Raw genomic sequence first — 227503 nt, forward strand, 5'->3', positions numbered from 1 at the left:
CAGGAGTCACGCACACATCACACCCCGTAACTCCCTATAATATTAACCTATAAATTTCAAACTCCGCCCAAACTTAGAATTTAATGTATCCAGCAATTGTAACGAAGGATTTTTTTATATACCAATTAGTGGGCCCACAATCTGCCATAATAAGTTTTGTTACTAACCGGGCGGTGGTGTTTTAAGCTAAATATTCGCGGTCAGGCAAGTGAATCATGGCGCAGTTGGTAAAGCTGTGTGGCAAGTTAAATTTGTAGTCCACGATACCATGGGTTCGAAACCCTGCGACGGTCAACATTCAAATTTTTTCTTTTTTTTAATATTAATTTTTTAATATATATTTTTATTTTTAAACGTGAATCAAGTGTTCTGTATATAACAAAAAATCTATTTTTTCTTTGGGAAATAGCGAATAATAACTAATAGCGAACTTTTTTTAACTTCTGTCCAATATTTTAAAGCGAATAAAGTCTTCTATATGTGAATAAAGGCTGAAAACGGGACAGAAGTCATATCAGGAGTCACGCACACATCACACCCCGTAACTCCCTATATTATTAATCTATAAATTTCAAACTCCGCCCAAACTTAGAATTTAATGTATCCAGCAATTGTACCGAAGGATTTTTTTATATACCAATTAGTGGGCCCACAATCTGCCAAAATAAGTTTTGTTTACTAACCGGGCGGTGGTGTTTTAAGCTAAATATTCGCGGTCAGGCATGTGAATCTTGGCGCAGTTGGTAAAGCTGTGTGTTAAATTAAATTTGTAGTCCACGATACCATGGGTTCGAAACCCTGCGACGGTCAACATTCAAATTTTTTCTTTTTTTTAATATTATTTTTTTAATATATATTTTTATTTTTAAACGTGAATCAAGTGTTCTGTGTATAAAACAAAATCAATTTTTTCTTCGGGAAATAGCGAATAATAACTAATAGCGAACTTTTTTTAACTTCTTTCCAATATTTTAAAGCGATTAAAGTCTTCTATATGTGAATAAAGCTGAAAACGGGACAAAAGTCATATCAGGAGTCACGCACACATCACACCCCGTTACTCCCTATAATATTAACCTATAAATTTCAAACTCCGCCCAAACTTAGAATTTAATGTATCCAGCAATTGTACCGAAGGATTTTTTTATATACCAATTAGTGGGCCCACAATCTGCCAAAATAAGTTTTGTTTACTGACCGGGCGGTGGTGTTTTAAGCTAAATATTCGCGGTCAGACACGAGAATCATGGCGCAGTTGGTAAAGCTGTGTGGCAAGTTAAATTTGTAGTCCACGATACCATGGGTTCGAAACCCTGCGACGGTCAACATTCAAATTTTTTCTTTTTTTTAATATTAATTTTTTAATATATATTTTTATTTTTAAACGTGAATCAAGTGTTCTGTATATAACAAAAAATCTATTTTTTCTTTGGGAAATAGCGAATAATAACTAATAGCGAACTTTTTTTTAACTTCTTTCCAATATTTTAAAGCGAATAAAGTCTTCTATATGTGAATAAAGGCTGAAAACGGGACAGAAGTCATATCAGGAGTCACGCACACATCACACCCCGTAACTCCCTATAATATTAACCTATAAATTTCAAACTCCGCCCAAACTTAGAATTTAATGTATCCAGCAATTGTACCGAAGGATTTTTTTATATACCAATTAGTGGGCCCACAATCTGCCAAAATATATTTTGTTACTAACCGGGCGGTGGTGTTTTAAGCTAAATATTCGTGGTCAGGCAAGTGAATCATGGCGCAGATGGTAAAGCTGTGTGGCAAGTTAAATTTGTAGTCCACGATACCATGGGTTCGAAACCCTGCGACGGTAGACATTCAAATTTTTTCTTTTTTTTAATATTATTTTTTTAATATATATTTTTATTTTTAAACGTGAATCAAGTGTTCTGTATATAAAAAAAAATCTATTTTTTCTTTAGGAAATAGCGAATAATAACTAATTGCGAACTTTTTTTAACTTCTTTCCAATATTTTAAAGCGAATAAAGTCTTCTATATGTGAATAAAGGCTGAAAACGGGACAGAAGTCATATCAGGAGTCACGCACACATCACACCCCGTAACTCCCTATAATATTAACCTATAAATTTGAAACTCCGCCCAAACTCAGAATTTAATGTATCCAGCAATTGTACCGAAGGATTTTTTTATATACCAATTAGTGGGCCCACAATCTGCCAAATTAAGTTTTGTTTACTAACCGGGCGGTGGTGTTCTAAGCTAAATATTCGCGGTCAGGCATGTGAATCATGGCGCAGTTGGTAAAGCTGTGTGGCAAGTTAAATTTGTTGTTCCGGGAACCATGGGTTCGAAACCCTGCGACGGTCAACATTCAAATTTTTTTTTTTTTTAATATTATTTTTTTAATATATATTTTTATTTTTAAACGTGAATCAAGTGTTCTGTATAGAAAAAAAATCTATTTTTTCTTTGGGAAATAGCGAACTTTGTTTAACTTCTTTCCAATATTTTAAAGCGAATAAAGTCTTCTATATGTGAATAAAGGCTGAAATCGGGAGAGAAGTCACATCAGGAGTCACGCACACATCACACCCCGTAACTCCCTATAATATTAACCTATAAATTTGAAACTCCGCCCAAACTCAGAATTTAATGTATCCAGCAATTGTACCGAAGGATTTTTTTATATACCAATTAGTGGGCCCACAATCTGCCAAAATAAGTTTTGTTTACTAACCGGGCGGTGGTGTTCTAAGCTAAATATTCGCGGTCAGGCATGTGAATCATGGCGCAGTTGGTAAAGCTGTGTGGCAAGTTAAATTTGTAGTCCACGATACCATGGGTTCGAAACCCTGCGACGATCAACATTCAAATTTTTTCTTTTTTTTAATATTTTTTTTTATATATATTTTTATTTTTAAACGTGAATCAAGTGTTCTGTATATAAAAAAAAATCTATTTTTTCTTTAGGAAATAGCGAATAATAACTAATTGCGAACTTTTTTTAACTTCTTTCCAATATTTTAAAGCGAATAAAGTCTTCTATATGTGAATAAAGGCTGAAAACGGGACAGAAGTCATATCAGGAGTCACGCACACATCACACCCCGTAACTCCCTATAATATTAACCTATAAATTTGAAACTCCGCCCAAACTCAGAATTTAATGTATCCAGCAATTGTACCGAAGGATTTTTTTATATACCAATTAGTGGGCCCACAATCTGCCAAATTAAGTTTTGTTTACTAACCGGGCGGTGGTGTTCTAAGCTAAATATTCGCGGTCAGGCATGTGAATCATGGCGCAGTTGGTAAAGCTGTGTGGCAAGTTAAATTTGTTGTTCCGGGAACCATGGGTTCGAAACCCTGCGACGGTAAACATTCAAATTTTTTCTTTTTTTTAATATTATTTTTTTAATATATATTTTTATTTTTAAACGTGAATCAAGTGTTCTGTATATAAAAAAAATCTATTTTTTCTTTGGGAAATAGCGAATAATAACTAATAGCGAACTTTTTTTTAACTTCTTTTCAGTATTTTAAAGCGAATAAAGTCTTCTATATGTGAATAAAGGCTGAAAACGGGACAGAAGTCATATCAGGAGTCACGGACACATCACACCCCGTAACTCCCTATAATATTAACCTATAAATTTCAAACTCCGCCCAAACTTAGAATTTAATGTATCCAGCAATTGTACCGAAGGATTTTTTTATATACCAATTAGTGGGCCCACAATCTGCCAAAATAAGTTTTGTTTACTAACCGGGCGGTGGTGTTTTAAGCTAAATATTCGCGGTCAGGCATGTGAATCATGGCGCAGTTGGTAAAGCTGTGTGGCAAGTTAAATTTGTAGTCCACGATACCATGGGTTCGAAACCCTGCGACGGTCAACATTCAAATTTTTTCTTTTTTTTAATATTTTTTTTTTATATATATTTTTATTTTTAAACGTGAATCAAGTGTTCTGTATATAAAAAAAAAATCTATTTTTTCTTTGGGAAATAGCAAATAATAACTAATAGCGAACTTTTTTTAACTTCTTTCCAATATTTTAAAGCGAATAAAGTCTTCTATATGTGAATAAAGGCTGAAAACGGGACAGAAGTCATATCAGGAGTCACGCACACATCACACCCCGTAACTCCCTATAATATTAACCTATAAATTTCAAACTCCGCCCAAACTTAAAATTTAATGTATCCAGCAATTGTACCGAAGGATTTTTTTATATACCAATTAGTGGGCCCACAATCTGCCAAAATAAGTTTTGTTTACTAACCGGGCGGTGGTGTTTTAAGCTAAATATTCGCGGTCAGGCATGTGAATCATGGCGCAGTTGGTTAAGCTGTGTGGCAAGTTAAATTTGTAGTCCACGATACCATGGGTTCGAAACCCTGCGACGGTCAACATTCAAATTTTTTCTTTTTTTTTAATATTATTTTTTTAATATATATTTTTATTTTTAAACGTGAATCAAGTGTTCTGTATATAAAACAAAATATATTTTTTCTTTGGAAAATAGCGAATAATAACTAATAGCGAACTTTTTTTAACTTCTTTTCAGTATTTTAAAGCGAATAAAGTCTTCTATATGTGAATAAAGGCTGAAAACGGGACAGAAGTCATATCAGGAGTCACGCACACATCACACCCCGTAACTCCCTATAATATTAACCTATAAATTTCAAACTCCGCCCAAACTTAGAATTTAATGTATCCAGCAATTGTACCGAAGGATTTTTTTATATACCAATTAGTGGGCCCACAATCTGCCAAAATAAGTTTTGTTACTAACCGGGTGGTGGTGTTTTAAGCTAAATAAAAGCGGTCAGGCAAGTGAATCATGGCGCAGTTGGTAAAGCTGTGTGGCAAGTTAAATTTGTAGTCCACGATACCATGGGTTCGAAACCCTGCGACGGTCAACATTCAAATTTTTTCTTTTTTTTAATATTATTTTTTTAATATATATTTTTATTTTTAAACGTGAATCAAGTGTTCTGTATATAAAAAAAATCTATTTTTTCTTTGGGAAATAGCGAATAATAACTAATAGCGAACTTTTTTTTAACTTCTTTTCAGTATTTTAAAGCGAATAAAGTCTTCTATATGTGAATAAAGGCTGAAAACGGGACAGAAGTCATATCAGGAGTCACGGACACATCACACCCCGTAACTCCTTATAATATTAACCTATAAATTTCAAACTCCGCCCAAACTTAGAATTTAATGTATCCAGCAATTGTACCGAAGGATTTTTTTATATACCAATTAGTGGGCCCACAATCTGCCAAAATAAGTTTTGTTTACTAACCGGGCGGTGGTGTTTTAAGCTAAATATTCGCGGTCAGGCATGTGAATCATGGCGCAGTTGGTAAAGCTGTGTGGCAAGTTAAATTTGTAGTCCACGATACCATGGGTTCGAAACCCTGCGACGGTCAACATTCAAATTTTTTCTTTTTTTTAATATTTTTTTTTTATATATATTTTTATTTTTAAACGTGAATCAAGTGTTCTGTATATAAAAAAAAAATCTATTTTTTTTTTGGGAAATAGCAAATAATAACTAATAGCGAACTTTTTTTAACTTCTTTCCAATATTTTAAAGCGAATAAAGTCTTCTATATGTGAATAAAGGCTGAAAACGGGACAGAAGTCATATCAGAAGTCACGCACACATCACACCCCGTAACTCCCTATAATATTAACCTATAAATTTCAAACTCCGCCCAAACTTAGAATTTAATGTATCCAGCAATTGTACCGAAGGATTTTTTTATATACCAATTAGTGGGCCCACAATCTGCCAAAATAAGTTTTGTTTACTAACCGGGCGGTGGTGTTTTAAGCTAAATATTCGCGGTCAGGCATGTGAATCATGGCGCAGTTGGTAAAGCTGTGTGGCAAGTTAAATTTGTAGTCCACGATACCATGGGTTCGAAACCCTGCGACGGTCAACATTCAAATTTTTTCTTTTTTTTAATATTTTTTTTTTATATATATTTTTATTTTTAAACGTGAATCAAGTGTTCTGTATATAAAAAAAAAATCTATTTTTTCTTTGGGAAATAGCAAATAATAACTAATAGCGAACTTTTTTTAACTTCTTTCCAATATTTTAAAGCGAATAAAGTCTTCTATATGTGAATAAAGGCTGAAAACGGGACAGAAGTCATATCAGGAGTCACGCACACATCACACCCCGTAACTCCCTATAATATTAACCTATAAATTTCAAACTCCGCCCAAACTTAAAATTTAATGTATCCAGCAATTGTACCGAAGGATTTTTTTATATACCAATTAGTGGGCCCACAATCTGCCAAAATAAGTTTTGTTTACTAACCGGGCGGTGGTGTTTTAAGCTAAATATTCGCGGTCAGGCATGTGAATCATGGCGCAGTTGGTTAAGCTGTGTGGCAAGTTAAATTTGTAGTCCACGATACCATGGGTTCGAAACCCTGCGACGGTCAACATTCAAATTTTTTCTTTTTTTTTAATATTATTTTTTTAATATATATTTTTATTTTTAAACGTGAATCAAGTGTTCTGTATATAAAACAAAATATATTTTTTCTTTGGAAAATAGCGAATAATAACTAATAGCGAACTTTTTTTAACTTCTTTTCAGTATTTTAAAGCGAATAAAGTCTTCTATATGTGAATAAAGGCTGAAAACGGGACAGAAGTCATATCAGGAGTCACGCACACATCACACCCCGTAACTCCCTATAATATTAACCTATAAATTTCAAACTCCGCCCAAACTTAGAATTTAATGTATCCAGCAATTGTACCGAAGGATTTTTTTATATACCAATTAGTGGGCCCACAATCTGCCAAAATAAGTTTTGTTACTAACCGGGTGGTGGTGTTTTAAGCTAAATAAAAGCGGTCAGGCAAGTGAATCATGGCGCAGTTGGTAAAGCTGTGTGGCAAGTTAAATTTGTAGTCCACGATACCATGGGTTCGAAACCCTGCGACGGTCAACATTCAAATTTTTTCTTTTTTTTAATATTATTTTTTTAATATATATTTTTATTTTTAAACGTGAATCAAGTGTTCTGTATATAAAAAAAATCTATTTTTTCTTTGGGAAATAGCGAATAATAACTAATAGCGAACTTTTTTTTAACTTCTTTTCAGTATTTTAAAGCGAATAAAGTCTTCTATATGTGAATAAAGGCTGAAAACGGGACAGAAGTCATATCAGGAGTCACGGACACATCACACCCCGTAACTCCTTATAATATTAACCTATAAATTTCAAACTCCGCCCAAACTTAGAATTTAATGTATCCAGCAATTGTACCGAAGGATTTTTTTATATACCAATTAGTGGGCCCACAATCTGCCAAAATAAGTTTTGTTTACTAACCGGGCGGTGGTGTTTTAAGCTAAATATTCGCGGTCAGGCATGTGAATCATGGCGCAGTTGGTAAAGCTGTGTGGCAAGTTAAATTTGTAGTCCACGATACCATTGGTTCGAAACCCTGCGACGGTCAACATTCAAATTTTTTCTTTTTTTTAATATTTTTTTTTTATATATATTTTTATTTTTAAACGTGAATCAAGTGTTCTGTATATAAAAAAAAAATCTATTTTTTTTTTGGGAAATAGCAAATAATAACTAATAGCGAACTTTTTTTAACTTCTTTCCAATATTTTAAAGCGAATAAAGTCTTCTATATGTGAATAAAGGCTGAAAACGGGACAGAAGTCATATCAGAAGTCACGCACACATCACACCCCGTAACTCCCTATAATATTAACCTATAAATTTCAAACTCCGCCCAAACTTAGAATTTAATGTATCCAGCAATTGTACCGAAGGATTTTTTTATATACCAATTAGTGGGCCCACAATCTGCCAAAATAAGTTTTGTTTACTAACCGGGCGGTGGTGTTTTAAGCTAAATATTCGCGGTCAGGCATGTGAATCATGCCGCAGTTGGTTAAGCTGTGTGGCAAGTTAAATTTGTAGTCCACGATACCATGGGTTCGAAACCCTGCGACGGTCAACATTCAAATTTTTTCTTTTTTTTTAATATTATTTTTTTAATATATATTTTTATTTTTAAACGTGAATCAAGTGTTCTGTATATAAAACAAAATATATTTTTTCTTTGGAAAATAGCGAATAATAACTAGTAGCGAACTTTTTTTAACTTCTTTTCAGTATTTTAAAGCGAATAAAGTCTTCTATATGTGAATAAAGGCTGAAAACGGGACAGAAGTCATATCAGGAGTCACGCACACATCACACCCCGTAACTCCCTATAATATTAACCTATAAATTTCAAACTCCGCCCAAACTTAGAATTTAATGTATCCAGCAATTGAACCGAAGGATTTTTTTATATACCAATTAGTGGGCCCACAATCTTTCAAAATAAGTTTTGTTACTAACCGGGCGGTGGTGTTTTAAGCTAAATAAAAGCGGTCAGGCAAGTGAATCATGGCGCAGTTGGTAAAGCTGTGTGGCAAGTTAAATTTGTAGTCCACGATACCATGGGTTCGAAACCCTGCGACGGTAAACATTCAAATTTTTTCTTTTTTTTAATATTATTTTTTTAATATATATTTTTATTTTTAAACGTGAATCAAGTGTTCTGTAAATAAAACAAAATCTATTTTTTCTTTGGAAAATAGCGAATAATAACTAATAGCGAACTTTTTTTAACTTCTTTTCAGTATTTTAAAGCGAATAAAGTCTTCTATATGTGAATAAAGGCTGAAAACGGGACAGAAGTCATATCAGGAGTCACGCACACATCACACCCCGTAACTCCATATAATATTAACCTATAAATTTCAAACTCCGCCCAAACTTAGAATTTAATGTATCCAGCAATTGTACCGAAGGATTTTTTTATATACCAATTAGTGGGCCCACAATCTGCCAAAATAAGTTTTGTTACTAACCGGGTGGTGGTGTTTTAAGCTAAATAAAAGCGGTCAGGCAAGTGAATCATGGCGCAGTTGGTAAAGCTGTGTGGCAAGTTAAATTTGTAGTCCACGATACCATGGGTTCGAAACCCTGCGACGGTAAACATTCAAATTTTTTCTTTTTTTTAATATTATTTTTTTAATATATATTTTTATTTTTAAACGTGAATCAAGTGTTCTGTATATAAAAAAAATCTATTTTTTCTTTGGGAAATAGCGAATAATAACTAATAGCGAACTTTTTTTTAACTTCTTTTCAGTATTTTAAAGCGAATAAAGTCTTCTATATGTGAATAAAGGCTGAAAACGGGACAGAAGTCATATCAGGAGTCACGGACACATCACACCCCGTAACTCCCTATAATATTAACCTATAAATTTCAAACTCCGCCCAAACTTAGAATTTAATGTATCCAGCAATTGTACCGAAGGATTTTTTTATATACCAATTAGTGGGCCCACAATCTGCCAAAATAAGTTTTGTTTACTAACCGGGCGGTGGTGTTTTAAGCTAAATATTCGCGGTCAGGCATGTGAATCATGGCGCAGTTGGTAAAGCTGTGTGGCAAGTTAAATTTGTAGTCCACGATACCATGGGTTCGAAACCCTGCATCGGTCAACATTTAAATTTTTTCTTTTTTTTAATATTATTTTTTTAATATATATTTTTAATTTAAAACGTGAATCAAGTGCTCTGTATATAAAAAAAAATCTATTTTTTCTTTGGGAAATAGCGAATAATAACTAATAGCGAACTTTTTTTAACTTCTTTCCAATATTTTAAAGCGAATAAAGTCTTCTATATGTGAATAAAGGCTGAAAACGGGACAGAAGTCATATCAGGAGTCACGCACACATCACACCCCGTAACTCCCTATAATATTAACCTATAAATTTCAAACTCCGCCCAAACTTAGAATTTAATGTATCCAGCAATTGTACCGAAGGATTTTTTTATATACCAATTAGTGGGCCCACAATCTGCCAAAATAAGTTTTGTTACTAACCGGGTGGTGGTGTTTTAAGCTAAATAAAAGCGGTCAGGCAAGTGAATCATGGCGCAGTTGGTAAAGCTGTGTGGCAAGTTAAATTTGTAGTTCACGATACCATGGGTTCGAAACCCTGCGACGGTAAACATTCAAATTTTTTCTTTTTTTTAATATTATTTTTTTAATATATATTTTTATTTTTAAACGTGAATCAAGTGTTCTGTATATAAAAAAAATCTATTTTTTCTTTGGGAAATAGCGAATAATAACTAATAGCGAACTTTTTTTTAACTTCTTTTCAGTATTTTAAAGCGAATAAAGTCTTCTATATGTGAATAAAGGCTGAAAACGGGACAGAAGTCATATCAGGAGTCACGGACACATCACACCCCGTAACTCCCTATAATATTAACCTATAAATTTCAAACTCCGCCCAAACTTAGAATTTAATGTATCCAGCAATTGTACCGAAGGATTTTTTTATATACCAATTAGTGGGCCCACAATCTGCCAAAATAAGTTTTGTTTACTAACCGGGCGGTGGTGTTTTAAGCTAAATATTCGCGGTCAGGCATGTGAATCATGGCGCAGTTGGTAAAGCTGTGTGGCAAGTTAAATTTGTAGTCCACGATACCATGGGTTCGAAACCCTGCATCGGTCAACATTTAAATTTTTTCTTTTTTTTAATATTATTTTTTTAATATATATTTTTAATTTAAAACGTGAATCAAGTGTTCTGTATATAAAACAAAATATATTTTTTCTTTGGAAAATAGCGAATAATAACTAATAGCGAACTTTTTTTAACTTCTTTTCAGTATTTTAAAGCGAATAAAGTCTTCTATATGTGAATAAAGGCTGAAAACGGGACAGAAGTCATATCAGGAGTCACGCACACATCACACCCCGTAACTCCCTATAATATTAACCTATAAATTTCAAACTCCGCCCAAACTTAGAATTTAATGTATCCAGCTATTGAACCGAAGGATTTTTTTATATACCAATTAGTGGGCCCACAATCTTTCAAAATAAGTTTTGTTACTAACCGGGCGGTGGTGTTTTAAGCTAAATAAAAGCGGTCAGGCAAGTGAATCATGGCGCAGTTGGTAAAGCTGTGTGGCAAGTTAAATTTGTAGTCCACGATACCATGGGTTCGAAACCCTGCGACGGTAAACATTCAAATTTTTTCTTTTTTTTAATATTATTTTTTTAATATATATTTTTATTTTTAAACGTGAATCAAGTGTTCTGTAAATAAAACAAAATCTATTTTTTCTTTGGAAAATAGCGAATAATAACTAATAGCGAACTTTTTTTAACTTCTTTTCAGTATTTTAAAGCGAATAAAGTCTTCTATATGTGAATAAAGGCTGAAAACGGGACAGAAGTCATATCAGGAGTCACGCACACATCACACCCCGTAACTCCCTATAATATTAACCTATAAATTTCAAACTCCGCCCAAACTTAGAATTTAATGTATCCAGCAATTGTACCGAAGGATTTTTTTATATACCAATTAGTGGGCCCACAATCTGCCAAAATAAGTTTTGTTACTAACCGGGTGGTGGTGTTTTAAGCTAAATAAAAGCGGTCAGGCAAGTGAATCATGGCGCAGTTGGTAAAGCTGTGTGGCAAGTTAAATTTGTAGTCCACGATACCATGGGTTCGAAACCCTGCGACGGTAAACATTCAAATTTTTTCTTTTTTTTAATATTATTTTTTTAATATATATTTTTATTTTTAAACGTGAATCAAGTGTTCTGTATATAAAAAAAATCTATTTTTTCTTTGGGAAATAGCGAATAATAACTAATAGCGAACTTTTTTTTAACTTCTTTTCAGTATTTTAAAGCGAATAAAGTCTTCTATATGTGAATAAAGGCTGAAAACGGGACAGAAGTCATATCAGGAGTCACGGACACATCACACCCCGTAACTCCCTATAATATTAACCTATAAATTTCAAACTCCGCCCAAACTTAGAATTTAATGTATCCAGCAATTGTACCGAAGGATTTTTTTATATACCAATTAGTGGGCCCACAATCTGCCAAAATAAGTTTTGTTTACTAACCGGGCGGTGGTGTTTTAAGCTAAATATTCGCGGTCAGGCATGTGAATCATGGCGCAGTTGGTAAAGCTGTGTGGCAAGTTAAATTTGTAGTCCACGATACCATGGGTTCGAAACCCTGCGACGGTCAACATTCAAATTTTTTCTTTTTTTTAATATTTTTTTTTTATATATATTTTTATTTTTAAACGTGAATCAAGTGTTCTGTATATAAAAAAAAAATCTATTTTTTCTTTGGGAAATAGCAAATAATAACTAATAGCGAACTTTTTTTAACTTCTTTCCAATATTTTAAAGCGAATAAAGTCTTCTATATGTGAATAAAGGCTGAAAACGGGACAGAAGTCATATCAGGAGTCACGCACACATCACACCCCGTAACTCCCTATAATATTAACCTATAAATTTCAAACTCCGCCCAAACTTAGAATTTAATGTATCCAGCAATTGTACCGAAGGATTTTTTTATATACCAATTAGTGGGCCCACAATCTGCCAAAATAAGTTTTGTTTACTAACCGGGCGGTGGTGTTTTAAGCTAAATATTCGCGGTCAGGCATGTGAATCATGGCGCAGTTGGTTAAGCTGTGTGGCAAGTTAAATTTGTAGTCCACGATACCATGGGTTCGAAACCCTGCGACGGTCAACATTCAAATTTTTTCTTTTTTTTTAATATTATTTTTTTAATATATATTTTTATTTTTAAACGTGAATCAAGTGTTCTGTATATAAAACAAAATATATTTTTTCTTTGGAAAATAGCGAATAATAACTAATAGCGAACTTTTTTTAACTTCTTTTCAGTATTTTAAAGCGAATAAAGTCTTCTATATGTGAATAAAGGCTGAAAACGGGACAGAAGTCATATCAGGAGTCACGCACACATCACACCCCGTAACTCCCTATAATATTAACCTATAAATTTCAAACTCCGCCCAAACTTAGAATTTAATGTATCCAGCAATTGTACCGAAGGATTTTTTTATATACCAATTAGTGGGCCCACAATCTGCCAAAATAAGTTTTGTTACTAACCGGGTGGTGGTGTTTTAAGCTAAATAAAAGCGGTCAGGCAAGTGAATCATGGCGCAGTTGGTAAAGCTGTGTGGCAAGTTAAATTTGTAGTCCACGATACCATGGGTTCGAAACCCTGCGACGGTCAACATTCAAATTTTTTCTTTTTTTTAATATTATTTTTTTAATATATATTTTTATTTTTAAACGTGAATCAAGTGTTCTGTATATAAAAAAAATCTATTTTTTCTTTGGGAAATAGCGAATAATAACTAATAGCGAACTTTTTTTTAACTTCTTTTCAGTATTTTAAAGCGAATAAAGTCTTCTATATGTGAATAAAGGCTGAAAACGGGACAGAAGTCATATCAGGAGTCACGGACACATCACACCCCGTAACTCCTTATAATATTAACCTATAAATTTCAAACTCCGCCGAAACTTAGAATTTAATGTATCCAGCAATTGTACCGAAGGATTTTTTTATATACCAATTAGTGGGCCCACAATCTGCCAAAATAAGTTTTGTTTACTAACCGGGCGGTGGTGTTTTAAGCTAAATATTCGCGGTCAGGCATGTGAATCATGGCGCAGTTGGTAAAGCTGTGTGGCAAGTTAAATTTGTAGTCCACGATACCATGGGTTCGAAACCCTGCGACGGTCAACATTCAAATTTTTTCTTTTTTTTAATATTTTTTTTTTATATATATTTTTATTTTTAAACGTGAATCAAGTGTTCTGTATATAAAAAAAAAATCTATTTTTTCTTTGGGAAATAGCAAATAATAACTAATAGCGAACTTTTTTTAACTTCTTTCCAATATTTTAAAGCGAATAAAGTCTTCTATATGTGAATAAAGGCTGAAAACGGGACAGAAGTCATATCAGGAGTCACGCACACATCACACCCCGTAACTCCCTATAATATTAACCTATAAATTTCAAACTCCGCCCAAACTTAGAATTTAATGTATCCAGCAATTGTACCGAAGGATTTTTTTATATACCAATTAGTGGGCCCACAATCTGCCAAAATAAGTTTTGTTTACTAACCGGGTGGTGGTGTTTTAAGCTAAATATTCGCGGTCAGGCATGTGAATCATGGCGCAGTTGGTTAAGCTGTGTGGCAAGTTAAATTTGTAGTCCACGATACCATGGGTTCGAAACCCTGCGACGGTCAACATTCAAATTTTTTCTTTTTTTTTAATATTATTTTTTTAATATATATTTTTATTTTTAAACGTGAATCAAGTGTTCTGTATATAAAACAAAATATATTTTTTCTTTGGAAAATAGCGAATAATAACTAGTAGCGAACTTTTTTTAACTTCTTTTCAGTATTTTAAAGCGAATAAAGTCTTCTATATGTGAATAAAGGCTGAAAACGGGACAGAAGTCATATCAGGAGTCACGCACACATCACACCCCGTAACTCCCTATAATATTAACCTATAAATTTCAAACTCCGCCCAAACTTAGAATTTAATGTATCCAGCAATTGAACCGAAGGATTTTTTTATATACCAATTAGTGGGCCCACAATCTTTCAAAATAAGTTTTGTTACTAACCGGGCGGTGGTGTTTTAAGCTAAATAAAAGCGGTCAGGCAAGTGAATCATGGCGCAGTTGGTAAAGCTGTGTGGCAAGTTAAATTTGTAGTCCACGATACCATGGGTTCGAAACCCTGCGACGGTAAACATTCAAATTTTTTCTTTTTTTTAATATTATTTTTTTAATATATATTTTTATTTTTAAACGTGAATCAAGTGTTCTGTAAATAAAACAAAATCTATTTTTCTTTGGAAAATAGCGAATAATAACTAATAGCGAACTTTTTTTAACTTCTTTTCAGTATTTTAAAGCGAATAAAGTCTTCTATATGTGAATAAAGGCTGAAAACGGGACAGAAGTCATATCAGGAGTCACGCACACATCACACCCCGTAACTCCCTATAATATTAACCTATAAATTTCAAACTCCGTCCAAACTTAGAATTTAATGTATCCAGCAATTGTACCGAAGGATTTTTTTATATACCAATTAGTGGGCCCACAATCTGCCAAAATAAGTTTTGTTACTAACCGGGTGGTGGTGTTTTAAGCTAAATAAAAGCGGTCAGGCAAGTGAATCATGGCGCAGTTGGTAAAGCTGTGTGGCAAGTTAAATTTGTAGTCCACGATACCATGGGTTCGAAACCCTGCGACGGTAAACATTCAAATTTTTTCTTTTTTTTAATATTATTTTTTTAATATATATTTTTATTTTTAAACGTGAATCAAGTGTTCTGTATATAAAAAAAATCTATTTTTTCTTTGGGAAATAGCGAATAATAACTAATAGCGAACTTTTTTTTAACTTCTTTTCAGTATTTTAAAGCGAATAAAGTCTTCTATATGTGAATAAAGGCTGAAAACGGGACAGAAGTCATATCAGGAGTCACGGACACATCACACCCCGTAACTCCCTATAATATTAACCTATAAATTTCAAACTCCGCCCAAACTTAGAATTTAATGTATCCAGCAATTGTACCGAAGGATTTTTTTATATACCAATTAGTGGGCCCACAATCTGCCAAAATAAGTTTTGTTTACTAACCGGGCGGTGGTGTTTTAAGCTAAATATTCGCGGTCAGGCATGTGAATCATGGCGCAGTTGGTAAAGCTGTGTGGCAAGTTAAATTTGTAGTCCACGATACCATGGGTTCGAAACCCTGCATCGGTCAACATTTAAATTTTTTCTTTTTTTTAATATTATTTTTTTAATATATATTTTTAATTTAAAACGTGAATCAAGTGCTCTGTATATAAAAAAAATCTATTTTTTCTTTGGGAAATAGCGAATAATAACTAATAGCGAACTTTTTTTTAACTTCTTTCCAATATTTTAAAGCGAATAAAGTCTTCTATATGTGAATAAAGGCTGAAAACGGGACAGAAGTCATATCAGGAGTCACGCACACATCACACCCCGTAACTCCCTATAATATTAACCTATAAATTTCAAACTCCGCCCAAACTTAGAATTTAATGTATCCAGCAATTGTACCGAAGGATTTTTTTATATACCAATTAGTGGGCCCACAATCTGCCAAAATAAGTTTTGTTTACTAACCGGGCGGTGGTGTTTTAAGCTAAATATTCGCGGTCAGGCATGTGAATCATGGCGCAGTTGGTAAAGCTGTGTGGCAAGTTAAATTTGTAGTCCACGATACCATGGGTTCGAAACCCTGCGACGGTCAACATTCAAATTTTTTCTTTTTTTTAATATTTTTTTTTTATATATATTTTTATTTTTAAACGTGAATCAAGTGTTCTGTATATAAAAAAAAAATCTATTTTTTCTTTGGGAAATAGCAAATAATAACTAATAGCGAACTTTTTTTAACTTCTTTCCAGTATTTTAAAGCGAATAAAGTCTTCTATATGTGAATAAAGGCTGAAAACGGGACAGAAGTCATATCAGGAGTCACGCACACATCACACCCCGTAACTCCCTATAATATTAACCTATAAATTTCAAACTCCGCCCAAACTTAGAATTTAATGTATCCAGCAATTGTACCGAAGGATTTTTTTATATACCAATTAGTGGGCCCACAATCTGCCAAAATAAGTTTTGTTTACTAACCGGGCGGTGGTGTTTTAAGCTAAATATTCGCGGTCAGGCATGTGAATCATGGCGCAGTTGGTTAAGCTGTGTGGCAAGTTAAATTTGTAGTCCACGATACCATGGGTTCGAAACCCTGCAACGGTCAACATTCAAATTTTTTCTTTTTTTTAATTTTTTTTTTTTATATATATTTTTATTTTTAAACGTGAATCAAGTGTTCTGTATATAAAAAAAAAATCTATTTTTTCTTTGGGAAATAGCAAATAATAACTAATAGCGAACTTTTTTTAACTTCTTTCCAATATTTTAAAGCGAATAAAGTCTTCTATATGTGAATAAAGGCTGAAAACGGGACAGAAGTCATATCAGGAGTCACGCACACATCACACCCCGTAACTCCCTATAATATTAACCTATAAATTTCAAACTCCGCCCAAACTTAGAATTTAATGTATCCAGCAATTGTACCGAAGGATTTTTTTATATACCAATTAGTGGGCCCACAATCTTTCAAAATAAGTTTTGTTACTAACCGGGCGGTGGTGTTTTAAGCTAAATAAAAGCGGTCAGGCAAGTGAATCATGGCGCAGTTGGTAAAGCTGTGTGGCAAGTTAAATTTGTAGTCCACGATACCATGGGTTCGAAACCCTGCGACGGTAAACATTCAAATTTTTTCTTTTTTTTAATATTATTTTTTTAATATATATTTTTATTTTTAAACGTGAATCAAGTGTTCTGTAAATAAAACAAAATCTATTTTTTCTTTGGAAAATAGCGAATAATAACTAATAGCGAACTTTTTTTAACTTCTTTTCAGTATTTTAAAGCGAATAAAGTCTTCTATATGTGAATAAAGGCTGAAAACGGGACAGAAGTCATATCAGGAGTCACGCACACATCACACCCCGTAACTCCCTATAATATTAACCTATAAATTTCAAACTCCGCCCAAACTTAGAATTTAATGTATCCAGCAATTGTACCGAAGGATTTTTTTATATACCAATTAGTGGGCCCACAATCTGCCAAAATAAGTTTTGTTACTAACCGGGTGGTGGTGTTTTAAGCTAAATAAAAGCGGTCAGGCAAGTGAATCATGGCGCAGTTGGTAAAGCTGTGTGGCAAGTTAAATTTGTAGTCCACGATACCATGGGTTCGAAACCCTGCGACGGTAAACATTCAAATTTTTTCTTTTTTTTAATATTATTTTTTTAATATATATTTTTATTTTTAAACGTGAATCAAGTGTTCTGTATATAAAAAAAATCTATTTTTTCTTTGGGAAATAGCGAATAATAACTAATAGCGAACTTTTTTTTAACTTCTTTTCAGTATTTTAAAGCGAATAAAGTCTTCTATATGTGAATAAAGGCTGAAAACGGGACAGAAGTCATATCAGGAGTCACGGACACATCACACCCCGTAACTCCCTATAATATTAACCTATAAATTTCAAACTCCGCCCAAACTTAGAATTTAATGTATCCAGCAATTGTACCGAAGGATTTTTTTATATACCAATTAGTGGGCCCACAATCTGCCAAAATAAGTTTTGTTTACTAACCGGGCGGTGGTGTTTTAAGCTAAATATTCGCGGTCAGGCATGTGAATCATGGCGCAGTTGGTAAAGCTGTGTGGCAAATTAAATTTGTAGTCCACGATACCATGGGTTCGAAACCCTGCATCGGTCAACATTTAAATTCTTTCTTTTTTTTAATATTATTTTTTTAATATATATTTTTAATTTAAAACGTGAATCAAGTGCTCTGTATATAAAAAAAAATCTATTTTTTCTTTGGGAAATAGCGAATAATAACTAATAGCGAACTTTTTTTAACTTCTTTCCAATATTTTAAAGCGAATAAAGTCTTCTATATGTGAATAAAGGCTGAAAACGGGACAGAAGTCATATCAGGAGTCACGCACACATCACACCCCGTAACTCCCTATAATATTAACCTATAAATTTCAAACTCCGCCCAAACTTAGAATTTAATGTATCCAGCAATTGTACCGAAGGATTTTTTTATATACCAATTAGTGGGCCCACAATCTGCCAAAATAAGTTTTGTTTACTAACCGGGCGGTGGTGTTTTAAGCTAAATATTCGCGGTCAGGCATGTGAATCATGGCGCAGTTGGTAAAGCTGTGTGGCAAGTTAAATTTGTAGTCCACGATACCATGGGTTCGAAACCCTGCGACGGTCAACATTCAAATTTTTTCTTTTTTTTAATATTTTTTTTTTATATATATTTTTATTTTTAAACGTGAATCAAGTGTTCTGTATATAAAAAAAAAATCTATTTTTTCTTTGGGAAATAGCAAATAATAACTAATAGCGAACTTTTTTTAACTTCTTTCCAGTATTTTAAAGCGAATAAAGTCTTCTATATGTGAATAAAGGCTGAAAACGGGACAGAAGTCATATCAGGAGTCACGCACACATCACACCCCGTAACTCCCTATAATATTAACCTATAAATTTCAAACTCCGCCCAAACTTAGAATTTAATGTATCCAGCAATTGTACCGAAGGATTTTTTTATATACCAATTAGTGGGCCCACAATCTGCCAAAATAAGTTTTGTTTACTAACCGGGCGGTGGTGTTTTAAGCTAAATATTCGCGGTCAGGCATGTGAATCATGGCGCAGTTGGTTAAGCTGTGTGGCAAGTTAAATTTGTAGTCCACGATACCATGGGTTCGAAACCCTGCGACGGTCAACATTCAAATTTTTTCTTTTTTTTAATTTTTTTTTTATATATATTTTTATTTTTAAACGTGAATCAAGTGTTCTGTATATAAAAAAAAAATCTATTTTTTCTTTGGGAAATAGCAAATAATAACTAATAGCGAACTTTTTTTAACTTCTTTCCAATATTTTAAAGCGAATAAAGTCTTCTATATGTGAATAAAGGCTGAAAACGGGACAGAAGTCATATCAGGAGTCACGCACACATCACACCCCGTAACTCCCTATAATATTAACCTATAAATTTCAAACTCCGCCCAAACTTAGAATTTAATGTATCCAGCAATTGTACCGAAGGATTTTTTTATATACCAATTAGTGGGCCCACAATCTGCCAAAATAAGTTTTGTTTACTAACCGGGCGGTGGTGTTTTAAGCTAAATATTCGCGGTCAGGCATGTGAATCATGGCGCAGTTGGTAAAGCTGTGTGGCAAGTTAAATTTGTAGTCCACGATACCATGGGTTCGAAACCCTGCGACGGTAAACATTCAAAGTTTTTCTTTTTTTTAATATTATTTTTTTAATATATATTTTTATTTTTAAACGTGAATCAAGTGTTCTGTATATAAAAAAAATCTATTTTTTCTTTGGGAAATAGCGAATAATAATTAATAGCGAACTTTTTTTTAACTTCTTTTCAGTATTTTAAAGCGAATAAAGTCTTCTATATGTGAATAAAGGCTGAAAACGGGACAGAAGTCATATCAGGAGTCACGCACACATCACACCCCGTAACTCCCTATAATATTAACCTATAAATTTCAAACTCCGCCCAAACTTAGAATTTAATGTATCCAGCAATTGTACCGAAGGATTTTTTTATATACCAACTAGTGGGCCCACAATCTGCCAAAATAAGTTTTGTTTACTAACCGGGCGGTGGTGTTTTAAGCTAAATATTCGCGGTCAGGCATGTGAATCATGGCGCAGTTGGTAAAGCTGTGTGGCAAGTTAAATTTGTAGTCCACGATACCATGGGTTCGAAACCCTGCGACGGTCAACATTCAAATTTTTTCTTTTTTTTAATTTTTTTTTTTATATATATTTTTATTTTTAAACGTGAATCAAGTGTTCTGTATATAAAAAAAAAATCTATTTTTTCTTTGGGAAATAGCAAATAATAACTAATAGCGAACTTTTTTTAACTTCTTTCCAATATTTTAAAGCGAATAAAGTCTTCTATATGTGAATAAAGGCTGAAAACGGGACAGAAGTCATATCAGGAGTCACGCACACATCACACCCCGTAACTCCCTATAATATTAACCTATAAATTTCAAACTCCGCCCAAACTTAGAATTTAATGTATCCAGCAATTGTACCGAAGGATTTTTTTATATACCAATTAGTGGGCCCACAATCTGCCAAAATAAGTTTTGTTTACTAACCGGGCGGTGGTGTTTTAAGCTAAATATTCGCGGTCAGGCATGTGAATCATGGCGCAGTTGGTTAAGCTGTGTGGCAAGTTAAATTTGTAGTCCACGATACCATGGGTTCGAAACCCTGCGACGGTCAACATTCAAATTTTTTCTTTTTTTTTAATATTATTTTTTTAATATATATTTTTATTTTTAAACGTGAATCAAGTGTTCTGTATATAAAACAAAATCTATTTTTTCTTTGGAAAATACCGAATAATAACTAATAGCGAACTTTTTTTAACTTCTTTTCAGTATTTTAAAGCGAATAAAGTCTTCTATATGTGAATAAAGGCTGAAAACGGGACAGAAGTCATATCAGGAGTCACGCACACATCACACCCCGTAACTCCCTATAATATTAACCTATAAATTTCAAACTCCGCCCAAACTTAGAATTTAATGTATCCAGCAATTGTACCGAAGGATTTTTTTATATACCAATTAGTGGGCCCACAATCTGCCAAAATAAGTTTTGTTACTAACCGGGCGGTGGTGTTTTAAGCTAAATAAAAGCGGTCAGGCAAGTGAATCATGGCGCAGTTGGTAAAGCTGTGTGGCAAGTTAAATTTGTAGTCCACGATACCATGGGTTCGAAACCCTGCGACGGTAAACATTCAAATTTTTTCTTTTTTTTAATATTATTTTTTTAATATATATTTTTATTTTTAAACGTGAATAAAGTGTTCTGTATATAAAAAAAATCTATTTTTTCTTTGGGAAATAGCGAATAATAACTAATAGCGAACTTTTTTTTAACTTCTTTTCAGTATTTTAAAGCGAATAAAGTCTTCTATATGTGAATAAAGGCTGAAAACGGGACAGAAGTCATATCAGGAGTCACGCACACATCACACCCCGTAACTCCCTATAATATTAACCTATAAATTTCAAACTCCGCCCAAACTTAGAATTTAATGTATCCAGCAATTGTACCGAAGGATTTTTTTATATACCAACTAGTGGGCCCACAATCTGCCAAAATAAGTTTTGTTTACTAACCGGGCGGTGGTGTTTTAAGCTAAATATTCGCGGTCAGGCATGTGAATCATGGCGCAGTTGGTAAAGCTGTGTGGCAAGTTAAATTTGTAGTCCACGATACCATGGGTTCGAAACCCTGCGACGGTCAACATTCAAATTTTTTCTTTTTTTTAATTTTTTTTTTTATATATATTTTTATTTTTAAACGTGAATCAAGTGTTCTGTATATAAAAAAAAAATCTATTTTTTCTTTGGGAAATAGCAAATAATAACTAATAGCGAACTTTTTTTAACTTCTTTCCAATATTTTAAAGCGAATAAAGTCTTCTATATGTGAATAAAGGCTGAAAACGGGACAGAAGTCATATCAGGAGTCACGCACACATCACACCCCGTAACTCCCTATAATATTAACCTATAAATTTCAAACTCCGCCCAAACTTAGAATTTAATGTATCCAGCAATTGTACCGAAGGATTTTTTTATATACCAATTAGTGGGCCCACAATCTGCCAAAATAAGTTTTGTTACTAACCGGGCGGTGGTGTTTTAAGCTAAATAAAAGCGGTCAGGCAAGTGAATCATGGCGCAGTTGGTAAAGCTGTGTGGCAAGTTAAATTTGTAGTCCACGATACCATGGGTTCGAAACCCTGCGACGGTAAACATTCAAATTTTTTCTTTTTTTTAATATTATTTTTTTAATATATATTTTTATTTTTAAACGTGAATAAAGTGTTCTGTATATAAAAAAAATCTATTTTTTCTTTGGGAAATAGCGAATAATAACTAATAGCGAACTTTTTTTTAACTTCTTTTCAGTATTTTAAAGCGAATAAAGTCTTCTATATGTGAATAAAGGCTGAAAACGGGACAGAAGTCATATCAGGAGTCACGCACACATCACACCCCGTAACTCCCTATAATATTAACCTATAAATTTCAAACTCCGCCCAAACTTAGAATTTAATGTATCCAGCAATTGTACCGAAGGATTTTTTTATATACCAACTAGTGGGCCCACAATCTGCCAAAATAAGTTTTGTTTACTAACCGGGCGGTGGTGTTTTAAGCTAAATATTCGCGGTCAGGCATGTGAATCATGGCGCAGTTGGTAAAGCTGTGTGGCAAGTTAAATTTGTAGTCCACGATACCATGGGTTCGAAACCCTGCGACGGTCAACATTCAAATTTTTTCTTTTTTTTAATTTTTTTTTTATATATATATTTTTATTTTTAAACGTGAATCAAGTGTTCTGTATATAAAAAAAAAATCTATTTTTTCTTTGGGAAATAGCAAATAATAACTAATAGCGAACTTTTTTTAACTTCTTTCCAATATTTTAAAGCGAATAAAGTCTTCTATATGTGAATAAAGGCTGAAAACGGGACAGAAGTCATATCAGGAGTCACGCACACATCACACCCCGTAACTCCCTATAATATTAACCTATAAATTTCAAACTCCGCCCAAACTTAGAATTTAATGTATCCAGCAATTGTACCGAAGGATTTTTTTATATACCAATTAGTGGGCCCACAATCTGCCAAAATAAGTTTTGTTTACTAACCGGGCGGTGGTGTTTTAAGCTAAATATTCGCGGTCAGGCATGTGAATCATGGCGCAGTTGGTTAAGCTGTGTGGCAAGTTAAATTTGTAGTCCACGATACCATGGGTTCGAAACCCTGCGACGGTCAACATTCAAATTTTTTCTTTTTTTTTAATATTATTTTTTTAATATATATTTTTATTTTTAAACGTGAATCAAGTGTTCTGTATATAAAACAAAATCTATTTTTTCTTTGGAAAATACCGAATAATAACTAATAGCGAACTTTTTTTAACTTCTTTTCAGTATTTTAAAGCGAATAAAGTCTTCTATATGTGAATAAAGGCTGAAAACGGGACAGAAGTCATATCAGGAGTCACGCACACATCACACCCCGTAACTCCCTATAATATTAACCTATAAATTTCAAACTCCGCCCAAACTTAGAATTTAATGTATCCAGCAATTGTACCGAAGGATTTTTTTATATACCAATTAGTGGGCCCACAATCTGCCAAAATAAGTTTTGTTACTAACCGGGCGGTGGTGTTTTAAGCTAAATAAAAGCGGTCAGGCAAGTGAATCATGGCGCAGTTGGTAAAGCTGTGTGGCAAGTTAAATTTGTAGTCCACGATACCATGGGTTCGAAACCCTGCGACGGTAAACATTCAAATTTTTTCTTTTTTTTAATATTATTTTTTTAATATATATTTTTATTTTTAAACGTGAATAAAGTGTTCTGTATATAAAAAAAATCTATTTTTTCTTTGGGAAATAGCGAATAATAACTAATAGCGAACTTTTTTTTAACTTCTTTTCAGTATTTTAAAGCGAATAAAGTCTTCTATATGTGAATAAAGGCTGAAAACGGGACAGAAGTCATATCAGGAGTCACGGACACATCACACCCCGTAACTCCCTATAATATTAACCTATAAATTTCAAACTCCGCCCAAACTTAGAATTTAATGTATCCAGCAATTGTACCGAAGGATTTTTTTATATACCAATTAGTGGGCCCACAATCTGCCAAAATAAGTTTTGTTTACTAACCGGGCGGTGGTATTTTAAGTTAAATATTCGCGGTCAGGCATGTGAATCTTGGCGCAGTTGGTAAAGCTGTGTGGCAAGTTAAATTTGTAGTCCACGATACCATGGGTTCGAAACCCTGCGACGGTAAACATTCAAATTTTTTCTTTTTTTTTAATATTATTTTTTTAATATATATTTTTATTTTTAAACGTGAATCAAGTGCTCTGTATATAAAACAAAATCTATTTTTTCTATGGAAAATAGCGAATAATAACTAATAGCGAACTTTTTTTAACTTCTTTTCAGTATTTTAAAGCGAATAAAGTCTTCTATATGTGAATAAAGCCTGAAAACGGGACAGAAGTCATATCAGGAGTCACGCACACATCACACCCCGTAACTCCCTATAATATTCACCTATAAATTTCAAACTCCGCCCAAACTTAGAATTTAATGTATCCAGCAATTGTACCGAAGGATTTTTTTATATACCAATTAGTGGGCCCACAATCTGCCAAAATAAGTTTTGTTTACTAACCGGGCGGTGGTGTTTTAAGCTAAATATTCGCGGTCAGGCATGTGAATCATGGCGCAGTTGGTAAAGCTGTGTGGCAAGTTAAATTTGTAGTCCACGATACCATGGGTTCGAAACCCTGCGACGGTAAACATTCAAATTTTTTCTTTTTTTTAATATTATTTTTTTAATATATATTTTTATTTTTAAACGTGAATCAAGTGTTCTGTATATAAAAAAAATCTATTTTTTCTTTGGGAAATAGCGAATAATAATTAATAGCGAACTTTTTTTTAACTTCTTTTCAGTATTTTAAAGCGAATAAAGTCTTCTATATGTGAATAAAGGCTGAAAACGGGACAGAAGTCATATCAGGAGTCACGCACACATCACACCCCGTAACTCCCTATAATATTAACCTATAAATTTCAAACTCCGCCCAAACTTAGAATTTAATGTATCCAGCAATTGTACCGAAGGATTTTTTTATATACCAATTAGTGGGCCCACAATCTGCCAAAATAAGTTTTGTTTACTAACCGGGCGGTGGTGTTTTAAGCTAAATATTCGCGGTCAGGCATGTGAATCATGGCGCAGTTGGTAAAGCTGTGTGGCAAGTTAAATTTGTAGTCCACGATACCATGGGTTCGAAACCCTGCGACGGTCAACATTCAAATTTTTTCTTTTTTTTAATTTTTTTTTTTATATATATTTTTATTTTTAAACGTGAATCAAGTGTTCTGTATATAAAAAAAAAATCTATTTTTTCTTTGGGAAATAGCAAATAATAACTAATAGCGAACTTTTTTTAACTTCTTTCCAATATTTTAAAGCGAATAAAGTCTTCTATATGTGAATAAAGGCTGAAAACGGGACAGAAGTCATATCAGGAGTCACGCACACATCACACCCCGTAACTCCCTATAATATTAACCTATAAATTTCAAACTCCGCCCAAACTTAGAATTTAATGTATCCAGCAATTGTACCGAAGGATTTTTTTATATACCAATTAGTGGGCCCACAATCTGCCAAAATAAGTTTTGTTTACTAACCGGGCGGTGGTGTTTTAAGCTAAATATTCGCGGTCAGGCATGTGAATCATGGCGCAGTTGGTTAAGCTGTGTGGCAAGTTAAATTTGTAGTTCACGATACCATGGGTTCGAAACCCTGCGACGGTCAACATTCAAATTTTTTCTTTTTTTTTAATATTATTTTTTTAATATATATTTTTATTTTTAAACGTGAATCAAGTGTTCTGTATATAAAACAAAATCTATTTTTTCTTTGGAAAATACCGAATAATAACTAATAGCGAACTTTTTTTAACTTCTTTTCAGTATTTTAAAGCGAATAAAGTCTTCTATATGTGAATAAAGGCTGAAAACGGGACAGAAGTCATATCAGGAGTCACGCACACATCACACCCCGTAACTCCCTATAATATTAACCTATAAATTTCAAACTCCGCCCAAACTTAGAATTTAATGTATCCAGCAATTGTACCGAAGGATTTTTTTATATACCAATTAGTGGGCCCACAATCTGCCAAAATAAGTTTTGTTACTAACCGGGCGGTGGTGTTTTAAGCTAAATAAAAGCGGTCAGGCAAGTGAATCATGGCGCAGTTGGTAAAGCTGTGTGGCAAGTTAAATTTGTAGTCCACGATACCATGGGTTCGAAACCCTACGACGGTAAACATTCAAATTTTTTCTTTTTTTTAATATTATTTTTTTAATATATATTTTTATTTTTAAACGTGAATAAAGTGTTCTGTATATAAAAAAAATCTATTTTTTCTTTGGGAAATAGCGAATAATAACTAATAGCGAACTTTTTTTTAACTTCTTTTCAGTATTTTAAAGCGAATAAAGTCTTCTATATGTGAATAAAGGCTGAAAACGGGACAGAAGTCATATCAGGAGTCACGGACACATCACACCCCGTAACTCCCTATAATATTAACCTATAAATTTCAAACTCCGCCCAAACTTAGAATTTAATGTATCCAGCAATTGTACCGAAGGATTTTTTTATATACCAATTAGTGGGCCCACAATCTGCCAAAATAAGTTTTGTTTACTAACCGGGCGGTGGTGTTTTAAGCTAAATATTCGCGGTCAGGCATGTGAATCTTGGCGCAGTTGGTAAAGCTGTGTGGCAAGTTAAATTTGTAGTCCACGATACCATGGGTTCGAAACCCTGCGACGGTCAACATTCAAATTTTTTCTTTTTTTTTAATATTATTTTTTTAATATATATTTTTATTTTTAAACGTGAATCAAGTGCTCTGTATATAAAACAAAATCTATTTTTTCTATGGAAAATAGCGAATAATAACTAATAGCGAACTTTTTTTAACTTCTTTTCAGTATTTTAAAGCGAATAAAGTCTTCTATATGTGAATAAAGCCTGAAAACGGGACAGAAGTCATATCAGGAGTCACGCACACATCACACCCCGTAACTCCCTATAATATTAACCTATGAATTTCAAACTCCACCCAAACTTAGAATTTAATGTATCCAGCAATTGTACCGAAGGATTTTTTTATATACCAATTAGTGGGCCCACAATCTGCCAAAATAAGTTTTGTTACTAACAGGGCGGTGGTGTTTTAAGCTAAATATTCGCGGTCAGGCAAGTGAATCATGGCGCAGTTGGTAAAGCTGTGTGGCAAGTTAAATTTGTAGTCCACGATACCATGGGTTCGAAACCCTGCGACGGTAAACATTCAAATTTTTTCTTTTCTTTAATATTATTTTTTTAATATATATTTTTATTTTTAAACGTGAATCAAGTGTTCTGTATATAAAAAAAATCTATTTTTTCTTTGGGAAATAGCGAATAATAACTAATAGCGAACTTTTTTTAACTTCTTTCCAATATTTTAAAGCGAATAAAGTCTTCTATATGTGAATAAAGGCTGAAAACGGGACAGAAGTCATATCAGGAGTCACGCACACATCACACCCCGTAACTCACTATAATATTAACCTATAAATTTCAAACTCCGCCCAAACTAGGAATTTAATGTATCCAGCAATTGTACCGAAGGATTTTTTTATATAACAATTAGTGGGCCCACAATCTGCCAAAATAAGTTTTGTTTACTAACCGGGCGGTGGTGTTTTAAGCTAAATATTCGGGGTCAGGCATGTGAATCATGGCGCAGTTGGTAAAGCTGTGTGGCAAGTTAAATTTGTAGTCCACGATACCACGGGTTCGAAACCCTGCATCGGTCAACATTCAAATTTTTTCTTTTTTTTAATATTATTTTTTTAATATATATTTTTAATTTTAAACGTGAATCAAGTGCTCTGTATATACAAAAAAATCTATTTTTTCTTTGGGAAATAGCGAATAATAACTAATAGCGAACTTTTTTTAACTTCTTTCCAATATTTTAAAGCGAATAAAGTCTTCTATATGTGAATAAAGGCTGAAAACGGGACAGAAGTCATATCAGGAGTCACGCACACATCACACCCCGTAACTCCCTATAATATTAACCTATAAATTTCAAACTCCGCCCAAACTTAGAATTTAATGTATCCAGCAATTGTACCGAAGGATTTTTTTATATACCAATTAGTGGGCCCACAATCTGCCATAATAAGTTTTGTTACTAACCGGGCGGTGGTGTTTTAAGCTAAATATTCGCGGTCAGGCAAGTGAATCATGGCGCAGTTGGTAAAGCTGTGTGGCAAGTTAAATTTGTAGTCCACGATACCATGGGTTCGAAACCCTGCGACGGTCAACATTCAAATTTTTTTCTTTTTTTTAATATTAATTTTTTAATATATATTTTTATTTTTAAACGTGAATCAAGTGTTCTGTATATAACAAAAAATCTATTTTTTCTTTGGGAAATAGCGAATAATAACTAATAGCGAACTTTTTTTAACTTCTTTCCAATATTTTAAAGCGAATAAAGTCTTCTATATGTGAATAAAGGCTGAAAACGGGACAGAAGTCATATCAGGAGTCACGCACACATCACACCCCGTAACTCCCTATAATATTAACCTATAAATTTCAAACTCCGCCCAAACTTAGAATTTAATGTATCCAGCAATTGTACCGAAGGATTTTTTTATATACCAATTAGTGGGCCCACAATCTGCCATAATAAGTTTTGTTACTAACCGGGCGGTGGTGTTTTAAGCTAAATATTCGCGGTCAGGCAAGTGAATCATGGCGCAGTTGGTAAAGCTGTGTGGCAAGTTAAATTTGTAGTCCACGATACCATGGGTTCGAAACCCTGCCACGGTCAACATTCAAATTTTTTCTTTTTTTTAATATTAATTTTTTAATATATATTTTTATTTTTAAACGTGAATCAAGTGTTCTGTATATAACAAAAAATCTATTTTTTCTTTGGGAAATAGCGAATAATAACTAATAGCGAACTTTTTTTAACTTCTGTCCAATATTTTAAAGCGAATAAAGTCTTCTATATGTGAATAAAGGCTGAAAACGGGACAGAAGTCATATCAGGAGTCACGCACACATCACACCCCGTAACTCCCTATAATATTAACCTATAAATTTCAAACTCCGCCCAAACTTAGAATTTAATGTATCCAGCAATTGTACCGAAAGATTTTTTTATATAACAATTAGTGGGCCCACAATCTGCCAAAATAAGTTTTGTTTACTAACCGGGCGGTGGTGTTTTAAGCTAAATATTCGCGGTCAGGCATGTGAATCATGGCGCAGTTGGTAAAGCTGTGTGGCAAGTTAAATTTGTAGTCCACGATACCACGGGTTCGAAACCCTGCATCGGTCAACATTCAAATTTTTTCTTTTTTTTAATATTATTTTTTTAATATATATTTTTAATTTTAAACGTGAATCAAGTGCTCTGTATATACAAAAAAATCTATTTTTTCTTTGGGAAATAGCGAATAATAACTAATAGCGAACTTTTTTTAACTTCTTTCCAATATTTTAAAGCGAATAAAGTCTTCTATATGTGAATAAAGGCTGAAAACGGGACAGAAGTCATATCAGGAGTCACGCACACATCACACCCCGTAACTCCCTATAATATTAACCTATAAATTTCAAACTCCGCCCAAACTTAGAATTTAATGTATCCAGCAATTGTACCGAAGGATTTTTTTATATACCAATTAGTGGGCCCACAATCTGCCATAATAAGTTTTGTTACTAACCGGGCGGTGGTGTTTTAAGCTAAATATTCGCGGTCAGGCAAGTGAATCATGGCGCAGTTGGTAAAGCTGTGTGGCAAGTTAAATTTGTAGTCCACGATACCATGGGTTCGAAACCCTGCGACGGTCAACATTCAAATTTTTTTCTTTTTTTTAATATTAATTTTTTAATATATATTTTTATTTTTAAACGTGAATCAAGTGTTCTGTATATAACAAAAAATCTATTTTTTCTTTGGGAAATAGCGAATAATAACTAATAGCGAACTTTTTTTAACTTCTTTCCAATATTTTAAAGCGAATAAAGTCTTCTATATGTGAATAAAGGCTGAAAACGGGACAGAAGTCATATCAGGAGTCACGCACACATCACACCCCGTAACTCCCTATAATATTAACCTATAAATTTCAAACTCCGCCCAAACTTAGAATTTAATGTATCCAGCAATTGTACCGAAGGATTTTTTTATATACCAATTAGTGGGCCCACAATCTGCCATAATAAGTTTTGTTACTAACCGGGCGGTGGTGTTTTAAGCTAAATATTCGCTGTCAGGCAAGTGAATCATGGCGCAGTTGGTAAAGCTGTGTGGCAAGTTAAATTTGTAGTCCACGATACCATGGGTTCGAAACCCTGCCACGGTCAACATTCAAATTTTTTCTTTTTTTTAATATTAATTTTTTAATATATATTTTTATTTTTAAACGTGAATCAAGTGTTCTGTATATAACAAAAAATCTATTTTTTCTTTGGGAAATAGCGAATAATAACTAATAGCGAACTTTTTTTAACTTCTGTCCAATATTTTAAAGCGAATAAAGTCTTCTATATGTGAATAAAGGCTGAAAACGGGACAGAAGTCATATCAGGAGTCACGCACACATCACACCCCGTAACTCCCTATAATATTAACCTATAAATTTCAAACTCCGCCCAAACTTAGAATTTAATGTATCCAGCAATTGTACCGAAAGATTTTTTTATATAACAATTAGTGGGCCCACAACCTGCCAAAATAAGTTTTGTTTACTAACCGGGCGGTGGTGTTTTAAGCTAAATATTCGCGGTCAGGCATGTGAATCATGGCGCAGTTGGTAAAGCTGTGTGGCAAGTTAAATTTGTAGTCCACGATACCACGGGTTCGAAACCCTGCATCGGTCAACATTCAAATTTTTTCTTTTTTTTAATATTATTTTTTTAATATATATTTTTAATTTTAAACGTGAATCAAGTGCTCTGTATATACAAAAAAATCTATTTTTTCTTTGGGAAATAGCGAATAATAACTAATAGCGAACTTTTTTTAACTTCTTTCCAATATTTTAAAGCGAATAAAGTCTTCTATATGTGAATAAAGGCTGAAAACGGGACAGAAGTCATATCAGGAGTCACGCACACATCACACCCCGTAACTCCCTATAATATTAACCTATAAATTTCAAACTCCGCCCAAACTTAGAATTTAATGTATCCAGCAATTGTACCGAAGGATTTTTTTATATACCAATTAGTGGGCCCACAATCTGCCATAATAAGTTTTGTTACTAACCGGGCGGTGGTGTTTTAAGCTAAATATTCGCGGTCAGGCAAGTGAATCATGGCGCAGTTGGTAAAGCTGTGTGGCAAGTTAAATTTGTAGTCCACGATACCATGGGTTCGAAACCCTGCGACGGTCAACATTCAAATTTTTTTCTTTTTTTTAATATTAATTTTTTAATATATATTTTTATTTTTAAACGTGAATCAAGTGTTCTGTATATAACAAAAAATCTATTTTTTCTTTGGGAAATAGCGAATAATAACTAATAGCGAACTTTTTTTAACTTCTTTCCAATATTTTAAAGCGAATAAAGTCTTCTATATGTGAATAAAGGCTGAAAACGGGACAGAAGTCATATCAGGAGTCACGCACACATCACACCCCGTAACTCCCTATAATATTAACCTATAAATTTCAAACTCCGCCCAAACTTAGAATTTAATGTATCCAGCAATTGTACCGAAGGATTTTTTTATATACCAATTAGTGGGCCCACAATCTGCCATAATAAGTTTTGTTACTAACCGGGCGGTGGTGTTTTAAGCTAAATATTCGCGGTCAGGCAAGTGAATCATGGCGCAGTTGGTAAAGCTGTGTGGCAAGTTAAATTTGTAGTCCACGATACCATGGGTTCGAAACCCTGCGACGGTCAACATTCAAATTTTTTCTTTTTTTTAATATTAATTTTTTAATATATATTTTTATTTTTAAACGTGAATCAAGTGTTCTGTATATAACAAAAAATCTATTTTTTCTTTGGGAAATAGCGAATAATAACTAATAGCGAACTTTTTTTAACTTCTGTCCAATATTTTAAAGCGAATAAAGTCTTCTATATGTGAATAAAGGCTGAAAACGGGACAGAAGTCATATCAGGAGTCACGCACACATCACACCCCGTAACTCCCTATATTATTAATCTATAAATTTCAAACTCCGCCCAAACTTAGAATTTAATGTATCCAGCAATTGTACCGAAGGATTTTTTTATATACCAATTAGTGGGCCCACAATCTGCCAAAATAAGTTTTGTTTACTAACCGGGCGGTGGTGTTTTAAGCTAAATATTCGCGGTCAGGCATGTGAATCTTGGCGCAGTTGGTAAAGCTGTGTGTTAAATTAAATTTGTAGTCCACGATACCATGGGTTCGAAACCCTGCGACGGTCAACATTCAAATTTTTTCTTTTTTTTAATATTATTTTTTTAATATATATTTTTATTTTTAAACGTGAATCAAGTGTTCTGTGTATAAAACAAAATCAATTTTTTCTTCGGGAAATAGCGAATAATAACTAATAGCGAACTTTTTTTAACTTCTTTCCAATATTTTAAAGCGATTAAAGTCTTCTATATGTGAATAAAGCTGAAAACGGGACAAAAGTCATATCAGGAGTCACGCACACATCACACCCCGTTACTCCCTATAATATTAACCTATAAATTTCAAACTCCGCCCAAACTTAGAATTTAATGTATCCAGCAATTGTACCGAAGGATTTTTTTATATACCAATTAGTGGGCCCACAATCTGCCAAAATAAGTTTTGTTTACTGACCGGGCGGTGGTGTTTTAAGCTAAATATTCGCTGTCAGACACGAGAATCATGGCGCAGTTGGTAAAGCTGTGTGGCAAGTTAAATTTGTAGTCCACGATACCATGGGTTCGAAACCCTGCGAAGGTCAACATTCAAATTTTTTCTTTTTTTTAATATTAATTTTTTAATATATATTTTTATTTTTAAACGTGAATCAAGTGTTCTGTATATAACAAAAAATCTATTTTTTCTTTGGGAAATAGCGAATAATAACTAATAGCGAACTTTTTTTTAACTTCTTTCCAATATTTTAAAGCGAATAAAGTCTTCTATATGTGAATAAAGGCTGAAAACGGGACAGAAGTCATATCAGGAGTCACGCACACATCACACCCCGTAACTCCCTATAATATTAACCTATAAATTTCAAACTCCGCCCAAACTTAGAATTTAATGTATCCAGCAATTGTACCGAAGGATTTTTTTATATACCAATTAGTGGGCCCACAATCTGCCAAAATATATTTTGTTACTAACCGGGCGGTGGTGTTTTAAGCTAAATATTCGTGGTCAGGCAAGTGAATCATGGCGCAGATGGTAAAGCTGTGTGGCAAGTTAAATTTGTAGTCCACGATACCATGGGTTCGAAACCCTGCGACGGTAGACATTCAAATTTTTTCTTTTTTTTAATATTATTTTTTTAATATATATTTTTATTTTTAAACGTGAATCAAGTGTTCTGTATATAAAAAAAAATCTATTTTTTCTTTAGGAAATAGCGAATAATAACTAATTGCGAACTTTTTTTAACTTCTTTCCAATATTTTAAAGCGAATAAAGTCTTCTATATGTGAATAAAGGCTGAAAACGGGACAGAAGTCATATCAGGAGTCACGCACACATCACACCCCGTAACTCCCTATAATATTAACCTATAAATTTGAAACTCCGCCCAAACTCAGAATTTAATGTATCCAGCAATTGTACCGAAGGATTTTTTTATATACCAATTAGTGGGCCCACAATCTGCCAAATTAAGTTTTGTTTACTAACCGGGCGGTGGTGTTCTAAGCTAAATATTCGCGGTCAGGCATGTGAATCATGGCGCAGTTGGTAAAGCTGTGTGGCAAGTTAAATTTGTTGTTCCGGGAACCATGGGTTCGAAACCCTGCGACGGTCAACATTCAAATTTTTTTTTTTTTTAATATTATTTTTTTAATATATATTTTTATTTTTAAACGTGAATCAAGTGTTCTGTATAGAAAAAAAATCTATTTTTTCTTTGGGAAATAGCGAACTTTGTTTAACTTCTTTCCAATATTTTAAAGCGAATAAAGTCTTCTATATGTGAATAAAGGCTGAAATCGGGAGAGAAGTCACATCAGGAGTCACGCACACATCACACCCCGTAACTCCCTATAATATTAACCTATAAATTTGAAACTCCGCCCAAACTCAGAATTTAATGTATCCAGCAATTGTACCGAAGGATTTTTTTATATACCAATTAGTGGGCCCACAATCTGCCAAAATAAGTTTTGTTTACTAACCGGGCGGTGGTGTTCTAAGCTAAATATTCGCGGTCAGGCATGTGAATCATGGCGCAGTTGGTAAAGCTGTGTGGCAAGTTAAATTTGTAGTCCACGATACCATGGGTTCGAAACCCTGCGACGATCAACATTCAAATTTTTTCTTTTTTTTAATATTTTTTTTTATATATATTTTTATTTTTAAACGTGAATCAAGTGTTCTGTATATAAAAAAAAATCTATTTTTTCTTTAGGAAATAGCGAATAATAACTAATTGCGAACTTTTTTTAACTTCTTTCCAATATTTTAAAGCGAATAAAGTCTTCTATATGTGAATAAAGGCTGAAAACGGGACAGAAGTCATATCAGGAGTCACGCACACATCACACCCCGTAACTCCCTATAATATTAACCTATAAATTTGAAACTCCGCCCAAACTCAGAATTTAATGTATCCAGCAATTGTACCGAAGGATTTTTTTATATACCAATTAGTGGGCCCACAATCTGCCAAATTAAGTTTTGTTTACTAACCGGGCGGTGGTGTTCTAAGCTAAATATTCGCGGTCAGGCATGTGAATCATGGCGCAGTTGGTAAAGCTGTGTGGCAAGTTAAATTTGTTGTTCCGGGAACCATGGGTTCGAAACCCTGCGACGGTCAACATTCAAATTTTTTTTTTTTTTAATATTATTTTTTTAATATATATTTTTATTTTTAAACGTGAATCAAGTGTTCTGTATAGAAAAAAAATCTATTTTTTCTTTGGGAAATAGCGAACTTTGTTTAACTTCTTTCCAATATTTTAAAGCGAATAAAGTCTTCTATATGTGAATAAAGGCTGAAATCGGGAGAGAAGTCACATCAGGAGTCACGCACACATCACACCCCGTAACTCCCTATATTATTAATCTATAAATTTCAAACTCCACCCAAACTTAGAATTTAATGTATCCAGCAATTGTACCGAAGGATTTTTTTATATACCAATTAGTGGGCCCACAATCTGCCAAAATAAGTTTTGTTTACTAACCGGGCGGTGGTGTTTTAAGCTAAATATTCGCGGTCAGACACGAGAATCATGGCGCAGTTGGTAAAGCTGTGTGGCAAGTTAAATTTGTATTCCACGATACCATGGGTTCGAAACCCTGCGACGGTCAACATTCAAAATTTTTCTTTTTTTTAATATTTTTTTTTATATATATTTTTATTTTTAAACGTGAATCAAGTGTTCTGTATATAAAAAAAATTTATTTTTTCTTTGGTAAATAGCGAAAAATAACTAATTGCGAACTTTTTTTAACTTCTTTCCAATATTTTAAAGCGAATAAAGTCTTCTATATGTGAATAAAGGCTGAAAACGGGACAGAAGTCATATCAGGAGTCACGCACACATCACACCCCGTAACTCCCTATAATATTAACCTATAAATTTGAAACTCCGCCCAAACTCAGAATTTAATGTATCCAGCAATTGTACCGAAGGATTTTTTTATATACCAATTAGTGGGCCCACAATCTGCCAAAATAAGTTTTGTTTACTAACCGGGCGGTGGTGTTCTAAGCTAAATATTCGCGGTCAGGCATGTGAATCATGGCGCAGTTGGTAAAGCTGTGTGGCAAGTTAAATTTGTTGTTCCGGGAACCATGGGTTCGAAACCCTGCGACGGTCAACATTCAAATTTTTTTTTTTTTTAATATTATTTTTTTAATATATATTTTTATTTTTAAACGTGAATCAAGTGTTCTGTATAGAAAAAAAATCTATTTTTTCTTTGGGAAATAGCGAACTTTATTTAACTACTTTCCAATATTTTAAAGCGAATAAAGTCTTCTATATGTGAATAAAGGCTGAAATCGGGAGAGAAGTCACATCAGGAGTCACGCACACATCACACCCCGTAACTCCCTATATTATTAATCTATAAATTTCAAACTCCACCCAAACTTAGAATTTAATGTATCCAGCAATTGTACCGAAGGATTTTTTTATATACCAATTAGTGGGCCCACAATCTGCCAAAATAAGTTTTGTTTACTAACCGGGCGGTGGTGTTTTAAGCTAAATATTCGCGGTCAGACACGAGAATCATGGCGCAGTTGGTAAAGCTGTGTGGCAAGTTAAATTTGTATTCCACGATACCATGGGTTCGAAACCCTGCGACGGTCAACATTCAAAATTTTTCTTTTTTTTAATATTTTTTTTTATATATATTTTTATTTTTAAACGTGAATCAAGTGTTCTGTATATAAAAAAAAATCTATTTTTTCTTTAGGAAATAGCGAATAATAACTAATTGCGAACTTTTTTTAACTTCTTTCCAATATTTTAAAGCGAATAAAGTCTTCTATATGTGAATAAAGGCTGAAAACGGGACAGAAGTCATATCAGGAGTCACGCACACATCACACCCCGTAACTCCCTATAATATTAACCTATAAATTTGAAACTCCGCCCAAACTCAGAATTTAATGTATCCAGCAATTGTACCGAAGGATTTTTTTATATACCAATTAGTGGGCCCACAATCTGCCAAAATAAGTTTTGTTACTAACCGGGCGGTGGTGTTTTAAGTAAAATATTCGCGGTCAGGCATGTGAATCATGGCGCAGTTGGTAAAGCTGTGTGGCAAGTTAAATTTGTAGTCCACGATACCATGGGTTCGAAACCCTGCGACGGTCAACATTCAAATTTTTTCTTTTTTTTAATATTTTTTTTATATATATTTTTATTTTTAAACGTGAATCAAGTGTTCTGTATATAAAAAAAAATCTATTTTTTCTTTAGGAAATAGCGAATAATAACTAATTGCGAACTTTTTTTAACTTCTTTCCAATATTTTAAAGCGAATAAAGTCTTCTATATGTGAATAAAGGCTGAAAACGGGACAGAAGTCATATCAGGAGTCACGCACACATCACACCCCGTAACTCCCTATAATATTAACCTATAAATTTGAAACTCCGCCCAAACTCAGAATTTAATGTATCCAGCAATTGTACCGAAGGATTTTTTTATATACCAATTAGTGGGCCCACAATCTGCCAAAATAAGTTTTGTTTACTAACCGGGCGGTGGTGTTCTAAGCTAAATATTCGCGGTCAGGCATGTGAATCATGGCGCAGTTGGTAAAGCTGTGTGGCAAGTTAAATTTGTTGTTCCGGGAACCATGGGTTCGAAACCCTGCGACGGTCAACATTCAAATTTTTTTTTTTTTTAATATTATTTTTTTAATATATATTTTTATTTTTAAACGTGAATCAAGTGTTCTGTATAGAAAAAAAATCTATTTTTTCTTTGGGAAATAGCGAACTTTGTTTAACTTCTTTCCAATATTTTAAAGCGAATAAAGTCTTCTATATGTGAATAAAGGCTGAAATCGGGAGAGAAGTCACATCAGGAGTCACGCACACATCACACCCCGTAACTCCCTATATTATTAATCTATAAATTTCAAACTCCACCCAAACTTAGAATTTAATGTATCCAGCAATTGTACCGAAGGATTTTTTTATATACCAATTAGTGGGCCCACAATCTGCCAAAATAAGTTTTGTTTACTAACCGGGCGGTGGTGTTTTAAGCTAAATATTCGCGGTCAGACACGAGAATCATGGCGCAGTTGGTAAAGCTGTGTGGCAAGTTAAATTTGTATTCCACGATACCATGGGTTCGAAACCCTGCGACGATCAACATTCAAATTTTTTCTTTTTTTTAATATTTTTTTTTATATATATTTTTATTTTTAAACGTGAATCAAGTGTTCTGTATATAAAAAAAAATCTATTTTTTCTTTAGGAAATAGCGAATAATAACTAATTGCGAACTTTTTTTAACTTCTTTCCAATATTTTAAAGCGAATAAAGTCTTCTATATGTGAATAAAGGCTGAAAACGGGACAGAAGTCATATCAGGAGTCACGCACACATCACACCCCGTAACTCCCTATAATATTAACCTATAAATTTGAAACTCCGCCCAAACTCAGAATTTAATGTATCCAGCAATTGTACCGAAGGATTTTTTTTATATACCAATTAGTGGGCCCACAATCTGCCAAAATAAGTTTTGTTTACTAACCGGGCGGTGGTGTTCTAAGCTAAATATTCGCGGTCAGGCATGTGAATCATGGCGCAGTTGGTAAAGCTGTGTGGCAAGTTAAATTTGTTGTTCCGGGAACCATGGGTTCGAAACCCTGCGACGGTCAACATTCAAATTTTTTCTTTTTTTAATATTATTTTTTTAATATATATTTTTATTTTTAAACGTGAATCAAGTGTTCTGTATAGAAAAAAAATCTATTTTTTCTTTGGGAAATAGCGAACTTTGTTTAACTTCTTTCCAATATTTTAAAGCGAATAAAGTCTTCTATATGTGAATAAAGGCTGAAATCGGGAGAGAAGTCACATCAGGAGTCACGCACACATCACACCCCGTAACTCCCTATATTATTAATCTATAAATTTCAAACTCCACCCAAACTTAGAATTTAATGTATCCAGCAATTGTACCGAAGGATTTTTTTATATACCAATTAGTGGGCCCACAATCTGCCAAAATAAGTTTTGTTTACTAACCGGGCGGTGGTGTTTTAAGCTAAATATTCGCGGTCAGACACGAGAATCATGGCGCAGTTGGTAAAGCTGTGTGGCAAGTTAAATTTGTATTCCACGATACCATGGGTTCGAAACCCTGCGACGGTCAACATTCAAAATTTTTCTTTTTTTTAATATTTTTTTTTATATATATTTTTATTTTTAAACGTGAATCAAGTGTTCTGTATATAAAAAAAATCTATTTTTTCTTTGGGAAATAGCGAATAATAACTAATTGCGAACTTTTTTTAACTTCTTTCCAATATTTTAAAGCGAATAAAGTCTTCTATATGTGAATAAAGGCTGAAAACGGGACAGAAGTCATATCAGGAGTCACGCACACATCACACCCCGTAACTCCCTATAATATTAACCTATAAATTTGAAACTCCGCCCAAACTCAGAATTTAATGTATCCAGCAATTGTACCGAAGGATTTTTTTATATACCAATTAGTGGGCCCACAATCTGCCAAAATAAGTTTTGTTACTAACCGGGCGGTGGTGTTTTAAGTAAAATATTCGCGGTCAGGCATGTGAATCATGGCGCAGTTGGTAAAGCTGTGTGGCAAGTTAAATTTGTAGTCCACGATACCATGGGTTCGAAACCCTGCGACGGTCAACATTCAAATTTTTTCTTTTTTTTAATATTTTTTTTATATATATTTTTATTTTTAAACGTGAATCAAGTGTTCTGTATATAAAAAAAAATCTATTTTTTCTTTAGGAAATAGCGAATAATAACTAATTGCGAACTTTTTTTAACTTCTTTCCAATATTTTAAAGCGAATAAAGTCTTCTATATGTGAATAAAGGCTGAAAACGGGACAGAAGTCATATCAGGAGTCACGCACACATCACACCCCGTAACTCCCTATAATATTAACCTATAAATTTGAAACTCCGCCCAAACTCAGAATTTAATGTATCCAGCAATTGTACCGAAGGATTTTTTTATATACCAATTAGTGGGCCCACAATCTGCCAAAATAAGTTTTGTTTACTAACCGGGCGGTGGTGTTCTAAGCTAAATATTCGCGGTCAGGCATGTGAATCATGGCGCAGTTGGTAAAGCTGTGTGGCAAGTTAAATTTGTTGTTCCGGGAACCATGGGTTCGAAACCCTGCGACGATCAACATTCAATTTTTTTTTTTTTTTAATATTATTTTTTTAATATATATTTTTATTTTTAAACGTGAATCAAGTGTTCTGTATAGAAAAAAAATCTATTTTTTCTTTGGGAAATAGCGAACTTTGTTTAACTTCTTTCCAATATTTTAAAGCGAATAAAGTCTTCTATATGTGAATAAAGGCTGAAAACGGGACAGAAGTCACATCAGGAGTCACGCACACATCACACCCCGTAACTCCCTATATTATTAATCTATAAATTTCAAACTCCACCCAAACTTAGAATTTAATGTATCCAGCAATTGTACCGAAGGATTTTTTTATATACCAATTAGTGGGCCCACAATCTGCCAAAATAAGTTTTGTTTACTAACCGGGCGGTGGTGTTTTAAGCTAAATATTCGCGGTCAGGCATGTGAATCTTGGCGCAGTTGGTAAAGCTGTGTGTTAAATTAAATTTGTAGACCACGATACCATGGGTTCGAAACCCTGCGACGGTCAACATTCAAATTTTTTCTTTTTTTTAATATTATTTTTTTAATATATATTTTTATTTTTAAACGTGAATCAAGTGTTCTGTGTATAAAACAAAATCAATTTTTTCTTTGGGAAATAGCGAATAATAACTAATAGCGAACTTTTTTTAACTTCTTTCCAATATTTTAAAGCGATTAAAGTCTTCTATATGTGAATAAAGCTCAAAACGGGACAGAAGTCATATCAGGAGTCACGCACACATCACACCCCGTTACTCCCTATAATATTAACCTATAAATTTCAAACTCCGCCCAAACTTAGAATTTAATGTATCCAGCAATTGTACCGAAGGATTTTTTTATATACCAATTAGTGGGCCCACAATCTGCCAAAATAAGTTTTGTTTACTGACCGGGCGGTGGTGTTTTAAGCTAAATATTCGCGGTCAGGCATGTGAATCATGGCGCAGTTGGTAAAGCTGTGTGGCAAGTTAAATTTGTAGTCCACGATACCATGGGTTCGAAACACTGCGACGGTCAACATTCTAATTTTTTCTTTTTTTTAATATTATTTTTTTAATATATATTTTTATTTTTAAACGTGAATCAAGTGTTCTGTATATAAAAAAAATCTATTTTTTCTTTGGGAAATAGCGAATAATAACTAATAGCGAACTTTTTTTAACTTCTTTCCAATATTTAAAGCGAATAAAGTCTTCTATATGTGAATAAAGGCTGAAAACGGGGCAGAAGTCATATCAGGTGTCACGCACACATCACACCCTGTAACTCCCTATATTATTAATCTATAAATTTCAAACTCCGCCCAAACTTAGAATTTAATGTATCCAGCAATTGTACCGAAGGATTTTTTTTATATACCAATTAGTGGGCCCACAATCTGCCAAAATAAGTTTTGTTTACTAACCAGGCGGTGGTGTTTTAAGCTAAATATTCGCGGTCAGGCATGTGAATCATGGCGCAGTTGGGAAAGCTGTGTGGCAAGTTAAATTTGTAGTCCTCGATACCATGGGTTCGAAACACTGCGACGGTCAACATTCAAATTTTTTCTTTTTTTTTAATATTATTTTTTTAATATATATTTTTATTTTTATACTTGAATCAAGTGTTCTGTATATAAAACAAAATCTATTTTTTCTTTGGGAAATAGCGAATAATAACTAATAGCGAACTTTTTTTTAACTTCTTTCCAATATTTTAAAGCGAATAAAGTCTTCTATATGTGAATAAAGGCTGAAAACGGGACAGAAGTCATATCAGGAGTCACGCACACATCACACCCCGTAACTCCCTATAATATTAATCTATAAATTTCAAACTCCGCCCAAACTTAGAATTTAATGTATCCAGCAATTGTACCGAAGGATTTTTTTATATACCAATTAGTGGGCCCACAATTTGCCAAAAAAAGTTTTGTTTACTATCCGGGCGGTGGTGTTTTAAGCTAAATATTCGCGGTCAGGCATGTGAATCATGGCGCAGTTGGTAAAGCTGTGTGGCAAGTTAAATTTGTAGTCCACGATATCATGGGTTCAAACCCTGCGACGGTCAACATTCAAATTTTTTCTTTTTTTTAATATTATTTTTTTAATATATATTTTTATTTTTAAACTTGAATCAAGTGTTCTGTATATAAAAAAAATCTATTTTTTCTTTGGGAAATAGCGAATAATAACTAATAGCGAACTTTTTTTAACTTCTTTCCAATATTTTAAAGCGAATAAAGTCTTCTATATGTGAATAAAGGCTGAAAACGGGACAGAAGTCATATCAGGAGTCACGCACACATCACACCCCGTAACTCCCTATAATATTAACCTATAAATTTCAAACTCCGCCCAAAATTAGAATTTAATGTATGAAACAATTGTACCGAAGGATTTTTTTATATACCAATTAGTGGGCCCACAATCTGCCAAAATAAGTTTTGTTTACTAACCGGGCGGTGGTGTTTTAAGCTAAATATTCGCGGGCAGGCATGTGAACCATGGCGCAGTTGGTAAAGCTGTGTGGCAAGTTAAATTTGTTGTTCCGGGGACCATGGGTTCGAAACCCTGCGACGGTCAACATTCAAATTTTTTCTTTTTTTTTAATATTATTTTTTTAATATATATTTTTATTTTTAAACGTGAATCAAGTGTTCTGTATATAAAAAAAATCTATTTTTTCTTTGGGAAATAGCGAATAATAACTAATAGCGAACTTTTTTTAACTTCTTTCCAATATTTTAAAACGAATAAAGTCTTCTATATGTGAATAAAGGCTGAAAACGGGACAGAAGTCATATCAGGAGTCACGCACACATCACACCCCGTAACTCCCTATAATATTAACCTATATACTTCAAACTCCGCCCAAAATTAGAATTTAATGTATCGAACAATTGTACTGAAGGATTTTTTTATATACCAATTAGTGGGCCCACAATCTGCCAAAATAAGTTTTGTTTACTAACCGGGAGGTGGTGCTTTAAGCTAAATATTCGCGGGCATGCATGTGGATCTTGGCGCAGTTGGTAAAGCTGTGTGGCAAGTTAGATTTGTTGTTCCGGGGGTCCTGGGTTCAAATGCCTGGGACGTGCACCTTTTCGAAAAAATTTCTTTTTTTCTTCTTTTGTTTATTTTACAGTATATTATTTTTTTTAATGTGTTTTTCGATATTCTGGAGGGTCCTGCATTTTGGAAATAAATTTTTTTTATTGCGAAAATGGGAAAAAAAATATAAAATTCCAGGAAAATCAGTTTATTTGCTCTTTTTCGACTCCTTTTGTAACATTTTGGATATTCTAGCATGCATGGGGTATTTTCTGTGTGTGAAATCCAGCAAAGAAAGCGTAAAGGAGTAATAAACAAAAGAGGAAGAAAATAAAATGGCTCGAGTAAGGTTCATATTTCGAGACCCCCTAGCTCCCTTTAATATCAAGGTATAATTTTCAAACTCTAAGTAGGGGTCTATGGTCCAAACATGGCTGCCGAAGAAAACTGTTCTGTTATCTAATACATTGTTTATTGTGCAACTTACAGTCCCTGACCAAATTATTAGACGCGCTCTAAGATTCTATGCAAAATTGTAATTATCGGGTAATAACTATACAGCTTTATTATTTTCACGCGGTTTGCACTAGTTTGCGCTCGCGTATCAATGGGTTAAATTAGACAATATATAATATAAATTTGATAATTGGATAAATTTGACGATATATTACATAAATATAGAATATTTATTATATCAGGTATTATATTAGTATATTTCAATAATTAGACCAAATTATTAGACGCGCTGTAGTTTTTTAATAATGACATGATTTGAACGAGTTTAAACGTATTACTTTTATATTTAAATATACATGCAATGGGTTTTTATTCAGATTTTTTATATACTTCCTACTTATATTAATTTTAACGTATTGCATTACAATGTTAACCAATCGATACACAAACGTAAACTAGTGTGCAAACCGATTTCAGACGCTAAAAAACAATAAAGCTGTATAGTATCACGTGATAATTAAGATTTTACATAGAATCTTATAGTTCGTCTAATAATTTGGCCAGGGACTGTTTGTGATCGCTTTTTCAATAAAGTTAGATACTTAACAAATTTAAAACAAGTCAAGAGCTATAAGCAGAGAGCTTGCCGCACTTAACTATACTCAATACTTAATGATATCCATGACGTTCTATTGTGTTTCTAAGTTGCTGATTTAAATCTTTCTTTCCACACCTTTTTCCTAAATGTTATGTTACAAAAAGGAAAAAGAATGTTTTTAACGTCGTTATTTAATTTTCTTATTTAAAATAAATAATTTGTAATTCTGAAAAGTAAAACAAGTTCTTCTTACTCTTTCTTGCTTAAGTGTCACTGTTCAATGAATTATTTTTTATTTTTTATAAAAAACATTATTTACATTTTATAAGAAAACTAAATAATAAGATCATAAATAAATTTTCATCACTATTAAATTTTTTTACGTAAACACAACTTATTTACAGCGTTGTATTGAATAGTTAAAAGTTTCATGTTATCAAAAATTTATTGTTACTTGTCATATATTGTAAAATTGTTTTATAATTTCTTTTTTCAAATCCAGCTCGAACAAACTCTGTATGCAAACATGCTAGTTCAAACACATAAATATCCACCGTAACATACCATTGGATCCGACAAAGCTTATGTTCACCATCTTGTAAGAAACATCAATGCACACTGTTGTAAGGTAAAGAAGTTCCGTCAGATGTTAAAGCAAAAACATTCTATTGCATAGATAGCAGTTAAATGAAAGAATTGCGCTATTAATGATGGAAGGACTTAGTTTCACGTAAAATATTTTATTTTATTTTATAACCTCCGTTGAACAGTCAACCCAATTTTTAGGTTTACGACTACTAATGTTCAACTACTTAGCCTTGTAGTTTTGAACCCAATCCAGAAGACAAGGGAACTCTTGTATCAAGTATTGGGAGAAATTTGCAAATCCTCCACAAAGGCAATTTTCTCCCAATACTTGATCCAAGAGTTCCCTTGTCTTCTGGATTGGGTTCAAAATGACAAGGCTAACTAGTTGAACATTAGTAGTCGTAAACCCAAAAACCCAGCTCTGTGATCGGTGAAAGACGGATGCGGAATTTTTATTAACCAGTCATCGTTGGAATTCGAACCCGGTTCATCTCATAGGAAGGCGAACTCTCTATCCCCCGAGCCATCACGGCTCTAGGTAAATGTTTCATAAAGTCACTTAGCTTCTTGAAGCTGCGTATATACTTTAGCTGTCAATCCAGCTAAACAGGGGTTCAAATTCCATCGTTGACACCACATAATTTACTCCATTCCTTCAGCACGTGAGAAGATTCTACAGTCTTGCACTCCTCATATACATGATTAGGCAAAATAATTGTGTAATGAAATTCATACTTACAGTAACTACATTATCATTTTCACAGAACCGGAGCTCATACATAGCCCCATTGCACTTTCTGTTCATATATATATGGGTCATTCTCACAAAAACAGTCATTTTCATGTCCCCAGTATATTTTATGTTTGTTTTACAACTTACGAAAAAAATTTTTTCAGGGAAAGTGTCCTTCAGAATGCAAGCTAACAAAAGAATAAAAATAAAATTATCAATTTTTATTTTTTATTAATTTTAGGTAATAAAAATATACCAATATGTCATTCCCTCACTTGTCCCCACTGCTGATTTAAAAAAAGAAAAAAATTGTTTCTGAAATAAAAAAAATTTTTTTACAAATTTGTGTTTTTTATTTGAGAATATTGAGATATAGAATTCAGAAAATAAATTTTAAATTTAATTTCTGATAAAAATATTAACACAGCACTATTTTAAACTTTGTCCCCAGTGTTTCGCGTCATTCCCTCACAACAATGTTCTTATCACCTGCAATCATCTTAGAATAAAAATATTTTAATAAGAACTTCAGAAGTTAACAACTGGCATCATAGAACAAAATTGCAGTATGTTTCCATCTTCAACTTAAAGAAGATTTGCTGTGGAATAAATTTGAATGAATCAAACCAGGTAAAATTTTTTACATTTGTCATTCCCTCATGTCGTTTTTTAGAGTAAAATAAAATACAACTTCATCGAGAAAGTGAATAATTATATGTTGCTTTCTTGTATGAATATAATTGTATGTGATTGACTTCAGAAATTAATAAAGCCTAACTGTTATTTTTAAATTTTATTGAATTCGTCATTCCCTCACTAGTGTATAAAGTGAGGGAATGATTCAAGATGAGTATATTATTAAATTTTTTTTTGTTCAATCGTGCCAGCCAATTTTATTTCCCAAACCTGTAAAAACTATTAAATATATAAGACTAAATTATAATAAATATTAGATATACTTAGTATGTTATCATTTTCAAACTTTAGGTAGATGTAACTTAGATAAAAACATGTATTAAAATAAAATATCATTCCCTCACTATTAGTGTCAGTCCCTCACTTTTTAAATAGTGAAAATAATTAATTTACTTATTAATTAATTTCAAAAATAAATTAATAAATTAATTTATTAAACTAATTAATTTATTTATTAAATTAATTAATTAATTATTAATTATTATAAATTAATAATTATAAATTAATTATTTAAAAAATTAATTAATTTAAATATTAAGTATAATTTATAGGATATATACTTTCTTTATAATGCCATTACATATTTCTATTAATATAGAAAGTTTCAGAGCTTTTTATTCACTTTACTTTTTTGGGATTTTATGAACTGAAAAATGACAGTTTTCGTGAGAATGACCCATATATAGATAGATAATAACCTATTTTTAGACTTTTAAATTTTTCAGGCTTAACATTAATTTTTGTGTTTTTAATAAATGTTCTTTTATTTGTTGTAATACAGATAATTTGAGTCCGGTAAAAATATTTAATTTAATTTTATTTTAAATTGTGCAATTTAGCGTTTATAAAAAGGATCCTAACTGATATAATTATGTGTAAAAACAAATTTACTAATTTTCAATGACAATTTTACTAATTTTAAAAAAATAAACAATTATCATTTATGTTTAATGTGCATTGAATTTAATATCATAAAAATTAGTTAGTTTTAAAAGGAAAGAAAAGGTTGGTTTATTTGAGCTGCTTGTTTTTTTCTAAAATAACTTTTTTTTTTCTAATTTAACTTTCTACTCTAGAATCAGATCATTGGCAGCACCGTTTTTAGTGCACTCTGACATGAGGTTGTATCGTCAAAAAGACCTCTTAAGTTAGAGCTTCGCACAAATATTTTGAATACATTTTAATATACTTAATTTGCTTTGTTAAATTTTTTGTTTTTATATTTTTTCGCGTTTCCTTGTTTGAACTTTCTCGCATTTGATGCAGATGTTTATCAGGTCACTGGTTGAGGTTTTAATGGTCTCTCCTAGAAGGTTTTTTTTCATCACAAAATCTATGAAAAAAAGTCAGTGCCTCCCAAAAAGTGGTCGTAAAAAAAAAAGAAAAAAAAAGACGATCATTCTCTGAACATCATGTAAGTCTTTTTCTGCACCACTCAATTTGGCTTATTGAAAACCACCAGTCTTTAGGAAAACAATCTCTTTTGTTTTATAACATATATATTGCAACTATTCACATAAAGTGTTGGTCAAAGTCAAATGTTAAAACAGAAGTTTAAATATTTAAGAAAAATGTCCGAAAAATCTGTGATTGTCATGAAATTGTGGAGCCCTAACCCTTATCACCCCCTTGGCATACAATGGGCTGTTGAAAGAATGTTTTGCTTTATTGCTTGAGCTACAATGCAGTGAAAAACAATGCTTGATACTACTTTTCCAATAAATCTCTTTGCATTATTTATTTAGTTTTATTCTTTATTTATTTTCTTTCTTACCTTCAATTTTAGAGTAATATTCGGAAAAAGAAAAAAAAGATAGCAGTAACTTGTAATGTAAAGCCAAACTAAAAATATTTTATTTAAACTATTAGCAAATGTTGATACATGCCTGTAAATCATATTTACTACAAAATATTTGAATTAAAAAGAGTTAATTTTAACATGTTCTAAAACGATTTTTTTTAAAAAAAATTCTACACTATGTGGTGCAGCAGCCTATGAAGGGTAAAAGCCTACTGTGCACATCCAAGTTTTTGTGACTCTAGGCTCTGGAGTGCCAGAGCAAATGTTGGGTGGTCAACCAAGTGTGGAAATCCCCAATGTTTGGCACTTATTCAGGGTCCCCACTCAATTTCAGAAGGAAAAAAAATTCCATGACTTTGCTAGAAAAAGTTCAGTGAAAATCCAGATCATATTTTATCTATACCATGCAATTTTTCATCAGAAATGATTTTACTTTTTATTTGTAGTGTCAAATACTAGATTTTGTGAGCAAAACAATATCATGGAAAGAGGAATAAAAAATGCAAGTTTGGCTAAAATGTGAAATTTTTGCAACAAATAACTGTAATAGATATCAGAATTATTTGTCTCAAAAGATTACATAAAAAGTGTGGTTTACCAGAAACAAATCTGTTACCTGATCTACAGTTGAAAACTTTTTAAGAGAAAAATAAAGATATGAGTAAAAACTTATTATTTTGATAACATATTCCTATCTTTTGATTTTTTTTCTTCTAATTTTTGAACATAATTAATCCTATCTTGCAACAGGCTTCCCACTCAATTTCTGAAAAAAAAAATTTCCTAACTTTTCCATGTATATCAGGTAAATTTCAATAGAAATCCAAACCATATTTTATCATACCATGAAATTTTTCATCAGAAAACCAGCATTCTTGTCAAATTTCTTGTAATGTGAGCAAAAAAACATATAATATAATGAGAATGGAAACATAAAAAAGTTTCACTAGAAAAAGAATTCCACTTCTAAGGTAGATATATATTCAACTTTTAATATAGACATACTTTATAAAATGATTCTACTAGATGCTAGAATTAACTCGAATCTCGATAACTGCTACTGACAATTCGAAGACTGATCATTTACCAGGTTTGTTGAAGGATTTTTCCAGACTATTCAACTTTCCTTGACAATTACCTGATTTTTAGAGTGAAAATAAAATTCCCTGAAAATTTTAGGTTTTCTGTGTTCTCTCTGCCATTTTATTGAATGGATGTGTCAACTTTGACTGGTCCGAAGCTGTGCACGAGATTGCACCATCGGGACTCTCTCCAGTTAAAACAAAGGCAAATTGTATAACAGGCAGAAAAATTAAATAGAAATTAATTTTTTAAATACCTGCTACATTTTAGATTTTCAAATCCATGACTTTCCATGAATAATTCTAAGAATTTTTCATTACTTAAAATTTTAGTTACTTATGGTAAAGAATTGTGAAATTATGTCACGAGGCGGTGCTCAAATCAATATTATTCAGTTGCCATTCAACTCTGGAACAGGGAGCTGCCACTTCACAATGACCTTGTCAATTTTATATCTTTAAACTTGTAAATAAATTATTATGTGTGTTACAGTCCACTGGTTAATAGATCGATACATCACAAACACTTACAATTGAAGTTACAATTTTCTCCGACAAAAACACAACCATAAATTAAAAAAGCATTGTAATAACAATAATTGAAATGATAGATATAACCAAAACTGTTATACTCTGTATCTTCATATTAATTGATTTTAAACTTAAAAAACAAAGTAAAGAAAGAGTTGCAGCAATGAAGTGGCTAAAAAAAATATGAAAGCAAATAACTAAATACAGGCAGATATATGTTATTTAAAGCTGTTTTATTTCTTCTTAAAAGTGTAATATAAAAAGCTTAAAATAGAATTTTAAATTAATAAAAAAAATAAATAAATAAATTTTGAAATCACGAAAGTTTAAAAGCTAATTTGCTCTAGAAATTACGTTCTTTCTTTCATTTTTAGAAAGAAACCATATTTTAATAAAATATGACTGGGAGAGCGGATTTTGTTACAAATTCAGATATTTACACTGTGAAAATTCTATTTTAAAAATTAGATTTTTCGGCCGTCTAACTCCATGACGTATCATGTTTTTTTTTAAAAAGAAATAGTTAAAATCATGACAAAGTTTGTTTAATACCGAAATCTATGACTTTCTATGATTTTTCATGACATTCCAGGAGCGCGGTAGAGATTTTTTTCCTTTGAGGCACAGTTAAAAGTAACTGCTATTTTTTTATTATACAATACTATTACAAGCTTTCAAGTTTTAGTAATATTCCCTTATAATAGTTTAGTTAGAGCATATAATAGATTGGTAAAACTATTATAAGCTCTGAAGTTTAGTATTAGTCAAGTTTAGATTATCAGTGTTTATAGTAATATTTATCTGTATCAACGGACATTTATAATTTATAAATGTATTCTTAAAAATTCAACGTTGTTTTACTTGATAAACAAATATTTAAAGCAAATATGAAACAATATTTATTTTTTTATTATAAGAAAATATTTCATGTTAGAAGTATTTTGATTATTTATAGTATTATGAGCTTTAAGACAGTTTTGGAAGAAAATTTCGAGTATTACTGTCAAAAATCAGTTTGAGAAATCCAAAAAACTTAACATCCAAGGTATAAAAACCTTTTTTTAAAACCAGACACAAATTATTACTTTCGTATTATTTTATTTTTTTACAATAAAAGGGATGAAAATACTGCATTTTTTTACTCGAAAAATCAATTCAAATGAACACTGCATAACACTCATACAATCAAACTTCAATTAGAATCAATTAAAAAAAACAATCTCTTGTTTGCAACTAAATTGAGATCAAGTCATTAATAGAAAGTGACTTTAATTCAAGTAAAAAAGAAATCAAAAATTTAATAAATATCTTCATTATATAAATATTTCACAACAAATAATCTCTGTGTTCAAAAGTCGTATTCTTCTATAACAATCTCTTCATCAGGCAATATCTTGATATTTTCATCTGACATGTTAGTATCACCAATTGGGTCGTTTTCTTCCTCTCCAAAACAAAAGTGGTCTTTTTCATCTAACGTCTTTCCTACTTGGCTATTAATATATGAAATTTTACAACAATAAAAGTAAGTAATCATTAAATCAACAGTAATGAAAACGATTATCAATAATGGTGAAAATAAAGATTAAAAGATAGAGAAATGATTTTTTTTTCCTTTTTGAAAGATATAGAATAACTTTCAATTTAAAAAAAAAAAAACATCCTTAAACTTATGTTTGTTTCTCATTAAATTTAGAAAACTGAATTGAGAGAATACTACCTAGTATAAAGAAGTCATTAGTAAAATAAAATTTTCAGATAATTCTATATACCTTGCACTTTCGCATTGCTTCAATTTTATATTACAAAATTATTTGCAGTAAGAGTAGGGGTTATTTCCTGAGCATATTTGAAGATTTTCTTAAAGTTAACAGATTTTTTTTTCTAATATTAAAATCAGCAAACACAAAACTATGATGAAAATTTTAATTACTTTTCTTTAATTCATTTAAAGATATTAAATTAAACGAAATTTAAAAATTTAAGAATTTTCTATTTATTTATTTACGGAATTTCTGAAATTTACATAAAATATGACTTTTTATCTAATATACATTTTTTGCTTGATATATGTGCCTAATTTTGGGAAAATGAAGATAGAGAAATTTTGAATATAAGAACATGAAGATTGTGCTGCAGATTGACTCAGTAAATTCTGCTGTAAGGTATATAAGTTGCACTGCAATGCCATAATCAAAAATACAAAAGTAATAACCAATCAGAGTTTTTAAATGAAGGAGTACATTGCATAAAACAGATTTCATAAAACAGTTTGCAAGAAAATATTTAAAATTGATTTAAAATGGTTCCTAAAAACAAAATGCAACTTTCTAAACTAGCTAACATGCGGTGAATGAAATTATCACTAAGTTACAAAAGTTAAAATAAAAATAATGTAACTCTAGTGAAAAATATCAGAAAGTCTTTTTTTGAGTAGGGGTGTACGTTGAAATGATAATAATATTTGTTTTCTTGGAAAGGTGTGTCGTTTATGAAAGAGCAAAATCATTGATCTGTCCGGGTTTTTTTAAGAGGTACCTATTTTGTGAAAATTTAGACATAATTAGTGCAAATAAAAAATTATATTTAAAAAATCAACACAAAAATATGGTAAAGGAAGAAAATATTTTCGAAAATTGTCACTACAAATAAAAATCATTTATGACTTATTTCTATATATTTTTCCCTATATATTCAAAAACAATTTTGGTATTGTAAAAGTTTGGGCTAAAAATTTTATCTAAATTACAAAAAGCATAAATCTGTAAAAAATCATTGTCCATAGTAAAATTTCAACTTGAACTTAATAAAAACATGCATTTAACAGTACTAATACTATAAAGTTACTCTAATTATGAGAACATTTTCCTCTGGGTCATACAGAAAAAAGTTTCACAGAGAAAAAAATATTAGAAATGTCAGTTAAAAGAAATTTACAATAGTGTTTATGATAATGTTCGAATTTCGACTTCTTGTAAAGCTTACAGAGGGAGAGCCTCACGTTTAATTTTAAAAAACTCAGCGCGAAAAGAATTCGCTTTGATATGGCGTAAACGACTGATTAGGTTTCCCACATTGACTGAAAAGGCAGCTGGCAGGAAATCTCTTCTTTTCCATAGATTGAAACAAGAACACAGATTTGCATGAGAACTTGCTTTTTTATTTGTGAAACTGCCGTTTTTCCTAAAGTTGAATTTGTGAAGGTACCGCTAAACGGTAGGAAATTTATTTATTATCAGACCCTTGAGCTCAGTATTTATTTAATATCCATAAAAACAATACAGTATAACCCTATAACAACACAGAATTCAATACAAGTTAGCGTTCCAAAATCGTGCAATTCTAAGATGTATTTATTACTTAATTCTACATATTTAAAGAATAATTAATACATTTAGGTATATATTTATAAAATAAAAATAAAAAATACCTTGGCAAATATACTAAATTAAAAAATATATGACACTAAAATTTTATACTTTTATTGTAAAATATATAAAATTGTATCTATTATTTGAAATCAAAGTTCTAATTTTTGGTTAAATTAGAACTAATCCATATTGCCTTTATAGACAACTGCATTTAAATTCTTAAAAATATTTTCTCACAGCGCTTCTGTTTTGAGATTAAGCTCTTTTGTTCTCCTATACGGTTTATTTTTTTGTTTGTACGGTTACCTATGGTTATGTACGGTTACTTTCTTATGTTTATATTGTTTAAAAAATGATTCCAAGGAGTAAAAAGTAAAGATTAGTTAAATAGCTGCAAAAAACAAAAAAAAATTAAAAACTATAATTTTTATTTCTCAATCATAAGACCCTTATTTTCTTGAAGAAATCTTAAAATAGTTTTTAATTTTGGAGAAATTGTAATGGTTAGCACCTCTGAAAACAGCACAGGAATATGAGTGTGATGCTATTTTCAACATTTGTTTTGATGCCAGTTGATGGTAAATTCAGAAGGAGTAGGTGTGAACAAATTACGTAAATATTTTCATAAATAAGCAGACATTCAATTTCAATATGAAGATGAAAGAAAAGCCATGATCTCCAAATAATCTGCTGTTGAAAAATTTAGTGTTTAAGAGTTACGATTCTGAGAAGAAAAAGAATGGAACAGTCTTCTTCTCTAACTAAAGATAGTATTATCTCAATATGTTTATCTTTAGCGCAACTTTATATTTCATTTTACAACCGCGTTGAACAGTCAAACTAATTTCACATTTACAACCATCAATGCTTAACTATGTTTCCTTGTAAATTTTGAACCAAACCCGGAAGACAAGAAAACTCCAGGATCAAACATTGGGATTAACCAACCCTTGTAATGTTGCACACAATTTTTGCACAAAACTTTATTTATAATCCTAAATTGAGGTACAGTGTTTCAGAAGATCTAATTTTCAATATTTATAAAACATTTTCTTGAGAGTGTAAAGACAAATGTATCTAGTCCATCTAATTGGAAAAAAAAACAACACAAAATTCTTCAAAAAAGACAATCTTTTACAAGGTCTAACATCAAAGCAAATGTACTACATTAGAGAATAAAAAGAAAGATAGTATGCATACAAGTACAAAGTAATATCAATTGTATGTGGTCACCTTTAAGACAAGTTGGAATATTTTCAGATTTAAAAATATTTAACACATATTTTTTCAAAATATAATTTACAATTTTATTAAAAAATATAATTGATAATTTTAAAACTAAAATCAATAACAATAAAAACCAAATTGAAGAGAATTTAATTTTTTGAAAGAATCAGGGGTGATTTTGAGCCGAAGTCAAAAAACCCTGAAAATTTCTTGAGTAAAATCATTAATAACGTGTTTCAAAAAATAAATGTCTTTATAAATTTAAATCATTGATATTTCCACAACATGAAATTCTAAATAAATTATATACAACATAATTTAAATTAATAATTTTGTAAAGAGATGCCAAGAATAAATTCTAGTTCCTAATATTTCTAAATAAATTATACAACAATTTTTATGCATAAATGTGATCAATGATTTTTTGAAACTTCTGGGACTTGGAATTTATGAAATTTTCGGATTGCGGTAAGCAGAATCATCTCTGAAGAATATTGGACTTAATACAGCTTAATTAGTAGATTGCATCACTACAAGGTTTTAAAAATTAAAAAATTAACATAAAATGATAATTAATTACCTAAAAAACTTTTTTATTTTCATATCTCCTAATTCTTTTGTTAGTGTTACATGAGCTAAAATAATAATAAAAAAAATTGAAAGAAATATTTTAATCTATTTATTATGTTTTTTTTCCAAATAGAATATTAAATTGTTAATACCAGGATTTAAATCTCTTTTTTGAAATTTTGAAAGATAAGGAACTAAGTCAACTTGTAGCTGTCTCATACTAAGAGAAGAGCCTGAAAAGAATAGGCAATGCACTTAATTCATAAGCTATAAAAAAAATCCAAGTTGAACAATAAAATGTAAATTAAAAAGTTACCAACATTTCATAACCATAAATACCCATAGCTGCCAACATGGATAGGAATAAATCCAGTAGATTTTAAGAAAAAATAAAAATTTTATAACTGTTCCATAATTTTTTAACCGTTTTGGGAAGTTTGGGATTTTTATAGTCATCACAATACAAAAACTTTATTACACTAATAAAGTTTATAACACTATAAAACTTCATTATACTAATAAATAGTCTGCAATATTTTCCATTTATGATTAATATTAAATGAATTTGAAATGCTTCTTTTTATTATTTTTAACTTTTATTTTAAAAAGACAAGTAAATCATTATTGATGATTAAAAGATTTTACTATTTAAGTACAGAATAAAACAAACTTAAATTTTCAGAAAAAAGAAAAGCTTTAAACTAATTACAATAAGTGAGGCTCGTTCCCTTATGCACTAGCTATACTTATTTAAGTATTCAAGCAAGTGATAAATTGTGTAAAAATTTTATTCCGATTAAGGATATTTTTCAAAAACTTAATCAATTATAGGGAATTTTCTAAAATGTATGAAAACCAGGAGAACAGGGTGCGTAGCCAAATCTTTGAATCAAAAATAAGCACTTTTTAAAAACTTTTCAAGCACTTTACAAAAATTTTCAAGCACTCAAAAAATTCATATTCTATCAATGATATAATTGAAAAACAAAAACTTTTTATTAACAGTTTTAGCGTTTAAAAAAAACAAAAAGGAAACGGGCGTAAATCAAAATAATCAGTACCTTCCCGCATCACCGAGTGAATTCAACTTGACCCTGAACTCAGAATAAAAGTACCCTTACCCCCTACGTCAAAAAAAGTGTTAGAAGTAAAATAAAATAAACAAGAACAAAAATAAATTAAATTAAAAAGAAAAACATTTCATAAGGATCTGATATTCTCTATCCGAATTGGAGCACTCGGGTTTCGGTTTCAAGTGTGCGCATGCGCAAGTCATAACATGGGTACGACATGAAGTCCGCGTCAATGATTACGTAGCAAACTCCCCATTTTTCGTGAAATGCATGGGATCCACCAGATATCACTGAAGGAAAGAAAAAAAATTATTCGGAAAAAAAGCACTTTTTAAAAACGCCAGCTGAAAAAAGCACCTTTAAAAGCTTTTAAAGACGAAATCCCCCAAAAAGCACCTTTAAGTACTTTTTACAAACGCTACGCACCCTGGAGAATTTTTATTATACCAGTAGACCTGGGGAAAAATGGCAAAATCCAGTAGTCGACTGGTCGACTGGTAAATCCAGAAGAGTTGGCAGCTATGAATACCCATTTTAAAAACATCATCATTATCAATGGCTCGACAGCCCAGGGTGGGCCTTGGCCTTCTCAAGAAGTTTAAACGAAGTTCAAGTGAGTTTAAACTTCTGAAAAAGTTTAAAAACATACAAATGCAAATTTTGAATATTTTAGGTGGATCTAAGAATCTAGTTAAAAATTTCCAAAGTCTAAAAAAGTTAAAGCTTTCTAGGAAGATCAATGCTTCCTAATAATGAGAAAAAAAACCTAGAAATATTTTCTCTGAGAATTGTAATCTATAGTAACTGTTAGGTTATTTTAAAAGATTTTGAGCAGAATGAAACTTTTTAGAAAATTATGTTATTTATGCCCATGCAAATTTTATATCAACTATAATGCATGGAAGAATTAGTGGCTTTTGGATTTGGCTTTGGTTCCTCTTTGAATTGTGGCATTGTAACGTAATGTCTCTTTTATTATTAGAAAAAAATAAAACTATAATTTCCTTCCAAGAAAAAAAAAACTATTTTGAGAGAATTTAATGAATATTTACAGTTATATTGTTTTCAAAACTCACAACATAACCGTTTAGACAGCAATGAAGCATTGACTATATTATTATTGCAGGAAGTGTTGCCAAATCTTCCAACAATAAATAAGCACCTTTTAAGTACTTTTTAAGAGTTCAAAATATATTTTTAATCACTATATACATTAACAAAATGCAAAATAATTTTCAAATTTTACATGATCATGATAAAATAACCAGTTTCTGACAACGAACTCTTTTCTTGATTATATTAGCTTTTATAAAAAGATCAAGAGTTTTTCCAGTCTGATATCAGGTGGTGGAGAATGAAGTCTAAAATTGAGAATATCTAGCAAAATGCAGCAGAGTTGCACATGAGAGAGCAAGAATGTCAGTGAGCCCAGCTCAGAAGACTTACATGCAGACCCGCAAGTATTTCATCAAACAAGTAAAATGATTGGCACTTTCATACGTTACAGATTGAGGGTATATCGAAATGGATTGTGGTTTAATGAATTGTGAAAACGTTGAATAGAATAATGTGAAAAACACGCTTCTGCATAATATGCGTCAAAAATCGACAAAGTATAGAAAAAAAATCTAATTTTTGAAAAGGGAAAATTAAGCAGTCTTTAAAAACACTGAATAAAAAAGCATCTTAAGGGCCTTTAAAAAAAGAAAATCGAAGATAAGCACCTTTAAGCACTTTTTAAAAACTCTATGCACCATGTATTAAAACATAGATAAAAAAATTAATTTTACAAAACTGCAATTAATCTTCAACTACTCACATAAGTACAGTGAAGTTTAGATATTTTTACTAAGTGGTAATGCTGGAAGCAAGTTTATAATTTTGCTTTAAAAAAATAAAAAATAGGAACAAAGTAACTATTAAAATAAAGTCTTACCACTAAAAGCATACTTAAGAGATTTTTGCAACCGCCTTTGCTGTAAGATTAAAAAAGAAATAATAAATAAATAAAATTTTAAAAAAATGAAAGCAGATATAAAATTACAAAACAATAATTTTGGCTCAATCAAAGAATCTTCATATATACCTTAGATAAATTTTCGTAAAATTGAGGTTAGTGCAGTGCTCTCCACCTCCTATTATTCACAGAGGACAAATTGAACATCAGACCTCTAGACGCCAAAGACACCATATAATCATTCATTGTGTCACACGACTCTGAAACAAATATATATATATATATATAATTTTTCCCTAGAATAATGGTAGAGACAATTTCAGTTTTTGACTTTTTTTTAAATTTCTCAAGGTTTTTAGTTCATGAGATTTTTTTTTATACTTAGCTATAAAGCTTAAAACTTTCAGAAGTTTGAGAAACCAACAATAAATTACAAAAAAAAAAGGATTTTTTAACACCCTATGCCAGAAAGCCAATCAAGAATCTTGTAACTTGTATAGATTATTTTGGTTGTTATTTGCAATAACAGCATAAAATTTCATAAACCTAACTAAATATTTATGGAGTTAAAGACATTTAAAAAAAATGAATTCCTTTGTCTTATGTTTTTCTTAATTTTTATTTTTTATTTATTTTTTATTTTTTATAACTTCAATATCTAATATAATTAAACTAAATTGTTAGAGAAATTTAAAATTATTTACAAAAATATGGATTTAAAATTTGAAAAGAAAAATCAATAAAAACTACTTAAGATATGAGTATTTAAAGTAGTTCGCTTATATTGCGCACACACAGAAAATTAAAAAAAAATTCATATTTCTGTAATGCCCCGGGGCCCCGACGGTCAAGGGGGCCCCATATGAAGAGACCACATTATGTTTTTTCAAAATACAGTACTCTAATTATATATATGTAGGAAAGAAATTGTGTTAAGATAGAGTTGCTGAAAATTTTCTTTTTTGTAATTACGTACCTACTATAACATAAAGGAAAGGGTAAAAAACGGTATAACACCTTTCGCGAATTATTTCCCTTTCTCATAAGAACAAACACGCTTTGCAGAGAAGGGGAAAGGCCACAGCTGCATGTAGTTGATTGTTAACACTTTCTGTACATTGCACTTCTGTTTGCATTGTTTCCTCTACTATCTAGCGTCAGACCCAGTGGCGTGCCAACCAGGGGGAGGCAGAGGGCCCCTCTAAAATTTAAGTGATGGGGCAAACGATGCGTTTCGCCCCTCCTGAAATTTAGACACTCACAAAAATAAAGTAAAATCGGTAATTTAAAATTAAAAATTTTCAATTTTGAAGCTATTTTTGAAATAAGAAAACTTTATATTCCACTAACATTTATGTGCTTTGCCTCTTCTGATATTTAGTTATTCGCCAAGACGAAGTCCATTAAAATAGGTAATTTTAGAGAAGAAGAAAAAAAAGCTATTCTTTCTCAGCTTTGAAGTTATACATCAAGTAGGAAACTTTATTTTGTTATGGGCGATTAATATGTTTTTTGACTTTTGGCAAAGTAAAGTGAAAGTGGAAAAAATATTTTAATTACAATTTTCACTCTATTTTCTTCCGAAATAGTAATGAGGGGGCGAACATAGTGTTTCACCCCTTTTGAAATGTCAAAGTGCTAAAAAATAATAGAAATTGGTAACTAAAAAAAATTTCATCTTTGAATATATTTTCCAAATAGAAAACTTTATTCTCTTCTGAAATAAAAGTGAAGGAGGTGGGGGATTTGCATCTCATCTTCTGAAATTTAGACATTAACATTAATAGAATAAAATCAAGTAAAGTAGGAAATTTTAGAAGAAGAAAATTGTTTTGTTTTATAACTTCGACGATATTTTCCTAATAGAAAACTTAATTTTCCTCTTAAATTATAGTAAGGGGATAGGAAACTTTATTTTCTTCTGAGATAAAGTAAGGGGGGCTAAAATGTGTTTTGTATCTTCTGAAATTTAGACATTTGAAATAATAAAGTCTAGTAATTTTTTTTCTTTAAAAAAAAAAAAGAAAGAAAGAAACTTTGAATCTATTTTCCAAAAAGAAAATTTTATTTTCCCCTTAAATTAAAGTGAGGGGGTAAAGAATATACTTCGCCCCTTCTGAAATTCAGACATTCGCAGGAATAAAATCAAGTAAAATTTATATTTAACTCTTATTTTCGACTTTAAAGCTATTTTCCAAATCGAAAACTTTATTTTCCTCTGAAATTTAATTGAAATGGAAGATAATGTGCGCCACTCCTTCTGAAAATTTGACATTCGCTACAATAAAGTAAAGTAGAATTGAGAATTTTAGAAAAAGAAACTACTTTTTTTCCAATTTGCTAGCTATTTTCCAAATTGAAGTAGAAATTGGTATTTTATGATTAGCATTATATTTAGAGGAAAAGGAGGCTACTGTGGACATGGGGGACAGGAGAAGGCAGCATGAATATTTCCCCCCTAGTCATATTTTCTCAGTGAGATGTCGTAAATTGGTAACATTTACGTACAGTGAACCAAAAAAGTACCACCCTGAATAACTTTTGATTTAATGATCGGATCTTCACGTTCTAGGACTCCATCTTAATAATTCGAGGGTGTGACATCAAATATGCAAATTAATTAGTGCACGATATTTTATTTTAAGTTACGCAATCAGACGCAAAAACATACTTTCTCTGAATAAGCATAACTTTTGTTCAACAGATTCGATTTTCTAATCCCCGTAATATAGGAGGTAGCTGTAATCTGGGGAATATGGTCCCAATAGTTGGGTCGGGTGAGCTATCCAAAGTTTGGACCCCCAAATGTTAATTTTATTTTTTTGTATTTCACTACAGATCGAGAGCTTTTTAAGGGAATTGAAAAACTTTTGCACACGGTTATAAAATTCTGTTATCTAAAGATAATTCCTCGCAAGAAATAACTTCTTAGTAAATATTTATTATTTTTTATTTAATGTTTTCATATAAAAGCAGTGTTTTCAGCAGCTTTTAGTGTTTTCATGTAAAAGCAAATTACATAATAAATATTGAAAACTTTATTGCTCTGTTTAATACTGGATAGTACTAGTTTGAAACTTCGATTTTGTTATTATGGAATCGAAACAAAAAAAAATATCTATATTATGAATTTTTTAAGCGATTATTAAAAATAGCTAACTTACTGATTGGGACCAACTTCTTTAACATCTTTCTTTTTCTAGTTGCAGGGAAGCAAGATTTTCAACGAAAGAGCCAAACACACATAATTTTTTTTATTGCTTTCATTGTAAATATTGTAAACAAAATAAATAAATTATTTTTTGCATGGCATCTTTCTCCTTTTATTTATTTTTTTCTAAACGAAGTTTTAACTAGTAGTAAACTCCAGTTGTTATTGTTTGCATCATGGCAAAATAAAGATCATCTTTAGTCCTACAGTTAAAAACTTTGGTATTTGTTTCGATTTGTAACTTAGTTGGTAATTTTGCAGTATAAATTTATGCACTTTTTACGCAAAATGGGATTTTTCAAAGGCTTCGTCATCATATGAAATTACGCTTTTTTATCAAATAATATGCTATTTTTATAACTGCCGTGAGTTTGTAACAGTTACTAATGACTGCCAGGACAAGTTTAGAATGTTCTAAATCAAAATTCTAAACTTCCTAAGGCTTTAGCAAAACGTCAATACAGAGAAAAGCTGCAGTTTTGCCAAAATGTAATGCGTTTGTGGTTTAATTTCTTTTTTAATATTTAAAAACTTCCCCCAATGCTGTATTATCTGGGGTCATAAAATTTTTAAAAAAACTGCGAATAAGGCAGTGATTTTGATAATTTTCATGTCTATCAAATTGGCGATTTTTAAGTAAGTTTAATAATTTTCAAAATATTTAAACTATTCGTTCGTTCTAAGGCCCAGATAATTCTTCACAGCTTGATGAAATACATATTATATCCGTTTGAACAGCTGACCCAATATTGGATTTTCGAATACTAAAGTTCAACTCCGTAGCCTTGTAATTTTGAACCAATACAGAAGACAAGGAAGCTCCTGGATCAGTACCCCTAGAGGTTTTGATTTGTTGTGGGAACATGGAGGACTTTGCGACTCGACAGATTTAACGTGCATCAGTCTCCATTTACTACTCGGGGAGTCTTTGGCCAGCCTGGGATCGAACCCACGAATTCACGGACATGGGCCCAGTGCCCTACCAACCAGGCAATCCCGGCCCTAAAATGATCTTTATATATAGTTTAAAATCATCGTTTTGCTTCAAGTATAAGGCACATAAACTGTAGTTTTTTTTATTTTCATAGCATAACTTTTTCTGCTGAAGCACAAGTTTATTAACTTTCTGCCACTCATCACAATTGAAACGAGTAAATATCGACACGAAATTCACAAATTTACAGGTTTGAGAGAGGGCCTCTCTGATTGAGTGGTCTCGCCATTTCGGTCAGCGTGGACGTGGCGGGTTCGAATTCCGTCATAAACCTGGATGATATCCGTTTGATATCAATCCTGTATCTTTATGATATCTTTCTCTTACTTGTACTATCTGTTCTTCAAGTTGACATGCTCTTATAAGTCGTACTTTGTGATGAGCATACAAGCCTGGATATGCATTCAAATAAATAAATAAATACAGACCTATGTGCTTAAATCAAAAGAAAGAACAGGGCACAACAAGCTACTAATTAAAATTGTATAGTAAGAATGAAAGATACATTCTGGATTAAAGTGGGAACCCAACCCACGACCTTTACGTTTTAGAATGTTTAGCGGATTGACAATACTCAGTGGCCATGAAGACCTCAACCATTTGTTCATAGTACATGCATATTATTTATTTGGTTTATTGGATTTACATACATTTGCAGGCATGTGTGCTCAATTTAGACTTATAAACCTTTGTCAAATAGAAGGACAGCAAAAAGATACATCCAATGTAACAGCGGGATTCGAACCCGCTCCCTTCGCGCTTTGCATAGCTTTTGGCGAGTGATACCGCTCTGCAAGGGAGGCCCCAGTTCATACATAATCAGGGTTATGAGCTTATATATACAAAGAAATGCCTTATAAATTCTTGTAAAGTGGAAAATCAGATATCACAAAATAAGGAAGTTCAGTTCAAAAATACAACCAGGTTACGGCTGGATTCGAACCTACCATTTCTATCCTTCACAACGTTTGGTGGAAGGAAAATACCATTAGGACAAAGAGACTCTATCTATATGAAATTTCACTTATTAAGCAAAAACCAGCAACCGGAAGTAATTTCACGCACAGTTTTTTTTAACCTATATAAGAGTGCGATATTTAGTTTTTCGTCGCCTACGAGTCGATTTTTTAAGGCCTCAGTTGTTCAGTTCCATTACAACGAACGAGTCGATTTTTTCGGTGTTGCGATCAAAAGTAAATACTATGTCTGTGATTTGAAGTTTGTGTACCCTGATCGATCAGGTAAGTTTACTTTCTTTATTTTAATGTATGAATAATTGCGCCTAGTAATTTTCAAATTTACCAGATGGAATTTGGGTTGCCGAATTTTGCTTGATTATACTTTTGAAGTGGTTTAATGTATTCTAAAATAAGTAGTCAATAAAAAGTAACACGTAGCACTCTTTGTTCTAGGTTTCCCAATGTAAACCCACCTAAACGTTTTGTTGCGCTTGAAATATTTAATTCTATATGTTCATATGTGCATCGTGTTTCAGAATATAATAATATGAAGTAGCTATAATACTTAATTTTAGAATCCTTGAATTCGTTTGAGATACGTTATCGATTTACTGAATTTTATGGTGCAATTTTATAAATTTCTGAAATTTTAGCATTCTGTAATTTGTACGAAAATTTTATTTTGCAAAAATTCAAAAGTAAATTTATACCAATTTCTTATTTTCAAAATTTTGCTTTCTTTTATAGTATGGTCAAACTAGTTATTTAAAAATGTTTTTAAAGAACTGTTTATTCGGAACAATAGATTATAATATTAGGATTTTAATATTTTACATAACTGAGTATTTTTAGTCTTATTTTATTTACGTTCTTAGATGCTTCTTAATGAAAGGAAATTCATTGAAACTTAAAGATTTTCTCTTGCTGCTATGATAGCAGTATAGTTAAAAATATTTTTTTCCAAATCTAATTTTTTTAAGGATTGGTGACCGGCAACCACTAGTTTCGCATACGGAGCAACGAAATTCTATAGTTTTATTTTTTTTCCACAAGTCGATTAGATTTACAATTTATCTACCACTCTTGTTATAATTTTGTTTATGAGAAAGTAGGTAATGTCCTTGTTTACACGTCTACTTCGCATTTAGGGTTTTAACACTATTTCTACGAAGCCTTCAAGACTCATTTCAAATTTTTATTTTCAAGTTATTTTTAAAGTTTAATTATTTATCAAACTGTACTACTTTGCGTACAATTAAGTTTGCAGGCTCCTAGCCAATCCTGGATATTAAAATGTGAGTATGGTATACAAATTTTAACCACTCTGTGTATTTTGATACCTTAATGGATTTTATAAGTGTATATGAAATTATTTTTTAATATAAATGAAAAGGTTTGAAACTTAGTATTGATTATAAACACAACAGAATCTAGGGTTTAGTCTCTATGAAAAAAATACAGAAATTATTACACAACTTTAAAAACCTCTTAAAACCCAGTGCCACTATATTGAGAAACTGTAGGAATAGTTTTATTGCTGAAAATTTTAGGATTTTGATTTCTTTGTATGTCTGTACAAAGCATTTACTTATGTAAACTTATTTTTGCATTTACTTTCGTTGGCTGAAAATCTTAGTTATAATAAAGACTTTATGAAAATTAAATTTAAATAAATTTACCTTTTGATCAATTTTATGCCATGCATATCGTAAGTCTAGTAAATTCGTTTTTGTGACCAGAATATGAAGAAATACACCATAAAAATACCCTACATTATACAAAGAGTGCTAAATTTTTTAACAATTAAAAAGTAAACAAAATTTTTAAGGTTAATTAATCGAATTTCTAAAAATATATTATCACCCTTGTGAGTTTCCAAATAAAACTTTCATTTCTGCTATTTCGAACTCGGGTAGTTTATTTTACACAATGTTTCATTTTAAATGCAGGTACTTGTAGCGTTCATTTCTAAAACAGATTAATAACGTTGTGCTTCTCATAAATGAATCAAAACATGTTGTACAAATCATGAATAAGTCCCGAAGTGGACTGATCGTCAAGACATTATTCCCAATAGAACACTGAAGTCGAGCATTAATTGTTGCAGTCAGTGTGCGGGTGGGTGACCACTTTGATCGGCCTGCAAAGAGACAGTGTGCGGTATCGGTCCTCGTTAAACTGTTCTACCGAAAAGTGCTAGTCTTTGTATGCAGGTTGGCTGGCTATCGAGCAGGGGAGCTATCCCCTCTGCGGAGGATCAAAATTGTGATGACATTTCTTTGGATCTTCCTCAAGGATGTGTCCCAGACCAGTTACCAATAGTCTACAACTCTAGTGCGACGTAAACAACAAGAAACAATTTGAAAACTTTTTGGCAATAATTGTGGGGGTAATGCTGGAAGGACTAAAAATTTTTAAAAACTTTATTGAAGTTTAATATCAGAGCAAATTTTTATTTAGTTTTTTTCAAATGTTCGAAAAGTTCTGATTTTTGTATTTTTATTCCAATTACGTAGATTTAGAAAACTCAAGCTTTTGAACAGTTCAAAATGTTTCTCTTTTTAAGAAGTTTTTAAGTATTTTTAATTTTTTCAAGTAATATCACAATCTCTTACAGATATTCATTCAGATTACATGGAAAATATTTGGTTTTATGGAGAATATATCTCGATATGCGACTACAATGATGATGGTGGAAACGTTTGCCTAAATGGATGGAAAGACCTACTCTATTTGGAGATGCGACTACGATAATGATGGTGGAATAGTTTGCCTAAATGTTGGAAAGACCTACTCTATTTGGAGATGCGACTACAATAATGACTGGAAATATTCGGCTAGATGTGTAGGTTTATCTGGAGACGAGACGATAAAAATATTTGGCTGGATATGCTTCTAAAGTGTATATGAAGAAATAGGTGAGTTTTTCTTTCCTACATAACTTATATTTTAACCCTGGATATCTTTACATTCTTATGATAAAATTTCCTCAGTTTGAGAAATTAGGGTTGTTACTATAGCACTTAATAATCTTCAGGTTCCAAACGTTAAATACAGGGTAGTTCGAAATTAATATAAGCTATTACAAGCGGCTATAACTATTTAATGAAAAAGTATAGATAAAATTTACACAGAATCTAGAAGGAATTTCAACATTTTGTATAAATGCACCAGATTTTTCTATGCAACTTCCCTTGGTCACCTAGACCCCATCTAGGCGGTAGTCCTTTCTTGTCAAACATTCTGAGGTAGGTGGCCTTCCGCTATTTTTCCCTTTGCACAAACTTCCCGTTTCTTCGAACATCTTATGCCATCAGCGTATGTTTTAATTTGGAGGTTCTTGATTGTAACGCTGGCGAAATCTTCTCTACACTGTGATAACTAAATCGCAAATTCTAACACTTGGAATACTTTCTGCACGGGACTCTCTATTTTCACTTATGAACTCGCGCATGCGCAGGATTCTGCGTCACTTCACATTCTATGTTACACAAATATCGATAAATTATTTTTGATTAAATAGTTATAGCTGTTTGTAATCTCTATATTCATTTTGAATTATCCTATAATTTATCCAAATTTCAATCACTCAACGCTGACTTGTTTGACAAAAAATAAATTATAAAAATAAGCAAGTGGTGATCTTCAAACTTATTTAATTTAATAATTGCAATATGTTTTTAAAACTGATTTCCTTGTACAATTTTTTTTCCTGATTCAGTGGAATCTTATTTGAGTATTGTTTTTATCATGAACTTTAGTTTTTTGCTTTAGGAACTAATGTAATTTGCTTCAAATGCGTAAAGTAAAAACTGCATAATTCGGTCTGGTGACTGTGAACTCGTAATAAATTATTTAAAATATTTGGGGCGTAATCCTTAATTTTTAGAGGTTCCACAGCGTCCTAAAATTTATTTCAAAAACCTAAAATTTTGTAAAACTGAGTTGTCATACATTTTCAAAAATCTGTTACTTTATTTTTTCCAACGCCTAAGAATAAAAGAATTATGCACATCAGTAACCTTTAAATTTTAAGCAAAAGATTAAAATGAACGAATTTTCTTAACGTTATTTGACTTTTTAAAACTGATAAGTACTAGTCTATTACCTGAAAATTCTTTTATAAAAATTCTGAATTATTGGCCAATAAATATTTCTGTTCATTAAATTTAATTGTTGTTGGATATTACACAGCTTCTATTACTCTAAATAGTATAAAAAATCTCGTATAAATTAGATTGATGAAGTTTCATTTTAATAATTTAAGATTAAAATAAAGTGCTAATAGTCACATTTAGAACTTAATTATTCGTACTAAATTTAAAATTATTTGAAGAAGTCCTTTAGAAAAATTTTAATTTTCAAAATCCTCTTTCTCAAGCTTATAAACATTCATAAATTCCATACAATTAAATTCCAAAGTTCAAACAATTAATCGGCATTTTTCTTTAGTTTGCAAATACTGGTAAATTTTAGTCTCAACCCAAACTTTAAAATATTTTTGCTCAGTTGAGAAGTCTTTGATGAATTGTTCAACTTTCTATGAACTGGCAGCAAAGTTTGTTTCTTTTACATTATGTTTAAATTATTAGAATTTTAAAATTTTTTAAATAGGTTTAAAGTTACCTTTTTTTTCGGTTCGACTTGTAAAATTTGCTATTTATCCTAATCGGGTATGTTCCCCAGACCGTCGCCAATAGCAAATTGTGCAGCTCTAGTGCGACGTAAGCCAACAATAAGAAACAATTTGAAAATTTTTTGGCAATAATTGTGGTGGTAATGCTAGGACTTCTTAAAAATATATATATGTATAAAATAAACTTTATTGAAGATTAATATTAGTGCAAATTTTTTTTTAGTTTTTCAAATGTTCGAAAAGTTCTGATTATTGTATTTTTATACTAATTACGTAGATTTAGAAGACTCAAACTTTTGACCAGTTAAAAATGTTGATCTCTCTTTAAGACGTTTTTAAGTATTTAATTTTAGTTTTTTAAAGTAATATCACAATCTCTTACAGATTTTCATCCAGGTTACATAGAAAATGGATGTGGTTTTATGGAGAATATATCTGGAGATGCGACTACAATAATGATGGTGGAAATATTCGGCTAGATGTTTGGGTTTATCTGGAGACTAGACAATGAAAATATTTGGCTGGAAATGCATCTAAAGTGCATATGAAGAAAAGGGTGAGTTTTTTTTTCCTACATAACTTATATTTTAACCCTGGATACCTTTTACGTTCTTATGATAAACTTCTTTCTCCAGTTTGACGAATTAGGGCTGTCACTATAACACTTAAAAGGTTTCAAAGAGTGCAAACGTTAAATACAGGGCAATTCAAAATTAATCCCAAATATCAAATTAATGTTTATTTTCACTCAGCAAGAACCTTTTAATGTAAACCTGAAAAGGTTTGTTCCCCTATTTTACCCTATTTTTACCTATTTTGAATTTTACCCTTATGTTACATTGGCTTAAGGATCCCTTTTCATCAGTTTTTTATATAAATTGAGAAAAATCCAAGTTATATTCTTTTACTGTAAATACTCATGTAATATCTATCCGAATATGATGAAAATTCCTAAAATTGTGTTATTTATAGTTAATACCAAATCGCGAGTTCATATAAATTTTAAGATATAATTTGAAATCAATAAATGATGTCACCAAACTCATTCCATTCAGGACTATTTTCACAAATCTTGTCGTAGTAAGTTTTTAAATTCTCAAATAATTGACATGTTTGTTCAAAAGAAGTTCGATTTCCACTTTGTTAAACAAGTTTGTTTCTAGTTATATCTAGTTATATCTTCTCAGAAAATTTTAATAAATCTGTAAAAGAAATAATTCTATTTCTATTTGCTTTGGATTCAAGCCTTCTGAATGTTGTGTTTCCTTAACGAATTTTAAGAAATATTGTATACGTACATCCTAAATGAATGGCTATTGCTTTATATCTTATCGTAATAAGTAAAGTTTTATTCCGTGACATGGCGTCCTCTTATGGAAATTGTAAATTTTAGTAAAACAGATACAAATGACAAACTTTACTGAAAGTGATGTAAAAGAGCATTAATGATGTACGGAAACATCTAGATCAATAGAAGCATGTAGGGCGCTTCACTACACCTAAAAATAAAGTCGTAGCCACAATTTTTTGATTTGAGATCACTAATTTTAAGGATTTAGCATTTTTTCCTTGCTTAGGAAGTAACAAATATTTTTGTTTTCAGAATGGCAGATAGGAACTACTGGTTTCATGTATTCCTTCTACAATAAACTACATGGCGATTTCTCTGCTACACCTCTGTCATAATTGCAGCGTTCAGGTCCTCAACATTTATTTATGTTCTATTGACTGGTCTCGTATCTTCGGTGCTTTTCATTGCAAATTTCATTGTTATCTGTAAGATGTTATCTTAGATCTGTTATCTATAATAATTTCTCTTGTTTTTGAAAAGTAAATCAACTATGTAAAAGTTTATGATTGATAAAAATACTAGGTTAAAAAAATTAGATTTTGGCTTTAATATTTTAAAAAAACTTTTGCTGGAATTTAAGGTATTCGAGAAAGTTTTAGTCTTAATTTTTTTTACAAAGATTTATTTTTTAAGCCTTCTGCGCAAACTTTCAAAATTTCTAGCAAAATGTTTTAGGTACATTTCTGTTAAATGCAAAAGAATTATCTGCCATATTTCTATCTTCCGCAGGCACGCAGTTTTCCTAAACTCTAAACTGTTCTCGTCGTTTAACTTTATTGTATCACTCCATTTTTAAAAAAAAACTGTCGCTGCCATGATATCAGTAATTTAAAACATTTGTACTAGACATTCACCTTGTACCAAGAAAACTTGTCAACTATATTTTTTAGAATGCTTAAAAATTCCGTTATAAAAAAAGTTTAAATTCGGACTTTAATTTATTCTTTTACGAGTTGGCTAATTTGTCTCATATTAGCGTGAAGTAGAATGGGGGTTTTCAATCAGGAACTCCTATACCAAAAAGAATAGTTCACATTGTATAAAGCAAATTCTAAAGTGAGTAAATCGTAAATAAAAGTGTGTAGAAATATTCGTATTATAGTTTCGGTACTACAATGCTAGAGTGCTTTAGAATGATCTAAGCTTAAATTTTCTAAATTTGTATTTATTTGGAGCGTAAATTTTGGCACAATTTAATTTAACAAAAACCTGACATTCAAACTTCGAAAAAGGGACTTAAATACAAAATTTTTTAAATTAGAGTTAATGCTATATATAATTGCTTAATTTATGAACCTTGTTTTACAGTAGTTCACAAACTATTTAAATTAACTTTTAGTATTCATGCTAGAACATTCAAAAATAAAATATCTAAACAAATTCGCAGACATGTCTCGTTTCTTCTTTATTGATGCATTAATGGTTTTGTAATAAATCTCTTTAACTGAATTTAGACGGATCCACACAAACTCTATACACCAAAATTGTGAGAAATAAAATTTCTAAATATCCTCCACCCCTGCACTTTTCACGGATTCATAACTTGGAATCATAAACTTGACAGTGAACAAGTCATAATGTACTATACTATTCTAAATACAAATTTAATAAATTTAATTTAAATTTTTAAATACATTGAAAAAATATATTTGTATACTGTAGTATAAATTTACTTCTCGTGTGCAAAACTAGATTTAAAGCTAAGTAATTTTTTGAAAAACAAAGGAAGGAACTCGGTCTTAACTTGATAGAGGAATGTTTTACACTCTAAGCAGAGGGAGATATTATAAAGGTGCTCATTAAAAGGAAAACAGGACTTCAAATTTTAGGTTTTCTAAATTAATTGTATATTTGAGCATATTTTTACTGTTCTACATGCTTTAACTTGCAGTTAAAATAATTTATATACGAACTCTCATGTCATGCAAAGGTTTATATAGACTTAGTGTAGTTAAGACCGATTATAAAATTTAAATTAAAATTGTTATCGAAGTAACTGCTTGTTTTTACATTAATAGTTAAAAAGTCTGGATGTATTATCTGGATAATTTAAAAAAGTTGTAGCCATTTACGAGTTAGAAGAGGGGAAAAATTTTCACAACTTACTAAACTGATTTTTTTTTATGAATGAATATTTTTTGTTAAAGTACTTAAAGGCTGTAACGTTTATATATTTAAAGAAAAATAAAATTCAAATATTTTTGGTTGGAAAATTTTCAGGGAAGTTTAATGTCACTTATTTTTGCTGCTGAAGTAGAAAAATAATCCGTAATTTACTAATCACTTAACTTACCTTAACATTTTACATCTAACACTAACTTGCTGCTTCAGTAGTGGAATAAGTTTCTTTAAATTCCCCTAAAACAGCAAATATTATGCAGAATTGAGTAAAAAGACTTAAAATTAACGGTATAAATAAAATTTCGCAAAAAAATCTATAAAATGTAATTTTTCCAGAAACTTTTGGTTTAATAATATTCCCGTTTTGCCTAAATTTGAGTTTTTCTTTCTAAAAAGTAAAATATTAGCATGTGGAACAGTTTTTATTTTTTACGAACACAAAATAGTGAATTCCTTCATAAAATACTAAACAGCAGTTTAAAATCTTTTAAAGCTTATTAAATTTTTAAATATAATTAAATGAAGTGATTCTCTTTAAAGAAACTAATACTTGAAAGTTTACAAATTTATTATCGTGTAGTACATTTGTACCTTTCCTAATTGTTTGTGATTTTTTTCAAATTGCATCTTCGTAATATCTTGCCTGATGTAATATTTTGAGTATTTTAAAGCGTTGAAAACAGTTTCAAGATAAAAATGCAGTTCTATCTTAAAGTTCTATTAGTTAATTTTAACTGTAGTACGGAATTTTCACTAATAAAAGCTTTAAAATTCTTAAAAAGAAAAGGTAAAAACAAAATATTAAACAATTATAAGAAGCACATATAAAACAAAATGCAAATATAGCTGTCTACAAGGACTACACATTTTCTTAATCGTCTGCACCCCTCGTCCGATACCATATTTTCCTCTAATATACAGATTTTTACTATTTTCAACTCTGCAGAAAGAATCCAGTTCTAAAATTTAAAGCATTATTAGCAATCAATGAATTATACTGTCTTCTGTCTTAAATCTCTATAAATTTTTAAAAAAAATAAGGATTTGTATTAAAACAGATTGCTGCGTTTTAATATGAAAAGTTATGAAAATGCTTTTATTAAAGTTTTCCCAAAGTTTTCAAAATTTCTAAAAGGCTGAACAAAGTTATTATGAGCTAGTATATTATGTAATGGGAAGTAGAATAAGCTCTGATTATATAAAATTTCATAACAGTTAAATTTATTTTTAAAATGTGCCTGCTCTCCTTAAACATTGAAAATTTGATAGAATTAAGGCCGCTAGGCTATATTTAGGAAATTACTGCTCTTTTTCTATTCCAGTTTCGTAGCTCAATCCCAGCATGAGATCAGTTGACGAATGATAGAATTTTATGTCGTTTTATTCTGTAGTAATGTTTTAAGACTACCTGTTCTGGAAATCTGTGTGCCTGAGATGTTAAGTTGAAATTGTGTACTACTAGAATAGGTAGGCAATGTTTTTTAATAAAGGTATGAGTTATATTTATTAAAATACAATTTGACCGAAATTTTAATTTCAGTGAAATTTAAGTTAAACGTTTAAGTACTTTTTACGCAAACGTAGTTAGTTTTGACAGATAAGCTTAAATTCTATAAAATAAACAGCCAAATTACAGGACGATTACTGTTCTTAATTTAAATCGAAACACCAGGATTATACACAGTTGTATAGACCTTCATGAAGGGGGTTTAGAGCGAAAGTAGTATCATTCGCGCTCCAAATATTAACTGTTGGTTCAAATTAATCATCGGTGCATTACTCAAATCTACAATCGCAATTTGACATTTTTAAAAAGAGTAACGGAAAATTCTCTACGCTACTAAATTCGAGGTTAAAACTTAATTGAGATTCGTAGACTTCTAAACACTATTAATTTAATTACTATTAATTTTTCGAAATTTTTCTGTTTGATTTGGAGATTGATATAGCGCTAACATGAAAGCTTGTGTACGACGGAAAATTTTGAAATTTCTGAGCAAGTGTGGAGTTTGATTTGGTAGCGGTTGGTTACGTTGCTGTACGTAAAAACTCTCCGCTCTGACGTACTTTAATTTAGAACAGTTCTTTATCTGTTTTTTTAACAGTTCGTTCAGTTCATACAAAGCATAATAGGGGGAGGTTTTACTTGTGAAAAGCAGGTATTATAAAGGTGCTTCTTGAAAGGGGAAAAAATTCAAATTCTAGGTTTTCTAAATTTAATTTCGCATATTTTTACTGTTCTACATACTTTAACTGTCAGTAAAGTAATTAATATACGAACTTTCATGCCAAGATTTATGACTTAGTGTAGTTAACGCCAAATATAAAATTTAAAAAATTCATGTAAAAACAAGTGATAATTTTTATTTAAAAGTCTGGTTACATTATCCGGATAATTTAAAAAAGTTGTAGACATTAACGTGCTAGAAGGGGAAAAAATTTCAACAAATTAACTAAAACTATTTTTTTAGCATTTTTTTTTTTTTGTTAAAGTACTTGAAGGCTATAGCATTTTTATATTTAAAGACAAATAAAATTAAAATATTTTTGTTTAGCAAATTTTCATAAATTTTAGGACGTTTAATGTAACTTAATTTTGCTGCTGAAGTAACAAAATAATTCCTAATTTACTAATCACTTAACTTATCTTAACATCTAACACTAACTTGTTGCTTCAGTGGTGGAATTAGTTTCCTTAAATTCCTTTAAAGCACCAAACTTTATGCAGAATTGAATAAAAAAAAAATTTAAAATTAACGTTGTGCAGAAAATTTCGCAAAATAAATTATAAAATTTTTTCCGAAAATTTTGGTTTACTAAATTTTCAGTTTTGCCTAGATATTAAGTTTTCAGTTTAAAAGTAAAATATGGTATGTAGAACAGTTTTTTCTTAGATAGATAGGCAATGTTTTTTTCAATAAAGGTGTGTGAGTTATATCTTTTTTTAAATACAATTTGGCCGAATTTTAATTACAGTGAAATTGAAGTTATACGTTCAAGTACTTTTTACGCAAACGTAGTTTGCTTTGACAGATAAGCAAAATTTAAAAAAATAAACAGCTGGAAAACAATTACAGGACGATCATGATTTTTAATTTAAATCGAAACAGGAGGATTAAAGCAAGCTGTATAAATGGTAGCGGTAGACGGCCCTCTTCGACGTCCACACTCGTTCAGCAGTTTCGAAAGTTTCAGATTCCCTAGTGTACGTTGCCGTACGTAAAAACTCAGCAGTTATACTTTAATTTGGAACTCTCTTTTCGTTAAGAAATTGAAGACGTCAAAGTGATATATTGTAACTTAAATTAAGGAAGTGAGAGCTGGATAAAAAAAATGTTTAGTATTCAAAATTAACTAAATTTTAATTTTTAAGTTGTATGAAAATTGGTTTTAAGCGACTCGAGATAACGGTAAACTAAGATTTGTATGCTAAAAGTGCGTAACTATTAAAGTTATTGTACTTTCTCTATATTACCTTATAATCGGCCTAAAAATGGTAATAAAACTTTTCTGTAGATTTTGAAATTTTAGCAAAGTGTCTGTGAAAACGAAAACTTTAACAGTTAACTCGTACTTTTATTAAAATCTTGTGAAAATAAATTCAGTTACCGACCTGAGTGAGTTTCATTAAATTGCATTTAACAGCTTTGTTTATTCAAAACTCTAAGCACTTAGAAAATTTCTTTAAACTAGCGATTTATTATTAGATAAATAATTTTTATTTTTACGTCAATTTTAATATTTTTGGATCAGCATATTTTAAAATTGTGTTTGGGAAACCTGAATTTTTTTACAAACAAGAAAAGGCTATGCCGTGCATTAAATTGTAAAGTGTACATTTTATTTCATTTACTTTTAATACTATTTTTAATTAAATTCTACTTTAAGACAATTATTCAAATTTTAAACTTTTAGTTTTTCCTAAATATTTTGTATCAGCTAAATTAACATCGACTTAAACTGTATATTCCACTGATTTTCAGGCTTTATGTAATCAGTCTTGTCTTAGATATTGAATGTGTAATCTATGTGTATGGCATAAAATGAAACTTATACTATAAAATATGTACCTAACGGAATTTATAAATTATAATTTTTCATAATGTAAATGTCATTGATATTTATTGATGCTACTCTGTGTTGGATAAGAAATTTATGTATTTTCATTTTTGAAACTCATTAATTTGTGAGCATTTGACACTAAAATTAATCTAATGCGTATATAAGAACATTATTGATGTAAAAATCCTGTTGTAACTTATCCCAAACTATAAAGTATAAATTTGAATATAGAACTATATTGCTTTAGTATATTTACTATGATAAATCCAAATCAGTTTTGCATATTTTTAAAGAAATATTAAAGATGCCAAAGTTTGAATAATCAGCAACCAAAATGTAAAATTTTCTGAATTTCTGAGAGTTTACTTGATTTTAAAGTGTTGTCATAATCGCAGAGTTGGTTTTATTTACATATCTAGATTGCGAACATTCTATTTTAATAGAATTAGTAACAGAACAAATTCACATTAAAAGGAATCATTGTAAACTCTGTCAATTACATTAGCAAGAAGACTACGTTTTATTTGGATTTAAAATTTAATGAAACTGAATCTATCATTTTGGAAAGGAGGATCTTCACTTTGGATGAATCGAAGAAATCTAATAACTTGAACTGCTTGGAAATTCCTTCCCCTCTGCTAGTGAAATTTCTGAAGTTTGATTTTTTTTTTATAACATGCTGTAAAACTCTAGTCAACAAAACAGTCCTTTTACAAAGATCTAAAATTTTTAATTTAAAAATTATCAGATTTAGTTGCAATATCAAGATTTATACTATTTATTTATCACCTGCTTTTAGTAATGTGGAAAATTTATCATAAACGAAATGAAAACGTTGTCATTTTTAATACTAAATTTTTTCCGGGACAAATTAGTAGTAAATGTTTAACGAAACAAATTAGAAGTAAACATTTACATTGTATAATTGTATTGAACTAGTGCTTGAAACTTTTTACAGTAATTGAAAGAAATTTTACTCTGATATTTATACTATGTATCATAAAAGTATTTTGGTTATAGATTTTTAGTTTTTTGTAATGCTAGACTATAGTAAAAGATAAATTGTAAAAATCGTATCTGTACTGTGTATTTTATATTGAAAATAAATTAAATTTTTAGTTAAAAATTTTTGTTTTAGTGTGGTTTTAGTTTGCAGATTAAGGATCGAGATTAGAAAAATTCCAGTACTTAATACTTTCGCACAAAATAGAATTTTTACGGTTCTACTAGAAAGTTTTTTTCTAATATATAGTTTGGGCAAAATTTGAAGTTAAATGTCATTCTTGCTGTGTGGCTCAGGATATTGGTGGACTAAAGATTACGAGGTCACCTTAAATAATTTCTATAAGGAACATATTTGAACACTAGTTTTTGACATACAACCTTAGCTTAACTGATTTGCAACGAAGCATATGGGGGCAGGGGTAGCTTGGTCGGTAGGGCGTTCGGCCCATGTCCAAAGATCGTGAGTTGGATCGCCGCCTACCGAAGAAATTATTAAATGGTGACTGGTGCACGTTAAATCTGTCTGGTCACCAATGTTTCCCGAACTAGTCCTATGTTTCCATAAATCTTACTATTGGGGGTACTGATTGGAAATTGATTGTTCTCTAGTTCAGGTCAAAATTACGATTTGTGGATGTGTGAATGGGTCCGCCCTCTAAACTGGTAGACTAATATGTGTGGCAGTAGTAATATTCTTGGCAATGGATGACGGCGCTGGAAAACAAGCTCACCCCCATTGCTTTAATGGTATAAGAGAAACACTAAATATGTTTAATTCTAGTTTCAAACTGTTCAAAAAGTTTAGATTTTTCATGAAATGAACATTTTAGATTCCATCGAAATTAATCTAAGCATACTCTTTGTCAAACCAGAAAAAGTGTTTGCATAACGAAGAGTCCAATCAAAAGTTTTGGCACTTGTAATCTCTTTAGTTAATAACTTTTTGATTTTTCCCATAGAATGCAAGCTTCTAAATTCTCTTATGAATTTTAATTTTTTTCTCGGTTAAAACTTGTCACTTGTACGTAAGTCCAATAAAATTATCTTTGATTTTTAAATACAAGGTCAAAATTGTTTAAAAATTCTTTTTTGTTCAATATTATAAAATCCTTTTTATAAATTATTTCTTGTGAAGTTCTGAGTTAAATTTTCAGCAAACATTTCAGATTTAATTTCTTACATAGTACAACATAAATTCAAATTTGTAAACAGATTGTCAAACTTAACTAAAGGTCGGTTAAGAGAGAACTTTTATCAGTTATGAGTAGTTCAGGTGTTTCTGAAAAATTTTAATATCTTCAAAAACTGCAGATTTTATCAAATCTATATATTTTAATGAAATTTAATTTTCTCTTTAAGCTACGTTAGTTTGTTATTTTTAACCTCTCCTTTAAAAAATTAAATTAAGGTATAAAAATTAGCAATTTGTGCGTTCATTCAATATTAAAAGCTCTTTAAAAATGCATAAATGTTTGAAATATGTAACTGCAATGTACACTTACCTGCACTGTAAAACAAAAAACGATGTTAGGATATTTTCTTCCATACTGAGCTTTCTAAACTCAGTCTTAGGCAATTTGTCCCCTTTGCAAGCTTCGATACTTTATTTCAAATAAGAGTTTTTCAATCAATAAATACTTTTTTTCCATTATTTTGTTTGCATAGTTTGTATAAAATTCTATCTCGTTATTTGCTAAATTAAAATTTTCCTTTAGTTGTTTAAATAAATTTTTCTGAAAGTGCCGTCTTCACACTTTAAGATCTAAACTATTTGATTAAACTTCATTTACATCTTCTGATTAGTTCTTTCCAATTCGGAAGTTGTCGTCTAAGAATGAATTCTTCCGTTCTTTTTGAATTGAGAAATACTATTGTTTTTCTCATAAATTTACAAAGTTGATGCTTTACTTCGAACACTAGTTAATTTTCGAAACAATTAATGCGCTTTCATATCATTATTTGGGTTGTACATTAGTTTGGTTGGAAATTATTTGAATATTTAAATATATAATTTTTGCGCCCCGACTCATGACTCATCAATTAAAAATTCCCATTTGGTCATTTATAAAACAAAGAAAATATTTTTTTCTGATAAAGTGTCTTCGCAGTTTAAGATGAAAAATTATGAGTTGATGCTCATTTTTTGATATAACTTTTTAGATATAGCTTGCTTCCGATCCAGAAATTAAGTCAAAAATGAAAAGAATTTCACTTTTATTTCATCAGATGAAACTGAGTTATCAGCAATCGTGATAAGTTTGGTTTGCATATTAATTAAAAATATATTTAATAATCACATTCCACATCCTTTCTGGCAAACAGACGGGTTTTGATCTTTTCTGGTTACCTTTCTCAGAAAGGATTCATTAAATTTTAAATGTTTTGCTTTTTCTTAAGTCCAATATATTTTTAAGATTACTAGCCAATGCATTTTTATGGCTTCAACTTTGACAATAATTCTTAAATATGCACATTAAGAGTGTTTTAAATAATCTCTGGTTGAAAAATAAAATTTGTGAATCTATGCCATCGAAAAGTGAGCATTTGGTCATCTCTGTGGCAACACATGAGTTAATAGTGGAAAACTTTCTGCATCTCTAGATGATAATTGCAATATACTGAGCCGTAATGGCTCAGGGGATAGAGCGTTCGCCTCACAATGAGGTGAACCGGGATCGAATCCCAGTCGATACGAATTCCCCATCCGGCTTGCACCGACCAGAGAGCTAACGTGAAATATCCTCAGTGGTAGATCAAGGGTTAGTCCCCTTGCCGTCAGGCTAAACGTGGGAGGTTCTCGTGGTCTTCCTCTCTATGTAACACAAATGCGGGTCAGTTCCATTTAAAACTTCTCCACGAAGGCAAATTTCTCCCAATACTCGATCCCAATACTTTCTGGATTGGGTTCAAAATTACAAGGCTACGGAGTCCCAGTACGAATTCCCAAAAATTAGGTCGGCTGTTCAACGACGGTTATAAAATAAAAATAAAATCATAATCATAAAATAAAAATAAAATCATAAAATAAAAATAAAATCATAATGCCTAAAAAACTGTCACTTGAAGAACAATTTAAATCATTACGTATAAAGCGCTGTCAGTTAAACTTTCTTGTGAATAAGGTGTTCTGTTGTACTTTTTTTTTTTTTACCTAAATTCTCAAATCATTGTACAGTTGATTCATCAGATTTTCCCCCTATAATGAACAATATAATCATTATTAGCCTAGTTCAATTAAAGAGAGACTTATAAAATCTTAAAAACAAAACTTTCCTTTATTTGAAATACATAACAAAACACATAAAAAAAACTTAAAAAGGCAAATAATTAAAAGAATAATTTTAAAAACATTCCTAGATTCAAACTACATAACGAAAAAGAAAACAGACTCCTTCTTTAGTCAGAAAAATTTGAAATTACTCTGATAAAGCAACGCTTTACTCATTTTCTAAATTTTTTGCAGCTTAATTTCAAAATTTCGTTTTCGCTGGTTGTTCTTTTTTTAATTCAAAATTCGTCATAACATTAAAAATTCAGGTAAAGCCATGGAATTTTTTTCAGTGAGTTAAAACTTAAATGAGAGCAATAAAAATTGTTTCAATGATTTAGACACTTTCCGGTGCCGAGATCTCTTAAAAATCCCTTAGTAGAACTCTTTTTCATATGTTGAGTTTAAAAATATGGAATTTCTACAACTCAAAATAGGAACATTAATTTCACTTCAATATATGGGGAGAAAAACACTCGCCAAATAGCATCTATCTGCACAATCTAAAAACTTTTCGCCAAAGAGCTTGGAGCTATCTGTTGCTATGGAAACAAGAACTCTTGCCTACTTCCCTCACTGACTCTAGTCAAAACCTGCTTTACTTGAAATAGTTTTAACTCGTAACCATGGTCATAGACTGTGCTCAAGCTGTGGCGAGGGAAGTTCTTTAGTTAGACAGATCGTTGATATTCATATATGTACTAAAAAGTTTCGATTTTGTTATAAGATACTTTCTTGCTGATATATTTATCATACACTAACAAATGAGAATTTGTTTATACCATATAAATGTTTTGCCTCATTTTTGATGAATAATTATTATTTGAAGTTGTAGAGTGCATGTAGATCATCCATAGAAGGTTTTATAATAGAAAGTGAAGGAATGTAATCTGGCCAATTTCTGGGTTGGGGTGTAGTTTGTCGGAAAAATATGCCATTAGGTTTACTACGAAATCTTCCTTGCCACTCTTTAGGTCCTGCTCTCCATTGGTCATGCGGCTGTTTGTTTAAAGAGTTCAAATTCTTAAATGGTCGTTTCATAAACGGTTTTATGTGGTGTGCTTTTGATAGTTGCCATTGCGGTTTTGAAAGCGAATTTTGCCATTTCGGCTTGTACATTGGAGATTGCCACTGTGGCTTGGACTGTGGGTTTTTCCAATGCATTTTTCCAAACCTGGAAGATGGTCTATTCATTGAACTTTGCAACTCCAGATCTCCGCCTCGATTGTTGTGGTTCTGTGCAACCCATACTGAACTGGGTGAATAATGCTGATAGTAATGCCCATTCCAATTTTGATCCTGGCAGTACACGGTTGTCAGAAAGCAGATCACAATACTGAGAATCATTCCCCCAACTCTAAACCAATGTATCTGCAAAAGAAATTTTATCAGGTTAGTCGGATGCAAAAATTTATAAAAAAAATTTACATGCATTAGGAAGTCAAAATTCTTGATGATCCCACCAAAACATTTTGATGGTTTATGTTAGTTTCAGTGCGATTCATGATGGTCCAACATTTTTCATTATGCATTCATGATTTTTGATATGCCAGCAAACTTCCATCATTCCCCTGATGGAAAGTACTTCAATACTATAATGGTTAACCATCAAGACAAGTTTGATTCTCATGGACCATTGGTCCATGATGGTTCCAATTATGCATTTCCATGATGGTTTAATGGAAATTCTCCTTGGTTCTCTGGAAAATACCATAAAAACAATTTTGTTTTTTTTATGTTAACCCATCACAAATCAGTCCCAATTCCTATAGTAGGATGGTGGTTGTTCAGAATCATTCCAACATTTGATTTCCAAGAAATTATGATGGAAATTTCTGATGGTTTAACATGAACAAGCCATTCTAACAAGTTGCTATTCTTATGTTGGACCATCATAAATAGGTCCGAATTTCTACATTGGGGGGATGGTTACTTATGTTGGCTACCATTAAAAATATAATGGCTCGTGATGGAATTATTAATGTTTGCCATCCAGATTATGGTGGACCATCATTGAAAAACCATCAAAAATTATGACTTGAGTCGGCGCGTAATACAAATGATAAATTCTACCCTGAAAATTAAACCGGACCAAGAGAACCTCCCACGGTTAGTCTGACGGCAAGGGAACTTTAACCAATGATCCGTCCACTGCTGAGGATATTTTACGTCAGCACTGTGATCTGTGCAAGCCGGATGCGGAATTCGTATCGACCAGCCATCGCTGGATTCGAACCGGCTCATCCCATTGGAAGGAGAAAGCTCTATCCACTTAACCATCACGGCTCAATTTTCATACACAATAGAAGACTACGCACAGAGAGAAACATTCATTCCGAGATCAGGATTCGAGCCCGCAGTCTGACCGCTAACCACTCGGCCGGCCTTAATCTCAGAGAAGTGAAGGTTTAAATTCTGAAAAAAAGTTTTCAAAATATCAACAAAGAATATTACAGGATTGCTTCTCCATTGCTTTATCCTGAGAAATCCTGCCATAATTTCTTTACATTTTGATATTTTGAAAATGATTTTTCAGCACTTAAAACTTCATGTCTTACTCTAGGTCTAACCTAAACTCACTTTTTGATGCCTTTAATTTTAAATTACTTACGCAGGTGAAAAAGATTTTACCATGAAAGGGTTTCTTCCCCCTGCTCGCTAACACTCGCCAACCCCCGAAAATTGCTACGCAATCTTATATGGTATGCTTCGCAAACAAAGCTCGCTTCGCTCGCTACAAACTTAGGTACATTGCAAATGCACAAAATTCTAAGAATTCAAAACAATCATTCAAATCCATATAAAAACTTTTCTTTTTTAAAAAAATTACATCTTTTGAGTAAATACTAAGTCATTAAAATAAATTTGAATTTAAATAAATGACATGTAATTCGTTAAACCTATTAGAAATGTGCTATAGTATAATTCGTGATATAAATCAAAATTTTTTAAATAAATTCGTAATATATAAATTCGTGAAAAAAGCGCTTTCTACAAAATACTAAAATAGAGATCTATCGACAAAGACAACTCACTTCTGCCTAGCTTAATAGTATGAGATTGCCGCAGCTGATGCTGTCTGGTTATTTCAGTTTCCGTTTTTAAAAACGCTATATGTTGAACCACTTCAGCTAGATTTGGCATGTGACATTTTTAGCGGCAATCATTGGTCGATTCGCCGTGTAAGAAAAATAGTAATGTAAACAAAACAAAGCAAACGTTGCCACCAGCGGAATACAGCCAAAATTTGGGAGCCACGTAAGAGAATTATATATATTAGATAATGAGGATTTATTTTAAACTAGCAGAATTTAAATTAGCAGCTGAAACAGAATTCGCGATCGCAACGAACTATAGGGGGCGTTGTTGTATGAGACTGATACCTGCGATTTCCGTATGAACAGTGATTCAGTTACTCTAGAGACGTCTTTAATGTAGCACGTAGCATTGCAACGTTTCTTCTTTATTGTGGCTAATTAAATTTAAGACAGATAAATATTTGGTATTCTTTCTTATGCAAACAAAAACAAAATGGTATCTCTTTTTATTAGAGATGGAATATCCAAAACACATCGGAAAAATATTTGTACATTAACAGAAAAAAATATGTATATTCTTATAAGAGTTAAAACCTAATGCCCGAGAAATAGTTTTACTAAATTTAATGATATAACATGAAAGGCTCATTTAAACTTTACATTCTATAGTTTTAAGAATCATATTACTTAATAAAATAAAATGAACAGAAAGTATAGATAAACCTTATAATTTTATGAAATTTAATTTTGTAAAAAAAGTTTTTTGACAACAATTTTTATCAAAAAATTTCAAGTTTCAATAAAAAACATTATTTAGAAACTAAGAAACGTAAAATAAAGAATGCTGACGAAACAAAAAGAAAAAAACAATTCTTTTTTGTCGCCATTTTTAGTGCTACGAAAATTCGTATTTGTCTTTGGGATTAGCCAAAAACAAAACAAGATGCAATTTTATTTTTTCAGGAGGGAAATATTTTACCAAAAAAACGAAAATGTACCAATTCCCACAACATGAAACTTTATCTTGGTAAACGTACGTTTTGGAAGTGTTATTTCATTTAGAATCTAATTTATCAGAGTTCATATGGCGATATGATTGTTTTGAATCTATGCTAAACTCTATATCGGCTCATTTTCCACCGAAATCCGACTGACTACTTTGATTTTAAATAAAGTGTTTTATTTTATGATTTGTCGAAAAAATTTTAAGTGTAGATTGGCGGCACTTAAAAACCGCCAAATCTGTAGCGGCGGTGGCGTTAATACGTAAGTATCGAATTTTTATTCAAGGCCGGATTTACGTATAAGCTGTAGCTTGGGGCAACGAGATGACAAGGGCCCCCAGATTCTACTTTCCCCCCTCTTTTTTTAAAGTTTTATGCGGAGCTGGGATCCTCAGAAGCCCAAAATGCATTTTTTTTCTTTTTTACATTGTCGGACATAATAAATACAAATAAATGACTGAATAAAACAAAAAACTTCGTTGTCATTAGTAGGGAACATATCATCTTTCAAGCAATCTGAGTATTAATAAATTATTTATAAATAAGAAATTTTTTAGTTTAAAAGGTAAAAAAGTTTTTTTTTGTCCCATCATTCCATCATCAGGCTATTTAATATCTGTTTCTAAGGATCTGAATTCCCTTTTATTTTACTTTAAAATTGTACAAATGATATATTTAATGCTTTCATGTGATATGCAGCAGTTTTAAATAGCACTTTAAAATATCTAAAAAAAGGACAGAAATTGACAGTTCAAAATAAAAATAAACTAATACTTTTGAATAAGAATTTAAATAACTACACACGTTTGTTTTGCTATCTCATTCTATATAGCATTATTTAGAGTAGACAGTTGCGTGTGGGTGTGATGATGACGTAATAAAAGAGGCATACAAAAAAAGCAAATTTCATTTCAGTTAAAATCCTCAATATTATATTTTTAAACTCCTCGATAGTGTAGTAAAAGAGGTATACAAATTAACGGTCGCAAACAGATTAATATTAAGTAAGAACGAAACAAAAATGATATCGAAATATGCTGAATCACTAATGAGACCGGGATGAAAGACATCGAAACCTATTTGATTGAATAGTATAACTAGAAGGTGTTTCTAAAATTCTGAAATCTATCAGGCTTTAATATTTTTTTTTTCTGTCACAAACTTTATCAGTAAATAAAAATAATAAATTCGTTAGATTTCAATATTGGTCCTGTTTTTTCGTTGATTAAATGTTAAACATTAACAGATATTTGTCTTTTAAAACATTTCATTCTATAATAAGATAATTATTCTACAATTGTAATTATCAAATTGCTAATTGATATAAAGCTTTAGTGTGCTCCATTGATATGTTGAATGCTCGTTTTGGCTGGATGCCCGGGACTGTTGCTCTTTCACATCCTAGCCACTATACATCATCAAGAGCAGAGCTAATACTTTAAACCCGTATGACATTTATTCTCTCTGATATTTAATAGACCCTTTAATAAATCCTTAAAAATATAAGCCAAAAATTTACATAAATAAAGACAATTTTTTTTCTTGCACTAAAATTTAACGAATGTACTTTAAATAATTAAAAAGAAAGCAAAAATAATGAAGAAATATTTTCAATATAAACATCAATTAAGTAATATCAGCTTACGTAATGTTTTTTTTAAATTTTTACAAACAGTATTAATATAACGGCCCTCACCAGCTCCAGGGACTGCTGGATTGGGTTCAAAACGACAAGGCCAAGGAGTTGAATATTAGTAGTTGTAAACTCGAAATTGGTTCGGCTATGCAATGACTGTTATAAAATAAACTAATAAATTTGGCCGGGATAGCCTGGTTGATAGGGCGTTGGACTCGTGTTCGTGAGATTGGAAATTTGAATCAAGCCGGCAGAAGAATACCCATGCATAAAATGGTGACTGGTGCATGTTAAATCTGTAGGGGTCACAAAGTCCTCCAAGTTCTCATAACAAATAAATGCCTCTGGGTACTTATCTAACAGTTCCTTTGTCTTCCGGATTGGGTTCAAAATGACATGGCCACGGAGTTGAATATTAGTAGTTGCAAACTCGAAATTGGGTCGGCTGTGCAATGACTGTTATAAAATAAACTAATAAATTTGGCCGGGATAAACTCAAATTGAGTCGGTTGTTCAACGGCGGTCATAAAAAAAAATAAAACTAATAATCAAATTGTATTTTCTTGTTTTCTTTCTAACTCTTTGCATATTTCCTACGCACATTCAAAATTTCATGTTTCTAAGTCTTATAGATTTTGTAACGTAAAGAAAAAACAATTGAGAAAAAAATTCGCGAAAAAGTCATTAAAATTTGCAAATAAAATATATTCAAAATGAATCTAAAAAAAAACTAATATATAATAAAACTAAATATATAGTAAGGCCCAGCAAGCCAAATTTTTACTCTGTGCTTAAAATGTGTTTCTTTTGTAACTTTTTCCCCTCGTTCAAAAAGTATGTGCAATAAAAGAAAGGTTCTACATAATAGTCTCATCACAATTAATATATTTAACAATAAAGTAATATTATTAAATTTTTTAATAATATAATGTTAATACTCAACAATAAAAAATAGTGACAGTTTACTTTAGATGTATAGAAATAGAATTGAACTTATAAGAGCCCCCATCATTTTCAGTAGCTTAGGGCCCCACCAAGCTTAAATCCGGCCCTGTTTTTATTCCATACTTTTCTGAATCATATTACTTCAAACATTAGAATATACAAGAAGTATACAGAAACACATAATGTTATACCATTTAATTTTTCAAAAAAAGTATTTTGACAACAATTTTTATCAAAATATTATAAACTAAAAAACGGAAAATAAAGAATTCTTAGGATGAAAACGATTTTAAGAATTCTTTACATTGAAATAAAAACTTTCGTATTGTTTCTTTTTTTATTATTCTTATAGTTCTTAATCAGACGTAAAAAACCATTCTGTAGAGAATTATCATCAAATAAGAAAAGAAAAATATTTACAAGCAAATTTTTTATTATAAAAATCATAACACTCACCTGTTTTGTAAATCCGCAGAATTCCAAATGAAATGTTCTTCGTTTTAAAATTTTATTTTCAAATAATATATGCATAGATTATCCCTTCATTACTTTTAGATAACATACCACACATCAAAATTTTATAAATGTAAGATCTCGATATGAATTTGAATATGTAGCTTAAAAACAGAATAGCTGAATTCTAGTTGAAATTAATCCTTCAAAACAAAAAAATAATTACCAAGAAAACGATACAAATTTATTAATAATCAGCACAAATGAATCTATTTCAAGTAGTTCGGATGATTCTTTATTGTTTTACGAATAATATAGATACAGAAATATATACTACTCTATAAAGAAGAACAATATTCTATAACTACTAGGAGGCTTCGCCCCCAACGCGAGAAAAGAAATATCATCGCTTTTATTGATACATACGTACACTGCTGGACAATTGCTAAGGACGGATAACACTATCATCCATAGCAACCACAAAATGAAGGGAAGCAAAATGTGGAAAATTAGAATAAGTGCGGGATATAGTAGGAAGGGCTATGCGTATGTAAATTTTTTTTCCACGTTTGTTCATCACGTGATAGCGCTGATAAGAGCTTTAAAGGTTTTGACGCGTTGTGGAGAGTTGTTGTTTCAAGTCAAATTTTTACAGGAAAGATTTAGTTGACGAACTTGAAATTTTCGGCATGTCTTCCCGATATTACTTAGATGATTTTAACCTTCCGTTAGTCGCGCGCACTTCACAGGTGCATCCCTACTGCATTTTCACCTCCTTTGCCGCCAATAAATTTTTCCGGGGGTCGAGCCTAATGTTATGTTCCTAACTTTGGATTACTCAAATGTCCGTGTAAAACCGACCTTAGAACATGTCGATGCAGGGCCGTAACTACGCCGGGGCACCGCCCCGGGGCCCCGACGGTCAAGGGGGCCCCACATAAAGAAACCACATCATGCTTTTTCAAAATACAGTACTCTAATTATATACGTAGGAAAGAAAATGTGTTAAGATAGAGTTGCTGAAAATTTTCTTTTATGTAATTACGTACCTACTATAACATAAAGGAAAGGGTAAAAAACGGTAAAAGACCTTTTCGCGAGTTATTTCCCTTTCTCAAAAGAACAAACACGCTTTGCAGAGAAAGGGAAAGGCAACAGCTGCATGTAGTTGATTGTTAACACTTTCTGGTTTACTTAGTTGTTTCCTCTACTATCTAGCGTCAGAGTCAGTGGCGTGCCAACCGGGGGAGGCAGAGGGCCCCTCTAAAATTTAAGTGACGGGGCAAACGATGCGTTTCGCCCTTCCTGAAATTCAGACGCTCACAAAAATAAAGTAAAATCGGAAATTTAATTTTTTTTTTCAATTTTGAAGCTATTTTTGAAATAAAAAAAACTTTATATTCCACTAACATTTATGTGCTTTGCCTCTTCTGATATTTAGTTATTCGCCAAGACGAAGTCCATTAAAATAGGTAATTTTAGAGAAGAAAAAAAAAGCTATTCTTTCTCAGCTTTAAAGTTAAACATCAAGTAGTAAACTTTATTTTGTTATGGGCTTTTAATGTTCCAGTTTCCAATTTTCACTCTTCCGAAATAGTAATGAGGGGGCGAACATAGTGTTTCGCCTTTTGAAATTTCGAAGTGCTAAAAAATAATAGAAATTGGTAACTAAAAAAAATTTCATCTTTGAATCTATTTTCCAAATAGAAAACTTTATTTTCTTCTGAGATAAAAGTCAGGGGGGGGGGGAATTTGCTTCTCATCTTCAGAAATTTAGATATTAATAGAATAAAATCAAGTAAAGTAGGACATTTTAGAAGAAAAAAATTGTTTTGCTTCATAGCTTCGACGATATTTTCCAAATAGAAAACTTCATTTTCCTCTTAAATTATAGTAAAGGGATAGGAAACTTTATTTTCTCCTGATATAAAGTAAGGGGGGCTAAAATGTGTTTTGTATCTTCTGAAATTTAGACATTTAAAATAATAAAGTCCAGTAAAAGTTTTTTCTTCTTTTTGTTTTAAAAAATAAAACTTTGAATCTATTTTCCAAAAGGAAATTTTATTTTCCTCTTAAATTAAAGTGAGGGGGCGAAGAATATACTTCACTCCTTCTGAAATTCAGACATTCGTAGGAATAAAGTCAAGTAAAATATATATTTAACTCTTATTTTCGACTTTAAAGCTATTTTCCAAATCGAAAACTTTATTTTCCTCTGAAATTTAATTGAGATGGAAGATAATGTGCGCCACCCCTTCTGAAAATTTGACATTCGCTACAATAAGGTAAAATAGAATTGAGAATTTTAGAAAAAGAAGCTACTTTTTTTTCCAATTTACTAGCTATTTTCCAAATTGAAGTAGAAATCCCCCCCCCCCCCACAAGAAAAATACCTCGGTCTTGTTTCAATTTTTTTCTACATAATACGACTTTTAATTTATTAAAAAAATTTAAAACTAAAACACGAAAGGAGAAGATCATAAAAAAATATAACGAGCACATCATAAAAAAATATAACAAGTGTTTAGAAAACTAAAATAAGTACCACTGTTTTGCATCCTGAAAAATGCATCCTACACTGAGACTAATAGATATATTTTAAAGAATCTTTTGACTGTGGGTGGTATGAGGGTGTTAAAACCTTCATACCACCTACAGAGTTGACCCACAGTTATCTGATTCCTCAAAAAATAGCCATTTCCTTTTACACCATGGGAAAATGACCTTTTGCTTCTTTAAATTGCCTTAATCATTTTTATGACCCTGGGCTCTTTTGCGCTTCTATAAAATGTCATATATTTACAGTACCATCTATATGTCCCTTAAGTTGTCCTAAACTAGTAATTATCTAGATGTTCTAGGAAAACAGATGTAAGCTTTTAAGGGATCCAAGGGGATGACTCTTGTTGACATTTACTTAGATCATTTTGTCAAGAGATTTTTTCTGAGACAAACGCAAAACGTTCCAGTTAAATTCCAGTTTTTAGCTCATTTAATTGCGTCATTTAAACTAACCATTTTTAATTCAGATATAAATTTTCTGTTCGCTCTTATTTTATTCAATTTTTGAAATTAAAATTTAAATTAAATTAAGAGTTATTGAAATTACTTGCAACTTCCTTTTTTAAAAACATAAATCATGATATCAATAATTCCCATTCTAAATAAAAATTTTCTTTGGAAAAAAAGAAAACCAAATGTAAATTTATTTATAAGGAGGTAAGTAAATGTTTGCATTAATTCATTTAATACGATAAATTTTATATTAATATACTGTTCTAATTCTTATATTAGAATGGTAACATAAAAATTGCTTTTTTTATGTCCGTTTATAAAATTTTATTTGTATAGTACTTTAATTGATAATTTTACTGTTTATTGTGTGCATGGATTTTGTTCTTATTTTATATTTTTGAAATTATTAAGACCTTTAAATTTTTTAAATTGGAACTTCGAATTTTTAGGGTTTTTAACAACTTTGTTTCCATTAAAAAATAAATCTTTATTTTATATTAAAAAAATCATATTTAATTAAATAAAAGAACGCATTTAATTTAATAAAAAAGCTATGAATATCAGCTTAGAAATCCGTAGCAATTAAAATTCGTTTCCAAGACAAACCATTAAAAAGAATTTTTTTTTTAATTAGCAAATATGCTTTGACTTTTTCTCATTTCTCTTTCATAAGAAAAACTATTAATCTTTGTCATAATTTTGTCACATACGATTACATGGCGTCATGAATACATAGGCCAAATATTCAAGAACGATTTTCTAGGGGCCTGTCCATATTGGAGTAAGGCAACTTTGTTTTTGTTAATCGATGTATATAGAGAAACAATTTCTGAATATTTTTTCAATTACGACTATAGATCAATTTGGAATATTTTTTCAATTAAAATGTGGGTACGTGTGCCGATAGAAAAAAAAAAAGTCTACAATTTTCTTCAGTTTCCATAACGCGATCAAAAACTTTTAGATTTGAAACTAAAAAATAATTTTAATTTTTAAAATGGTTTTGTCTTGAAAAGACCTTCCTAACGATATAGTAACCGGATTTAACAGGTTTATAAAATTAATATTTTATGATTAGCATTATATTTAGAGGAAAAGGAGGCTACTGTGGATATGGGGGCAGGAGAGGACAACATGAATAGCTATTTTCCCCCAAGTCAAATTCCCTCGGTGAGATGTCGTAAAGTGGTAACATTTACGTACAGTGAACCAAAAAAGTACCACCCTGAATAACTTTTGATTTAATGATCGGATCTTCACGTTCTATGACTCCATCTTAATAATTCGTAAGGTGTGACATCAAATATGCAAATTAATTAGTGCACGATATTTTATTTAAAGTTCCGTAATCAGACACAAAAACATACTTTCTCTGAAGAAACATAACTTTTGTTCAACAGGTTCGATTTTCTAACCCCCATAATATAGGAGGTAGCTGTAATCTGGGGAATATGGTCCCAATAGTTGGATCGGGTGAGCTATCCAAAGTTTGGACCCCCAAATGTTAATTTTATTTTTTGGGATTTCACTACAGATCGAGAGTTTTTTAAGGGAATTAAAAAAAAATTTGCACACGATTATAAAATTCTGTTATCTAAAGATAATTCCATGCAAAAAATAATTTTTAGTAAATATTTATCATTTTTTAATTTATAATAGTCTGATGTTGATCATTTACGTCGCACTAGTGCTGCACAATAGGCTATTGGCGACGGTCTGGGAAACATCACTTGAGATATGATCCTTTGTAGAGGGGATGGCACCCCCGCTTCGGTAGCCCGGTGACCTGCATCCGAAGTCGAGCACTTTATCGTAGAAGAGTTTAACGGGGACCAATACCGCACACCCTCGGTCCCTACGCAGACACCGTGTCTTAACGATCAGTCCTCTTTGGGATAATAATAGTCTGAAAACTTTTGAATCGTAAGACATACAGTTTTTTTTTTGTATCATTTTAAAGTATCTAATTCCACATGGAAAATACAAATTTGAGCGAAATTGGTTGAATAGTGCATTAGTTCCTGAGAAATCGAGTCTTATAAGTACGACTTTTTTAAAATTTAATTTCTCAGGATTAATCGATTTCGCTGAAATTTTGCATTTCGTCATGTTTAAAACTTACAATGTTTTGCAGTCAAATTTATATGCGTACAAATAACTTGTTTTCATAAATATGTTCTCGAACATAATACATAAATAGCTAAAATGACGGTTTGAGATGGAGTACTGAAAGTTTTTGAAAGGGCCCTCGCCAAAAATGTTTGCCCCAGGGCCCCGAGGGGTGAAGTTACGGCACTGTGTCGATGGAGAGTTGGAACCGCTCAAATCACCCCTCTGGTGCAGCGCGACCATTGACGCAAGTATTATGGATATAATATTTTTATGAATTAAATATATATATATATTATCTCATTTTCTGTCCTACTCAACGTAGCAGGTAGTATAAATGGTCAAGTTATATACACAGAAAATGGTTACGGAGTAAAAAACCGCAGAACCTTCTTGCGTCAATTGGTTGAACATCTTGTGATGGAGAAAGAGATCCGACGCGGGAGCGAGAAAAATTTATCTTCGGTACTTCGCTAAATAAGTTTTTTTGATATTTATCTCTCTAAAGAGTCTTAAATTGGTAACAATTAACTATTTAAACTAAACTAAATTTCATTTGGCTTTCAAAAAATCAGAAACACCTCATAGGTGCAACGCGATTAACCATGTCGGAAACAAGTGCGCGACTAACGGAAGGTTAAGCGTGACCGAATTATTGGAAAGATCGAAGAAGGGCGAAAAATAAGAGACGTTGCCAGGGAGTTCGACGTCGCTGACAGTCTTGTTTAACGGCTGTGGAAATCTTTTAAAACTACTGGAATGTGTAGTAAGCGGCAAGGGGGAGGTCGTGTTAGAAGTAAGACGCCTGCTGAAGACAGATATTTGCTGCTAATAAAATTGCGTCCGTCATTGTCAATGGTTTTGTGGGAACTAATGTCTGATATTTTCAGTCTCCCGCTAGATGTCGTACTCGAGCGTTGCGATCGCGAATTATAAACTTAAAATAATTAATATTTTTTAAAAATATTAAATAAAACACCGAAAGAATATAATAATACGCTAAAATGTAATGACTTCCGGTTTTGATTTCCAACTTCCGGTTTAATTTTATAGAAATCTCTACACACAAACACTGCTGTAACTTCATAAATAATGTGAATAGAATAAAAAGTAAGGTATATTTTCATAAAGTAGAAAGTAGCGGAATTAATAAATGCAAATAAAAAAAAATCGATAATTTCGTCACAATTAGCATTCTGTGATACCTTAAATATAACTATTAACATCATTACTAAAGAAGGTTTTTCTTGTATATCACTAATAATCAACAAATTTTTAAATTTATTAAACGAAACGAAATTAATTCTATTGCGACTTTTGATTTCCAGGATATCTTCAATAGCATTCCCCTTTCTAAACTAAAAGATATTCTTTTGAGTTATTACAAAGATTTTAAAAATATCCTCAAATGCGATTTTGATTGGGAAATTCTAATGAATATTTGCGTTTTTAATAATTATATTTACAATTGAAAACATATTTTTATTCAAATTGCTGGAATACCACAAGGGTTTAATTTTTCATATCTCTTAGCTAACTTATTTTTACACTAGTATGAAAAAAAAACTAAACTCGTAATATTAAATTGGTTTTTAGATTTATTGATGATTTAATTATCTGTAATTTTCAAGATTGTACAATTTTCTTAAATAAGATTTAACTGGAGGAATTAATCTGGCTTCGTAATCATTATGATAATATTAATTTCATTTTTGTGGATTTCAGAACTAAAAAAGAAGAAAATATCTGCATTGTTGATTTATACGATAAAAGAAATTATCTTAATATAAATAAACTAATTACTTGGAATTCTAATGTTTCGCTAATCATCTATTAAAATACCATTTTTAATCAAATGAATAGAATTAAAAGAATGTGTAGTAGTGTTTATTTAGTCAAAAACAAATAGACAAACTCTTTCAAAATTTGATAAAAAAAAACAATGGATACCAAACTAATGTAATTAAGTTCTATATAAAATCATTGAATTAATTATTGTTGTTAATTAATTTACTAAAAACTTGTTTGTTAAGTAAATTTATATTTCTACAATGTTCAAATCTAAAAATCTGTACAAACCGGGTAAATCGTGTTTCTTTTCTTTCCTTTTAAATTAATGTTAATTTTCTAAAATCATTAAAATTGTGTAATTAAATATCAACCTTAATAATTTTAAACTTTAAATTATTCAGTGTAATATTATTATTTTGTGCACATTCATTATTGGGTCAATCCAAGTAAACAACAAATCATACGAGCTTCAGTACTGCAATAAGAACGCACCATAAAAGATCCCTTTATTTACGCTTCTATTTTCATATTTTGTCCTTTACATTAAAGTAGATTACATTTTATTCAGTATTTTTTTTTAAGATTTTATTTTCCATTTTCTGCTTTAAATGTTTCATTCCGCATATTTTTTACTTAATATGTTCTATTTTCATTTCCATTTTTTTATGGGTACTCCTCACACTAATTTACTATATTTTGATTTGGCTAGATTAATACAATACTAGAAAGCACTCCTTTTTGTGGATATAATCGTGTGAGTTGATGACAAGATTACATCTTTTCATTATTTTGTTTTCCAACTTTTTTTTTCTTCTCTTTTCATTAATATTTATCATTTTTCATGTTTTCTCTATAATTTTTAAAATTTTTATAAATATATATATGAAATCTTCGAGTTCATAGTACAGAGGTTGCAATTACAAGACTATTATTTCTATGAACTTTAATTTCAATTGTATAAAGTTTTTCAAAAAACAAAAAAATTCTGCTTCTTAATTTTTTCAAGTTTCTTTTTCTTCGGATTGGTTTTCTTTCAATTTGGGAATGACTCTTTCGTTTTGTGACTTTGTAATTGAAAAACAAACCTGTATTTGAAAAACAAACCTGTAAACCTGTATTTATCAGATATAGATAAACTTTGTTGAGTACAGAAAAAAAAAAAGACCAAGCATAACATAAAGTCCATAGATATTTAATAAAATGCTAGTATTTCCTAAATATTTATAAAATGTACCTCTAATATTTACAATAAGATGAATCTAGAATTGAAGTCACTAATTTTACCTTCAAGTGATTCTATTGCTACTTTACATATATTTTTTCTATTTTCCCAGTTGTGTATAGAAACAATGCTGAACTTTTTTTAATGTATTATTATGGTATGTATTTTTTTAACAGTGCTTTTTTTCTAATCAGGCTTCAAAAACTGATGATAAAATTTTATAAAATGCTACTGTCATTGAAACGTAACTTTTTGCAGTAAGATACATTCATTAAATTAATAATAATCATACTAGTATTTTTTTTTCATAGTAAGATACATTAATTAAAAACAGTGAAAAGTCATTTATTTAAATTAAAGTTACTGATTAAATTTGTACTGTGTGCAACAAAAGTGTAGGCAGGTGCACTATATAAATTATTAACTAATTTATATTCTGGAAGTATTATAAATTGATAGATATTACAAAAATAAATTGCCGAAAAGTTTTCGTTTTTTTACTAATTTCCACATCCACCTCAAAAAGTTCAACAGCCACAATCTTAGCTTGGAAGAAACTAGATTTTAGTAATCGATATGAAAACCTTTTTAAATTAATTGAGACACACAACAACCATGTTGTTGGAAGAGCTTCTAGTAATGATGATCTCATTCTAGTAAACATTCTGTTTAAAGTTTAGGTCTAGACTTAGTGTGGTTAGTCTTAAATTTTTAGATCTGAGCATTATTCTGTTGAGATTAGGTCAGGCCTCAGTCGAAGATTTATGCATAGAGGTGGATCTTAAGTGTAGTACCAGAGATTCGACAATCACTCAGAAACGCTTAACTGGTTTGGCCATTATGTTTTTGAAAATAAATTATAAATTTGCAAAAAATAAATTTTCAGGCAAATAAAAGACTAAAATAGGTGATGTAAAAAAGCAAACTCTTTTAATCAAATTGTTTCAAAAGATTTCTGTTATAAAATAAATAGCCTATACAGTCTTTCATTCAGATGAAAATAACATGTTGAATATTTACAATTAGTTTTTTGTGATTTTTGATAAATGACAGTAGTTCAGTAAAAAATGTTGAATCTTCTTGGAATCTTTTTCTTCTTCCTGAAAACATTTATTAAAAAAATTACAAAGCATTATAATAAATGAAATTTTCATGATTTAGAAATTTATTGATTGCTGTATTAATGAGATAAACTTTCGAATGAAATGACATTATTATTATATTAGTACCTAGTTTCAAAAGCACAATTTATTTTAATATTGCATAAATATTGAAGTATCTTAAAAACTGCTTTTTCTTAAAGAGTGATATTTTTTTAATAAATTGGTTAGTTTAGCTATTCTGAAAAATAATTGTCAATCTACAATAAAAGTAAGGCAGAAGGCTACACTATGCCAAATATTAAAAAAGAAATGTCTATATATTTTTGATTAGCTTGTTAGTCTTTTTCGCAGTATTTAATTATTATCAATTTAACTGAATCGTACATTTAAATGTACTATAAACTGGGTATCTGCTAAATCTAGGAGTTTTTAAATGCATCACTTCTCACAAACACTTACATACAATATTAGTACTCAATAGAAGGCCTAATGCACGTAAAACTTAAAACAATATTGTTTTTTCTGAGCAATGCTTTGCACATTTTTATAATAATAATAATGCATGGATTTAGAAATATTTAATAATGTTACTTAAGATCATTTACAAAGCTAACAATTTTTTATCTGATAAAATTTAAATATGCTATTTTTAAAAAAGGTCAATTCTGAGAATGATGTTAATTTACAAGCATGAAAGTGGAGAAAATATTTAAAAAAAAGCTGAACTTTTACTACACAGACACTGGGAGCCATTATGGATCAATGGATAGAGCGTTTGTCTTCCAATGCGGTGAACAAGGTTCGAACCTCAGTCGATACGAATTCTGCATTTGGCTTGCACCGACCATAGTGCTGACGGGAAATATCCTCAGTGGTAGATAGACCATAGGTTAGAGTCCCCTTGCCGTCAGGATAACCCAAGGGAGGTTCTCGTGGTCTTCCTCTCCATGCAACGCAATTGTGGGTTAGCTCCATCAAAAAGTCCTCCACAAAGGCAAATTTCTCCCAATACTCGATCCAGGAGTTCCCTTGTTTTCTGGATAGGTTCAAAATGACAAGACTATGGAGTTGAAGATTAGTAGTCGTACAACTCATACAATTGTGTTGGCTGTTCGACGACGGTTATAAAATAAATCCCAGACACTGGGATGTGGGGAGAGAGGCAGTGTTCTATGCGTTAAAACAGCTTACTTTCACCTCAGTATCTTCTGATAGATAGTTACTAACAGTTTTAGTCACTTTGACAGTTTTATTTAACCAATCAAACTTAAATTTATTTTTCTCAGCAGCATCGATTGTAAGCACTTTGCATTCATTAAAATACAATCATCTTGCGATGCCCCAAAAATAAGAGCTGGTGGAGTTGAGAGAAGTAGAGTATGGATGCACAAATTCAATACAAGTCACATCAAAAGGAGGAAAACCCCGCATCAAATATCCACGACCGAAACAGAACTGCTTAGAACTCGACAAGCAAGAACCTCCTCCTTTCCGGTCTACGGCGGAAGTTGCGGTTGTCGAGGTAGAGGCGCAGCTTCCGAAGCTCTACCCATTTTCTCCTGATGATCATTCTTTTTCACGAGGCTACTGCAGGGAAAAAAAGTTCGTTCCCAGAACGGCTGTCATTCGGGCGGCTCGGGTTTTGGCAGTTATGGGTGAGGGGTTCCGTAATAATTGGGTACCCAAAAAATTACGTTTTTGAAATGTTGTCGAAAGTTTTAAAAATTGGAGAAAAAAAAGCGGGTTTCTGCTTTTTGCAAAAGTCTTACATCCCTGTAATTTAGGTGCAAAGAAACAAAAGTATCAACATCATTCCATGTACTATTAAATAACCTATACATAAAAAAAAAATGAAATAAAACATTTTAAACCGGAATTAAAAATATTAACTTCAAAAATTTTCCAACTGAAATCATGTTTAATATTAGGTTTTACTAAAATATTTAATATTCATAAGGTTTAAACCATTTAGTTGAATAAATAACAAATATAATTTCAATAGAACTATACATAAAAAATAAAAATGTATTAATTACATGTTTATTATGTTATTTTGTATTATGTATAAGAACACTCTTACAACATAACACAAAAACTTTAAATTATCCCCTCTTTATCTTTCTTTCTTAACATTATATTTATTAATATAAAATTTAATTAAAAAGAAAGCACAATAAATTGATATAAATATGTATATGCGCATCATGATGTAATAAATCATGATGTGTGACTTTTAAATCATGTGAATACGAATTGCAAATACATGATTTTTAAATCGCACAACTACAGATTATGATGTGTGATTTTTAAAAAATCACACAGATGTAGATCGCGATTTTTATATCACAGGAATGCGGATCACAATGAGGGATTTTCATTCGCTTGAATATGAATTCCACTGTGTAATTTTTAAATAGCGTGAATTGAAATTGCAATGTGTGATTTTTGAATTGTGCAAACATGGACCACGATGCGTGACTTCTCAAACGAAAAAAAAAATGCAGATGGTGATGAGGGATTTTTAAATCACATGAACACAGATCATGAAGTGCGATTTTTTAAAAATCGCATGAATAAAGATCGCTATATATAATTTTTAAATCATGTCAATAGAAATCGCAATTCAGCATTTTCAAATTGCGTGACTAAGGGTCCAATACCCAAAATCCATGATGAACTGGGATTTTTCATGACTTTTTAGCATTTAACCACTGAAAACCATGACTTTCCATTATTTTCAATAACTTTCCAGGTGCTCAGATGCCCTGTATAAAAGAAATGTTAATGCAATATTATTGAAAATGTAAAATGATATGAAATGTGACAAGCATGTAATGTAATGGCAGACTTTTTAATAATATTTCAACTATAATTCCATTTCTAAATTTAAACTGATTAAAAACTTATGTTTCTTATAAATTCAAAAGAAAAAAAAAATTTAAATCACAAACCAGATTTTTTAGAATTTTTTTTAAAAGCAAAAATAAAAATTTCACTAACTTTGTGTTTTGTGAAGAATAAACAAACCTTGAGTAAAATCCCATTTATTTATGACCTGTTAATCATGGTTTCACTCAGTTCCCACAGCATTTTAGACAAGTCTTCTGAAGCACTGGTTTGGCTTGGTTTGCACTGGTAACAGTTATTAAAGTACATCCCTCCTACTCCACCTAGTTCATGGGCTGTTGCACAATATATAGAAGTAGCAGCAGCCTGTTGCTAGAATACATTTTGAAGGAACAATTTTGTAAATAAGATTGTGTGAAAAATAAAGAGAAAAATCATGTCTTAAAAGGAATAAATTTTAAATAAAGTGATGAATCGAAGAGGTTTTTTAAAGAAAATTTGTCCCTTTTTAAGGGAAATGTTTTGTGAAGGGTCTCTCCTAAGGGGTGCGTAGCCAAATCTTTCATTGGGAGTTTTGCAGTTAGATTGTGGGTTTCCACACGCGTTTTGTGAGATTGCATATACCATGATTGCCGTATTTATATAGAAAAAATAGTAAAAAGAAAATGATAATCGTTTCACTGTCGTTAGGAAAGTATCACCTAGTGTTTTCCCTTGTTTTAAAAACTATCATACAAAGAGTAATATTTAACATTCTACATTTGCCCGTGATAACTCAGGGGAATAGTAAACTGACGGTAAATTAAATGCTTTTTAGGTATAAAAAAATTTAAATTTCCAAACTAAACTTGTGTATTATATTTTGTTTTAGTTCCTTGCGTTTATTAATAAAATTTAAAAAAAAAAACATGTTGATTTCTTGAAAATTTTTTTTTTTGAAAACTAGCAACAGAAAGCGGTTAAGAATAATTAAAAGTGTTATGTTGTTTAAATAAGTTTCAATAAGACGAATATCAGAGATTTTATCATTAAATATTTACATGTCACAAATATTTATTGTATGCCCTTAAAGGGATCAGATAATGCTGATGATTTACGTAATGATAATCACATTTTTTTTATGTCTTATTTATTTTAAAGAGTTACAATATTTTTATCACTCACCAAAGACTTAGTAAAAGGTCGAATAAGAGCAAAGAGAATTCTGTAAAACCACCAGTTTCGGGATAAATAACTGCTGACCACATTTCCTGGGTGAACGGCGTTCGAGAAGACTCCTTTTGAGGACAAGCGTCGATTCAATTCATTGGAGAATAATATGTTACACAGCTTTGAATCATTATATGCCATGATAGAATAGAACTTGTCTGGTGTTTTGGGAGAAAGATATGCCTCCGAAATATTCTCCTTCGTTAAAAAAGAGAACCTGTTTTAATAAATATAATTAAATTATCATAGGGTAGTTTGAAAGTAATGTCGCACTTTCATATAGGGTTAGACAATTTAAATATTTTCCCATAACCTAAAAAGATAATGGTTGCTTATTGGCCAGAAGATAATGTAATTAACAAAGATAATGCAACCAAGATGTAGAGTAGTGTATAAAACAGAAGCTTACAGAGATATTTGGAAAACAGGAAGGAATCACCCTAAATAATATGTGATTTATGTAACAGGGATTTTTGTTTTTGAGTCTACTTTTCAAATTAATATTTTAACTAACCAATTGGGGACATTTAACAGGCTAAATTATTAAACACACACTCTTAATTATCAGGTGATACAGCTTTATTGTGACTGAAAGAGCAGCACTTGTTCTCGTTCCTGTATCAATGGGTCAACAGTGTAATGCAATACGTTAAAAATAAATACAAATAGAAAGTATATAAAATATCTCTTGAATAAATACCCCATTTCATGTACGTTTAAATATAAAAGTACAGTAGAGAACCATTTATCCGGTATCCAGATAACCGGGAAAAATTTTGAACGCCTTTCCCGCCATTTTAAACTAGAACGATTATGAAAAAAAGCAGAAATTGAACTCATCCTTGAAGTTGAGTAGAGGAAAATGTAAGGAAGGGGAGAATTTTTTCCCCCGTTTACCCAGAGAAACGTCATTTCCTCCGTGACCTTGAAGGCAGGGAAGGGAGGAATGTTTTATTTTCTCCTTTAGTCCGTCAATCAAGCTCAAGGGTGTGGCATGCTGATTTCGTTTTCTGTTTGATTTACGAGGGGGTGGGGAAAATGCATTGCATGCATATCAGTGAACAAAAGATGAAAGAGAAAAATATATTTATCTATTTGACATCGATTAATAAAAATAAAATCTTTTTCTTCTGAATAAATTTTCATTTATTGGAAGTGCGGTATCATTTGCAAGTTTTTATTGATGTGGAATTACATCTGCTGTAATTAAATATTGTGTTTTTATCAACAAAAAAAAAAAAAAAAAAATTAGGAGAATTGTTTATTAATTTAAACATAGGATTATTTTATGAAGCAGATTGCAGTTTTGTTTTTCTGATTCCACTACGTTTGATATTTTTTTCTTTTCACGATAAATTTCGCACTTAATAAATTAATTCTTTTCATTCATAAATGTTATCAGTTTTTTTTTTTTTTAAAAAATTCCGTTGATCTTGCCTTGTTCCGGGTTTTAATATTTATGCTAGTGCCTTTTTTAACTATCGTTTCGGTTCGATAATTTTCAAGTGTTTTTTAGATTAATAAGTTTTCCTTTTATTTTATCGTTTCCCCCGTATAATTAAGTATGAAATATATTGCGTTATTTTACCATTGGTTTTGTTTATATTAGTTAATTTAGGAATTGTAATTATTTTTAAAAAATAAATAGGAGAATTTTGTATTTTTTAAACTTGTTTTTCTTTTCTAAACTTGCAAATTTTTTTATTATTTTAAATATTATTTTTCTACCATTTTTTTTTAGTACTTTTAGGAGTACTTTTCTTTTTTCTCTTACTTTATGCATTACACTTTTTCCTTGTAATACGGGTTCGATAAAACATCGATTACACTACAACGATTCAAAAACTACAGTGTGTCTCATAATTTGATCTCATTATTATAATACACTAATATAATAAATATTCTATATTTATATAATATGTCGTCTAATTTAACCATTTGACACAGGAACGTAAACAAGTGTAAACCGAGAAGAAACAACGGAGCTGAATAGTATCACCTGATAATTAAAAGTGTACATAGAATCTGTCTAATAATTCAGCCAGGGATTCTAAGTTCTTTCAAGGGTTTTCTAAAAGGAAGTTGCACAACACCAATTTCATTAAAAATTTCCAATGCTTTTCATGCAAAACCATGGATGCCTCTAAGTCAAAGAAAAGTTTAAAGGTACAGTGCACTCCTGATTATCCGAGTTAATCACTGGGACAGGTCGCACGGACAATCCAAAAACACGGATAATCCGAAAACTCCTTTTATTAAAGAAAAATTCAATATCAGTATAAAAAATATAAAAATTACTGACTCTTGCATGCATAACATCAAACTAGGAATTTTCCTTATTAAAAAATGTGTAATGAGTCTTCGCCGTATATCGATAAACATATTTTGCGAACCGCATTAATGTCACCGTAATCAAATCCTCCCATATAATCTGATAAAGTTTCCACAGAGCAGCAGAATGAGAAATTGTATTTCATTCACTACATATTCTGCATCAGTTACTATCATTATTATTTAATTTAACAACATAACGATGTCTTCATCAGTCAAATACTGGAAGACAAGCTCACATGCATCACTTTGAAACCAATCTTCTAAATTTTCTTCATCAAGAATTTAGAAACCTTAGATTTCTTTTGCTTGTTCGAGAATACTGTTATCATATTTTTCTTGAACATCTGAAGAAGATTGTTCATCAAGCGGTATGATCTTTCTCCAAGATCATGATAACGTAGACGATTTTAACTTTGACCAGGCTGCTGTTATTCCATATACTTCAATCCAATAACGAATATTGCTTCCAAAAATTTGGTAGTGTTATAACTTCATGAATCAATTTTTTTTTTAATCTTGAAAATGTTTCTCTTTATATTTTTTGTGTGACTCCGGAATGAGCACGGATAATCCGCAAACCGGATAATCCGCGCACGGATAATCGAGAGTGTACTGTATTTTGAAGGAAATCCTCTTTCATGAATAAGCAATGTCCTTAGATTGTAGGATATATTTATTATAATTTCAAGCATTCCTGATTCTTTAAATTAAAGTACATAATTTATTTTAGAAGTATTTTGCTTCAATATTAAAAAAGTAAATAAATGCATCAGCACTTTATTTATCAGCCAAATTTAAAAATTGTGCAATTTCTGAGTCCAGGGGTGATTGTGAGCCCAAGTCAAAATTCAGGAAATGAGATTTCTTGAGTTAAAAAAAACAGTTAAAATTTTTTTTTCAATTTAAACAAGGTTTTTTTCCCCTTTTTCTCAATATTTCTTAGTTTACTTAAAATATATTTAAAATTTTACACATACCTATACCATTTACACATACCTATGATGACCTGGAGAAGTAATTAAAATTTACAAATATGTCTTTCTTTCTTGAGTTTACGATTATAACAACTATTTACTGATAAAAAATGAATATTAATCATGAATATAAGTTTATAAAGTATCTCTCTGGCTCTCCCTTACAAACAAATAAAATAAAATGTGTTTTTAAGTTCCACCTTTGAAAATTTGATTTCCAGAAATTTCTGTGATCAATGATTTTTTGAAACGTCTGGACCATCGATCTCCGGAAACTTCCAGATCACCAGTAGTGAAAATTCCGGAAATCAGGAGCACAATCAGCCCTGTGAGTCCCAAACATCGTTTTAACCATCTATTAAAATGCGATGCATAAAAAGTTTTCAGGACAGGTAAAAATTTAAATCAGGGGTCTGTCTAGGTTTTTATTAAGAGGTACTTATTTTGTGAAAATTAAAAATTATGTTAACAAACCAACACAAAAATATGATAAAATAAGAAAATATTTTCAAAAATTGTCACTACACATAAAGATCATTTATGACTGGTACATTTCTATAGATATTTCTCTCATATGTTCAAAAACAATTTTGCTATTGAAAAATTTTGGGCTTAAAATTTTATCCAAATTTAAAAATCCATAAAAATCATTGCACATAATTAAATTTCAACTCGAATTTAATGGAAACATACATTTAACAGTAATAGCAGTAAAAGTTATCTTCATTACGAGAACATTTTCGACTGGGTCATACAGAAAAAAGTTTCCCAGAGAAAAAAATATATTAAAGGTCTATTAATATAAATTTAGAATAACGTTTAAAATAATAGTTCGAATTTCGACTTCCCGTAAACTTTATAGAGCGACAGCTTTGTCATTTCATTTTAAAAAAACACTGCGCTAAGAAGCGCTTTTCTTACAAACCGTGTGAGAAGCAAATTCTTCTATTACGTCATAATAGCAAACCACGGGTGGGTTCCATTGTAAATTGAAACGCTCCAAGTTTATTGCTTTTACGAGGATACGACAACAAAAGTTAATTACACGCTCCTTTATAAAAGTATTTTGAAGTTGAATTTGCGAATGCGAAACGGTAGTCAATTTGGCCCTAGACAGACCCCAGTGTTCTTTGACCCCTGTCAATGAATCATTCCAAGGATCTCGATAATCTAAAAACTTTATTTCTTAAATATGAAGAGGGCAGGACATAACCCCATTTTTGAGTGCTCAAAGCATAATCTAGTCCTTATATTATGAAGTAAATGTTTCCAAAAATACCTATGACTTTCAGATGACAAAAGAACAATCCTGCAGGGTGAAGATTGAATGAGGATGGGTGTCAACAGCTTCACAAGATAGAAGTGTCCCAAATGGTTTACTTGAAATGTTTCTTCAAAGCCATCCTCTGTGAGGGAATGAGGAAGGCCAAAAACCCCAGCATTCAATATTAACATGTGAATGAGCCTGCAAAGAGATATTCCCTTGATATTGCTTTTCCAATCAACAAAAAATAAGCACTTTTTAGGCACTCCAAAACTATTTTTAAGCACTATATACATTAACAAGATGCAAAATAAGTTTCAAAGATTTTACATGATCACGATAAAATAACTAGTTTCTGACAAGGAACGCTTTTAAAATTCTGAAATTATTGCGACACACGAAACTTGAATCTTGCATTTGAGTAATCACTTTTTGATGCGTTCAAATTGCATGCGCACCATCCAAAATTCATGAGTTGTTTCGAACATTTTATCGGCTATTATTGTTAAAAACTTTTTCAATGCTTTTTTAAAAAAATCTTTATGTTGCTTTACATTAATATTATGATATGCGAAATTCAATTTATATCAGTTACTCCTTGATGCTGCTTTTTTTAAAATTGGCATTTCAAAGTTATTGCAACTAATACTCCCATGGTTTTATAAATCCAGATATTTTCATATGATATTATTTAGAAACAAGAAATTAGAACCACACATTTAAATGAATACTTTCTGACGTGCTTGACTTGGGCTAAATCCATGTGCCCTTTGGATATTTTTTTCTTTTTTGGTAGTTATTGATGGCTAATTTCCTCATGATTTTTTAAAAATCCTGATATTATGATAGGGTAAACTAAAGTCAAGCAACAATGTATTCACTATTTGACACGATAACTCTATTGTTATTTTTTAAATTAAATTTTAGGCTCTACTTCTAATTTGTACAGATATTTTTTAAAATCAATATTTTACTACCATATTATTCATTAAAACATGTGAAACTCGAAACATACATTTAATGAATCATTTCTTGATGTGTACGATTGCATTTCTTTGTAAATAGATATTGTTTTATCATCAATCTTTTTTCTGTTATCGCCGTGGATTTCAAGGTTTTAAAAATCTTTCCATTATTTTTGGGTGACAATAGTTTGCAAAGTGCGAAAAAGGATAAATATGCAATTTTTTTCAATATTATTTTATGCGTTGATTAGAAAAAAATTTATTAAATTGAAAAAATGTCCATTGCTTCTTTAAATATTATAAATCGTACTTTTATAATTAAAAATGACAGTCTTATTTATCTTTTATGTAAACTACAAATTAAAAAAAATCTACACATTAAAACAAATTTTTTGGACAATTTATTTTTTCAGCAATTGCATGTCTCAATCTAATATCCAGAGCTAAATATTTTCAAGAAAAATTAATAAAAACAAGATTGCAAACTTCAAAATCTTGTATTAAAATTTTTATTGAAAATGTTTAGTTTTAGCTAATTACACATTCAGTTCTGGCTTAACTAAATTAGAGAAAACAAGATTTCAAACTTGAAACAGGCATGAAAACAATTTTAAATAACTTACTTTTTCTCCACTTCAAACTTTTTGCAAAATTCTGAAACACTTTGTAAACTTGATAAATCAAGTGGTAAAAAATGTAAGTTGGAATTTGGCTAAAATAAATTAAAGGTAACATTTAATTGAATTGCCCTTTATACATATATGAAGTACTTGGGGGCAATATAATGATAAGTCACACTTTTTGTCCTTCTTAAACCAACCACAATATTATTTTGAGATGGGTATTTTACAAGGCTCTGGAATTTTAACTATATTATAATACTCAGGAGCATATTTTACATGAAAATTAAAGTGTTTTTCAACAAAAACATACTGAAAAAGTACAATCCTGAACAATTAAAGATGTGTCTTAACATTATATTGTCTCAAGCCATTCATGTTTTAATAATTTTGACAGATAACATCTTTATTTAATGCCTATTGTTGACATTTTTCTTTTATGTATGGAAACGGGGAATGGTGGCTAACACTAAAAATAGTTTGGAAAACATTTTGAAAGAACTTTGATTTTATATAGTAGAATAAAGTAAAGTATTGTGACTAAGTTCTTTCATTTGGACTTACATAAAAAAAAATGTAACAATAAAACATGACATTTAAATGTTTGGTAATTATTTTATGTGTCAAATTCAAACTATTATACTACTCGCAAAGGTTTTCGTAAACTGTATGAAGCATGTCTATAAAGGATTTGTCAAAAATAATGAACACCCATTTAGAAATTGAAGATTATAAATTTAAGGGTGTTGACAATTTAGTTTACTTGGGTTCTGTAATCAACAAGAGAACTACAGTTCTGTACAAAGAAGAACTATTATAGCCAATAAATGTTTTAAAGGAATTCAAAAATACATTAAATCTAATTCATAGAAAAACAAAAGTTTTCTTATATAAATTTCTTTTAAGATCAATTTTAACATATGCTCGTGAAACCTGGATCCTATCTCGTACGGATGAGGATATGTTGGGTACCTCTGAGAGAAAGGTCTTGAGAAGTATTTTCGGAGGAATTCAAAAAAATGGTGCGTGGCTTAGAAGATCAAATCTAGAGCTTTATCACCCATTTAATGAACCTGATATTATTAACTTTATTAAACGACAAAGAATAAAATGGGCTGGCCACGTTATCAGAATGGACGAAGACCGTACCACAAAAAGAGTTTTCAATGCCCACGAAAAAGAGGCAGACCAAATTTGAGATGGATAGATGGCCTAGAAAAAGACCTTTGGTCTTAAAAACTAATAACCGAAAAGTCTAGCAGGAAAAAGGTCAGTCGGGAAAACACTTCTTCAGAAGGCCACTGCCCACCCTGGGCTGTCGAGCCATTGATGATGATGAAAAGGAAAGAAATATTTTGATGTGCATGTTTATGAAACTGGTTTACTGAAACTCTTCAAGTTTTAAAATTCGAAACAAAGTTTGTCAAAAGATGGGAGTGCTAACTGAAGAAAAATTATAGAATAATGATCCAAAAAGGATATGGTGTACTTTGTGCTAGGTAGACTAAAGCAAAAATTAAAAAACGTGAATAAAGGAGAAATGGACATACTATAGTTTTGTTTATAGAATTGAAACTATAGCATGTTCCTTTCTGTATTTTAATTTGTGTGTTATTCCCATTCTTCCTTTTTGCTTTAGTATAGACAGGATATCTGCTACATTTTAACTTTTCAAATTCATGACTTAAGGAAGTTACTATTTTCTCCAACAAAAACACAACAATAAATTTAAAAAAGCATTATGATAACATTAATTGAAATGATAGGCATAACCAAAACTGCATCTTCATATCTAAAGATTTTAAATTTATAAAACAGACTTAAGAAAGAGTTAAAGCAATAAAATAGCTGGGGAAAAAATACAAAAACAAATAATTTTTTCCCCTTTTTTATGTAGAATTATATTCTAAAGATACTATTCTTGCTCATCCGAAAGGAAAGAAATACTTCTGATTTTTCTACTCTCATTTCGGAAAATAAAAAATTTGCCAATGACTGGCTTGCTTCAACTAGAATTTTAAAAAATTTAATTTGCCTTATAAAATTGTATTCTTTAAGATGATGCAAAAATTTTATGCTTTACAATTAAATTTTGTTCGACTATTATTAAATAATAAATTATTAAAAATCCTATTTTGCAAGGAATAAATTTTTTTTATAATTGAGTGAAAAAAATTTTTTATGGCCAAATGCGCAAAAAGTAAAACTAGGCAATTACATTAAGGGGTCTGAATTTTGAATTTGTCGAAAAAAGGCATGCTTATTGAGAGAAAGTACATTCCTGTGTTAGATTTCATAACCTAAAATATCGTCTGCATTAATTGATTAGTATATTTGAGGTTACCCTCTCGAACCATTGAGTCCTTTAAACGTGAAGATCCAACCATTAGATCAAAGGTTATTCAGGGTGGTTCGTTTTTTTCCCCTTTTTTTTGCACACTGTACAGTGTGTACATTTTTACATTTCCTCAGTTGATTTTAAGAATCTATCATTTTTATGACACATATGTGATTAAATTCATCATTTTCATTGCAACAGATTTCATTTTATATTAGCCTTTACAGAACTAAAGGAATAAAAAAAATCTTGTACAACAAGACATTACACGTCACAGTTTCGAACAATTTTTGAAACTCAAAAATAAGTGAAATTATGCAGATTACAAACTTTCCAAACCTATAAACTAATTCTTTTAGCAGAGACATTTTAAGAAGCATAATTATTTAAAATACTTACAATTTAAAAAAAAAAATTTCTGCAACTTCCAAAAAAAAAAAAAAAATTATATGCAGTGTTTTTATATTTGAAGTAATAAAAATAAAAGGTTTTGATTATTAAACTTTAATAAATAAATTTACTAATTAACGTACTTATATAAATGCTATTTCAAAATAGTAAAACATAAATGGTAAACATATTCAATCTTCTTTTTTTTTCGTAATTTTTATTTTAAAAAGATAAATATTGGTTCAGCAAACTTAGGAATTTCTGATTGATATTTTATCTTTATTCTTAATATACAGGAAATTGATAAAAATGCTGTGCAAATTTTATTGACCTCTAATGATAATTTAAATTAAACATAAAAAATTACAATTTCTAGACAAATTAAAATTACTTTACAAGGGAAAGCTCAATTTAAAGAGCAACTTCGATTGAGTAAAAACATGTTGCCCTGGGATGTCCCACTAAAATTTGACTTCTAAACTAACAAAACCTTCCAGCCCATGTTGGATTCTATCGGAGAGAGTTAAAATTCCATTGAAGCTTAATTTAGTTACAATGAACACTTCCTTCGCTAGTATTTAAAAAAAAAATGCTTTTTTACTATAAAGTTAGTTTCTTCTAAGAGTGGAAACTGGTTTCTTCCAATCTAAGTGAAAGAAACTTTTCAAAAAAGAAATATTAAAAATGGTTTATAGTAATTGATAGTATTCATTTCTAAACTATTTAACACATTATTTTTTAAACAAGTGAAAATTAAAAAGCAAACAATTGGGTACTTGTGTTTCGAGAAGAATATAAAACATACACATACAGGTGATCTATGTTGTCAGTGCCAGTAGATCGTAAATAAACAAAATGGAGGGTCAAAGTTGAGCCAAGTTCTTCCACATGAGTTAGAATGTTAATGAATGTGAAGTTAATTAAATACAGCACCGTATCGCACATTGAATTTGTTGAAATAAAATTATTTTTTAGATTTATTATTTGGTAATGCATTTTATTATAACACGCAGTATATTTTTGTTTTGTGTACCTGGCAACTTTGATGCAAAATTAGTTTGTTTGGCTTTGTGTCAAGTAAGAAATATAAGGTGAAAGAATGTTTAAGAAGGATTATAGAATGCATCACATAGAGAATTGATACTTGACAGGGTGAATCAACTCTAAATAGAATGTAAAAAACAGTTGCTAACGTAAACAAAGCCACGTTTTAACAACCAATCAGGCTCGAGATACCCACACCATGTCACTTGCAGGTATCCCATTGAAAAGAGGAATAAATTTAAAGAGTTTCTTAAAACAATTGTAGTCAATGTTTCAAGTAAAGGAGAACCCAATTCTATGTAAAAAGTTACAATATTGATTATTGAATTATGTAAAAAGTTAAAATATCGAACATAATTAACAAATTACATAACTACTAATACTAATCACATGTTGAATTCACAATTGCGAATATTTATAATAAATTAATGATAAGCATAAGCTCTTACATGATACAGATGATTTTCTGTCTAAAACTAAAATGGTTTAAAACTCAACTGCATAATACTACATTAAAAATTATATATATATACATATATATATATACATATATATATATATATATATATATATATATATATATATATATATATATATATATATATATATATATATATATATATATATATATATATATATATATATATATAATAATTTTGATCATATTAATTTTTATAATCAAATGCTGGTGACACGGATATTCAAACCAACTCTTAAATAATAAAACTAGTCAATTTTTTTTAAATGAAAGTAGGAGTGAAAAATTAATTTTATAGTACTAAATTTAATTATTTGTTTAAATTAAAACTATTTTTATTATACTTATCTCTTAAATATTGTATAGGTATTGTATCTGTTTCTTTTTGTTTAGTTTTTTTTTCTTCCAATTAATTGAGTTGCTTTTCTGGCGGCACTGGAAGAAATAGGTTTCTTCCACAAAAAAATCTTAACACTGTATAAAATAAATTTTAAAAAAATATAAAATAATAATTGCTTTAACTAACTTTTGTTTAAAAAGGTTTTGTATATTGCTTGTATCTGCTAGTTTTAAAAATTAAAAAAAAAAGAAAAGAAAACACAGTTGTTCTAAGTGTAGCATAGTTGATTTATGAAAAATTATTACTCAAGACAAAAACTTAAATAAAATTTATTACAAACCCTTTCTTTGCATATTTGTTCAATGGCAGCTTTAGCTTTATCCTTACTTCTACAAGCAAAGTAAACCTCACAACCATGATAAGCTAAGGATCTAGCAGTTTCAAAACCTTAAAAAAACAGAATTTCTTTTTAAAATTTTTGTTTTATTTATTTAAAAACATGAGAAAAAATTTGAAAAATATAAAGGAACAAAATTAGAGAATTAAAAAATATATTTTTTCTAAACATTCAAAAAATTGCATTGTGTATAAATATTAAGAAAAAGTTTCGGAAATCTCCTCTGAAGAGATTTGAAAGATTCATTTGAACTATTTAGTTTATTTCTTTATTTTTATGTAATTTTCATCCCAATTACCTTAAATTTGTATTAATCATAATTTTTATCTAATTTTAACGGCATTTTTTTCTAAACAATTAATTATCAAAGGTTTTTTTTTATTTTTATTATTTCCTTTGAAATTTACATATCTATCGCCTTAAACTTAGCATAAAATTAACATCTCTAGTACCTTAATCTTTAATTTGCCAAAATTTTAAACTTATTTTATTTTATTTAAAAAAAAATAGTCAAATGTCATATTTTTTAAAAAAAATAATTACTTAAACTATTTTTTTAATATACATAATTCACATTCCTCAACTTTAAATTAAAATAATTCTTTAATTTATGATCATGACTTTTAAAGTTAAGCAAAGTGTTTTTTTAAAAAAAGATTGCTAACTATTACCTGTTTCCCTAAACTTTTAATATGATACAGAAATGAATTTCATTCTAGAATACAGTACCTATACCACAATTAGCTCCTGTTACTATAGCAACTTTGCCACCCAAATCTCTCCCATGCAATATTTGTAAAGCAGAGGTACTTGCATCAAATCTCTGTCTGATATCGGTTGGAGATTCATTTTCTTCAACAGCAAATGCCAATCTAGGATCTGTGTAAGTTGTTTTGTGATTTAGATGGCTAAAAACAGAAAATCAAATTAGGTTTAAATTGAAAAAAAAATTAAAATTGCCAGAAAAAAATTTAATTGAACAGTCACTTGATTTAGGACAAACTTTAACTCACAGCATGTTAATACTTAGTCGCAATAAAAAAAAAGTATTTACACTAATGTTAATCTTTATTTTGTTAAAAGCAAGATAAACTTTCTAATATTAATGCTAGTTAAAAAAAAAAGCAGTTACAATTGTGAAAAATTGAATAAATAAAATCGGAAATACTTTACATTATAAAAATAACTTAAACCTGCAAATGTTATGTATTCATTTGGTACACTTCACAAACTATAAATACAGTGAACTCTCGCTACTACGATATCCGATACAACAATAACTCCCCCTATTACAGTAATGTTTCAGGGTCACGATGAACTTGCATATGAATTAATGTAATCCATCTCTGAATATTGCGATATTCTCTGAAGTAATAAACCCCTGTAAAACGATTTTTTTCCAAATAATGTTAAAAAAAATCTTATTTTATCATATTTTGCCTCCCCCCCCCCTCCGTCTTTTCTGAGAAGAGAAGTCTCACTGCTGATTATGTTTTATTTCTTTTCACCACAGTGAATGGATTTTGTATTCAGATTTCAATACCCCATCCTTGATGTACATAGACGACCACCCCTTCTTAAGATTTTCTCCCTTATCTTTTAAGAAGTCATAGATGTAACATTCCTATCTGATTTCATATTTAACCACTCTGCAAATTAAATTTTTATATAATATATATATAGATTTATAGTTAATATATATATAACGTTTAAATAAAAATCTTATTGTGTTCCCAAAGTATGTAGGCCTTCGCTAATAACAATATATCCCACTACAACAATATATTTATTAAGTCCCCAAAATAGTGTTGTAGCATTTTTGTTTACTGCATTTTTGTTACCATCTTTTTTAATAATTTCTCTAATTGTATGAATGTTATTTCAAATATTCCTTATAAGAATTCAAATGGTTGTTCAACCTCTGTAGACACCTGCAGAAGGTGATCAAAAGGTCATTTTAGTTTTATAACTAGAAAATAATTTTAGGGAGATTTTTTTTTTTTAATTACTGGCAAGGCATTTTTTTAGCCCAATTTACTATGCTTTCAGTTCGCATCCTCAAAAGCACAAAGAAAATGCACGCTGATAACAACTGGTTTCCTAGATAGCCAAATAACTACTGGTTATCTACTTTTTAAAAAAAAAATTGAAAAAAAAATTTTTTTAGAGGACAAGATTTTTCTTTTTTATTTTGGTGAAAGATCTTATGCCATTATTTTCAATGCATAAAACTTCATAATCTCAAAATAAGTAAACAAATAAAATAAAAACAGGTAAAGTATCTATATATTTCATCAGGAAGAAAATTTTATTTAAAAATATTTGTAGAGTTTCTAAAGAGACTGCCAAAATAATAATGTGAACTTTATTAAATATTTTTTCTGTTCAATCATAGTTTATAATAAAATTGACTCATTTTTCACATTTACTTTTCAAACAATCTATAAGTCATGTCAATCAGGCAATATTTCCACAATATTTTACAAAATATTGCTAAAGATATGAAGTACTTGGAAAATTTTTAAAAAATAAAATAAATAAAAAATAAAAAATTCTGAGAAATGAACAAGCAAAATATATACTTTTGAAAATATTATGTATAGATACTATCTAGACCAGTGTTTCCCAAACTTTTGACTTTTGAGTACCCTTTCTAAATTTTTCGTAACATTGTGTACCACTAATAAAAAAAGGGAATAAATTTTTTACTATAAAAAAACTGCACAAAAGTTAAAAATCACAACTGGCTGTTGACACCACTAATTAACTGTTAACTCTGCAAAAAATAGGCAATAGAAAAATTCGTAATCGTAAACTTTTATGGCTAACTTTGTTTTTAAATAAAATTTTTTGAAATTTTCGCTTGTTGCAAGATATTTAGCATAAGAACGCGTACCCCCTCTGAACTCTTCCTGTACCCCTGGGGGTACGCGTACCACACTTTGGGAAACACTGATCTAGACAGTTGCATTTTGAAATGGAGGTTTATTTGACTTTTTTTTGGGGGGGGAGGGGGGAGAGATGGCCACACCTGCTCTTGAGAAGTTAAAAAAAGACCCTATTTGTGAGTTAGGAACAATATCTATCTCATACTGATAACTAGACAACCTTTTTTGGATAAAAAAGTGGAGGGCTGGAATCTCAATTCAATAAGAACCAAATTATTTTCCTCAATTTAATCGTTCAATGAATTAACAAATTCGTCTTTAAGATACAAGGTTTGGGAGAGAGATAGATTTGGACATTTGTTGATAAACATTAATGATTCCTTTTACTAAAAGGAGTAAATAGAAAGGTAAACTTTGAAAGACTTACTCAACGTAAAATACATTTCCATCGTCACTTATTTTTCTTTCCCATCCGTGAGGCAGCTCTAATGAAATATATAAAATTATTATGAATTTTATATACACTATTTTTATACTTATGAATTTTATACTCTGATTTATCAACAGAAGCATCAGGCCGGTCAACAGAGCGTCGGGCCCGTGAGTTCGATCCTAGCCGGCTGAAGACGTCTGTGCTAAATATGTCCTTCAAATTCCCATAACAAATCAATACTTCCGGGGGTACTGGATCGGAGATGGATCATGCTCTGGTTCACGTCAAAATAAGGATCTGGTGAATATGTCCTCCCTGTAAAACGTGCTAATACAAATATTTTCAGAAAACTATTTTGTGGGGTATTCTGTATTGCAACATATATATCCCCTTGGGGAGGGATAGCCTGGTTGGTAGGGCACTGGGTTCATGTCCAAAAGTCTGTGGTGTAGTAAATGGTGACTGATGCACGTTAAATCTGTCGAGTCGCAAAGTCCTCTATGTTCCCATAACAAATCAATACCTCTGAGGATACTGATCCAGGAGTTTACTTGTTTTTTGGATTGGTTTAAAATTACAGTTGTACATTAGTAGTTGTAAACACAAAAAAATTGGGTCGGCTGTTCAACAACGGATATAAAATAAAATATATCTCCCCTTAATACTGTCCAATAATATTTATACTGGACCACGTATTATATTACTGGGTACCCCACCAGAGGAAATACTTATATGCTTATTAGGGGGCCTACAATGTGTATGTATATAGTACAATCATCTTTAATTTAATATCACACTTCTCCCCTCCCCCTAACTATTCCCATTAAGGAGCTTATGCAAGACACTGCATGAAATTGTGCTGATAAAGAATTGAGGTGGCGATGACAAGAATTGTGCTTGCTACGAATTGTGCTTACGATGAACTCTGCCCACAACGAATAGTCGGGGCAAAGAGTTGTGCCCATTGGAAATTGAGAAACAGATTTTGTAAAGGGAATCATCATGAGCTGATGTTAGCAGAGCGTGATTATTTCTAACAAACAGAGAACGATAAAGCTTTACGTTTATTTAAAACATTAATTTAAAGAAACCTCATAAACCATATATTTACAAGTGCTCACAGTATAGACAGAGAAAAGAGTTGCGTAAACTAAGAACCAATGTAGTACGGACAAGTTGGTTTATTCAAATTTACAACAACCTAAACAATGCCGTCTGCACATGACTTGATAATTAGATGCAGTTGCGAGTTAATTTGTACCTGTGAAGAAATTAAGAATATCGGGCAGCCGAGGCAACACACATCACGGACTGACCTTAAGGACATCATCGGTTAAATATAAATACTAAAACAGAGGACAAAAAGTTTAGAACTCGTTTGCATTTCGAACTGTGACTCCGACAAATTGTGCATGACAAGCTGTCCCACCATGTATTCATGCGACATGATCTAAAATGTCATGCCTCATATATCACACTTTAATTTCAAAAGTAATAATAGATTACTAATAACTAAAAAAATTTTAATTGATGATAAGCTCACCAGCCAAAGAATGAGTCACCCTAGAGCGTAAGCACCAATGAATCATAGATGACACACTGATGCCTTTATTCAAATGAAGCATGTGGTCGAGGGCACCGATGACCAAATGAAGCATTTTATCCTGACTGTGTGCAAGGTCACGTTCAAGCCAGAGGTGGATCTGTTATGTTTTGGGGGTGTTTTTCTTATTATGGATTAGCCCTCCCCCCCTACTGAGGTGGACATTAACATGAACCAACGAGTTTATTTAAACATTCAGGATCACCAGGTGTCAACATCTTCATTGAGAGTCGATACCCTTATTCTTCAAGATGACAACAGCTAAGTTCATCAGGCTGGAAGAATATGTGACTGGTTTTATGAACACTAAATTACATTTCGACTGGCCCGAAAAATCACCTGACTCGAACCCCATAAAAAAATTGTGGGACATGTTGGAACAAAGGGTAAAACGCCGAAATCAGCATCGTCGCAATTTGGTGGATTTGTGCAATCAAATCCTCAGTGAGTGGCTGGATTCAATGTACCTGCAAAACCTTGTGGATTCACTTCCTATCTGAATCCAGGTGTTAGTCAAATCCAGAGGTGGTGTTACACATTATTAAATTATGTCTTTCATGATTTCTCGCAGGGTGACTAATTTTTTGTCCGGTGTGCTTATATAGTGCATAGAAATGAATATTAAAAAAAACTGACCTCCAGACACTTTTTTCTTTTTTCCAGTTCTGGGATGAGACCATTGAGTACTTTTAGAAACATGACTGAAAAAAAAAACACTTATTTTGTACTAACAGTAAGTGAAAGTTTAAAATAAATATATAGTAAAAAAGATATTTTAGTCTAATTACAAGAAAAGTATTGGATTGAATTACACCAAATATCAGATGTTTATTATAACCAAGAAAAATATGCTTTGGAATTAAGAAGAAAAATAAATATACTGTTATGTTTCAAAATATTATTCAATCACTATTCAATTAGAAATTGATAATTAAACAGATGAAATAAATAAAATTATTAATTGAAATATTTGAAATAGAGGTGCTTTTGCAAAAAAGGTGGGCATTAAAAAATATCTTGACACATTGGCAAATACAAAATCTGTTTCTGTTTAATAATAGATAAATTATTCCTCAGTGTAAAACAAAAAGGTGATAGTTTGTCATTTAACAAAAATTAAAAGACAAAGTGCAAAAAATTATTATACATAGTATCTAAAAAAATTTTTTTGCCTATATTTTAATTTATCAAAATGAAATTTATAGCAGATTTATAAATTTTTTCTAAGGAAAAATAATTATATTCTTATATAGATCCTTATACAACTAAAACAAAATTCGATTGAACTACTGGTCCACTCAATTTATTCGAAAAATGTATGTCTCCTGATTCAACTGTAACATAATGAATGTTTCGTGTCACATAATCAGCAAGATTGACTTCAATGGTTAAATTCGATCGAACTATTTTTGACTAATCGAAAAGTAGATATTCTCTGTTTAATAGCAGTGGAATACTAAAATTATTGCAACCGTGGTTGAACAGTAGACACAATTTTGGGTATATGACTACCAATGTTTAACTCCGTAGCCTTGTCATTTTAAATCCAATCCAGAAGACAAGGGAACTCCTGGATCCAGTAATGGGAGAAATTCACCTAAATGGAGAACTTTTTGATGGAATTAACCCGCATTTGCCTCACATGGAGATGAAAACAATGAAAACCTTCCACTGCTAGCCTAACGGCAAGAGGACTCTAGCCCATGATTTATCCTACCACTGGGGATATTTTTACATCAGCACTGTGGTCGTTTCAAACCGGCTGCAGAATTTGTATCGACCAGCCATCGCTGGGATTCGAACCCAGTTCACCTGATTGGAAGGCGAATGCTCTATCGTCTGAGGCCACTATGGTTTAACGGCAGTGGTAGAGAGAAAACAAGGGAAGGGGATAAAAATATGAAAACTTAGTTATATGATCCTTTGTAAATTATACCCTGATTGAACAATGACATACTAGTTTTTAATTAAGAGATATTTGAAATTACTCAATAGCATTTATAATGTAATTTCAGGATCCAAAAGTATGATTCCATCTTCATCATTAGTCGCTTTTTAATCACGTTTGTTATTTATTACTAATTCTTTAGCAGAGATCTGTCTAGGTTTTTTTAAGAGGTACCTATTTTGTGATAATTTAAGCATAACCTGTGGGAATTAAAAACTATATATTAAAAAATAAACACAAAAATATAGCAAAGTAAGAAAAAATTTTAAAAATTTGTCACTACAAATAAAAATCCTTTATGACTGGTAAATTTCTATGTATTTTTCCCCATACATTGTCAAATACATTGTCATATACACTGTCAAATACAAAATCATTGCTATTAATAAAAAATTTTGAGCTAAAAATTTTATCTAAACTTCAAAATTCATAAAAATTACTGTCCATAGTTAAATTTCAGCTTGAGTTTAATAAAAACATGCATTTAACTGCATTAAAAGTTATTTTAATAATGAGAACATTTTCAACTGGGTCATACAGAAAAAAGTTTTACAGAAGAAAAGAATGAGGTATGAAGAAAGACTTTGAGGTACCTACTAAGTTTTTTAAGACATCCTTTAACAGAAAAGTACCATAAAAACTAATATCCTGAGGTTAAATGAAGTGAAGATAAAGTAAAATGTTTTTGCAAACTTAAAAGTAATAGTTGTTTTAAAATGTAGTACTATCTGTTTCTATCAAACATGTCATTGAAATCAATTATTAATCTAAAATGTTAGCAATAACAAATATGATTAATCAACTCACTTGGCATAATAAACTTTACCATCTAAAGTGGCACGTTCTTCCCACCCTGGTGGCAATTCATCTTCACTATCAGTTTCTGGCAAGAAAGCAGACATCACCACCAATAAAACATTCCTCTAGTCTTGACGCTGTAATTTATAGTCTTATGAAAATATACAAACAGTACAGAAAAAGGAAACTCTTTTATGTTATGACAGGGAATTTTGATGAAACGTTTCAACAAATGTATGGAGCTGAAAATTGAGGCGTACATTCAGTATGTAAATTAATTACTAGAAGCAAATAAAGGTATTTATCAATTTTGCCAGCACAAGTGACAAATTTGCCTATAAAAAAACAGTAGATTAAATTTTTTATTTATTTTTAAATTGAATAAAATTCCAGATTATTACAATGAAAGCAAGATGGCGACGGGATTGGTTTGTTCATTGAGAAAGGAATATAACATTTCTGTAATTTTTAAGCCCCTATTTATTAATAAATATGATATACATATTTGAAGGTCTAAAGCAAGAGTTACAGAACAAATATTTCACATACAATTATAAATTGATAATAATTTAAGTATAAAGCTTTACAATAATTAGTAATGTTAAATACTTGCTTTTAATACGAGTTATTGCTTTTTGGCGGCAATATTTTACAATTTAATTGACAAGAACTAAACTCTCAAAGTAATCTATTATATCATTATTTTATATGTTCTGACTGGGTACCCAAAATTTTAGCCAAAGGATAATTATTAGCTATTATAAATATGAAGTAATTTTAAATTAACATATATATAAAATTACAAGCATTCCAACAATTATGTTCTTGAATTATTTTAACATTAAACTCCTTTAGTTTTGAAAATTACTGCTAAAAATCCAAATTCTGTAGTTAAAAATTTTAAATACTTATAAATAAAAATGTGTCAAATTGCAACTTACTATTACAATCTAAGAATATGCAGCAAAAAATTTTATGCCTAACAATTCCCAATTTTTCAACTATTATTAAATAACAATGAAATGCAGTAAATAATTATTAAAAATTATAATGCATGTAGAAATATCTTTGGATAAAGGAATTAAATAATTGTATATAAGAAATTTTCGATTTGCTACAAGACATGGGAAAATACACAAATAAAATTAACAGTACGAGGCCCTAACTTTCGTCTGCTCTCCTGACTAAACTATTTTTTGCATATTGCAGTTACCCTTCCTATCTGATTAGCTGTTATTGCTGATTTGAGAGAAAGGTCAGAGTGACATTAACAATTATATTATTTTTGAACACATTTATTTTCTTATTTTTTATGGAAAATTTTTAAAAAATTTCTGAAAAAGTAGGACTCTAACTCACCAAATATTAAGGGGATCTGGACTTCTCGCACCCCCCACCTGCAACGCTCACGATATATATAAATAAAAACATATATAAAATAAAGGCATAGGGTCTTAGATTGAAAGAATAATAATTAATTACTACTTTCTAAAAAATTCAATACAATACAATTATTTCTTTACTGCCAGCCTTCATATGTTTTAAGGATGTAAAAAAAACTGTTCACAATTGAAATTTCAAAAGTTGAATGAGAAAATGGAAAGTCCCCTAGCAAAAAGAAGCAAAGTTATACAGTTACAAGGACTTTTATTTCAAACAAGTTAATGTTACCGTCCCACTCGAAATTGTTTGAAAATTATATATATATTTTTTTATTCATTCCAAAATTTATTCTAGATATATTTTAAAACATGCTTAAGGTACATTTTGGAAGAGTTTATTTTTACATCCTTATTTGCTTAAAATAAATTACTCAATCATTAAGATTTAGAGTATTTATAGTGTCATAGTAAACGGTATTTCCATCACATATCCTTAACCTTGATACAGCTGTTAACAAATTAATGGAACATAAATAATAATAGTTAAATTGTTTCTCATTTTAGCTAAAAAGCAATAGCATGCTTCGTCCGTGATTTCAATTCTGTAAATGGCGAAATTATTGAGTATCCTTAGAACAATAAAACTCTTATCCTCTTCTGAAGAAACAGAGGAAAAATTTGTATTCATAGTTTCTGTAAAAAGTATGTTAATCTTCTCGCTGCGAATTTTTTTTAATATCAAAATAGTTTAAAAAATTGTATTTTTTATCACATATTTGAAATCAAATGATGATTCCGAAAATCGCCCGGCTTTGGAATTTTTTTACAAATTTCAACCTTTAGTATTGGCTGTTTAACAAAAATAAGGTATTTTCCTGATGACAAATTACACTATAATAATATCTTGTGAATGATGCAAGAGTTAAAAAATAATTTTAACAAAAGTAAATCTTTAATACATTTTTTTTAAAAAAGGCTTCCTTAAAACGCATACATACAATCTTAAACAATAAAATTGTGGTTGGAATCTGTTCATTACAAAGCGAAGCAAGCAGTTGTGGTTTTTGAGTTGCTTCGATTTGTAATTACTTTTCACAAACCAAACAAATAAGTATATTATTACACACATTGGGGCATAAAATAAAAATAAATTTTTTGAAAAACAGACATTGAAATAAATAATTTAAAAATAACCTTGCAGGACAATTTTTTCAGCGAGTTCTGAGTCGAATGAGGAGGCTCTCTACTTTTTCCTTTTTTCGCTTGTGCTTTGCAGGCTTGCTTTCTCAATTTAGGCTTATAAGCCTTTGTCAAACCTTGAACGGATAGAACATCCCAGTAGGGTTGCGACGGGATTCGAACCCGCCACCTCCACACTTCACACTGCGTTTGACGGGCGATACCGTTCGACAAGGGAGACCCCTCTGTGCTGTGAGATAGTTGAGTTAAGGATGAAGAGTTGAGATTGATGATGATGATGGAGGACTGAGGATACCAGATGATCAGAATAGAGAAAATTTATACTAATTCAATGCAAAATTTGGTAGGTTGCAGGTACTTTATTTACGTCGCACTAGAGCTGCACCTTGGCCATGAAATATTTGCACAATGGGCTATTGGCGACGGTCTGGGCAACATCCCTGAGGATGATCCGAAGATATGGCATCACTGGCTGCGGTCAGTGTGCGGGTGGGTGACCACTTGGATCAGCCTGCGTAGGGACCGAGGGTGTGCGGTATCGGTCCTCGTTAAACTGTGCTACCGTAAAGTGCTCGACTTCGCACGCAGGCCGTCGGGCTACCGAAGCGGAGGTACCATCCCCTCCGCAGAGGATCAAAATTGTGGTGGCATGTCTTCGGATCATCCTCCGGGATGTTTCCCAGACCGTCGCCAATAGCCCATTGTGCAGCTCTAGTGCGACGTAAATTAACAACAACAACAGCAATTTTTATACTCTGCAGGGGATCCCCTTATTTGAGGATCATCCTTTGGGAATCATCCCTAACGCAGGGGATCCCCTGCTTTGGTAACCCGACGAACTGCGTGCAAAGTCGAGCACTTTACGGTAGAACAGTCTAAAGAGGACCAATACCACGCACCCTTGATCCCTACACAGTATGCGGGTAGGCAACCACTTTGATGAGCCTGCGTAGGGACCAAGAGTGTGATGTATGTGTATCGATCCTCATTAGTCTTGTTATCAAAGCAGGGGAGCCATCCCCTCGGATTCTCAGAGATCACCGTCTCCAATAGTCCATTGTGCAGCTCTACTGTGACGTAAATAAAGTACCTACCTACCTAAGACCTTCACTTCTGCGTCATTACCTGCGTTACACCCATTTTTTATTTTCATTTGTCCTTAAAAGGTTCTTAGCGTAGGAAAAAAAATTAACGCCTGAAAGGCATTCATTCGAGCTCTGCTATTTGAGGTTCGAAATATTATTTTTTTCCGACTCGTTCAAAAAGTTTTGTCAGTTTCATCAATATGTGACGTTACGTTTTTATAATTGCAGACTTTTATATTTTAAAAGTTTTTACAAGTTGAAAGTTTGGAAATTATCAATTCTCTATTGAGGAGTTGTGTTCTATTTACTAATTTATTTTCTTTATTTACCTTTTGCTTTTGACGTTTCGAAAGTGAAGTTCTTTTTTTGACTGCGAAAGAAAAAAGAATGTTAAGAATTATGACCAATATTGTTATTGGCATAATTATATTTTTAACGTTTTCGTTTTAAGTTCAATTAATTTTTGTCTTTCGCTTTTTATTACAGAGTTAGAAGTGATTTGGAAGTAACAGGTTGGTTGTTGTAGTAAATGCAAGGCTTTGTTTAGAGTAATTTATTTTGTGCAAAATAAACTATGTTAAGTTGGTTTTTTTTCTCGTTATTATATTGATAATCTATCTTTATATTGCAGATATGAAAATGTACGGATTCTTTTTTGCTTTAATAGCTGTACTCATTAACTGGTAAATATCTACTGCTTTTTTTCATGATTGTTTTAATCTTAGGAAGATTTCTGTGAGTAGTTGCCAATTTTTTCCCAGGAAAAGTTAAAACTATATAGTTAACTATAACTAAAACTATACAGATTTTAAACTTAATTAAAAAAAATAAATATATTAGGTGCAGGTCTAATTGCAGGTTATTTTTAAGATTCTCATGGGCAGCTGCACAAAAATTGGCAAGACTGGGCACAAATTGGCAAGACTTCGTGATAATTCTGCTACCGAAATCTTCTTTGAGAGATAGCTTGAAGGGTTTAACTACCCTCGGGCAAACCTCTAAATTATAATTTTTTTCTTTTAAACACAAGTTTAAAATCTATTTTGCATCTTGGCGATTGTAGTTGGTGCGACCGATCGTGATATAGAAATATCCTCTTAGTGATAAAAAGTTATGAAATTAATGTGTGGTTCATAACCAATGAGTTAGAATATTGTATTAAATGTGACTGGATTTTAAAAACCGCATGGAAATTGATTGTTATATCTGCCGAAAAAACTTTCGAAACGACGCTTGGATTTATGAAGAAAACTATAATAAAAAGTTAGTCAAAAGGGGATTACTGAAAATTAAAATTTCTGCATTGTAATATTGTATTAGAAATATTGAATTTTTTAAAATGGTACGAAATTCAGTAGCAATAATCGCTGAAAAAGCGATTGAAACACTATACAGAGTTGCTGTAGAATCTGTGCAAATTAAGTTTGTGAAAAAAGTGAAGACTTAAATGTGATTCAAAATTTGTTGTTTTTCAAAATAATAATATAAATTTTTCCATGTATTCAGAAGCTCCCGTGAGCCGCACATCAACGGTCAGCAGGTTGTGCACCCCTGAATAAGTTTCCACTGTCGAAAAAAAATTGGGAACCCCTGATCTAAAGCCCTTTGTTAACCCAAGTTGATTCTGAAGTTTCTTTTATGCACACACATTTTTTTTCTTTTCTCAATTTTAGTTATATGCTTGAAATATGCCACACAGTATTTAAATCTTGTGTTGCCTCCCGTGGCAGAATTGTAGCGACACGACGACATTGTCGCAGAACGTTAGAGTTCTTGCAGAAAGATTTTTCTTTTCAAAAGTAAAAAATGCCACTTTTCTTTTCTACAAAAAATTTACACTTAATATTTGAATAATGCATTTAGATATTAACTTTTTGGCACTCTCACGCCGATAGTAGCGTAAATTGATGTAATGTTTCGATTGTATTTTAGGCAATTATTGATATTGACGCAAACTATTGATATTGATTTTCACGTGCATTTCAAATATCCCGATATATTTCAAACAATATGAAGAATTCAAATCGTGCATTTGATTATTTACTTTTTAAGGAAATAATTCAATCGAATTTTTGGCAGTTATTGCTATTGATTTATCAAAGTTTTTAAATGCATTATTTTTATACAATATTATTTATTACAGCAACCTAATCTCGAAAAAAAAAACACACGTGGACGTGTCTGATTTGCGTGATTTCATCATCGATCTTTTTTCTGCCTTCACTACTATGGATTTCATGATTTTTAATTATTTTTTTCATTGTGATGATTATTTAAAAAATTTTAATCATTTATGAAAACACATTCGTTTACTCCCCAACAAAATGCAAAAATATTATCCATACTATTAAAATAAAATATTACATGTTCGATTTTAAAAAAAAAATTATAAATTCCTTTTGTAAACATAGTGTATTTTTATTTCAAATGAGTAACATATATCTTTGTTATAATTAAAAGTATTTTGCAGAACATTTGTGCTAGAGCCACAGATAGCTCCAAAAAAATTCTGCTACAGGGGTGTTTATATAGCATTTTGTTTTAAATAACAGATGAAAGAGAATTAATGTCAGATACTTTCTAGTATTTTAGGCCAGCAGGGTCTCTATACAGTTGTTGCTCCCTCGAAGCTGAGACCAGATACTGTTTACCATGTCAGTATTACTCTTCACGAAGCCCTTACTCCTGCAGATTTTACTCTGAAGCTATTTGGTACAAATGAAGATGGAATTCCTATAAGTATTATGAAAAATCGTCATATTGAACCAAGTAATATTTTTTGCTTTTTTTTGTTTTTTGTTTTAAGCATTTCTGTACTTGTTTATAATACATGGTGAATTTTTAAAAAGTGCTTAAAGGTGCTTATTTTTGATTTTTATAAACCCCTTAAAGGTGTTTCTTTCATAGGGTGTTTTTAAAAAGTGCTTAATTTTCCATTTTTGAAAAGGAGATTTTTTTCTTTACCATGTTGATTTTCACCACGTATTATGTAAAAACGTGTTTTATCACATTGTTCTATTCAATGTTTTCAAAATTCATTCAACCAGAATCCATTTCGGCGTACCGTCAGTTCATAGCGTATGAAAGCGCCCATCATTTTACATGTTTGATGAAATACTTGCGAGGCGAGTCCGCACGTGCGTCTACTGAGCTGGATTCAGTGAGATTATTGCTCTTTCCATGTGTTACATTTTATAAGATACTCTCAATTTCAGGCTTCATTTTCCACTCTGATATCGAGCTGAGAAAGTATCTCGATCTTTTTATAGTGGCTAATATAATCAAGAAAAGAGTTCTTTGTCAGAAACTAGTTATTTTACCATGATCATGTAAAGTCTTTGAAAATTATTTTGCATTTTGTTAATGTATATAGTGCTTAAAAATATTTTTTGACTGCTTAAAAATTACTTAAGCGGTGCTTATTTTTCGTTGAAAGATTTTGCTACGAACCCTGTAATAAAAACTATAAAGCTAAATTTAAAGAACATCGTAAAGAAAAAGAATTTTATGTTACTTGAGTACTGGCTTTTGAGTATCCACTTTTCTTCTTACTTTCCACTTTTTTTTTTAAGTATCATTTTATAAAATTCAGCAAAAATTATAGCGAGATCGGATTTTTTGTATAATTTTTAAATATTTTATATTTGTTCTTCAATAAATAAATAGCTACATCTCGGTTTTATTTATGCTTTCAACAGGCCTCTTATATTATTATTTACTCTTATATTATTATTTACTCTTATATTATCATGATATATTATTATTTACTTTATCGGAGTAGATATTTTAGTTAGACTGTTTATAAGAAATTATAAATGATTGACAGCCATGATATAATTATCACCTAAAATCTGACTTAAGAAAGTATTATTTTTCACTTAATAAATATTTAGTTAACAGAAAGAGCATTTTTAGCACTGAAATAATTATATTTTAAATATTTTAGTTATTTAATTTTTTTAAAATTCTAAATATACTTTTAATTTGATTAAGGTTGTCTTGTTTATATTTTATTGACTAATTTATTTATTTTAAGTTTTACATTTATTACTCACATTTTAACTTATACATATTTATTTTAACTTTTACATTAAGTTGTTTTATGCTATCTTTTTTCACTTTGGATTTTTTTTCCCTTGTAGGACAATCAGAAATAATGGATTTTGAGGTTGGTATTGAATATTTCTTTATAATAGCTAGCCTAATTGTTGTTAACTAAATCAAACTTTATTCTTAATCCATCGTGAGACTTTGGGCCAATTTCCATTTGGCTATTATGTACAATGCTACTAGGCCGGGCAGGTGGCCGAATAGTTAGCGTGCCTGACTGCGAGTTCGAATCCCGCTCTGGGCTTAGATGTTGACATATTATCACTTTTCTGAAAAAATATCACAGTAATTATAAACTGATTAGTATTAATCAGTATTATAAAATTAGTTAGCATTATAAATTAATGTGAGCAAGTTTTTTGTTGAGTATTAATGTCTCTAAAAATCCTTGACCACCATCAACTCTATTTAGTATTTATAATTAGTTAAATAAAGTAATAACGGTAAGTTTGGAATTACACATGGGATAGCACCTTTTAAACTGGTTGTGTTTGATGTGCATTGAAAGATGTTTTAGTAACTTCTAAATTTGACAAAATAATTCATACCTTTTGATTTTTTTCTCCATTTATTATACCTTTATGCTTTTTTTCAAAAAAGTAATTATTTTGATTAGTGTAGTGTATCTAACACTACAAAAATACAATTTCAATTCCCTAGTATAAAAGACATGTTAACTCGATTTTATGATGGGGTAGCTTTTCATAGGTGACATTATCAATAACGACACTTCCCACATTGGTGAGCCGGACGCGATGTAAACATGCCAACCTCGACAGAAACTCCCACTTGGATATGTACACGCCTATCTTCACCTTAACACTCACTTCAATCTGAACATGCCAACTTCGATAGATGCTCCACATTGAAAAGTTTACTTGCTACTTGTGACTGCGACATTGTCTTCCTCACGCTGTTGCTACTCAGTCTCGATCACACACAATATTGGCCTGCATACACTCTACTGCTAATGGCAATACAGGAGCAACCACGTCTGTAAACTTAATACAGCTCTCGCAATCAGCAAAAGTACAGTGATCTTAATACAGCTCTCTCGGTTTCTCACAAAGCAGCAATGAATCTGGTGGACGAGTAGTGTAATGTCTCTACCACTACAAAAATACAATTCCAATTTCCCAGTATATAAGACTCTATTCTAAGTAGGGGTACCTTTTCATAGATGAAGGTTGACATTGTCGATATCTACTCTTCCCACAATTAGCTTCCACGATTTTCAAAGTTATTTCATTATTCAAAGATTGCAACTGGTTATCATCTCAATTTTTTTTAAAGTTCTATTTTATATAAATGCAGTTTTTTTAGTCAGATTCTCTAAGAAGTATGACATGTTATTACATTTCTGTGCTCAAGTCCCCTACCTGCTATTAAGACAGCCCTGTACCCTTCAATTTCTAAAAAGGGTGTAGTAATAATCCTGTAATTTAATTTTATCTATTTATGATTTCTAGATGGCTTACTTTCTTATCTTTAAGCAATAAAGAATGATAAATTTTATCTAGGGATGCGTTATTAGAAATGATAAAACCTTTTCTTTTCAATCTGCAGGCTATGTGACTCTCAAAAATAGTGATAATGATTTTATTAAATGACTATAAACACTAAAATATTTTTAATTTTTGAAAAAGAAATTTTTTTTCTGAAACATCTGTTTTTAAATTTTGAACTAATAAATTCCAAAAAAGAAATGTTTAAAAATACCTTTGTTATGCTAGTAATTGATGTCACTTTTTTATATTAGTAATTTTCCTTTTTATTTTTGAATCACATAGTGTTACTCTGAATTCTTTTTGCACTTGAATAGTGTTACCTTTTTAAAAATACTTTTTGTTTCAGTTGTTTGACTTCAAGCCTGGTGATTACAGTTTAGAAGTAGTTGGTGAAGGTGGAATCAATATTAGGAATGTGACAAAATTGCAGTTTGAATACAAAAGTTATTCAGTTTTCATTCAAACTGATAGACCAGTTTATAAACCTGGACAATTAGGTATAGTGTTCTTCACCACATTTTATTTTTAATTATCAAGACTCCTTAATTACGGAAAAATTTTTATGCTTGAAAGATGTTTCCATATTTTAAAATAATGTTACCCATATTCTTAAGGGCTAAGAGAAAAAAACCCCTTAAGTACGCTAATTTTGAAATTTTACAAAGCCTCTCAAAGTTCGCTGCTTACACCCAGATGTTTTTTTTCTTCTCTTCTCAGCCAAATTATTAAATCAAACAAATCTTGATTTTAAACTGTATTTAAAATTACATTCTTAATAGTAGTTGTAAGCAATGGTTAAAATTTTTTGTTAAAAACAATTTTACTGTCAATTTTGTTGATGCATTTTGATTAACAAAACTATTTAAAAAGATTTTAAATAGTTTTGTTACTATTCACTTTTTCTAGTCAAAAGTAATTTTTTTTAATTCTAACTTTAAAATCTTGTATGAATGTTAATTTTTTGGCCATGCATTTTCTCAAAAGAAAAGCTTCTTTTAAAAAAGCTTTTCCTTTAATAATCTTTTATTCTTAAATAAATGTTATAGCTTACAATCCTATGTAAATGATAAATATCAATAAAACAATATTTTTTCTTAGCTTTCAAATTGCTATTTTCAATTCTCGATTATATTAGAGTGTCAAAAATTATAGCAGCATAAAATACAATGCTGCTTGAATGATCTCGAGTGTGCACAGTTTGTCCTGTTTAGCATGCTCGAATTAACTCGAGCGCACAAGTTAAGGGGTTAAAAGCCCCATAACAGAATCGCAGCAATGTGGCGACAATATCGCAGAATGGTACACACTTCTTGCAGAAAGATTCGAATTAACTCGAGCATACAAGTTAAGGGGTTAAAAGCCCCATAACAGAATCGCAGCAATGCGGCGACAATATCGCAGAATGGTACACACTTCTTGCAGAAAGATTCGAATTAACTCGAGCATACAAGTTAAGGGGTTAAAAGCCCCATAACAGAATCGCAGCAATGCGGCGACAATATCGCAGAATGGTACACACTTCTTGCAGAAAGATTCGAATTAACTCGAGCATACAAGTTAAGGGGTTAAAAGCCCCATAACAGAATCGCAGCAATGCGGCGACAATATCGCAGAATGGTACACACTTCTTGCAGAAAGATTCGAATTAACTCGAGCATACAAGTTAAGGGGTTAAAAGCCCCATAACAGAATCGCAGAATGGTACACAGTTCTTGCAGAAAGATTTTTCTTTTGAAAAGTTAAAAAAAATAAACTTTTCTTTTCTACAGAAATTTACGCGTAATATTTGAATCATGCATTTAGATAACCACTTTTTGACATGCCCAATTTATGCCAATTAGTATTGTAAAGCCAATTAGTATTGTATTTAGCAAATTAGTATTGTAAATCGATGTAATTGTATTTTCGGCAGTTATTGATATTGACACGAACTATTGATATTGATTTTCATGTGCATTTCAAATATCCCAATGTATTTCGAACAATATGAATAATTCAAATTGTGCATTTGATTATTTACTTTTTAAGGCAATATTTCAATCAAATTTTTGCCATTTATTGCTATTGATTTATCCATAGTTTTTAAATCCGATATTTGTATATGATATTATTTATTATTACAACCTAATCTCGAAACGAACCACGCATTTGAGTAGTCCGATTCGCCCGATTTCGTCATCTGTCTTTTTTCGGTAATTACTACTACAGAATTAATGATTTTTAATTATTTTTTTATTGTTATTGGATTACTTACAAAATGTGAAGAAAGAAGTAATTTGTGTGTTCCACCCCCAACAAAATGTGAGAATATCATCCATTATATTAGAGTAAAAAATTATTACACGTTCAATTAAGTAAAAATATATAGTTTTTTTTTATAAACACTTTTTTAAAACAAACTTTTGTTATTTTAAATGAGTAACTTATATGTTTGTTATTATGAAAAGTACCTTGCAGAAAGATATTTGTGCTGGAGAGTTTTGTTGCAGATAGCTCAAAAAAATTCTAAAACTAATTTAGTTCATTTCAGTAGGTTGTGTTAAAAGTAATCATTGCCCTCATGTATGCCATTAATTAAAAAAAAAAAAACACAAGTGCAAAATGTGTTTCATTTTCATTCCTAAGTTATAAATAATAAGTTAACTGAAAAACATTAAAGAAACTTTTAATTGTCAAAAGTAATACACCAAAAATCTAGTTTGATTTAATGGAAAAACCTTTTTCAGCATTTTAGTCATTTCTCCAATTTTAATGAATTCTACCATTTTATAAACATACATTCTATTTATTTTCTTTACTTATTGTTTTATTAAATTGGTGGCAATTATTGGGGCAAAATCGCCTCAGGAGGAGTAAACCTAATAAGCAGTATTTGAAAATTAGTTTTTCACTTTTTCGTCAAAAATTCACCCCCATTTTATTAAATAAATTTTGAATTATGAATATTTTCTAAAAATAATTTCTTGTTATAGAAATGAACCTTGTAATGTTTACAATCTTTTAAGAATTGTTTATAAAGAGAATTATTAATATCATTTCAATCTCTTAAAATTTATGAAAAAGTGGCCACATGTTTTTATAAGTGACCATTGTAAAAAGTTCTAAATTTCATAATTTTGCCCTATAATGACCGTAAAGAAGTTTTTTTTTCTTTCTTTCTTTCTTTTTTTAAAGAAACTATTATAAAATATTTCTTTATATTTTTATAGCATTATTTCTTTTATTAACTTCTATGGAAAGTGAACTTACTGAAATGAATTTAAAATTTTTCTTTTGCAGTGCAATTCAGAGCAATCATTGTGACACCGTATTTGTTGCCAAAAACTAATCAAATCCCTATTCATCTTCTGGTAAAAGTAAGTAGTTCCTGAAAATTGCCTTGTTAACTTCTTTTTATTTATTTATTGATAGTGTTAATAGAAAAAAGTGCAAGAATATGTGTTTTTTTAATTCGTAAATTTAGGAAAAGGTGTATTTAGAGCAAACAGTGCTTGTAGGAAAACTGGAATTGGCACCCTTTAAAAATTATTATATTTTCTATTTTTTAAGATACAAAAGAAAAGCATTATTTAAAGAAAGTAATTGTCTTGGCTATATCGTAAAAGACATACATTTAAGAATGTACAATAACTGTAACTATTCTTATTTTAATAATCTTCTAATGCATATTTAAAGTCGACATTAATTCAAAACATAAAGTCGTTACAAAATATTTGTAAATGGATGTTATTTGCCAGACATTTCTGAAATGTATATCCAATATGCTTTTCATATTTACGTTTTATGAGTGACACTGAAACATCACTCATTTCTAAAATGATTTCTGTTGTATTTTAGAAAATTTTTATGTGCAAAAATCTAATTGCAGGATTTTCAGTTAACCTGGTGTTAGCGATTAACACTATTTTGTTCTGACATTGCTGAATTTTTTTTTTTTACACATTACCTCATTTACTGTGAATACAAATGCAGATTTTAGAATAATCTATATGAAAAATCAAAACATTTGAATTATTAATCCAATATGTAATATTTTAATGGCTGTAAAAATCACGAAATTAGATTGTTTAAATTTAGGAATTCACTTATTACATACATGGTTCAAGCCTATAGCCTTCTCCAAAGGATTCATTGTTTTAAACTTTTTATGAATTTCATCATTTTGCAAAAAGAATTAAAATTAACATATTTGCATTATCAAATTTTTATTATGATTAATTCGGGCATCATGTATGTCTGAATATAAAAATATTGCTATAAGCATGTACAAAACATGTCATTATTAAAAAACTACAGTCTGTCTCTTAATTTAGCCAGAGATTATATATTAATTTTTTTTCATCTGTTTCTTAAAATTATCCATCTCAATTCAACAGTACAGTAATCATGCTGACTTGAATGATCTTCCACTGTCTTATCTTTTGTACAAAAAATTTTTTAGAAGCATATTCACTGTGTTTTTATTTCAAGCTTATTTAAACCCTACTTTAAATTTTTTGATCAAGGAATTCTTGAACTCTATTATAATTTTTTTTAAAAAAAATAGGTATTGGTCTGAGAGAATATAACAAATTGATACTGGCTATTTTTTTTTTTTACTGTAATAGTACTTTATAATTATTCCATCTATTCTCACTGGGTCATTGTTGTTGCTTCCTTATTAAAATCATGTTGGAAACTGTTAAAACTTTCTGTTTTAAACAAAGTAATTAGAATTAAAAATTGTGTATTTTATAATTCTTTTTTCATAGAATTTACCTTCATTATACTTAAACAGAATTTGCTGAAATTCTTTCTATCAGCAGGTCTTTAATTATTTCATTTTATTTAGGATGGCCACCAAAATAGTATTCAAGAATGGAGAAATGTATACACTACAAGAGGTATTTATTTTGACTCTTCTTCTCTTAGTTTAGGTGACACTTTAGATGAACTTTAAAATGTACACAAATTTGTTTTGTAGGCATGGCATCTGCAGAATTTAAACTTTGTGACAGTCCTGTATTTGGAACTTGGTCTATTCATGCTGACATAGAGGTTTTAAATTATTTTTCCTTTCTTTAACTTACACAAGTGGTCAATTTATGGAAACATGCTTTTTAATCATTTCTTATATCCTTATACACCCTATTTTCGTTTGCACTACAAAATAAAATAAATGTTGGTATTAATTTTTTTCATAACTTTAAAGTTTTTTTTCATATCTAAAGAAAAAGATTATTTACGTAGTGAATAACAGTTTGTTATGAAAATAATTTTATTTTTTAACTAATTATGATTCTATATTTAATTGATCTATAATAAACTGATTAGTTATGTATATTTTGCTAATTATTCAGGCCAGTTATTTATTTGAAATAATTTTTTCAAATATTTATACGCTAGACCCTATATGCAATAAGGAAACTTAAAACTATATTTATTTAATCATTTTGAAATTTATTATTTTATATCTTCAGGTCAATATAAGCACAATAAGTTTCTATAATGATCAGCTCATAAAGTGGTTGTAATTGAATACAATATTATTAGGTAGAGGAAAGTTGTAAATAATATCATTGAGGAATATGTATTACTCAAAATTTTATGAAGAATTAATGTATGGACTACTCCATAAGATTTTAAAAAACATTTTCAAGCGAAACATTTTTGTGTTTCATGCAATTATATAACTTTGAATGTTACCCACTTCCCTGTCCAATTTTTTTTAAGAAAAAAAAAAGCCAAAAATCAACATATATTTGTATTTCATTAATAAATACAGCGCACTCCCGGTTATCCGGGTTAATCACCGGGACAGGGAGCATGGCGAATCGAAAAACACGGATAATCCGAAAACTCTTTTAATTAGAGAAAAAAATCAATATCAGTACAAAAAATATAAAAATTACTGATATTTGCATGCTGCATAACATCAAACTAGGAATTTTCCTTCTAAAAATTGTGTAATCCGTCTTCGTCATATGTTTTACACATGTTTTACGAAACGCAGTAATGTCACCGTAATCAAATCCTCGCATATAATCTAATAAAATTTCCACAGAGCAGCAGAAATAGAAATTGTATTTCTCTCATTTACTACATCTTCTGCATCAGTTACTATCATCACTATTTGATTTAACTACATAACGATGTCTTCATCTGTCAAATACTGTAAGACAGGCTCACATGCATCACTTTGAAACCAATCTTCTTCGTCAAGAATTTCGAAACCTCAGATTTCTTTTGCTTGTTCTAGAATATTGTTATCATATTTTTCTTGAACATCTGAAGAAGATTGCTCATCAAGCGATATTATCTTTCTCCAAGATCGTGATAAAGTAGACGATTTTACCTTTGACCATGCTGCTGATATTCGATATACTTCAATCCACTAACCAATATTGCTTCCAAAAATGTGGTAGTGTTATAACTTGATGAATAAAATTTTTTTTAATCTTTAAAATGTTTATCTTTGTATTTTTCGTGTGACTCTGGAATGAGCACGGATAATCCGCAAACCGGATAATCCGCGCACGGATAATCGAGAGTGTACTGTACAAGGAACTAAAACGAAACATAATACACAGGTTCTTAGTTGAAATTTTAATTTTTTTATGTGTAAGAAATATTTATTTTACCAGTTTACTATCCTAAATTATATCGGGCAAATGAAAAAAGTTAAACATGAGTCTTTGTTTCACATCTTCATAATCTGAAAAATCATCTGCATTACTTTCACTTTTGCTCTTAAGCGCCATTTTTTTGCTCCTTTTTTTTCCCTACATAAATTCATCAACCATCGTATATACAATTGTACAAAACACGTCCCACAAATAGCAAAACTCCCAAATAAAAATTGACACACTTCACAGCAGATTATTTGTTTTGCTTCCGATCGAATAAAAACGTGATAAAACGAAACGTATTGGCAAATTCTGCTATGCCTGCGTTTACTCGGGGATAATGAATATTTGCAGCATATACATACCCGAGTTAATTCGGGATAATCAGGGAAGCGGTTAATTATTAATCAGGGAAGCGGTTAATGTGGATTTTGTGTATAAATTTTGTTTTTATAATCTGTTGCAACTGAATCTTGTTTGTGCAACTATTATTTTTTACAGGGTCAACATTTTCACAAGAATTTTACTGTTGCGGAATTGAGTAAATATACTTCTTTTTACATAAAATCATTTTAAAATGATAATATATTTTATTTAAGTGAATATATATATTTTTTATAGTAATATATTTTTTTTAAGTGAAAGTCTTATTATTAATTTTTTATTTTTCATTATTTGTTAATTAATGTTTCCAATTTAAGTAATTTGTATGTTTTACTTATTGCTTCATAAATGTTCATTTTGTTGTTTAATAATAATTTTGCGTAGTTAAAACTAATAAATGCATTTGGAAAATTGAATTACTTATCCTCCTACCTGATGTACTTTTAGTGTGATAGCCCTGTGTGCAGAATTTTGTGACAAAACTCTCTCTAGCACTAATATCTTTCTGCAAGATACTTTTAATAGTAACAAATATGTATATGTCACTAATTTAAAATAACAATTAATATTTTTCTTAGAATATGTGCTGTCTTGATTGTTTCAAAATTTTTCTGGATAAAATCAAACAGTTAGTTGGAAATGAAGTAAATCTATCAAATTAAGATATAACCTACTTACCAAAACATTTAGTTTTTGTCACTTTTCTGACACAAAAATGCCAATCTAAACTTTTAGGTACTTTCTTGAAATTTGAATTCACAATTTGAATTCACGCTCAGCAGTCTTTACAGAAATGTCCAATTAATTGAATGCAATACGTTAAACACTTATTACATAATAATGTCTGATCCAATAAACTTATAAAGCAATAAATTGTTCTCTCAGTTAAGCGACTGGTTGATGTAGAAATAGGTATACGACAAGTATTATTCAAAACAAGCAAAATGCAAAAAAAAGAAAAGAAAAAAGAAGAATATTAACTGTATATAATTGTTAGAAAAAGTCGAATGTGCAAAAACGATAAGATGATAAGCGCATTTTCGATGTAAAAGCTCTGAAACTGTCTTTTGATCAGTTATGGTATGTTTTGTGTTAAAAAGTACTACCATCAAAAAAGAAAGAAAGAAAGAATATTTGTTTTATTCTACTGCCATCAAGATTTAACATGCGTGCCACTCTTCAGTCCTGGGGATTGAAATCAGTCTTGAGATAAAATCAGTAGATTAGTGTCATAAATTAATACCTCTTTTCTGTTGGTTTTTAATAATAAATTTTCTGTTTTATTTTGGAAATGTAACAAATATTTACAAATAACAATAAAATTTTAGGATAAACATTGTTAATTTTCATAATTGTACCAAAATGCTCAGTAATGTAAGAATGAGATTGAACTTCAACGTTTCTTGCTTCAACAAAATTTGTACTATTGTTGTATCTCAATTTTCTTGTTTTTTTATTTTCCCCCAATGTTTTAAAATGGTGGTCAAAGTTGAATTGAGATTATTATTTTTCTGAAGAAAAGAAAAAAAAGAAAAACAAATAATACTGAATAGAAAAATAGAGATGCAAAGCTTCATGAAATAATTAGTGGTTTATTATTCAGTGAGTGATGTAAAGCAATGTACAAGGTTAGCTGTTATTTTATCCTGTTTGCTGTAAAAAAAAAAATAGATAATTGATTTAATATATGAGCTATTACTATAGAATGGTACGTGTTGGAGACGGTGAGCTATAGATTTCTGAAAATTTTCGTAAATTCTAGATTGTGTTGATTGGTCAAAAAAATAAGTTCAGTCTTGAAAATTTTTTGGAGTGGCACCCATGATTTAATCTACTGAGCTTAATTTTAAACCCAACTGCAAGCAAATTATTGACAAGCTGTCCCACAGGTACAACACATAATTGAATGGCAAAAATTCTCTCATTTTTAATGCTATGCAATTTAGCCCTGTGGCAGAATCGCAGTGACATGGTAACATTGTCGCCGAACGTTACAGAATTTTTGCAGAAAGATTTTTCATTTGGGAAGGGCAAAATTTTAGTTCTCCTTTCAGCATAAATTTTCAAAAAAATGTTTTTATTTTCCTGCAGAATATTTTTTTCAAATATGTCTTTCTTGTGCATCACAGAGTAAAGAAAATAATCAAGATTTTTCTATACTCATTTGAGATTTTTTTTTTTTAAAAATCGGTAATCACTGACTTTAGCTAGAATTTTAAATTAATAATGTGAAATAAAAAATTCCGAAATCATGAAAGTTTAAAAGATAGTTTGCTCTAGAAATTATGTTCTTTCTTTCATTTTTTTTTCTTTAAAGAGCACCATAATTTACATAAACTTGAGTATCTCTTTTTTTTTTAAAGACTCCTATTTGTGTGATTTCGTTGTCGATCTTTATTTTGGGAGTTTTTGCACAGATTTTACAATTTTTTATTTATGTATAAGAATTTAAATTTATTATTAAATTTATTGTTTAATTTATTTATGAATTTAAATTTGTGTAATGATTTACAAAATTTGAGAGAGGAAATAATTAGTCCCATTTTTCCGCCTACAAAATGTGAGAAAATCACCTATAATATTGGAATGTAGGCGAATGAAAAAAATATTTCTTTTACAATTAAAAATTTTTATACATTTTTATTTTATACTTTCTTCTGTAAACACAGCATTTCTGTTACTTTAAATTAGTAATTGTTATAATTAATAGTATCTTAAGGCAAAATATTAGTGGTTGGGAAGTTTGTCGAAAAAATTCTGCCACATGGGTGCCAGGGTGAAGTACAAGAGTTTGTAGTCATCGTTTTATCTTGGAAAAATGTCGCATTTCGAAGAAATTTATTCATATGCACAGGTGTATCCCGGAATTCCAGGGTTTTCGGGTCATCCTTCTAAGGATATTAAGTAGGCATGTCTTTTTTCTGCGAATTTTGTGAAATTATGTGTATTTGAAAACCATTGATTTTCAAACTTCTGCGTATCAAAACGGTTAAAACAAATGAAGTCAACATTTGAAAAAGTTTTCAGAGTTCTGCATTCTGATATTTAACTTTTGAACTTTTGCTAATCCACCTTAACGAGACGTTTCTGTACATGTGATTCTTCCACCAATTTTATTCTTTTAGTTTGTCATAATTTTCGCAATTTTTAGTTTTTGAAACCACGCAGAAGTTCGCTAATATCGCGATTCATAATCACTTGATTTTAATATTATTTATAGATTTTCGTATTTACCTAATTTAAAAGTTACCCATTGTGAATCATATTCGCAACGATTTAAAAATCATTCGTGATTCGCATTCATGTCATTAAAAATGACATCCGAGATTGTCGCAGAATATCATATCTGTTTGTCAATAAAACAAATTAAAGGAAGAAATAAGTTTATTTAAAAACATTAGTAAGCAAACTGTCACAAACAGAGTGACAAAACGAAAATAAAGTATACAAAATAATCTGCTTCAACAGAAGCTTAAATGCAGATAACGGATGACGTCACAATTCACGGAAGAACGATCAACAGGAAATGAAAATAAACTGCCCGGTCCCCGCAGACCATGACATCACCAACGCAAGTTGAATGCACAAGATCTTCTTCGACGACTAACAAAAATCGAACCTTATTCCTTTATTTGTCTAACAAAAAAATTGATTGTCGCAATTTGCTTGCACACGTTTTAAAAATCCAGCATTGCGATTTGCCTTCAAGCTTTTTTAAAACTCAATAGTGTGATTCGTATTCATGCATTTGTAATATTAAACGTCTGTTATCGCATTTATAAGTGATTTTAAAATGACACTTAGAGATTTGTATTCACATGATATAAAAATCTTATTGCGATTTTAAAATTCATTGTCTTGATTCTTGTAAGAAGAAAGTTTTTCCTTAAAGGAGTTACTATAAAAGTGGGATATTCTTCATGGGTTGGTAATTTAATTCAAATCTTAGTTCAAAATTATGTAGAGTAAATAAATTGATATTGAGTTTTAGCGCATTTAAATGTTCAGGGTTGATCACTTAGTGTTTCACAATCACCCCTTTGTAATGTACTTTTGCAATTAACTGCTTGAAATAGTTTTTTTTTTAAGTTAATATAATATTTCTCTTTTTTTTTTCTCATTAAATAATAATTATTTTGTCTGTTGCATTCTTGTAGCCAATAGGGTCAGGCATTCTTTCTTTAAACTTCAAAAGAACTTTCTTGGAGAGCAGTCTGTATGAACTAACAATGTTGTTATAAAGAAATTTTTCAAAACAGTAGCTGCTGAAAAAATAAAAAAACCATGTTGCTAGTTTTACTCAAAATCTATGAAAGAGGTTTTGGCAGCTTTATATTTCATCTTATCTTTTCAATGATATCAAAACTCTGCTTTAGGGACATTTTAGTCACTCTGAGAAACTTTTGATATCTTTCATGGAGGGGAAAAGTATTTTGTAAATGAATATCACTTTTATGGTATTTATGTGATTCATTTACTAAAAATTTCCCAAATGCAGTAGGAGGTATTTATAATCCAAACATGAGAGGCTTTACAACACATAAACTTTTATGTTAGATAATTTTGCATATCATTGAATTTACATACTAAACATGGATATTTGTAAACACATATCTGGAACAGATAAATATGAATTCTTTAAAATGCGCTTAAGTATTTATTATGTACTAAAAAAATGTGAAAATATTAAAAGCATAAAAATCAGTAAATTTATTAATATTGGTTTGTTTTATTGATTGTAAATTTAACGTGAATGAATTATGGTTCGTAGAATTGCATTCTATCGATCTTTTTAATTTAAATTCACATTTGGTCTTTTCTCCCAAGTTCTACCTACTTATGAAGTTGAAATTGATTTGCCATCTTATGCTACATACAATAGATCAGATGTAGAAGTTACAGTAAAAGCAATGTGAGTATATGTAATAGTCTTTTATTTATTTTTTTATGTAGAAGGTACTTTATTTGCGTCTTACTAGAGCTACACGATAGGCTATTGGCGACGGTCTGGGAAACGTCCCCGAGGATCATCCGAAGACATGGCATCGCAATTTTGATCCCCCGCAGGGGGAATGGCTTCCCTGTTTTGGTAGCCCGACCACCTGTACGCAAAGTTGAACATTTTACGGTAGAACAGTTTGACGAGGAAGCACGCCCTCGGTCTCTACGCAGGTTGATCAAAGTGGTCACCCACCCGCTTACTGACTGCAGCCAGTGATGCTCGACTTTGGTGTTCTACTGGGAACCGTGTCTTTATGCGGGACTTTTATGTAGAAAATAATATTTGCCATTTTATGTAGAATGAAAATTCTTTAATACTACGTTTTACAAAATGATTTTTTAGTTTGAATTTCATTTATAAAGTTTTTATGATCATTCTGATTCATGTACTGAAAAGTTCTGTCCTGGGCATCATTTTAATATCTTTCATGTTGCTTTGTCAAATTTAAAGGTATTATGCTACATCAATATCGAATGATGTTTTAACTTAAGACTGTTGGAAACTATGTTTTTGTAGAATACTATCATTTTACTTTAGTCAGATCTAATTTGAAAAAGGTACAGAGTATCACTTACAAAATGTGCTGGTGGTAATAGAAGTCTATTAAGTTCTATAGACGCTTCTCTTCTGGAATGCAGGAAAGGAGGGAGATTTGTTTTCAAAAGAGCGAGCGCAATTGAGTCCCCTTCCCCCTTTCCTATGCAGCTGACTAGTAAAAGAGGCATTTCCTGGAACCTTTTATTAGAGTGTTAGGGAAGGAAATACTGTGAAAAAGGGTAAGCGCTGCAAACATTAATGTGGAGGGGGAGTCACTTTCATTCACACAAGAAAAGAGAACCCAATCAGCATGCCGTGCCTTTATGCTTCATTGATAGCGAATGATCAGAGAGAAAATAAGAATTTGTCCTTCCCTGCCCTCAACTTGAATGACAAATAAGGAGGAAATGAATTTTTCTCCTCCACCTACCCACCTTAATGAATGACTGGAATTTCCCCTTCTTGCTTGAATCGTTCTAGTTCAAATTGGCGGAGAGAGCAATTAATATTTTCATAACTGTCAAATTTTTTTTTCGTTTTCTATATTTTAGGCAATAATTATCTTTTTTCTAATATTTTGTTTTTGATTGATTAGATATAATTCTAATACTAAAACATTATTGCCCGAAAAATAATGTTTATTTATTTTTTGCTTCTTAATTTCAGATCGTTTAATAGATTGTTTTAAGCTTTGTTTACCTTGGGGGTCTATTATACGAAAAAATCTAATATCCGGACTTTTGGAAGTCCCACCGATTCCGGCTACGCCACTTTCCACTGTATATAAAAAAATCTCCTGGATTAAAACCCATTACATGTATGTTCAAATATAAAAGTATTGCATACAAATTCTTGCAGAACATGCAATTATTAAAACACTACAAAGCGTCTAATAATTTTGTCTAATTATTATAATATACTAATATAATACCTGAAATAATAAATATTCTATATTTATATAATATATGGCCTAATTTAACCAATTGATACACAAATGTAAGCAAGTGCAAACCAGGGTTTGAAAAAACACCAACCTGCCTGGGTTTTATTGAAAAAACCCGGGGGAAAGTGGGTTTTATTTGAAAAATCTTGGGGAATTTTTTTTTTTTTTTTTTCTGTTTAGTATACATGAACGTTAAAGTTTCACTGTGTAAATATTTTTATTTATCAAGTAGTGTTGTATAAGCATTAAAAGAGAAATATAAATCTAAATAGTTAATTTAAAATAGATATAACAAAATTAAAATAAATTCAAATAATGCATTGTCACTAATACATATTTGAATCTTTACTGTTAAAGACATAATGTTTAACAATTTTTAACTCAAGCTTTATAAAATATAAATGCAACAGTAATGTAAAATGAAAAAATTTATTAATCTTATTGTTTTCACATACATTTATTTACTATATTTATTAAGCATATATAAATTAACTACTATAAATTTATAATCAGTAAATATTTATAAGTAGTAAAACTTAAATTTCTTCTGATTAAATAAAACTGTAACTGTATTAATAACTTTAATAAAACTGAAATAAATATTTAATGGTCTTCTATGTTTTTATTATAAGATTAATAGAAAATGAAATTAAAATGATATATAATTATAAAGAATATCAGTTGCTTGTCCCATTTTTTTTCAAATATTTAACCTTCAGAAAAGGCTTCATTTTTAGATATGTAATTTTAACTTTATATTTTTAATTTCAAAAAGCAAATTAATCTATAAAATTATGAAAAAAAGCCTATATAAAAAGTTTTAGCTTATTTTTTTAATGTTTACTAATGTTGATGTATCATCACTTAATGAAAAAAAAAAAATTAAGCGGGGTTTTTTCTTAGAAAAAACCCGCTTAAAGTTTTCAATAGTAATATAAAATTATATAGATTAGAGTTTTTTTTACTTAACAAATATTAAAAGTTTAATCATATAAAGCACACAATTGACAAAATTATATAAAATTAAATGTGTATAAATAAGTTTTAATAAAAACAATTTTTTCAGTAAACATTTGAAACAAAATTTTTTAATTTGTTTAGGTATTCCTATGGAAAACCTGTTAGAGGAGAAGTCACCCTTACAGTTGCTCCTAAAACAAGATATAACAAATTAGCTGTAAGGCCGTATGAATCCTTCCAAACAAAAGCTCAAGTGAGTTTCTCTTTTATTATAGCTTTTGAATTTACAAATTGAAAGGTGTTTATTTTAACCCTTTTTAGACCAGACGTAGAATGTGATCGTCCATGTATCGAAAATAATACTTTATTGAAAAATTAAATGGTGCATAAATAAATGGTGCATAATGGTAATGTGCATCATGATATTGGTGCATAAATGATAATGATGAATAAAATAGTAATTTCATTTACAGAACTTGCAGTTTAAACCCATTGTAAGACATATCATCAATCTTAAGGGGAATAATTATACTCTTTCAAAAAGTCGAATTTGTTAATAAATGCTTCAAGTTAAAAAAAAAAAAAAAAAACTGGCGTATTTTGAAAATTTCTCAACAGAAAGTATTTACTCCAACTAAATGACTAATATTTTGTATTGCTGTCTTCACAACCCTTAAAAATAGTGGGAAAATGAAATGAGCGTCACAGTCTCAATAAAAAAGAAAAATGCATTGAAATGGTTAGCTGATCATGAGTTCATCAGCATTCACACAGGATCAAAGAAACCTGGAGTTGTCATGATCTATAATTTTAGGAGTTAAAAACAGTTAGCAAATGAAGTAACTTTCTTCCAAAGCCAGAATATATACTAATTGACAATGATTCATAAAGACTTCAAGTTGCTTATTTTGAAATTTATATACTTTTACTTACATAATTTTACATACATACTTTTTATACTTTTTTGTATGTATGTATTCTTCTATGTATTTACATACTTTTTATTTAAAAACTTTAACCTGAGCAATATTACAAAATTTTTTGAAAACTTTTAGTGAGGCTTCCTTTTTTTTTCAAAAATTGTGTTAATTTTTTCAATAATTAATGAATGTATTTAACTGTTCTGTTGCCATATATTTGAAGGTTATTATTGTTTTGTTAGGTTGATGGCTCTGTTACAATATATTTGAATTTATTGCAAGACTTATCCCTGAGAACAGATTTTTTCAAGAGAGAAATTGAATTTTTTGCTCTAGTGGTCGAAGAAGAGACTGGACACAAGTATAACTCAACCAATACAATGTGGATATACGATAAAAACCTAAAGATTGACCTTATTAGAACTTCAGAAACATTCAAACCTGGCTTAAAGTATACTGCGTTTGTGAGTCTTTATTTCTCTATTTTTGTATTTCTGTGTATCATCAAGAACATTTTTAAAAACAGCATACTTTTTTGATTCAAAGTTGCAGGGAAAAAAATTGCTGTTGAATATAATTAACACATAATAAGTGTCTTAAAAGTAAGCTTTATCCAATGAACCCTTTGTTTTAAGGAAATTAAATTACAGTCAAACCCTGCTATAGTGAACGAAATGTTCGTGCCTTGCTATACACATAAAATATTATTTTTTGTGGACATAGTGAACCAAAGCGAATAGTATGAACTTTTTTTCTGTCTTTGACTGATTTATTGTTTTCATTTTTTGGTAATTTTGAAATTTCTACTCAAAATATATGTACCGATTTTTGAAACCACTTATGGAGTGGAATGTAGTATTTTTTTCTTGTTTGCTTTTACTACCTCAGTTTCTCATCCCTAAATGTTTTGAATGCTAGATAGAGAAGTACTGTTTGTCTACGATAGGTACTCTGTCCGCCACAAAGTCTGCGGCAGTCTGGTGCTATGGAAACAAGAAGAGAGCATTTTAGGGAGGGTGGCTTCGATGAAGAGGACTCCTTTTCTTTCGCCTTCGATGATAGCTTGTATGGGGAGTATACCAGATTGGCTGACTCAGCCACCAGTAAGAGACTTATTTAATCTGATTCAAGAACTTTTTTAAGATTCGCATGAATATTTCTTTCTTACTTAAAATAATTCTCTCGATTCAATCAGTTGTTATTTTTTAAATACAAAGGAAAAAAAGTGAACAAATTCTGACATTAAGGGTAGTACAGGTTTTTTTAATATTACTTTTTAATTTTACGATATTTATTATGAATGTTCATTGATAGTTAGATGGTTTAATTTCTAAACTTGCACATTTTTTAAAGCAATTAATTTCTTTTATTACTTGAATTTTCTGGAAAAAGTGAAGAGCTTAAACTTAATAACTCTGATTTTAAAAGGAGATAAAACTTTTGCTGAAAATAAAAATAGTTCACGTTATCTGTGCCGGAGAAATATTAAATATCTTTGTTTTGATTATTAATTTTTAAAAATTTTATTTATTTATTTATTTTTGAAACTGAAAGCAAGTGACCGCAACTAGGATGAAATCTAAAACTATCAACGATGATTTTTATCAGCACCCATCAAACCATCTGAAATTATCTGAAGTTTTTTTTGCTTAAATTACGTTTTCTTATTCATATTTTATTGTAACCTGTACAGTTTTTTTTTCACTATTTATTAAAAACAGTTTTTATTAGCAAATTTATTTTTTTCTTAATAACCAATTTACTATGTATGATAAATTTATAGATGAGTTATTTATTAATAAAACATTGAGCTGCTTTAAACAATTTTATACAATTTCCATACATATCCTATTTATCAATCGTTATTCACAGAAATAACAATTTCAATTTGTCATTGTATTTGGACAAATGGCATCGATGAAAATCAGAAGAGAGCTGAAACATAAAAAAGAACAATTTATTCAAGATGAACATTAATGAAAGAATTCCTGAAATTTTGAAAATGTTCGTTACTAATGCTTCTTTTGTAAAAACACGGTATCTCTTTTAAAACCATTTGAAGGCCAGGGAAAACATCAAACATCGCTCTAAACGATGTTTCAGGCGCGAATGCTCATTTCTCTTAACTCTGGGGCTAATACAATAGATCGAAGAGAGAAGTCTCCTTTTCTCCCACCGAAACCAGTCTTAAAGAGGGACCCCGCACCCCTACTTGAAATAATCATACCTCGTTACCATAGTCACCGCCACCCTTCCAGACGAATGGCGGGCAGAGTACCTATCGTAGACAAACAGGTAATATAGAGATAGAAGAGTAATAATAAAAAAAAAAGTTACACATTTTTTGTTGCTACGTGTTCTTCTTTTTTAAAATAATTTTTGTATTTCTTTTTATTTATTTAAATAGTAGTGTCATAAAAGGGAGTAGTTCGGAAAATGAGTGGGTGAAGCCGAATTTTGATCCATTCAAGGTTCACTATTGCCGGTTTTGACTGTATTTTCTTACTGTTTGTAAACTATGCATCTTTAGTTTTATAAAATAACATCACTTATTACATAATTTTCTTTAACACCATAACATACCATAACTGGTCAAAGGACCAGTTTTTGTATATTATATTGTATTGAAAAGTGTTGGTATGTTTAGTGTTAAAACAGTGCACTCATTTCCTACTCTAAAAGGGAATCAACTCAGGCTGAGAGTGTTTTTGAAATTATGTAAAACATTTTCTTTGATTTAACAATAACTAGAAGTATTGAGAATGAGTAAATTATTGAAAAACAGGACCTGAAATATATTTATGATCATGTTTTAATATTCAGATTATTACTTAAAAGCAATTTCTTTCACTTATAAAGTTTTGATTCAAACATGTTTTTAATTTCACAGTTAGCGTTGAAGTTTTTTTTTTTTTTAATTGGACAAGCTGATACAAAATATGTTATTGTGATAGTTGTAGAGGCACTCATTCGCGTCAGCTAGCGGAAAAATAAACAAAGCACAGAGACACGAAAACACCGAGCAAAGAAACCACGGAAGTTTGAAGGTAAGAGGATCGAAGAGAGTAGTTCCTACGCGGAGTGATACAGGCGGTCTGATGAACTACTAGTAGAAGTGATCAGTCTTCTCTCCACTATTTAAGCAGTTTATTTAGTTAAGCAGGTTGGAGCTTCGGTGAATCTCGGCCTGGTACTTCACTTTTCCGGTGATGCCCACCTTTAGAAGAAATTCTTGCTCTCAACAAGTTTAACCGCTTCCCTCACTGATTTTTTTTTTTTAAAAAAAAAGGCAAAAAATTAACATATTGTTTTTAATTTTATTAATAAATACAAGGAAATAAAACAAAACCTAATACACAAGTTTAAAGTTAAATTTTTATGCGTAAAAAGCATTTTATTTATCCAGAGTTATCTCTGGGGAAATAAAGAAGGTAAAGTATTAGTTTTTGTATGATGGTTCTTAAAACAAGGAACAACACAAAGTGATACTTTCCAAACGCTAGTAAAGTGATACACCATTTTTTTTTCCATGCGAAAATTCAGTAACCATCGTGTATACAATGCTGCACTTACCAACAAAAGTAATTCAGCTTCATCACAATGATGCATTCCTGCAACAATATAATGCTTCTGAGAAATTTTTGTGTTCTAAAATATACAGGGCCCGAAATCTACTTTAATCCGAGACCACTGAAATCTTAGTAAAACTGCCAATTCCTCATCTGGTTCGCACCGACCACAGTGCTCAATTAAAAATAGGGGTAGACTGATGACGGGTTAGAGTCCCCTTGTCGGGCTAACTGTGGGAACTTTTTGTGGTTTTCCTCTCCATGTAACGCAAGTGCATTCTAATTGCATAAAAAAGTCCACCACGTAGGCACATTTCTCCCAGTACTTCTTGAAGTTCCCTTGTCTTCTGGATTGGGTTCAAAATTACAAGGGTACGGAGTTGAACATGAGTAGTCGTAAACCCAAAGAATTGAGTAGGCTGTTCAACAACGGTCATTACATGAACATTTTAGATTTTATCTTGCCATTATGAATGATGGCCACTAAATCATTTCACTTAGAGAATACCCTTAAATGCATGAGTACTCTTGTAGTGGTTTACAATATTTAATTTAATATTATTTAAAACTGCACAAAACAAGAGACTACTTTTGTATTTACTTCTTTATTTCTCTCAGTTTAATCGCTCACTTGAGTGTTTTCATATTACGGGGAATCTCCGGCTGAAGTGTAAGTAGTAGTTGTTTTGGTAGCGCTTCTTATTTTTATCAATAGGTGTCACTACCACAGTATGACGAGGTTACTAACCGACACTCTCACAAACAAAGGAATCGCATGTTTTCTTCTTGGTGCATTTTTATTCTAAGAGGAAACTATGAAGTCAGAGATATTTGTTAATTTTCTAGCCTATTTTGAATTTATTCACAAGAAAGAGATACAAAGTTGAATAATAGAATTGGTTTTGAATAATAAATTTGATCATAAAATGATGAGATGTTTCCTTATAATGTGTTAATATTTTCTATTTATTTTCAAAATTTCTTAAATTGAATTCTCGAGTGAACAGTAGGTCAAGTAAGGACTACATTTTGAAAGTAATCTCTGCATTAGACTATAATGAAATGTGAATGTTTTGCAGCTAAAAATATCTTATCAAGATGATGTTCCAGTTTCTGATAGCAGAGGCCAGTTAGAGCTAAAATATGGTTTCAGCAATCAGGAAGAATACTGGAAGTCAGAATTTTATACTCTTCCCAGAAATGGAATTGTTAAACTTGAATTCTCACCTCCCAATGAAGAGAACATCTTACGCCTCAACATGAGAGCCATTTATCAAGGCCAGATTTTTTATCTTGATTCAATTGATGCTGCAATTTCTCCCACCAATAATTTCATTCAAATTGTTCTCGTCACTCCAAATCCCAAAGTTCAGGAAACAGTAGAAATGGAAGTAAATGCTACTGAACCAATTAATCATCTCGTTTATCAGGTATGTTCATAACATATGAAGATTATTTTTCTTTTTAAAATGCATTGCAATATTGGTAATTTTTTTATCTTTAAGTATGATGTCTTAAATTTTTCATCAGCGTTTATGTATATGCAGTGTTCACCCTAAGCATTTTTAGAAGGGTGGTCCACCCCACCAGCCCTTTGATCCCTTAAAAAGCACACACCTTACCCCTTTTGTAAAAATAAGCCACCATCCTTGAAAACATTTTGTTTCAGGAAAAGGTTGTTTTCTCAACCACCTATTTCAATGAAAAGCCCACTTCTGATTTATGTAGTTACTCATTTAACTTTAATTTTATTTCTTCATTTTAGTAAGATTTTTCTTATGTTGCCTAGTTGTATATTCCCATTGATATTTTGCCCTAGAAATCTTTTATTTGAGATGAGGTATATTAATGAGTTATTCAGTGTTTTTAAATTTTTACCATTATTTTTTTTTTAAATAAACCCTTTTTTGTTTAAAAATGCATGTTTAAATTATTATTTTCTCATAATTTTCAGTTTCTAATACTTAAAAGTTTTCAAAGTTGTTTATCAATTATTATTATTTTTTAAAAGTTTTTTTTGAAAAAATTTATGCACAGAGATTGTTTTTTACTTCGCCTTTAATTATTCATCAGAAGCTTCAAATTTTTCTGTTATTTTGATACTGAATAAGAATTACTTTGTGAAACATACACATAATAAGATAATTTAAAAATTGATGATCAAATTCATTTATCACATAATATTACTCATTTTTGATAAATTTTAACGGTGGTGAGTGAGAACCCTTTCAAAATTCAAAAGTGCTCTTTTTTGTGGGGAAGTACCCTGCATTTTTTATTCATAGGGAGAACTCTATGCAGGGCTCAGGGAGAAAACTTCTTTGGGGCCCTCTCCTTGACTACTTCAGTAATGAAGAATCAAACTTTATGATGGTATTTAAATTTTTCATATCATTATACATATAAAACAAGAAAATTTACTAGAACCTAAAATAGCTATAAAGCTCCCCCCCCCCTTCTAATGGTCAAAAGAAATATCGTTCTGTCCATTTTCTTGATTTTCTGACAATTCTGTGTCCATCATGCCAAATGCAGTTTTCTGATTGTTGACTTTGCCACCTTCCTAGCTGCGAAAAATTCACATCCTTGCTGACATTAGGGCGGAATTCAGCAAAATTTTCACAGTGAGGATTGCTCATTTAAGCCCATCAGAAGACTGCATTTTTGGAAACATATCGCATTTTTTAATATGCAAAAATACAGGCTTTTGATTGGCCAAATGTGCCCATCCTCATTGCAAAAATTTAGCTGAATTCCGCCCTAGAAAGCCATGGATGTACGAAATACGGATTTTTTGTGTTCGTACGATAGGCGAGTGAAGAAGCTAACATAAAATCGACGGATTTTACACTGTACTGATATTTTTTTTCAAGAAAGTTCGTTAAAGAAGGATACCTAAAATAAACTTTCTATTTGATTTGGGAGTCCTTCTGATTTGGAGCTTGGGGCAACTGCCCCGTATGCCTCTGCCTTTGTCAGGCTCTAACTCCATGTATATGTCCTTTTTATTAAAATTGAATATTTTATTTGACTGAAATGCACAGAGGTGATTTTTCATTTATATTTATTAATCCGTGCTGAGTTTTATTTTTACCAGACTGATGATTTGTTTGGTTAGTATAGCATGCTTTAAAGTGAAGACATGCCATATTTCTAAATTGAATGAGAAAAAAGGATTATTCATCTAGTAAATAACAGGAAATAAAGAAAAAAAGTCAAGAGAATTTAATGTACAATAAAATAGATAATTAAAAATCTTACATTGTTAAAATAGGATAATCCGAATTAGGATGAGAGAGGGAGTCAGTTGGGGAGTCGTTTGAGTCGACACTTGAGTTTGGAGGAGAGTCGACACTTGAGTCGTTTGGAGGATAATGGGTGGTTGCCACAAACTTTTTTTCTCTATTTTAATACATGAGTTTAAATCTTAAAGACCCATTAATATAAGTTTTTAAAAAATTTTTTTTTTATGAGTTGGGCATGAATCAGTGTTTTCATCATAGAAAAAAAAATAAGTGAGAATTTCTCACCCTTTCTCAAACACAGGGTGAGATTTCAAAAAGTTAAGTGAGATTTCTAAAAAAACACAAAATCTCTTGAAAAAAAAATCATTTCTTTAATTATAATACATTTTTAACGTCTTCTACTTTTTAAAGCATTGAATATTTTTGATGCATCATCATAGAAGATTTTGCCTTTACAAGGTATTTGTCCATCTTGCATAAGTGCATAAAAAATTTGAGCGTCTTACATGAAGAAACCTTACCTACGGTAAACGCGTGGTTGCAGACAAATGTGGTCTGAAAGGGGTTCCGTGGTTGTGTTCTGTTATTTGAAAAGGTTCTGAACAATACTGGTAAATAGGAAAGCTAGATAATGGGGCAGATGTTGAAAATAATGAAAGATCCAGTAAGAAAAGTGAAACGGATTTTATTCTAAATGGCGTAATTCGAAGCTTTTTCCAAAATGCGAGAAATTCGCGAATTTTGAAATTGATTTATAGAATGCGCGAATTTCTCGCGGTAATCATTTTTAATGCGAGAAAAGAAAAAAATATGCGAGATTCTCGCGCTGTAGTGAAAACACTGTGAATTGAAGTGATTTTTTTTATATAACTTTATTAACTTTTCATACAGTTCTTTACAGCTACCATTTGTATGTCGTCATTTTCTTTTATGCAAAACATTATAAAATCACAATGTGACTGTAATTTTTTCTGATGCTGTAAAAATTTTTTTAGGCTATTCATGTTTTTGAAAATAGCATCTTCAAAAAAATTATTGTTCTTGTAAACAATATTTTTTATAGTGAGTCTAAAAAATTATTCAAGTATATAATTTTTATTTCAGAAAGTTTTCTTCGTTTAATTTCTTTCCTTATTTAGAGATATATTTTATAGTATTGGTGTGTCGTTATTTATCCGAGTGAATTTTTCTATCATCAAATTTTTTTAAAAATACACTTTACTATTAAAATACGGTAAACTCTCGCTACTACGATATCCAATACAAAAATGACTCCCTCTGTTGCGATAATGTTTCGTGGTCCCGATGAGCTTGCATGTGAATTAATTTCATGCTCCTCTCACTATTACGATATTCTATGAAGCAATAAACCCATGTAAAAGTTTTTTTTCTCCAAATTTTAACCCTATTTTCTCCATTTATTATTGCTTTTCAAATAATGTAAAAAATCTTATTTTATCATCTATTTTTTCCATCTTTTCTGACAAGAGAAGACACTGCTCCAACAGCTTCCTTTCTTAGAATTGCCTTCCTTTTCTCTTAAGAAGTCACAGATTCTGATTTCATTTCTTTCATGTTACATGAGTCATAAATGCATCACATTAACTCCTAAATGAGAATTTTTTCCATAGAGGGTGAGTGGAGCACAATCATTTTCGTGCTTTGGATTCAATGCATACTTTATTGGTTGACTTAACAGGAAAAATAAACAAACAAAAATATCAGATTATTTTCAATGAAAAGGGTTTTCAGGTATGTTTACGATCTTATTTTCTGAATTTATTTCAATTGTTTTTAATATTTAATCATAATTAGTACTCCTCAAATTAATTTTTTGCATACGTTTATAGTTAATACATCATTAATACATTTATAGTTATAACATTAAAATTTAAAAAAAAAATCTTACTGTGTTCCCAAAGTATGTAGGCCATCCATATAACAATATATCGCTCTACAGCAATATATTTCCCCAAAATATTGTTGTGGCGAGGTTTTACTGTAGTGTCAAAATTTATGCCAGACTTGAAAGCAATACCTTTCATAAATGTAGCTTTTATTGTTCAATGATATACTCTCCATTTTTCTCGATATTTTATAAGGTTTTAAATTTTTATTTTTGTAGAAACTGTGTTTCTGCTTTAAAGAACATTTAAAGGATCCATGAAAAGTTGTTTAATATAGTTAAAAATATGGCTGGAATGAGAGCTGAATTTTAAATTCTCATAAGTTTTTGCGCTGTCAAGAAACACAATCATGATAAGCATAAATTTTGATGTTCTGCAATTATTTAATGGCTACGTGGGTCCCCCCACTTTTATTGAATGAAGTTCAGTTTATGATATAAACATTTATCATTTCAGGTTATTGGCAGAGGAAACATTCTTCTTTCTAAAACTATACCTGTTCCAAATCTCAAAGTGTACAGATTTAACTTCAAAATACCAAGGTCAATGGCACCCCGTGGTCGTGTTCTGGTTTACTACATTCGAAACAAAAATAATGAGATAGTTGCTGATTCTGTTGCCTTTGACGTAGAAGGTCTTTTGAAAACTTCTGTATGTATTCTTTGAAAATAATTTATTAAGAGTTTGTTTAGAATGTTGTTGTTTACATTTTATTATTCAAATTCAAATACTTCAGTTGAAGATGAAAGATTTTTATAGCATGAAAAAACTACATAGAATTTAGTAATGAGAAAAAAAAATTAAACCCTGTATGAGACTGTATGTTTAGAAATATGAATGAAAAATTTAAGTTTTGAAAGTTATAGAATTTCTTTTTTTAAAACTTTCTGAGTCCTTGTGAATATTTTTTCTGAGGTATTAACACCATGAGACAGAATTTTTTGGGGCTTTCTGCTTCAAACCTCTCTGGTACTTTGTGCAAGATACTTTTAATAATAACAAATATACATGTTATTTATTAAATTTATTTGAAAAAAAAATGAAAAAAAACTCTATTTGTATGAAATAAAAGTGTATATATTTTTTTAAAATGGGTATGTAATATTTTTTTTATTCTAATATCATGGACTGTATTCTTACATTTTGTAAGAGGAAAACTCACTAATTATTTCCTTTTTCGCCATTTCGTAAATTATCATCACATCAAAAATAATAATAATTAAAAGTAAGTAATAAAAAAAATAGAAAAATCATGAGCATTTCTTTTCCCTCTGATGTGGGAAAAAGGCATCTTTTGAATATAATTATAGAGAAATAAAATATTTCAAACATTTCTGCAGAAAAGAAATTTTTTACTTCATTATTCTTCTCAAATAGGGTAAGAAAAATCACAAACACTTCTTTCATCTCCAATGCACAAAAAAGGCATCTTTTAAGTATAATTTTAGAGAAAAAAAATTTTCTGCAGAAAAGAAAACCAAACTTCTTTACTTTCTAAAAGAAAATTCTTTCTGCAAGAGCCCTTAACGTTATGCGACAATGTCGCCGTGATTCTAGCACGGGGCGGTTAACTTGGAGAAATCATATTGATTCGATAACAGGAAATGTAAGAAAGAAATCGTCGTAAAATGGGGCTGTGGTATAGAAACCCTAAACCTGACTTACAATATGTATATGAAACTGGCTATGACCTTTTGCTTTGAAGCACTTATAACATGTGGCAAAGCACAAATGACAGCTTTGGAGACTGCTCAGAACCAAGCTTTAAGACAAATTGTTGGAGCTATTAAAACAAACCCAATGCTGCTGTTTACTAAGAATAAACCTATTGAAGTTATTATTCAACTTACATGAAAAGTTAGTTTGTCTGCCTTTAAACAATTATTAAAGAAAATATAATAACCATAACAGAAGACTAAAAACTAAATTTTTTATTTATAAAGTGGTAAAAATTAATGAACAATTAAACATCCCCGATAATCCCTCCTCCACTGGACCCTTTAACCCCATTGGCGAAAGGTAGAACCTCTTTTGCACAAGTGGTACGGAAGACACCGAGACAGTTTTAAATGCCCTGGAAACTATAAATAGTAGATACCGGCTGGGATAGCCTGGTTAGCAGGGTGCTGGGCCCATGTCCAAGAGTTCATAGGCTCGATCCATCTGGCTAAAGACTCCTCGTGTAATAAATGGTGGCTGGTGCATGCTAAATCTGTCGAGTCGTAAAGTCCTCCATGTTCCTATAACAAATCAGTCACTCTGGGGGTACTGATCCAGGAGTTTCCTTGTCTTCTGTATAGGTTCAAAATTACAAGGCTACGAAGTTGAACATTGGTAGTCATAAACCCAAAATTGGGTCGGCTGTTCAACGAAAAAGAAGATACCCATGATCTAAATGGCGTCATGTCTACACTGACGGATCTCGGGGGGAACAAGATGGAAATGTGGGTGCTGGTATTTCTTCTGAACTATTTTCATTTTATTTGAGTTTGGGAGCAAACACAACTCCTTTCGATGAAGTGGAGGCCATTGGAACTACTCCTCAACAACTATTATCAAGAATGGATGATGATGATGATGTCGTTATATATGTCAACTCCCTCTCAGCAATCCGAGCTGTGACATCTGTTGATTTTTCAGGCTGTCTTGGAATTAAAAGTTGTAAAGAGAATTTTGGGTTATTTTTGTCCTTAAAAAAAGAATATTGTTTTACAGTGGGTTCCTTCTCACTGTAATATCTATGGATACGAGATGGCAGATCTTCTAGCTGAAGGAGGAACTGGTATTTTTCAGAACTCTCAGAGAGAAATTCCTTACTCATCCATAAATAGAATAATTAAAAACACTATAAATGAGAGTTATGGAAATAATTTAAATGAACAAATTGGTGACAAGGTGTGGAGGGAGACTCTGAATAAGATCACTCGAGAGGCAATGCTGCCTCCAAAGACCTTTCTCGATCCAAAGTGTGTCTTGTGCGGGGGAGGACACCCTTGAGCATCTGGGGGATGCGCCCTGAAGTTACTGGCAACATCTATGACGTATACCTAAAGGCTAGTTGCAGGAACTGCTGATTGATTTTCCTTTTATATTTTTATTTAATGTTTCTTTGTTCTAATTGTTTTTGTATTTTGCATGGTTTAATGTTTCTCAATTTTTTTTATTTGTTATTCCTTATAGGTCTGTGTGGAGTGTTTTTACACTCCAGCGAATGATGTACACTACAAGTGTTGTTGCTGTTAGAAATAAAAAATTAAAAAATATTTAGTTGTTGTGTTTGAAAATTTCGTTGCAATAAATTTTTCATATTTTTGCAGATAACATTAAGTCCTAATGTTAAAGAATCTGAACCTGGACGGCAAGTGGAAATAAAACTTAGTACTGCTCCAAATTCTATGGTCGGAATACTCGGTGTTGATCAAGGGATATTACAGCTCAAATCAGATAATGATATAACTCAAGATGAGGTATGTTTCTTTGTTTATCTTGAGCTTCTTTCTCCCCCCCCCATTTATTTTTTCAAAGTCTTATAAGTTCTTTTGTAAACAGTTTTAATTTCTTGTATTAAAGCTGTACTTTACTTAATATTATTGAAATTTTTTAATAAATGAGCAAAAAATTTGACAAAATTTTTGCCTATGCAAGATTTTTATAAAAAAGCATTGTTGTGTATCTACCACTACAAAAATATAATTCCAATTCACTAGTACTATACAGAAATGATAATCGAATTCTCAGAGGGATATGATAATCACTTCGACAGAAACTCCCACTTCGATTTGAACATGCAAACTTCGATGGATGGTCCACTTTGAACACTTGCTACTTGTGACTGCGATACTATTCACCTCCCTGCGCTGTTGCTATTCAGTCTCGATCACGCACAACGTTGTCCTGCATACACTCGACTGCTAATGGCAACACAGGAGCAACCAAGACTGAACGCTTGATACAGCTCTCATGATCAACAAAAGTACAGTGAACTTAATACAGCTCTCCCGGCTTCTCACAAAACAGAGATGAATAGCTATCCGTCCATCAAATTCTATCACAGCTGTAATTCTGGTGGAGGAATAATGTGCTACCACTACAAAATTCCAATTCACTAGTATATAAGGCATGCTAACTCGATTCTACGGATTTTCATAGATGAAGGTTGACATTGTCGATATCTTCACTCCTCACAAGCACATTAACAAAAATGAGCAAAATACTTCTTAAACATATTTCTCTTTTTAATGAATATAAGTTATAGATAGAAAAGATTTGAAATGTAAATTTTAAAACTCACAAGTCATTAAGGTCATTTATTGGTATTAAGTGCTTCATTTTAAACATCCTATTTTAGTCATTTAAAAGGAAAGAATATCTATTTTGATTTAAATGAGTGTTAAACTCTCTAAAATGGAAAAAAGAAAATTCCATTTTTAATTGTCATTCAGCAAATTTAACATGGATAGGTAAAAAAATAAATTATAATTTTTTGTGTGTGGATTTTTTCAGTTTAAAACTAATTAACCTGGACCTAAGCAACCCTTTTTCTACTTATTATATGTGAAAATCTCTTTAATTTGGAACTAATTTTTATTTGTAAACAGGTGATTAAAGAATTAAATACTTATGATAATGGACAACCTGCTAAGTATAACCCTCCATGGTATCGAAGAAGAAGGAGATCTCTTTCTTGGCTGGGATCGAAATCTGCAGGACTTACATTTAAGGTACGTTTTATTGTTGTAAACTGTTGTTATAACGGTAATTGGAATTGATAAAACATTATGAATGAAATTTAATTATTATATTGTGTTGTGTTAGTTTTTTACAATTGATATCTTTTCGTTACCCGTTACAATGAAGCAAGTAAGGCTATGAAGCCAAAATAAATTGACTAGTAAAATTAGTATCTGTAAATTAAACATTTGTAATTGGCTGAAAGATAAACATAGTTAATCTTAGTAATCAATTATATGTGAAATAAAGACCTCATATATGATATGATTTATCTAGATTATATATATTTATTTAAAGAAATTAAGATTAAATTATTGAATTTAGTTTACATTAAAAACATTGATATGTACTGTCATACACTTTACATATTAGTTCGATATAAAACAGAGAATAATCATAATTAAAAATATTTTAAAAAATTATGTAAGGTCACATAAAAGAAAAAAGACTTATCTTTGAATAATCATGGTTCAAGTGCGTGGCCAGCCACCCTCGTCACGGTACAGCATCTACAAAGTTGGGAATCAAGAAAGGAAATGCCAAAAAAAAAAATAAATCTGTTCTTCCCTTTCAAGTATTCCTTGGCGCAAAAACGGTGCTGCAATCGTCCACACATTTTCAATCTGTGGGACGATCCACTTTCGAAACAGGGGAGAAGGCAAACATTTAGGACAGAGTTATTGAACTAAATATAATAAAATTAAAGTTAAAAGAAATAGAAAATGAGATAAATAAAATTAAATACGCGGTATCCAAAAGAAAAATAAATTGTGCCCATAATTCATTAAATAATACAACTTATAGTTATAATTCATATAAAAAGCATACAAACATAACTTTATATAGAAATTTGTTTACTTAATATTTCAAAATATTACTTAAATATTTCAAAGGCATTGTAATAATTAAGTTTATACGCATGAATAAAGTCTGATTTAATTGCCTCAATAATAAATAAAGCTAGATTAAAGTGCAGTAAAATTATTTATGTACGTGCATTTAAAAATGATTTTATGAAACAAAGGAAATAAGAGCTGCAAATAAAATACCATTACTGGCATTCAAAGCAATCATCATTTAGCTCCAACGAGGGTCGGCATTTTTTCCGAAAGAAACCTATTTCATTCTGTATATCGGGGGAAAAAATCCCAGAATAAACTAAAAATTGTAGAAACCATTTGAAATTGAAGAAACTATATCTAAGGAAGTGATTGTTCAGAAAAGATACTTATTTTCAACAATGCAGATAAATTCATTGAACTTGAAGTAAATTTAAAACTATATTAAAACTAAAAGAAATTCAGATATAATGCAGATCTCAAAACAGCATTTGGCATAGTGTAAAAAAGTTTTTTCACTGTAATCCAGGTATTTGTCATGTCTGATGTTTCTCTGCTCTAAAACTACTCTTAGTTCCCTCCGCTTTCCTTTCTTCTCCTGCTTGGTATTTTTTTTATGCTATAAAATGAAACTTCATGCCATTTTATGATGCTAGTCAGCAATTTCAATTCAGTGGGCTAACTAATTATTTTGAAATTAATATTTAAAATTGTTCGATTAACCACGCCCTCTGATGCTCCCATATCAGCTGATGGAATGTAGGATCAATATGACACCCATCACATTCCGATACAGTGAAAGCTCCACCTTAACGAAATATATGACTTACCTAAAAATTTTAATTTTTTCTCAACGTGTATTTTTCTAGTGCAATCAGGGACCCCGTAGCAGAATTGTGGCGACACGGCGACGTTGTCACAGAATATTACTGAGTTCTTGCAGAAAGGTTTTTCTTTTGGGAAGTTAAAAATTTTGGTTTTCTTTTCTGCCAAAATTTTTGAAAGTTTTTATTATTTTGATCTTCAGAATTGCATTCAAATGATGCCATTCTGGCACATCGGAGTGGAAAGAAAATGCTTGTAATTTTTCTATTTTCATTTGATAGTAATGAATAAAAAATTTTGGTTTTCTTTTCTGCAGAAATGTTTGTTCCATTTTTTTTGGCAGTTATTGCTATTGATTTCCATATAGTTTTTGAAATCTGATATTTTTTATCTGATATTATTTATGACAACAGTTGAATCTTGAAATGAAAACACGCATTTGAAGAGTTCGATCTGCATGATTTTGCCAGCAATTTTTTTTCGATAGTTACTGCTATGGATTTCACTATTTTTAATTTTGATGACTTACAAAGAAAAAAAAAGGAAATAATTAGTGTGTTTTCCACCTTCAAAATGCAAAAATATCGCTCATAATAATAGAATAAAAAAAATATTATATATTCAATTTAAAAAATTACATTATTTTTTTATAAAAAGTTTTTTTTTTGAACTTGACGCTTTTGTTACTTTAAATTAGTAACATGTATATTTGTTATTATTAAAAGTTTCTTGCTGAAAGATATTAACACTAGAGAGGTTTGTCGCAGAAAAAATTCTGCCTCAGGGTCAGGGATCTCATACACACTTCAAAACCTTTTTAATTTTCACAGTAAAAATTATTTTTCTGTGGATTATACTATTAAATATATCTCTATTATTATTATATATATTATTATATATATTATTATATATAGACATACAGTTTGATATAGTAATAAAAAGCTGTAAAATCAATAATTAAAAAAGCAATTATTCATGGAAGTAAAATTCTAATTATGTATTAAACAGTACTAAAATTTTAATGTTTACTAATTTTATTTTATTGTATTTTTTAGGACTTAATTTGATGCTTTAATTATTTACAGGGTGTTCAGTAATGCCTGCCCTAAATATGAATTTTTAGAATCCTTGTCAATCTATACATAATAATAAATGCGGCTGTGTGTGTGTGTGTCTGTAATCACAATATATCGCCCCAGAAGCCTCGCCCGGGCACGAAACTCGGCCCATAATTGTGTTTTGACATTATGAAGAAGTATTTTTTTTCTTTTTCAAAAATTTTGATTAGTTATTTAGTTATCAGTCATTTTGTAAGTCTATGCTTTTCGTCTGCTTTTTCGTCTTCAAAGAGCCATATTCAAAAAACTATTAAAAAATGCATATACTTTTCCCCACTCTTATAAATGTATGCTAATGCGAACCTCACAATTTGAATATTAATTTTCGACAACTTAAACTAATAATATACGAAGGAATTAATAATTTAATTGTAAAGTTCGCATTAGTTTACATTTATTAAAGTGGAGAAAAGTTTAACTTTTGTATTAAAAATGTGGCAACATATTCGATACGTAAATAGAACGCTTCGCTTTGATATATTTGTCGCTGTTCATAATTGTTATAATAAGTTTTTCTTCTTCTTTTCACGCTCTATTTTTTTTTTCTTCAGCGAAGACGATAATTTTTATAGCGATATTGTAGTACTTTGTACAACTAAAAATTCTTTTCACAACACTTTAAAAATATTTACTTTATTTTCTTTATATATACAGAGAACAGTCGGCAAAGAATTCGATTAGGTTGAAAAACATTTCGCTAAAAAGGAACGAATTCCAAAAGAAAAAATAAACAACTTAAAGAATAAAAATGCTGATGCCAGCCAATTTTTTGAAAGTTAACTTAGAAATAACAAACCAAATGATGTTAAATAACAAACCAAACGATGTTAACAAAATGACCTAGAAAGCGCAACTAGATCAAAATTATACAAGCACAACTAGATCAAATTATAATACCTGAGTGCTTGACGTAACAGATATAGAAATAGAATTTGATACCATAAAAAATTATATAGAAATAGAAATTGATACCATAAAAAATTTATTCGTTTTCGTGTTCTTTTCATGTATTTAGCATTTTTTTTTTCTTAAGCGTTGTAGCTATTATAATTTCAAACATCCTCAAGAGCTATAACACATCTGCAGCAGAACTGGATATGAAGACAAAATTGCTGGACAGGAACACTTTAATTGTCCACTAATCTTCAGATTTCCTGCTATGTTTAAAAAAACTTTATTTGTGAAAACCTTCAGCGTGGCGGACAGCTGGCCGCCTTAGGCGGCTAGTAATAAAATAAAAAAGTAATATGCAATCAAACAATTGAACACTTGATCATGAACTGTCCACACTTGCAGGACAAACTTTGCATCAAAGCTTTGCTAAGTTGGTCTGTAGAAACATTATCAAAAAAATTATAAAGGCAGGATTAGAGGACATTCTGAACCACATTTAACTCTGCTCAGAGTATGCGAGCACTATTGCTGGTGTCTTGTGTTTTTATCTACCATCATTTTAGACTTCTCTAGGCAAGGCCGTAGCCAGGATATTTTTTTGGGGGGGGGGGAGATATGGTAAGAAGCAAGGACAGTTTCAGACATGCAAAGTAGGTGAAAAACGTTGTAACAAATATTGTTTATTCTGTTATTTGCAAAACTTAAACTAGTAATTAAAAAATATTACATAATACTTATTTTTCAATTAATATTACATAATAATTATAAACAATTTGTAAACAAAGTTTACAAAGACATGCGACGGGGATTTGAAGAAAATTTTTCAATTACTTTTTTAGGACAAACCAGAATATCCCGAAATATGCTTAATAAAGTTAGTTAATAAAAGGTTTGATTCGACAGTTTTTGTTTTTCTTTTTACTGAGAGGCTCAAAGAAAGACTAAAAAGTTTGAATCCCAGAATTTTTTTGGGGGGGATTTATCCCGATGGTCCCCCCTGGCTACGGGCCTGTCTCTAGGCTTTTAACTTGTATTGTTTTATCAATTTTTAACTGATTGTTTCTTAACTTGTTAACTTTTATACTGAATTTTAACTTTTAATATTTTACATGCTTCTGTAAAGTTTTAACATTTATTGGATTTCTCCGTAAATTAATTTTTTTAACCCTTTTACTTCTTTACTATTTTAATGGATTTACACTTGTTTAAATAGATGTGTATTGATCATTATTTTAGATATTCTGATTTTCATACTTGATGATGTAGAGTTTTATTTATGCTCGTATGCCCTTAAATAGGGCAGGTCGAGATACAAATAAACTCATACATTAACCAAATATTTAAACGGTGGAGGGGCAAAAACGTTATCAAAATTTTTCAAACCCCTAGTGAAGGCGGATTAGCAAACATAAAACCTGTTGGATTGCCTGAAAATCTTGGAATTTTTTTTTTTGTATGTACCCCATCTCAACAGTACTGCTTTCCTCTCTACTGGTTTATTGGGTGTATTCATTATATATATGGTTCTGAATAGTTATTCATTATATTGATATTTATTTAAAATATCAATATTATCATAGATGTATAAGAAATGTTCAGCATAATTTAAATTACTTTTTTTTCAGTTCCTGTGGAAATAGTATCTGTATAGCTCAAATAACATTCAAATTTATTTACTGGAGCTAATGATTGATTTGTTGGGATAAATTTATGCATGAGGGACCCTTGTTACTATACCGTGAAGCGATGACCTTGTTAGACACGGTAAACTGTAGACTTTTCTTGCACACAATAAACTTGGGACTCTTGTTTTGATTTGATTGTATAGTTTATTTTTAAAACGTTTTATTGCAAAAATATATCTTTGCAATGATAGATTCAGGGATGAGATTTTTCCTCTTTTGTCTCTCGAATTTCAGCCTTTTAATCAAAAACTCTGATTCTCCAAAAGTTTCGGTTTTTTTTAAAGAATTTTTTTTTTAAATAAACATTCTACTTTTTCTGAAAATTCAGTCGTTGAAATAAAATAATTATATTTATTTCGGATTTTCAAAGATGTACAGAAAATTCTAACTATGATGTAGCTGCTAACCCTTCCGCATTTTCACTTAGTTTTTTCCGCATTTAAGCACAGAAAATAAGATTTTGCGTATTTTTACCCACCCGCCAGATAGCTCGTATTTTCGTAATTCAGACGTAGCTGCTTCCTGTACGGTGGCGCTTACTAGGAGAATCTTACAATTTGCTCCTTTAGAAGCATTTTGTGAAATTACTGTTTTTCCTAAAGTTTAATTTGTGAATGTACAACTAAATGGTAGTAAATTTGCCCTGGATGGACCCCTGGTAGTGTGCACTCTTCAACAACACCCTTATATCAATTGATTCATAAAGGAACGTGTGTTGAGATTGATTCCCTTTTAAGGCAAACCCTTACTTTTAAACTGATTTTCAACCTTCTAGTGCATTTCTAAAGTGAAACATTATAATGATGTTTCTCCTTTTTATTTGACTTCCAGTGTAATTAATTATTGAAATTAAGATTTTGACTGCTCTATTGGAAGTTCCTGAAAATAACAATTTGATGTTGCTTTTTTTTATCATTCGAATATTTTTTCTTCTCTTGTAGTAGTCATAAATTTTAGCAAAAATCAAATTTTTTTATTAGTCTTATACATTTATTTGGACACTGATAGTGTTTTTTTTACTATTAGGAGCCTTTTCTGTACTCCAGCGATGTGTTTTTTTAAAGCATAAATTGGGTGAAAAATCTGCACCCCACAAGACAGTTCTGAACACACTGAACTTTTTTTTTCTCAAAAAATAAAAAATTTTGAAATGCAAATTTGAGTCTTCACTTTTTAATTCGTTCAATCTGCACATACTCCATTGTAAATCTATTTCGTTTCTCAATCGCCTTTTCAATGATTATTGCTTTGAAATTTTGCATGATTTAAAAAAAGAAAATTTAATACGATATTACGATGGGTGTATTTCGAATTTGAATAATTACTTTTCATATGTATGTAATAAGCATTTATGTTTATATAAAAATTATCATATTTGCCACCAATTTGACTGAATGGATCATGTTATATGACAATTAAGTCATTAACAAAATTTTAGTCATATTTTTGTTCTTATTTAGGCAACTATTTTCCTAGTTTTTGGCTATTTTCATGCTACTAAAAACAACTATTTTGTTCATTTTATTCTGTGTGCAACCCTGTTAGTAGTGTCTGTCCCTTATTGTTATTTAAAATAATTGCTTTATTTCAATATATATATTTTTAATACTCTTCCATTGCAACTTCACTTGTTGAATGCTAGTTAAGATTACTTTTTCTTTTTTGTAGGATTCTGGATCAGTAATAATGACTAATGCCCTCCTTTTTCACTCTGTTAATGATGGTAAGCTTCTTATGTTTACTCTTAGATTACAAATACTTGATTTAATACCAATCAAAAAATTCTTACTTTTATTGATAAAGCAAATTATTCATGTATTTGATAAAAGTTTAATTTTTTTTTCTTTCTGTTCCATGCATTTCACACATTTCTACATTTATTAATTTATTGTAAAATACTGAAATAGCCAAATGTAACTTAAATTATATTTGTTTTAAAGGTTAATCTGTACTTCTAGAAAATTAATGTGAACAGATTCAACATGATAGTCAATATTTGAAAAAAGGATTGATCGGTGGTTCAATCTAATTAACTCGATATATTTCAAACACAAAACAATTTTTAATGAATTAGGATAGCCGGTATTATAAGGGCTGACATTTCGCCTGCTTTACATTCATCAAATCATAATGACACACAAAAGAAAATATGCAGTTGAATGAATAGGAGTGGACATTATTAAAGTGTTTCGTAATCTAGGTAGCACAGAGAGTACTTCTGGAAATCTCTCTGAATATATTCTTTGTATGTATCACTCTTCCTTGTAGTTAAGAGCTGCTTTCTTGAAACTGGTTGACAAACTTTGGTCGCATTGCAGGTCTATTTATACTCCCTTCTGAGACAGGTTCTCATTGCTAATGACCTGGGCAATGATCTGTCACAAAAGTATCTCGAGAGCGTATGGCATGGTCTTTGCATCAAGTCAGAATACAGCCACATTGAATCATGCCACATAGTGTTTTTAAAAAGTGCTTAAAGGTGCTTTTTTCGATATTTGTTTTTTAAAAGCCCTTAAAGGTGTTTTTAAAAGGTGCTTAATTTTCCTTTTTCGAAAATGAGATTTTTTTTTTTTTACCATGTCGATTTTCATCATGTATTATGCAAAAAGCATGATTTTCACATTGTTCTATTCAGCGTTTTCACAATTAATTCAACCACACTTCATTTCAGCGTACCGTCGGTCGGTGGCTTATGAAAACTCCAACCATTTTACGTGTTTGATGAGCTGGGTTCGGTGAAATTCTTGCACTCTCGTGTGCAACTCTAATGCGTTTTGCAAGATATTCTCCATTTCAGGTTTCATTTTCCACCCTCTGAAATCAAACTGAAAAATCTCTCGATCTCTTTATGGTGGCTAATATAAGCAAGTTCTTTGTAAGAAACTAGTTATTTTAGTAGTCATGGTCCTGCAAAGTCTGAAAATTATTTTGCATTTTGTTAATGAATTTAATGCTTAAAAAATACTTAAAAAGTTTTTCGTTGAAAGATTTGGCTATGCAACCTGCATTAAACTGCATTTTTTTGTTGCCACTTTTTCATATTTTATCCACCCCAGGAGATACTCCTTTTTTTGTATGATAGAGTAAGGACCTTTTTAAAAAAGAATAACGTGTGTCAATTTTTCGCAAAGCATATTTGCATAGCATATGACAAACATAGTGCTAGGGGGACTGGGCTAACCTGGTTGGTAGGGCGCTGGGTCCATGTCCAAGAGGTCGTGGTTCGATCCCCGATGACCAAAGACTCCTCGTGTAGTAAATGGTGAAAGTCCTCCATGTTCCCATAACAAATCATACTTCTGGGATCCAGGAGTTTCCTTGTCTTCTGCATTGATTCAAAGCGAGGAGGCTACGGAGTCGAACACCAGTAGTCGTAAACCCAGAATTGGGTGGGCCGTTCGACGAGGGTTATTAAATAAACTAAAAACATAGTGCTAATTATGTATAAGTACTTTTTACATAGGTAATTTATTACTTATAAGTACTTTTTATATATTTGAATTTTATAAAACATATAGCTCTATTTTACTAATCTTACATACTATCAAAACAGAATTTAAAGTTCTTTTTTTTCTTTTAAAGGTATGCATATTTATGCGGTTGAGTCAATAAAATCTTCTAAAAAACAGAAGAGTTTAAAAAAGGAATGTGAGATATTGTGTAATACTTTAGACTTGTAGAAAAGTCTTATTCTCACTCATTCCAATTTCGGCTAGTATGAATACTCTAGTTCTAATTAAAAAGAGTCAAATGTAAATAACTCTATTACTTTTCTAAATCGTTTTATAGGTTGTATTTTAATAGTTTATATTTTGTGAATAAAAAATATTTTTTAATGTTTAGATTTGCTTTACTGTATTAATATTTGATAGTTATATATAATGTTTTTGCTTGCAGATAAATGCTGTTTATCTTTCTGCTTCAAAAGACTTCTTTAACAAATAATAACTTAAGGTAATTAACATGGTTTATTGGGCTTCCATTTTTAACTAACATTTTTAAAAAAAAATAATATATCTGTTTCATGCAATACTAATGAATTGAGTTGATAAGTTAAGATTGTTATTTCAAATCAGGATATTCTAACTGAAAGAGGTGACGATTTAATAATCGGTGAATAAATTATGGTGATGGTTTTAACTTAAATTAGAACTGGAATTAAATGTTGACAAAGTTTGTAAATGAAGCACAAATGAGAGTACAGAAAATAATGTAGTAAAATACATGTTCTGCTTTATTATGTAGTACTCAAAGTATCATCATTCGGATTAAATTATTGTTTTTAAAAACTGGTCAATCTCACAGTCATTTTTTCTTTACATAAACATCTTTCTGTACCCTTAAGTTCTAGCAAATGTAGTCTATTTTTTGTAAGTTAATATTTGACAGTATTTTAACCACTTCCCTTATAAATTTTTTGAAGAAAAAAAATCAACATATTTTTTTATTTCATTAATAAATACAAGAAACTAAATCAAAACATAATACACAAGTTCTAAGTTGAAATTTTAATTTTTTTATGTATAAAAATATATTTAATTGACCATCAGTTTACTATCCCAAATTATCTCGGCCAATGAAAAAAGTTAAATATTAGTCTTTGTATATCTTAATAATCTGAAAAATCATCTGCATTACTTTTACTTTTGCTCGCGAACACCATTTTTTTACTCTTTTTTTTTCTATGCAAATTCATCGTTACTCGGAATAATAAATGTTTGCAATTTATACATTAACTTGGGATAATCAGGGAAGGGGTTAAGAGTATAATATTCTTAAGTGATTTATTGCAATACTCTACTTGCATTCTAATCACGCATTTCAAACGCTTACAATGTCTCATCACATGATCATGAGGATTCTTCATTAGGGATTAACACACTGCATAACTCTTTTAAGAATTAGATTTCAATATGATGGTTAATTGTCTGACCATTTGTTAAAAAAAAACCCAATTATTCACAGTTTTACTTCATTTCTCTTTTGCAACAATTTGTATAAACATTCAGTGGTTACTTTATAGTGGTGTAATTTGCATTGAAACAAGATAGAACTGTAAATAAATGTTAATAGTTTAATAGTTAAATGTTAAAAGTTTTTCCGATTATATTTGGTAAGAATAATTTATCATGTAATAAGCAATAAATTACTGTTACTGACTAACCCGTAATAATCAATGTCATTATATTAAAAGTGTAGCACCTATTGAATCCATTGCTGCCAACTCTACTGAATTTTGCCAGTTTCTCCTGGTCAACTGGTTTAATAAAAATTCTCTTGTTTTTTGTACACTTTAGAAAATTCCCTATAATTGACTGAGTTTCCTAAAAATGTCCTTTTTGAAATAGAATTTTTGCACAGATTATTGCTTGCTTGAATATTTAAATAAGTATTACTAATATAGAAAGAAGTGAGCCTCTTTTATAGAAAGCAGTTTCAAATTTTTTTTTGTTCTAACATATTTTTATTTGGAACACCCTTTCGAAATTAATTAAATTTTAATTATTTCTTATGAATTAAATGCCTATTACTATTCAAAATTATGAGTAAACATAATTCACAACTTTAAAGCATATTTGATCCTAATGATGACCGGAAAATATTGCAGTTTTTCTATTTTAATGTGTATAAAAATCCCTAAAATTGCCTATGTGCAAAATAATTAGTACATTGAAATTTATATTATTTCGTAAAATCTACTGGATTTTTTTCGATTCATGTTGGCAGCTATGTGAATCCAATGTTCCAAATATCTTTATTATTTTCATTACTCTCATTGTCATACTTACAAATCATTTAATTAGGATTAATAATGCAATTATAGGGGGGTTTCCAATACTTTTGAATAGTTAAGGTCTGACACGTCGAAGTATTTCACTTTATTCTAAAAGTAAAAGTTGGTTTAGTTATTTATTTCACCTTCTCAACAAATTTGGATCAAAATCTATGTCATAAAATAAATGAGTGAGAATTTTTGTCAATTGCTTGTTTAGATCGTTTTGAGAATGTTATAAGGATTGATGAAAATATCAACAACACTCCCATACAGCCACCATCGGATATACCTGAGGTTGAGGTGTCGGAGGGTCGAATGATAATAAGGAAAAATTATCCTGAAACCTGGTTATGGGTGAATACCACATCTGGGTAAGATTCTTATTTTTCACAGCTCTATCATTGATTTTTGCTAATAGTTTTTGAAGTTATCTTACTATATACTTTATTTTAAATAAATGACCCATAAAAAGAAATATAAAAACGATTAAAAAACAATATGTAGTAACTGTTTCATTCTTCTTCGTCTTGCATACAAAAAATTTAGGGATGGGAAACTGAGGTAGAAGAAGCAAGCAAGAAAAAGTACTTATGGCTACATTCCACTCAATAAATGGTTTCAAAAATGGGTATATGTATTTTATGTAGAAATTTCATCATTACCAAAAAATGAAAAAAAATCAGATGAATGCAGAAAAAAGTTCATAATCAGGGGTCTGTCCAGGCCGAATTTACTACCGTTTAGCGGTACCTTCACAAATTCAATTTTAGGTGAAACGGTAGTTTCACAAATTCAACTTTAGGAAAAACGGTAGTTTCACAAAATACTTTTTCTTAAAATGTTATCTTTGTATCCTTTAAGAAACGATAAATCTATATTTTTACCATGTTTTTGTATTGATTTTGTAATATAATTTTTAATGTTTCACAAATTATGTCTAAATTTTCACAAAAAAGGTACCTTCCAGAAAAACCTAGACAGACCCCTGATAATATCCGCTTTCCTTTGTTCTCTTGGTTCACTATAGACACAAAAATAATATGTGTATAGCAAGGCACGGGAGCGAACATTTCATTCACTGTATCCGGGAGTTCAGCGGGGTTTGACTGACCCAGCCGAGCTGCAGGCCATTAAACTAGCCATCAGCTGGCTAAATGAAAACAACATCATCGGTAACCATTTACGCAGATTCTCAATCCTCGTTGAACTCACTCAAAAACCCCGTGTCCACAAATAACCAAGTTGAAGAGATCAAACATAACATAGGTAAAGGCCATGTGTTAAATTGGATTAGGGCACACACGGGGAATGAGGGCAACGAGGAGGCAGATACTTTAACTAAAATGGGCACGGTGCTCGATCGGGTGGTTATTAACTGCCACATCATGAGAGCCCAATTAAGAAAAATTCTCAGGGACATCAGCAATAAACTTTGATAACAGAGCTGGGAGAGGTTGAATAATGGTCAACATACTTACAGCTTTTTCCCAGAAGTAAGTACTAAAAGACTTATAAGTGACTTCTAACTTAATCAGTTTTACACAGGCCACAGAGTGTTTGGTTTACAGCTAGACTATTTAAAAAGGCTTCAAGCTGCAAATACTGTGGCAAATGCCAAACCATCAAACATTTACTAACGGAATGCAATAAATTTGCAACACTCCATGGCATCTCTTTTAAAAACCCGGGAGACATGGGCAGAACAGAGAGACAAAAACAAACCATAGTGAATATAATTTAATACTGTGTCATGGACATAATGTCCCCAAATAACCTTATGGACCCCTTGTTTAACAACCCATAAATATTTTAACTTATCAAATTTAATATTGGACCTACACCTCTCTGATGCTTAGACTATTCTATTATTGAAGTTCAAATTTGTAATTGGCTATTATGACTTTGATTTTACTGATTTTAGATACCTATACTCTGGTTTTGATCCCTATTTTTACTCCTTTTTAAAGATATTGCGCACTGATGCTTTTGTTTTTGGTGCTTTTTAGTATTTATTGGATCCTGATTTACACTGGATGTTTTGATTATAATTGTTGCTTTACGTACTTATTTTTAAATTTGATTACTCTTCAAATTAGTATTATTGTATTTTGGCTTTTAATTATTCATTTTCTAATTATTTTTAACCAGCAATCCGTCATCTTTCGAAGTGTTCTTCTTTTCATTCTTTTGGACTTCAGCTGTCCTTATTGTAACGATATCATCTGTACTCTATTGTCATTACTATTTTTTGTAATTGTATTTATTGTAATTGTTAAATTGTTCTTTCAATTTTCCCACTATAAAGCAGTGTTCCATCGACTGCGGTCAGATGAGATGGACGCTGCCGGGGACTTAATTGTTTCGAAATCTTTTTGTACTCTGTGCTGTTGCTAGATGACACATTTGTAAACTTTATCTTGGTTTTAATAAATGCCACGGGTGGATGTTCGGCTGACATTGGTTCAGTCTTGCGCATGTGCCATAGCTTCGGGCTACGGTCCTTCTCGAGAGGCTGTCGTGACGGCGAGTTATAACTGTCGAGTACCCATATCCTTGGGCCGGACGACTAACCAAATTCTTATTGTGATTATTATTTACAAAATGTTAAGAAGAAAATAATTTGTGTTTCCCAACAAAATCTGAGAATATCACCCATAATATTAAATAAAAAATTATTACATTGTTCAATTAAAAAAATAATATAATTTTTCATTTGTAAGCATAACATTTTTGTTATTTTAAATTATATATGTTATGAAAAGTATCTTGCAGAAAGATATTAGTGCTAGAGAGAACTTGAAAAAATTCTACTACAGGGTTGAAAAAAAGCCGGAGAGTCTGACTATCGACATCTCTCCTTAATCATCATGAATCTGTTTTTTCCTTTAAAAAATTTCACTCTTGTCCATTTTTGTATCATGCAGGTATAAAATTAAATGAAACCATAGATACAAGCAGATACAAAACCTAACAAAAATTAAACATGGATATTTTATCAAAAGTTTCTGCTGTCTCCCCAATTGCAGAATTAAATAAAAAAAACTATAGTTTTCTGAGTTAGCTGAGTGCAACAAAATGCTATTTTTTTAAAAATACATTTTTCTCTACAATTCTATTGTCTTGTTCTGTATTGTGGTGTTATAATTTTTTTAATGGATGTTAAATATGCAATATAATGTATAAATTACAAATAATAATTCTTTGTGATTCACTGTTTATTTTGCCCATGACACTGTCAGTAATACTGCTAATTTAAAAAAAAAAAATATCTGGAAAGGGTAGGAAATTTTATTCTTCTGTTTGCTGTTACGTCTTTAAAAGAAAAGAAATCATCTGAAAATTCCGGTCAATCGAGATCTAACAACCGCATTGCAATGGATGGTTGACTAAATGTGTGAACAATCACGAACTTCCAAAAACCGGAAGAAATTTCTAAAACTTGCAGCGTATCTTTCCACTCATGTTATTCTTACGAGGCGATGTGTGAATAGGCTTAAACTTCTGGGGAGTTTTGTGTTTACCATTCGTGAGAGTTTTCTGTAATTTAAAAAAGTCTCAACAGGTCGTGAGCCGAAAAACAAATTTAAGAAAACTAATACCGCAGCATAAACAAAAGTGTAAAGTTTGCCACGTTTTGAGTGTTATCTTTTATTCAATTCCTACTATTAGTTCCACACTCTCCCCATATATCTTGTTCAAATTTTCAATCGTTAATAAAATACTTTTTTTTTCATCCACTCAAGTTCAAATACATTTTTTTTAAAACTTGTAGTAGATGATACTTGATGTTAATACAGTTTTCTTCAAATATTAATTCATTCATTAAAGAGGAATGAGTGAAAAATTAAATGGAATTTTTTGATGGGTTAAGCGTTAGTCATTGTTTTAAATTTCATTATAAACGAATAATTTTATTTACGTATTTTAAAAATAACACCAGTGATAATTTCTAACTTATAGCTCTATTTGAACAAAAAAAAAAATAGTTTATTGCTCACATTTAAATCTTTAATTATTTCACATTAAAGATTATTCTGTGTCAGATAAATTCAATAAACATTACGTGGTGGCATGCATCACCTAATTTATACTTTTATTAGTTGTCTGATAACACGCACCTTTTTTTCCCTTTAGTTCCTACTATTAGTTTCACACTCTCCTTATATATATATATATATATTTATACATCTTGTTCAAAGTTTCAATCTTCAATAAAATAGTTTTTACTCATCCGTTCAAGTTCAAATACATTTTTTAAAACTTGTATTGAATGACACCTGATGTTAATACAGTTTTTTTCCTTAGGGTCAACAGGACCTTGTCTGACTTCGTCAGACATTTGGAGGATAGGCCACAGCGACACTTTTTCAAATATTAATTCAGTAATTAAATTTAATTAAATAATTTTAGTTTTATATTGGAGAAATTTTTTTTTTATTATTTATTAAAAGTAACTAAAAGAAAATTTTTATTTGTAGATCTAAGTGGGAATTGACTTTAAATTTTTTTTTTTTATATTACTTGTTTAGCTATAATTTGTGTAAAATATCGCCTGTTGTTAGTTTTTGGGTAGCATCATAACATGCTTGCGAAGTCATTTGTTGTTTGTTTCGTTGAAAGTAATATTCAAAGAATGCGTAATATTGTGAACCAGGGCTCGAAAAAACTCAGAAATTTTTCCCATCGCCGGGGATCGCTTGTCCAACAATGTACCCGTCCTCCTTTAATACTAACCTGTAGCTTCTAAATAAATCAAAATATAATTTTCTCTTATTTATTACAAACATTTATATAAATTGTGCAATGAATTAGTAGTTACTAGGATTACATTATAAAGTAATAAAAGAAATACTAGGTTACTAATAGTAACCTAGTATTTCTTTTATGAAATAATTTAAATGACAAAGGTCAAGTTATCTGGAATGTCAATTTATCCGAGGGTACTGCGTCTTTTAAATGAATCAAATATGATGTTTGCCAGTTCCACTATCAAGCCTATGATTTACAGAGGTTTCTGCACAGAAATCTGAAAGTGGTTTTCCATTTAGGTAGATGTTCATAATTACGTTTAATACTTTTTGTTTAAGATCAGGTCGTAATGTGTTTTTTTGTAGGTTCATTGCTGAAAAGCCCTTTTCAACCGCTGCAGTACTCCCAGACAGAGAAAACATCAATTTCACTCTACACAGTATGTTGCTGTTTTTCTAGATTAGAGGGTCATTTTAGAAGTGAGGCGCTAGACTCGTGTAAGATAACAAAAATTGAAAATGTATCACGAACGTTACGGGAAAATGGCCCTCCGTGCGGACGTCGGATTCGAGAAATTCGTTGTCCGCGGGGAATTTTTGACCGCCGAGGACGGGTGGTTTTTCCAGCCCTGTTGTGAACACTACAGTTATAATAATATCGCATTGTGCGTTAATCGGAAGTAGTGACCCAGAAGTTTTAAGGCAAATGCTAACCCCTAGCGCCACCTGTGTTCTGCTTTATACGGTCAACCATCTGTACCTTCTGGTTTTTAACGAACTATTTATTTTTGTAGAAGTGATGGCATTGCTTCAATTACACATCTGGTTCCTGATCATTTGACATCTTTTGTAATAACTGCATTTGCTATTGATTCCGTGGATGGACTAGGTATTACTACTACTCCTGCTCAGGTATTACTACTACTCCTGCTCAATTTAGAAATATAGCCTCTCATTTGACACCTAATTACTTTTGAGTCTCTTTTTTTTATGTGACGCTTATAAAATATATTCAAATAAAAATTCCTACGTATTACTTGATGTTGTTGCTTTTTGAGCAAGACAAATCTTCATCAAAACTGGGTATCTGCGCATCTGGAAAGTCATGAATTTCAGTATTGAACAAAATTTGTCATGAAGTGTCATAATTTTAACTATTTTTTTAAAAAAAAAAATCATGGAAAGTTATGGATTTAGGTCACCGAAAAATCAAATTTTTAAAATGGAGTTTATCCCCCCTCCCAATTTCACGGTGCTCTGAATATCTGAATTTGTAACAAAATCCCCACTCAAGTCTTATATTAAATTATAAAATGTTTTCATCACGTTCTTTAAAAATTATGGTGTTCTTTCAAAAAAGAAAGAGCAAATTATCTCTTAAACTTCTGTTATTGTTATTATAAAGCTTTTTTAAATTTATTGTGTTTTTGTCTTAGAAAATAGTTACTTCGTTAAGTCATGAAAAATTCTTGGAATTAGTCATGAATTTGAAAATCTAAAATATAGCAGATACCCTGTCAAAACTAAAATATTCTGCTGGGGAACAATTTATAAATTTTATGCTTTCACTCTACTCTTACAATGAAATTTTTAAATAGAACTGTTAAAAATAAAAGTTTGGTATTCTTTCTGCAATTAATTATAAGTAGTGACAAAAATGACATTTTTTAAACATTATTTCTACTTCTAAAATATGGCTCATTTAAAAATAAATGATTATTTTCCAAAATGTTTAGATAATTTCAAAATTGTGTGAAACTCTTTCTTGACTTTTTTATAATAAAAAGTTATTCTATAAAATCAATTTGTGACATGATTTACTTTAACTATGATAAGACAAATCTATTCTTTGATAAACACATTAAAAATGAAACCATAGTTTTTAAGTCTCTAAAGTAAAAAAAAAATTTTTTTTTGGCCAGATAGCTTTAAAATGGTCCATTATGTTATTTCAATTCAAACTTCAACAGGCCATCAAAAAAAAAGTGAAAAACTTTTACTTAGTTTAACGAGCATTTCCGAACTATATTGTTAAAATAAAGTAGGCTTTTTAAATTTATGCTAAGTGAGTTGAGTCAGAATAATTTGCTTGATGGAGTTGCCTCTGTTTACAATAAATTAATAAATAGGATGGGTAGGGCCAGAATAGCCTGGTTGGCAGGGCACTGGGCCCATGTCCAAGAGTTCGTGGCTTCGATCCCAGCCTACCGAAGACTCCCTGTTTAGTAAATGGTGACTGATGCATGTCTGTCGAGTCGCAAACTCCTCCATGTTCCCATAACAAATCAATTCCTCTGGGGGGTACTGATTCAAGAGTTTCCTTGCCTTCTGGATGGGTTCAAAATTACAAGACTACGGAGTTGAACATTAGTAGTCGTAAACCCAAAAATTGGGTCTCTATTCAACAACAGATATAAAAAAAATAAGATGGGTAATGAAAAATCATTTCAAACTACCATTTGTTTCATGTCGCGCAGTGAACTGATCATAGTAGAACACCGAAGTCGAGCATCACTGACTTCGGTCAGTGCCCACTATGATCAGCCTGCGTAGGGACCGAGGGTGCGTGATATTGATTCTTGTTAAATTGTTCTACCATAACGTGCTGAACTTTGCGTGAAGGTCATCAGGCTACTGAAGCAGAGGATCAAAATTGTGATGGCACGTCTTTGGATCTTCTTGTAAGGGATGTATCCCGGGCCGAAATCTTAGGTAATAATGGAAATAAATATTTAATCAAATGAATTAAATAAAAAGCATTAATCTCTCTCACTATCAAAACAGAGTTTTCTAGTGAATTTTTACTGCCTATTTAAATTTGTTTTTGCTTTAGATTTTTCTGGTTTGTAAATATTGCAAAACCCCTATTTAATTAAAGCATTGTTGATTAACCTAAAAAATTATCACTAATTCTCCCTATTATTTAAGGTTTTTAAATTTTTTTAAATCTATAATTGTTTTCTTTATCATTTAAAAAAAAACTGTCAAGAATCAGGCAGAATTTTTCAAATAAAATAATAGGGTATTTTATAAGTTGAAAATTATTTGTTCATTTTTCATTTTCTGATTTAAGTAACCTTGATTTTTATTCTACACTGTTGCCTAACGTTGAAACAGGGTTCTCGCAGTATTGAATTTTGTTGGAAGAAAATCAGGGCCCCAAAAAGTTCTTGAATTCTTCTATAAGGTCCTTGAAAAGTTTTTGGTTATTTCGGAGTTATTTTCAAAATATTATTTCCTAAAAAAATGGCAAGAAAAAAAAAGAAACTGCTAGCTGATTGATAGAAATTTTGATTCTTCCTCTTCATTTTAACACTTTTCTTTGATGAGGAATAGAAGGTCAGCTCATCTTCTAGTCTGACCTAAAGACCCTTATCCTTATTTGCCCCTCTCATGTGATTTTATTACAAAATACAAGTAGGGTGTGGGATAAAACCAATAGTGAAAAGAAAACATTGAATGAAACCACTTCTAGTATTAGCCTTGTTTTAACCGTGTGGCACTAATTTTAAAACGTGTGATTTTTGAAGTTTCTTATTTTATTTGCCAACATGCAAAAATATGAGTTTTATTTCAATACATAGAGAATGAAAGGAACTTACCTAAATTCTGATATTTTTTTCCATTTCCAATGATTAAAATCTGGCAATTTCTGATAAATGCAATTTATATAATGCTAACAAATATGAACTGGTAAAAAAAATTGCACTAACACAATTTTACGAAAGAGTTCTAACCAGTAAATTTTTTAAGGTGAAATGGGAATACATAATTTTTCCCTGTCAATGAAAATTTTAATTTTAGGTTGTGGGAAGAGTTGTTATTGACAATGTCAAGAATCAAGTTAACATGCCTTATAAAAAAAAAAACCTTTATGTAATACTTTTTAAATGTTGTCTAAAAGTAAAAATTTTTGAATCAGTGGAATGAAAATATTTTTTTAAAAAAAATGGTTAAGTTATTCAAAACTTATCAGAAACTAAAACAGTGTTACACTCTACAGGGAAAATACAAAGAATTTTGTTTCTTATTTTCGTCTTTTATTAAATGGTGATTACTCAAAGCAGAATATTTAAGGATAATAATATATGGGATATTTCAGCTATACTAAACTATTTCATTTACTATAACATTATTTAAGTATGTTCAGTTGTTCTTTTTATTTCTCCAAATTTTTTTAGCAATTATAACTAGTATAGTTAGCGCACACAAGAGGACTGTAATTATGTTTCCTCCTAATAGCTTGTGTATACAGGCAAAAAATTTTTTTTTCATATTTGAGGAAGAACCCTGTAAAAATAATGAATTTTATTAGAAAGGTTCCCACAAGATCATGAAAAACATAAAAGTTATTATTATTTTTTTTTAGAAAAAAAAAGTCTAAATCTTGTCAGAAAAATAATGGCATTTTTGGCCAAAATCTGCAGAAATCTTGCTGTGGGCCTTGAAAATGACTAATTTCAGAACTGATAGTCACCATGTTCAATATTTTTTTTTATTATCTCTTTCAATTATTCTACTGCAACATGATTAAACTGTTTTAGATTTATTAAAATTCAAACTCTAATTTGTGTTAAATACTCTTTAATTATTTCTCGTTTCAATATCTTTTTTAATGTAACCAAATTTGTAGTTCAATAATACTAGATGTTTAAAAATGAACCATTCTGTATAAATTAATTTTGGTTCTTAATCACAAGACTATTTTGACCCTATTAATAAGCTAAACAATGTTTCATTGAGTTTTAAAATTTTTCCAGTTATTGTGCAAAATATTACTATCTATATTAAAATGTCTATTATGAAATCTACATGTTAAAATATTGCTTATTGTGTAAGGAAAAAATCTTGTAATATTTGTGATAAAATATTGCCCTGCATAGCGGAAATATTTCCAGAAATTTTAATGCAATACCTGAAAGGAAATTTAATTTCTAAAATTGTGTGCTGAAACAGGGGTCTGTCCAGGACAAATTTTTAGCGGTACAGTTTAGCGGTACCTTCACAAATTCAACATTAGAAAAAACGGTTGTTTCCCAAAATACTTTAAAAAAAGTAAGTTTTAAGATTCTCCGCCTCTTAAAATTTTGTTTTTGTATCGCCGTAAAAAAACTATGAGTCTCGGAGTTTTTTTATTTTTTTAAATAAAACAACGAGGTTTTTCTATAAACTATACAGGAATGCAAAATTCGAACATTATCTTTAACATTATTGGAAATTTATTCTAACAGACCTTAATTTTTTATTAAATTTTTTCCGCTATGAAACTCTTTTCTGTATGACCTAATCAAAAATGTTCTCATAATGAAAACAACTTTTAGTTCTAGTACTGTTAAATGTAAGTTGAAATTTAACTTAGGACAATGGATTTTTAAATTTAGATACAATTTTAAGCTCAAAATTTTACAATAGCAAAATTATTTTTTAATATATGGATAAAAATATATAGAAATTTACCAGTCATAAATGATTTTTATTTGTATTGACAATTTTTGAAAATTTATTTCACCATATTTTGATGTTGATTTTTTAATGTAACTGTTATTGTAATTTTCAGAAATTATGTCTAAATTTTCACAAAATTGGTAGACAGACCCCTGTGAAAATGAAATGACTTGTTATTTTAAACACGAATTAATTTGTAAAAATTCTCACCCCAAGGTTACCGCTCATCGCCTTTTTTTCATACGAATGAGTCTTCCTTATTCCGTGTTAATGGGAGAAGATCTTGCTATTCAAGTGATTGTATTCAATTTTAATAGTAGAACTATACAAGTAAGTGTTGTTGTTGATCCACTTATCATATAGTATCAGTGTTTCCCAAACTTATGACTTTTGTGTATCCTTTCTAAATTTTAAATAACACTGAAAAATTAATATATTTTTTTAAAAATATGTTTTCTTTTTTAGTTTTTCATAAAAAACTCTTACATTTTGGTAAAAAAATTCGATGTTAGGGATAAAAATTATATTTTATAAAAATAATCAGAATAAGTAGAATTTATTACAAACCTTTACTCTAAAAAAATTGCACATCAGTTAAAAATCGCAACTGGCACCACTAATTATTAACTGTGCAAAAAATTGCCAAACAAAAAATACGTAATCGTAAATTTTCATGGCTGACTTTGTTTTTAATAAAATATTTTGAAATTTTCGTTTGCTACAAGATATTTCGTATAGGAACGCTTACCACACTTTGGGAAACACTGTCATAGATTATTTTATCTGTAGTTTATAAATGAATGTAAATTGCAGGCTGAAGTTACAATGGAGAATAAAAAAGGAGAATTTGAGTTTACACTTGCTGGGCAAGATTCTAGCAATTTAGATCATCAATCGAGGCGATCTAAAATTATTTCGGTGAGTCTTATAATTCTGAGCATCACTGTCATTTTTTTTATAAATTTATTAAGTATCTTTTTAGTACCTATCTGAATGCATGTTTTTGGGTAAAAAATCACCTAATTGGTATTTATTAAAATCATGCCTAAAATGAAAAGACAAATATAATTTTTTTTATTTACTCATCTTGGTGACGTTATTTAATCAAGCAAAACATGTTTTCATCCATTAAAACAAAAATTAGCTCTATTTTTCAATATTGCTCAAATGCATGTCAATAGAAAGTCCCTTTCAGTGACCTAAAAATCTGCTGCCACAGTATAAGTAGACTATTAAATACTTCCATTAGTATTTTTGGTACCAGAATGCTTTCATGATCAACTCATGGTTTCAGATAACTTCAGTAATGTAGCCTTCATCCACTTTAAGCTACCAACTTTGCATAACCAAAATATTAAAGGATGATCAATTTCTTTTTTTCTTTGAATAACGCTGAGAAAAATAAACTATTTAAGATCTATTGATATTATCTTTTAACTATTTTTTAAAAAGGTATTTTACAGTTTAAATTATAGCATTGGTCTACATAGTAAATGTGTAGTGAGAGTATATGATTCAATCAATGAAATAGCTGTAAGCCCTTTGGCAGAGTCGTGGCGACTTTGTCGCAGACCGTTACATAGTTCTTGCAGAAAGATTTTTTTGGGGTTTTTTTTCCGCAGAAAAGTACACGTAAAATTTGAATTGCGCATTAAAATAATAACTTTTTGTTGCGTTCAATTTGCACCAATGGTATCGTAAATCCACGTAGTGTTACGATTGTATATTCGGCAGTCATTGATTTTCAAGTAGTTTTTAATCATACCGATATATTTCAGACAATATGGGAAATTTAAATCTTGCATTTGAGTATTTACTTTTTAAGGCAACAATTCTGTTTTGTTTTTTTTTTTGCTTTTGATTTTCATTTAGTTTTTAAAATCCGATATTATTTATTACAACAATCAAATCTCGAAATGAAACACGCATTTGAGTAATTTCTCTATGAAGAGTCCGATTCGCGTGATTCTGTCGTCTATCTGTTTTTCGATAATTAATGCTGCGAATTTCATGATTTTTAATTGTTTTTTTAATGTGATAATGTTTCACAAAACAGGAGAATATCACCCATACTATTAGAATAAAAAAAATATTACATTTTCAATGAAAATAATTTTATTATTTTTTGGGGGTGGGTAAGCAATGTGTTTTTGTTACTTTAAATTAGTAATGTATATCTTTGAAAGTATCTTGCAGAAAGATATTAGTTCTAGAGTGTTTTGCCACAGAAAAAATTCTGCCTCAGGGGCTGTAAGCTATCATTAGTTTTGTATAAAACTATTCAATTCTACTCTACTATTCTTCTCTATTCTATTCTCATTTTTTTTTCAATCCTAAATTCTTTTCTTTTTGATTTATATTCGCATCATATTCATTTTGTTTTCCAGGATCTTTTTTAATTTTTTTTTTAAAATTTAGAAGTTGAAATAAAACTTTTATGTGTATGCATAACTTTAAAATAATATAACTTTTAACTTTGTGTTAATAGTAATACCTTATATAGATTGCACTTATTAGAAATTTGAAAATAATATAAAAATTTCAAAACCTTTTTCTAATTTTACACTCTTGAACTAAAGAGAAATAGCATTAATTCTGGAAACAAAGTTAAAAATAAAACTAATTACTTTTAAAAATATTCCAAATTAAATTTTAAATGCTCACTACAAGTTCAGTAAAATAATATTCATTATTAATGTTTATGATTTGTAGTTTATAACACTTTTGTGTCTTAAAGTTAATAGTTTTTTATTTTATTTCCAATGCCCACCTGAAGAATGATTTCTCTCATTCTATCAGAGATAATATTTGATACTTTGTAACCATTTTTTAATTTAGTATTTATTGTCCTTTTCTTACAGGTACCACCCTCTGATGGCATTGCAGTTTCATTTTTGATTGTACCCAAGAAATTGGGACATATTGAAATTCGAGTCTCTGCTGCCTCGTCTTTATCTGGCGACTCACTTACCAAATATCTCCTTGTTCAGGTACTGGATATAGCAGCACCTTAAATTCTCATTAATTTTATATAGTGGATTTTGTATAAAGACATCATCCTTTGAATTTCCAACTACAATTATGAATTTCCCTGTTGTAACAGCTTAAAACTATCGATATATATATATATATATATATATATATATATATATATATATATATCAGGGGTTTGTTTCAAATTTGGATCCGTTAACAAAATAATTTATCTTTTAATCAGACCCTTCACAGATTTGTTTATCTTGATTGTTTTGATAATCGAATAAACCCTTCCCAGGAAAAAACTTAACATGAATAACAGTAACTCAATTAAAACTTAACAAAAATTACATAGTTAAAAACTTGAAAAACAATAACTTGTCAAAAAACTTAATAAAAATAATTTAAGAAAAGCAAGCTGTCGATAATCACAAATTCTTAGCTCACAAAATCTAGATCAGTAAAAACGAACAAATGTGACACATTGGATTACTTTAAATATGAAATATATGGCAAGAGAAATGAGTTATGGAGTATTTTGCAAGACTTATTTCGCCAAGGTATTCGCCTGTTCTTGTGATGTATTTGCAGGTGCAGTGCATGAAAAAAAGGGATTAATTTAGATCTTGGTTAGGAATAAAGGGACTTTTGTTAGTCAAATTCATATTTCAGTAGAAGGGATTCTTGAAGAGAGTCATGTCATTGCTAAAGAAAGAATTTTTCCCCCCCCCCCGCCTCCTAAATATTACATGGTCAGGGGAAGAAGAATGTTTCTCAAGGACATATATCCTTTTATACCTAATCAAATTTTCCATTTTGACTTCCCCTCCACTTTAACGTTCCCCCCGCTTACCCTTTTCTACAATAAAAAGGTTTCAAGAAATGCCTCATCAACTAGCCAGCTGCATGGGAAAGAAGGGGGGAGGGACTCAATTGTGCTCTTTTGAAAACAAATTTCCCTCTTTTCCTGCATTCTAGAGGAAGAGTGTCACTAACGGTCACTTTTTTTTTTAAGAGAAGGGAAGATGACAATATGTTTGTTTATTTTGATTGTTAAAAAGTGTCCTGGAAATCGACCCTTCCGAAAGGGGACGTCCAGATATGGGACGTTACACTGTATATATATTTTTTTTCAAGTACACCATATTTTACATTTTAATAAAATTTGACTGTGAGTAGGGATTTTGTTAGAAATTCAGATTTGTAGCAAAATTATGTCCTACTTTTCTTTTTTTGATTTGGTTGAAATAAAGTTGATTCAATATTTTTAAAAAACATTTACCACATGAACATTTTGAATCACTCTTTCACACACAACTCGCATTGATTCCATCATAAATATATGTAGTGTTTTTAATCTTTTTTTCGAGCAATTATTGCTACAAATTTTTGCTTTCATTGCTTTGTTATTATTTATATTCTCGTAAATTTTTTAAACGTACCGATATTATTACAGCATGCAAAATTTGAATCGCGGATTCAAGAAATTATTCTTTGACACGCTCGATTTGCGTCTTTATTCTTGTTAATCCATGCAATATTTTAATCGTTCTTTAGACAGTTATTGCAATGCATTTTCTCATTTAAAAGAAGAAAAAGAAAATCGCAATGTTTTTTTTGTGGAATTTAATTATAGGCAGAAACTAATTATTAGAATTTTTCATTTTTAGCCTGAGGGATCTGCACAACATTATAATAAAGCATTTTTTGTTGATTTGCGAAGTCCAAGTGCTTCATTCAGCAAAAACATCTCAACCCTTATTCCTAGAAATGCTGTTTGGGATTCTGGAAAAATTGTACTTGCAGCTACTGGTATGTTTACTACAAACATATTTAGAAAACCCATCTTTTACTGTTTCATAAAAATAAGGTGAAGCATTTTTTGATGAAAAAAACTCAATGGATTTTAAATTACGTTTGTTTTTTAATTGTTATATTACAATTAGATATAAAGTATTTTTACTTCATGCAACCATCCCCTGTGGCAGAAACGCAGCGACATTGTAGCAGAACGTTACTGAGTTCTCACAGAAAGATTTTTCTTTTGTAAAGTAAAAAAAAAAAAATTCTTTTCTACAGAAATTTACATGTAATATTTGAATCATGCATTTAGATAATAACTTTTTGACACGCTCAATTTATGCCAATAGTATCGTAATATTTCGATTGTATTTCGGCAGTTATTGCTATTGAATTCTCTGTAGTTTTTATATCCGATATTTTTTATATGATATTATTTATCACAACAACCTAATCTCGAAACGAAACATGCATTTGAGGAGTCCGATTCACGTGATTTCATTGTCGATCTTTTTTTGCCAATTACTACTACGGATTTCATGATTTCTTAGTATTTTTTTATGGTGATTATTTATAAATGCAAAGCAATTAATTCCACCTACCCCCCAACAAAGTGCGAGAATATCACCCATAATATTAGAATTAAAAATTATTCCATGTTCAATTTAAAAAAGTATATAGTTCTTTTTATAATCACAGTGCTTTTGTTATTTTAAATTGGTAACATATATCATTGTTATTATTAAAAGTATCTTGCAGGAAGATTTTAGTGCTAAAGAGTTTCGTCGCAGATAACTCAAAAAAATTCTGCCACAGGGCAACTATAACAAAATGGTAAAAAAAAAAAAAATAATAATTTTGTGATTGTATAGTATTAATTTTACATTTAGCTGAACTTCTTCTTTTCCAGCTGATTTAATGACACCCAGTATGAAATCAATTAACAAATTGTTATATATGCCAACTGGATGTGGAGAGCAAAACTTAATTACAATCATACCTCATATTATTATTCTTGACTACTTGTCACAGTCAAATAGATTAACATCAGATAAGAAAGATCAACTGATAAGTGATTTAAGACTGGGTAAGTAAATATCCTAGCATTTTCCAAAATTTCTTCTTGCACAAGTTGTGGCTATATCAAAAAGTTGTAGTGTGTACGAAAATACAATTCCAATTCCTTAGTATATAAGACATGTTAACTCGATTCTACGGTGGGACACCTTTTCATGGAGGAAGGTTGACATAGTCGATAACAACACTTCCCTCATTGATGACCTTTGGACCTGATGTGAACATGTCTACCGTGGAAAAAATGTCCCCTACAATTTGAACACACCAACTTCGATGGATGGTCCACTCAGAACAGTTGACTTGCTATTTGTGACTGCAACATTATCCACCTCCTCGCGCTGTTGCTACTCAGGCTCGATCACGTACAACATATACACTCAACTGCTGAAGGCAACACAAGAACGATCACGGCCGTGAACTCAATACAGCTCTCACGATCAGCAATAAAAAAAAATACGGTGATCTTAATACAGCTCTCCTGGCTTCTCGTAAAACAGCAATGAATCAACTAATGGTATCTGTTCATTGAATTCTATCACAGCTATAATTCTGGTGGGGGAGTACTGTAGTGTAACTACCACTACAAAAATATAATTGCAATTCTCTAGTATATAAGACATGTTAACTTGATTCTATGTAGGGGTACCTTTCATAGATGAAGGTTGACATTGTCGAAAACAACTCTAACCACATAATAAACCATGAAACATTTGTTATGATTCATTTTTATTTAATTCTGTTTTGATATATTCTACTGTAAAAAAAACTCTTTTTTGACTATTTGTTACAAAAGCATTTATGTAGAAACTAATAACGCTTATCTGTATTTAATTTATCAGTTCTGCACATAAAAAATCGCTTTTTAACCAGCAGTCTTCTCCACAAAACAAAACCATGTTAATAGATAGGGGAATAGGTGAGAAACATTCTCCCAATTTTTCCCATTAGCTCAACCGCCAGTGGGTTAAGGAATGTAAAGCATGCTATCTGATTCACAACTATCCTTTCTTATTGCTACTAGAAATAAGGAGGAGGGTCTGCTAATACTTATATGTTTTTAATTGCATTGTAGAGAGGATAGATTCTGTAGGCATGTTTCCATATTTCAATATTATTCTGCTTTTTGAATACCTGTCAACTAATAACTGTAGTCCATGGTGTGTAGTGTTTTTAAAAAATGCTTAAGGGTGCTTATTTTCGACTTTTGTTATTTGAAAGCCCTTAAATGTGCTTTTGTCATGGGATGATTTTAAAAAGTGTTTAATTTTCCTTCTTCAAAAATGAGATTTTTATTCTTTACCATGTCGATTCATTCAACACAATTCATTCAACCGCATTCCATTTCAGCGTACTGTCAGTCTATAGCGTATGAAAGCGTCAATCCATTTTACATGATTGATGAAATACTTGGGAGTCCGTATGTGCTTCTACTGAGCTGGGTTCGATGAAATTATTTCACTCTCGTGTGTAACTCTGCTGCAGACATTTACAAGATCACTCTCACCACCAGCTTGGCGAGTTAAGATCTTCAGGTAAACGTGGGAAGTGTTGTTATTGACAATGTCAACCTTCATCTGTGAAAAGATACCCCAACATAGAATTGAGTTAAAATGTCTTATATAGTAGTGAATTGGAATTGCATTTTTGTAGTGGTAGATATACTGCACTACTCCCATACCAGAATTTTAATTTGTGATAGAATTCGCTGAATAGGATACCACTAGTTGTTTCGTGAGAATCCGGGAGAGCTGTATTAAGATCACCATACTTTTTGCTGATCTTGAGAGCTGTATTAAGTTAATGGTCATGATTGCTCCTGTGTCCATCAGCAGTCGAGTGTATACAGGACGACGTTGTGTTTGATTGAGACTGAGTAACAACAGTGCAAAGAGGTGGATAATGTCAATGTAACAAGTCAACTGTTCAATGTCGACCATCCATTGAAGTAGTCGTGTTCAAATTAGTGCTGTTATCGACAATGTCAACCTTCATTTATGAAAATGTACCCCACCATAGAATCAAGTTAACATGTGTTATACATAAGGTAATAATGTCTTATATACTAGGATAAAATAAAATATTTAAATAAAATCACTAAGATCTAACCTTTGTTTTTATTGACTTTCTTTAAAAGAAAAGTATTTTACGAAAATAATCAAACATAATTTATAATTTTCTTAAATCTTAATATATTTGTAGATTTAATAGCAAATTTTGACTGTTGATGAATGGCTTTCTGAACATATCTGTCAGCATCTTTGTCTTGTTAAGGTCAATGAAAAAAACAGGGTTCACATTCATTCAAGGGTTGCTGTCTTATGACACTGTTTTTCAAAGTATTTGCTCTCATATGAAGCATTGTTTTTATGTAAATAATATACTATTTTTATAAGTGTTGTAGCTTTGTAACAGCTATTTATGGCTGATGGATTATCTTTACCCTTCTTTCCTCAAGACTAAGTTATAAAAATAGCACAGAATGTCAAAATGAAAAGAAGACGAAAAAACTACAGTTTTGTTGAAATCAAAAGCATTCATGATCTTATTTTATATTGTTCTAAAAGTCTGCAATACTGCATTGCTTAAGCTGTTAAAAATATGCAAAAATTGAATTATTTATTAGTTTTAATACTTTTTAGTTTTTTGTAATTTTTAGTTTGATCATAATTTTTATATATTATTGCTTTTGATCTAAGGAAAAATATAAATTAATCAACTAAATTAGTGTTGAAACCTATGTATTACCAATATAGGTTACCAAAGACAGCTTACATATAAGAGAAGTGATGGCTCTTTTAGCACATTTGGGGAACGTGATCGAAGTGGAAGCACATGGTAGTTACCTTTTATAACATATATAATAATTATTTATATAATTGATTTTTGTAACTTATATATATATATATATATATATATATATATATATATATATATATATATATATATATATATATATATATATATACTGACCACCCCAACAGCTTCTATTCTTAGAAATGCCTCCCTTATCTCTTAAGAAGTCACAGACGTAACATTCCTATCTGATTTCATTTTCAGTTATGTTTATGATCTTATTTTATTTTCTGAATTTATTTCAATTGTTTTTAATATTTAACCATAATAAACACTTTTCAAATAAATTTTTGCCTAATATATAAATATATTTTCAGTTAATACATAATAAAATTTGAAAAAAAAATCTTATTGTGTCATCAAAGTATGTAGGCCCTTGATATAACAATATATCCCTGTACAACAATATATTCATTTGGTCCCCAAAATATTCTTGTTGCGAGGTTTTACTGTATATATATATATATATATATATATATATATATATATATATATAGACTCTGAGTAGTATTTCTTGTATAGGTGTATTTATAATTACCTGATTTATTATTTTTGTTTAAAAGAAGAATCATCATTTAAAGACCTGTAATTTCAAGATGTAAGAATTTAAACCAATAGTCTGTTCAACGATAACTGATAGTGGAAGTAAACCTAAGGGTTGCTGTTTGATCGCCAATGTTTGCCACTTGAACGGTTTAATCGATGAATGGGTGATTTCGTTCGAATCGACCGAGCTTTCGTTTTTATTGAAAAGCGAAAACGGTATTCGGTTTTTGATACCTTAAAATTAGATAAGAAAGTACAAAATTAAAATATTTACATGTAAATACGCTTCTAATTATTTCAGTAAACACATAATTTTATTTTGAGAATAGTTTTAATGCATCTTTTTTTAAGTTTAAATTAAATTAGTTTTAATATATTTTGCATAAATATCTATGAAAGACATAACTTTTATAATTCAATTGTAATAGTCTATAGAATTGAAAGAATATGTTACTAAAATACTCTTTATTTTCATAATTAAAATTTTTTTAAAAATTTATTAAAAGTTAAGTAATATTTAAAATAGTTTTATGTTTCACCGATTGATTTAAAAATATATTTGAAGGAACTGCATTTATTTATATTTTTAAACTGTTACCTTTATTTTTCTCGTCTTTGGAAGTGATATTTATTACTAGAGAATTAACAGTGTTTTCGATGGCTTCGTCCAAATCAAACATCTTTTTCGATTTTCTGAGTAGGCTCAATGCAAATTTTCCACTTTTCAACTCCAATTTCATTTTAAACTTCTCACGCACAATCCTGCTACTTTTGATAACTTAAAAGTTTTGTTTTCTTTGGCCACTGAACTTTTCATTTGTGCCCAAATCAGCTCAATTGGATTCAATTCCGCGTGATAGGGGGGAAGCCTTAAAATCATTATATTTATGCGTCTAACAAGTTCACCCCCCGCGAATTTGTCAAATCTGTGCTTATGAGCCTTCACTATATCCAGTAGTTCTGTTTTTAGCATACCTTCTTCATCATTAACAATGTTTTTAGATTTTAGCCAGTCTGCAATTACTTGTTTTGACGATGATGTGTTAGGAATTTCTTCTTCTTTACGAGAGTGATATGGTGCATTGTCCATCACAATGACAGAGTTCAGCTCTAGAAAGGGTAGAATTTTCTCGAACCATTATTCGAAACTTCTGCATTCATATCCTTATGGTAACCCTTGTTTTTGTTCTATTTAAAAAGTAGAAGTCCTTCTTTTAAAAAGCCTGCATTGCTACCAATGTGTGTAATAATAAATCTCTCACTTTTGCCAGAAGGCAATTTTAATCCTGTAAACAGACCAGATAAAAATGCCTGTTTTTACGAGATAATGGACGTATCATTCCACACTTTGTCTTGTGCATGTCCAGCATTCAACCATGTCTCATCCATATAATACATTTTTCTTCCTTCTTGTCTCATTCTGTTAATTGTAATTAAATGTCTTCGCCTCCACAAAATTATTTAATATTTTTCAATGAGTAAGCTGTTCCTGCCTCATTATTGTTGTTTGAAGCCTAATTTTTTTTAACAGGGTATGGGGGCGGAGTTATTGACCCTGCCTACCTTCATCTATCAAAATGTACCTTGTGATTGAATCAAGTTAGCATGTCTTATATACCAGTGAATTGATGTTTAATTTTCGTAGTGGTAGTTACGCCACAAGGGAATAAAATGTCGTTCTTTTAAAGTTTGGTAAATCAGAATCATCGTTCACAGCTTTGAGAACTTTGTTTATTGTCGGAATTTCGTTACGACGGAAAAAATCATGAACTTTTCTTCTTACAGCATTTTTGTCGAAATGCCATCTAGAAATGTTTTACTAGATTTACTCTTCTTCGGTGAATGTAATATACCATCTCTTTTATATTCTTTAATAATTCTGAAAACAGAAGCTCTGCTAACTCCCGAATGCAGAAGTCTCATGGTTAATCACATCAATGATTAGAACATCTGGTTTTGAATGTTCTTTTGTTTTATAAATGTTCAATATTATTTCCTTCTCAGCTTTACTTATGTAAGATTTCTTCTGCCGTTTTTTAGGAGGTCTTAAAACCATCACTTTATTTTCCATATTGCTCATGAAACACTTGCAAGAGACACCGCAGCGAAACAAACAACTCTTAGAAATAAGAGTTTTTGCTTGACTGATAGGCGCTATTTGTCATTATTCCGAGGCCAAGCAGACAACGGTATTGCGCCAAATAACGCACTGCTTTGTTTACTTTCACTATCAGTTCTCGTTGAACAGACTAAAAGTAATAATTTCTAAAAGGAACTTAATCTTGCTGCTCGAACAATACGCTAACAGTAACGTATAATGGTACACGGCTTGCACCAAGAACAAACAGTAATAAAGAAGTAAATAGAGGCCAAATCAGAACTGCCAAAAAAATGAGTTCTTTCTAAATTTAGCCAACCATGTCACCTTTTTTAACAATACTTTTCAAAATAACCAAAACAAATTTTCACTTCAAACTCACCAGAATGACTTAATATCTCATGAAATACAGCAGATTTGAGCTCAGAAATTATATCATTTATATCTCTCATTCAAAAAAAAAAAAAAAAAATTATGTGTTTGAAAATATTGCCTCATTGAATAAGACTGTAGTAAGCAGTTGTATACTTTCTAACTGGAAGAAGAGCAGTGTTAACATTTATTTTGAAAACATCATCCCTATTTATGTTTAACGTTCTGTGTATTTTTAATAGGTTGACTGCTTATGCTTTAAGAGCACTATCCTTAGCTAATAAATATATTTTTATTGATTCTGAAGTTCTAAATAAGGCCTTAGAATGGATGATAAGTAAACAAGCTCCAGATGGTTCATTTGATGAACCTGGCGAAGTTCATCATAAAGCTCTGCAGGTAATCCAAAGCTTCCCTTACCACTTTTTTTTTTGTTTTCTTGAAAAATCAGCATATTTTTTTTATTTCATTAATCATCAACAAGAAACTAAAAAGAAATCTAATACACAAGTTTTAAGTTGAAATTTAAATTTTATGCATAAAAAATATTTAATTTACCATCAGTTTACTATCCTGAGTTATCAAGGGGAAACGGGAAAAATTTAAATATTAGTCTTTGTATGATTGTTTTTTTTAACAAGGAACAACACTAAGTGATACAGTACAGAACACGTTATCCGGAAATCAGAAAACTAAAAACTGGAATGAAATTCCATAATTTTTCTCGCCATTTTTTTTAAAAAAAATGTTTTTTTCCTCATAAGGTTTTAGGATTTGTCCTTCTTTTTTGAAAGATGTTTACCTTACCGTCATTTTTGAAATAAGTATTAGTGTATTACTTCGTTTTTTCAAGATTATTTCCAAATATTTATTTTTTTTAGTTGGGTTTAACAATAAAAAAAACGGCTTTTTGTAGCGATTCAGAAAACCGGAAAAATCAGTTATCCGGAATAGCGATGGTCCCGATCGTTCTGGATAATCGGTTCCCTACTGTACTTTCCAAACACCAGTGAAATGATTATTTTACCCTTTTTTTTTCTATGTAAATTCAGCAACCATCGTATAATGAAATAGCACAAAACACGTCCACTATTCAACAGCATAACTTGACAAACACAACAGATTGTTATTTGTTTTGCTTCCAGCGGAGTAAAAACGTGATAAAGCAAAACGTACTGACAAATTCTGCTAATCTCTGGATAATAAATCTTTGCAATATATACTTAACCGAGTTAACTGGGGATAAGCGGTTAATGTACCCTTTATTAGTCTTGTCTAAAAAGTATGAGCCTTGTATTGCATTTTTTGCAGAGATAAACATTTATGGAGTACTTATTATACCTTACTATTTACATAAAAATAAATTATTTTTTTTTTGCCTCATCCTACATCTTGGTGATATTTCTCAAAATGTGGGTAGTATTTAATAGATTGATGTTAATTATTGATTAAATATTTGCCTGCATGCATATGAGTGTTTAAAAACAAAGGCATGCTTGTGAGGTATCCCTATTTTAGAGTATGTAATATTTCTAAAATCAAAATTAATTCTGAGCATCATAGTATGCAAAGGAGTGAGCTGTGACATGAAATTAAGAAAACACACATAAAAATCTCCTTTATCTTCATAAATTATATACAATCAACATTTTTTGAGCTCTTAAGCACTTTCTTTCCGAAAAGGAGCAATGTGCTTAGCAAAATGTTGGTTTTTAAAAAAAAGCGAAAACCAGCTGCAGCTGGTCAAATGATGCAGGATAATAAACGAGAGTGCCTTTTCTTTCTGTTTATCTCGAGAATCTTAAATCATTCATAATGAATGCTGAATCACTAGCATGGTGCATAGTGTTTTTCAATAGTGCTTAAAGGTGCTTATTTTCGTTTTTTAAAAGCCCTTAAAGGTGTTTTTTTTCATTGGGTGTTTTCAGGATGTGCTTCCAGTGCGACGTAAATGAACTACAATAACAATCAGGATGTGCTTAATTTTCCCTTTTTGAAAAGGAGATTTTTTTTCTTTACCATGTTTATTTTCGGCACATATTATTCAAAAGTGTGCTTTTCACATTGTTCTATTCAACGTTTTCACAATTCATTAAACCGCAATTTATTTAGGCTTTCCGTCGGTCCGTAGCGTACGAAAGCGCCAATCATTTTACGTGCTTGATGAAATACTTCGTCAACTGATCTGGGTCTTGTGAGATTATTGCACTCTCATGCGCAACTCTGCTGCATTTTGCAAGATATTCTCTAATTCAGGGTTCATTTTCCACCCTCTGATATTGAACCGAAAAATCTCTCTATCATTTTATAGTGTCTAATGTAATCAAGAAATGAGTTATTTGTCTGATTCTAGTTATTTTATCATGACCATTTAAAGTCTTTGAGGATTATTTTGCATTTTGTTAATGTATATAGTGCGTAAAAATATTTTTTGAGTGCTTAAAAAGTATTTAAAAGGTGCTTATTTTTTGTAGAAAGATTTCTCTATGCACCCTGACTAGTAAATGATCTCAAAGCATGTTTCAAATACAAGACCCCATACTCGAATGCTTAATATGCAATACAAATAATGTTATAAAACTGTTTTTCAAGTGTTAAGAAAATAAATAAGTTAATAGAAAATTAAAATGATAATGCTAATTTTATCAGAGCACCAAGTTTAACTGTATCTATAATGCACATGGGACTGGATCTCTGCTCATGTGTCTTCTGCTCACACTTTTGTGTTTATTTGATCTCTATCTGCATGCCTTGCGTAAACTTTTCAGTAAAGTTTTAATCTCCAACAGTTAAATATTTTTTGTGATTGTTAATGCTTAGTTGTTGATAGATCTTCATCTGGTTTATGTGTGAACCATTTAAAACAGTTTGATTCGAAACATTTGTAGCCAAAACAATCAAGAAAGACGTATCGTTGGCTACCTATTAATTATTAGTTGAAAAGTATGATTTCATACCCTTAATAACATACAAAAGCATGCTAGCAGAAATTGTTACATTGTTGTGCCCTAGAAGTCAATTTCTCACTCTTTGTTTCAATGTGAATAGACTTATATGAAGCAAGCGCTTGGGTCTTACGTAATATCATAAAATGCTGATTAAAGAAAACAAAACATTTAAAACTATGTATGTTAATTTTGTAAGCCCAAACAAGAAAATATTTACTTCATGTTTTGCATTAAAAAAGAAAAATCAATATTGCCCCTTTTTCATTTTAATACTTCCCGTTAAATGAAAAATATATCAGTACTGAACAACACTTCAAAAGTAAAATAATTTATTGCTTTTGATAGGATGACACATTTTTAGTGTAATATAAAAATAAAGATTCAGAATCATTTGGCCTTTTAGAGGGACTGTAAAAAAATCTATATTAAAGTTATAAGTATGGCAATTGTTTATGCTTATCCCACTATTTCCCCATTAATTTTGATTTTCATATGTATTTTGTTTTCTAATTACAGTTACTGTTAGTTTTAAATTATTTAGTCTTTTTATCTTCTTAGTTTCCGCTACAAATTATGTAAAAAGCGTTATTTTCGCTCCATTTTATTCAATGTTTTCATAGCAACATTCAACCGCAATAAAATTATAAGGATATGCGCTCTAATAAAATGTATCTTCCTATTATTAAAATTTCATAATGAGATTTCAATAATAGGAAAAAATTTTTTTTTATTAGTGCGCATATCCTAATTACATTTGAGATTTTCATATCGTGATCTGTGGCAAAATGTGTCGCCACGTCTTGGCAACTTTCAGGCAGCAGCCTGTGAAAAAAAAAAAAAAAAAAAAGAACATCTCAGAAAGGGACTTACTTGAAAGGTATAACTTATAGACAACCCCCAGACAAACATCTACATGTTTTTTTATTTAAAAAAAAAAAAGATGTTGCAAGTTTGAAATCTATTGTGCACCTTGGCAATTGTATACGGAAATATCTCCTTACATTTTAAAAGATAAATAAATAAAGAGTTTACAAATATCTTTTGTGTGCTTGAGAAGTGCTCCAGAGGTGTTTATTTTTTGTTCAAAAATTTGACTATGCACCCATATTTAACATTTCAAAATTGTCTGGTAAAAGTAATTTTAGCTTTATAACCCTCTTTTTTGTGCCTATAAACTATCATACTCATATTTTCAATTAAATGTTGAAATAAGAATTTCCATTTTATTAATAAATGATGATGGGAATTAATGAACATAATTTTTTAAATCTTTTTTTCTTTTCTTTTTGATGTTGAAGGGTGGTACTGAAAAAGGAGCTGCCCTCACTGCCTACATTTTGATGGCTCTATTTGAAGCTAAAGTAAGTAAACATTATATCTCTATGCTATTATTATCTGGCATCAGTAAAAAGAATTTTGAAAAGCAGTTGTAAAATTAGTTCATCAGCCATTGTATATACAATTGTACAAAACACGTCTGGAGTCCCACAAACAGCAATTGTCCCAAATAAAAATTGACTAACTTCCAATCACAGTAGATTATTTTTTGTTTTGCTTCCGGCCGAGTAAAAACTTGATGAAACAAAACGTATTGACAAATTCTGCTAAGCCTGAGCTATCTCTGGATAATCAGGAAAGCGGCTAAATTGTGATTAAAATCACAAATCAGCTGATTTTTTAAACCAGATTGTTATTACTAGTTTTTCATCAAATTGTTTACTGTAATAAATTTTTGAATCTTTTTTTTCTTTGAATAAATTTTTAGCTTAAAATTTTTATTTTATTTTTCTTCTTACATTGTTTTACCGATTTCTGTAATCAGTCGCAGCATCAATTGTTCCGCTAAATAGGGTTGAATTATTTTTTTTATAATAGATGAATAATTTACTTTCCTAAAATTTGAGATTCTCCAACTTTTTTTTCTCAAACTTTTCTCTCAAACTTTCTTTTTTCATAATTTAGAAATGAAAACTCTTTTATGGAATGTAGAAATTTTTTTTTTATTATACTGATATTCTAAATGGTAATTTAAGGGTCTCTTCTATAAGGATGCTGATATGCGCAGTGTAGTGCCTTATGAAAACTTTCGCTTCGTCGCTTATGAAAACTTTTTTTTAAAAATTTCATTTTTAATGATGTGCGGTGATGCTACCATTTTGCCAGAAAATACGATAAATACCTATTTTTATTTATAAAGTAGGAGGGCAATAAATTTGCTTAAAACTACATCTTGTAAAATATTTGTTACCTAGAAAATTATAAGATCCTTATATTGTTTTGCACAAATGTCATACTACCTGGCCAGGTATCCAGAACCAGCTGCTTGATAAATCCAGGGTATCTGCTCACCTGGAAAGTCATGGCTTTCGTTATTGAACAAAATTTGTCATGAAATGTTATGATTTTAACTATTTTTTTAAAAAAAATCATGGAAAGTCATGTATTTAGGTTGTTGAAAAATCTAATATTTAAAATGGAATTGACCCCCCCCCTCCCAATTTCAGCGTTCTGAATATCTCAATTTGTAATAAAATCCCCAGTCACAGTCATATGTTATTAAAATATAAAATGTTTTTATCGTGTTCTTTAAAAATTATGGTGTTCTTTCAAAAAATGAAGAAAAGAACTTTTCTGGAACAAATTGTCTTTTAAATTTCCGTGATTTCAGAATTTTTTTTATCTATTTATTTTTTATTTTATTTTATCAATTTAAAATTCTGGTTTAGGCTTTTTATATTGCACTTACTTTTAAGAAGAAATAAAACAGGTTTAAATAACTACATATATATGACTGTATTTATTAATTTTCTTTTGTATTTCTTTTTAGCTATCTTTTGCTTCAACTCTTTTTTTTTTACTGTTTTTTAAATTTAAAATCTATAAATATGAAGATGCAGAGTATAACAGTTTTGATTATACCTATCATTCCAGTTAATGTTATTATAATGTTTTTTTAAATTTATTGTTGTGTTTTTGTTGAAGAAAATTGTAACTTCGTTAAGCCTCTTGGAATTATTCATGGGAAGTCACGGATTTGAAAATCTCAAATGTAGAAGATCGGTTATCAGGAACCAACTAAGTAACAAATTAACTATTTTTCCTGTTACCAGCAAAATTTTAAGTCTTTCACTTGTTAATAGTGGAAAAAAAGAAGGTACGTCATAGAGTTACCTAATATTTATTCAAAAGAAATGCCACTTCCAAGCAAAATTTTTAATAATTTGTTTGCTGTTCACTGTACAGTAGAGAACCAATTATCCGGGATGCTCGGGACCATCGCTATCCCGGATGTCTGAATTTCCCGGTTTTCTGGATCGACCAAAAAGTGTCGTTAATCGATGTTTTATCGAACCCGAATTACAAGGAAAAAGTGTAATGCATAAAGTAAGAGAAAAAAGAAAGAACATAAGAAAAGAAAAGAACTTTAAAAAGAAAAAAAAAATAGTAGAAAAATAACATTTAAAAGAATAAAAAAAATTTGCAAGTTTAGACAAGAAAAACAAGATTAAAAAATACAAAATTCTCGTATTTATTTTTTAAAAATAATTACAATCCCTAAATTAACTAATATAAACAAAACCAATGGTTAAATAACGCAATATATTTCATACCTAATTATATGGGGGAAACGATAAAATAAAAGGAAAACTTATTAATTTAAATAAAAACACTTGAAAATTATCGAACCGAAACGATACTTAAAAAAGGCACTAGCATAAATATTGAAACCCGGAACAAGGCGAGATCAGCATAATTTAAAAAAAAAAAACCTAAGGATAAAATTTATGAATAAAAAGAATTAATTTATCGACTGCGAAATTTATCGTGAAAAGAAAAAAAAATCAAACGTAGTGGAATCAGAAAAACAAAACTGCAATCTGCTTCATAAAATAATCCTATGTTTAAATTAATAAACTATTCTCCTTTTATTTATTTATTTTTTTGTTGATAAAAACACGATATTTAATTACAGCAGATGTGATTCCACATCAATAAAAACTTGCAAATGATACCGCACTTGAATTTATTCAGAAGAAAAAGATTTTATTTTTATTAATCGATGTCAAATAGATAAATATATTTTTCCCTTTCATCTTCTGTTCACTGATATGCATGCAATGCATTTCCCCCACCCCCCTCGTAAATTAAACAGAAAACGAAATCAGCATGCCACACCCTTCAGCTTGATTGACGGCCTGAAGGAAAAAATAAAACATTCCTCCCTTCCCTGCCTTCAAGGTCACGGAGGAAATGACGTTTCTCTGGGTAAACGGGGAAAAAAAATTCTCCCCTTCCTTAGATTTTCCTCTACTCAACTTCAAGGATGGGTTCATTTCCGCTTTTTTTCATAATTGTTCTAGTTTAAAAACCAATCGAAAAAACCAATTCGAAATTTTTGGCGAATTGGTTTCGGGAAACCAATCAAAATTTTTCCCGGTTTTCTGGTTTCCCGGTTATCTGGATGCCGGATAAATGGTTCTCTACTGTAATTTCAAATGATAACAATATGATTATCATTAATAATGATAATAATAAAATTATTCATGACTATATAATACTGTTTCTTATAAAAGTTGCTTATTGAAAAGGTTATTCAATATCAAGAAGATTTGATATGCTTTAGAATGGATATTCAGATAGTGTTTTCAGTTTTGAAGGATGCGTCTCTCTTCAGTTTTTAACTGATTTATTATTTGTGTTAAAAAGAAACTTTTGAAAATAAATTGTTATAAAACACTTTGTTAACAATATATAGAATTCAAAATGTAGTGTATCTACCACTACAAAAATAGAATTCACTAGAATATAAGACATGTTAACTCGATTCTATGTTGGAGTACCTTTTCATAGATGAAGTCCATATCTACTCTTCCCTCACTTAAATGATAATTTGTAAAAATGAACTTCATTTTGCTGCTCCGACGTATGAAGGTTTGGTAGAAGCTAATAATTGAAATGTTTGTATCCTAGGCTCAATCAAAATACAACAGGCAAATTGCTTTAGGCCAGAATTATATTGAAAGAGAACTTCTGTCAAGTTCTAGCCCTTATGTCATTTCTATGATTTCATATGCTCTGCATTTATTGGGTAGCTCTTCGAAGGACAGGGCCTTTCAGCTGCTCCTCAATATGGCTGAAAGAAGAGGTAAATACTTATATTTAATTCAGGTGGATTCATTTTTTTCAATTATATGTAAAAATTATTTTTTTACATTGCAGTTCCCAGTTATTTGCAAGTTAATTTAAACAAACAACAAATTCATGTTTATGATTAGTTCTTTGTGTTAATAATCTATGAATTTCAAATTGAATTATAAGTAAATACAGCTATTAGCTAGAGTGAGAAAAAATTATCTCTTTATTTTGAGATGTGAAGCGGGTTTTCAAAATTTTACGCTTGCATTTTTTCTTTTTTAGATAGTAACTAAAGAAATGTTGATGTTTAACATTACTAGCATGAATTTGTTTAATAAACTAAGGTTTGCTTATTTTCCGCATTCATATAAAAATTATGAAATAATTTGTTAACAAATTTCATGAGAGATAGCATTAAAGCCTACTCAGTTTACCTTGAACCTTTTTTTTTTAGCTGTATCAAAAACAATGGAACTTTGATTTTAAATAACTTTTATTTGAGCAAACCTTTGCAGTAGTATTTTGTTTATGAATGATTTTTGTAAATATTCTTCTTACGTCTTCAATACCTTCTTTTCCAGCTAAATATCCATGGTGCGGAGCGTTTTTAGAAAATGTTTAAAGGTGCTTATTTTCGATTTTTGTTTTTTAAAAGCCCTTAGCAGTGCTTTTTTCATCAGGTGTTTTTAAAAAGTGCTTAATTTTCCCTTTTTGAAAATGAGTTTTTTTTTACCATGTTAATTTTTGTCACATATTATGCGAAGGCCTGCTTTTCACATTGTTCTATTCAACGTTTTCTCAATTCTTTCGACCACAATCTATTTCGCCGTACCCTCTGTCCATAGCATATGAAAGCGGCAATCATTTTACATGTTTGATGAAATATTTGCGAATCCGCATGTGCGTCTACTGAGCTGGGTCCGGTGAGATTATTGCACTCTCATGCGCAACTCTGCTGCATTTTGCAAGATATTGTCAATTTCAGGCTTCATTTTCCACCCTCTGATATCGAACCGAAAAATCTCTTGATCATTTTATAACTGCTAATATAATCAAGAAAAGAGTTCTTTGTCAGAAACTAGTTGTTTTATCATGATCATGTAAAGTCTTTGAAAATTATTTTGCATTTTGTAATGTATAAAGTGCTTAAAAATATTTTTGAGTGCTTAAAGAATACTTAAAAGGTGTTTATGTTGAAAGAAGATTTGGCTCTACTCACCCTGTACAGGAAATTTTTTTTTCCAGATAAAGTGTCAGCTCTGTATTATATGCATTTACTTTCAGTAAAGCAATAAGCTACAAATTTTATTGTTTGATTTGGAAATTTGAAACGTTTTCTTTATTTGTTGTTGTTGAAGGTTATCTTCCTCTATAAATTCAAAGTATCCTCAAATGTTTTTAATTCTTGTCAGACGATATGATGTTCTGGGATAACAAAGAAGCTCAAGTGAATATGACTGACAAGCAATCTGATTATTGGTTTCTGGCAGCCTCCATTGACATCGAAACAGCCGCCTACGCCATTCGAACCTTTGCTCTCAAATCAGACCCAACGGGTTCAGTGCCTGTTTTGAAATGGCTCATATCAAAACAAAATAAAAATGGTGGTTTTTCTTCAACACAGGTAAAAATTATTTTTAATCAGCACTTTTATTTCTACATTGAAATGTTTTTTTTTTTTTTTTTTTTTGAAATACAGTGAACCTTCAAGGGACCAAAATTTCGGTTCACTATAACTTAGCTTTAAAGAAACCATCCCTAAATTGTTTAAAATAGATTCTTTTAAATTTGAATCTGTAAAAAATTTTACCTATCTAGGATCAGAAATAAACTATCAAAATGACATCAATCCTGAAATTAGAAAAAGAATAATCGCAGCCAATCGCTGCTTCTATGGTTTAAGATCATTATTGAAATCTCACTTAATAAAAAGAAAGATTAAGATCTTACTTCATAAGGTATTAATCAAGTCAGTTTTGACTTATGCTTCAGAGACATGGACTTTAACAAAAAGGGAAGAAAAGTTATTAGCAACCTTCGAAAGGAAGGTCCTACGAACCATCTTTGGCCCTATACTCGATAAAGACAACTGTAGGAAAAGATATAATTTTGAAATATATAGGATCTTTGATGGCGATGATATCATTAAATCTATTAAATTAAGTAGAATGAGATGGGCTGGGCATGTAGTGAGAATGAGCCCAGAACAAACAGCATTGAAAGTCTCTAATGCAACCCCCTCCAATAAAAGGCCAAGAGGAAGACCCAAAAAGAGATGTAAGGACTGTGTAGATGAGGATTTTGCCATCCTAAAAGTAAAGAACTGGAAAACAATTGCTGGGCGAAGGGCAGAATGAGAAAAGCTTCTGAGGAAGGCCCAAATGTATATAGCGATTACGAACGGCTTAATGTATCAATAAAATTTAAACAGAATGTAATAGGATCACAAGTCACAGATTATCTATGAGACTTCCCTCAGTCACAGGGATCGGTCATCTGGGCGGTAGTCCATTTCACCACACTCTTCTCTTTGCACAAACATCCTATGCGTTCCATTGGATGTTCTTGTGATTGTAATGCTGCCTTCTCTGCACTACAGAATGACAATTGTAGACTGCACTCTCCATTTACACTAATCAACACACTCTCCCTCTGCTGCCTCTCTAGCACTGATATCTTTCTACAAGATACTTTTAATAATAACTAATATACATGTTACTTTAAAGTAACAGTTGTATTTACAAAGAAAAGCTTATTTGGACAAGATAAAATTGTGTGTATATTTTTAAAAAAAAAAATATGTAATATTTTTTTATTCTAATATCATGGGCGATATTCTCACATTTCGTAAGAGGGATACACACTCATTATTTCTTCTTTTGCATTTCGTAAATCATCATTACATTAAAAAAAAGTATTAAAAATCATAAAATCATTGAATGAAAAGAAAACCACATTTTTTTTTATTTTTCCCCCAAAGGGAATAAAAAAATCACGAGCTTTTCTTTTCATTTTCATGCTTGAAAAATGTATCTCTTGTTTATAATTGTGGAGAGAAAAAAATCTTTCAAACAATTCTGCAGAAAAGAAATTTTTTGCTTCAATATTCTTTATTTTTCATTCTTCTCAAATGAGAATTGAAAATTAAGAACATTTCTTTCCCCTCTTGTGTGCGAAAAAGGCATCTCATAAATATAATTTTAGAGAAAAAATTTTGAAAATTTTTGCAGAAAAGAGAACTAAAATTTTTTTCTTTCTAAGGGGAAATTCTTTGTGCATGAACTCTTTAACATTCTGCGACAATGTCGCCGCTCCACTTAGTGTTGATGTTCCATCTACATTCTACTTTAAGCTTATGGATAAATTATTTTTTAATGAAATGGTTATAGCTGTTTGTTCTATTCATTTTGAATTACCCTGTATTTTGATAAAGCATTTATCTTTCTATATTATATTCTCATTTGAAAAACTTTTCTTTTAGCCTATAAGGCTTGACATAATTTAATACAAGTTTACTTTTTTGCATCTTTCGAACTAATAGCTTAATTTTTTTTAAATGTATGTTTTGCCACAAATTATTCTTGAATCCCAGCAATGGCTGTCACTGTGCTGTTGTAAAATATCCTCAGTAGTAGACTGGGTTAACATGGTTAAACTGCTGGGTTAAACTGCTTTCCATGAGCTGCATGTGAAATAAGTTGCTAGTAATAAAATTTCAATGATGCCTATTTAATTTTATATTAATTTGACTGTTTTATGTGCTTTTAAAACAGATTATAGATGTAGTTTGTAGGACTCGGTGATAAATTGATGAATTGTAAAATATCTATTATCTGCAATCGTCGCCAATCCGATATTTCGATCAGCAATTTTTATTTGCATCGGAAAGTGTGATTTACTGAAATGTATGCAATATTTCTCGATGTATCGTCGACATTGATGTTGAGCATTGTTCCCGATAGTACATCGTTGCCTGCAAGTGCGCGAAGGGCACGAAAGTTATGAAAGGGTTTTCTTTTGACTGTGAGTGTGCAAATCCAGTTTTTTTTTACAATCAATCCAGCCATTTAATATTTTTAACAGCTATTTTGAAGATATGTTTGTCTTTAAATATTAAGAAATAATTATAAAAAAAAATATGCAACTTACTAATTGTGAATTTATGCAGTACTAAATGTAAAACATTAATGTACCGAAACATTGTTGCATCAAAATATAGCGATGTTAGCGTGACGATACACTGCAATGCCAAAATCTTGACATTCTCCCTATCCTAGTAATTAGTGTTTTCCAATATTGAATAAGCACAAACTTGTTCTGCCCAGCGAAACAAAGGACTTTATTTTGATCTAAACTAATTTACTCTTCCTTTGATCTGACAAATTGTCTCCCCGTGTTTAAAATTTTAGGATGTTCAGTTTTAATGAAAAGTGACCATGATTTTATTTATTCAGTGATTTGTTTGTAATAATTGCGTATTAAAATATGAAATATTCTAGTTGGAAATATCAAATATTTTAGCTATATTATTGTTTTTAAATTATATTAAATACTGTTGACACATTTTATCAGATGATTTGGCTGATTAATATTTAAAAAAAATCAAAAAGTATGATTTAAATAAAATAAATCCTATTTAAATCAAATCCGATTTTTTATAGAAAAATTTTTGACTTTTACCATTTCTGGTTTTCGGTAGTACAGTGAAATCTCCTGTTATGGACATTCCTTCAAAATGGATGTCTCTTAATACAGACATATTTTTTAAATCCCTGTGACTCTTCTATGAATAAACCATTATGCACATTTTCGCAATGGGGACGTTCCCGTAACTGAACACGGACAGTCATGTTTGTCTTGAAACATTATTTTCTATCTCTTCAAACTGTACACTACTTTTTCTAAATTTGAAAAAAAAAAAAACTATGCAACTTTTCCCCATTTTTAATGCAGGTAAATTTTTTGCCTTATCCATAATTAAAAATATTGCTAAGATACCTAATTAATTAAGAATTAATCTCTATCCTATCACCTTACCTTATTTATGCAAAGAGAAAATGGGAAATAATTCGGGCATCTTTTGATTTTTCTTCCATTTGAATGACACAGGTTATGAGACCCTTAAATATGAAATGACGTCTTATATGCTCTAAATGTTTCTTCTGCGCTATTTGATATGCTATGACTAACTTGAATATCTGTGTTGACACGAAAATTACATTGTTTTATCTGTAACTATATTTTGAATTATGTATTTATATCAAACTTTTTCACATATTCCTTTTTGTATGGAAAAAAAATATTTTTTAAAGTTTAAATAAATATCCTTGTAGATAATTATTGTACATTATTTAATTATTTCTATGTCCTTGAATATATTTTTAAAAAAATTACGGTGTTAAACTTCGTTATTAGGGTACCCTTCCCGTAAACGGACAACTCTCATAAGCGGACTATTTTTTCGGTCCCAAGAATGTTCGATGAGCCGAGGTTTCACTGTAGACAAATTAGAGAATAATCCTTGCCAAAAGGCTAGCCATGGGAGGTTTTTGTCACCATGTAACCCAAGTGCCAGTTAGTTCTAACAAAAAGTCCAAATGCTTGATTCAATTATAATTCTTGACGTCAAAAAGGTTTTTTTTCTTTTTAGGATACAGTTGTTGCCCTCCATGCATTAAGTGAGATATCTCCACTCATACCAGCATTTTCCAGCTTAAATGTAAAATTTTCCTATCCTGAGGGCCAAAAGACGCTGCAAATTTCAAACGCTCTGAAAATGCAAGAAGTAGAGGTGAGTTTTTAACAGTCCCGATTATCCGAGTTAATGTGGACTCACTCTGTTAAAGCGAAAAGTATAAAGATGGAAAGACTGTGTATAAATGTAATATGTTTAGCAAATATAAAATTTCAAAGAGTACAACACTTACCATCCATATTATAATTAAAAAGCTTACTTGGAATCGTTCGAGGAGCATACTTTAAGAGAACGAAAGAGTTTTTATTTTAAAAAAAGTCCTTGATCGTTTTTTGTTTTATATTACTTAGACGCTTTTCTGCAGCAACGTTTCACATTTTTTTTTGGACAACATGAATGCTGGTGTCGCCTCTTTTTGTTCTATAGCACTTTCGATAGCCTTTAGTCCATCTGTATGAGATATTTTTATATGTTGATTTTCATTGGCATCATAATCTTCATTAGATTCATTATTGACATTAATCGATCATTTTATCCGTCATCTCATGTTGTGTCCGTCAGCTCGTTTTCTTGAGTATTTGGGTGATAAAATTCAGAATTTTATTCGTTTTAAAAATAAACTAGAATAAAATAATTTTTGAAATATTTGATAGCTCGGTTAAAGCGGGACTCTACTGTATTTTCGTTCCAGAAATTGTTCAATGAGAAAGTATGACCTTATTAGTTATTTCTATATTAATTATTACTTTTTGTTATAGATTAAAATTATAATTAATTAATATTATTATTATTAATTATTGTTAATTAAAATTAATTATTAATTAAAATTAATTATTAATTAAAATTAATTATTAATTAAAATAAATTATTAATTAAAATTAATTATTAATTAAAATTAATTATTAATTAAAATTAATTATTTAGATACCCTCAAGCACTCCATTTGTGGAAATAGAAGTATCTGGGTCTGGTGTTGGTATTGTCCAGGTAAAAGCAAAATTTATTTGTTTAGTTATTATTTTTTTCTTTTTCAAATATCTATAAAATAGTATTATTTCAGGTTTCTTGGTCTTTCAATTTGGCTGTTTCTGGTGAAGCTCCACAATTTTTTTTAAATGCTCTCTTAGATAAAACTTCTACTGCAAGTTATTTACAACTCAGCATATGCACTCAGTAAGAAAGATCTGTTGTTATTCCCTTTTAAATGTTGTTACAGCCTTCACACAAAAGTTATCACTTGATTACTGTGGAAAATAAATGAAAGAGGTATAGTTCGTTCACCAGGAGTTGGCACTTAGCTCCACCTCCACGGACACATAGTTCATTTCAGCCCAGGAGTAAAAAGAGAAACATCTCCATGCTTAAAATTGAGACAACCTTTAATGCGCACCAAACACAAACTGTGACTTCTTTTTCAATTACTTTGCTTTATCATCTGCTATTATACGTTTTGTTTCTCTAGCTAATTAAATATATTTTTAATTTAAAAACTGCTGCTTTCCCAGCAAAATGTCTCAAAAAGAACAAACTATTCACTCAAACGAGGGAAATATCATTAAAAATGGTGTGGAATATCATCCTATTCATGAAGTATTTAATGTTAAAAAAATGCATATAAAGTTTGCGAAATAAATATTTTTGCCATACAATCGCCAAATAGCAACCTTGCTCAGAATTGCTCACAACTTTCTCCCAAAGAATAGCGAAAAAGTATTATCGCATACCATGTGATGAAGGCGGAGCCAAGTGCCAACTCCTGGTGAACGAGCTATACTTTATTTACGTCACATTAGAGCTGCACATTAGGCTGGGAAACATCCCTGAGGATGATCCAAAGGCATGCCATCGCAATTTTCATCCTCTGTAGAGAAATGAAAGAGAAAAAAACATGTTACTGTACGTGTCTGGATAAATAGTTCTGTACTTTGAATGAAAAAGAAACATGTACTGTACAGAACTATTTATCCGGTATCCTGAAAACTGGAAAACCGTAAGAAAACTTTTGCACAGTTTTTCCGCCATTTTGAACTAGAACAATTTAAAGAAAAAGTGGAAATTTTTCTCATCCTTGAAGTTAAGTAGAGAAAAATGTGGGAATATTTTCTCCCGGTTTGTCACAAGAAAACTTCATTATTTCTTCCATTACCTTGAGGCTATTTAGGTGGAGAGGGGCAGGGAAGGGACAAATGTTTTATTTTCTCCTGTGTGTCCGAAGGAATCTGTGGTTTTCTGATGAGTTGTCGTCAATGAAACATAAATTATTTCTCTTTGGTTTACGAGGTGGTGGGGGAAAAAGCATTGCACACACATATCAGTGAACAGAAGGTGAAAGAGAAATAAAAAGAAATATATATCCCTATACTAAGAAATAAAGAGAGAAAAGTGTGAAATAGAAATTAAAATTATTAATTGGTATATGAAAATTATTAAAATACGGTTACTATTTTTCTTTCAATACTAAAGTAGGAATATAATTAAGTTGAATTTTATCTTTTACAAAATAATCAGAAGAATTTAGTAAATTATTACTCGAAACATCATTGGCTGTGCTAGTGGGGAAAAAATACAAATGCCTGGACTATTACTACTGAAATTCGTGGAAATAAAATGAATAAATTTTTATTATTGCTACAAATTGAATGATTCCAAAGAGAGAGTTATAAAACGCCAGTTAAAATCCAAAATTAAGTACAATTGCGAATAAGAAAAAAAATTGGAAGCATTTAATTAAAAATGCAACAAAGTTTTGCGCCACTCCTTATGCAGGATTTCCACGGTCCTTAAAAACTGCTTAATTTTTATTTTGGAAAATAAGGGCCCTTAAAAGTACTTAATTATGGTACAAGGTTTTTGAAAGTCCTTAATTTTTCAGCATCAGTATACTTGATCAGAACAATTTTTCAGTTTAATTTTTTAAAACAAAAAAATTGTTCTTTTATCATATAGAATTAGACTATGCATTGAGGGTAAAGCATTTTAGAGAGACAAGAAGGAATGTGTGTGAGGGAGCTACAGGCAGGGAGAGAAAAGCATGATCTTTTACTAATATATTGGTTCTTTAATTAATAATTTTTGCCTTTTGTCTAGAATGATACTCTATGAGGAGAGTGAAGCATTCAAAAAAAGAAAAAGAGTAGAGTATGGACAAGGGGGATTCAGCACATGGAAGAGATAGGGCTTTTTTGGGGGAAGGCAATTTTAAGGTACCTAAGTAGAAGACTAACACTAACCTTCAAAATTGACAGAATTCAAGAAATTCAGTTCTACTGGTAACTCATCTTCTTATAGGAACAAAGTAAAACCCTAAAAAAAGGAGTATAAAAAAAAATTTGACCTAGAATCCATAAGGAAAACTATTTCCGAAAATCTTGAATTAAATAAAATTGTATTATATTTCACTGTGTAATAAGAAGTAACGGTAAATTTATCAAAAGCAGTAACATTAAAATTCATGATTGTACTAAAAATTAAACAGATTTATAATAATTAGGGTTTGAAAAATCCTAGCCCACCTAGGTTTTTCATCAAAAACCTGATGAAAACCTGAAGTTTTTTTAAAAAAAAAACAAACAAAAAAAAAGACAATTTTTATTTCTGAGTATTAAATAAGAATGCAGGACTTGCTTCTAACAAGAAAATTAAATATTTGGTAACTATTAATAGCTTGTTTTTTTTTACAAGGTGAATTTTTTTTTTTTTAAAGTTTTAGATTGTTACGCTATTATTTTTTATTTCTTAAGGATAAGCAGATTATTTCAAAAAAATTTAAATCTACTCGATTAAAAGACCCCAAACTTCTTGTTAATACTGTCGTTTAGAATATAATTCAAACTTAGATTTTAATAATAGTTTTATTCAGTTAAAATTGCAACTTAATATACTGTTTTTTTTTCCACCTTTTTTTATTCAACTTTTGGTTGCTTTAAAATTAGTTCATGTTTTTTTTAACATTGTGTAAAGTTAATTCCTAATATCAGGTTTGGCTGGAAATAACTTTGTGTAAAGCTCATCATAAAAGTAGCTATAACACATTTGCTGTTTAGTAATAATTTCAGAATTGTTAAGTTACATATCGTTTTCAATATGATTTTCATAAAAAATTTTTATATTTTTTTACAAAACGTTGCCTGATAAGATAATATTACAAGATTAGCTTATAATATTAAAAGAATATCACTTTCTGTTTTAAACTATTAATTTGCAATAAAACCAAAATTCAAATCATAATAATAGTAGAGAATAATGTTAAGAATGATAGAATGAATATGACAATAATCTATAAATGATGAAAAAATAAATAATTTATCAGTATTTCTTAATTAAGGAACCTTATCAATTTTCTGGCCATAGGAATGTGTTGATTACTTTGAAAAATCCTTTTAGACCCTTTTATTTATATGTTTCACAAAGAACTAATAAAAAATATATTGGTTTGAAAATTATAAATCTTCTCAAGTATAATTTTATTTTTATTCTATAAAAATCTTTGTAAAAATATTTATTGCACTGAATTTAAAAAATTATATGAAGTTAAGCCTAAGGGAAAAAAAAGTGGAATGATTTAGGGTCCTTATATATTAGTATGACCTGTTTTACTTGAAATATGACTTAGTTTAACATGACATAGTTAAGAAACCATTCTCACGCATAACTCTAATATAACTTTTTAGCATTAATTCCTTTAATATGTACCCTTATGAATGAAACATTTTATTAATAGAAAGTAATTTTACTGGCGTAACTGAATATTTTGCAAGATTGGCCCACAACTGAATATTTGATGCATGTCTAGTAGCGAAATGTAAAAACTTGTAATAATTATTTCAATATTTTTCTCAAATTTCTTTATTTACTCTTTTTTTGTGAAAAAATTGCAAATCTTAACTTCTGCACTTAATTTTACACTTCAATTTTAATGAAATTATTAAAAATGGAATACGGATTGGTTCCATACATGTCGTTAACCCTTAACAATTTGAAAATATTTTTTTAAAAAAAAAGCCCTGTTAATTAATACAATTATGTCAGCGTTTACATTATAATAAATTTGTCTTTTATAATTTTTTTTATTCATTGATTTTTTTTAAAGGAAAGGTAAATAATTGGCACTGGTGGTACATGTATATTCGATGATAAACAATCTTACTATTTTTAAAGTCCTTAATTTTTCAAAAAAGTCCGTAATTTTTTCAAAAAAGAGACCTTAAAACTGCTTAATTTTTGCTTTGTTAAAAGATTGGGAACCCTGTTATAATGTTTTAAAAAGTAAAAGCGAAATAGAAATAATAAGTACAAATCTTTTCTTAACTTGGATCCTGTTAAATAATGAATCTGGAATGAAAATTCGGAAATTTAACAAAGGTATCGCCTGAAAATAGAGTGACGGAATTGTAACGGAAAACGAGGTTCGAAAAAAAAAAGTGAATTGTCAGGGGAAAATGTAACTTTACCACAAAACCGGGAATCGTCATTGTCAGAGACACTCTATTCAAGCTGCAGGATTTCGCTCTACCGGTTTTCAATATCTTAATTTGCTCAATAAACAAAGGATTCAAATCAACCGTCTTTAGGTGTTGCATCCTCAAGATTCGTCTTTTATTCTTAATCCTTTCTGGAGAGCTGTGAATTGGATGTTCAAGTTAAGGAAACTTCTGTCCCAAGAGTATTAGACATGTTAGGTTTTTTTTTTTTTTTTTAAAATTCACTTTAGTTATCCTTCATTTATTATGACAAATTATTGTTTCGAATAATACATTATTATTACGATTAATTATTTTGAACAAAACGTTTTTATCATCTGTTATCTATCTATTTCACATTTAATAATGAAACAATATTCCTCAGTTGAATAAATTCTGATTCTTTCTAAGTACAGTATCATCTGCATATTTTGCTTGATGTGGAATCACATCTGCTTCTGTTAAAAATTGTCTTCTTTTATATTAAAATGAAAGGAAAATACTGTTAAAATTCTAAGCATACAATTATTTATTACTAATGGCAAACTATTATTTAATGAAGCTTTCTCTTTTTCAAAGTGATGCATTTCGGATTCCACTACGTTTTCAGTTTTCTTTTCACTGATCTAAATAAATTAGTTGTTTTGATTCATGAATTTTAAATAATTTTTTTTTTTTAAAAATTCACATCTCGTCCAGGATTTTATTAATTATGTTAATGCTATGTAATTATGTTTCTTGTTTTTATTTAATATGATTAATAAGTTTTCCTTATAACTGGGTATGAAATACATAGCGTTTTTTTAATCATTGGTTTTGCTTTATATTAGTTAATTAGGGGATTTTAAATAATCTTCAAAAAATAAATATGTGAATTTTGTATCTAAATTCTTTTCTATTTTTTGTATTTTACTTTGTAATCTTTTTAATCTTTCTTTGTAATCTTTTGTATTTTTTTCTTATCTAAACTTGTAAATGTTTTTATTTTTTTAAATGTTATTTTTTTCACCATTTTTTAATTTTTTAGAAAGCTTCTTTTCTTTTTCTTTCTTATTTTAAAATGTGTTACTCTTTTTTAATTGTAATTTGGATTCGATAAGACCTTGATAAACAACACTTTTTAGCCGATCCAGAAAGCTGGAAAACTTAGACATTCAGGATAGCGATGGTTTCTCTACTTAGTTAATATTTAGACATGTATAATGAAACATGAATAAAGCATTAATTAATTGTGTCACATTCCGTGTAGAACATGACTTAGATATTCAATTTAATCATTTAATGTATCAAATGTTGCAAGATTATCCACAATTGTTCCATAAAAGAAGTTTTTCCTCTTTGGTTAAATTTTTAGGTAGGCTTCGTTTTTTTAAGCAGGGTTCTTGTAGGGAAAAAAAGAGTATACTTGATATTGTCAGGAAATTTGTTTTTAGAGCAAATTTCAGGGAGTGGTTGAGAATCTATTTTTCAAAAATCAGGAAAATTTTAACAACATACCTGTAAAATTATCAGATTTATAATTGTTGGTAACAAAATGGCTAGTTATTAAATTCAGTTTCTCATATCTATTACAATTATTCCTTGTAAAAGTTCCACCTTTCAGCAAAATTTCTGTTCTAAAATTTTTTTTTTTAAATTTAAAAAAAAAATCTTGTTTTTCTTATAAAACAGTGCTGTGGATGCATAAAATATTATTAAGTTTATATTAAACTTTTCTTGAAATGTCTAGAAAGGAATTTCATTTCCAATTCAGTAAAAAAACCTTCTTGAAATGTTACCTTTTTATTACCATTTCCAAAACTATTGTAGTGTGTCTACCACTGCAAAAATACACTGCCAATTCATTAGTATGTAAGACATGTTAACTCTAACCTATAGTGGGGTACCTTTTCATAGATGAAGGTTGATTTTTTGTTTTTCTGTAATGGAATAATGTTAATTCCTTTTGTAGTCAGCGTGAAAGAAGAAATGACACTAGCAACATGGCTGTTATGGAGGTCACTTTGCCTTCTGGTTACATTGCAGATGTGGATGCTCTGCCAAGTATTCTACAAATACCTAAAGTTAAACGTGTAGAAAGTCAGTTGCATGATACCAACGTTATCATCTATTTCGATAGGGTAAGTCTTTTTTTTTTCTTCTATGGCAGGTCTATTTCTCTGAGAAATGTCAGAATTGCTACTATCCTAGTGTTCCCAGTGGGAACCTGTGGCTACGCCACAGCGGTGGAGTTACGTCCCCCACGTCATACAACCACAAATACTATGTTTATAGGGCTGGTTACATAATTAGTTTTTAAATATAATTAATAATTTTAAATATAATTAGTAATTAAAATGTAATTATTTTTTTTATTCCCTTATAAGCACCTTTATAAGTTAGTGTGCCCATTATTATTGTCTTGTTAATCTGTTGTTAGTTAACTGTTCAAGGGGTAAAATATTTCTTTTAAAAAAGTAAAGATATTTGTTTGTATTTTATTTTATATTAAATATTTATGATTTTTATAAGAAGAATATATGCTTTTTATTCAGGGTTTGCTTAAGTGGGCTCAGCTTAAAAAAAACCCTGCTAGTTTTTTTTGTGCGGGCCTACTTAAATGCGCACTTTTTTCCATGGTGAGTTATTTTTCAAAATTTATTATACTAATCCAATAGAATTTACTTCAAAATCAAAATAATTGTAAATTATTGTTATTTAAACAAAGATAAATTTACTTGAGTATTTTTTACAGAGAACACGCAGTGGGTTCCTAAATCCCTACAAATATATTTTTATTCATATGAAATAATTTTTTTATATGTTTTTATTAATCAAATTTTAATATCGTATTAATTTTACCTTTTTAAAAAAAAAATATTTAGGCGGATGACAGGGATTTATGATTAAATCAATTTACTTCATTTATGAAAACTATCAATTATTATCAAATAAAAAAAATTGTAGCTTTAGAAAGTTTTTTAATTTTCTTAAGAAATGATTAGATATAATTAAGATAAGATTTAACTCTTAAGACGTGGTTTATAAATTAAGTTTATATATCATTAAGAAATATAAAAAACTGCTTCTTTATAATTATCTAGGAAACTAATTAGTATTCTATTTTACATAATTGCATTGAAATTGAATGAGATTTTAGAATTTTTTTTCTCAGTTGGTTAAGACCTTACTAAATGTATTTCACACCCAAACCTAAGTTGCTCATTTTTCATAAATATTTTAAGTATCTGTTGCCAAAATATTCTAATTTATTCCTTGCTGAAATTCCAATTGCAACAAACTCCTAAAATTTTTAAATTTTTCTCTACATAGTGTTGAAGATATTTTACCATAGTAATTCTATACCCTTTAATTTTTTTATGTATGTCTCTTTTCATAGTTAAAATTTTGAAATTTTATGACTGATTTAACTTGCTTTAAATCAGACACTCTTACTTTCCACCCTTCACACTTTGAATTTCATATTTGTATTTTCTTAACTAACTCTTATATGCTTTTCTGTATGTGTGAGTTTATTATTATATTTATCAATGCTATGAAATTAATGAAAGCTGTTTGATGTTTCTACAAATTTTTATTAATGTTTTTTTTTAAATTTTATTTTTTATTTATTGTATTTTTTTGCTGAAATTGTCATTGAACACTAAAGTTATTCTGTTATCAACTGATTTATTACATGGTGCGTAGCGCTTTTAAAAAGTGCTTATTTTCGTTTTTAAAAGCCCTTAAAGGTGTTTTTTTTCTTTATAATATCCATTTTTGCCACATATTATGCAAAAGTGTGGTTTTTACATTGTTTTATCCAACGATTTCACTATTCATTCAACCACAATCCAGTTCGGCATAACGTCGGTCCATAGCATATGAAAGCGCCAATCATTTTACATGTTTGATGAAATACTTGCGAGTCTGCATGTGTGCCTACTGAGCTGGGTTCAGTGAGATTATTGCTCTTTCCATGTGTTGCATTTTGCAAGATACTCTCAATTTCAGGCTTCATTTTAAACCCTCTGATATCGAACGGAAAATCTCTTGATCATTTTATAATGGCTAACATAATCAAGAAAAGAGTTCATTGTCAGAAGCTAGTTATTTTATCGTACATAGTGCTTAAAAAGTGCTTATTTTTTGTTGAAACATTTGGGTAATTTATATGGTTTATTTTCAGATGGATGCCGAAGAGTCTTGTGTGACTGTCCCAGCACATCGTATACATAAGGTAGCACGCCAACGGAGGGCGCCAGTCAAAGTTTATGACTTCTATATCCAAGGTTAACACTTTTAATGTAACTTTCATCAATAATTAAAACAGATATGAAATATCAAAGTTTAAAATATGTAAAAATAAATGAGCCACCTGAAATATTGAGAAAATTTTTTATAAATGTCCTGCAATGTAGTCTATTTGTTGTTATGTGTGCTAATGACAGATTCCTTATTTTCAGCGAGAAGTGCCAGGATGTTTTACCGTCCTCACAGGACTGATCTTTGCGATATTTGCGACGATGATGACTGCGGTGATAATTGCTTCAAAACAACGACCAGCAGTGAAGAATCTCCATTTGCAAGTTCTGCACACCTGCTGCAGAGCTATTCTATTTTTATATCACTTTTAAGCATTTTCTTTTTGAAAGCAATGATGTAAGACTGTTTCAAAATTTTTAAGTGCAGATTACTTTGATAAAGGCAATCTTGTTTTATTAGGAATGATCAATTTAAAAAAGAGCAACTGTACTATAATTTGTAAAAATACTATCTCTTCTGACCTTTCATAATTTTGCTTTAAATATAAAAACTGTACAATATTTTTTTATTTATTTTTTGTGCAATTCTTCCAATCTGTTGAAGATTGGGTGTAAAATCAGTTACTTTCGTCATCGCTATAAAACTAATTGCATTTTGTCAAGCAACAAAACTGTATCAATTTCATTGTAGAAACTCTAGTAAATATTTATATATATAATTTTTAACCAACTTCAAATTCTGTTTAATATATTATAAAAATTGTTTTAAATGTGAATTTATCTTTTACAAAGCTTTTATTTATACTAACAGCGCTGATATTTTATTAACAATTTTTAATTAATTATTTTTAAGAAAAATTTCAAATGCTTTATATATTCCTCTCTTATGGTTCTACGATTGCAACATTTATCAAAAAAATTTTTAATGAATTGTTTTGAAGCTTAACTAACATATTTTAAAACTGCCTGTTGTAAGAGATTTTGAAACATAATTGTTTTAATTTCGTTTCACCTAAACTTATAAAATATTAGATTACCAATATCACTATAAAGTTAAAGCAGACTTTAGAAGTTTTTGCATTTAGAATATCATTACCAGTTTCCTAAATATTACGCTTTTATAAATGTTTCATTAATAAAAAAAGAGTGTTTTTACCAATAGGACTCAATTATTAGAATAAATTTTTAAAAAATTATCTTTTTTTCTTAAAAAAGTTAATAAATCTATTATATTAAAATTCGCTTTTGTTAATGATATTTTGCAGTATACATATGTGCCATAACATTACAAGGTGTTTCTTTTGAATACCGTTAGACTCTATAAAATAGCCTCTCTTTGCAAATTGGTTCTTCATTGTATTGTAATGCGATCACTTTGGTGCTATATTATTGTTATTACCTATAATTGTTACTTTTTAAGCTATTTGCAGATGAATATGAATGCATCTATTAACATGTGTCATTATATATTTGTATTTATAATCTTTTGATGTTTTATATCACATATAAAGTTGATATTTTTGTGTAATTTACTTGTATTTGGTTTAAAAGAGTTGTTTCACTCCTAAAGTAAGTTATTTTATTATGTTATATATATTTTTATTTGTATTTTTAATGAATTTAAATTGTATTGAAATGAACTCTAGTTTATAACATTTTTTGGTAGCTATCTGTAACTTTTTATAACTAGGTATTTTAAAGTGGAAAATACATGGTTTCATTTATTTATTTGTGCCATTACACTATAAAGAATTTTTAAATTTTTATCTGTAAAAGAGAGACTTGCATTTCAAACTTATAATACTTTATATACAAAAATGTTACATATGAAGCATCATTATGTTTTTAAAATTAACTTGTATATTTTGTTTCATCTGCTGCTTGAATGTAATTATAGATTTGAAACATTAATGTTTTAATTGTGAGTTACTTAATTTGATCAAAAACTATTTTATTAACCACTTTACCTTACCAATTATTTTGAAGAAAGAAAAAAAATGCAGAAAATTAACATGCTTTTTTATTTTATTAATAAATACAAGGAACAAAGACAAAACATAATACACAAGTTTTATGTTGGAATTGTTTTTATGTGTAAGAAACCATTAATTTGAAATCATTTTACTATCCATAGTTATTTCGGGCAATTAAATATTATTCTTTGTATGATAGTTCTTAAAACAACACAAAGTGATACTTTCCAAATACCAGTGAAGTGATTATTTTACCCCCTTTGTTTTTTTCTATGTAAATTCAGCAACCATTGTATGATAAAATATCACAAAACATCCCACAGTTAAACATCAAAACTCCTAAATAAAACTTCTAATCAAAGCAGATTATGTACTTCCGACTGAGTAGAAACATGATAAAACAAAATGTTCTGACAAATTATGCTGACGATAAATATTTGCACTCGAGTTAACTCTGGATTATCAAGGAAGCCGTTGACTCTTTGGTGTCACCTAATCAGTGTTAAGATTTCGTTTAGAAGAGGCCTAATTTCTCTTAGACTGAAAAAAAAAAAAAAAATAAGAGAAACTGATCAAAATGAAAGAACAATAAAAAATTTTGACTACAAGCATTAAAAGAACAGTTTAATATTGAACTTAACATAGTGCCAGAAAATTATGTTTTTCAAATCTACTTTTTTTTTAAAAAAAATTATAGAATCAATTATTTTAATAAAAATTGGTGTGATATTTCAGGATCGCCACTCCACAAGGAAAATACAGGGAATTTAAAAATCACCTGAAATAACATGGTTTTTTTCTTTACAAACTGGGAAAATACAGGGAATTTAAAAATCACCTGAAATAACATGTAATTTTGGTTTTTTTCTTTACAAACTGGGAAAATACAGGGAATTTAAAAATCACCTGAAATAACATGTAATTTTGGTTTTTTTCTTTACAAACTGGGAAAATACAGGGAATTTAAAAATCACCTGAAATAACATGTAATTTTGGTTTTTTTCTTTACAAACTGGGAAAATACAGGGAATTTAAAAATCACCTGAAATAACATGTAATTTTGGTTTTTTTCTTTACAAACTGGGAAAATACAGGGAATTTAAAAATCACCTGAAATAACATGTAATTTTGGTTTTTTTCTTTACAAACTGGGAAAATACAGGGAATTTAAAAATCACCTGAAATAACATGTAATTTTGGTTTTTTTCTTTACAAACTGGGAAAATACAGGGAATTTAAAAATCACCTGAAATAACATGTAATTTTGGTTTTTTTCTTTACAAACTGGGAAAATACAGGGAATTTAAAAATCACCTGAAATAACATGTAATTTTGGTTTTTTTCTTTACAAACTGGGAAAATACAGGGAATTTGGTTTCTTAATTTTGTCTTATCACTGAAAGCGTAATCCAGGGATGATATTTCAGCTATACTAAACTATTTCATTTACTCTAGCATTAATTATGTTCTCTTTATTTCCTCCAGCAATTAAAACATAGTAAAGTCAGCCCAATAAAGCTCATGCAAGAAGAGCACAATACATTGTTGTATAATATGTACAGGGAATTCCAAATTTGAGTGGCAACCCTGTATTTGTGTATGATTAGTTAATTTGAATGTATTTATAAAGTATGATTATAATATTTTTAATAATTAGGTTCCTTTCTATACTTATTTTCATATGATATAGTGAAAATAGTGGTTCTTTTAATTTATTCAGAAATTCATTTTAACTCCAATTGTTTCTTTTTTTTAGTTTTAGCATTTTTAGAAATAATTTGGAAATGAATAACTAAACTAAATTGTGATCACTACTGTTGTAGAAAAGCTTCGCTGTCTTCTTTCTCACCATGAAATGAAATAGTTCACATTTTTGCATAGAGCATTCTCATATGAAACTATTATCGATAGAATCACTAGTTGAATTGTTCTATGGTAACTCAAAACTCTGCTATGAAATTCTTCTTCAAATTATCATTAGTTTGTTATTTTTCTAGGCATTTTCTTTTTTTAAAAAATTTTTTTTGTTTAAAAAAAAATTACACTGAAAAATATTTTATCCAACTTTTTTTTCTAAATGTATATAAAGCTAATCAAAATAAACACAAAATGTTGCAAGTAGAACAAACAGTTCCGCGAGACAAATTTTTTTCCTCCAGCAATTAAAACTAGTATAGCTCACACAGTGATTGTGCTTAATTCCTCTTAATATATTGTGTACAGGGAAAACACTGGGATTTTTTTTTCTTCGAGATTTGATTTGCAACCCTGATTGCAGTGTCAAGTGGGTGCGATGTTTCAGAAATTGTATGGCAATAATTCAAAAATCATATTATTTTCATTCATTTCCCAAAAAGACAAAAAATTAAATACAATTCCAATTCACTAGTATATAAGACATGTTAACTCGATTGTATGTTGGGGTACAGTCGGCCCAAAAAAATAAAGATATCATGCTGAATAACTTTCGTTCTAATGATCAGATTTTCATGAACTAAGTGTCAATTTTAAATCCAGAAAACAGCCAACTAAAGTCGCCACCGCAAATGAATGTTTTCAGATAACCCATAGACTAATTCAAAAGAGAAATACTTAATTTTACTCCGTTGCTAAGCGACCAAGTTCTGACTGTAAAAAAAAAATTTAAATAATGTTCCATGATTGCTCAGAGAGGTTTAATTGTTAATAGAAAATAGGTTCTAGGCAATAGACAATTTTTAAGCTGATTTCTGTCCAAAAAGCAACGATTTTTTCTTTCTTTTAATCTACTTTGAAAAGAAAATTTGAATCAATTTATAAATTACTTGTGATTTTCTAAGCTTTTAGAATTTAAATACAGGAACTTTTTATATGACATTATTTAGATTTTTTATGTTGTTTTTACTATATTTATACGAGGATTTCATACTGAAATCAAATTTACATAAATTATTATAGCTATATACGAAATCTTAGAGATAATAATTTTTCGAGTCTTCTAAGCAAGAAAGTTTGAAGAAACAAAAAAAGTGCTTCAAAATAAAATGTAGATTGTATATTAATGCTAATGCACATTCATAAGGTTTTCTATAACTTACGATATTTCTTTTCTTTATAACTGAATGTTAAGGGGCATTTTAAAAACATTGAATTATGTTATGTTTAAGAATAAGATATTGACATAATATACGTTACATATTGTGTGATTCATTGCTTAAAAAATCGCTTCATTCTGCTAGATATTTAGGTCACATGGTTTTCTTTGGATAAAGATGATTTGCAAATTTCATTCTCATGTTTGGATACATTCTGAAACTCACATTCGCAAATTCACCATGGAATGTTGCACAGCATGTTCTTCAATTACGATAAGCTACATTTACAAACCAATACTGCTACTATGATTATTTTTCCTTACATATATCTGATACGATATTCTCTTTTTAAACAGAGCTCGTAAGGTCCATAAGATACAGAAATGGGGGCGCAAAAACTTAAAAGATAAAATATTCAAATTCATTAACTCAAAATTTTAAAGATAACTTTAATCGTTACAATATTGATGCTACGGTTCTCTAACGTTTTTAAAGACCACGTGAATCCTGTTAAAATATTAAAATGCGTATGTTTACTTTAAAGTTTAAAACGAGACCCTTATCAAAATAATGAACCAGACACAAATGTAAAATAATATAATTGAGGATAAAAACTCAAGAAATATGAGGAGGAAGCATCACTTTCTAGAGATGGAGAGGAATTAAAAGTTGTTTTTAGAAAGAGATGGGCCCAACGTTCTTTGTTTTTAAAGCGGTAAAATAGAATTCTTTTTTTTCTCTCACTTGACAAACGTAGCGTTTAAAATTTGATTTCACATTATAATGCGAAATAGAATTTTTATTTCAATCAATTATTAATTATACTCAATTTATTTATTACAATCAATCAAAAATGTTCCACATATTTAATATGTTGTACAGTTAAAGTTGCGAACTAATAATAACTTAATTATTGAATCACTATATGTGTCCCGCAGTGGACTGATCGTTAAGACAAGGTTCCCAGCAGATCACCGCAACACTGGCTGAGGGCAGTGTGCGGGTGGGTGACCACTTGGATCAGCCTGCGTAGGGACCGAGGGTGTGCGGTATGGGTCTGTTCTACCGTAAAGTGATGGACTTCGCGTGCAGGTCGTCGGGGATCAAAATGGCCTCAGGGATGCTTCCCCATTGTGCAGCTCTAGTGCGACATAAACAATTTTTCCATTCGTTTAAAACAAATAAATTCAATTCTTTTTTAACAATATTGTTTGCATAGCTGTCAACATGGTGAGGAAAAAATCCAGTAGATCTTACGAAATATAAATTTCATGTCACATTATGTACACAGAACAGAATCATTACTTCATTTCTCTTCTGAGACAACAGAAAGTGAGTTTTGCCATAGAGCTTTATGTTGAACACTCATTTTATATATAATTCACAAATGGTCAAAAGAAAGAGCTTAACGAAAAATTTATTTTTACTTTGTTTACATAATCTATTGGCTATAACAAAACAATTGTTGTTTGCCTGTCGTTCTGACCACAGCGAGGTTTTAAAAGCTAATATTATAAAATTATAATTATAAAAAGACCACATGCCAGCAAGAGGAAATTTAATTATAATCAATTAGAAAACTTTCCTCACTCTAATAAAAGATTTTAAATGAGTCGAATTTAAAATAACTTATCAATCAATTTCATTGACCAATTTTTAAATTAATAGTTAAAATAATTCAACTAGTATTTTTTATATTGTGTTCAGGATCATGTACATAAATAATCTAATACAAAAAAGTTCACTAATGATTTTCAAAGAAGGATTAGAAATGTTTTAATACAATAAACTAATGCATTAATCTATATATATATTTCTCTTACACGGCACCAAAAAGAAAAGCCTCATTACAACTCCCCGAATGGCAACGTTAGAAAATCGACCAATGATTGCTGCTAAAAATGTCTCATGAGGTGGCTCAACATATAGCGCTTTTAAAAACGGAAACAATAACCAGAGTGAGCATTATCAGGTTGTTCAATTCAGATTTATGCCCTAAAAATATGATAATATTTCATTTAAACTCAATTAGGAATTTATTAGGCTGGCCTTCTCCATGACTATAAATAAGTCACAAGGTCAGACTTTTGAGAAAATCAGTTTAGTATTGACTGAACAAGTTTTTAGTCATGGACAACTTTATGTTGGCCTGTCAAGAGTTACAGGGTAACAAAAAATTATAGGGATCATTTTTGAATGTTTTTATTTCCAAAATTTATTACATAAATTCAGCGATGTTTCTCAATATGTCGACCTCCGGCATAATAGATTTGTCTACAACGCTTCGGCCATGATTTTAAGGCCCGCAAAATGATTTCCTGGGGGATTTTCTTCACCTCTTCTCTAATAGCTCTTTGAAGGCCTCTCAATGTAGAAAATCTTTTCTTATTCAGTTTGTTTTTCAGATGTCCCCATAGAAAATAGTCGCATGGTGAAGCATCAGGACTGTTTGGAATCCATTGTTCTGGTCTCAGGAATTTCACTTGTTGATCTGTTAGGAATTTCTGGGTGACCTCAGATGCATGCGATGGGGCAGAGTCCTGATGGAACACAGCATCACTATTAGAGTACAATCTGCAGTAATCATCCTTAAAAAAGGGCTTTAATATCTTCTGTATGGAATACTCAAAATTTATTTTGGGCCCCAGGTTTCACAAACCGAGGTTTGGTCACACCATGGGCGGATATGCCCATCCAAACCATTACGCCTTTGACATGAGGCACCGTGGTTGATGGTGTCAAGTCTCGCCTGTTCTGTCCACGGCTAAGATATTGAACTTCAGATTTAGCATTGGTATCAGATAGATAGATCCAAGCTTCATCAGTTGTAATGAACTTTCGCCATCTGTCCTTACAGAGAAGCTTGTAGAGAGGCCATAAGCGTTGCCTCCTAATCTGCACCGATCTCTCACTTAAATGATGACATTTAGGTTTTTTATGGCATTTTTTTCTTCAACTTTTGTTTTAGTTGATAGCTTACAACTTGCTGACTCCCGTTAAGAGCTTTAGCCATGCTTGTCTGTGTTGGAGGATCCGGTTTTGATGTCATCTTATCAAGCTTCTGCAAATCTGATTTCTTCAATTTGCTTGACCGTCCACTTCTTTTTGGTTTTGCATTATTTTGCATCGATCCAAGTTTTGAATTCTTGATGCGACTGATATGGCTGAGTGAAATCGCAATACCTTTCTTTTTAAAATGGGTTTCTATAATCTTGTGGCTCCATCGAAGTTCTAAAAACGCTTGTACTTGACCAATTAGCTTTTTGTCAAATTTCTTCAAAAGCATTTTTGTGATTTTATGAAATAGTATTGCAAATGAAAGTCAAATAGTAGAGCTTTAGATCAGTATGCTATATATGTAAAAAGGTTTTAAAACTTTAGTGGTAGATAACCACAAAAGTGATCCCTATAATTTTTTGTTACCCTGTAAGTCATTTGACAGCCTTTCAGTAATTGCTCCAAGATGCCAAATCTATAATTGTGTTTTCAAAGAAATTCTAAATGCTCAGTGTTAATTTCTTAGAGCTTTGCAGAAAAAAATGTTCTTTAGAAAAAATTTAATTGAAACTTCTATTGGCAGTAGGCAAGGAGAACTGCCAAAATCAAAACTCCCCGATTAGAAATGCAGCATGGCGACCTCCACGCTGTATTTCTCGGGTAATGCTAACAGCCGTGCATTTTAATTTATTGTATGTAAAACATCCTTATCTTGTTCTAAAATGTTATGTACTTTATCACAAATGTTAATTAATATAGAAATTGATTTCAATAATGCTGATCACCAAGAAATATTTCATTTAGCGATAAAAATTTTTTTTTGTGTTCTTGAAAATGAAAGACTTTTTGAGGGTTATTATCTCACAAGAAAAAGTTAGGGTTTAAAGTTTATATTTTTAAATAATAAAAATTTTTTCTAGAACTTTCAGAATTTCTAGCATTAACTAATTTATTATACACAATTAGTTGAATTTCGGTGAGTAACTGCAATATTTGATAATTTATTTTGCTAAAATGTTTCTCATTTAGCTAATGTTTTGATTTTTTCACCATGTACAATGTAAATAGCTAATATACTTTTTTAAAAGCCAATAAGAACATTGATAGAATTCTTCTACATCAGTACAATACTATGTCTTTAATGATAAAATACTATGTCTTTGATGATAATATACTATGTCTTTGTGCTAGAACATTGTGTTCATTGGCAAGCGAGCGCAGCGAGCCATGGTTCACTGCGTGAACCACATGGGATTGCATAGCAATTCTCGGGGGTTGGCGAGCGTTAGCGAGCAGGGGGCGGAGCCTCCTAGTATAATATAATATTCATATATATAAAACATTATTATTACATTCAGCTAAAAATGATTATAAAATTTAATTTTAACAATGCACTCCACAACTTTTGCATTACGACTACTTTCTTTTATCTATTTCCTAAGTTTTTTATTTAAAGAAAATATAGGAATACAGAAAGCATCACTATAGTAAAGTAATTAAAATATAAAGTTATTAAAATAAAGGTAAATTAAAGCTTTTAAATTATGGAGAAACTATTAGCTTGTTAAACTAGTTAACTTTGAGCAACTTTTTTCTGGCTTTAATTACATTCAAAACATTGGTGTGAAATTTCATTTGTATAACATAACGATCTAACACAGTTTTCCTTTGTTGTCAGTGCATTTTTATTGGCTAGAAAATAACATGTTTTTCTACATTAATTTTCATATTCAAGTTTGGTTAGCATCTACGTTGTTGTTGTTGATTTACGTCGCACTAGAGCTGCACAATGGGCTATTGGCGACGGTCTGGGAAACATCTCTTAGGATGATCCGAAGACATGCCATCGCAATTTTGATCCTCTGCGGAGGGGATGTCACCTCCGCTTCGGTAGCCCGACGACCTGCGCGCGAATAGCATCTACGTAAAATTGATATCTTTAGATAATTTAAGAAGAGAGTGAAATGATAACACACATAGAGAATTGGCCGGAAAACCATCCCGTTTTTCCTCATTGTTTTGGTTGTCATCAACACACAATTAATAAAAGCCGTAAAGGTATTGGTTCTTTATAAATATCTTTGTATCTCTAATTTAAAGTTTTTCTTTCTTTCTGTACTGTTATTATTAAGTTTTTAATTCAAGAGTTAAAGACAAAGAAATTTTATTTATTTTTTTTTTTAATTATTATCTGTGCTACTTTTTAAGACAAAGTTATTTAGAAAGGTTGTCTAACCTTATTTACAATTATAATTTTTGCGCAGATAATATTAATATACCGTTATAAATTACAGTTAAAGAGATCTGTGAAATGATTTAGAACTCAATGATCAGCTTCATGCAACAATAAGATGCAAACAAAAATATTTAATACATCTGCCTGTTTGGTGAGCGAAAATATTAAATTATGGTTGTGAACTCATCAAATTTGTTTGACACCAATAGATCTAATTTTTATAATACTAATTGCAGATAATAATATTTGGACGTGGGAAGAGGAGGCACAAGCAAACAGAATTCCTTTTAGTGCATAGATGTTAAGTTAATAATTTTAACTTTAGTAGAAAAACTGTTTTTTTTTTGCCAAGAAACGACAATTATTGCAAAGCAATCATCGGGGTTGATGAGCGACAGCAGGCTTAGCCCCCCAGTAACTTTAAAAATAATGTAGAATTTGAAGAAAAAATTTTGTCGAAGGAATACAATTAAAAAATTAATCTTGAAAATAGTGTTGTTCATTTACGCCGCACTAGAGCTGCACAATGGGCTATTGGCGACGGTCTGGGAAACATCCCTGAGGATGACCCGAAGACATGCCATCGCAATTTTGATCTGCCCCTCCGCTTCGGTAGCCCGACGACCTGCACGCGAAGTCGAGCACTTTACGGTAGAACAGTTTAACGAGGACTCATACCGCACACCCTCGGTCCCTACGCAGGCTGATCCAAGTGGTCACCCATCCGCACACTGCCCTCAGCCAGTGTTGCGGTGATCTGCTGGGAGCCTTGTCTTAACGATCAGTCCACTGCGGGACACATATAGTGATTCAATAATTAAGTTAACTTATTATTAGTTCGCAACTTTAACTGTACAACATATTAAATATGTGGAATATTTTTGATTCATTGTAATAAATAAATTGAGTATAATAGAGAGAAAAAAACTACAGCTGATAATTCAATATTTTTTAAATATAAAAACTTATTAAATTGTGCACCATACCATGAAGAAAAAAAACAGAGAATTTGAAAATTGATACAATATTTTTTGAGAAAGGGTGTGCGCAAAATAAAAAACTGGACACCCCGAATAACTTTTAATTAAATAATCCGATTTTCCCGTATTGGGACTGAATGGATTATTGGTTCAAATCTCAAATGTGCTAGTTTACTAATTCAGACGATATTTAGCTTATACAAATCAAGCACAAAAATGTTCTTTCTCTGATAAACGTGCCTTCTTTCCGCGGATTTGGAATTCTAACCCTTAAAATGTGGATGTTAGCTAATCGCAATCTGGAAAAAATGGTCTCAATAAGAGGGCAGTTGAAAGTTTGGACCCCTTAACGTAAATTTCACCTTTTTGCCCATTCCGCTAAATCTCTAGAAATTTTTCAACGCATCAAAAGATCTTTGTACATTCGTTAATCCAAAGATAATTTCATTTTTAAACAATTTTCATAATTATTTAATCAAATAGTAGTTAAAAAATTTCAGAGTTGTAATGTGCACCATTTCTTAAACCATTTTAAAGTATGTAATTTTAAATAACACTATAGGAAATTTGAACGATTGAATAGTTTGTCAGTTAATAAATTATAAAGAGTTGTATATTTAAAACTTGATTTCACTAAAATTATTCCACCCATTTCATTTAAATTTCGTATTTTTCATTTAAAATTACATACTTACCATTGTATAATACCTTACAATTTCCTTCTTTAGATAAAATATCTCATAATAATCATTATTTTACATGGAATTATATTCAGATAAAAGAATTTTATAATCGTGTTCCTTTTTGATTCACTCATCAATTTCCGCGAGATATAGCGAAGTAAGCAAAAAGTGCCATGAAGGGCTCCATTCGTTGGGATAATATTTTTCAAATTGTGGCCATGGGTCAGAATACGAAATCTGCCGAAAAAAATATGTTTATCCTGAGAAAGTGCTTTATCGCGTCTGATTCCATAACTTTAAATGTCGTCATTATTAATTAACGTATTAAAGGTCTTCAAACTATTAAGATAGAGTATGTGAAAATGTGATCATTAGATTAGATCAAAAGTAATTCTGAACGTTCACTCTTTATTTTGCTCACAGTACGTTAAATTTGGCCATTTTAACAAGTTGGAGTAGAACACCCTCCTTAAAAACAAATTATTCATTTCGCCTAAAATAAAAACATTATACTTTTTCCACATTAATTTTGAAGGTAAAGGAATTTTTCCATTGAGAAGTATACGTAATTTGCATTTGAAATAATCCATTTAAAATCAATTAATTAAAGTGACCTACAGTAATGATCAATAAAAATCCCATTATGTTGTAATAATATTTTCAATAATCTATAAATGGGAACGCAAGTTATTGTTACTTTTTACGTCAGTCGTAGAGTCTTCGAAGATTTGTTCTTTTTCTAGTCTCGCTGCATTATTTAAACTCGAGGAATACTTTTAAAATCAAACAAAGTCTCCTTGAATATGAACTAAACTGTGAGCCAAGATAGTCTTTTAATCTGTTTCCAATGTTTCTAGTGTATGCAGAAAATGAGTAATGTCATTGGTTTAAAAAAAATATGTCAATCATAGAACCTCTCTTTTATTGGGCCTTTTTGTTTTAAAAGCCACCAAGAAACGTCGATTTAAAAGCTTACATCTTATTAAATAGCATTTTTCGCTGAAAAAGGGAAAAAAGTATAGGGTCCAATGGCAATCCAAGATGTTTCAGAGATGAGAAGGATGCTTTGACACATCAGTGTAGTAAATCAACTTATTGTACTCATAGCTTCTTCTCTGCTTTAGTTTTGTATTTCAGACCCAGGGATGAGAGTAGTCAGAAAGTAAAAAAGAGGAAATCCAAGAAAAAAAAATTAAAAAAAAAAAAAAAAAATATATATATATATATAAACAAAAATTTGACAAAAAAAGTGCGATTTTTAAACTTGTAAACCATGTGATAATAAATCCCGATATGAGGCTTTTAAATCACGTGAATTTGAAACTCTACATCGAATTTAAAAAATGCGCAAAATACAAATCATGATGCGTATTTTTTAGATCACGATGCATAATTTTTAAATCGCGCGATATTACAACCGCAAAAACGAATCACGACATTGGATTTTAAGCTCGCGTAGCTACATAGGGTTTTAAAAGCTCGTAAATACAAATCGCGATATTGGTTTTTTTAATCTCGTAAATAAGAATCGCAATGTACAATATTTAAATCGCCTGAATAAGAATCGCAACGTTCAACTTTTAAATCAGGTAAATACGAAAATCGATGTTTGATAATAAAATCGCAGTTTTAAAAATACATAAATACAAAACACGATATTGGATTTTTAAATCTCGTAAATAAGAATCATAATGTACGATATTTAAATAGCGCAAATAAGAATCGCAATGCGAAACTTTTAAATCAGGTAAATACGAAAATCGATGATTGATATTAAAATCGCGTGAATAAAAATCGAGTTATTTGCAGAGTCTGGACTTGAAATTTAAAAAAGGCTTGTTTGTATTGCTTTTGTTTAGACATAATAAATAAAAATTTACAAGATTAATTGAATGAGCAAATAAATATTTTCACCGCAAATCCACCTATATTTTTTTTCTATTTTTTTGTTTGTTTTCACGCCAGAATACAAGAAGCAGCGACGTCTGAATTACGAAAATACGAGCTATCCCGCCGACGGATAAAAAATACGGAAAATCTTATTTTC

At 30.4% G+C, this 227503-nt stretch overlaps 3 protein-coding genes and 3 long non-coding RNA genes across 18 annotated transcripts; 2 read left to right on the top strand and 4 right to left on the bottom strand.

Moving 5' to 3' along the window:
- Nucleotides 1-51152: 51152 nt before the first annotated feature.
- Nucleotides 51153-71718, bottom strand: LOC147816883 (uncharacterized). 4 transcript variants are annotated; one of them, XR_015429400.1, is made up of 6 exons: nucleotides 71543-71718; nucleotides 58228-58358; nucleotides 58078-58117; nucleotides 55221-55301; nucleotides 55079-55133; nucleotides 51153-51393 (listed from the first exon to the last, which is right to left on the bottom strand). It is a non-coding gene; the product is annotated as an uncharacterized LOC147816883 (long non-coding RNA). The 4 variants fall into 4 exon arrangements; XR_015429401.1 differs by lacking the exon at nucleotides 71543-71718 and adding an exon at nucleotides 61263-61760; XR_015429403.1 differs by lacking the exon at nucleotides 55079-55133.
- On the top strand, nucleotides 63373-76558 carry LOC107442434 (uncharacterized). The gene is made up of 4 exons (XR_015429404.1): nucleotides 63373-63544; nucleotides 65880-66180; nucleotides 68283-68454; nucleotides 69502-76558. It is a non-coding gene; the product is annotated as an uncharacterized LOC107442434 (long non-coding RNA).
- Nucleotides 76559-79626: 3068 nt separating this feature from the next.
- Nucleotides 79627-87496, bottom strand: LOC147816884 (uncharacterized). Its single transcript, XM_087152301.1, has 2 exons — nucleotides 86785-87496; nucleotides 79627-81076 (listed from the first exon to the last, which is right to left on the bottom strand). Exons 1-2 carry the CDS (start codon nucleotides 86857-86859, stop codon nucleotides 80525-80527), a joined length of 627 nt encoding a protein of 208 aa, XP_087008427.1. The 5' UTR covers nucleotides 86860-87496; the 3' UTR covers nucleotides 79627-80524.
- Nucleotides 87497-95822: 8326 nt separating this feature from the next.
- Nucleotides 95823-121701, bottom strand: Wwox (WW domain-containing oxidoreductase). Of its 9 annotated transcripts, XR_006226330.3 has the most exons (12): nucleotides 121468-121699; nucleotides 118901-119028; nucleotides 116782-116846; nucleotides 114537-114594; nucleotides 111951-112129; nucleotides 111165-111271; nucleotides 106238-106326; nucleotides 104665-104850; nucleotides 100033-100294; nucleotides 99049-99240; nucleotides 98682-98786; nucleotides 95823-96018 (listed from the first exon to the last, which is right to left on the bottom strand). XR_006226330.3 is itself a non-coding variant. In XM_043052301.3 (11 exons), the coding sequence occupies exons 2-10, from the start codon at nucleotides 118993-118995 to the stop codon at nucleotides 99070-99072; spliced, it is 1212 nt and encodes a 403-aa protein (XP_042908235.1). In that variant the 5' UTR covers nucleotides 118996-119028; nucleotides 121468-121701; the 3' UTR covers nucleotides 95823-96018; nucleotides 99022-99069. The 9 variants fall into 9 exon arrangements, 8 of the variants coding, with proteins under 8 accessions (XP_042908235.1, XP_042908237.1, XP_021002283.1 ...); XM_043052301.3 differs by lacking the exon at nucleotides 98682-98786 and having other exon boundaries at nucleotides 99022-99240; nucleotides 121468-121701; XM_043052303.3 differs by lacking the exon at nucleotides 98682-98786.
- Nucleotides 121702-122768: 1067 nt separating this feature from the next.
- Nucleotides 122769-215424, top strand: LOC107440314 (thioester-containing protein 1 allele R1). Of its 2 annotated transcripts, none has more exons than XM_071180439.2 (35): nucleotides 122769-123070; nucleotides 123190-123241; nucleotides 125143-125327; nucleotides 126701-126726; nucleotides 128523-128673; nucleotides 131456-131532; nucleotides 133008-133059; nucleotides 133140-133213; nucleotides 135283-135322; nucleotides 139993-140077; nucleotides 142749-142860; nucleotides 143770-143991; nucleotides 148176-148526; nucleotides 152705-152899; nucleotides 155566-155715; nucleotides 156847-156969; nucleotides 164009-164063; nucleotides 168334-168487; nucleotides 173659-173776; nucleotides 178526-178639; nucleotides 179123-179227; nucleotides 181171-181299; nucleotides 182956-183097; nucleotides 183996-184172; nucleotides 186916-186997; nucleotides 190274-190430; nucleotides 194278-194340; nucleotides 197951-198125; nucleotides 199528-199739; nucleotides 203766-203906; nucleotides 204735-204797; nucleotides 204871-204983; nucleotides 211221-211389; nucleotides 213438-213540; nucleotides 213715-215424. In XM_071180439.2, the coding sequence occupies exons 2-35, from the start codon at nucleotides 123192-123194 to the stop codon at nucleotides 213912-213914; spliced, it is 4365 nt and encodes a 1454-aa protein (XP_071036540.2). In that variant the 5' UTR covers nucleotides 122769-123070; nucleotides 123190-123191; the 3' UTR covers nucleotides 213915-215424. The 2 variants fall into 2 exon arrangements, with proteins under 2 accessions (XP_071036540.2, XP_087008468.1); XM_087152342.1 differs by having other exon boundaries at nucleotides 122820-123106.
- A 609-nt stretch (nucleotides 215425-216033) lies between these two features.
- Nucleotides 216034-216383, bottom strand: LOC147816885 (uncharacterized). The gene is made up of 2 exons (XR_015429414.1): nucleotides 216325-216383; nucleotides 216034-216264 (listed from the first exon to the last, which is right to left on the bottom strand). It is a non-coding gene; the product is annotated as an uncharacterized LOC147816885 (long non-coding RNA).
- Nucleotides 216384-227503: the final 11120 nt, after the last annotated feature.

This window comes from Parasteatoda tepidariorum, chromosome 1 (assembly GCF_982258835.1).
Source record: "Parasteatoda tepidariorum strain Cologne lab strain chromosome 1, Ptep-v5.0, whole genome shotgun sequence".
Lineage (NCBI taxonomy): Eukaryota > Metazoa > Arthropoda > Arachnida > Araneae > Theridiidae > Parasteatoda > Parasteatoda tepidariorum.

Bases quoted from the DNA above. Each gene is read 5' to 3' on its own strand.
- Wwox (XM_043052301.3), bottom strand. From the start codon at position 118,995: ATGTCTGCTTTCTTGCCAGAAACTGATAGTGAAGATGAATTGCCACCA. The intron at 104,851-106,237 runs GTAAGTTATTTA...ATCTCTTTGCAG, and splicing joins AAGTTTGAAGTGGAGAAAAA to GCTCATTCACATGTTAATAT. The intron at 99,241-100,032 runs GTGAGTGATAAA...AATGTATTCTAG, and splicing joins GACCTTTTACTAAGTCTTTG to CAACAGGCTGCTGCTACTTC.
- LOC147816884 (XM_087152301.1), bottom strand. From the start codon at position 86,859: ATGCATATATTATTTGAAAATAAAATTTTAAAACGAAGAACATTTCAT. The intron at 81,077-86,784 runs GTGAGTGTTATG...TTTCTTTTGCAG, and splicing joins TCTGCGGATTTACAAAACAG to ATACATTGGTTTAGAGTTGG.
- LOC107440314 (XM_071180439.2), top strand. From the start codon at position 123,192: ATGAAAATGTACGGATTCTTTTTTGCTTTAATAGCTGTACTCATTAAC. The intron at 211,390-213,437 runs GTAAGTCTTTTT...GTTTATTTTCAG, and splicing joins TTATCATCTATTTCGATAGG to ATGGATGCCGAAGAGTCTTG. The intron at 213,541-213,714 runs GTTAACACTTTT...CCTTATTTTCAG, and splicing joins TTATGACTTCTATATCCAAG to CGAGAAGTGCCAGGATGTTT.